Source organism: Chiroxiphia lanceolata, chromosome 13 (genome assembly GCF_009829145.1).
Source record: "Chiroxiphia lanceolata isolate bChiLan1 chromosome 13, bChiLan1.pri, whole genome shotgun sequence".
NCBI lineage: Eukaryota > Metazoa > Chordata > Aves > Passeriformes > Pipridae > Chiroxiphia > Chiroxiphia lanceolata.
This window is the reverse complement of record NC_045649.1, coordinates 6184030-6472387: the sequence shown is the minus strand read 5'-3', so window position 1 is coordinate 6472387 and position 288358 is coordinate 6184030. Positions and strand designations below refer to the sequence as shown.

The 288358-nt window shown below is 43.8% G+C and overlaps 7 protein-coding genes and 2 long non-coding RNA genes across 14 annotated transcripts in view; 2 read left to right on the top strand and 7 right to left on the bottom strand.

The window, feature by feature from the left end:
- The window catches only part of LOC116793338, a 10079-nt gene extending 8313 nt beyond the window's left edge, over nt 1-1766 (bottom strand). The window contains exon 1 of the mRNA XM_032701114.1: nt 1538-1766. Coding sequence (XP_032557005.1) covers nt 1538-1750 — 213 coding nt within the window. The 5' untranslated portion in view covers nt 1751-1766. The remainder of the gene's footprint in view (nt 1-1537) is intronic.
- Nucleotides 1767-7824: 6058 nt separating this feature from the next.
- ZDHHC7 (zinc finger DHHC-type palmitoyltransferase 7) lies at nt 7825-27487 on the top strand. 3 transcript variants are annotated; one of them, XM_032701174.1, is made up of 8 exons: nt 7825-7902; nt 13774-13863; nt 16113-16435; nt 19384-19508; nt 23083-23179; nt 23466-23547; nt 24710-24840; nt 25836-27487. In XM_032701174.1, the coding sequence occupies exons 3-8, from the start codon at nt 16130-16132 to the stop codon at nt 26010-26012; spliced, it is 918 nt and encodes a 305-aa protein (XP_032557065.1). In that variant the 5' UTR covers nt 7825-7902; nt 13774-13863; nt 16113-16129; the 3' UTR covers nt 26013-27487. The 3 variants fall into 3 exon arrangements, with proteins under 3 accessions (XP_032557065.1, XP_032557064.1, XP_032557067.1); XM_032701173.1 differs by lacking the exon at nt 7825-7902 and adding an exon at nt 8200-8350; XM_032701176.1 differs by lacking the exon at nt 7825-7902 and adding an exon at nt 8828-8884.
- A 2651-nt stretch (nt 27488-30138) lies between these two features.
- LOC116793366 (hepatocyte nuclear factor 4-beta-like) lies at nt 30139-55659 on the bottom strand. Its single transcript, XM_032701172.1, has 10 exons — nt 55358-55659; nt 48909-49080; nt 46931-47025; nt 39393-39499; nt 37740-37895; nt 37086-37173; nt 36118-36270; nt 34066-34302; nt 33113-33226; nt 30139-32086 (listed from the first exon to the last, which is right to left on the bottom strand). Exons 1-10 carry the CDS (start codon nt 55470-55472, stop codon nt 31950-31952), a joined length of 1374 nt encoding a protein of 457 aa, XP_032557063.1. The 5' UTR covers nt 55473-55659; the 3' UTR covers nt 30139-31949.
- A 30612-nt stretch (nt 55660-86271) lies between these two features.
- Nucleotides 86272-87162, bottom strand: LOC116793540. The gene is made up of 3 exons (XR_004359522.1): nt 87105-87162; nt 86869-87010; nt 86272-86288 (listed from the first exon to the last, which is right to left on the bottom strand). It is a non-coding gene; the product is annotated as an uncharacterized LOC116793540 (long non-coding RNA).
- A 25784-nt stretch (nt 87163-112946) lies between these two features.
- Nucleotides 112947-115679, bottom strand: LOC116793460. Its single transcript, XR_004359494.1, has 3 exons — nt 115552-115679; nt 114937-115019; nt 112947-112986 (listed from the first exon to the last, which is right to left on the bottom strand). It is a non-coding gene; the product is annotated as an uncharacterized LOC116793460 (long non-coding RNA).
- Nucleotides 115680-121746: 6067 nt separating this feature from the next.
- CRISPLD2 (cysteine rich secretory protein LCCL domain containing 2) lies at nt 121747-149937 on the bottom strand. Of its 2 annotated transcripts, XM_032701121.1 has the most exons (16): nt 149869-149937; nt 149000-149046; nt 144562-144887; nt 139119-139237; nt 136886-137018; nt 136673-136788; nt 135243-135343; nt 133920-134078; nt 132546-132606; nt 131869-131935; nt 130820-130950; nt 130614-130657; nt 129603-129675; nt 128842-128917; nt 123992-124125; nt 121747-121995 (listed from the first exon to the last, which is right to left on the bottom strand). In XM_032701121.1, the coding sequence occupies exons 3-16, from the start codon at nt 144802-144804 to the stop codon at nt 121941-121943; spliced, it is 1512 nt and encodes a 503-aa protein (XP_032557012.1). In that variant the 5' UTR covers nt 144805-144887; nt 149000-149046; nt 149869-149937; the 3' UTR covers nt 121747-121940. The 2 variants fall into 2 exon arrangements, with proteins under 2 accessions (XP_032557012.1, XP_032557011.1); XM_032701120.1 differs by lacking the exon at nt 149869-149937 and having other exon boundaries at nt 149000-149324.
- Nucleotides 149938-155341: 5404 nt separating this feature from the next.
- On the bottom strand, nt 155342-204254 carry USP10 (ubiquitin specific peptidase 10). Its single transcript, XM_032701118.1, has 14 exons — nt 204146-204254; nt 185742-185810; nt 182764-182809; nt 177229-178245; nt 172841-172932; nt 171254-171363; nt 170780-170835; nt 169359-169462; nt 168555-168654; nt 167125-167305; nt 163950-164115; nt 160619-160763; nt 159667-159732; nt 155342-156985 (listed from the first exon to the last, which is right to left on the bottom strand). Exons 1-14 carry the CDS (start codon nt 204164-204166, stop codon nt 156798-156800), a joined length of 2361 nt encoding a protein of 786 aa, XP_032557009.1. The 5' UTR covers nt 204167-204254; the 3' UTR covers nt 155342-156797.
- A 5406-nt stretch (nt 204255-209660) lies between these two features.
- KLHL36 (kelch like family member 36) lies at nt 209661-256439 on the bottom strand. 3 transcript variants are annotated; one of them, XM_032701604.1, is made up of 5 exons: nt 256426-256439; nt 223580-223661; nt 218857-219930; nt 217852-218009; nt 209661-211673 (listed from the first exon to the last, which is right to left on the bottom strand). In XM_032701604.1, the coding sequence occupies exons 2-5, from the start codon at nt 223637-223639 to the stop codon at nt 211118-211120; spliced, it is 1848 nt and encodes a 615-aa protein (XP_032557495.1). In that variant the 5' UTR covers nt 223640-223661; nt 256426-256439; the 3' UTR covers nt 209661-211117. The 3 variants fall into 3 exon arrangements, with proteins under 3 accessions (XP_032557495.1, XP_032557494.1, XP_032557496.1); XM_032701603.1 differs by lacking the exon at nt 256426-256439 and adding an exon at nt 227437-227722; XM_032701605.1 differs by lacking the exon at nt 256426-256439 and adding an exon at nt 223930-223947.
- Nucleotides 227751-249036, top strand: COTL1 (coactosin like F-actin binding protein 1). Its single transcript, XM_032701608.1, has 4 exons — nt 227751-227983; nt 228308-228390; nt 238214-238371; nt 247693-249036. The coding sequence occupies exons 1-4, from the start codon at nt 227907-227909 to the stop codon at nt 247801-247803; spliced, it is 429 nt and encodes a 142-aa protein (XP_032557499.1). The 5' UTR covers nt 227751-227906; the 3' UTR covers nt 247804-249036.
- Nucleotides 256440-288358: the final 31919 nt, after the last annotated feature.

Sequence of the window (288358 nt, the reverse complement as noted above, 5' to 3'; positions counted from 1 at the left end):
GTGTGGGACAACTTACACATAGGGGAAACAGAACTAAAAAGGAAAAAGGATAAGAAAGAAATGTAAGGAAGCAACTAGGAAATGTTAGACTTCAACATAATTAGAGGTTGAGCTGGTGTAGGGTAAATCTTAAAACTCCTGGAACAGAAATCCATAAGTTCAAACTCCGATGTGTGTTTTCACATATTTGTAGAGAAGTCGCTCAAAGTAAAGTTCTAAAAGCTGGAATGTGGAAATTTAAATTTCTGTATGCATTTTGGGGTGTGGATTAAGTTCTCCTCCTAAAAAAGTAGCCATTGTAAAATCCCAAAAAATACTAAAATCAGATTATTATGCATAGAGGTAAGGGGGGATTTGGAGGGCACAGAGTCCGGAAATACACACAGAAAAAGTCTCCAGTGTAAAAAATTCAGAGACACCATTCCTGGAAGCGTTTTCCACATCTGTTTTTAGGCCTCTCTTGGAAGTATTACTCCAGTGTTCCTGCTTGGAAGAGCAGAGAGGAAAGCACAGACCCCTTGGCTCTATCTCAAACCACCCTGGATGTCAGTCTGATTTGGAAGATGGTATCACTCCTGCCCTATCAAATCTGAGAGACTGGCAAAACATTTCAAACGCTCCAAGCAGCAGTTTAATTAGCAGAAAGGAAAAGCTGGAGAAAACAGTTTCCTTTTTCTTAAAGGCCAAGCAGAAGCCCCAATGCACTCCAGGAAATGTTAGCCAGAAGTCGATTTTTCACAGAAATTACTCAGGATCCGAAATCTCAGCTGGCATTTGCAAGGTGAATCTTGATGAGGCAAAGAAAAGCGAGGGCAATCCTTTCTCGTGAGCCTTTCTGCTTCCCCCTCTCACTAAATAACACAGCAGAGCCCACACAGATCTCCCTTTCAGGCACTGGGAGTATTTTGGCAGGGAGCTCCATGGACCCAGGCGAGGTACAGGCTGTAGATAACGGGCTTTTTATTTATTAAGCAAAGTGCACCTGCAAAATTAGATTCAATTCACTGAATGTGCTAAATTAAAATGCTTCTGTGTCCCATAGTGCATCTGCTTTTTCCCATGGACACCAACTGGACTGAATAGAGGTGATCCCTCTCCCTGCAAGGGTCAGTTAAGGCGACATCTCCCGCCCTCCCTTGGATGTGTTGACTCGGGGGAAAGGATGTGGATCCTGAAGGTTCAGGGGTTGGGTTGTGAGGGATGCCAGGAATGGGGGTACTTGAGGAATGAGGGGTGTCAGGGGTGGGATGCAGGGATGGAGAGGAGCGCAGGTGGAGGTAGCCCGGGTCTAGGGAAGTATGGGTCCAAGGCAAAAGGGTGTTCTGGGGGAACGCGGGTTCCAGCGAATGGAGGTTCCAAGACGCGGGGAACATGGGGATGCTGGGGATGGGGTGCCAGCAGGGCGGTGCCAGGGCTGCAAGGACATAAGGATGCTAGGAATGGGAGAGACAGAGGTGCCAGGGAGTGGGAATGGAGTGCCGCAGAAGGAGCTCCCGGGGAAGGGGGTCTCAGCATCGGGGGGTGCCAGGACACTCACGTGGGGGTCGGGGCGGAGCGGGCGCGGCCGGTGCGGCTCGGCGGTGCCTCCTGCGGCCGCCCGCTGCCTCCAGGCGCCGTGGCAGAGCAGGAGGCAGCCCAGGGCCCAGCGCTTCAGCGGGGACCAGGCGCCGGGGGCGGCCGCTCGCCGGGCCCCGAGCAGCGCCAGCAGCGCCGCGGCCACGAGCGCCAGGAGCGCCGGCAGCGCCGGCATCGCCGGAAGGCACTGCGGGCGCGGCGGCACCGGGAGCGGCACCGGCGGGATGAGAACCGGGAGCGGCACCGGCGGGATGAGAACCGGGAGCGGCACCGGCGGGATGAGAACCGGGAGCGGCACCGGCGGGATGAGAACCGGGAGCGGCACCGGCGGGATGAGCAGCGGGGCGGGACGAGGAACGGTGCGGGACGAGCAGCGCTGCTGCCTCCGACTCCGATCCCGGCTCCGGCCGCCCTCAAACCCCGCCTCAACCGGGGCCGCTCAACGCCGTGTCCCGGGATGGCTCATTTCCGCGAGGGGCTTGTCCCGACCGCTGAGCTCATCCCGGGAAGTTGCATTTGCTCCTTTTATTTATTTACTACGCACTCCAAGGGAAGTTCAGGCAGAGACGCGGCCGAGTTTCTAGGAAACTCTCCGGGATAAGTGCTCGGGTGCAGGTTTTGGGATCTCTTCCCCGAGGATGAAGGCTGTGGGTGTTCCCAGCTCTTCGATGTGTGTCGCTGAAGGAGAGTCAGTTTAAGATTAGATAGATGAAATAAGTATTTTACGCGGAGGGTGGTAAAACACTGGCACTGGCTGCTCAGACAAGAGGTGGTGATGCCCCATCCCTGCAAACATTCAAGGCTGGGTTGGATGCGGCTCTGAGCTACCTGCTCTAGTAGAAGATGCCTGTGGCAGGGGGGAGTTGGACTAGGTGACCTTTAAAAGGACCCTTCCAGCTCAAACTACTCTGATTCTGTGATTTCTGATCCTGTTTTATTGGGCTCTCAGTGTGAGTTCTTCACTCGCTCCCACTGATGGCTCCTGCCAACAGGCAGGGAAAAGACTCAGCAGCCCATTTCATCTAAGGCACCAAAAAAAACCCCTACCCACAGCAGGCATCCCTTCAGTGACTCTTGTAGGTATCATTTCTAGAAGCTATATTTTGGCTGACTGCACAAGAGTTGTTTGTATTCCTTTTGCATCTACCAAGCATTTAGTCTCATTTCCTTATACTAAAACAAACCCAGCCTCTCAGGAGAATTTGAAGTACAGCTGATCTCACTGTAGAGAAAGCTGGCGCTCTCAGAACCCACACTTTCTTTGTCTCCTGAGTGTTTTGACTCCCTGTTAGCTCTACAGACTTCTCAGCAGACTCCCTGTTGCTTGAAAAAGCATTTGTTGTACATTTTTATGCCTTGTTTCAATTGTCCCTCAGTTTGGTTTTATAACAACCTCTGCTGTGGTTTGTGTTTAATGGATCAGTGCTTATGGTTCTTTCGATTTTCTTCTCTGAATGTAACTTGTTTTTAACAACTACCTGAGCTCTGCTGCTCCTTTTTGCCCTTTTTCTAGTCTTTCTTGATACTGATGTGCACTTGGGCTGCCTTGGTGATCATGTTTACATTGTTTCTTCAAAAGCTTTTAGCATCTTAGGAATTCCTTTTACCTTCTTAAAAGGTTTCCTCGGTTTTACACAGTTCCCCTTTTCTGAGACCAAGCACAACTGTTCTATATTTCTTTATTGCTGCCCATGGACCACAGCAATTCAAAAGGAGAAGGGTAGAAGGAACCAGAGATTCAGACAATAAGATTCAGAAATTAATTTCTGTAAATCACCATTGCTTCAGTTAATTTCAAAAGGGTACATCTTAAAGTTAACCACATAGGGTACGTAGACAGCCAGAGAGATAATAAAGTTATTTTCTTATTTCAGACTGTGTTGTGGAGGAATTGAAAATGGTCTAAATTTAGGAGATGTGTCACAATGTTATCACCCTGCACCTGCAGCCCTGCAGATGTGGTTCAGTCCAGAGAAAGGCTGCAAAGGGAATGGATTATGAAAAACAGCTTTTCTTTTTAGCTAGAATTAGTTAGAATTTAAACACAAAGCAGGATTCAATGGGGAAATATCTACACAAATGACAAACCTTTGGGACTTTACAAACATGCACATAATTAAACCCTCAGCATCTACAGTCTGCCTGAGATGGAAAGGGCTACAACAAATGACAGATTCCTCTAAACTCATCCTTTTTTTCCCAATGCAGTCCCTGAGCAGCTTTGCTGCCTTTTGCCAAACTGTTGGGAGTCCTCACACAAATAATTTGAATTTCAGTATTTGCATTTCTGAGGGGAGGATAAATGGGGCGTGAATATTTCATATGTTCCTCTGCATTCCAAAACTCCCAGAGTCTACCCAACTCACGTGAAGGCATTGTGTGTGCCTCTATGGAATCTGGAACAGAGATAAGCTCCGTTCCTTCCTAAGAGGACAGGAAGCATGAAAACAATTTGTTTTGTGCAGCAGTTATGTTTCAACATTTCTTAGGTAATTTGTTTGAGGACCTGAAGTTATCTCTGGCAAACAATTTATCTTGGCAATACTGTTTGTGGTGGGAATGGGTTCCAAACCACCAGGACTTGCAGAAGAACCAAAGTCCTGACATGTCTGGGAATGTTTTTAGCGTGGCAATACCGATGCTGTGTGTCTTAGAACAAGTCTAAGAGCTGCTGCACAGCTTAGTAAAAGCATGAGGAGGAAAATACTCAGCTGGTTTGTTTGGGTTTGAGATCAGGAGGAAATGAGGAACCTGTGACTGATGCACAGTACTAAAACACAAAGAAAAAGCAAACTGAATGTAACAATTTCTGGTTAGCATAAATTTGCTGCCTTGCTCCTGAGCATCTGCAATATCGACCATCAAACTTCTCATTGAACAGTGAACAATTTAAACAGCACTGCCTCTTTTAAATCCAGCAGCCTGGCACAGGAAATGGGTATATTAGGACTATATTCCAGGAGAAAAAAACCACCTTGTCACCCTCAGAAATCAAGGGCCTCCAAAATCAGATTAGCTCTGAGGTCCAAACTGCTTCTCAAGGTCTTTGCAGTGCGGTGAGCACGGACTGTATTTGCTGTGCAAAGCTGTCACGGCTCTCAAGAGGTGTTTGAGCAGAAATTAGAGCCAAGAGAAAAAAAAAATGCATCATGGCCTGGATTTTCATCCAGGACATCCAGAAATAACAGCTGGACTCACATCTGTAGCATGAGCCCCAGTTGTGCCTGTACTTCAGGAAAGCTCAGGTCTGCGAGAGAATTTCCTTGTTTCAGTTTGTATCTAAGTTATATGTCATTATAGTGATGTTTCTTTAAAAAATTGCCAAATAACCACCTTGTCTATACACCATATCTCCCTGCATGGGCACCTGGAGGTACTGTTTGCCAGTGTCACACGGTGAGCATGACAAACACTCTTTAGGCTGCCCTGGGGCTGCAGAAACAAGCGATGCACCACACAGTGGCCGAAGGCAGAACTTAAACCGAGGAGAGGAGTTCTTAAACATCAGTTCCGCCGAAATCGATTGCAAAACTTCCGCTGAATTAGCAGCTCTCACTGATGGAGCAGGTGTGGGAACTGCTGACAACAGGCACAGTCCTGCCATGGAGTCATAGAATTGTTTAGGTTGGAAAAGCCCTCTGAGATCATCAAGTCCAACCGTTCTCCCAGCACTGCCAAGGCCACCACGTCCCCCAGTGCCACATCCACACGGCTTTTAAATCCCTCCACAACTGCCCCAGGCAGCCTATGCCAGGGCTTGGCAACCCTTTCAGTGAAGAAATTTTCCCAATATCCAACCTAAACCTTCCCTGGTGCAACTGGAGGCTGTTTCTTCTTGTCCTATCACTTGTTACTGAGGAGAAAAGACCAATCCCCACCCGGCTCCCCCCTCCTGTCAGAGAATTGCAGAGAGTGAGAAGGTCCCCCCCGAGCCTCCTTTTCTCCAGGCTGAGCCCCCGCAGCTCCCTCAGCTGCTCCTGGTGCTCCAGACCCTTCCTCAGCTCCGTTCCCTTCCCTCAACAGTGTTGCTGATACTGCTAAAAAAAAGAAAGACAGCACAGTACCTAACTTTTTTGGTAATTCCTGGGTAATTGTAATATTTCGGCCACTATAATATAATATAATGTAATATAATGCAATATAATGCAATGTAATATAATATTCACTTTTATTCCTTGATAAATGACATATTAGTTACATTAAGGAAAACACAGAGGGAAAAGGAAGTTTTAGAAAAAGATCAGTTTTTACGATTTTGTGTCTATAGATGTTGACATGTGTTTGAATAGCAGAGACATTGGCTTTGAGTCATTTCTGTTAGCATGTGAAACCCAGCTGCTGGGAAACAGAAGGCTACACATAAACCCAAGTTTTTCTAAAGTCCTCAGTATATCAGCACAGAAGCAGAGACAAACACAGGCACGTGAGCAGCTGGATTTTGTTGCACTTACCAGCACACACAAGCCCTTATGCACTGGCTGCCCGTGTCCCACTAGATGGTGGTCATGCTACAAGCAAAAAACCTTGTAGAAATGTGCCTGAGTTGTCATCATTTCTGTTTGTCATCCTTCAGCTTTTTTATGTGTATAAAAATACCCTTAACTCACTCACTGCAGGATTTGCTATTTTGCAACTTAATTTTTAAAGCTACTGGGTATATATTTTTCCTAATATACAGTGAAAGATTCTGAATCAGTGTCATGTAGTATTATTTCCACATAAAACAATTTAACTACTGATGGTGAAGCCTGAGTTGACTAAAGTTAGTGAACAACCACTGAACATGCTCTTGAATTAGGTGCCAAATCACCTTCCTGAGACTCCTTAAAGTAGAATTGTAGAATCACAGAATGGTTTTGCTTGGAAGGGACCTTAAAACTCGTCTTATTCCAAACCCCTGCCATGGGCAGGGACACCTATCACTAGACCAGGTTGCTCCAAGCCCTGTCCAACCTGTCCAGGGATGAGGTTTCCATCCCTGTAATGAGGTAATGAGGGACTGTAATGAAATATGACCACGAAAACATGTGTAGACATAAAGCAAAAACCCTTCAAAGAGGAACTGAAGTAAAACCTACTGCATCTGTGTTCAATTATGGCAGGGACAGGTAGAGGCAGTGCTGCTGGGGATGGAGACTCCAAAGGGATGCAGGCAGGGCTGTGACCAGCACCTGCTCCCACAGAGAAGCAGTAACACCATGAGGAATCACTCAGCAGCCTACAAATCCAATTTTACTCTCAAACTGTGAGTGTGCCCATGGGAATCTCATGTAGTTTAACAAGACCCAAGTGCTGGTGCTGCACCAGGGTCGCGGCATCCCCGGGATCAATCCAGGTCGGGGATGAACAGATGGAGAGCAGCCCTGGGGGGAAGGACCTGGGGGGGGCTGGTGGGTGAGAGGCTGGACATGACCTAGCTCAGAAACCCCAAATCCTGGGCTGATCCCACAGCGTGGGCAGCAGGGAAGGGGGGATTCTGCCCTGCTCGGGTGAGATCCCCCTGAAGAGCTGCCTCCAGCCCTGGGGAACATCAGAAGGACATGGAGCTGTTGGAGCGAGTCCAGAGGAGGCACTAAAATGATCAGAAGGATGGAGCAGCTCTGCTGTGAGGAAAGGCTGAGTGAATTGGGATTGTTCAACTTGGAAAAGAGAAGCTGTGGGGGGACTGACCTAATTGTGGCCTTCCAGCACCTAAAGGGAGATGGAGACAGGAGAGGGACTTTGGACAAGGGCATGGAGAGACAGGAGAATGGCTTCACACTGGTAGAGGGTAAGTTTAGATGAGATATGTAGGAGGAAGTTCTCCCCTGTGAGGGTGTTGATGCCCTGGCACAGGTTGCCCAGAGAAGCTGTGGCTGCCCCATCCCTGGAAGTGTCCAAGGCCAGGATGGACGGGGCTTGGGAGCAACTTGGTCTGATGGAAGGCGTCCCTTCCCATGGCAGGGGGTGAAACTGGATGAGCTCTAAGGTCCCCTCCGACCCAACCCATGCTGTGATCGCGATTTCACACACGGAGCTGTCACACTCCCAGCGCTCCAGCCTCTGCCCTCAGGGCGGACGCCACAAGGGCGCGCCCGCCCCTCCCCTGCTCTGCCCTCCCTCCTCTCCCCTCCCCTCCGCGCCTGCGCGGGGGCCGCGCGCGCCCCTTCCGCCTCCCGCGGAAGCGCCGCCTCTCCTCTCCCGCTTCCGGGCTCCGAGGGCTCCGCGGGCGCGGTGGCGGCGGGCGCGGGGCTCCAGCGGCGGGGGCGCGGCCCCAGCGCCCCTCCGCGCCCAGGGAGCGGGGCCAGCGCCGCGGCTCCTCATGCTGCTGTTGCTGCCGCTGCTGAGGTAAATCCGCTCCCCTCCGTTCCCCGCGGGAGGCAGCGCGGTGGCCCCGCGAAGGGCGAGCGCGGAAGGTTACTGGGGATGAGCCGCCTTGCGCCGGCTGAGGGCTGGGCGTCCCCCCTTCCTCCCCGCCCTGCTGCTGTTTTGCTGTTTGGGGTCAGTTAATGGGGTGGTTTGGGGTGTGCTGCCCCTTTCTTTTTTTTTATTATTTATTAAGATAATCTGTAACCAGCCCAGCGCCCGGACGTGTCCCTGAGCCCCAGCGCGGAGTCTCGGGGAAGCGGGAAGGGGAGGGAGCAGCTCCTCATTCCCCTCCCCACCTTCCCGACCGTGCCCCGGCTCTCGCTCCGGGGAGTTTCGCTGATTTACGCGGTGCTGGTTTTCCTGATTTCCAGGAGGGAAGGACGGCGCTTGCAGAAAGTGGGGATGCAAATAGCTCCTAAATGAGAGGGTAGGTTGGTGCAGCGCGGCGTGAGTGTGATCTGTGCCATGAAAAAGAGAACATTGGCTGCTTTCTATACTGAATTTCTGTACTGAATATACACTTATGTGGTGGTATCAGGATGCAGAATTGCAGTGATGTAACTGTTTGCTTTGCTGGAGACATAATTAGGTTGAAGTCGCCGTGACTGTTCACATTAACAGACTTAAATTAGACCTTTTGAAGTGGATGCTCTCCAACTTTGAACATTTACAGATAAAAAGGAGCTGCGCTGATTCATTAGGAGATGAAACTGATGTGAAATTTTAGCGGTTTGAGATTAGAGTTAAATAGCTGAAAGCTCTTTGTGGCTAAAAAGAATTGATAATACTTTTCATCTGTCTGAAACTTCCTTGGTTTCTCTTTAACAGTATATTTTGTATCGTATGGATCTGATGGATTTCTTTTTTATGCCTTTTATGAGGACAGAGAACTCATAAGGAAAGTGAATTGATAGAATTTTGCAGCAGGTGAAAGGCTGAAGATGAGGAACATCGAGGAAATGTGAGACTTTATGTGTGTTTGATATGAGAAATGACTGGAACAAAGGCTTTAACGTTCCTTTAATCAATATGGAAAGTTGCTAGTGAAAAGAATTCAGCTTTGACCTCTAACATTATTTTTTGGAACCTGGAAGGAAGAATCATGTGTGGATATAATAGCTGACATAAAAATGTGTTTGCCAGCTTTATATCCCAGTGCAGTCAGTATATGTGATACCTGAGCTGCCTTCAGTTGAGTGTGAGGGTAGAGCAGGTACTGGTGAAGGCAGAAATTGGAATTAAAAAATTATACTCTGAACGTGATTAATCCAGTTGCTGTTGGCGAAGGAGTCAAACTTCCAGCTTTCACATAACAATGCTGATATTGCTACAGCCATGTAGCTTTGTGGAGTCTAATCTGAATTTGAGCCTGTGGCCCTGTTCCAAAGGAGGTCGGATTCAAAGCCCAGCCATAGATTGTGTTCGTGTCCTTCTCAGGTGAAGGTTGTTCAATCCAGAAGTGTTCTGTCCTTGCTGTTGTACCTCAGTGAGCTCTTGGTGTATCAGATAGTGTCTTTCTCTGCCTGGCACCAAAGTCTTGTGAAAGATGTTGTCTTTGACTTTCACGTGGGGGGAAAATGTGTTACTGAAAAAACGTCCTGCTGAACATTGTGCTTGTGGAAAAGTGACTTGATATCAAGAATCTATTGGTTTTATTTCTTATAGCAAAGCTGTCTAATACTTTGTATAAATATATATTCTGAAGACATGCATAGTTTTTTTTTTTCTTTACTTTTTCTTAACTTGCTTTACCCTGAATTCTCATTGCTGTTTTTTGAGGGTGATGCTGCTGGCGTAAATCATAGATTGGTTTGGGTTGGAAGGGACTTCAAAGATCATCTCATTCCAACCCCCTTGTGGGAACATCTTCAACTAGATCAGGCTGCTCAGAGCTCCATCCAGCCTGACCTTGGACACTTCCAGGGATAGGGTATCCACAACTTCTCTGGGCAACCTGTACCAGGGCCTCACCACCCTCACAGGGAAGAATTTATTATCTAAACTAAATTTCCTCTCTTTCAGTTTGAAAAAAGACATGAGTAATTAGATGACCAGCTTCCCATTCATATTTATGTCTCAGTACTTCTATATACCCTTTTTCTGAGGTTATTTAGAAGCAGCACATCCCTTTCAAAGCTGAAAAGAAACAGTTCCAGTGTTTCCCCATGGGCTGGCACTGGCTGTGTAATAAGAGACTGGCATAAGGAGAAACTTGACTGTGTTAAATATGTACTTGCTAAAGATTCTGTTGAATGTGTTGCATGTAAACAGCATCACATTAATTCTGTGTTCTCACTGTAAAGTGTCCCTGTGTGCCTGCAGTAGAGCAGATATGGACCCATACAAGGAAAGGACTGCAAGGCATAAATGGGAAATTGAAGAGATAAATACAGTACAAAATATATTAAATTAGAGCAAAAGCAACAAGGACTTAGAGAGATGATAAGCTGTGCCACTGAGGGTATGGGATAGGTTTCATAGAATCAACCAGGTTGGAAAAGACCCCTGAGATCATCAAGTCCAACCCTTGATCCAACCCTGCTGTGGTTCCCAGACCATGGCACTGATGCCACATCCAGTCTCCCCTTGAACACCTCCAGCGATGGTAAATCCACCACTTCCCTGGGCAGCTCATTCCTGCTCAATGGCTGATTACACTCTCTGTAAAAAATTTCTTCCTAATATCCAACCCACACCTCCCCTGGCAGAGCTTTGGGAATAAACTGATAATAAAACTCTGGAGGTTGTATCACGGTTCTCCATCCCAAGCTGTTTCAGCTTTTCCAAAGTCCCAGATCCCTGAAACTGGGCCCATACCTTAGTAATTACAGCTAGCAGGAGTTGAGTCTGTCAAGCCTGAACTGGGATTGTTGGTGGTGGACTGGTTCCTCAGAATACCCACTATTCCAGCTGTTCCTCCACAACGTGGGTGCTGAGGAAGGTGGCCCTGGCCACCAAAGCAGGGGGTCCTGGTCCAGGGGAGGCTGTTGCTGGGCTGAGCTAAAGGGCTTCCAGTGCATTTACTGGGTGATGGAGCTGTTGGAGTAGTTGATTTGTTTGCTGGGAGGTGTCTGCTGCACCAGTCACTGGGAAAGAATTGAAACAAGCCACAGTCTACTTGTTAAATGGCTTTGCAACTTGGCTTGCCTGGATCTGTAGTAAAAAGGAGGTTATTCATCTAAATAAGACGTGATTGTGTACAGTCATTATCTGATGGATATTTATCTGTCAGCAGTGAATGGTCCAAATTGCCCATGGAATTGGATGCAGGAGAAGATTTGCCTGTTTGGTTTACTTAGAATTTCTGCAGTTACTGAAGTTAATGTTTATGCTGTAACCTTATAGTGAGTTCTGTAATTTTGATTTTTGATTTTTACCTGTGGTTTTTAGGTAGGATTTATGTATGTAAGCGGGATTATTAGTCTGCTGTGCAATCAATATGTGTTAGTGTCCCTACAACTATTGACTTACTGCCATAAAATCAGAAATGTTGAAATAAAGGCATTGTCACTGAAATATGAGGAATCTTAGGAACTGTCTGTTGTGTAGCTTGAAGGAAAAGGCGACCAAAAAAGATTCAGGCTTTGGCAGCTGATGGATTTTTAACCTGTGTATGAATTCTTATCTTTGTATCTGTTGAAAAAAATACAGATAAATTAGGATTTTTTTCATGCAACAGCACTTTTCCTTTCTTCCTTAGAAAATAACAGAGAAAAGGACTGTGCTTAACCCTGAAGTGGCTTTTTAAAAATTAAATTATCAGCACAAGGGCCTCATGATACAATTAGTTATGTTGTACCATTTGTCTTCCTAATGCCCTTGGTAAGCTTTGAGCAAACACATTCTAGGCACAGTCATTTTACAAGACCATGTTCCCAGTGATCATGAGTTTATAATGCCACTTCTTCAAAAGTGGGGTTTTTTCCAATAATGTGTCTTCATTTCAGGCTTATGTTTCATTTACAGTGAGGTGTGGGTCAGATGAGACATTCTCAACCTGAGAATTTTGGGAAACCCTTGAGAGTGGAACTGGATGGGATCAGGTTTAATATAACCATCTGTGCAAACAGATGACATTGTGCATGAGGCATTGAATAATTTAGTGTTATCTTCAAGTGCTAGATAAAGATTTTTAAAAGGTCCAATTAAAAGCTATTGCTTGGAGTATTAGGTTGAAGAGTAACGCTTTGTCCTTTTGTACTGTAAGTACACAACAAAGGCTCGGTGTAAATTTGGTTAGGACAGGCATTGAAGCAAATAAATAACAAAATAGCAAATAAATTAACAGTGGAGCAGAGCTGGAAGCATCTCAGTGGGGATGCTGAGCTCTTGGTCAAGTCTGAGTGCTTTCAAACATTGATCCTCCACCCTTGGAGGGACCAAGGTGGGGGGTTCTAGGCAGCTGGGGAGGAGAAGGAGAGGGGAGAATCACATGAGAATGACTAAATCTATTATTGTTGCGAAAGCTGAACTGGGGTGGCCCTTCCACATAAGCAGTGAGTGGCGAGGCTGTGATAAACCCAGCTCTTGCACGGGACTGCAGTTGGGAGTAGGGAACTGACCGAGCAAATCACGTCCCGTTCTTGTCAATAAATTCTCTGTTTGCAATTCCAGCTGATCACTGTGACTGGAATATTTCACCTGCAGAGGCTGAGCAGTGGCACCTTCTATTGCCTGTCGTCTCCAGCTCGGAAGGGGTGGGTGACGCTGCAAATTAACGGGATCCGCTCGCCCTGGCTGCTGCTGTGCTTCTGCTCAGCTGCCACAAAATGCCATGTCACTGACAACTTAATGGGGGGGGATTTCACAATATTGTCAAGTTTAACAAAGATATAAAAGCTTCTCTGTAAAGCAAACCGGAAAGCAATCAGCAGCTTCATGCAGTTCTATATAATATAGGTATTTTTAAACTAAAAGAGGGTCAGTTTAGATTAGATATAAGGAAGAAGGGTTTTTTTAATGAGGGTGGTGAGGCCCTGGCACAGGTTGCCCAGAGAGGCTGTGGATGCCCCATTCCTGGAAATGTTCAAGACCAGCTTTCCTTGGGGCTTGGAGCAACCTGTTCTAGTGGAATAGGATGTCCCTGCTCATTGCAGGGGGTTGGACTAGATGGCATTTAAAGGTCCCTTTCAACCCAAACTATTCTGTAATTCTGATATGTGCATGAGAAGCACTTGCATTACCTTTTAGTTTTGCAATGGAATATATGAGTTTGTTTAAATAAGGCAAGAGGCTTCTCCTTTTCAGGGGAAATTTACATTTGTATAATTCCCCTTGAATTGGGAAAATTTGAAAATGAATAGTGAGGAACTCCATCAGGAATGTTGTATTTGGAGTGTCTTTTTCAAACAAGCTGGTTTCAGAAGCTTTACTTTGCAAAAAGGGACTTTGTATTTTCCATAGTTCTTAAATGTCAGAATCCTTATGTTACCCTCAAAATATATTAATTTAAATTAACCTTCCAACTGAGAGTGATTTCCATGTCACAAAAATTTACTTTAAATACTGGAAAAGAAAACAACTGAGGAAACAAACCTGAGTACTTCTTTAGCCAGCTTTAGTCAGACAGAAATTCAGGCCCACACCTCTTCTGTTCTCTTCCCCAAATAGAAATGTAACACAAGGTTTTGTGCTGCACTCCTGCTCCAAATGCCATGTGGTGATTTCCAAAAGTTAACAGCTAAAAATTTCAAGCTTTCAAGTGCCTGGTTTTTTAAATAAAATACAAACTTTTTCAGTGGAGGTACATGCAGAGTATTTTAAAGTCCTGCTATTGACGTCTCTTATTTGTATTTAACACTATTTTCCTGAGGAAGCTTTACTGATCAGTTTGGTGTGATGTCTTTTCAGATTACATCAGATATGACTGCATGTATGAATAGCCTGGGATAGCCCAAAGGAGGGACAGGATGTCACAATAACATACAAAACATTTGGGAGGTATGTGGGGTCTGCTTTCTGTTGTTTTAAAAGATTTCTTGGTTACAAAATGAATACAGTTATTTTGTGCCATTCCATTCTTAAAACATTTCTCAAAAGTTGTATAAACTCATTTTTGATGAATTAATAACTGATTTGCCTCATTGTCTTCATATCCAGGTGCCAATTATGTATGATTGTGAAACTTGGATTTTTTTTTGACCACAAAGGGTGGTGGATATCCCAAAATGCCTTTGAACTTAGTTGGCATAGATTGTAATTTTGAACTACAAACACTTAAAAAGATTGGGATAATTTGAAGTGGCTGACAAGAGGACCTTATCTAGGTTAAGTCAAGCTTGACTTGCTTTCAAGTGAGGTGAAGTTTGTTAGTTTTTAAGATATTTTTCTAGTATGTGACTACCTTCATCCATGGCTTAGTAGCTGCACTGTGGCAAGAAGGGGGATTTTTGTCCATAAAAAACCCAATGTGTGGACAGAAAACACAGTTTAACTATAGAAATTGTACTAGATCCAAGCACCAGAGCTGTGCTTCAGTTGTGCTGTTTCACAACCAGGGAATGTGTCCTTCAGACACGTTACCATGGCCCAGGAATTTCCCAACTGTTTTAGCAGTTGCTCTCAGATCTGTGCTGCAACCTGCAGATCTTTATTTTCATTTTTAGTTTTTTGGATTGTTCCTGCCTAGTTCTAGCATTAAGGTGTAAGGATCAGAAGGATTTACTGGGCAGAATATGTTTCTCTGATTCCTGTTTTTTAAAGGTTGTAGACGGACACATCTTCATCAAACAACCTCAGTGTGAGTCTCTTTACCTGGTAATGGTCACTCAGACCATTCTGGAGGAACTAAGTGATCCCATATTCAAGGTCTTGGGATGGAAATTGAAGTACCATAATTCCTACCAGTCATATAATAGGCTGCCATTAATAAGGGAGAAGAACAGAGAGCTCTACATGGCTGTCATAAATCAATATAAATGCTCTCAGGTTTCTCTCAGACGTGGCCTTTAATAGCATGAATCAATATGATTTTTAGAACACAGTATACTTTTAAAGCAGCAGGGTGTTCTTGAGGCATAATGTTTAAGCTTTAATTTGTCTCCTGTTTGTTGGTAGCACTTCAGTTCTGCCATTCTGTATCTTTGCTTCTCTGGAACATAATTCTGTTTTCATGAGAACTCTTAAGGTTTCAAGTCTTGTTTTTGTTCCACGTTGGAACGACAACAAAGCCCTAAAAGAGTTTTCACAGAATTAAATTAATTAATGTGTTCTTTGAAAATCTGATTCATGTAATCCACTGCCATGCTAATTTAACCACTACCATTTGTTTCCCTTAAGTTTGGTCTGATCTGAGACCATTTTGTGAGTTATCCAGTATATCTTTGTAACAGGCTTGTGGTTTTTCCAAAACAATAGCACTTTTGTCAACAAATTTAGCTGCTTTCTAACTTGCTGTGTTGTTTGTTGTGAGCAATGTATTAGAACAGCTTTATTTCCATTCTGTTTTTCCTTTCTGCTCTTCCCTCAGTTGCTGGAGCTGAATGAAAAGTGAACAGTCTGGTGCCATAATTTGTTGTTTTCAGGGAGACATGAGCTGTAATTTAATGAAGACTTTGCCATTTCAGTTTGAGATAGAAGGGAGTGGCTGTGCTTTTTAACAGAAGAGGAAGAAGGGTTTATGGGCACAGCAAGGTGGAAATGAAACCATTCTAAAATCCTTTTTTCAGGCACTAAAGTTCTGTGTTTGTGGTGGGGTGACCCTGTCTGGACTCCCCCCAAAACTGGTCTGTGACTCCTCTCCTCTGCTGGACAGGGGAGAGAAAATATAACGGAAGGCTTGTGGGTCAAGATAAGGGCAGGGGGAGAGAAAATGCAACAAAAGGCTCATGGATCAAGATAAAAGCAGGGAGAGCTCACTCAGCAATGACCATCCCAGGCAAAACAGGCTTGACCTGGGGAAATCAACTTAATTTATTGCCAACGAAATCAGAGTAGAGTAATGAGAAATAAAAACTAAATCTTAAAAACTAAAACCTAAAAAGCTGAAAACTAAATCCCTTCTTTCGTATTTCATCCTTCTGTAGCCATAGAATTGTTCAGGTTTGGATCCAAAAACCATCTCAGTGATCTGTTTCGAACTTGGATACGTTTTATCTTCCAGAAACAGCGGACGAGAGCCACTTGGATTTCAAAAATGATGATGATGATGATAATGATAATAACAATGCTGGTCTGTTTGGTTCCTGCAGGGCAAGGCCAGCAAACCATGCAGTCATCAGGGCACAGGTTCCGGGATGTCGAGCACCACCCTCTCCTCGCCGACAATGAGAGCTACGACTCCTCGTCCTCGGAGGCTGACATGGCAGAGAGGGTCTGGTTCATCAGGGATGGCTGTGGGATGGTCTGTGCCATCATGACCTGGCTCCTGGTTGTCTATGCAGACTTTGTAGTGACTTTTGTCATGTTGCTGCCTTCCAAAGACTTTTGGTACTCAGTGATCAACGGGGTTCTCTTTAACTGCTTGGCAGTGCTCGCATTGTCGTCACATCTGAGGACTATGCTGACGGATCCAGTAAGTATCCAAGAACTCCTTGGCATTGGATTGTTCCACTTCTTTGTGAGGGGAACAGGGGGGCAGACACTAATCTCTTTGTGGAGACCAGTGACAGGACCCAGAGGAATGGCCTGAAGTTGTCAGGGGAGGTTTAGGTTGGATATCAGAAAAAGGTTCTTCCCCCAGAGGGTGGTTGGGGACTGAACAGGCTCCCCAGGGCAGTGGGCACAGCACCAAAGCTGAGAGAGCTCAAGGAGCGTTTGGATGATACTCTCACTCATGGTGTGACTCTTGAGGATGGTCCTGTGCAGGGCCAGGAGCTGGGCTCCATGGTCCTTGTGGATCCCTTCCAACTCGGCACATTCTGTGACTCTGTGATTTGCAGAAAAGTTTGGAGAAGCCAGATCAGTCTTCTCCTGCTGGGAAAAGGAGTGTCAGACTCAAAACCTTCAAGGTTGAAGGCATGATATCTGTACCTGTCCTGTTGTTCTATTAATGAAACCATAAAGGATGAGTCAATTTAAAATTAATTTATGAGTAATTAGACTCATGGAAAATACAGTTGCTTTGTAAAATATTAACCCAGGCCCTGAAAAAGCTAATAAAGCTTTACTCTTCCCTGTCCTATTCTTTTCTAGTATTTTTTCATCAGATATATTTTCAAAACTTGTATACCTTCATCCTGTTGTGCCATTTGAAATGTTTCTTCCATTTAAGGCACATGAAAGAGCTTTTAGAGGTAGACAAGCTGCAAAACCCCAGTCACACGCTGGTATAAAGTAAGAACCACTGTCCTACACGATTCCTGCATTATTGTCTGGAGGTGTTTGGAGTCAGAGGGAAGGGAGATTTAAGTTGAACACACATTGAAACAGTGTAGGTGTAAGAGCTCTTGGAAGTGCTTAATAAGACTTTTACTCTCCAAGACATTAACTAGTTCATTTTGTGCTAAAATCTTTTTTTTTTTTTAGGGAATAAATCCAGGAAAAGTGAGCTGAGGGGAAACCCATCTATTTTCTCCAGATTTTTAAGACAATAAAAGTGTAGAGAGAAGTTATGGGAGTGTTCAAAAAGCCAGCAGGGCGTTGTAGTTAATGATTTTCTAGGTCTCCGATTTACTCTGAGCCCACACCCAGTGATGAAATATTACAACTTCTACAAACTGTCACAGTAAGAAAGTTAATGGTTTAAGGATGGATTGCTTAAAAATATGTCCTGGTAAGACTGGGTGTCTTTCTAGACCTGTGGATAAAACATGATAAAAATTGAGATGAGTCACTGCTTTTTGCTTCTGTTCTTTTGCTGCTGACCCCCAGAATGGAAAACACGATTGTGTGATAGAAACTAAGATTGAAGGAAGAAAGGAATAAACTGCCTCAAAACATATGTGAATTAAATTTATTCTTATAGGCACAAAAATGGAGTTTTCATGGAAAGGAATTGGGGACTGACTGAGACTGTGAAAGACGCTTTTGAAATAGAGCATATTTTTGTCAGCAAAATGCTAAGTTATCACCCTTAGTGACAGGTGAACAGGGCAATGTGAGACATTTTATAAGCCTAAATTTACCTGGAGCAAGATAAATCTGTGCTTTGGGAGTTCTCTACGAGATAATTCACCATGTTTACACCAAAGCATTCACCTCCATGGGAACATTCATATTGCAAAATACACTTCAGGAGTTCACCAGGAGTGTTTAAGGAACTCTCTCAGTTTGTACCCCTTCAAGGGCCAACTGGCTCAAGCTGGAAGCAGCACTTGGCCAAAGAGTTCATCTGGGGAAGGGCTTGGGCTGTGTCTCAGATCATACAAACACAAGTTTGTTATTCCAGGATACAGGCAACAGAAAATTCCTACCTAAGCAGAGAGGTGTTTTGGAGTGGGATCTGAATGCCTGCTGGCTTCTTAATTCTGTCCCAGAACTTCCTTCAGGTGTGTGTATGGAATGAGGATGTTCCCAGTGGGCTTTTTTTGAACAAGAATGAACTGCAGAACGTTGTGGGGGATTTAAACTGACCCAGAGAAGGCTCTTCCTGGGGGAAGGAAGTGCTGACCCGGAGGGGTTGGTACAGAGAGGCCCCTGCACTTTGTCACATCCCAGTTTATTTCACAATCACTTCCTCTCCCGGATAAGCCTTTAGCTCCATAAATGAGCAAGGGGACAGTGGTGCTGTCCTTTCTCTTCTTACTGATCCAACGTTAGATTTTGAACTCAGGAGGCTCTGGGTTAACATTGTTCCCGGAAGAAGCAATTCCTGACCATCCTCTTCCTAGTTGTGTTCAAACAGCAGCTCTGTGATGAACAGCTCAGCTAAAAATCAATTTCTTTTCCTGATGGGTTATTTTTCTTCTGAATCAGTTCCTTCCCCTCTTTACCATGAAGCTACACAAACTTTACCAGCAGCAGAAGGTAGCAGAGGATACAAGATGTAGAATAAAGAAGCCAGTGGTGGTTCTTGCCAACAGCATCCAAGCTAAAAGTTTAAGGAAAAAGGGATGACATTTGGTTCTAAAAAACTTGTGTGCATGGGGCAGGTGGCTAAACCCTGGTTCAGAGACTTGAAATAACATCTTTCAAGTAGCTACTGATTTAACTTTTGTGGATGGCTTGGCCCAGTAATCAAATGTCACAACAAACGTTCAGAGTAACTTCTCAGCAAATAATGTACCTGGAGGTCAGGATGTGTCTCCTTCATTTCTGTAAGCTGGTGACAGTATATTCTATGAGAATGATGCTAATACTTGGCCATAGATGAGTCTTGCTGAAATGAAGCTGAATTTGAGGTCAAACAGAGGTAATTTATTCATTTGGAATTGATTGGGGCTTATAGCTGACTAGCTTTGAATAAATGAACTTATTTCAGCAATTATCCTGAGGTTACTGGGGTGAAGTCTATGGAAGGTATTTTTAAATGCTCTCATGCCATTTAAGAAGCTTTCTTTCCTCTAATTGAAATGATTTCAGGGGGCTGTGCCCAAAGGAAATGCCACTAAAGAATACATGGATAATTTGCAGCTGAAACCAGGAGAAGTGATCTACAAATGTCCCAAGTGCTGTAGTATCAAACCTGAGCGTGCACACCATTGCAGGTAGGCCAGGGGGGCTTTAAACAGGTCTGCATATTGAATTGTGGAATAACAACTGATATTTATGTTAGTTTTTTTCCCCCACAAATTCCTTTTGGTATCCAATAAACTTTCAAATTTGTACATTGCAGAGTATTTTATAAATATACTGTGGCTAAAAATGAATGTGAATGAGGGAAAAGGAGCAAGAGACTCAAAGAATTTTAACAATAATTGTGCTCTGGTGTTTTAAATACTTTTTGATCTGTGAATATACTTTTTGATCTGTGAATGTTTTTCCCTGTGCATCCTTTCAATGTACCTGCTGTACTGTGGGTAATGCAGGGCAGAGAGAAGAATCTCAGTTTTCTGAGAGAAACTGATTAAAGAAATGACTCCTGCAATCTTGAATTAACAAAATACAGAGTAATTTTAAACAATCACTTTAATTTGTGTCATTTCTTCATATGCTTTTGAGGTTATATGTGAATTGGCAGATTATTTTCCCAAGGTTGTATAAATAATTGGTTAAATTGAAAATTCATTTTAGTAAGGACAGAAGTGATGATAATTTGAACTAAACATGCTATGGAAGAGATAGTAAATGCATCCATTTTTAATTAATCCTCAAATCTTTTGAGTTTTCAGGCACTGTGGATTTGCTTTCATAGTGTTTATTGTGTGAGAGCTGAAAATAGAAGTGGCTGCATAATCAGGACTTACATAAATATGTAAATGTTTCTGGTGGCTCTCTCTAGGTGTGGGGAGTGCTGTGGACTGAATTATGAGGAGCTTTAAATTTTAGTGCCTGTCAAAAGGACAGAGTGAAGTCTTGTCAGGGCTCTCAGGTTGTGCTGCAGGTTTGTGGTTTGTGAGTGCAGAGTCTGGGTGGGTGTCACTAATCCGTGTGAACGTCACGCCCCGGGAGCTCTTTCCATTAGAAACACTCAGCCTTGGCACTGGGAGCTTGTTCTTCTCTCAACTGTGAGTGGGTTTTTGTATCTGGAGTGTGAAGAGAGAAGTTTCATGGATAAATAGTCAAGTGTGGAATTACCTTCAGTAGGTTTCTCAGGGATGCAGTGACACTCCCCTGCAGTGAGACTGGTTCTTTGGCTTTTTTAGCTCTGGAGTGTTCCCTGAGCAGAGCTGTGCTCAGGGCTCGAGGGTGGAAGCAGCACAGCTGCTTTCTTGGGGCAGAATAGAAGCTGTAAATCCCTGGGGATCCAAAATAGCTGTGTGCAGTCTGCTCAGATGGCCTGGCATCGTGTCCAGGGGATGTGCCAAAGGGACACCTGAGAGCTCAGCTGAGCGTGGGTTGGATCTGGGATCTTGCTAATTTTCTCATCTCATGTTTAGGGAAGTTCCCACAGAGACTTTGCAGGTAGCTGTGTGAAGTGTTTCTCACATCTTCAGTCCGGGTAGGATTTACTTATTTGGAAGGAGCCCTAAATGAAGACATCACATGTTGAACTCTCAATATGGGAGAAAAAAAAAGCTGGTGCATCAGAGAGCCTGGGGCTCAAATCCATCGTTTGTAGCGACAATTTGAGCAACATTTATTGTTAAAAAAGAACAAGAATGGAGAGTGTCTACAATGAAGGAAATCTCTGATACTTTCAAAGGGTTTGTTTTCCCTAAGCACCTGTTTAGGGACCCAGCTTTGTGTGTCTTACGAGTTGTTCTGTTTTAATCCTTGGTAAAATATTCTGTAAGATGTTCCATGGGCAAAGGATGCATTTTGGTGCTTGCTCAGGGCAAAGCACAGAACATGTGAAAGGGAAAGCCAGAGGCTCACAGTGTATGTGGTATCCTTTTGAAAGGCTGCTCTCATGTTTTTCTCAGCAGTTGGATTTCTGGTTTAGTTGTCTTTGTTTCTCTTAATGTGATTCTTTGCCCTAGATTTATCACTGCAGAAGTTATCAAATAGAAAAAAGGTTTCTTTGATTATACTGCCAGTTTTTTATTGGTTTACAAACCCATTCCAAGGACATTAAAAGGATGGTCTAGTCCCAAGTATTTAAAGTGGCAATTTGCTGATAGAAGAGACTTGAAAATGGAAATTGAAGTTGGTTCCTGTTGGGAAATACTTACACTCAAAGCCACAGTGCATGTTTTGAGTAGTAAATTATTAACAGAAGAGACTCTTATGATGTAGTTATGAAAATTGTTGTGCAACACTGCAACAGTTCTTTTAAGGAAGAAAAATAGTTTCATAATACACATTAGTGATGGGAAAAGGGACAAGAAACTTCTATTTACAGCTAAGTATCTATGAAATGCATTAAACCGAGATTTTACTGAGCAGTTAACATTCTCACCATAAGGAAGAGTCTTGTCCTGAGTTAATGGGGTTTGGACTTCACTGAAGGAGCACAGCTGTCAATATTCCTGCCTGTTCTGAGCACCTGCATTTGTGTGGGGGGAATTGTCACTGAGAGTCAAGTCACTGAGATGTTTCCATCAGTCTTCCTGTGGATATCTGTTATCCAGAGCAATTTTTAGCTGTGTCTTCCTGAATGTTATCTTTGGCATTCAGAAGTGCAGTTGCACCTGCCTGAGTTCCTGCAGCAGCAGTGCCCAGCTGGAGAAGACCTTCCTTCACCCACAGCTCCTTGTTCTCACCACCAGTTCTACTCCTGCCTCTTGTGTAGGGTGGGAGTGAAATGACCCAGACTTCCCCAAACTCCTGCTGCATAAACATCTGTCCCTGCACTATGGAAGGAATAAAATACAAGTGATGGGGTAGGAAGAAGTCAGAACCACTGTTTTAAGCCTTGCTGTGAGTTTGTTGGTGTGAGATTGGGAATGAAGGCAGGGTTCCAGACATCTGATGTCTTGGAGAGCTTTGTGTGGGCTTGTGAGAAATTCTGAATGAGCAGAAGTGAATCCTGCCCACCTCACATCCTCCAGTGCTCGGCTTGATTGAGTCTGGATATGATTTTACTCAGCACTTCACATTAATATTGTTTTTAGAGTGGCAGCACAGATTCTGTGTTACATCAAGAGTCTTGCATGGTTGTGGTACCTGGAGTTAACTCACCTTCCCCCAGAGCTCAGGAAAATGAGAGGCTGAACTTGCAGCAGCAGGTGGTGAAATGAAAATCTTTTGAAGAGCCTTCTGAATGTCTTCCCTTGAGTGATACTTGTTTTTCTGTGCCAGAAAGTTGTTGCAGTGTTTAGTTCTGGTATTGGCATTTCAGATGTAAAAGGCACTGATTAAAAAGTCATTTGTACCAGAGGTTGGATCGTCTTTAATGTGCATAAAACAAGAGGCAATGGGAATGTGAAGTTTGCTCATTCAGTGCCACAAGTGACTGAAGGGCCTGGATTTGCTTGATTGTGTATTTGGTTTTGGAATGATTTTCATATTAATACTGGGGGAGGGTTTGGGAAGAATATCTTATAGTTTTGTAGCAACCTAAAGCCGAGTTGTGAGCAAGCAAACAATTTCTATAAAGAAATGCAAATAAAATCACTGTTTTACAGTTTGTCAGTAAATATTTCAGCACGTCATCATATGACCACTGGATACCCTTGTTTCTGCTTTAAAATGTGAGGTGTAATTTCCCAACAGAAGCCTTTTTTTCCTTTCTTCCAGTATTTGCAAGCGCTGCATCCGAAAGATGGATCATCACTGCCCCTGGGTGAACAACTGTGTTGGGGAGAAAAACCAGAGGTTTTTTGTTCTGTTTACGGTGGGTGAAAATCAACATTCAGTCTGAACCAACATTCAGTCTTAATCTACCTTAATTATAACAATTTTGGTTGTGCTTAGTACCAACAAACGGCTCAAGGGCACAATTGTGGTGTTGTTTCGGTTGGTTTTTTTTTTTCCTTCTGTGCCAGCTATTCTCCAAACAGGAAGATATTTCTCCTCATACTCATTTAAATCTTGTATAATGCTGTTATTTTAAGCAGTCTTTATTTTGCTGTGTTCTCTGCAGTAACAGTCAGTGAAATGGTGCTGTCTCTTGTTTCCAGATGTACATAGCCCTAATTTCAGCTCATGCTCTCGTGCTCTGTGGGTTCCAGTTCTTCTCCTGTGTCCGAGGGCAATGGACTGGTAAGCAAATCTTTAACTTTCATTATCATAATCTAGCAGATATTAAGGAAAAACCATAGCATTCCACCTATTTCAGTCGGAAATATTACAGGAGTTACATCTTTAAGTGAGGTCCTGAACATATTTTACATCTTTCTCCTGTTTTTCTTTTGTTGTTTTTTCCCCTCATTCCTTTAGGCATTCACTGTAAGAGCTGTGGCTGTCAAGGGCATTCTCACACCCTTTACACATAGAATAATTTACTACCTCTGTAATAGGAAGGAAACAGAGCTGATCCTCAGCCACCTTAGCACTGTATCACCTAAAGCTGCCAGCTGGGCTTTGCGTGTTCCACCACAATTCTGGGAATTACCTCTGAAATTTAGACAAATTTCTCCCTCATTCTGTTGTCTGGACCCAACTGTGGGGCTCTTGTAGAAAAGAAATTTCCTAAACTGTCCCAGATTTTTTGTTTAGGCCTCTGACTTGCATTTCCTAATGTTCCAGTGTGCTCATTCTGGTTGTGTGCTTTTGACAGAAGATGGTTGATTATATGTTCTTCCTGGTATCTGAAGCAACAGGGAAATCCGTGTGACACCTTTTTTGCTGAACAATTTCATTAAATGGGTGGAATCTTAGTCCATTTTATACTTGAAACATTCAGCCTCCTGTATATATCCCATCTCTTCCTTGTTGAAGTATAATTGAGTTAATCAGTTGATCAAAGGATCTCCAGAGATGTCGCTGTCAAGTGTAAGGGCAGAACCTGATTACTTTGTGTGGTGAATTAAAAAAGAGAATAAAGCAATCACAGCCAAATGGAACATCTGTATTAACTGGCAAAGTCAGAGCTGACAGTGGGGATGGTTTTTACAGCAGCTGTCGTGCCTAGAACTCCAAGCTGCTCTCACATGTGCAGTTCTGAGCACTTAAATCACTTCATGTGCAAACATCTATTTGATATCCTTGAAATACCAGAAATGGTATCTCGTGCCTTACAGGAAGCCAGAAGTGTTCCATGAAATTCTTTATTTCCTTGCTCAGCAAATAGAGCTGCTGCAGTGCCAGAAATTAGTAGTTTGTTTTAACTGTGAAATATTGTTCCAAGTGTCAGATATTTATAACATGCTCTGTAGATTTTTTTTTTTTGAGTTATTTATAACTACATGTATCATTTTCACAGAATGCAGTGACTTCTCCCCACCTGTAACTGTGATCCTGATGATCTTCTTGTGCCTTGAGGGTTTTCTGTTTCTCACTTTCACTGCAGTCATGTTTGGCACCCAAATCCACTCAATATGCAACGATGAAACGGTAAAAAACCTCTGCTTTTTTTGTATCCTATAACAGTAACTCTGGGGAGATGTGATTTAGATATTGTTTTATTGCATGAGGAGGAAACTGCAAACCTGAAATAGCTCATTTTTATTTTCTGCAGTTGCAAGGATTGAAATCCTTTCTTGGGTGTTGCTTTCTAACAGAAGTTACTGCGCTGTTTGCTTTTCTGACACACGTTTTGTAATTAGGTTTTCAATGACAAAGATTGCACAGCTTCTGGTTTCAGTTTTGACTTTCACTTCTTAACTCTCACAAACTCCTGGGATGTGTCATGGGAAGTGTCTGATTTTTCTCAGGTTTACGCTTAAAGTAGCTGTTCTGTCTTAGCCCTTCAGGCTTCACTTTGATACACTTTGTTACAAGATAAGCATTGTTTAGGCCTTAGATCTGCAGTGTTACACCTTCAGAGCATGTTTTGGGATGGGCAATTAACTGGAAACACAAGGAATTCGAATCCTGTGACTGTTCAGTATTTTCTTCTGTGAGGGTGTTTAAAAGTGTATTTCTATACTGAGGAATAACTGTGAAAAACAGTTGGTAAATATTGAGCCTTCATTAGTGGGAAGTGCAAAAAATGATCATCAGAATAATGCATTTGAGAGAGTAATTCTGGCTCCAGTAATTGCAGTGCAGGAGCCTTATTGTCTGGTTTCATTAACTAAGTAAACAGCTTGTAGTGTAGGTTTATTACATGTGGACTCTACTGTAACATCAGCTTTTCTGGTCATTTTACCTTTTAGCTTGAGGGGGAAAGAGATACAGATAGACAAAGCTTCTTGTACACATTTAGTATTAAGTCCTCTGCCCTGTACCCCCAGGACTAAAACAGTTTCTAATTTTTTCCTTACTAAATAAGTGAAAGAATAAGGAACTAATCAGCTCAGTAACTCTACAATAAAAATGCAAAACGAGTTTTGATGACAGATATTAGATTTTACTTTGGGCTCACCAGTATGTGTGTTTATATACAGGAGATTGAAAGACTGAAGAGTGAAAAGCCAACATGGGAGAGGAGACTCCGCTGGGAAGGGATGAAATCAGTTTTTGGGGGTCAGCCTTCACTCCTGTGGATCAATCCCTTTGCAGGATTTCGGATCAGGCGACTTCTACTGAGAGGAAAGAAAGGAGGACCTGAGTTTTCTGTTTGAGCCTAAATATGCTGGAACTTGCAAGAATTCTATATAATATTTATTTTGGGGCCAGAGAAGGCTGTCTACATATAATCTGTGACCAGGTGAAACTGATATCAGACATTTGCTTGTAGCAAGCAGAGTTTTCTACGTTTATTGTCACAGGCATCTCATTAATTCAGAGACAGGAACTGGATCTGCAATGGTCTGAACAGCAAGATACCAGAGGAAGAGCACGTGGTCACACTAAAGAAGCCAAATGTTGTCATGCTACTGTAATTTATTTTATGAGATTACTTACCCATTTTTTGTTAAACCCTTTTTATTTGATAAATGTTTGGGGAATTACCTGTGTGTTTTTATAAGAAGTATATCCTTAGGTGCAGTTGTCAATCAGAGGGAGGAGCATTAGGGTGGAAGTTGATCTCCAATGAGACTTAGCCTTCTAAATCCAGGTTTCAGGGAATAGTGCTTTGTTCAGTTCTCATTTTTCAGCTTGTCCTAATAAACAGAGCTGTACTCCTGTGTCCCTCTCCAGGCACACATTCCTCATATGCAAGTGACTCCAGGGACTGGTGCCCAGCACTGCACAGCACAGGCACTGTCACCCCCTGCCCAATGTCTTCCCAGGCTCACTGAAGCACGGCTGTGGTTGGCACTGTTCATCTCCTCTGGCATTTTGGGAAATGCTAAATCTTCCCTGAACAACTCCTGGCTGTGGGCCAAACCCTGCCCAAATCCTTAAATCATTGATTCCAGGGGAACTGGATGTGGATAGTTTGTGTCTTAGGCCTGTGCAGGGATGAGTGGGACCAGTGACTGTATCCTGCTGTGTGAGATTGAAAGAATGTACTGCAGATGGAGGGAATTCACTGAAAACAGTTGTCTTTGTATGGTCTTGCTCTGCCCCTTTTTTATTGTACAGACTTTTCCTAGAAGGAAAGCTGTTAATGATCCCTTAGACAAAGACATCAGGGGAATGAGGGGAGTTGCCTCTTTCTCAGCTTCAACACATCTTAAATGTAGAAACGTCTGCAATAGAACAAATTATTTTGAATTTAACCATTTCCAACCAAAACTACTCTGAGGAAATGAGAGCAATATAGATCTAGAACTGCTTTATGTGGGCCTGACAAACAACAGTAGTGCTAAGAAATGTTCATAAATCTGCAAGTAATGATAATACAAGCTGCAAGTAATGAAATTCAGATAAAAGTGGATTCTTTAAAAATTACATTTAGACTATTTTTTTGTATTACTGTTAATCTATAAATCACTGACAATATAAAGGATAAAGCAGGAGCCTTGATGCATAGCTTGAAATCGTGCCTAGAAAGTAAATAGCTCCCTGTTTTGGGACTTGCCTTAAAATTGTCCTGTTCTTGCTTTTGCTCAGCCAGTAGCACTGATGACCTGTCCCACCTCCAGCAGTTCCACGTGCTGAAGAATCTTGCATTACAATGTTTATGCACTGCACAAGCTGTACTTTCTTTTTTCAGTGAGCTGCTTCTCCATCTCTCTGTAACAGTTTGTGGCATCTTGATTCAGCTTCATCAGGTTTTGTACTACTGGGTGGGTGAAATTCCCGAGGGATCCATGGATTATCTACGGCCCTGTGAACAAAACTGTGCAATATTATGGAATATGTTCACTTTGCTAGGGAGGGGGGGGATGGTGTGTGATGCTGGAGAATTCCTAGGTGGAAATCCACTGGAATTGCAGTCAAACGAACAAAAGTGTCTCGTGTAGCTGAGGGGAAAGCTGGAAGTGCCACAAAAATTTGTGCATATTCAGTTGCACACCTTAAGAGTTTGGGCAAGAAAAAAAATGTGTCTGGCTTTATCATGAGGCTCTTAATGTGTATATTGTTTAATGATGGAAATCAGAAAATATCACTCCAAGCAGTTAAACCCTGTGACTTAGCAAGTGTGTGTGTGTGTGTGTGTGTGTGTGCGCGCGTGTGTGTGTGTGTGTGTGTGTGTGTGTGTGTGTGTGTGAAATCCGGGTTACTTGGCTTTTCAAACCTTTCTGTTGTAATTTTTTTAATGTAAAAAAAAAAAAATAAACTAATGAGTTGAAGTCTTAGTTGATTAACTTCTCTATATGTCACTTTTTTTGCACATCTATGTTCATATTCACATGTATTTAGGCTGAACAACTTCAGGGTAATTGTCTTGCATCTTTTGGCTTGTAATTTGTATTTCTTTATATCAAGTGACAGGTGATATTCCTCCAAATTAAAGATGCTCCTCTGCTTATTAAGGGGATTAAGCTGCATTACCCTGCTTAGCTCTTGGGCATTTCCTTTCCTGCATCTTGTTATAGAACCATGGAGTGGTTTGGGTTGGAAGGGACCTTAAAGATTGTCTTGTTCCATCCCTGTTTGTCCGAGGAGAGTGGGAAAACATGGAAAAACTTAAGAGTGGTATTTCAGGCTTTGCACTTCCAAGGTATTTGTGTGAAATACAGGTTTGGATTCCCCAGTTTCTCTGTGGAAATGTTGGCTTTTTCCACTGGTTCTGCAGCTTCAGGTGCAGGTTAGAGAGGAGCAGCTCACAAGTGTCCACCCCGTAAGGGTGAGAGGAACAAGGTAGGAACAGTGAAGGATGGAGAGACTGGAAACAGTTTATTTCCCATTTACTGTAATTCTAAAAAATACTGGGATATGTTTTCTGGGTCTGATATCACACTTTTCTACACTGCTGTTTCTATGGAGAAAATAGCTCCAGAGACACACACACACAGACTTTGTGCCAGTGCTGCTTGTGTTTATAAGCAGGTTAATGATTTGATGATGTTTGTGTGCCACAACAGTCGGGCTGGGCTGTGTTTACTTATATTTTAGGGAAGAGCTTGTTTACTCTCCAAAGGGAACAGACGTCTCTGCAGATGGATCCTGCCAATTTATCTCCTTTTTATTTTCTTGTTTAATTTCCAGCAGTAACATCAATATTGTTTCGTGAACCCGGGGCAAGCAGCAATTCATTTATGGGCTATTTTATGCCCTCCTGTGTGCAAATGTTGTGTTTCTACAATTGTTCTTATTTCTTTTAGTTGGTACCATGGTCATATGTGAATGTATTTAATGCTTCTGGAGAAGGAAAGTGGCTTAAGGGGTTTTGAAATACAGAAACTGGACTGTAAAATGATGATGGAATATGTTAATAACACTAAAACAAAGTGCACCAGCACTGGTTCTGTATATTTTTTTAAGTGTTACTCTTCTGAACAGAGTTACAGGTCAGTTCATGTGCTGTACTTTGTGGTTTAATGTGAGTTGGTGCTTCTTCATTGATGAAATTAATTTTTTATTTTACTTCTTTCACTCTTTTTTTGGTGTGAGTGTGTGTTCTGAATGTCTTAATTTATTTTAGCCTTTCCCAACTGTGTCCTAGTAGCACATGTGCTACTGTAAAGCACATCACTCTTGTCATACCCAATTAGAGCTCTGGGAAACAGCCAAGAGGCATCAAAGCAATCACAGGCTTAGTGTCTTAATAACATAAGTGAAACTTTGCACCTCCAAAATATTGCTGCAGTTTCTCTTTTAATACTGTAGTGCAAGATAAAGTTAATGTCAGATCTAAATTCAATGTTAATGAAGCCCAATATTATAATTGGCAAGGAAACAGATAACTTAGAAATAGGTAAGACTTAGTAAAGTCAGGTAGTAACCTGACATGCACCATTCTCATAAGCAGTGGCATCTTGCCCAGCCACTGGAATATTCTTAAATAATGGCTTGGAACCTCTTTTGTGAACAAAATCATGATTCTAATAAATCTAATGAAATAGCCACTTCCAAGGTATGTTTGCATAAGAACATTGGTTTGATTTACAGTGGGGTTTGACATAGGGAAGCCAGAAAGGGGTTTTTGCTGTGAATCTATTTTGGGCCTTAATGGAGTAAATTATTCTTGCTGCAACCAGCTGAACAGTGGGGGCTGAATCTGATATCCACTGGTTCCTCGACAACTTTATTCTATAATATCTTAGATTGTTAACTCCATCAGTCTCAGTGAAAGCTGGGCTTTGCAGCCATAGATGATTCTTTTTTATGAAAAATAATTCCCAAAGCTATTTGCATTGGAGAAATCAGTGGAGAACCTCGGGAAGGGTTTTGAATGAAAGACAAAAGGCAAACTGTCCATATGAAATATGAGAATATGGAATTTATTTCCCCCCTAGATTTATTTTCTTACCATTAACGAGTATAAATGTACATTTAATGTCTTGAAAAGGAATGTAATCGACCTGCTGGAGGAACCGGGAGCAATGTTGGCTCGGTGCAGTTGCATCTGTCATGCAGCAGGAATGCTTCCAGGGGAACCTGCTTTCCAGACAGGGCTGTTTCAAATGGAAGTTATCAGCATATAATGTCGGATCAAATTCATCACAGGCAGGAGAAAAATAAAACATTGTGATCCAGGTGAAATTCAACCCAGTCTTTGATGGTTTTCAGATCTCTCTGGTGCTGTAGAATGGCAACACTAAATATCTCCCCAAGGAATGAATACTGAGTGTTCCACTTCTAGTGGAAGTTCAGATGCTCTTCCCAGCTTCTCTTTCAATTGATAAGATCCCATTTCCATGGTGTTCTCCCCCAAGGAGCTCCAAGTGCTTCAAAAAGCCACCACTGGGCACCTTCATTTCAGTTTTGCCCTGAACAAGGCCATGCGTGGGTTGGGATTTTATCCAGTGGGACAGCACCAAGAGTTTTCCATCATGTCCTGATGTTCAGTGTGGCCACTCCTGCTCCCTCCAGAGCTGTCTGACAGAGGTCATTGTACAAATGAGCATAAGTTTTGTAGAACTCTGATACTCTGCTTTCCAATGAAGTCTCATTCATTAAAATCCACTCCACAACACAAATACCAGGCTTTAGGAACACTTGAGGCTGTACAGTCATGGTTGGGCTTATTTAACCACCTGTAACATGGTTAATGGTTGGCCACCTACCACTGATTAAGTTTTACATTAAGTGCATAAACACCTAATGCTTTAAATACAGTTTTTACTAAGTGGCTCACGGAAGATCTGCCTCTTCCTTTTTTGGCTAATTTTGAGCTCTGAAGTTTAGGTTGCAGATACTACAAAGAAACAGGAAACTACAGCAAAATCATATCTGTGTACGGGAAAAATGTGTTTGGGGGCATTTTTTGTTGTGTGTGTTGCACAAGGCAGGGATTGGGTAAGTCAACAGCTCCTTGAGCTGAGGGTTTCCCAGACCAGCAGCCACAGAGTGGGGCGGAGATCTTTGCTGCCCACTTGGAGCTGTGGTAGAAGTGCTCACAAAGTAGAAGGTCCATCAAATGACTTACAACTGGGCTCCACATATACTGGGAATGATGGAAAATGACAAAATGTTGGCATTCCTGATCATAAATAATAACTAACCAGCATTAAATGTTGGCTGGCCTGTGTGGAACAAGGCACCTCTGTGTGGAATAAGAAGCGTTTGGCCTGGTAAAGGTTATGAAGATGTTCCTAAAGCTTAACGTGCAGCAAGAGAAGGGAGTGTAATTAAATTTTTGATGGGAATAGACCTTTCCATAGCAATTCTGGACACGCTGTGCATGTTAGTGATTACCAGGAGCTGTGCAAGGCACTTGTTTGGATGAAGAAAGTGGCTGAAGGCTTTAAAAGGGTCGTGACCGCACCAAGCAAGGCGATAACAAACGCAATCAGAAGCCCTGCTCCAAAGAGCTTGCAGTCTTGGTCCTGCTGGGAAGAGCATGAACCCCAAGCCCTTGTGCAAAGGTGGTGGGAATTCCCAAGGTGAGGATGCTGCTGCAGGCTGGGACCTGGTGCTTGAGTCACGGCCGGGACAGGGGGTGAGCGACGGGTCCGGCTGCGGGCAGGGGGGTGCTGTGCTTTGCCTCTGCAAAGAGAAAGGGCCCGTTTCACTGTCAGCATGGTTTCCACATTGCTCCCAGCTTCTCCTTCCACCTCTCCCTATAAAATCTCCTGCTTGGGCATCACTGTCTGAGGCAAGAGCTGTGCTACGGCGCTGGGTCCTGCGCTAGGGCCTAGTTTATAGTCTTCACTGCCTGTGCTTGTAGAAGGAGATGGAAGGGATGTTTCAGGAGATGCTGTGGGAGAGAAAAGAAACAGAATTAATGTGGACTTGGATGCTGTTCAATAGAGCAGAGCCCAAACGAAGTCAGCAAACCATACTATGAACCAAGGAGCAGGAGTTTGGGGGATGGGGCAGGGGGATCCATCCCAAATTCAGGCATGTTCTGGCATATTCTTCCTTTCTGGCTTGTGAGGAGGCACAGGGTGGGCTGATAAGCACGTGCCAACTCTTCTCAGTATTTTGAACCTGGGAGATGCCTGCAACTGCTTTTCAATCCTTCCTCTCCTCATCAGAGGAGAGCTCAACCTGCAGGCCACTGTACAGCATTTCCAGAACACAGCATCTCCCTAACCTGTGCTGTAAGGTGGCTTAAAAAACTAAATAAGCACAACCTAAAATACATGATGTCAACATTTATATGGCAGAGAAACAAAATACACTACAAGAAACAAGAAACAAAAATACCCTACAAGAAACAAAAATACCCTACAAGAGGTATATGACTGTAACTGGCAGAAGGAGACTGTGTGTGCAAGACATTGTGATTACATGGCAGCAGTTGTTAAGTTACAACTCCTGTTCTACTTTCTTTTTTTAACAGCATGGTCCTGCAGTGGACAAATGCCTTAACCAACAGCCATGGCCTGGCAGCAGTGCCCAGGGTGGTTGAAGATAGTCTTGTATTCAGTTTGACAACAACCAGCTTTACACAGGGAACTCCTACCACTAATAACTACGTGTCCTGTTTTGTGGCATTTTCCAGTGCTGCCCACGACCATAGAAACACACTGTCCCCAATCTTGATTTCTTTTTTTTTTTTTTCCCAACCTTGTGATGTTTTAGTAACATCTCTAAATCTCTCTCGATCGTGCTACCATGTGAAAATCCCAGTTTCTCTTTGGAAGCACGGAAAGGAGTCAGCCAGAGGGGCTGTGAACTTTTTCTCATATAAATAAACTTAAATATCTTTTCCTTAACTGTTTCTCCTGCCCAGCCCCTTCGTTATGCTGACACTAACAATGTGAAGATGGACACCTACGGTCTGGAGCTGTGTGAATCACAGAGTTCATGTTGCTTTGGAGGACGTGTCCTGGCAGCGGTTCCAGGTTGAGGTTGGGAGGTCCTGACTGGTACTGGACATCAACGGTGGTTCCTGCAGAGGAAGTGGGAAAAGACATCATTCTTTGCATAGTTACTGAGAAACCAGATGCTCTGGGCTAAATCTTCTTTATTGAGAGGATGTGGAAGACCTCTGTGGGTGAAGGTTAATGGCTCATCTTTGCTTCCTTCCTGCTCTGCTGCCCTCTTTGCTCTCAGCCTCTCACTGTCTAGGAACAACCTCCAGGGATGTCTGGGCTTTCAACTAATATCCAGCCACATTGTTCTTCTGTCTGTGTGTGTGTCCCAATTGCTGCTCTTATCAGGGTTCCCCATATAGTTATAACTTTTGCATGGTGCTAACAAAGAGTGTTGTCTTCTTGGAAACTGCCTCAGTTTGGTAGAGGGCCTAAAAGTCAAGTGCCCCACTGGTGACACACCACAGATAAAACTTGTCAGATTTTTAGAGCTAGACTGGAAAGAAAGGGCTCTGGGATTGGACTGGAGTAAGAGAGACCCATGTTCAAGCCACAGTTCATGAAGTCATAGAATGGTTTGGGTTGGAAAGGCCTTAAAGATCATCTAGTTTCAACCCCCTGCCGTGGGCAGGGATGCCACCCAGTAGATCAGGTTGCTCAGGACCCAACCCAGCCTGGCCTTGGACACTTCCAGGGATGGGGCAGCCACAGCTTCTCTGGGCAACCTGTTCCAATGCCTCACCACCCTCACAGTAATTTATTCTTAATTTCAAATCTAAACCTACTCTTAGTTTAAAACTATTCCTGTTCTCCCTACCACACATCCTTCAGAAGACACAAACCCAGGCACGAAGCCCTGTAAACAAAAGCTTTGAGATAATCCAGCCTTGGTGTCCTTCATCAGCAGCGTTCGTACCTCCCAGCAGCATCTCCTGCAGCAGACTGTCGATCCTGGCCACTCCAAAGAGCTTCATGAACTGGACCTGCTCTATCATCTGCCAGGTGATGCTCTGCAGGGGGGGCAGCAGGAGGAGGATGTCGCTGAAGCGGCCCCGGGAGTCGTACTGGCGGTCGTTGATATAATCCTCGAGGTTCACCTGCACCTGGAAGCGCATGTTCTTCACCTTCCCGGGCTCACTCAGGCCTTTGCAGTCTGGGGAGGGGGAAAAGGAAGTTAACTGCTGGCCTGTGTCACCAGAGAAGCGTTGCCCTGTCAGTCAGGCTCTGCAGAGGGAAAAGGATGAGATGCAAGTGATCCTCTGACAGAGTCCAAGATCAGGTGATAGATTAGCATTGGGATATCTCACGTGGAATAGGGAAGCAGTAAGGGGAATTTTAGGGGAAACAGTAATTTGAGGGGAAACAATAATTTGAGGAGACTTTGAAGGGAAACAGTAAGAAAATAGAAGCTTGGTTGAAGTGGACATGTCTGCCTACTGCCATTAGTAAAGAGGAAAGATTCAGAAGTTAAACCGTAATTATTCTTCCAACCAAACAACTGACAAGAGGGAAAAATGATACGAAGTTAAATTTTTTGGGTGCCCCAAATTTTCCCCTGAAAACTTTGAGTTCCAACTACTACCACTAAATCCATGCAGTTTTAGTGCCTGTGTATGTTGTAATTACACCTCGTGCAACAACAAATTCTTGTCTCGCTCTCCTGTCTTTGACCTGTGGTCAGTCCTATTTTTCCTATTTTTCATGGGTCACTGGTCCAGCTTTGCTCAAGTAAGTAAATGTGACTTTGAGTAGGGTGAAGTGCTGGGATTTACAGCTTTCCACTGCTGTCTCTGCTGGTATCTAAAACTCAAATTTCTGGATCACTGCACCATTTTCTTCACTGTCTACAAAGAAACCACAGGCACCACGTTTTAGGGCTCACAGTGCCAAGAGATGAGATAAAGTGCTTAACAAATGACTGTATGTCAGCATGCAGCTCTGAGAACGTGCCTGCTTGTTAGCATGAATGAACTTCACTTCTGTAGAGCTTCACAGTATTTCCTTTCAGCTGAAACCTCAGCTCCTCACTGTCACATTGATCTTAAGCTGCACAGAGACACTGATCAGCTGAGAAGGTGATTTGTCAAACTCAATTTGCTAATACCACCCTCACTCTGTTCACTCTTTGAAGAGCTGAAGTTTGTGGTGTTTCTAAAACTCCTGAACCTTGGTTTTGAATCAGCAAATGCAGCAGAAAACAATAATTACTGGAAGATACTCTAATTTCTCCATGTTAATAGATACCAAGGATAAAAGGGCATTGTTCGGGGCTTGGGGTTGTTCCCCTCTCTCTTCTCTGAGCTCCAGGGCAACACACACTGAAGGGACCCCAGTGCTGTAGCAAGAAGTGGTTGTTTGTGTAGAAGCAGCAGTGCCTGGGGAGAGCCTGGGCTGAGAGAGAACCCCCAGGCCTCTGGAATGAGGATACAGCAAAGCTTCAAAACAAGCTGTTGTTTGCCTCTGTGTGTCCCTGTTCTCTGTCCTGTGTGGATCAGCCCTGCCCTGGGCCAGTGCTGGCTGCCAGCAACATCCATTAGCAGATTCCTGATATTTCTGGGTGCCCTGACCAGCCCAGCTCTCTGTGGTTTTTAATGGTGCTTTCTGGACCCTGATAGAGCTCCACTGCTGCTCTGCTGACTCACTTTGCTTATACATAATTCACTACAGGCATATATGTCCTTAATAGTCATCTCCTGCATTTCAGGCTGATGGGCTTTCCCAAAGCCAAGCTAGTGAAGCAGCCAAACTGCTCCAGGGCCTGCAGTCTTGCACATTAGCCTGGCTGGAGTTCTAACTTGCTAAACAGCAAAACACTCAGGAATAGGTCACTTCTGACTGCACTGCTGAGCACTGGCTGTTACAGCACAGGTAGGGTGAAATGCAGAGCTGCTGCCAAGGGGTTTTCCTGGTTATTGGAGGGCCCTCAACTCCTCTCCAAGCCCATCTTGGCAGTCAGGAGGAAGCTCACCTGGATCAAAGAAGATGATGGCTTTCAGACAGGCGTACTCGTTGTCATCGATCTGGATGTCCCGCAAGGGCTTCACCAACTCATCCAGGATTCTGGTGGCCACACGAGCAATTTCCAGTTCTGGGCAGTGCATTGGGATGATGAAATCATTCCCTGGGGAGACAAGAAAAAAATCACCATTAGATGTTGGCTCTAGCTCTGCAGACACGGTCTCAGCCAGCAGTTACCCCAAGGTCTGTTTGCCAGCCAGTCCTGGTGCCCCTTTGCAGCAGATTTCCAGTCTGCAGCTTCCTGATCTGATCCCCAGTTGAGAAGCAAGCCATGGATCTCATTCTTTGGTCCCTAATTATCTCATTTGCACATGTCAGTGCATCCACGCTGTACACAAAGCCTGCTCCACGTTCTGCTCTGCTTTACCCTCCCTTATATCAAGCACCTGTTTGTGAGCAGGGTTGCATCTTTATTTTTGGTGTGGGGTTTTTTTTAAAAAACAAATATATCCCTCCCTCTTTTCTTTAATGTGTGGCTTTCAAGGTCACATTCTCATTTTTCCAAGAACAATCCCACCCATGGTTTCGGTGACAGAGAGCTGCATGACAAGGCAATACCTATGTGCACTATAATTTTTAATAGACCTTTCTGCTAAGCCTTTAAGGACTGATGTCCAAATACCTCATTGCTTGTGTCTTAGCAATTTCAGTTACAAAAATAAGGCAACACAGTGTGAGATGCCAGTTAAATACTGAGGGGGTTCTCATCCTAAATTTCAAAGCACTAAGGGAAGATTTATAAAAATCCCATTGAATTTTCTTGGTGTTTTTTCCACGTCTCCAGACACTTCCCAAGCACTGAGTCTCATCCTGGGTGTGCAGACCATGCCCAGGAGAGGGGATTTCAGGTAGGCAGAATACTTGGCAATGACTTGGGGGAGTGAATTACAAAAGCAGGAGTGGATTTCACTACCTTACCTAACAGCAGAAAATCAGTGTATGGTATGGACCGCTTGGCCACCCCGAGGAGCAAGTGCTCCCCTGCATGGGCTCTGAGCAAGGCAACCTGGAGAGGGCACAGAAGACAGACATAATATTAAATTTGAAAAGCAGGGAAAGGGGTGCTGAGATGTTGCTGTTTAATTAAGTCAAATTTGGTGTTTGCTTAGATCTGTCCGATCTACAGATAAAGTACTATTAAGAGCTAGAAAATATCAGAATATGTTCACTTTGAGAAGTGCTACATTCACAGCAAACTAAATAAGAAGTTGTTTTCAGCTAAAAGAGCAAAGAGGGGCTTGAGTTAGTTGAGTTCTTAGGAAATAAACAGCTTTTACATTCAGCTGCCAGGTACCAGTAAAGGGAAAATCAGTCTTTTTTTACTGGGTCCTTTTGCAGACTGGACTGACCAACCCTATTATATTTAGGGGACTTTGCTACTCAAGTTATTTTTAATTGATCCTTTGGCCTTTATTACTCTTTCCCTCCTGTTAGTTTATCGCTCTGCATAGGGTAATCTGTATATTAATGTCAGATTCTCCTGTTGAAAGGTACGGCTGGGAATTCCTATCCAAGGCTGGGAATTCCTATCAAAGGCAATGGGTTTGCAGGGAAAAGGCTTTTGCATTTTACCTGGTCGTCAAGTGGGAGCTCACAGAACGCTGGGATGTATTTTGCCCATTCCACCAGCACCAGAAGCTGCTGTTTCATGGATTCACACACATCATTGATGGTTGCAACCTTCTTCATGGCAATGTCCGTGCTGTGCACCGGGCTCAGGGATAAATACTGGAAGAGGAACAACCCAGCTGCATTGGGACCAGATCAAAGCTGCTTTCCCACCCTCCAGAGCAGCAATTCATCCTCATGAGGCCCTTGACGACTCGTTTCCCGCTGTGGTTTCACACCCATCTGCTCAGCAGCGTCTCCTATCCAAGCACAGCCCCTGGTGCAGCCTCCACGAGGTGGTGCTCGGTCCCAACACACTCCCCTCCCTCCTCCGCCTCCTTCCCTGCTCTCCAGGCTGGCTCAGGACAAAAATCTGATTAATATTCCCATTCCTAGCAGCATCAGGGCTCAGCTTCCTGTCAATCACTTAACCCAGCCAAATGTATGAAATGCATCCAGCCTTTCTCCTCCAAGTTACTGTCTGGGACACAAAACAGCCTTTTTGATTTCTAAAGGGCTGCTTGGGGGGGGGTAGAGGGTTAAAACATCATTTTTGAGAAGGAAGTGGACTCATTGCTGCATGTAATATGCAACATCTGGATCATATGTTTCAGTGGAAAAAGGGCATTTGCATAAGAATTTAAAGGACACTCAGGGTGAAATTCATGGTGGAACATGAAACGAAAAAGCAATCAGCATTAGCTGAAGCCCAGTGATTTTATTCACATTGTTCTTTCACCCTAAAATTATTACCCTGGTAAAAAAGTTATAAGAGAAGATACAATCAACCATGAGGGAAACATTATGTTTGGAGCAGGACAGAGTGTGCAGCAAGGAGGGATAAACTTCCATGTGAATGCCAGGAGTTTTTAGGGGTGCAGCAAAAATTTTAGGATGAGGGAATAGGGGACCCAGGGTCTGCAACATCCCTAAGCCCTGGAATTTCAGCTTTGTACCTCACACCTCAAAGGCAACAGGGTATCTTATCCTGATAACTCACCAAGGATTTTTCCTCTCTGTTTTTGGGTATCTCTAATGCATTTTCTTCCCTGTGGGCTTGTGCAAGAGCCATCCAAGGACAGAAAGAAGATCCAAAGCCAGTTTTGGCTCATTTTTACCTTGCTTCCTCAATCTCAGGATTACCTTTACCTCAATCATAGGATATGAGTAATTGTAAAAACTGCAACATTAGCTGTTTTGTCTTTCCTTAGACTTTTTCCTCCTTTTCTGTTTCCCAAAGAACTTGATAAGGATTTTTGATTGTTTTCTGTCCTTTTTAATTTAGAATCATTTGACTATGAAGAGGATTCTTTTTTTCTCTGCAGCTGTTCAACTTCCACTTCCCTTTTTGAATTGTAAAACTTCAAAAAAAAAAAAGAGAGATCCTTTCCTTCAACAACTTAAAATACAAGTTCCTTTGTTCTTTAACTGCCTTTCTCTTACAATGAATGCCTAATGATAAAGAACATTCTGCCAAACCATGGCAAAGGCTGAACACACGCGGCAAAACAAAAAATTGAATTAGAAATCCCACCTCAAAAGGTGGAAAACCTGGATGGTTTAGTGGGTTGGAATAGCTGAAGGCCACCTTTGGAGGGCTGTCCCCACATGTCATACCTGCTGTGCCATGGCCTCAGCCTGGGTGAGCACGTGGATGGAGAGGGAGCCGTTGTCCTCGTAGCTGCTCCTGCGGATGCTGATCCTGTCGCGCTCGTTCTGCACGGCTGGGAAGAGAGTGAACAGTGGTGGTGAGAAAATTCCCCCCACAGCCCATGGCTGCTGCTCCTTGCGGTGCATAAACAGGAGTAGACAAGGCTTTAGCACCTGCAAGACACTCCACTCTTGTTGGATGCTGGAATAAGACTGAACAGGCTCTGAGGGAGGGAGGAGACCAAACTCGAGAGGGAGATGAGGCCATCTGGGGGGCAGAGCAACACCTGTGGGATATCAGCTGCTCCCACTGGGTTTGATGCAGCTCAGGGGGAGTTTAGGGATTTAGTGTGAACCCTTTTCACTTGGCAGTGCACCCACAGTGCTGGAGCCCTGGCCTTTGATACCCTTTCTGCCATGTCTGCACTGAGGACTCCTCCCCTGAGCTCCCAGAACAGCAGGATGCTCCTGAGGCTGCAGCTCCTCTTATGGCAGCACCGGAAAACTCACCCTCTAATCCCACCTCAAAGCAGCCTTGAAATGTCCCCTGTCCCTGAGGCATCACAGGTGGTGGTCCCAGGGGACATCTCCACCACTCATGGGCAGCAGGAAAAGTGACTCATTAAGGAAGGTCCAAAGAAAGGAAACAAAATTGACTGATTCCCCCTCAAAACCATTCCTTCAGCCTTGCCCTTCATGCTGCTGATTCCAGTGAGCCTGAAACCCTGACAGCAATGTTGGGGAACAGACCAAGCCAGGGTTTGTCCCCAGCCCAGCTGCCACCCTCTGCAAATCTCTGGAAAATGAGCTGGAAATCAGCTCAGAGTGTCCCAAACTATTACTAAGAGTGGTACCACAGACCCTGGGCACATTACAGGGACCACAGCAGAGTGAACACCAGCCCAAGCTCTTTGCAGACAGAAAGTTATGACCATGCCACAGTGAATTTGAAAAAAACACTGATTTTTGAGACCCATTTCACCCTTTAAACCTTCATTGTCCCTGAAGCACAAAGCCTATCCAGCCCCTTCTCCATCAGCCCTGCACACTGAACATAAGGCGTGGATTGCACTTCAGCAGCTTATTTTTGCAACACGGGCTCCAAGAGCTGACTCGCCTCCACTGCAACCATCAAATGACACAACAGCAGAGAAAAAAGGAGAATTTAGACACAGTCCAATCTGTTTTCAGCATTGGTTTCTCCCCTAAGCCCCGTTGCCTCTGTCCAGCAGTACACAGGGCTGGGGAAAGGAGCTTGAACACAGACTTGGTGTTTTCCTGACAGCTCAGACATCTTGCTACAGCTCAGAAAGGCAGTTGTCAGGTCCTTAAAGCAGAGGGAGCGGGAAGATTTAGCATGTGGTGATAGTGCAACACATCCCTCCTCCTTCATCCAGCAATTCCAGACTCCTTTGGTTTTATTTAGGAGGAGTGACTCAGGCAAAGTTGTCAAAGCACAACTCACTCTGTGCTTTAACCCTTTGGGTGTAGAACGCTGTGGTTCTGTCTCAAAAGTGGCCACTGGAGAAGATTTTTCCAGGAATTATTTTTTTTTTTTTTGCAGAGTCAACAAAATCATGTTGCCATCATTCTTTTGGGACTTTGCCTCACTGCTGGGTCTTGTTTTAGAGCATCACTCTGCACAGGACTCACTCCTGGGAATTCTTGCAAAGGAGGAACGAACGTGGGCACCGTTTTGCCCAAGGAGGGGGAAGGTGGGGTTTTGTCGGCTCATGTCCAGCTGCTGCTCTGTTTTCCTAATCAGTCTCTGATGAAAGGCCAACAAAGTGAAAGGGCAGAACAAGCAGCAGTGACAGAAATCAATATCTCCCCTTATCGGCAGGAGTATTTATTTTCCAAGATTTGGGGCTCAGCCTTGCTGTCAGTCAGGACCTGGCTGTGCCTGGAGGGGGGGGTCTGCTGGGCTCCAGCCACCAAAACCACTCTGTACCTCAGAATCAACCTTGCCCACAAGGGGCTGGATGGTTACATTGATCTGTGACAGAGACAACACACAGACATATTCCTGGAGCCTTTACAAACAATTAGTCATCAATTTAGGGAAAAAACAACTACAGCCGTCAGGAAGCTCCACTAACCCACCTTAGCACCTCCCTGTGCATGGGGGGTGTTCAGCTAGGGACCCTCACCAGCCTGAAGGTGAGGATGGTTATAGGAATCACAAGCTATGATTAATCTTTGGAATGGATTAACCCTTCGTGGCTTCTATTGGGACACCAGGATGATGGGCAGCAGCACCCAGCGCTCAGCCTGACCAAATCTGTGTCATCACTGACTTTTTGGAAAGTCCCCACCCAAACTTCTACACCTGGTTTCATATCAGATGCTCCCCCATGTAGCTCCCAGGGGCTAATGGGGCTCTTTTTGCCCACTTTCAAGAAAAGGTACAAATTTTGCCTTTCCAGCTGAGTTACACATGTTATTTTACATAAGCCCTACAGACCCAGGCAGACTCGGTTCCCAGTGAGAGACTCCTTTAAGAAGCCTCAGCCTGTTTTTCTCCCAGATCTTTTTATGGCACATATTTCAGTGCTTCCCTCATGCTCTGATAAGCTCAATCTTCAAGTGTAAGTGGATGGTACAGACCAACTTTCTCAAGGTGATTTGGGTGTTATCTCTGAAAGTACCCAAGACGTGATGGAATTAGATACAAACGGGAGTTAATGTTTTACCTGCCACAAAAATTTATCTATTACTGCGTGGTAATTATATTGCTATATTTATTGTATTTGTAAAAAGGAAGGGATAGGTCACTAGTGGTGAGGCAGTGGGAGGGCTCAAGGGACGTGCTGGCCCTGGGGGTGCTGGGCTTAGGTGTGATCTTGGCTTTGCATCAGTAAAACTTGGCAAACTTGCAGGAAAGACTAAAACCCTAGTGCTGACTGACTGACTCCCAGGGGCTGCTGTTTCCAGTATGTTTCTGGCAAAAGCTTTGCTCCTCGTTTTTTGTTTCCCCCTAATCTTGTCCTCTGCACATTCCCAAAGCAAATAAACACCATGAGGGGCCACTGCAGCCCCACAAAAGGGGACGTCAGTGGTTGTGAGTCCCCACCATGATCTGGGCAGGGACAGTGTGTCCCCAAGCTGGGCTTTCCCCTTGGGAAGGGAAGAGAGGGTGAGATGATGCCCATGTCTCCCTCCAGGGAATTGTCATTGCTACAGCACGTCCTGACTGTGGAAAGCAGATGGGAAAACAAACATATTCTCCCTGTGACGTAGAGGAGCCCTTGGAGGGGGTTTGTTGTTCAGAGCAAGGCTGGACCCTCCTGCCAGGAGCACATGAAGGATCCCAGACCAACTGCGGGACACGCGGGCGGCTCTGAGCAAACAGCGGCGTGTTTGTGGCATTGCAACAACCCCCTGTGCCCCAAACAATGTGTCCTTGCTGCTTTGCCATCCCAGAGCCTGGGATGAGGAACCTCCAGGGAGTCCAATAAATATGGGCACAGGCACTGGCTGGAAGGGGAGAGCAGCAAACCAGTAACTTTCCACGGCAACTGCGGAGGTCAAAGCCCTGCCTATATGGGAATTAGTGTTTCCATTATTATTCCACTAAAAACATCCTCCTTTAATGCTGGGGGAGTTGGGAATGTATTAATAAATGGCATAGGGAGAGAGCAGGAGGAGGGAGGTGCGAGTGCCCTGTGCCCTTCATTGGTGCTCACAGTGTCTCTGTCTCCACCAACAGATTTACTCCTCCTGCTGCCTGATTAATTTATATCCACAAATAATCTTTTTTCCCCAAGCTGCCTCAGATTTTGTAGGTGTGGTATGTTTTATTTGCAAATAAATCCCAGTGGTACACACACATTTAATCCTTTCATGGGCTTTTGGGGTGATTTATGACTAATGCAGGTGAAGAAGATCCTTTATCTTTTCTATCCTTCTTTGCAATAAACTGCAGTCCAAGTTTCTGAAAGCTGGCAGAAGAGATGTGTAAACAAAAGGTATGAAACAAGACAGAGGTGTTTCAAAACACTAATAAAACTGTCCTATAAACCTGTCCTATTTCACAAAAATGAATAAAAAATAGCTACATACCCTTCCACTGTGTTGTGGCAGTAAGTGATACGATAATTCTTTTTACTTCTGCATGAAACTAAAGGAGTTCATGTACATTCATAAATTACTTTGAAGGGGATGAGGGGTTAAATATTAACCTCTCTTTTTTTTTTCCACCAGCAAACTGAATCCTGACAGTGCAGTGCTGGCATTTCAAATGTCTTCCAGGTTTTTACTCAGCTCCATGTGAGGAGATGACCTGGCTCACTTGAGAAATCACATCCTGCTAATTTATTCAAGGTCAAACATGATCTCAGTGAGATGCTAAAAATAGTATCCTGCTGTTTCCTTTGTGTGTTTAAGTACCTGGTGCTCCCCTCAGACACTGGTGTTGTAGTGACCACAAACCTGTCCTGTAGCATTGAGCAAGACAATGGAAATCAAACCTTCCGTGCAAAGAGAGAAAACCAGGGAGAACAGCCAGAAAATCCCCCAAGCACCCAGACCTCCCTGTGGCACAGTCATGGCCCTAACCACAAAACAAGGATGAAGGAGGGAATCTCTGTAAAAATCTTAAATCCTCATCTTAGAGGTGTTTCAGGAGACCAGAAGGGATTTGTGTTCAGGCAAGCTTTTTGCTCTCCCCTTGTCCCAATTCTGATGATTGATATTAAAGTGAATTCCTGGCACCAAAAAAGTAATTGGGATAGGAGTGTTCCTGAATGAGCTAATTTCTAAGAAGTCTGGGGACTGGACTTTCTACAAGACTCAAGTTTAGGCCCTATCTTGATCTTGCTGGCACTAATGGAACCTGAGTCCCATCTCAATGCACAGGCTTGAAGGTGTGTCTCATATGTGGGGCAGTCTTGGTCCTTTCCTAAGGTAGGATCAAATTCAGAGTATACAAACTAGGCAATCTAAAGATCCTATTGATAATTTTCTTAACAACATCTGCCCAGCTGCCCCAAATGGCAAACCTCTCCTGACACAGTTTAAAGCTAACTCAGGTATCTACATCACAGGGATTTTTCTTTAGGCAGAAATTTCCCTTCTACTAGGTTATATAACACTCTGAAAAATCTTATCCACTAGAATTGTTTCCAAAATGGAAATAAAAAAAAAAAACAACAGAGTAAAAAAAAAGGAAGATCCAAAAGTGTCACATCATGTCTTACAACACAGGAAGACCGGAAAAAAAAGATCACTCTGGATTCAAAATTGCAGTTTATCAGTTAGTTTTGCTCGGGAACAGCAAGTTCTCTAACACTGCACACACAGACACCGAGCAGTGGGTCAGTGGGGCACCCTCAGTGTGAGGGTGACACAGCCCTGGCTCACTCCATCCCAGGTGTATTTTCCCTGGGAAAAGGATCATTTCCAGCTTCTTCCCCGCTGCCATGGGTAAACAATGCTATTACCACACCCTGGGAAGTCTGATTGCTGTTACAGGGGCTGGCTCGGAAGGGATGTGCCAGGGAAAGAGTGTCAAGCTCTTGGTTCACAGAGCACGGCGAGTGTGGATGTCATCACTGCCACCTCCCAGCACAGACCTGTGCACACTGCCAAAAGGTTTTGTACAAATATTTGTATCCTCCTAATAGAACTCCATCCAAGGCATGGCTTCTCTTTTTCCCTCAAGCTTCGCAATTCTGTTTAATATTAATCTAGAACCACCCCAAGGCAAACAGCTGTGTTCTTTTTGCGCACACAATTGTGCAAGAAAATTTCTTTCCCACTCCTGCACACGTGCTTGGGATATAGCTCTGGTCAGCTAAGCTGATTTCTGCAAAGCACTTGCTCAAGGTGCTTTAAAATCTTCCTTCCCAAACACATGAGCAGTCTGTGAGCACACAACCTGACTGTGCACTCATAAAAGAGTTTCAAAGAATGTGACCATGTGGAACTTGAAATGATTCATCTTCCATCAAGCTGCAATCAGTGATGAAGGCCTGAGCCAAGGTTTTATAACTTTTACCATAAAACCCAATAAAAATCATGCTTCAGCTCAAAGAATGGAGCTGATAACCAGATTTCAGCCTTTCCAAGTGCTGGAGCTGCATCAGCAATCGGCTCTATCCTCATCTAGAATTGACCAGATCAGCTTTGGTTTGGCCTTAATTAATTTAAACTCTAATTACTTTTTCATCTGCTGTATTTACTTCATTTGTCCTGAAATAAACCAGTAGGCATTTTTGCTACATCCATGACTTATGCCAAATTTCAAGACACTCTTCTCCAGGAAAACATATGGTCAGAACATTGGAAAGATTGTCTCATCACCACTGAAATCTTATGAATTACCAGAAAAGAGTGGCAAATTTCCCCTTGGTTTCAGTGGGACCACAGTTTCACCCCTTGAGTGAACTCAGTGGCATGGAAAGAAACTCTCAAGCTCCTTTCTACCTCCTTCATCCTTCAGCTGTCAGTGGGTTGGAAAACAGCACAAATACAGGGTGGAGAGTGTTGAAACCACCACCCAAACACCGACATGTCACGGGGATGTACCACCCACTGTGGGTTGGGTCTCCACTTTGCTGAGCACTCAGTGGACAAGCACGAAAAGCTTGGAATCAGTAAAACAGTATTATCCACGCTCTCCCACTATGAAGACACTAGATGAGCAGGGACCAGAAATGCTGGGATAGGTCCCAGACTTTCCCAGAGAAGCCGGATATAGGCACAAGTTAACAGAGTGGGTTTTCTCATGCTCAGCATTAGTCCCTGTGACACTCAGTGTTTCCTCCAGTGTTTTGAAAGGGCACTTGATGGTCACTGGTACCCAAACCTACAAAGCTCCACCTCCTTCCTAAATACAGCCAGTGGGAAGTGCAGCAAAAGGCCAAGCTTGGATTGGCCCTTCAGTACTGGTGCTACTGGTGGCTCATGGCCATGCTGTAACCACCACGAGGACAGAATAACTGAAGGGCACATCCCTGCTCGGGGGACACCTGAGTCACCTCCTCCAGGAGCTCTGCCTGTGTGCCCTGTGCCACCAAGGACCAGCTCTGCCACTGAAAGGATCATGCCCAGGCTGTACCTTGCCCTGAGAGTTGCAGGAAGCTACACGAGCATCAGCCAAGTTGACCACACCATCTGAGGTAGTCAATTGATGGCATTTATGAGAATGGCAGATCCTCACTGAGATTGGCACAGCTGGGATTAGGAGTCACACTGGCAGGTATGGAGAGAGGAAACTGCTGCTCTAAAGCACTTAGAGACCAAATAAACCCTGAGGAAGCTCATCCCTTTCCCAGCACTACTTTCCAGCCTCCCAGGAGAGGTGAATAATGTCACCAGGCTCTCATTGAAATTGAGATAAAATGGGAAAGGGGGCTTTCAGCCACAACAAAAAAGTCTCTCACTGCAACAAAAAAAAGCATCATCTCTCCAGCCAGGGCTGCTGCTGTTCTCCACAATGCTCTGCACTGGGAGCAGGATCTGAGACAGAAACAGGCAGTTTGGAAATGTCTCTTTGCACCTACCTTCTTTCTTCATGCCAGCTCTGAAGCACTTCTTCAGCCTGCAGTACCTGCACTGGTTCCTCTTGTCTTTGTCTATCACACACTGTCGGCTGAACCTGGGAGGAGACAGGAAAGAAAACATGGAGCAACCAGCCTGGCATCTGCAACCCCCTCACACTGAGCACCCTCAAATACAGCCCCAGACCTCCCTGATCTTCTTCATGGACCTAGAGAAGAGCCAGAGATTTGCAAGAAATGGGTTGGATCAACACTGGCTTGGCCCAGCTCCTCATCTTCCCCAGCGCTGCTCCTGTCAGATGGGAGCGCAGCGACTTCAGACCACACACCCTGCAGGGACTGGGATGGCTTTGGCTGTGAAAGCATGACTGTGACTGGAGCTGTGCTGCTGTAGGAGCTCCATCTCCCACTTTCAGACAGTTTTTGGGTATTTAGTGTTGGGGTTTGTCTGACTTCCTTGTTATCTGTCCCATTTCATGTACAATAACTGCATTATGGACCACAAGTCCTTTGTGTCTGTGGCCTTGTTTTGAGGCACGTGGCCACCTAATTCATCCTCATTTCTCTGGGGATTTAGGAACATCTGTGCTGTTCAAGGGGTGGCCCAGGCAGACTTGGCAGCTCTTGCCATGTTGGTTGAAGCAATGGAAGAGGAATCTGCCGTGCAGAGAGGAGATGACAGGGGTTGCTCCGGGAGCATCACCAAGTTGTAAATGCAGGGGCAGTTTCCCAGACTAGTTAAAAGCCAAAGGTACAAAGGCCCCAAGACTTTTCAGTTACTTCATGTACCCGAGCTCCGAGCTGGGCTGAATGCAGCACCAAATAAGGACTTGCAGACAAGCTTGGTCATTTCCTTGGCTTTGTTGCTGTGGATCTTCCCTGAGCTGCCAAATATCACAGACATTCATGGATTCCTGGGAAGGGGCAGCAACTCCACTCCCAGGAGACTGATAGCTGAAATTCCAAAGAAACCAGTAGTAGTTGTAGTCTCCTCCCTCAGGAATCCCACGGTTCGTGGGATGGGCACCATGTGGGTGGACACTGCTGCCACCCCAGGTGTCTTTCATGGCTGGTGTGCCCTGGAGTGATAAGGACACCAGGAACATTTTGAACAATTAGGATGACTCACACTGGAAAAATTTGGAATGCCCCTAGAGGAGGAAGAGCTTTGGAACAGAAAGAAAACTTCAAGGTTTTAATTAGAGATGAAGAATTTGAATGTATTCAGGTTTGGGGTTTTTTTTCCTTTTCTCCTGTGCTAAAATAAACACCATTTTCCTAAGGTCAACCAAGATAGTGGATTTATAATTTATAGCCTTCTCTTGCTCAAAAAATCCTCTCAAATGCATACCTGTGCCAAAGTGGATGTGAATCATCTCTGGTCCACGCTCATTTCTCAGAATGATCATACAATCACCAGTGATATGTCAGCACACATCATTTATTTTATTTCAAAACACAAATGGAGATGCTGTGAGGGGAGGGATGTGTGGAGGCTTTGGAGGTGACAGACTCTTGGATGCTTGTTGTTTTTTACAGGGAAAATCAAGAAAAACTGCTTTTGAGATGAAAACTCTGGAGCTTTGGTCCTTTGCCACTTTGGTTTCCCCTTGCTGGGCTGTGACAAGGTCATGGCGTCACTCCACACTCAGGGCCTGTATTTATGTATTTTACACACCAGTCAAACCTCAGGTCTATGAGATTCCTTGATTTGCACCATGGGGAAAGCAGTGATGCTGAATTCACTAAAGGGATTTCTCAGTACCACAGAAGGCCTCAGGGTCCAAGACGAGCTAGGACTGAGTTTACTCCTCGTCTCCCTGTCCTCCAGCCACAAACCAAACTACAACCCTACTGCTGGCACCCATGGCCTGGCAATTTGGCATTTGACGCGGTGGCCTCTTCGTTCAACCTGATCTCTCCACCCCAAATCATTCACAGCGCCCAGAAATCGCATTTTAATCGCAGCGGGGGCAGGTACCTGCAGGAGTAGACGTGGTTCTTGCGGACGCTCCTCCTGAAGAAGCCCTTGCAGCCGTCACAGCTGGAGGCCCCGTAGTGTTTGCCGGTGGCCCGGTCCCCGCAGATGGAGCACAGGGAGCTGACGCCGTTGGGGAGCAGGTTGGTGTTTGCTGATTCAGCTGCGATGGCCTCTGTGGGCAGAGAACAGGGACCATCAGACTCCCCCCTGTGATGGACACCAGAGCCAGCCAAGGGGCTTTGTGCAAGCAAACAGCACCGAGCCAGCCCCACATGCGCTAGGAAAGCCTCCAAACTGATGGTCGTGCTCTTCCCAACCTCACCTGAGAGTAGTTCAGCTGCTTGGCTTCTGCCATCAACATTTTCCTTTGCTTCGGTGAACAGAGGGATTTCAAGCTGCCTAACCCAAACTGCTTGTGAGGATTTATCAATCATCACTACTTTCTTTTGATAGATTTAGAGAAACTTCACCTGGATGTGAGATACATGTTTTTGAGGGATGGAGAGCCACCTCCTCAATTAGCCACCAGGAGAACATGGTTCAAAGCTGGTGTCTGCAGAGGACAATGGACAAAAACTCCTTAACTTGAATAAATAGAAAGCAGAGAAGAGGTAGCAGAGGCACAAAGGATGAACATGCAATGACAGAGGTGTTGGAGATAAAAGGCTGCTCTTGAGAGCTCCTCTGCAGCTGAAAGGCAGAGACAGCAGCTCCCAGAGGGATCACTTTAGTTCTAAGTCTGGTTCCTGCTCTGAAATTCCCTCTGAAGAGCTCATTGCTTTCCACTGGAAAGCAACAGAGGTGTGCAAGAAGATCAGCCTTCTAAATTGGGGACCTAAAATTAGGTCATATGAATGCCCTCTGTCATGTCCTCCATTTGCACCCCCTCATTTGGGGCAGGAATAGCTCTGCCCCTGCCTGCCCTGGGCTGTGTGTACACACTGCTGATGACTCCCCTTGGAACCTCTCCCTTGGCTTTAACCACCAGACTCTCTGCCCTCTTAATCCTCCTAATTTGAGGCACAGCCTGGGGATGGAAAAATAAGGAGACACTTGCGAAGACGCAGATGAGTGTTTACATCTCACCAAGAGGAGGAATATTTGTGGAGTCTGCCCTGACCTGGGCACTCACTGCAGGATGGTTTTATGAATTTATCACACCTCTGGGAGCAGGTTCTGCACTCCAGGGGATCTGATCTCGTGCTACAGTGACCTTGGAAAAGTCTCAGAGACAAAGACACGTCCTGACGTGTCTCTGGGATGACACAGAAAAGATGGGCAGGGATGAGGAAAGCTCAGCTGATGTTGTATTGAGCAATGAGAAATTTTTGAGAAAATTACTCAAAGGGGAGGAATTGTCATCTGGTCTGGATAGCCCAGAGGGAATCTTCTAATCCATAAGGCGTAAAAATAGCCCTGGGTAATCCACACACGACGTGTATATACAGAGAGTGAGAGAAGGCTATTTTTGTGTATGAATACACATCAAAAATTTATAGTGAAAATATTTGCTATGCAGTGAAAGTTGTAATCAAAAGCCCCCCAAAAATAATACAGCCAATAAAGCTTTAGTTTTTCAAAAACTGGAAAGTTTTTTAGCTAAGGCTGAGACTAAGACATTTTTAGCTAAGACTTCACAAATGCAAAGGTCAGAATTCCCCTCAGTCCCTAAAAAAAACCCTTTTGGTCTTTATTCACCTTCTGATGTATGGATGAATAAATAAGTAGGTTGTAGCATTATGGGAGCAACATGACAGGAAAGAATGACAGTATTAAAATCATTCTCAGGTCATAATGACAGAAACTGAGATTCAGTTGTTCCCAAAATCTGTGTAAGATGGTCCCAGCTCTGACATTTGTCAGTAAGTGACAGTTGGGTCCTTTGGGAACATTACCTACATCAGAGCTGTTTAATGGTAATTTACATTGATTTTTAGGGGTTTTTTTGCAATGATTTTTCATTTTATTTTACTTAATAACTCAGTATTAAATGAGCTGCACTACAATATTCCCTTGAGGATAACTGTGCTGCTGAACATATGTGCATCTGTTGTTCCATCTATTTTTTTGAAGGAGCACATGACCATAAACAAACGTGCTGAGTGTGCTGGATTCCATTTAAAAAAATTGCACAACAAAAATAAAGATAAGAAGGCCAATTTCCTCTTAGCTCCACTCGTGCTTTCTCTAGTGACTTCAGGGGAATCAAGCCAAGGTCATCCAGTTTGGGTCTCAAATGGACCTCCAGTTCCTGATGCTGGAAAGTTTTTACTCACCAGAAAAGACTTTTTTTCCTTTGTGTAAGACATTGGAGGAGCTGCTGGCTGATAGAAGGAAGAAATTAAAAATCTGGTCTTAAACCAAGTATTACTGGACGAAGGACCATCAGCACTGTGTGTGTGAGGGCCCATGGAAATTAGTAAACTAAATTTTGTCCTCACTTGTACCCGTGGAAACACAGACAAACTGCAAGTGAGTTGGGTGTTACACAGCTGAAAGTTCAGTCCCTGCTCAGGAGCCATGTGTCCTTTTCAGCTTGGCTGAACATGAACAGAAATAATAAAAAAGAAAAAAAAATACACATTAAAGAAAAGGAAAGCCCTAAGCCAGAATGCACATGTTAATTATGACGATAAATTTTAATTACAAAATCCTGTCACCAATCAGCTATGAGTTCCAAGTGAGAATTAGCTCAGAGAAGAGCAAAGGCACAACTGGTATCCCACACACCAGAAGAATATTTTGATGCAGCTTTCAAACCTGTCCGGTATTTGGGGAATTCTGGATTTTCCCTGGATTGACCACTGTGAGAAAAGGCAGAGAAAGGTCAGGATCCATGCCAGCACAGCCCTCTGCCTGTGAAATCTGCTTCCTTCACTCCATCCCTGCCTGACACCAGGTGATCACCTGCTCAGGGCTTCATTTCCCACGCTGTGCCTCTTTGCTACCTGGAGCTCAGCACCACCCAGAGCTGGGCTTGGGGGACACTAGGATGGATCTGACCAGGACCCACCTGGCTCACAACAACTGTGCCAAGCTCACAACTGTCCTCACCACCTTAGAAAGGGATGTTGAGAGTTATATATTGGTTATAGATGCTCATCACCATGGTAAACAGAACAGTTCCTAAACCATGCCACAATGCCTCTGGAATTTCCACTGGAGAGATGCAAGTGATTGTGTTCTCCACAAAGAGACCATAACTCCTCTTGACCTTGTGTGGACCCCAGGTTGAGCTGAGGACTGGTGGTTGTGTCCAGGCTTCTCACTAGGACTGGTCCCAAGGTCACTGGCAGAAAAATCTGAATTTCAAACATTTTTTGTGAGTGATATATGATCAGTGTGCAGGTTGGAAGTTACATTCCTAATGCTGATGAGAGTATCCCAGTGGCTTCACCAGCTTTGGGATCAGCCAAGCGCACAACCAAAATACATCCCAATTTTTGGTATCTGCTGCCTCTGTTTGTAAGTCATTACCTAACCAGTGCTGAAATGGAGATGCCAGTTTTGCAGTGATAGGAAATGATAGTGAGGATGTTCTCGTGATATCTGGCCAATTCCTGCTTTTCCTTTCAGCTGTATTACTGGTTACATCTCTTCTAGATGCACATTGTATAAAAGAGAATGGTCTTGCAATGCTTTCCAAAATGGCTTTTGCTTTAATCTACCCAGGAGTCCAAGCCAGTCTTGGTGCACGTAATTTGCAGCTAAGAAATCCCTGAATTCCACGTGCTGGGCTAGAACGTGAAGAGATCCCCAGTGTGGGTTTGCACACACAGTCAAAGTTGGTGGCCAAAGCCAGCATTGCAACATCTGTGCACACAGACGTAGGGCAGGATGGGGGTTAGCACTGAAACTCAGGCAGGTCAGTGGCTTTCTACAGCAGCTTTTAGCAAATACGAGGGGTTTTGAGATCTAAAACATAGCTTTGATTTAGCGTTCCCAAATCCTACAGGAACAACGATGAAGAGACCAGCCAGAAAGGCCAGAGCTCCTCCCAGGCACAACCTGCAGCTTGAGGGACGGCCAAGCACTGCCAAAACATCTCTGGTGGCTTTTTTGTGGTCTGAATTGGGTCAGCAGCGGGGCTGGGAAAGGTGTTTCACCAACCCTGTGCCAAAGTCCCAAGGATCAGTGTGGTGATTGAGTGCTGAAACAGGAAAACGAGCTCCACCGTGGGAGAAAACACTCTCTCAACTAAAGAATGAGTGCAGAGTTGCAATAATGCTTCATACTTTAAGCAAAATGAGACAACTCTGACAAAAGTATGAGGAAAGGGGTATTAACAGCACATAAAAACTAAGTGAGAATATGGCTTGTAACACCAGCCAAGGTAAAGGAAAGAAGTTTGTACAGAATGGGAAAATTTCTGCTGGTACAACACATATTTTATAAAGGAAAGAGGGAATTAGCGTTGATTTTTGTTTGTTTCCTTTTGCCGTTCTTTCTATTTAAACCAGACAATTTGTTATATTCCTCCCATAATGGATTCTATTCTTTATTTTGAATTAGTCTCAAAATATCTGGCAAAATATGGGCTACTTAAAGGTGGAAAATCCAAAACACCTCTCTAGGCAAATCTCAGACCAACAGCAGCTTCCTGAAGCAGAAAGCTCAGAACCCAAGATGCTCCACAGCACTAATCAACCCAAATTTTTGATAATGTTCCACACAAGGAAAGAGTTGGTTTCAAGAAAATATTCTAATTTTCAGATTTGAAATTGTTCAGAGTGTAAGAATCCATTACAATAAATATTGCATCCCTTCCTGTTCATGTTAATAGAGGGTAAAGCTGCCATTAGATTCAGTAGGGGAAAAAATACACACAAGTCTTGGGAAAAATATGGCTTAAAACAATCCAGCATAATTGTAAAAGTACCTAAAATGAGATTATTTCCTAACAAATTTTAAATTATTTCTGAAGCTAAGAGGGAAGTGTGATTTTGAGTTACCCCTGGGAACTGAATTCAGCTGGTAGGCAATATATTTCCATGCATGGACATTTCAGGTCTTTTTTGAAGTTATTTTTACAAACTGTAGAAGAGGACACTTACCCAAGACAAACAAGCTAATTTCAAAACAGCTCGTTCCCGAGAGAAGCAGTTACTCATTAACAGCTCAACAAATAACACAATCCCGATCTCGATAAAGTTCAGAAAAGACTCAACCTGTCAGTTCCACTGCATGAATCACCAGAGAGCCCCAAACAGGCTTTCGTGGTTCATTTGCAAAACAATTTTGAATTTTGAGGAAATCTGTACCACTTCAAAAAGTGAAAAGCATCTTGTTGTTCGGCAGCAAGCGACAAAGAGAAACATCTGTGTTAAATATAATTTCTGGAGTAGGATAGGAGGAAAGGAAAACCTTTCTGCAAGGATAAGAAATAAGAGCCAGTCTATCTGCAGCTGGCAAAAATATATATTTAGTTGGAGACAGCCAGAGCTTTATTGAAGTCAAACTTAAATTCAAATTTCTATGGACCTTTTAACTTTACTATCCCTCTGCGTCCCACAATAACAAGTCTAACCATTTTATATTGTGGACAATAGCCCTACTGAAACTCTGATTTCTTTTGATGAGCCAGCTAATGAGCAAACATGAAAATCCCATCTTAATTTCGCTAAGCTCCTTAACAAATTTAATGAAATGCAGCCAAAACTCTCCAAAGGCTTCGTTAACGTTGGGATCTCATTCAGAAACCACCACTCAAACACGGTGGTTTCACGCAATATGACCAAAATGCCCTTTATTTTTACACAGTGAGCAGTTAATTTCACAGAATAGCATTCACTTTATGTCAGAGTAGTTTTGACTGCTCGAAAACTAAGTAACAAAAACTAAATACCACAAAATGAGCTTTATTTCTGTGAACAAAGCGGAAGTCTCTGCCTATAAACACTCCTGCCTCGCAGCCAAGTTCTTTTGTGCCATAAAAACTGTTGGACCATCTTAAAAATACAAGTAAAGTAATGATTTGGATGTTGTTTCTCAGACTAAGTCCTTAGGAACAACTTGAACGGGACACACGATCATAGACAAATGTCATTTGAGACGACGTGTTTTCCCGAGGATTAAATATCGACCTAAGTCATAGATGGGAATGAAACACGCATTTGAAGGAAGAAATATTGGTATTAACTCCTCTCATAAGCCATACAGGGGGACAGACCTAAGAAGTGCCATGAAAAACTCTACCAGCACTTGCCAAACTCTTCGGGACATGGCGCTCAGCCCACCAAGGAAAAGAACAACTCAGAATGGCACCGGCAAGCGAAAGGGTCGCATTTCAGCCCAAACACAACCACGGATGCCACAGGTTGACAGATCAGCTGCTTAAATATTACCCCTTCCACCCTTTGCCCCACACCTCCCACCTGTCTTTCCCAGGATCTCAGCTTTGCAACAGAGGTAGTGGAGGTTATTCAAGAGGAAACGAATAAAAATCTTACCGGTGTTATTGGGGAGCACCCGGAGGTTGTCGAATTCCAGCATGGTGTAAGAGGAGTCCAAGGAGTCCACATAATCTGGCATATCCATGTCCATGATGGACTGACAAAGCTTCATTATTACTTGACAACAGGGAGGGAAGTGGCAAAAAACAGCCCTGCTGTCAATCACAGCCAAGGTTTCCTCTGCAAAGAGAGACACCCCGGCCCTTGCGATGACAAATCATTACCCAGCTCTGCCCACAGTCCCCTCCCCGTGCCAGGGGAGAAGGGCCGAGGCCGTTCCCTGTGGTGTGCACAGTCCCCTCCCTTCCCGGGGTGCATCGGTGCTCCCTCCTCCTGATAAGGTGATGTAGATAAGGCCTAGACTCAAACACTTGGATTGCATCTTGGGGTCAACACAGCCCCATTTATGGCTCTTCCTGCACAAACATTTGGAGAAGGGCTGTGCAGAGGTGTTCACACACATGTGTCGCTCTCCCAGGGCACAGCAGTGGTCACGTCAAATCACACCCGTGCCGGTGGCACCTTGCTGGGCTCCCAGCCCCTGGGGAAAGGGTAAGTGATGTCACTTGAGGCTTGTGAGGACAATAAGTCAGTGTCACCAGTGGCTGAAGGCCATCAAGACAGGTCAGCATTGAGAACCTGAGGCATTGCCCTAAGATCCCAACAGTGCTGCACATGGATCACACCTTGAGTTGCTGCTGGAAGGGAAAAATAAGGCTTCATTCCAGCTGTACACATTGTTTCACAGAGGGGAGGTGGAGGAGGTGACTTCTCCTACCCATCACCCACTGCCCCTGCCACCTGTGTCTTCTCCCTCCCAACTCCAGGCAGCCCCAGTGTCCCAGAGCTCCCACTGAGTAGGAGCTGGGTTGTGGTGTGAGTTGTCACAGTGGAAGATTTCAAGAGATGGTAAATGATGAAAATGGAAAAGGCTGGGAGGAACTGGGCACACTCCCTTGCAGATGTGTGGTGTTGAACTGGGCACAGTCCCTTGCAGATGGGTGGTGTTGAACTGGGCACAGTCCCTTGCAGATGGGTGGTGTTGAACTGGGCACACTCCCTTGCAGATGGGTGGTGCTGCATTTCATGCTGACCCGCGCCTTTCTGGGATTGTATTTCCATATTATGGAAATACAATTCCAGTTTTTCCCCGCAGAACTGTCGTGGTGGTTTTGTTTGTGTGTGGTTTTTTGTTGTTTGTTTGTTTGTTTTTTAATTTACTGGATTCCACACAGAAGTTCTTCCCCTATTAAGACTCATCAGCTATACTGAAAATGACTGGAAATAAAACTCAGCCACTCAAAGTGATGTAGCTTGGAGTGATTGGTTTATTCCCGGATTCATCTTCCAGATGCCTTCCCTGACACTACAGTTCCCTCTCCAGTGACGTTGTGTTGTGTCAGAGGGTCTTTCCTTTCCATGAGCTGTTGTGTGAGATCCAGGTCAAGGTCCTGTTGAATCTGGAGGAAAAGAAGTCTTGAGAAACAGGGGAATGTGTTGCCAGAAGAGGAGCCTTGGCCTTCCAAAGAAGAGGACTGCCAGACTGCCTGAACTCTCACTGAACCGAGGAGCAGCCCAGCCCCATGTACCCTATAAAGCTCCAAACAGCAAGAAATATGCCTAAACTGAGTTTTTAAGAGTCTTATTTATATTAATTTTGATTTAATCCCCAATTCATTTTTATTTTTAATGTATTTTTTCACACCCTGGGGATTTACAGTGGACATTGCAATGGGTTAACTGGAGATAGGCTTTTCCTCTATAAAGCTTGGGTACAGGAGCACTTAGCTTTGCTTTCTTATCATTTCTGGGGCATAAAATAATTTCATGTGCCACAGATATTTTCTTTTTCCTCCTTTCCTTTTTTAAGGACATGCTGTAACTGGCGGTGCACAAATGACTCCTTGGTTAGATAAGATGTTATGTTTTTATCCTTGGACTGTGTCCCCAGGCCCTCAGTAATGCCAGCATCAGCTAAGTTTGCATCTGATTAGTCGTTCTTGTCTCTTACTCAATGTCAGCCTTGATTATGCCCATTAATCTGGCACTTTCCTTTTTTTTTTTAAACTGAGCTATGGGCACAATCCTGCCTGATCCCCAGCACTCTGCTACTATTGCAGCTGAGTTTTCACTTTCCTACAATTCCAGGGTTTTTTTTGTTGATTTCTCACCATTAAAATTGCCATGTATTGGTATTTACCAGGTTTTTGGGCAGTTGTGGCCCAGAGGGAAGAAATGTGGGCTCCTGCCCTGATATTGCTGGTCTGGGAGATCCCTCAATGTTTTCCATCTCTCAGTACAATCAGAGGGTCAAGGCTCATTTCCAAGGAAATCTGGGCAATGAGGCTGTTCTGGGACAATTTTCATTCTGGGAATGAGAAAAGGTTATAGAGCAAATTTCACAGCTCAGGACCAGATTTCAGCACCACATCCACACTGCTAATCAGGACTGGTTTTCTATGAAAGGTGGTGTTGGAGTGATCAACATGGCATTTGTGCTTCAAACAGGTGCCAGTGCCCTGTTCCTAATCACCCCAGCACAAAGTCATCCCTGAGGGGTGACAGAGCTTTGCCGAGGGTTGAACAGTTTCTTCCTTTTCCTCTCCCTGCTTTCTTACATCACTTTCTGAGCCACAGCTGCAGCTTGATAAGGCTGGGGCTGAGTTTTATGAACATCAGGAGAAATCCAGCTCCCTCAGAGGTGCCCTCACATCTACTCCCACTGTTCATTGTCACAGTGAAGGGACACCTGTCCCAGCCAAGAGCCAGGAATCTCTAGGGGCCTTCTTCATTACCTTATGAAGATTGAGCCTGACAGAGCAGACTAGGGAGACATATCTCTCTGGTTAACCTCAAGCAAGTGTTAGATATAAAAATCTACCCTTGCAAATCTCTCTTTGATGTGGGAAACAGGCTGGTGACAGGTGAGAGAGGGTTGGGGTTTGTCTTTAGCATCACCCTGAAAGACAGAAAGTACCTGCAGTCCCTTGGATCTTCTCATCAGCAGCAGGACAGGGATCAGCCTCTGTTGGTCTGTGGTGGAAACATGACAAGCACAGGAGGCACTTTGGGGACAGAGGGAATCTCAAGTCCTTCACACCCTAAGGACAGATTTAAAGGTAAGGATCTGTGAAGTTGACCAACAGTTCTCTGCTGAAACACTTTCCCCAGGATTTGAGCTCTCCATGGGGCACAGACGCAGCAGTCCTTGAGGACCTACTTCAGCTCCATCTGTGTGCAGAACTTCTGGCCATCCTTGCAACGTACCAGTGCTGAGAAGAGCCAACCAGGTCAAACAAGGACTTCTAAATTAAATGTAGGAGGCTCTGGGAGAACCTCCTGGCTTCTGGGTAGAGAGCAGACCTGGTGGGCCCAAAGCCAGGGCCTGATCTTTCTCCATCACCCATCTCTAACCTTCTCTAAATGCAGAAAAGAGATGGGACCAGTCAGGTCCTTTCATAAGCCAAGCACTGGCCACAGGTAAAGGTAATTCCAACAGGATTCAGAGATATTAACCCCAGTATGGGTTTCCAGAGCTTTCACCAGAATTAATCAGGAAAGCAAAAAATCCTCTTCCTGTCCCATATTTCTCCTTTTTCTCACCCAGAGGAGGAGCAGGGGAAGGGGGGGGAGCATGTGCTCAGCATAGATGTTGATGCTGCTACTGGAGCTGCAAGGGGGGGAGCTCAGCAGATGAGAAACCCCACTGGCAACAGCAGCAAATGTTTCCCCACAAGCTTCTACACCCCAGTCTTACCAAGTAGCCTTACAAGAGGGGATGAACTAGTGTTGAAGAGCTCCCTCTGGGCTGTAGAACTGATGCTTTTGGAGGTGAGTTGAGCACAATTCATTGCAAAGAGACAGAACTGCATATTTTTTGCAAAACACCTTGTTGGCTTTCCAGTGAGGGGACAGGACTGAGGGTGTCTCTCCTTCCCTTGGGTGTTCAGTCATTGACTCACCTGCACAGGCATCTGAGGTGTGTGGATGACCAAAGGCAAAACTGGATGGTGTAACACAGTCTTCTCAGTGTGGAAATGGATATCAATCCTCCTCCATATGGACATAATCCTCTTTTTAATGTGTTTTCCATTTATTCCTGTTTTGACTCAGCGAGGCTGGATATTGCTGGAGGGTGCAGGGGAAAGGGGAGAAAGGAGAGAAAAAGCAAGTTATGTTTAATAAAAATAGTATGAATGTTCAAAGTTTGTGCTCTGGGAATGAATCAATATGGTTTCTCAGATGTGCTGCAGAGAGGACACAGGGCAGGCTCTGACCAACACATGGTCCCAATAAGACAACACACTTATTCCTAGAAATAAAATTCGGATGCTTTGGGGAATGCCTGTTGGACAAGATGAAGTGCCGATAAGATAAGAACACTTTGATTAATTAAGAGAGAACACAAAGTACTGTGGGCAAGGAATCAGAAACAACATTTCTTTGGCGAGGTAAGTGGTGGGAGAAGATGTTTGCAAGCCATGGAAGCTGCACACCCATCTCTGGAGGATGGAAAGGTTTTTAAAGGACAGTAACTCAATGCTGCATATGGGGAGAGGTGTCTGAGACACTAAAACTTAACAAAGACTTGTTGCTATGCAAAATGAAGAGGGAGACTTAAGTTTCTAACTGTATTTTTGGCACAGAAGTTTTTTTCTTTTATTCATAGGAGCACATTTAAAAGCCCTACCACTGTTCTGAAGGTTTTGTCTGACTGAAGTGCAGCAATAATTACACTTTTTCCTGAACTTGCAGGGTCCAGAAAATGGATTTTTATGCAATTAGCATAAATCCATCAATGTTCAGGTGGTTCTCAGATACCAGAAACAACAGTAGCCATAGAATTACCTACTTGGAGAGATGGTGTCTGGATAAAAACAGTAATTTAAAGACAGAAGGCAGCAAGGCCCTTTTTCTGGGTAATGCATAATTAGAAACAGTTTGCTTCTGAGATTATAAGCAGTGTGAAATCATATCATTAGCATGTAATTACAGTGGCAGATATTTCAAAGTTATCAAGACCAGATGTTACTAAATCAGTTCCCTCCTTTCCTGGGTGCAGTTTGATATTTGTGTCACACCAACGAAACCCCTCTTTACATTTTCAGGTATTTCTTATTGCAGTGAACATTTCCACATGCTGTGACTTTCACAGCACAGTAATGGGCCCCTTGTTCTTCTTCTTCTTCTTCTTCTTCTGTTATCTCCACAAAACATTTTGTCTGTGTGGTGATTACTCATAAAATAAAAACAGTTTAAGAAATTTCTCAAGTCCCCATTGAGATGGACAACGAAGTGATGGACATGGGAGGACATCACCCATCATACAGGGGGATGGAGAGGAGAAAAACAAAAGATCAAACTTTCACCTCCTTTCTCTCCAAGCTTATTTTGCTTTACTACTGCCAAACATGTTCATTTATCATTTCCTCATTTGGTTTTAGAGCAATCAGGTTCAATTTTCCCTAACAACCCTTTGGAGTAAATAGAAAGTTAAACAAGCTTCAGTCACCATGCTGAAAAAGAAAATTTCTTTAAGTTGATTTAAAAAGTAACAACAAAAAAAAAAAGGTAGAAAAACCCCAAACAAACCAACCAATCAAAAAATGAAAAAAAAAAAAAAAAGACACCAAAAAACTTTTTCCACCAGGTTGGAATGATGGATTCTGGTCTTTACAAATTGTCAAGTACAGATCACACAGAGACCCTTCTGAAAATAGTGACTTCAGGTTGGCTAATTTGTGAAATTCCCAGTTATTGCACTGGTGTGCTGACTGCTCAGCACAGATGAAACCTGAATTGGATTTGGGGAATAAATCTGAGTTGTTTAACATTCTTCTGATGACCAGAGGGCAGCCTGACGACTTGTTCTTTCTGAGTTCACATAACTTTTGTTCTTGGCTGCAGCGTTTGGCCGAGGCCGGAATTTCGGAAGCGCCAAGAGCTCCTTTTGATTTCAGATCTGTTGAGAAACAGGAGCTCCCGCTGGGAATAACAACTGGATTTGCAAAGATATCCTCATGTAGCCACAAGTCACTAGTAATTTAGGAACAAATCCCCTTTTTTTTTGGACACCTGAGTGAAAAACCTCATTTCCCCCTACACAGGGTCCAATTCCCTTTACAAACCTGTTCCTGGCTGGCAAACACCTGATGCCTCCGTGCACCACTTGGAATTTTTCTTCTTTTCCATAAGCAGGAGTAAGTTCTCAGAAATCAGAAACGCCTGCAATAATTTTGAAACAGTATGTTTTTCCTCACAACAAATACCTCTATCAGTGGGTATTCCCTGGGGATATTTCAGAGGACTTCTTGTCTCTTTTTCTTTCTTAACAGAGATGAGCTGATCAACACTTGAAATAATTATGGAAAAAAGAAAAGGAATGAGCTTCATTTAATACTGTTTTGGAAAAAAAATATTTGTTGGCTGCCAAAGGGAAAGAAATTAAAATATTTAATAATGAACAAAATTTAAAGTACCAAAAGGACAGAAGCAAAACATTTTGGCCCTTATTTTTGTTGGCAAATGTTAGTCATGGTACCAGATTCTGACTTAAATTTGACAACCCTGGCAGTCTGCTTTCTGCTCAGTGCATGTGGCTGAGATTTCAAAAGTCCTAATCAGGTGTATTTTACCTTCTGGAACTAAGAGGAAAGTTATGTCCCAGGTAGCAAAACTGACAAATCTGGAGGAGCAACACATTTTGTATCAAAATATAAAATTTTCAGTGGAGGTCATATCTGGCACCATCAACCTGTGAAAGCATCAACACATTCATGAAGCTCCACCTCACTCACCAAAATTAAGATGTGATTTGTTTCAATGAACTTATTTTACTTTTTCATAGGTGAGACTTTTGCAATGTTTCACTCTCTGGCAGAGTAATGCTCTGTTTCCACTAATTACCTACAACCATAACATCTACTTTCCCATGTGAGTTTTTCCTAGGCCGGGCTTACACGGGAAAATCCAGACTCAAATAATTGCAAGAGTTTGGGCTGAGTGTTACTTTGCCTTAGAGCAATCCAGCCCAAATTCCTCCAAACTGTCAATACATTCAACACTCCACAACAGAAAGTGGAAAACACACAAAGAACCAAAACACAGGGAAAAAAATCAATGGAGAAAATCCAGTTCTTCCCTCATCCTCCCATCTCCCATTGTCCTCAGAACAAAAGGTTCCCCACATATCAGTCCAGATTTATGCCAGTCAGAGAAATGTGGGTTTGCATCAGATCACCCATTGTCTGCCCCACTGGGCAACTCAGTTCTTCTAATTTTCACCATCCCAAACTAAAACTGCATATATGGATTGGAAAGGTCAGTATCTCTGCAGCCACTAATGAAAAATTGGCACGTCATAGAACTATAGAATTATTAAGATTGGAAAAGACCTCTAAGATCAAGCCCAACCATTAACCAGCACTGCCAAGCCCACCACTAAACCATGTCCCCAAGTGCCACATCTACACGTTTTTTAAAACTCTCCCGGCATGGTGACTTCACCACTTCCCTGGGCAGCCTGTTCCAGTGCTTGATAACCCTTTCCATGAAGAAATTTTTCCTACTATCCAATCTAAACCTCCCCTGGCTTAACTCAAGGCCTTTTCCTCTCATGCTGTGTCCAGAGGGTGATTCATCCCAGACTCAGACAGGTGTCCAAGAGACCAGGGAGGAACTGCAGAGCAATGCCAGTCTCTCTGACCAGAGCTCATGGGGAGTGTAGGTGAGTTACACTCCACCTGCAAATTTTATGGAAGGTGAAGTCACATAAGACAAATTCCCCCTGCCAAGAATGGAAATGACACACAGAGCCAGCGAGGATTAGGCTGGATTTCTTGACCCTGACTAAAGCAAATACTCCAGCCTGAACCAAGGCTGGCAGCAGGAGAGGAGAGAGGAGCCAGGGACAGGGGAGCAGCATTACCTCACCCACTGCTGCCTGGAGGAGACATGGGGCTCATCTGGAACCCTCCACTGCCTGTGGGCAAGTTTTTGGCTTTTCTTGCCGAAAATATGAGATGCTGTTTAGTCAGGAGTCACCAACCTTGGAAGGAGTGTTTGCTGTGATTCCCCTCTCCCCTGAACAACGTTCCTGCCACCTCGAGCTTTTTCGGCTGCAGTGTTGACACTTCTGCAGATCTGTCATTAGCTCAGCTGAGGAGGAAACAGAAAAGCTATTCAAGACCCAGCTCCAACGTGGGAGGTTGGGAGTGCAAAGTCTCACTTCACACTGAAAGCACGATGAGGGTTTTATGTTGATGCTGGGCTTTCTATTTCAGGGGATGCCTTTGTTATTCTACAAGCCCTTTTCTGTCATATAAACCACCATTTTTAAGGGATTCTATCAAATCCATGCTCTTATATCTTAAAACATAATCTCCCACATTCCCAAAAATTAACCCAGGACTTTGATTTTGATTTGTTTCTTCCAAATTCCTAGTTCTGGGTCTAAAAGCATTTACCTTATTCCTTGGGTTTTTTCTGTATTTTAAGATGTCTGTGGTGGAATCAAGACCCAGCTTTACCACTACAAAGATTCAAATTTCACCTAAATCCACCTTTTCTCACTGTAAGCTTTTGTAAGACTTTCTCCTCTGTATCTTCACACTATAATTTTGTCATGTGAGATAAACCAAGGGATTTTATCTCAGTTTCAGAGAAGCACCTTTGACTGTCATCTCACAAATCATCATCTGCTTTACAGCAAAGTGAAAAGATGAAAGCAATGTTCCTACCAGGAAAAGAATGCAGCATTTTCTTTGGTAGTTTTGGTTTCTGTTTCTGTCCCTGAGATTTTCCACCTTTGCCATTCTCCAGATAAATAGGGGATTCCTCCAAATTTCAGCACAAAATGGAATTCCTCCAAATTACTCCTTTCAGTGTTGTCTTCTAAGTAAACCAAGGGCAAATATAAAAAGCTCAGAAAGATGACACTACAAAAAAATCCCAGGTCAAGTCCTCTTTAACTGCAGTTAATCCATTATAGATTTGCACATCTGACCTTGCAGCTCTTGCACACACACACACAAAAAGAAGGAAATATCTTTACCAACATGTGTTGAGTGCTCTGAAGAAATATCTTCCATTTATGCAGGGGACTGGAAAGCTGAAACAGGCACAAACCTAAAGAAATATTGATTTTTAAATTTTTCTTTTAAATGATGGATTGTCTGAAATGTTTATTGTCTTGAAATGGATGAGGCTTTGGAGAAAATATCTGTGAGTCATAATAACATCAAAGGAGTAAAGTCAAAAAGAAAAATGAGAAAATCAATAGGAAAAGATCATAGAATAAAGAATAACAGAACATCCTTAACTGGAAAGGACCCACAAGGATCACTGAGTCCAAAAGTTTAGTCTGGAGAACTGAGGAATAGAAGAAGCCCTCATTTTATCTGGGGCTGGAAGGACAGAACAAGGGGTAATGGCTTCCCACTGCCAGAGGGCAGGGTTAGATGGGATATTGGGAAGGAATTCTTGACTGTGAGGGTGGGGAGGCCCTGGTACAGGTTGTCCAGAGAAGCTGTGGCTGCCCCATCCCTGAATGTGTCCAAGGCCAGATTGGACGGGGCTTGGAGCAACCTGGGCTAGTGGAAGGTGTCCCTGCCCATGGCAGGGGGTGGAACAGGATGACTTTTAAGGCCCCTCCCAACCCAAACCATCCTTCATCATCCAAAATGACAAGCTATTTTTAAAGTATTTGGGGCAAATTCAGGCAGATTTTTCTTTCTAAAAGATTCTCCCACCAAAAAAAAAAAAAAGGAGAAAAAAAAAAAGAAAAAAAAGAAAAAAATGGTAAGTATACATATTGACATGTGGAAAGATGCTTTTTATTACTTTAAATTGGAGAAATTATTGTAAACATCAAGCTATATTTTTCTCATCATATCCATTTTTGAACACTTCAGTCTCTTCCAGACTGCCTTCCTCATAAAAGCTGCTCTCTTAGTGGGCATAGGAAAAGTAAGTGACTGTTTGCCAAGTGCCAAATACACACATATACAAACCTCTGGGTTTCAGAGATGTTTTCAGGAAGCTGAAACCCCTGATAAATCCTTGCAGACCACTGAGATGAATAATATTTGTGGATACATTTTTGAGGCTACCAAACTGGAGAGGTATTTGTGGCTGTGGGCTTTGCCACTCACATGGAAAAGTATGTTTTCCTTATATCCATCATATAGGCTGTATTTTGCATGTCTGCCTTTAATTAGAACAATTTCATATCTTAGAGAGTATGTGGCATCAAATGAATCATTGAGAAACTGGAGTTAACCAGCAAACTGTAAACTCCTTTTTTTCATTCATGGGTTGCCACAGTGCCAAAATTCCCTCAGGGCAGAGGTTTTAGCAAATCAGCTCAACCCAAATGTGCAGTAAATGTCACAGTCTCAGGGACAGACTTGATATGCATTTTTACACCATATACCAATTTACATGACCTGAGGTCACACTATACCAGTCCTTTTATTTAGGGAATAGCACTGACATCAGAAAGGTTTTGAAGCTCATAATCTGATCCACTTATTTCAGTAAGATTATATGGATTCAAAATGTATTAGGATCTGGCCTAAACCCAGCTGGAAAATTGCACAAAACTATTCATTTTATCGAAAGGACCTCATGGATATGAACCAAGTGTCTCCATCATTCACACCTCAGCCCTGTGCCATCCTCTGACACACGAGATCCTTCCTAAGCTGCAGACCTGAGCCCATCCAGAGGTCCATATTTACCTTAATGGGTCCCAGAGCTTTGGGAGGCAGTTTGAGAAGGGGGTAACAAAGGAGGAAGCTCATCTCTGGTTTTCACAAGCCTCTTTGGAAGGTTTTTATTACTATTATTATTATTATGGCAATGAATACAACCACAGTGATTAACTGAATGAAATATGGAATATCCTGCAGCCCCCTCCTGCCAGATCTCTGCTCAAAAATAACCATCTGCAAGTGTCCGGATGCCAAAGCCATTCTCAAAGTGAATCATAGAACCACAGAAAGTTTGGTTTGGAAGGGGCCTGGAAGATCATCCTGTTCCACCCCCTGCCATGGGCAGGGACACCTTCCACTAGCCCAGGTTGCTCCAATCCCCATCCAACCTGGCTTTGGACAATCCCAGGGATGGGGCAGCCACAGCTTCTCTGGGCAACCTGTGCCAGGGCCCCACCACCCTCACAGGGAGGAACTTCTTCTGTAAATCATTGCATTATCATTTGCCTTTGCCCAAGAGTAATAGGAGGATTTAAAAATTATGTCTCAGGCCAAACTTCCATTTCTGAACACCAACAGTGTTTTGGAAAATGTCTCTGACGACGCTGCAGTGGATGCTGCTAAACAGTGAACAGCAAGATACAAAAAAAACCCACCATTTTTTTTGCTTTCCTCTTTCCTCCTCCCCAGCTTTGGTCCTGAACTCACCCAGTTTAAGGAAAATATCCTAGAAAGCTTGACTTGCTTACCTGGACAGTCAGGGTGGTCCCACTTTAGCTGGTAGTTCTGCTTGTGCAAATTTAATTCCATTGGAAAAATCCCACCAATCTCACAGAAACGGTGTCAGTGGTTTACCTGCTGTAGATCTGAAGGGAAAAGAAACGAAATTTAAAAAAAAAAAAAAAAGAAAAGGCAGCGGCATTTACAACATATTTTTACAGAGAAAAGAGCATATACCATGTTAGGGAATGGGGATTTTACAATGCTTTGAGAATTAGCTACTGGCTTATGTGGATGTTTGTATATATTTTATAGAATATATACTGTGTGTATATATTGTATATATGCTTAATACAAAATTGCTTTGTTTTCTATCTAACCTGTCTCCTGAGGCTACACCAGATTTTGAAAGAGTGAAGGAAAGATTTAACAGAGGAAAGAGAAATGAAAGACAAATGGAAGGTCTTTCCCAGCACTAATTATTACTTTCAGGAGAAAAGGAGGGGTAGCATCTGTGCTAAGAAAATGAACTGTAGGGGCACAGCTAAAGTGCAACATGAGATAATATGCTCAAACTACAGCTATTTTTCCACTGCCATATGGAATAACCTAATCTCTGTCCTCCTGTTTGTTTGGTTTTTTTTTTTTCCCCTGATATTTCAGGGAAGGAATGGAGAAACCAGCCTTAAATCCTGGAGGAGCCCTCAAACCCAAAGCTGTGTTTCTGATTTCAGTTCTGTTTAGAGCACAACATGGGTTTGTTATTCCATGGCCTCTTGCTGAAATAGGTCACTGTGGCCTCCCCTGTTAAAAGCTGCCAATTATATTTTGCTCCAGGCCAGAATTCTGCATAAAAACACCAATGAAATATTAGCAGAGGGAAAAGGCTCTTTATTGTTCTTATTTATACTCAGCAACACTTAGGGGGTGGATGCTTCTAGACCAGGTGCTGTTCAGAAATGCAGTAAGAACCATCCCCACTGGTAATAAATGCAGCAGAAAAGAGGTAAGAAGGAAAAATAAGGAGGGAAAACAGATCTCCTCAGGCTCAGATGCACATCTTTCCCACCAGATCAAGTCACTGCATTGTGAGGTGCACCCAAATCCAATCTCACTGTGTGGGAGAGACTTTAATTATGCATCTAATTGATTTAATTTCAAGAGGCACCAAGGAGCTGATCCACAGAACTGATTCCTCTCGGCAAAAGAAGAAAGAATGTGGCAATTACTGAAAATTATTTAGCAACGTCTTACAAGCCAAGAGATTGTCCATGAATTTAGGGTGAAACACTATCCCCAGGGACTGGAATCAGTCCAGTTGGGCCTGAATTTCATTGATGTGTGTACAAGGCATATGTAAAAGAAATTAACTGTGACTCTAGGACTCTGCTTTTCCAATTTTATACAACAGGTCATCACATCTTTCTCCAGGACATCTCCAGCCCCACTGCTTGATTCCATTTAAGACTTTTCAACTTGTCATTGGCCCCCAAGAATAACCAGCCTAAGAGCCATAAACATTTAACAGTCCATAGTTGCAATATTCTCTTTATGCACGTAGTTTCTGGCCCATTTTTCTCCTTAGAAGATTATGCAACACTAATTACATTCATTTTTTTATCCAGGAGAGTTGATAGAAACACATCCAAAGGCATATTTCCCTAGGCAACAGCCTGCTTTAATAAATTCTTGTTGCACTGGAAATATTTGTATTTGAATCTATAAAACAGAGATTAGGCAAAAGTTTTAGTATTGTTTAAGCACTTCGTGCCAAGCAACAATTCCATTGCACTGTAAATTAAAGAAAACATGGGATTTGTTACTTTTATGTCATAGTAAAGAAGGGTGGATTCATTTTTTCACCAGATGTATATTCCAGTATATTCCATATTAATGAGTTCAGATCAAGGTATTGAGAAACCACCCACCATTTGCTGTGTGCACACTAAATGTCACTCATGCATGGCTAAACCCCACACTTCTGATCAAGTACATTAAATCTTTTTACAGAAGTTTATTCTAATCCCTGCTTGAAAACTAAATCCCAGAGAAGAGCAATAAGGATAAGAGGCTCTCAGAGAAAGCAATACTTGCTCAGGCAAGAAGGATAAATCGAAGACAAAATGGATAAATTAAATAACAAAGCTGACACCTTCAAAAATTACTTTTTTGTCTAAGTTCTGTTAGCAGTCAGATCCCTGTACATTGTGACAATCTATAGACAATCAGATTCAGTTGCTGGCTGACTTACCCCAGTGAGAAACACCCAAAACTAGGGGGAGAACCATTCTCTTCCCTATGTGTGTGTAAATCTACACCAGTAGTATTATAACCAGCTCGCCCAAAGCTGTGTTATTCCGGCTTTACCCCCCTTTTGAACAGACTCCAACCCAATTAAATCCACCCAGAACATAAAGAAATCATGCTGGTAGCACAAACCCCATTTCATTCCGTTTGCTGTCAGTTTTGACGAGCACAAGGACACTCAGGATCAGCCACGGATACCCCGGAGCACTGCTGAGCATGGAAACCTTTCCTGGGGCAAACAGAGCCTTTCCAACACATTGCACACCAGATATCAGCCTGGCCTGGCTAATTGAACTAAATCCACTCCAAGCAACTTGATCAAACAGGAAAAGGTTGATCTGATGCTCAGACTTTCCTCTTACTCAAGATGGCAGCAGAGATATTATGAGTCACTGAGCAGAGCTGGCTCCTGGGTGTGTTTTCTGCACCTCTAATAGGACTGTTCTCAGTCCCTGGAAACAGTTTCGTTTTGGATTGGAACGAGGCAGAACCGAATAGAAAATAAAACAAGAGAGTCAGGAGATGATTCCGGATGTTACTTACTGTGTCCTGTTGCTCCTGGCGTCTCCCCTTCTTTCCACAGAGGAACACATGATGTTTGCACAGCCTCATTAGAGAAATGACTTGTCTCCAGGTTGCAGTATCAGAGAGACAAACTGGAGGAGTATCCTGGAAAAGAAGAAATGGATGATGTGAAACAGATGTTTCTCTTTAATTGCTTGTTGCAGATGCAGCCCGGTAACTAATCCACCTGCTGTCTTCCCATAGGGATAATTACTCACCCCGTGATCCCAGCCAACTGGATTTATGTTTTCCATGCCTCATTATACCCAGCTCTGCTCTGCCCAACAATAGGCCCCAAAGTGCTGCACAAGTGCAATGCTTCTATAAATATCTATGTCTTTCTTTCCCAGAGAAATCGTGGATGCCCCATCCCTGGAAGAGTTCAAGGACAGGTTGGACAGGACTTGGATCAACCTGATCTAGTGGAAGGTGGAATGGAACAAGATGATTTTTAAGGTCCCCCCTTCCAACCCAAACCATTTTATGATTCTGCACCTCTAGGTACAGTTAGGAAGTTTTCCTAGCTTTCCTCATTCCATCATTCAGAACTAAAGCCCCTCACACAGCTCTTCCCCCAAGGCAATGCCCTGGTTGGACCTTCCGGGCTCATGAATCTTTCAGAGAAAAAAAAAAAAAAAGGTTTCTAATCATAAGTGAAGTAACAGTAAATTGGTAACAGTAAACACAGGTATTTTCAATGTGGTTGCTCAGATACAAAGATTCATACGGCAAGTAGGGTTTTCCAGAGAATCTAGATATGTTAATTCAAAATAATAGTGCCATCAGGATGGTGCATGTGAGAGCAGAGCTTCTAAGTCACAGCAGTAAATAGTTTGTGTCTGAAATCCCCATTTCACTTTTGTCATAAGAACTGATCAGAAAGACTCGGTGAAGGTTTCGGAATATCCAGGTTATGCTAATGCTGATTTTTAATTTGCTCCTACGTTGCTGTTCTAAGCCACATTTAGCACAGAGCAGTGGTTCGTGTTTACTCAGCGTTTTCCCCAAACATTTAAGGACTTGCACTCAGTGGTGCTGCTCAGTGAGGACAGAAGCATTTGGTAGCGACTTCTGATCGTGATTAACAAGCAATTAACAGTTCTAACCAGCTAATTGAATCAAGAACAACAGAAGTTTCAAGGGCTCTCTGCTTGTCACCTACACCAAGCAACCCTTGGAAGCAGGGGCAGCTCATGTCTCCGATGCTCCAGCAGTGGGACTGGTTGTCTTCCTCACTGCCAAAGGAATTCGGCTTTGGTGGAGGGGCTGGTGGGCAAATGATGGGAGATGAGAAATTATCATTCACTGAACTTCATAGGACTGGAAACAGAATGTGACCTGAGGTCCAAGCTTTGTTATTGTCCTCATTAGCACAGCCTTCATCTTTTCTTCTTTTCAAGGGAGCTACTCATTTCTGTGCCTCAAGCAAGAGCCAGCACCAGCTGGAGATAATTTAGTCCTACTTCACTAATGTTGATGCCTCTGGATTTAATACTGGCTTTTCTGGAACCCTACTAAGACTCTTTGGCTTGGCAAGGTGGCTCAGGTAGTTATCCTGAGCATAATATTTTGTTAACCAACCCGGTGCAGATCTATTTCAAAAATGAAACCGGAATCTGGTCATCCAGGACTAACAAACCTCCTCGAGCTCTTCCACTGCTTGATGCTCAGCAGCCCTCAGCTCTGGGGAACATCTTCAAAAGCCTTTCAGGCTTAACTACTGCCTGCTGGAGAAACACTCAAAAGCAAAATGAAGTTTTCAGAGGGAAAATCCAGTGGCTGGAGAGATGTGTGGGTGCTGCTGGGAATGCAGAGAGCAGGGGTGTGAGTTATCACTGGTTGTCACCAAGGGCTTTGCATCTGGATGCAGCCAGCCCAAAACCCACTGCTGTGCCAGAGCCTCTGGGGGCCTGTGAATACCTGATCCAAAGGGCCCAACCAATGGCCTAAGGAGAAGCTGGGAGAGAGCCCAGATACAGCAAGTCTTAAGAAGGACAGACAATAAAAAGCCGAGGCACATCACCACAGCCTTTGTTCACACTGCTGTGCCTGGGGACAGGCATGAAACCACGAGTGGAAGCCCCTGCCGAAGCAGAGAGACAGAGTGAGATTAAAAAACTGTCCCATGCAAGACTGCTCAGAGGATATTTTACACTCAGGGTTGCTCCTGAACACTACCCAGGGATGGTCTCAGCCTTGTGCTGCCTCCTGCTCCTCGTGTGCAGGATGATTTGGTCCAGAAGGACATCAGTGCCAGAAAGGAGAGACTGAGTGTGTCCTCCTCAGTATTATACAGACCATGGGTGTTGTCAGAGGAGCAGGCCAAAGGAGGAGCACACAGAGACACGGTGGGTCAGAGCCTGTACACACTTCTAAGCTCACAGGAACTTTAGTTTGACCTATCAGCACCTACACTTCCCTCAGTTGTGTTCAACACACCAGCAAATTTATATCTTTTTGTTTAATTTCAAACAGTTCAGGTCCAGTTTGATGCCTGACTTGCCCACGGGTCTGGTGAGAAATGCTGGTGTGATATATGTAACAAGCAGATTTTTATTTCCCAAGCTCCTCAAGATCTCACCTTTTATATCAGTGGCTGCTGTTACACACAGGCAGGTAAGTGGAATTCCATCACTTGCCCGTGGCATGGAAAAGCCCTAGAATTAACCCAGTAGTTTTGATGTCTGCAATAACTGTACTCTGCCTTCTCTTTCACAAAGAACTTGCTATAATGCTGAAAAAAAAATAAAACCAGTATGAAATCCCGACTAATTGAATTAAATGGAAGTAGCCTTTCAGACTGCCTGTTCCGTGAATCACATTATCTTTGTGTTTACTGACTGTTTGACAGAAATCTAAATGATTCCAATTTTATCAGAATAAATCAACTAAACAAACAACAAAAAAAAGGAAAGGACAGACGTTCTTAATAGCCATCTGGAACAGATTATTCCTCTCCAAGTAGCATTGTTGATACTGAAAGTGTTGTAACAATATCCTTTTCTAATGTGGTTCTGCTGTGGCTCCATCCATAATAAAACCAACCGAAGCCAAGGAACCCACTTAGCATGATAAGATCCCCAAAACCTGGATTATTTATGTAAGACTCTCCTTTGACAGTCTGAGTTTCACGGTCTGATGAAATTACTTTTAATATTTTTAAAAGAGACCAAAGAATGAGCATCACCTAATCTGGGGAAGTGCTTTTGCTGAACTATACACCCTCCAAGTTCTTGTAAATCCTAAACCCCACTAAGGAGAGATGGAGACTGAAAATAAAGACAACTTTCCCTGTTTCCTGCCTTGTAAAGCCTAAAATAACCGTACTATTTTTATTTTTTTGAGTATATATTGTCATCTCTGCAGTATGACTGCATTCAAAGCTTACTGTAGAAAAAGCAGAATATACATTACTTTCATAAATGATGGATAAATATCAGTCAAAGCACAACACCTTTACACCAAAATACTCAGAAAAATCTAATAATATTGGGCTCAAACAGAGGGAACTGAAACAAAACTACCCAGCAGAAATAATTCAGCATTTTTTAGCTCAAATAAATCAAAGAGTAGCTTGCCAGGTTCCCCAGTAAAGGCATTTCTACCACACTGACAGTGGTCAGTGCTGGGAAGGTGTTGTTTTTCCTAAGAAACCTCTCCACTTCTGCCACCTTGCAGCTATTTGTTTGTAGCTGTGTCTCATTTCCCAGCATTTTTCTGTCTCAAACTTTGAAGTGATCAGGGCCAGAGAGATGGGTACTGTAAAAACAATTTCCCTAGGAAATTGCACTTAATATTATAGAAGTTCCATGCTTTTCACCCTATTTTTTCCTTCTCCTATTGCCCACTTGCTGATGCACTATCTCCTCCTGTCCTACTTGCATAACCTCAGTTCCTCCAGCTGTACATGCTCACGATTATGCAAAGAATAGTCATTCTTTGTAAAAGCTTTTCAGAGCTTCATGGGGAAAACCAAGGAAAACAACATCATAACAGGGCCTGTTAGATGCTGGACATTACCAGTTCCAGCTGTTCTATCAGCCAAACACTTCCAAGCAATTTAGCCCACAGCAGCAAATCTCAATGAAAAGCTGATCAAAAAAGAGGGGATGAGAAGAGTCAGAGCCATTTCAGACCTTCTTTGAAGTCTCAGTCTTTGCCATCAGTCTGCTCTTCCCTGAGGTCACTCTGCTGTGCCTCAGCCCAAATGCCATCCCCTCACAGAGAATTAAAGAGCCCTGGGTGCAACTTTGCATTGTTGCTCCCCCACTCTGAGAAACGAAGCCTGTGATTCGTGAGAATCAAGAAACCAGCAAGAAAACTTTGTCTGTGTGGTTGTTGGCAACTGCTGGGACAAAATATGGCTTGAAGTCATAACAGGACCTGGGGTCCCCTCCCTCCAGCCCTGCCACCCGAGCTCAGATCCAGCTGTGAGCCTTTCTTCTTCTTCTTCTCTTTATTCTCTGTGTTGCCTGATAGCAGAGGTCCTGCCAATCTACAGTTGGAAACAAGAGCTGTGCTTTTGTGCTCTGCCTACCCAGAGATAGGGCAGTAATTTATGTAGCCACATGCCAAGGACTTGCCAACAATGTCAAAAGCAAGCTCATAATAAATTACTCTTCTCGAGGCACTTCCTTCTCTTGCCAGTGGAGGAAAAGCAAAGAAAAATTACAAAGAGCCCCCGCTCATTTTCTTCAGACAACTGTGATTTATTACAGGTGAAATGAGGAGGATTCCAAAAACATTATTCCTATAAGGGAAGGTAACCCAATCTCCAGCAAAAATAAACAGCCATGTTTAAATAAACTTTCTGAGAATTGCTACTACTCTTTTCTCTTGAAGCATTTCTCTGTCCTGATACTGTGCTGCTGCATGAGAGGCTGCTCTGAAGACCTCCTCTGGTTTGGGTGGCCTGGTAAGTCATCAAAGGATAAAAGGCAGAGAACAAAGGGAAAAATAAAAGTATTATGAGCTGCAGTTGAAGTGCCTGACAGATGTTGGTTTGTTGCTTATGAGAACTACCTTTCAGCTTCAGAGCTCCCAGGTTCACCCAGCTCAGTGCTCAGGCTCCTATCCCTGGTAGGGAAGGGGTGGGATGTGCAAGGTCTTCTCCCAGTACACCCTCCCAGAGGCCACTGGTCAGTGGTTTAGGGACTTCCCACAGCTATTCCATGAACAGAGAAGTCAATAAATCACAGCAACTTTGAGGCCACATACCCTGCAAATATCTGAGCATTTCACAGCAGTGAATGATGTCCCTCATGGAAGCCTCGAGAGAAAAACTCAAGCCAGCGAAATAGAACCGTCAATAAAAGTCTCTCATTTCATTTCATGGATGCAGAGGGTTTAAGCCCACTTTCCAAGTGCACATAATGGAAGTAACAGCAAGCCCTACATAATATCCTTCCTGATTCGCTCAGGAAACTGAGCACCTTCTTTTAGCTCTCTCCACAACCAATAACCAAGCACCACTTTCTGCCCACAGCAGCACCACATAATTTTCTGTGCTCTGGGCTCTTCCAATTGACACCATGTAGGAAAAAAAAAATCAATGTACACCAGGCCAGAAAAAAGACCATTAACAAGGGTCCAACTGCACATTTTCAACTGAGGGGGTCACTGGGGTATCCTCATTTCAGGCACCACTCCTGATACCCCGTATTTCATATTGCTGCTTAGTCAAAATTCACAAAAGGAAAGGAAATACCCACGTTTTCTTTTCTCTACAGAAGGATAGTACTTCAAGCATTGCTGCAGTGACACATCTCACAGTTTGGGACCCACCACCCTTAATGTAAGTCCCTTCAAAGTATCGGGGTCCTCGCAGACTTTAGAGTTTCAGCAGCACTAAGAAAACCAGGGACAACAACCTTCCCTGGATCTGAGGACAGGATCCAGCCTCTCTGCACTGAAGGCTTCAGACCTTTTTTTCGCTCCCAAGTGGGAAGGGTGGGAAGGTTAAATGTCATCTTCTTTCCTCCTCATCTGCTTTGGCACCAAGACAGCAAATTGCTCAACACGACCAACAGCAAATGGGTTGGTAAGAGTTTGAGAACAAATCAGGTCAGGGGGATCCAGCCCAGTAAAGAGAAAGGTCATCTACCTGCCCACTGGCAGTTTAGGTCATGCTTTTCCTTCTTATCAAGCACACAAAACCCTAATCTCTGATCCAATGAGGTGTGGAGAGTCCCAGGAAATTGCCATGTTCCTCAGTGCCCCTTGAACAACCCACAGGGATTTATTGCCCTGAGTGTGATCAGCACATCACACCCTGTGCCTCCTCTGTCACTGGCCTTGCTCTTTGGTTTACTTTCCTTTTCCTGAATCATTTCTTCATTAACATGAGCTATTAGGAAACCTCGCTGCAGTAATGAAAATCCCATTCTCTCCACTGAGATAAGACAATTAATGGCACAGGGCAAATTAATCCCACAGTTGCTTGGGATAGTTGTTCTCTTAGATGCTGTGAACACATCACTCAGACACAGGGCAGATTTTTTCCTTATTAAGCTTATTGTGCTTTCTGAAGTTTACTCCTTCACAGTTCATCACCAAGAGAAAGGTAATTAAAACAGCCTTTTTTGCCACACTTAAAAAACTAATGGGATAAAGGAGTGGGGGGAAAAATAGCAAGTCTTGTCTTGATTGATTTCTGTGATGATGAAAAGGTTGCAAGAATAATTTGCTCATGAATTAATAGTGAGCTGAGCATCTCCAGCCAGCTGAGAACCAGGCTGAAAAACAGAGCTTGCACACTGGTAAACCAGACAGGGTTAAATCCCCCAATGAGCCAGGGCAGCCAGGACATCCCATGGTGCAGAGCAGAGATGTGCTGCCAAGGCTCCTTTTCCAGTCTGTGGAGACAGCAAGACACCTTGGCTCAGGCTCCAAAATAGCTGGCATGGGAATCAGGGAGCTGCTGGCCAAGAGAAAATGCCAAGGGAAGAAGTGTGCCTTCAGCCACAGCCCTTGCAGGGAATTAGGTGTTCCAGGTGCTGGCTCTCAGTGTCACTGTGACCATCTCCATGGCTGGACAGGTGCCCTGAGGCAGAATCCTCACCCAAATCACAGCCCTCACAAACTCATTTTCTGAGCTGTGCTGTTGGAGGACTCACCTTTGAGCTGTGAGGCATCTCTCTCATCCCTGGGCCAAGAACTATTCCAGTATCCTGTGTCAGTGGTGTGCTGGGCCCCAGATTCCAGCTCTCATCTCCACATGTGCTGGGCAGTGCAGCCGTGCTGACTGATGGTCCCTCTCTGGCTCAGCGCGTGATCAACCTTCCAGATTGAGCTCAGTGACTAAAACCACCTTGGGAATACCCTCCCCTTGTAGCCAGATGCCTCTGGAGAAGAGAGGCCAAACGGAGGAGGACCCAAAGGCTTCATGGAGGACTGCCCATGGTCCAAGGATGGGGTAAAGAGAGATGGACACCTGATCTCTGCTTTCACTTCCCTGGGGCAGTGACGGTCAGTTTGCCCAGAGACATTGGAGAAGGATCCCAGAAAGGGACACTCTGATGCCTCAGGAACCTCCTTGTGGAAATGAAGATGCCAATGGATTTTTGGGGGCTTTCTAACCAGGCAGCAAGCCAAAGAATGGGAGATTAAGGATCTATACTTTGGACTGAGACCTGCTGAGCTAAACCTTGATCAAACAACATTTTCCATTTGTGGCTTCAGCCCAAAGTGCCTAAATTGTCTGCTTAGGAGATTCAGCTTTTCATCCCACACCCCTGTAAGGCAGGAGGTACCACTTGAAACCTTCTGCAGAGCTCCTAAACCACACAGGCTGGATAAATAACCCTGCAGGAAAACTTCATTTCAAAATATTTTGCAGCGAAAGTAAAATAGTTGAGCACAACGTGTTCTTCGAAGTACATTCCTGTAAGTACATCTTGTTGTGATCTTTTTGTATCATTTTGCAGATTGATACAATAGAATGTATCTATTTTTTTAGAAAATAAGCTCTGCAGAGTGGTTAGGAGAGCCCCTTCTGAGTTACGTCCTCTTGCTTCCCAGTCTGGGCTCCTTTGGTGAGAATTGTCTCATCCATCCTCACAGAACTTCAAAGGAAACACTTGAAAGAACTCAGAAACCATCACCATAAACTGACTAAGAGAGTATTTTTAGAAGTCTACTCAAAAACCTTTCAGAGACAGATATAGCACTGAGCTACAGGGCTTTTTTTTTTTTTTTTTTCCATGAGATAGGTAGTTTCATTCACCCAAAAACTGAATGCTTACTCATTTTGTCCCTGTTCTCCCTGGAAGTCTTTCAAGTTTCCATCATTTGGTAACGTAGCAAGGATTAGAAGACTTCCTGATGTCCTCCTTGTGTCTGAAAAGGAACACATGGCTGATGTCATCGTTTTTTGCTTGTAATATTTGGGCACACAACTAATGAGGATCTCTTACCCCCTTTCCATTTGGTGTTACTTCTTGTACCCTTCCTTCCTGATACAGTGCCAATGGAACAGATGTGTATCAGGGAGGCTTTAGCCTGGAAATTAGCATCCTCTCCCCATAACCATTGCCTGCTCCTAACCCCTTGTCAACCTGTGAAAACACACCATGCAGCTCCTAACAGGGAGAGGAAAACAGAGGAAAGAAAACAACCATTTATATGGTAACAGGTTTATGATTTTGCTGGGTTGGTTAAAACAGGGAGTATATCCAGATTATTATGAAAATTTGGTATCTCCTTAAGAGTTCTGGTTCAGAAAGCACTTCCAATCCTGAGCCTTTTTGGACAGATCACCACAGCAAATGTGAATGGAAATCCACTGATTAAATAGTGTACATTTGCAACACTAAAAGATATCAGCCAGTCATAAAAGGGCTGTAAATAATTATTTCATACCTAGTAGCTGTAATTAATTTGTGGCTCTCTCACATGTCTGATCCTTGACATCTTTTATAACTTTATTTGCAGATTTCCTCAGTCCTGGAAGCGTTCAAGGCCAGGTTGGACGGGGTTTGGAGCAACCTGGAAGGTGTCCCTGCTCATGGCAGGGGGTTGGAACTAGATAAGCTTTAAGGTCCCTTCAAACCCAAATCATTTTGTGATTTTATGATATTCCCAGCATATATTCCCTGAACAACAAGGGTGTTTCTCTACAACATCAGGAAATTAGAGCTGCCTGAATAAACCTGTATATCCCCCCAGCCAGGTTTCACATAATAAAAGGACCCCCCACAGGAAAGTCAGAGGTGTGGGGATTGTAACTGTCTCAATAAATGCTTCATGCAAAGCAAATGCTTCATAAATGAGTAAAGACTCAAATGGGGTCTTCTTCCACATGAGTGCCCCTGTCTCTGCATTCCCACCTCCTCTAGGTCACCTTTTGGGGCTGCTCCAAGGTGGTCTGCCAAGTAATTCTGGCAGGTGAGCCAGGCTTCTCTCATGATCCTATTACTAAGTTTAAATCTGCTCATCACTGCCATATTTTAAGTAATTTTAAGGTCCCAAGTATTTAGCTGTTTAAGAACATTTACTGATGGAAATTTAGACTTCCCCAGCAGCTGAGCGTGGGATTTGAAGATGTAAAGTTTAAATTAAGCCACTTTAAGAGTGATAAAATAGGACCATTTATTCTGCCCCTCAGAGTAACTTGGCTGATATCACCAGGGCAGCAGACAGAAGAACAGGGAGCTCCACATATATCCCACAGTTGGCTGAAGACTTTTGGTGCAAGGAAAGACAAATCCTCATGGACCCCGTTGAGTCTGTGCCCTCTCCACATCATGAACAAGGACATTAAAGTCTCTCAGACCTGTCTGCCCTTGAGGATGATCTTTCCTGCTTGATTTGCCTGCCCTAAAACTTGGGAGTAGAACTGCAGCTTCAAGCTGGTAATTACTGGGCACTAAATAAACTACAGCTTTGCTGGACCCTGAACAGTTAAACTAGCATGTCAACTTTCATTATATACTTTATTCATACTTATTTTCTAGAGAAAGTCCCCCCAAATTTGAACTAAAACAGAAGGGAGAGTCAGTATGAGGAGACAGAACTAAGTACAAGCTATTTTATTTTTTTTTTTGCTGTCAGTTGCTGCACTATGGGCAAGAAGCCAAGAGCAAAATATTCAATAAACACTAGGCAATATTAAGGTTTTGGTGTCTCACAACAACTGTATGCTTGCCATCAAATATGGTCCAAGGGAGGATAAGTCATTTAGTCAAAACCCACTCCCAATCCATCCAGTTGACTCCAGTGAGTAGTGAGGGTTATTAACACCTACACCTTGCCATTCAGGAATATTTGTCAGGATAGTCTTCAAGTAACATTCCTGCAAGGTCACTACTGACAGAAGCATCCTGTTGTAAAGCAAAACAAACTGGTTTTCCAGCAAGATCAGAAGCTGGGTTGGGCAGGAAGATGCTTCAGGTGAGACCTGCTGTGCTAAAGCCCCATATTAGGAATTCCTGTTGCTCAGAAACAGAGGGAATTAAACTGCACTTAGATGCTACCAACAGAGGTTGACACTGCCATTGCTCCTCAATTGCACCAGACAAAAGTATTCCTGCCCATTATGTCACATCTTTGGCCTTTTCCAACATTATTTGGAGAGTATTTGACACCCATGAAGTTAACCAGCCTCTGGAAGGGAGGGTTTGGAAAAGCACAAATGCACTTGGAACAGGCAGCATCAAGCTAAAGCCTGGTCAAAAGAAAAAAAATCAACCTGGAGGAACTAATTCAGAAAGGGGAGTGAATTCCAGCAATAACAATGGAGCAATATTCCTGTCCTTCCCAGCTGCAGAAGGAAAAAGCCAAACTCTGTCTGTTCCAGGTCATCTGTTTTGACACATCTAGGAAACAAGTTACCCATAAAGTTGGGCAGGACACTCAGACACTCAACCCCATCCTGAAGAATAAACAATAGGGAGAAGGAATTTCTTGCCTTCCCTTTCCTGAAATCTGAACTGCTGTTAACCAGCCCTGCTGAGCAACAAACCCACGATCCCATCACTTACAGTATCTCTGGATCCAGCAGGAGGAAGAAGGAAACCTGTGATTTTGTGATTCCTGTCTCCAGAGAGGTGCCCACTTCTGACATTCTCTCACCAGCCACAGGACACACCACAATTCATGTTCTCTACCACAGTCCTTTTAGGAGCAAAGGAAGACATTTCTCCAAGACTTCTGCCTTCCAGGAATGAAAACATAAGATCAAATTTATTTACAAGTTTCTTCGAGGGATGGCAAAAAGAAGGAGAGTTGGAAAGGAGTGAGTGTTCCTAGTAGGTGAGGTCCCTCCTGAAAGGTCCAGCTTAATGTGTCAGTCTTACATTGAATATTTCCTTTTAGCAATGGAATTGAAGGCTGAAATCTGAGCTCTTGGGACCCTGGTAGCTTGAGTGCCAGAATAAAACTCAGCTCTATACCTGCTCTTTATTTTTTTAGATATCTGGGGAATATGGGGGTTGAAATTAGGTGACTTTTAAGGTCCCTTCCAACTCAAATCATTCTATCCTTCTACAAAATAAGAAAATTTGAAATTGCAACCAAAATGCTGCCCGTGCTCTGCAGGCAGCCTTTCCTCTTCCACGTGGAGAAAAATGAAAAGTCTCCTGGAAAAACCTTCCATTGCCCTAAACGTGCTTGAAGATCCAGTTTGGTTTTTGATTATGTCCTAGGGCTTGTCTAAGGGTTGTTCTGCTCCAGCAGAGCACTGTGAAGGACAGTGGGGACTGGTTTCATTGCAGTTTCATGCCTTGCACGTTGCACAGATGTGTCCTCCATGGCTAGTCCATGTCCTCCATGGCTAGTCCGTGTCCTCCATGGCTAGTCCATGTTCTCCATGGTTAGTCCATTTCCTCTGGCTGGTAGTTCTCCACCTCATGAAACAGGATGGAATTATCAGTGGGGCCATCTAGTATTCTGGGAATTCCTCTACCAGGAATAATCACTTTGCAGGGGTTCTACTTGGGGTTAAGGAGCTTTTCTTGCTCTACCATGGACCAAACAAGTCCCATGCCTCAGCAATCTTCTATCCACTACAGTCCATCCTTCATGTTATTCAACCTCCTCTGTGGGATGGTAGGAGACAGGATCAAGAGAACCACAGTGGGTGTGCAGGAAGACCCAAGTGACCTCCAGCTCTGCTGAGGTGGGTGTTTATTGCTTTCCCAAGACGATGGAGCTGAGTTCAGTCCCTTTCCTGCCAGCACTGCTGAACTGTTATTGTTTCCTGCCTGTGGAGGTGGGAATGTCATGCTTCAGCCCTGCTTTGCTTTTTACTTATTTTGTGGTTTCCATGTGCTAAAACTGACTGAGAGGAGTTATGTGTCCTCTGTAATGGTGAGAAGCAGCCGCTTCCATGTGATCTCACAGCCCGTCAAGCAATGCCAGTCCTGAAGGTGTTATTGGAGGAAGCACTTTTATTGCCAGGATTCCTTGTGTCTCTGGGGTTGAGGCACCACAGCAGAGTGTTAGCACTGCTCAGAGCAACAGCAAAACCCTCCTCACAGCTATTTAGGCCAAAGCTGACAGAGTTGTGTGCTAAAATGGATTTGTGCACATTTATGATCTGCATGGGATTTTATCACAGCATGCAAGTCTTGGGGTTTTGCCTTGGTGCAGAAAACTCAAACCCAAACGCATCTCTTTCTGTCTGCTCCACCTTTCTGGAGCCAACATTGGCACAAACAACTGTCTTCCAGTACTTTCTGTACCAGACCAGCAATTTATACCCTTCTTTCTTCCTTTTTTCAAACCAACTGGCTTTATTTTCCATTACAGTGAGGGCTGATTAACCTGGCACTTCGCTCTTCACATCATTAGGACATGAGGCCAGCAGTGACACACAGCAACAGCAAGAGTCACCAAGGAAGGTCCACGCACAAACCAACTGCCCAAGATAAATTCTAAATCCTCTAAAACCTCAGTTATTCCTCTGTAACACACAGGAATAGTTCAATAAATCTGAGAAATACTGTGTAAGGAAGAGCTGGAAGACAAAGGCCCTGACCAGTGTAAGAACTTGAGCAAGTGGGACATTATAGTGACATTAGTAGTTATTATTATTATTACATCAGCAATTGTACTTGGAGAGATGATTTTCCAATTCTTTTGTATTAGATACAAAAGGTTGACTTCAGTTTATCTGCTTTCAGTTTCAAACATCCCTAAAATTATCAGCCTTTCAATGACACAACATATATGCTATTTACAGGTAATTTGCCTAGAGAATGATCCACGTCTGTACCTTTACATAAGCAATGACACAGTATCTGCCCAGCCCAAATATCAGCTCAGCTGTTACCAGCCCACCTTTCCTCTTGGTGAATCCCCTACAAGTCTGATGGTGCTACAGAAACGATGAATTGGGCCCAAATCATTTCACTCTCTCTTAACCACATTTAGCAAAACAATTGTCACGAAGATTTCAGATATCCTACAACTGAAACACCTCACTGAATTACTGGGTTGAGAAAGGATCAGATTAAAAAGAAAAAGATGAGTCTGGCAATATGATTTCATTAAGATGCCAGTTAAATTTGCAGTGGGGACACCAAAAATAGGAAAAAAACCCCAAAGGCTCCACAGTGCGGCCACTGTTGCCCTGATAGGATGTGAAATCATCCAATGGAACAGAAAAATTTGAGAGACTGAAGTCCTTTCTTGTGAACTAACAGTCTAATTAGAGAAGCTACAGAGAGACAAGACAGCTTTTCTTGACAGAAAAACCCAGGAACTAGTGAACTCCCAGCAGAAATTACTACACTTCCAAAGTCATCATGTAATTTAAAACATCTGTTCCAAGTAGGGCAAAATCTTCCATAAGATATAAATCAGGAACTTCTTTTTATTCCTCGCTTTTCAGAACTTTCAAATTAAGGGAATTTCCTATTTTTCTTAATTATTTTAGGATACATACTCATCAATAATTATTTAAAAAAATAATAAGGGAAGAATTGCACATACCTAAATTCTGGCTCCTTTAATTCCTTTAGTCTTCCTGGGATGACCTGGAAGAGTGGTTTCCACATCCTTCAGCATCTTCTCCTAGAAATAAAACAAAATAAATAAATAAATGATCTGTCTTTCAGGTTTGGTTGTTTCTTTGGTTTTTTTTTTTCTTAAACAAAATCAGAAATAACTCCACTTTGCCCTCTACTTTTGCCCAAGTGCTTCAGAAACATAAAGCTTCCTACAAACCCAGATGAGGTGCTAAGGGTAGAAATAAACAGGAGGGTGTTTATTGCACTGTAAACATAAATCAAAAAACAGCTCAAGGGTTGCCAAAGTGTCATTAGTGATGGGCAGATCTCAGGAAAGCGATGGATAAAAACTCAGCATGACACAATGGGCCTGAAGTCATAACCAGTGTGGTGTTCCCTGGTCTACCCCTGAGCAGGGGCAGGAGAAATTTGAAGGACACCCAGGAAGCCCTTCCAGGACCCTCCAAAAGGTCTCAGAGCAATGGACACATCTCCCATCACTCCCAAACTGGGCCTTCTGCCAGCACATAGCTAAGTCTAACCAGTTAAACCACAAGGAATTTCTCCTGGTCCGGTCGGGAGAACTTAAATATTCCCTTTTTTTTTTTTTTTTTTCTTCTTTATGTCTGGAATTGCTCAAGAAAAACTTTGCAATGACAGAATGTCTGTGGGAAAAAAAAAGTTGTGCCTGTCCCTGCCAGGACTGAGGGAGACCTGAGCAGCTGCCATGGTTGGGAGGGTTTCTGCATCTTCTCACTGTCCCGTGTCTCTGGACATCCCCGTTTGGGTCCATCACCTTCCAGAGCCAGCAGGTTTAAGGCTGCATAAATGGAATTCATTCAGCAGCCAGAGATCAGTGATACAAAAATCTCAGCTCGCTTTTAATGAAAGTTTTATATGAAAGTCTAATTTCTGCAATGAAATAAGTTAATTCTTAGGGAAGAGCAGCAGGGTATCACTATGGTCCCGTTTGGAAGCCAGACTAGAGACACTGGTTGTTTGCTGAGGCACATCCTCTTCCCATCCTCTGCATTTTCCCTGAAATAGCTCAACCAAGCAGTAATTCATGGTTATTGACTAAGCTATAGAAAATCTCATGGGAATCGAGGAGATAAATGGCCTTTGGTTTTCCATAAATAGAATTGATGGAAACAGAGCCTTTATGTTGCCTCAGACACTGCCAGAAGGGTTTGCAGCTTCTCTGCAAATCTGTAGGATTATATTGCTCTGTGCCTAAAAACATATTTACACTGGGAACAACAGTCCGGGAGGAAACAGCATCTTTTTATACCGACAAACCACTGGAAAATTAAGCCACAGTCCTTGATAGACTTTTGGACCACACTGAAAAATAGAATTCAGGAGAACATAAAGACACTTGGATTGACATCAGTAATGGTGAAAATCTCTAGCTTTTTCAACAAGTGCCTTTCAAAAGCAGCTTCTAATTGTGTCCACCTTCCTGCAGCCCATCGTTCTGGTCTCCTCCCTTTGCTCCCTCTGGAAAATTGGTGCTGAAAGGACAGATGTTGGATATGACCCACCTCTTCCCTGGTCATTTTTATCTTTCTGGGTAATACTTAAGACTCTTCCAGCTGGATAGGCTGTCAAAGCAAGGTTAAGTCTATTAAATACAACTGCCCTATAGTTGCTTAAAGATGGGATTGCTGTTGCAATTGTCCTTACTGCTACAGCCTTATCCTTCCTTTTGAACTCACTGTTTATAGATTATAACCCACTGATTATAGGGATTATAGACATAAAGGGTGATTTTTCTGGAATTTCAACATAATTCCTGCATGCAAAGCTTTGGGGTGTGATTAGTGTTAGCAACACATCACAGCAGCAACACTCACTTGGGATTTGGTGCTCACAGTGTTTCACAGTCCAACCACACCAGGTGAGCAAATGCTGCATCAGACTGAAAACTGAGTTCAGGTGAAACCTGCCACGTCTTTGGGTGGTGACATGATGGGAGAGCCCTGTGCAGGCAGCAGACCTCTGCTGTCATCTCCCCTGATCCTTTCCCAGCAGTTGCAGCAATGCAATGGATACAAGAGGTACCAATTCGGGTTTTTCCAGTCCAGAAGCAAAACCAGGAGTAAAAAGAGCTGCAGTGTGTGGATCCTCAGCACTGATTCATGCACACGGCCTGGATGTGCATCAAATCCTCCACTGGAAAAGCTGGATTAGTCATTGTTTCCAGAAAAATAGATCTTGCAGCAGACACCACAATGTACTTCTTCCCCTCTGCAGTTACTCATGCAATTATTACTTACAGTCTTCATTGGCTGATTTGAAAAACTCAAACATGAGATTAATTATATCTGTCATTATTTCCTCTGATCCTGGACAAAACTTGCATAGACAAAGCAAAGGCAGCAGAAGCTCATCTGACATGGCTGAGGGTCTGTTGCTCCTTTATGCAGTTGCACATGATTCCCTAAGGGAAGAGGGTCAACTTTTCTCCAGGAGACAAAAAAAGCTTGGCAGGAGGGCAGGAAACACTCTGGCTTTTCTTCTTCTCTCCCATCTCTCTCCCTGAGAACATTTCCCCTCTTCCAAGGGCAGGGTTGACAGTTTTGCATCCAGGTTTCAGCTGTAATCCATCCTTTGAACAAGCTGCCCTTCACCAGGGCTGTTCTTCCTGACACTGGGAGCATTTGTTTGTCATGGCTGAGGGAGAGAAGTGAACTGAATTACACATAGATCCATTTCTAAGAAAGGCTTTCAAAGCTCTCCAGGATGCTTTCCTCTAAGTATTCCTATGTATCATCTGAGCAGCTGCCAGACCACCAGCCATGAGGAACTATCAAGTGCAACAGCTCTGGGTTATTTTATGTATCCCTCCAGTTGGAAATAATCATGTCTTGCTAGACTTCTGTGAAAAAGCAGGGCTTGAATCATTAGTGACGTTTTAAGAAAGAAATAAGACTGTCATCACATAATAATAGGCAAAATTGTCTTTACATCTGTCATTTCCTGGAACAGCACTGAAAGGAAAAAAATTTAAATTTGTCTTAGCTGAGCTAGATATCAACACAACCTTTGCTTCCATTGCTGCTGGGCTTCTGTATTGTTTTTTTTCTGTAAGTAGAGCTAAGAGAAAAGAGGGAAAATGTAAAGATTTTCACAAATTCTGAGCTCTTGGACCTTGATAAACATGCACAGAACTACCATTACCATGCCAAAAGCCTGACCAAACCCCATCTCTGCAGGGAAGTGGACCCTGCAAAGACCATTGTTTTATAAATACCTGTTTCCATAACTCTGGATTTGCTTCTGCTTCCATACATTCTGCACACAAATTTCCTCTGCACACCTCAGAGTCTGTGGCCACACCAGCTCTCTCTCGAGCATCACTTTTGGATAACGAGCTGTGAGAGACTCAGTGAAATCTGTAGGAAAAGAGGTGAGTCTGTTATGAACATCTGACCCCTGCCCAGTGCAGGCTGCTGCCAACTCAACACTGCATTTGCATTTTCAACTCACTCAGGTGCCTTGGAAAGACTTCTTGGATGATGGACAAACCACAGGAGTCTCAACAATTTGTGCATTTGGTTGGTTCTAGGCAGTAGGGGAGGTGACCACTATTTATTGCAAAAATACAATGCCAAGGAAACATCTGATAGTGATGGACAGCTGCATAGCAGAGGACTGAGGAACTTCAGATTCCTCTGTCCTTAAACCATCTTCTTCTTTAAAATGCAAAAATATAAAAAATCCACGATTTCTCTAAATGTGAACTTACACTGAGCTGACAGTTCCTCCTTGCTGCCTTTGTTCTTGGTGATCTAATCCGGAGTAAGTCAGTGATATCAAACTGCCAAAATGTAGCCTCCTTCTTCACCCTGAAGAATTTACAGCTTTAACTAGATTAGGAAAAAAAAATACGAGAAAATTAACAAAACAGATATAATATACAGAACTTCTTGGAGAGAACATGACTGGGAGGATTTGCAGAGATGGTGTTAAGAAAAGATTTGAAGGAATGAAGGATATAGAAGGTATAATAGCTGTCAGGGAAATGAACCGAAAATATTTCTTCCCCCTGTGGAAAAGGTTGGATCTCTGTTGAAAAAAACACAGAAAGGAAAGTAAAGAAACTTTTGTTTTCAAGCTTCCTTAGGTTCTGACAACCTTTTGAGGAAAAAGTTTTGGCAAATCCCACGTTGAGCCTTATGAAGACAGATGAGAGGGTAAAGGAGAGCAGAGGCGCTGGGGTCCAGAAAAGCCACTGCTGGGGGCAAGAGCAAGGAACCACAAAGGATGACACCAGGAGGAGTGAGGTCAGTGATATTTGTGACCCATAATCTGGTTTTCCCCAATTTTTCTTATTTTTTGAATTTGGAAATCATCTTAACTCCTCTCTTTTTGCATTTTAACATGTGAATGGCCCCCACAGCAGCTTTTCCAGCCCCTCCACAGCCTACAGAGCAAATAAACCCTTTGATACAACAGCTTAAACTCACACACACAAAGATGCAACATGGCCCAGGAAAACAAACAGCAGAGAGGGAATGATCAAGTGCTTGGTTCTTTATGACTTGGAGACAAAAAAGGCCTAAAATCCAGCTTGGGGGATATCTGGCTGGACTTCTCTTTGCTGCTGAAGGCCCCATTGCCAAAGCAACGTGAGGACCACAAGAGACAGCAACTGGTCCTAATTGCAGTGATTCTCATTAGTTTGATGAAAAGCAGTGAGAGGATGGACAGACAGCATTTGGGCTGCTATATGGAACACTTTGGAAAGGCCAGGTTTAAAGAAATAAAAAAGAGAAGACAGGCTGCTTCTGGGAGTGGAGGGAGGGTGGGAGATAAATCAGTGCTGCCCAAAGAAAATCCATAAGCTGCTTTTCAGGTCGTAAAAGGAAATATGCTGCACATGAGGAATTTGTTCTTAGCTCTGCTTCATGAACGGGCAGGCAACAGCCTTAAATAAGTCACTGTCACTTTTATAGAAATTAAATATTTTCACAAGATGTTCTGTCCTTGAACAGAGTCTATTCCCTGCCTCCCTGGGCACTTGATCCCCAGAGCTAAACGTGTGGGATTGCAAACCCAGTAGAGGAGCAGTCGCTGCCTCCCTGCAGCCCCACAGCTGCCAACAGGAGCTGCTCAAAGAGGCTTTCTGCTTGTCAAACACAGCGTAAATCTCCGCTCCTGAAACAGCTCCCTGAAAAACAGCCATTCCTTCCCCTTCCCGATGGCTCCTCAGCAAACCAGACTGCAAGTGGCTCCGTGGGGAGCAGGGAGTATCCTCACCAGGGACCAGGGATGTTGGCTTCGGGTACACTGGGCATTTGATACATCTGCCAACCCATTTACAGTGTCCTGCTGCCTCCCAGCACACTCTCACTTTGGAAAAACAAGAACAGCTCCCAGGACAAACCAGGTGTTTCTCCATGCCTGTAATACTTTCTGCCTCACTGACAACTTCAGGTAAAATTTTGATGGAATCGAGTGTCCTTCCAGCCACATCTTCTGAAGGGCTGGTGGACCCACCAGGGGATTAATTATCCCAGCAGGTCTCAGCAATGTGCCTGTTTCTGCCTTACCATGGGGATGGATTATTCTGCCACCAGGCTGTAACACGTCCCTGCAGGATAACCTTAAAAAGAAAGATGATCATGGCACCATCCCTTCCTCCCTCTGCTTCAGCCACTCATTTCCTTGTGCTGTGGGTGCAGCCACCACCCTTGCAACACCCCACAGAAATCCTTATTCCCCTTTCAGGATTAATAACCTAAATTTCCATACTCTGGGGCAAGTTGGCAAAAAAAGCCACATCCTGTGTGAATCAGGTGCAGTGGTGATTGTAAAATGTGCCCCCGTGGTTCCCTTGAACTGTGATGTGATGTGGCATCCTGGGCAGATGATGATACCCTGTGATGTGACATCCTGGGCAGATTCCTCCTGCTTCTGCCTGCCCCATGTCTATGAATATGCCTAGCAGCCTTAGTCAGACCTTGTAAGTTCTTGAGGATTTGGGAAATTAATATAAATACACAATCACAGAACAGAATCACAGAATATTCCAAGTTGGAAGGGACCCCATAAGGATCATCAAGTCTAACTCTTCAGTGAATGGCCCATACATGGACTGAACCCACAACCTTGGCATTATTAGCAGCAGGCTGTATATTCAGAAATAAATATAAACAAAGTATTTTGCCAACTGTTTCTGGCTTTGACAGGTGTAAGACTTTGGGGTGGTGCAGAGTGATGCAAGGATGGTGATGGGACCCATCAGAGGCAAAGCACCAGCCAGGACATTTGGGTAAACCTGTACTTGTCTCCAAGCCACAGTGTTTATTCAAAGCCCTGTGTAAAGGTATTTTTCTTTCCAACAGCTCATGATATGTGTCAGGTTATTGTTGGCTACTCTGTATTTGTAGATATTTTCACATCTGTAAGTCTGTAAAAGGTGACATTTTTCTCTCCTCTCTCTGTTTTGGAAAGGACACCTTGTAGGTGTAGGATGGGCTTCACCCTACCCTTTAATCATATCAAAATGCAGGTGGTCAAAACAATATATATATACATATAAAAAAGAAAGGCCCAGTTTCAGTTTTGGAATTTCTAGGAACACCAGGCCTTGTTTATTGCCCTCCATCTGTACAGTCAAAACTCTTTGGGCCATTTTCACCAGATTCTCTGGGATGACCAAGAGTAGTTAAAAAATGACAAGAGCAAATGCACTCTGACTGAAATATGACTTAATTTAAACCAGCAGGAGTCTCAGGAAAAGAAAAAAAAAAAAAGAAAAAGAACTTGTTGACATGAAGCATGTGGAGTCACTCATCCAGCATTGTGTAAGGGCTATAAATCTGCCAGGAAATGAGGCATGAAATGCATCATAAAAAGTATACCATCAAAACTATAAGATCAGCTTAAAATTTATGGTAGGTAATTTGGGGAGAGCATTGCATCCCTGAACTTTAAATCAAATGCTCTTCAGCTCTATATTTCTGCAAGCTTTTGCATAAAACTCCTTTCTCTTATTTCCCTCTACTTGAAAAATCTCTAACCATTAAAAAACCCACACTATTTCCTATAAAATCAGCAGTGAAAACTGGTAACCTGAAAGTCAGTACAAACCTGCCACAGCAAGTGAGTTACAGTAGAGGCACCACTGGTTTAAACTTCGGGGAAAAATATAGTTCAATAAGGTAACAGAATTTGTCCTCTCCTGAAAAGATTTTGTTGACTCAACTAATGCATCTCTCTGTTCTACTTATTGCTTTAAAATGCCCTTCTGACCTCCATACCCCACTGTAATTATCTTATTGGTGTTGGTTTCTCTCTATTCCTCTCCCAAAAGTCTACTATTGTCTCTCTGTGAACAGATGAAAATCAGATGAGGAGGATAAGAGGGAGATATGAAGATTTGGACTAACTACCTGATTTTTGCTGTGTCTGGTGGGGTAAGCATGATCAAAATTAAATCATTAAATTACTCTCTAAAGCCTAACAGAAATCTTTCTTTCAGTTTTATTGTGCTAAGGGAGTGGAAGTCATGATCCCTCCAAATTTCATGGGGTCAGGGATTTATCTCATCTAAATTTCTCTGCCCACAAACCAGCCAAAAAATTGCCCAGCACAAATATACAGAGCTCTGTTAGCCTCTAATGATTCATCAAGAAAAGGCTACAGGAAGCAGAGATCCTCCTACCCACAGAATAAACACAATATAAGAGCAATTTCTAAAACAAACCAAGGCTCATCTTTTCCTGGTATCTCCTTCGGCTGGACTTGATATTGTCAGGTAATTCTTGAACAAGTGAACCACAGTCCTTACACCTGGTGCATGGAGTGATTCATGCCTTGTGTGTGTGTGTGCATTTATTTATTTACATTTATTTTATGAAGCTGTTTCATCTCAATGCTGGCTGTAACAATCTGGGATGCTCTTTGCCTTTTCCCTGCAGTTTGGAGCCCTGGGAGCCAGCATTGTGCAATCCTCCACGCACAGTTACAGCCCTGCCAGTTATAGTGGAAAAGTTTTAGCAGGAATAAGTTGCCTGGCTGGACACCAGACACACTCTTAAAAACTAATCTCAGGCTCTTGCTAAGGCTCAGGTTTGGTGGCTGCTGTGGCCTGGATTTCAGTGCACCAAGCAGGCTGGTGACACCTTCACCCCTCCTTCCTGGGACTGTCGCAGGGAAATCCTGTGTTTGCCTCTGTTCCCCAGCAGACTCAGAATGAAGTCTGGTTTTGGTTGAGTTTTAGTATTTTCTTACTCTGACAGCTGATTTGTAGCTTGCAGCCTGCTGTTATCCCAGCAACAAGTTTATGGTCCCACTGCCATTATCTTCCAAGCAAACAGAAACACTCTCTGTCACAGAAACCCTTTCTGTCATCTAATCACCCTGCCAAAGTCAGGTTTGCAAGCCAGAGAACAACACAGAAGGCTCCACCAGACAACTTAAAGACTGTGAGTAAGCTCATTCTGTGGCTGAAAATAAACACCAATGTTTGAGTTAGGCAACCCAAAAACTGCTAAAGCCTGACCTGTTACGAGCATGTGACATATGAAATGAATTTTGCTGAGTATCTCCAGATTAGACCAGACACTGCTGCCACTGGGCAGCCCAGCTGACATTTAGGATTAACGAGAGACACAATAAATAGAGCAGAAATTTGGATTTACAGATGGGCAGTAAGTCCCTCACAATCCCCGAGTGAGCAGGCAGTGAGTGTGTAGTTGTGTGACCCTCAGACTCAGAGGCTGGTGCCCGAGGTCTCTCCTGGACAAGGGAACCAAATGTTACCTTCATCCCTTGCCCAGCTGCACTGATGGACTTCTCAGTCTGGAATCAGAGGAAAAGACTTCCCAGCCTTCATCCACCTCTGGCTACACATGGGAGAAAGCAAAGCAGTTTGCCAGTCACTCTTCTTCCCACAGTGGTGAAAAAACCTGGGTAAAGAAGGGACAAATGGGTCTGTGATCCCTTGCGTGGCACAAAAGATTGACTCTCAGCCAGGTCCATGAAAGGAGCTGCCATGATCACCCAGAGTGACAACAACTTCTGCTTGCAAGGCCTAGGAAATCCTAGGATAAAGTGAGATTGGAACATGAAAGAAAAGCACAGGAACACCAACAGAAGGCAAAGCCAAAGGCAAAAAACCAGCCACCAAATAGCCAAGTGTAAGGTCCATATATCTTCTTGTAGAGACTCGTTACATTCTCTCTGCTGTCTGCACATCACACCCCATCACTCACTCTCCAAGATGGATTGCTCCCTGTTGGTGACACAGTACTTTGACATTTGGACCATCAGGGCAACAAATATTGATCTCCCTGGAGCAACTCCTGATCCCAGCACACGATGTCCTGCGCCGCAGTCCAAGGCTTGGGCTGTCTCTTCTGCTCCACTTTATCACTGATGTCTTGGCTGCATCCTCTGCTTTTTTTTTTTTTTTTCCTTTCTGTACTTTTGCCTATTTTTTTTTCATTAAACCTTTCACTAGAAATCTGTTGGAATGAGTAACTGCCCTGCCGTGGCGTCAGCTGGAATAGAGTTGAACATGGAGCGAGATTTATGTGAGCTGAACGCTCAGACAGTTCAGGATGGAAACTATTAACCATCACAGTCTGAGGGCTGATTTTAAACAAGCCTCTCTGTCTAATCTATATGAACCTTCTCACTGCAGCACCTTTATGTGCAAACCTTGTAATGTGTTCACCAACAGATGCAGCACCAGGAGATGCAGAGACCAGCAGCTGGAGAAGAGTTTGGGCTTGAGCTCTTTGCTGACACCACTGTCCATTCCCTCCCAGTGCCTCAGTTTCACTACAAGGTCCCTGAACGTGCTTGAGGCTGGACTTCCCTGGATTTAGGTCTTCCCACCACTTTTACAAACGTTTGATCTGCTCAGGGGGAGACCTGAGGCAGATCTCAAGCCTCAGTGCTCTGAGGCATCTCAGCATTTTGCATCCAGGTTTTGAAACAGCTGAAGATCCAAAATATTTTACAGGTGCTCCAATGAGAGCAAAATCCTTTCAGTCCAGCCCATCCTCACCCTTCACAGTCCTATAAGCCCAGTGGCTGCAGCACAGGGAATGTCCCTAGGCCCTTCCTCTGCAATGGACACAAGGGAGCAAACCCAACAGAGAAAAAGAGGAGCAAGAAGCTCATATTGACACCACTTCTCATGACCTCCAGGTTCTTTGGGACCTCTGCCCCATCAGTGGTTCTGGGAACAAATTAGTTGCCATTTGCTGTTTTGATTTTTGGTCTTTCTTTCCTTTCCAAAGGCTCTCTCTTTGCTTTAAAAGAAAAGGATGAAAGAAGGGAAAATAATAGTTCCCCAAGAAAGAGGCACTATCTACTAAGAACATAAAAGTTATTAGATTTTAAAAATGCATTACATGTTAAACCATTCATTTGGGGTTTGGTGCTGTTCTTGTTAAAGGTGGAAACATCAGACTCAGAAAATTCAGAATAGAGGCAGCAGGATTAATGACTTCAGCTCTCTTCTCCCAGAGGGGTCTTGCAAAGCTTGGTCACCTTTTTCCTCCTTGTTTCTCAACCCAAAGCACCTGAGGTCACATTTGCAGGGGAAGAGCCCTGCACAGGTCACAGAGGAGAAAAGTTTAAGCAAGGAATGGATGAGGCTGCAGTGACGTGTCCCAAGGATTGGATGGGCTGTCACTCATGTGCTTCTCTGCCTCACCACATGTGGATCCTACTGCATGATTCAGAGCAGGGAGCATCCCAATTTCGGGTCAGGAATGCTTTGAGGAAGCTCATTGCAGGGCTTTGAGGGAAAGTCTCAGGTTTGTGATTCCCTTTGCATGAAATCAAAGGCATCAAGACTGACTCTGGTTCAAACTTGGCTGTTTGCCTGTGGAAAACATAACAGTATGTAATGTTCCTCATGCCAGTGGACAGCCCAATAACTATTTTAATTACTGTTTATGGTAACTGGATTGCAATAGAGAATTCAATTGCACATTTTTGGGTTCTTAACTCACAGTGGATACATTTTTCCTCCATATCCTGGGTAGGTTGCTGTGTCCAGGACTATACTGGTTTAGGGACACTTCAGTTATGTCCAAGGGCAGTCATGGCACATCTGCCCAGCTCCAAGCAAATTCTACCCATGATTCTCCCAAACAGTTTTGGTTAGTTTGAAGGGCTGATGGGACCAGAAGTACCTTGTAACTCCGAGTTTTTTCAATGAGCCCACAAAAAGCCACCACAACATTCTAACAACCAGCTGAAAAATTATTTTAGAAGGATCACAGAAAGCATGACAGCTTTACAAAACTAAGGCATTTAAGTGAAACTCTAGTGGGGTTGGTGAAAAGGAGCTGTGAGAGAGAACTCCTGCAATGGACTGTCAAACCTGCACGGACACAGCTGTGACTGACACGCAGCAAACAGAGGACTCAGCATTAACCAGCCCTCTTTTCCTGCCACTGGACTCACACCTTTTGGTTTTAATGCTGTCTCCCTCTCATTTTAATTAATCAGAGCCAGCCAGATGTCCACCTGTTCCCCTCACACTGCAGGGGAAATCCATTAATAACCAGAACACAGGACACGTGTGAGCTTTCCAGAAATGAAATGAATGCCTAGGAAATACCTTGATATGGTTGTCCCAGGGAACACTGACTTTCATTTCTGATCCCTTCTCTAACATCTGGTCCGAGTTGCTGGGGAATGATGCTCCATTCAGCCTTGGACTCCCTCCAGGCTGTGGATTCAGTAACAGAGTCAGGACACCTGTACCTAAAAGCAAAGCCATCCAAGTCTGACTGGATATGCTGCCTGACAGATATTATTCCTTTCAGATGAGAAGTTACTATTCATCCCTGGCTATACTGAAAGACAATACTGTATTTCTTACAAGAACTGGGATATTAATTTCTGGCACAGCTCAGAGTCAGGACATTTTTGCTCTCCTAAAACTCCCCCTCCCTGAGTTTACAGGTGGTGGCAATAATCTTTATTCCCCCACCAAAAAACACAAACTGAACTTCTGTTGCCTTGCCAGCATCGTCTGGCTGCACAGCCCCAGCCCAGAGTTACAATGAAGAAGGAATGTGCTGCAATGCCCTGCCTTGCCAAGCCCAAGGTAGGATTCTTCTGGCCTCTCCAGGCCTTTAAGAACAGACATACTTTGCTGCCTACCTCACCTCCCTGGTGAAGGTAGCTCTGCAGCAGGCAGGAGGGTACAAGCCCCCTCGGATGTGCTGCCAGGAAGGGGACAGATGCTGTCCCTCAGCTGTTGGGGTGGTCACACTGACCTCCAGAGAAGGCAGGGTGACACTGATGGATCAGTCTGTGATTTGGCACAGCTAAAATAATAAGAATATTTTTTTCAGTCACCATTCTGGGAGTCACCCTGGGCTGTCTGCTCATTGTAGCCCCAACGGTGACTGTTGCTGTGGTGTAAAGTTTGAAGAAGAGACACAGCAGCGACAGCTCAGGTCTTGGAGCATCTGTGATGGAGGAGCTTTAGACAGGTGGGACCATGGGCTGATCAGGCCAAAGCAGTATATTTTACTGATGTAATATTATCACAGCATAAATAATGGAGAAAATATAAACCAGCTTCATTTGTCACAGTCAAAACCAACGCTCTCCATCTCAACCTGTCTCCAAATAAATCCCCTCCATGCCATCTCTAAGACGTGCTCTCTCCACCTCAGGGTTTGTCTAATGAGCAAGAGGGCAGACTCAAATAAACACAGCTCATTCCAAGCTCATGGAGCACAGCTTTCCAGCCCAGGGGCTGGACCACCCAGACCAAGAAGGCAAAAATCATCTCAGGTGGATCTGAACACCCCCAGGCATCGAGCAAACAGCTCTGCAAGAGGAGATGGAGCTAATTTATCACAGGCAGGGGCCAGAAACAAATGTAGTGACCTGTAAAGCCAAACACTTCTGTGGCTCTGACAGAAAAAGCAGGATATTCCCATTCCAGGATCAGACACAATGGCTGTGTCTGGCCGGACATACCTTTAAGTGATTGAACTCAAGCTCTGTCTGGGCAAGGCGTCAAACTCCACAAATCTCCATCCAAGCCTCACACCTGATGGCACTTTGAGCCAGTCCAGACAATAATCTGGAGTGATGTTCCACTTCTTCAACCCCCTCCATCTGCACTGCCAGCTGCCAGCCCGCCTGCTCCAGCTCAGGGAGAGCAGGGGAGATAAAAGCAAGCAGATCATTTGAAAAGGAAAAGGAATCCTGGGAAAAAAGTCAGATTTCTGGAGCTGTGCAGATCTCAGACTGAGGAGGTGTGAAATTGTGTGGCTGATAAGATCATCCAAGCTCTGGCTGCAAGAAATGTAGCATCACAGGGCAGTGTGGGCTCCAAGAGGGCTCTGGTAGGACCAGAGCTGTTTCAGCTCCCTGCTGAAACAGGGCTGAATTCATGGAATCACCAAATGGTTTGGGTTGGAAAGGACCTAAAAGTTTATCTAGTTCCAATCCCATGCCATGGGCAGGGCCACCTTCCAGAAGGAATTACATCAGGTTATTCATGGCCTCATCCAGCCAAGCTTTGAAAATCTCCAAAAAAGGGGATTTCACAGCCTCTCTAAGATTTTGTTCCAGCATTTGAGCTCAGTTGTTGAGCACCTCCTCTCAGTGCTGACTCCTGCACAATCACAGCATCATCAGTTCCCGATGATTCTTATTCCCACTAGACAATACATTACATAGAAATATCAGCTGGGCACTAATCTTAGGGGGACAGAGCTAACTAAAATTTTAAATGAGTCCTTTCCTGATGGACTGAAACTATTCAGAATCAAGAATATGCTGGTTTTGTCATGGTGACTCCCTACTGAAGTGTCAGGGTTGCTGTCATCTCAAAATAAATATCAAGTCACATCTGAACTGTGACTGCATTAGACACAGACATGGGAATACAAGATGAAAGGAAGAAAACAATTTCCTTGCTGTCCCACTGACCTCAGAAATATAAAAGTAAAACCGAAGTCACAATTCAGAGAAAGAAATAATAAATAAAATCAGCACCTAAGTTGTCCCTGAGCAACCTGCTCTTGAGCAGAGATTCCCTCCAGCCTCAAACATCCTGTGTGATTTTACTGGAACTTTAAATATTTTTTTTCACATTGTTTTGAATTTAACTGTATTGAAACATGCATTTATGTGCATTCCTGAAAAGCAGCATCAGTGGGTAACTTGTTGAGGGAGTAAAATTGAGAAAATATTCAGTCATATTTTCTGTAACTCCAAGCCTGCTCTGGAAGTTAATTTAGTTGTTTAAGCATTTTTCTGCATGAGCTCCTTAATTCCTCTGTTTACCAGAGAGGCTGTATGGATTTTGTAGGAGCAATGATTTTTTTGTTATGCCCATATTTGTGTTTTCTCCCTATCAAAACCACACACCTTCTTTATTTAATTTATTGCAACAATTGCTGAAACTGTGTAACTCCTCTGGATTCTTTCTAAAGCCTTCAGACAGATGACATTCAACCTAAAGGCATCAAGGAAAACAAAGAAGCCAAAGAAAAATACAAACATTCTTCTCCCAGAGGAAGAAGAGCCTGCAATCTTATATGTGTAGCTTCCAATTTTTGGCAACAACAAACCCACAATTTGCATATTCTAATATGCATCATTTTAATAGTAACTTTGAATGAGCATCCTTGATTCCCAGAGAAAAACACTGCCTGCTGTATCCATAGCAAAAGTAGGCCTTTTAAATGTATGAAATCTTAAGATTTCATAGACATTGAGTGCTGGGAAGGGATGGAGACTGAGGGAACGGTAGGATGGACATGGATTTAAAAAGAGAGAGGGAACCAGAGGGTGGGAAGGTGGGTGGTTTGAGCATAAATGCACACACTGCACCTACAGCGTGTTTGTACTGAAGGACATCAGCTGCCCCATCTTCTGCTCCAAATGTCCCACATTTCAGTAAATTTAGACAAAAAAATCCCATATTTTCAAAGCACAGCTCATGTTGAGAACAGTTTGGTCAGAGAAGGGACAGGAAGGAGATGACTCTCAACCTGAAGGTCTTCTCAGTCTTCTGAAAACTGTTAGAAGGACCATGAGATAAGAGCCTGTCCGTGAAGTTAATGAAGTCCTATAACTGTGACAAAGAACAGGGAATGACGCTGGTAATAGAACACACAGTCTCCTCCTGGGAGCAAAAGCCAGAACACACTGATCTATGGCAAGAGAAGGAGAGATTTATTTTTATTATCCAAGCCAATCTGAATCATTGTAGAGGCAAAAACTCAAAATAAAGACCAGGTCCTATGTCCTTTCTGTTTAATTGCAGCCACTCTAACAGAATTTTGTTTGAACAAGGATGCCTGATGTTATGTCTATGCTGAGAAGAAAAAAATATTTCTATTTCAGTTTGGTCAACTCCAGTGAGCTAACCTGGGTTAAAATAGAGGTGAAAAGACTACAGCAACAGGAGAAGGATGGACTGGGTCAGATCAAAGGTCCTTATATGCTAAGGGAGGAACACATAAGCTTAGGAAGCTGTGACTAATTCCCACATTATATTCAGGCCTTGGAAACCCACAGCTTTTTGGGATCTTTGAAGTCAGAGGTCCCAAAAAATGAACATGTCTATGAGCCTCTCATGGGCCTAAACTTGATATGACGGCTCAGCCTTCACAACATCCCACAGAAACGAGCTCCTCAGCTGGATAATGGACTGTGGGACAAATTACTGCTTCTGAGTTGATTTAAACTTGCTGTGTGGGCACCTCAACCCCTTCAGTTCTGATTAACAGCCCAGAGGTGATTTGAGTTTTAGGTTGGGGTTGAACTCGAATTGCTGAATTGAGTGAGAGCCTATGCTGCTTTGCCTTCTTTCTCTTCATCCTTATTTTCACCAGCATTAATTAATAAGAACTGGTTAACAGACTTTAAAAACATATTGTTCCATTTGTCTGTGTGTGTAAACAACCCCTTAAGTCAAAACAGAATCAGGACATAGATACAAACCAAGCCAAGGATCCAAGCACACTCCAGGCTTAGGGAAAGTCCACGTTCCAATCTAAGGTTTGTGTTTGAAATCAAGAAAAAAATATTTTAGATTGGTGAGAAGAGTTTAATAGTCTACAGAAGATTAGTTTACCCAATTTTATTTGAGTCTATCTGATTGCAACAAGGATGAATGTTTTTCCCAAGGCTCCAATCCCAGTAGTATACATCCCTTCATTTTTCTTTCTTTCTTTTTCTTAAAGAATTTTGGCAAATGATTTCCTTCCCTGGCTTCTTACCCCCTATTCTGTATAGGAGGTTAAGGATGTTCCTGGCTGCACACAGGGGTCACCATCCAGGCTACTGATTAGGAAATAACATAGTTTGTCCACATCTGTCCCTGACAAACTTTTAAAATATAAATACAGATGGTTTTATTTAAAAGGTAAAAAGTCCAATTTGAACTCAAAGACGAAGCTTGTTTTCTCTCCAATCTCATTTTTTCCCTGGATGTTTGGTACATTTTGTTCCTTTATTATCAAGTGTAATCACATTCATATAATAAAATGCAATTAAGAACTGGAAATATAAGTTGAGAGTCCTTTCATTTTGTGATTTACTCAACAAATTTCTAGCCCAAACTGAGTAGAATTCAAATATTTCAGGTATTTCTGAGAGTATATTCCCATGATAGGAGAGAACACAAACCCCAGTGAAGAAGAATAAAGAGAAATAGGGGGGAAAACAAGCCCTGGAGAAGTAGAATAAAGAGAATAACTTCTCTAATTGCTATTTCTGTGAGCCAGACAATTAATTCCCTTTGTTCAGAGTTTGACTCTGAAGTGCTGCTGCTGAACCACTCTTTGCTCGAGCTCTGATCCCCTATAAGTTGCACAACACCTCAAATGCAGATCACATTTGAGCAGCTCTTGCTCAGGTAGAGATTTCTACCCCAGAAAATATAAATCAAAGCCTTTACAGTCCATCTCCACAACGTGGTTTTCTGCATCAAAGTTCACAGACTGACAGCAGGATCCTGAATTATCAAAGAAAATTGCACAATAAATTCTGCATAACGAGAGCAAACTCTCCACCAAATGCCTAAAATTCAGGCAACATAATTCATGCTGATAACCCAACATATGGCTTTCAATAAACCATATGATCAGGTGCCTGAACTTTAAGAAATCAGTCTAATGTGTATCTCAGGCCTGACACTTGGAGTGACCTTGGGAAGCTACTGCTTTAAAAATACCATATCATGCAACCTTCCTTAGCCCCAGGGCTGATAATCCAATAAACCCACATCTTGTCATTGCTTCCTGTTTTGCTGAAGCTTTTCATCTCTCTCTCCCCTGACAAAAGCAAAGGGATTCACTCACTATCCCTGAGTTGAAGTAAAACCAGTGTTACTGCTTGGAAAAGGGATACATGGAGAAGTAAAGGATCAGCATTACAAAGAAAAGCCCTGGGCTAAGACCACTGTTTTTATCAAGAGAGGTGAAAAAATATGTCATTCCTTAGCTAAGAGCTGGATGATGCTCATAGCAGGGCACCAGCAAACGTGGAAGAGAAACAAAGTTTTGGAGATTTATTTTCCTGGGAATCTTACTGTGACTCTGCACGACGTTTGGTTAAGGTAACATGGAGACAAAACCCCTTGAACATCAATGTGGAACTAATTAAAACATCCTACTCTGTTTTATCAGTTCAGAGTCGGGTCTTTGGGTAGAGCTGTGAATCTGGTCTAAGTGGTGTTTGTGCTCAGGACTTGGATAAAGAAACAAGGAGAAAACTTGTGAAGGCTGAGGCTGTGTCACAGTAGGAAGGTTTGCAAGAGATTTACAGGCCAAGATTAAATTCCAAATATTCTTGGAAAACTGTGTAAATGGGTCGAAATGAAAAACACCAAATTGCACAGAAAAGAGCAAAGGATTGTACTTAGAAAGGAGAAACCAAGTGTGGTTGGAACTGGGGCAGGGGCTGTAAGGGGTGGGAGGAACCCAGGAGCAAGATGGAACCACACACTGAATGAGTCAGGGGGACAAAACTGTTTGAAATAAATCCATCCTCATACAGGTTTGCAGAAACAGGAGTGCTCCAGGGTTACCCCATCCTGCTCAGCACTGCAGGCTCACACAACCATTGCCTTCCTCCAGGAACTGGAAAGGTGATGGGAATAAACTCAAAAGAAGGCAGAAGAAAACAGCTGGGGAAAAAAAAAAAAGCAACTTCGGAATACACAGTGTATGAACAAGAATTTAATTTGTCTAAACTAGAAAAGCAGCAACAGGAGATGGGAAATGTGTCTTCACAGCTAAACACATAAAGATCATTATCAGGGAAAAGGCAAACAGCAGCTCTCCAAGAATTCTCTGAGGAGCACATGAGGCCTTTGGCTTCATTTGCAGCAAATACCTTGAACATGTCTTCAGACTTAAACACTTTATGAACTTGTTACTTCGTTAAGATTTTTTTTCCCCTCCTTTGAATCAAACATCCCAAAGGTAGCAGTAAATACATATATATATGCAACAAGTATTATTAAAGATATGATAACCTAATCATAGAAACCTTGAAAAAACTTCAATTTGGCACAAAGATGTTTCAACCTCAAAAAGAACATGGTCCATTTTGCCATGAGGACACTGTTTTCAGGGCAGGTTTTGCACTAAACCCATGGTAACTATGACACCTGTCCCTGGGAGCAGAAGAAGCTATGACTTACACACTGAGTTTTTTGCCAGGAACATGCAAGGCTTGTGTTGTGCAGAACACGAGGTCCAAATGCACCAAGCAGCACTAAGCAATATTTCACAGTCAGATATTTATTGAAATATGGGTATTGATTTACCTTAGGATTTTCAGACATGTATCTTTAAGGAAATTAAAAGAAAAGGGGATAAGAAGTGGGAGGAGACAGCACCATTTTACTTCAATAAACAATAAATGTTACAGCCCTGCTGCACCCTGTGGGAAGACTGTGAGCAGCAATGCCAAGTGGAAGAGCTGAGGCACTGTCCCAGTCAACTGTGGACACAGACTTTTCCTTCATGTGCTACCCTGCAGTAAGTCCTGCTGCTGCACTTGAGGACCACAGTGACATCAGGGTGACATTTGCACCCTTGCTGACTAAATGGAGGCAAAACAAATCACTGACACTCCCCTGAAGCCCCGCTAGTGACCCAAACAACCCCCCAACACATCCTTGGCACAAGGTGCAAACCTCACCCAAAAAAAATGCTCCTTTTTTTCTCCTGCTGTGCCTTTTGCTTTGCAGAAGCAAAATTCCTGCAGCACCTGCACTCCTGCAGCACCAGGCAAACCTCGGGGGACATTCCAAGCTCCCAGGACAGGAAAAGCTCCCCTGTCCTAAATAGGTTTTACTATATGAGGAATAACCACGCTGGGCAACGTTTCCTGAAGCAATGTATCCCCTCATCCAGATGGGAGGTGCTGCACAAGCTGACAGGGGCCGCAGCTACCAAATTACACCCAAGATTTAGGAGACTGTAGAAAATATTCCTGAAGCTTTCTACTCCCTGCACAGCTGCGGCACAAAAGGCAAACAGGATGTCAGTTGCACTGGTAGAGGAATGTCATATAATTGAAAAGATTTGGTTATTACTGTATGAGGAAATGATAAAATCTTGTGCAGAGCATGGTTTGGTCAGGAAGAAATGATATGGGAAATAAATTATATCAATTCTCCAGGCTTAAGACAGAGAAACATTCAGGACAATGGGGTTATTCTCAATTTTAACAGCCTGTGGTGGATGGATCAGCTATAACCTTCAAGAGAATGATGTTTGGTGTCTGTTTGATTTGTCCACCTGCCAAACACGAAAAAACACTTTCAAGAAAACTCTCAAAAAGTTCCTCTGTCAGCAAAGCTCTGCAGCTGCACACCCAGGCCCACCAGTGCCACCAGAGCCAACTTCAGCATCCAGTGCTGCAAAGCACCTCTACTCAGAGAAGATTTCAGTGCAAAGCCACCAGAAGCAGTCCCAAGGACACTCAAAAGACCAAAATAAAAGGAAAAAGCCGCCTCTTAACGTAAGGTAACTCTCAGGATGACATGACCTCAGACAATTCTGGTTTTCATTTGCAGTTGTAATGCAAGGGACTGTACTCCAAAGACTTCTAAAGCAGCAAAACATCACCAGCTTGGACTTCATCCTGAGCAACATTACATGCTTTGCCACAGGTAACCCAAATATTGTGCAATCATTGCTTCAGCAACTCACCAATGAAAGAGAGAAAAGGACAAAACTGCAGCTAAATGGAGCAAATGACATAAGGTTGTATAATGAAAGAGGTGACTGCTGCATCCTTGGCCTGCTGTGAGGTCAAAACCAGGAGGAGTTTGTTGATATACCTTCAAAAATAGATGTAGCAGCAAGAACAGATGTGCTCATATGGAGGAAAACACAGTCCTGGACAGATGTGAGCTTTGCTGGGTCAGCCACACACGATGATTTGTCAACCACAGCCAGAAAAATGGTCATAAAGACACATCATTAAAGCCACACGTCTAATAAAGGCAGGACAGCTATTGGATTTGGAGAGTGAGAGAGAGAAGCATGCTGACACCTGGACATATCAAATCCCAATTTTCAGACGGGATGACAGGACCTGGAGGGGTTTGTGGGAATCCCTTCAAACTCTCTATCTCCCTTGGTGCTTCTCACACAGCCAAGTTCAACAACGTCACCTCAGGGGTGGCTGCCCTTAACACCAGTTAAAACTGGTTTATTCTCCTTGTTCCTCCCATAACACAGATTTTCCTTACCTCAGTTAAGAGCTGACCTCATTCTCTGGTCTCTCAGCCATCAACAGCAGGTTTGTGGGGTGCCCAGGGGTGTCTGTCTCTCTCCAGGGATGCAGAGGCAGCCCAGGTGCTCAGCAAACACCACTTGATTCTCACTGGGTGCTTTAAGGTACATACGATTTCATGGATCCCCCTGGGGAAAACAAAACCAAACTCCAGACATATAAAGAGACACACAGGGTTTCCTCAATGCCTCAACAAACTTATTTTTTTCTTACTTTTACTCTTTCTGAGTCTATACATCAGCTCTGGTTCTTCTGGAGGATGCTATGGTTGCTTTCCACGTGTCACAGTAGCAGAGATTTCACACAAAGGCCTTGTGTTTTCTAATATCATCAAGAAAACAACAAAGAGAAAATTATCTGCCTGGGGTATTTTTAAAGCATCCCTTGTGCTCTAGTTTGCAAGAAACCAGGCCAGATTTCTGCCACAAAAAAATTCAGCAAATGGGAGAGATTTGAAGGAAACTTGTCATTGGTAGAGCAGAGAAGGAAAATAAATGAAGGAAAATTATTTTAGACCATTATTTCATCTCTTAAGTCTTAATTGAGCATTATCTGACTACAGACTTAGACATAGGTCATTTTTTGCTAAAGCATTTAGCTGTTTATCTTTGCTGCTCTGTATGCCATGATATTTCTGGACAGAAAAAAGCAATGTATCAAATTCATACCTTTCTACTCATTCCTTAATAAAAATCAGGTAATTGCATCAACTCTGCTCCCTGCCAAATGGAGACTGTCATTTTATTTGGCCTATTTCAGCTTGTTTTCTGTAGAAGCCATGATATTTCTGGATGTTTCTTTCTCATTTGAGAAAATAAACTTTGCAAAAAAAACGGCGTAAAACTTCCACAAACACAAGCTGATTTGGACTTGGAAAATGCTGCGTTCAGACCAGGACATTTCTCCTGAGGCAAATGGAATTATTACTCAGTGTTTGCCAGTGAAAAAGCTCATGTTTAAATTTTGTCTAAAGTCAGTCTCTTCAACTTGTGTTACCTTGGGCTTCAAAGCAGGGCTTCAATAAATCGATGGAGAAGTTGAGTGAAGTAAATGGAAATGTTTGCTGCCTCAGAAGATCTCACCTTGTAGCCCCACCAGATGAGTTGGTTCAATCACACTTGTACTGTAGAGCAGAACATCCACACTTGGTTAATGGCTACCACACAGAGAACTGTGGTCCATGAGGATGCATCCTCCCTGTGTCTATCCCTTTAATTCCCAGCCCTCTTGGCTGCATCCTGCATCCTCACGAGCAAACCAGAGGACACCTCCTTAACACCTCAGCAGTGGGATCCCAGGGTATGAACCCTGCTCCCAGGACAGGCTTCCTCCTGCAGGAAGATAAGAAGGAAGAATAAGAAGAATTCAAACACCACTCGGCATTTCCAGTGATATTGGAAGTATTCAATCCTGGGATAAAGCCTTTCCTTCCTAACTCAGACAGGGAGGTTGAAAATGATTTGCTGCTGGGAGCTCAGCCTGGCTTTCTAAGGAAACAACAAATCAAATACTGCAGAAGCACTGAAGGTTGGCACTGGGGTCGTGTGGGTGTTTGGCTGCTTCTGTATTCCCCCCTTCCCCTCCTCCTGCTCCAGTTTGAGCCGAGTCCAACAATGTGGCCCAGACTATCTGTCCTGGTTGCACTTCCAAATTACATCCTGCTTGCAGATAGCCTTCAATTCAACTCCTGTTGGTTGGTGGGGTCCAAAAGCTTATTCTGAGTTATTCTGAGCTTATTCTGAGGCCAGACAGCCCTGCAGCTCAACTCAGTTCACCTCCAGGGGCACCTCCACCACCTCCAGCCAGCTGAGGGTTCCAGCACCAGCTCCCACCTTGGAACCTCTTTGTGCTGCATGCAAGGAAGCAGATTTGGCTTGGAATTCTAAAGCAAAGCAAAACTCTGTGCAGATGCCTGGAGTCAGGAAAAGCACAAATGGTTTGGGTTGGCCTGCAGAAATGTTGGCCATGTTGTTTAATTGTACCTTAGTACACCAGATTCCAAGAAGGAGGAAAAAAGCAACTGTGTGCATTTTACTGCTGAGGTCAGGTTCCTGTCTCCCCAGTCCTGATCCTCATTCCCTAATCAAATCATTACTCTTAATACAACTAGTTCCTAGAAGCCTGCTTGCCATAAAGTGCTTTAACCTTAGAATCTTATTTACCATGACCTTAATTGAAGGGTTTATTCAGACTTAATCTATAAATTTTTCTGTGTAATCAGTCAAAAACTCAAGATCACCAGCCAAGTCCTGGGCCCAGAAATCAGCTTTGCCAAGCCCAGCCACTCTCAAGGTGACCTTAAACTGGGTTGCAATAACAAACCCTCCCTGGCAGTCTAGAACAATACAGGGAATACAGCACATTTAGAGGAAACCACCCTGGCCACAGCAAGACCAAAAAGCCTTCCATGAGGATGTAAGGCCAACCTAGAATAAGTTGGGTCTGGGCCACCTCACTCTGGGAGTTCAGTTTTCAAGTTCTCTCACAGTGAAGTCAAGGAGAATCCCACGTTTGTGCCCCACCTGGAAAAAGGGACCAGGTATCAGACCTGCACTCGGGAATTCTCTAAGGAAAAGGCATGACCTGGTAAATAAGAGATTTTTGTGATCATTTCATGCAGCTGGCAACAGCGTAGCAGAGACACTGGAATGTCATGGTCTGGTCATTCATTTCCAAGAAATGATCACCACAAGAATATCTTAATCCAGGCCACTGATTTGTGTCTGAAGGTACAGTCCTTCCCTACACAGCTCAAGTTGTTGATTTGTTATACAAGATGCCTTTTGCTGAATTTAATAAAAAATAAATCAAATGAAGTCCCTCGTGCAAGTGACTTTATAAGGCTGCTGTGTCTTTTTACAGCTCACACATCAGTTCCCACCCTAAAAGATATTCTACTCAGCACAAAGAATTCAGCATCATGAACAGTCCTGTCTTTATGGTCACAGCTCGAATTTCATGTGGTTCTAAATAAAAAAAAAAATTAAAAAAAAAGAAAAAGGTATGTCCCAAACATGTTTTCTGGAAATATTTTGATTTTCAAACTATTTGGGTACCCTAAAATGAGAAAAATCCTTGACAAAGGAGAGCTGCTTGTTGAAAGCATTACTTGTTTTGTATTTCAAAGGGAAAATTGAAAACACGAAGGGTGTAGCTATTTACTAGTCTAGAGTGTTCTTATAAACAAAATAATATAAAACATATCCTCTTTGCTGTTTTGCTGTTTAATGTCTTCCAGTGTATCACCATTTAGAGAGCAGATCAGAGGAGAAAATAGAGTGTATTCCTCACAAGCCTTGCAATAGAAAAAAAGGGTAAAGGACAATGGCATGGCACCAATGTATTTCAGCTTTGTATGCATAGAAAACATGAGATAGGTATCAATTTTCCATCAGAACAGCTGAAAAGAGAGACTCTCGTGACATTTACCTGCAATTTTAGTTGGGGACATCAGGAAAAGTGAAGAAACTGGAATGCCAAGGGAAGAGTTGAATTCATCCAATGGACAAATGCACATAGAGAATTCTTGAAGTTTATTGACAGCCTCTTCATAGAAATTCAGGTTGAGCAAAGAGATTAATAACAGCTAAGCCAACTTCACTGTTAAATTGTTCTTATTAAACATCGTTTCTCATTGTATTTACAACTATTGTGATCACCATAATTGCTTTACTCACATCATTTTACTCACAGAGAGCCCTGAGACTGCAAAAAATATATTTGTGTGCCAGATCTCTTGCAGATGGGTTTCCAACCATGAAAGAGTGGGGAGGATATTTGCTCTTTCCACTGGGGTGGAGAGGCTGTGACAGTGCTCAAGAGGCTGCAGGCTGAAGAAGTGGAGCTGGTTGGTTTTGAAAAGGGACAGAACCAGAAAGCTCCCTACCATTTCACATCTGTAGAACAGCTGGGTTTATCCTGTGCTTCATCCAACCATTTGATCAGATTTCTGATCTTTGTAAACCAAGCAAGGGTCTAGAAATAACACTGCAGCAAGTGGAAAGTGATGCATTTGCTGACACCAACCTCTTGATACACCATGGAGCTCAGAGGAGCAAGCAGAAATGCCATGTGAAGTTTATTTCTGTTTCCAGGCCCATGTGATTCTCTGGGAGAGGGCAGCTCTTCCCGAATCCAGGCAGTTTTTCCAACTGTAACAGGAAACTCCCGTCAGCAATGTCACAATTCACAGCTGAGGCCTGCAAGCCCTACCAAGTCCTGCTCTGAACCTCGGTCAGGGATGAGATTTGGGGGTGGGTTGAGCTTGGTTGGCTTTCCACATCTCACTCTGTTAATATCAACAGCGTGGGGGTTTTTAGGCTGCAAACAGCCGCAGCCAAGACGTGAAGTCGGTGCAGCAGCAGCAAAGTTGTGCCAATTTGCATCCCCTGGGGTACTGCTGGTGAGGGTTTGCTGTGAAAAACTGAGTGTCCCATTCACACCCTGGAAAAGTCATTTACAGTTTCAGTCTCATGGATAACTCACAGGCAAGAACACAGTCTAAGCCATGTGCTCCAGTGCTGCAAACCCAACGCAGAATATCAGTTTGATTTCATTAGGGAAAAAGAAATTTCTGGGATGAGACTTTCCTTAAGATTCTCATTCTTTTGCATAAGTTGAAGTAGGATTACAAATTGTATTTCCTAGTTACCTGGGATCAGCTATACAGATTCTCCAAGACATCAAAACAGATTAAAAGATTTGCCATAAGGCAGAGGAATTGTGTCTGTGAGGACATGCTTCTAAAATCAGAAATACCTCAATGTTCAGGGCATAATTCAAGACCTGTCTCTTCTACTGTCCAAATCCATACCATGTAATGTCAGCACCATGTAATGTAGGGTGACACACCTACAGGGCAGGTTGGAGGGGTTTTCTGTAAAGCAAAAGAGGAACACAGAGTAACTGCCCACTTCCCCGAGCACAGAAGTGTTTCAAGCAATATGTGACTTTCTTTACTATTTAGATTGGCCATGCTCTCACTTTCCCATGAGAGGACTACATTTTTCCAGAGAAAAAGTCAACTCCCAACTTAAAATGCCACAAAATTCAGATGTCAGAAGTTCAACTTTCCCACCAAAAAAGGTTTGATCAGAAAATGGCCCCGCCTTAGACCAACGTTGCTAAAGTGGGGACCAAAGCTCTCCAAATGACCTGAGCATCTCTGTTCTGGGCTGTACAAAGAAATACTGCAAGCTCTGCTGTCCATGGACAAAATTCCAGTTGCTTTCTCAGGGCAAATAATTCATAAAGGCCAGCACAGAGTTATGTTTACTCATTCTGTGATCTAAAGGGTATCCTGAGTTAACAAATTTTTTTGGGGACATGCCAGTTCATTCCAAAAAATAGATTGAGGCAAATGGGCATTGTGCCAAAGAGGACAAGATAAAGGAGAGTACAAGACTGGCAGACTGAAATGTGCAATATGGAACCATTTGTTCTTTGTATTCTTTGATGACTACAAATGGGAATTTTTAGTTGGAAATCATCCAGACAAGGAACTTGAGAGTCCAGCATGGTGGTTTGGGGGAATTGAAAGCAGTTGGCTTTCTGAGCAGGCAACACTTACTGCTCTCCTTCCCAAAGCCATGAGTCAGGCTTTGTACAGGGATCCAACAAGAGTAAAAGCACAATGAAGGAAAATCTAGTAAGCTTCAAAACGTGGCGGCCTTTTCTGTCTCTCAGCACATGGATCTGATTTCTTCGGCTCTAAAAGCTCAGGGTTCAGATTGGTTCCTCTGGGTGCACAAGGATGTGAGCACCTCGTTCTTTTATTGTGATGAGGCACAAACACTGGAAATCCTGAATCACCCGAAGAGGGCCACAAACAATGCAATAACATCTTTGACGTTATTGGAAAGATGTTTCACATCTGCCTTCCCTACTTCTGGAAGGGAATAATCAGCTTCATTAGTAAGGAGACAGCAACCTTTCTGCTTCTTAGCCCTCCTGTCCAGAATCCCCAGCTGAGTGACCCAGAGCAATGCAGGCTCCTGCTGGCAGGCATTTCTTGGTGCCTGATTTCACCTCCTGGCCCATTTTCCGTGGCACATCGTGAAGACCTCCAAGTCTGCTCCTGATACAGTCAAGAACTGCAATAATTGTCATGTTCTCTTGAGGCTTTCTTGCTTTTCTCATATGTACTTCATCAAAACATGGTCTCTCTTTATAGAAAGTTTGTTTCTTTCCCTCTTAACATGTTATTACTTATCCAATACAAAGCAAACTATACCCATGCTCCTAAAGGACTAACTCTAATTCCTGTTACAACGATGAATTTGTGGAAAACTCTCAGCTGATGTGAGGCAGAAGAGCAACTGAACATTTATGAGGATGCACCCAACCATCAGCTCCATCACAGTTATATCCTGTTCCCTGAAGTCAAGACTTACTTGGAAATGTCCTTCTTGCTTTCGCTGTGCATCACAGGTCACGTCTCACAGCACCTTGATTCTGCATTTGGGATAGTAAACGCCTTTCCTTCCCTGTAAATCCTGCTCCTGCCATAAAACAGGTTAAGACACAAAAAGTTCATGTTGCACCGTGGGATGGTGGGATGAGGTTGCAGCATAAGGTGTGGCACCACCTCATCACCCCCTGACTCAGCTGACTGCCAGCAGACTAACGGGGCTTAACGAGGGTTGATTACGTCAAGCAAGAGGTACTGCTGTGCCCAGAGGGGTCTGTGCAAGACACTCCATCCAAATTCCAAATGACACACAGCCCACACATTGCTCCACATCAGCCCGCCAACACTCTGCAGCTATTTTAACAAGGGGCCTGAAGCAGATCTCAGTAAAATGAGTGAGGAAGTGAGCACCAGGATAGTTTCAATTTAGTAATTGGCTGTTACCAAGCGGTGCCTCACAGATATGTGAATCAGCAGTGCAGTTTGCAGAGCAGGACTTAGCTGTGATTCACATCTTTGGGCTTCCTGTGGCATCTGATTGCCTCATTTTCTTGCCATGAAATATCCTCCAACAAATCATGAGGACCATCATGACCTTTAATTAGAAAATTGGTGAGCCAGTGTTACATCCCCTTCCCAAAGCCCTGTGAACACCTACAACCTTTTTCTTAATGCCAGCAGGAGTAGCACAGCCACGGACAGGTAGAGGCATGGTTAGATGCCATCTCCTTTCCTGCTTCTCCCCTAGTGGAGATCATTTGTCCTGTAAAGACATGCTCACCAAGGTGTCACCACTCCAGAAAATCTGCATTTTCCTGCCTTCCTAAGAGCCTTTCTTTTATACAGAACTATGTTTCACATGCAAACCCCCAGCAGACACATTTTATGGTTCCACAAAGGAGACCCTGACAGGGGCTGTGGAGCCTTTCTTTTTAAAAGGGGATCTGTATCTTTGCACCCTTTGCAATGCTGCCTTCCTGTCCCAGTCAAAACAGATGTTGAAATCTACAGTAATTTTCAGTACACTCATTAAAAATGAGTCAGTGATTCATTTTTGCTTCCTCTTCTAATAATTTTCTTGTCTCCTTGACATGCATTTAGCTGGAAGATTATCAAGATCTGCTGTCTCACAGAAGATGGTTTCCCTGGAAGAAGGCAGAACTGATAGTGATATTCTTCCATGTGCTTGCAGGGGAAGGGAGAAATGTGCCCTCAGCAATTTTGGACAATGTCAGCATCACATGAGACACTGTCTGGAGCATGTTTGAAAGGCATGGACTTATGTCCCACACCCCTGAGACCATCAGGCTACAAGGAAAGAAAACTGGCTCCATGTGTACTTGCCATCATCTCTGTGCCAATACAGCTCTCAGCTCAGCAGGAAGTATTTTCCCTAGAACCACAGTGTCCCTTCTTTCTTTGCATTGGATCAATTCCATGGTCAAAAAGCACACTGAGAAGAGGAATATCCATTCCTCATTCCCGGAGAGAAACCTCCACCTGCACTGTCACATGGGACCCAAAAGCTGCAGCCGAGAGGTGCAGACCTTGAAGGCAATATATGTGCTAATCAGTGAACCCACTGCTCAGAGCTAGAAGCCCTCACAGAGTCCTTCCAAACTTGGCAAGGAAGCTGAGGAACAAGAAGCAAGAAGCAATTTGGGACCACCTAAGTGACAGCAGGCTCCCCACTGCTGCACTGGACCAGCCTTGGCAGGAGGGGCTGCAGAGCCAGGACACAGAGCCGTGAAATCAGGGACTGATGATGCAACTGAGTCTCTCATACAGTCTCTCATACTTTTTTGGGGGGGAGGAATAGGGAAAAATGTTTATGGGGGTTCAAAGCATCAGGGTCCCCTCACATCCTGACTTCCACTCACCCCTCTGGATTTTGGGGACTGGCTTTTGTTCGAAGTGAAAGGCAAAACTACCCCCAGCTTTGACAAAAATAAAGTATTAGACTCCAATTTGAGTCCTTGCCATGCCCCTTGCTCTTCACTCCCTATTTTGCTCCATTCCTCAATAAAAGCCTTTCTCCTGCAGTTCTGGGCTGCAGTTCTGCCTGGAACCTCTTAGTTTTCTTCAGTTGACACTCCATTTCAATTTCAACATAAAAAATTGCTCCTCTCTTCGCCCAGACAGCATCTCAGTCTCCACATGAGCCAGCAAATGCCAGTGATACACCATGGGAAACTAAAAAAAACAAAAAAAAACAAAAAAAAAAAAAAAAAAAAAAAAACCCCACCAATTAAAATTTTTCATTACTGCTATTTTTCATTACTGCTTTTCAGCGCCAACAAACTTTTAAGAAGCCAGGTTTTCAAACAAGAAAAGAAATTACTGAAATAACTGCAATTTCACTTTTAAAAACTCAGCATATTTTTTTAATTTTTTTTACATTTTGATCAACAAAGCCACTTTTTACTTAAAGCTGCCTCGCTAGAAAAACGAGGGGTGGCTTTCACTCCACTTTGCTCCTTAATGCAACAAAAGTGCTTTGGGGATTTGGGTGGTTGCATATACTTTGCATAAACATGGTAGGTTTGGGGTTGATTTTTTTTTTTTCCCAAAAGGTCAGACTGGCAGTGAAAAAAAAAATCCCCTCATTTATCTGTAATTTGCAATTACAGAGTGAAACCCTCCAGTTCCCCAGAAGTGCCCCACCACTGCTGACCCTTGGATGAGGAACGCTGCTCAAACACCCTCCCAGCTTGGGTTCCTTCCAGGCCAGTTGCTCCCCTTGTGGGACTTGGACACCAACCAACTTCACTGACCCGATACCTCGGAGCAGCTCCAAACCTGTGTCTCAGATGGGAAAGGCTGGCACACACCAGGCCAAAAAAAAAAACCAAAAAAGAGAGAGAGAGAGGAACACATACCCAATTCTGTAATATTGCACATAAAAAAGACCTCCCTTGCAGATCCTGCTAATATTTCTGTTCCCAGTGTATGAGTTATTAATATTTAGTATCTGTGACTCACTAATATTTACTTTGGGAAGTATTTTTGTAAAGTTTGACTGGTTTTCTCGATGCAGGAGCTAACGGAGGCTCCTGTTGTTAACAGCCAGGGAGCCCTCCCTGAACAAACTTTGCTGGTCACTGTTTAACCTGGGCTGCTGGGCTCCTTTATGGCCCTGAACCTCCAACACCGAGCACTGAGGCTCTCAGGGATCTCTGCTGATGGCTCTGCTGAGACACAGCTAATTTTAAATCTGGATCTCATGGCAAAGGAAAAACGTCTCTTTTACTGGCAAAACTGTCACAGTTGAACGCTGTGTTCAGATTACGGGAAGAGAACACACACAATCCCTTTTTTGGGTACTTGGCATTAATTTTATCTGAAGTCACGGATTATATAAGAGAAGAGCAGAGACCTCACACAACTTTCTCTTGCGTCAGTGAGGGACAGTCGGGGGCGTCAGGGACCCCCTCCACACTGAGCCCCCCGTTGTGTCATCCCATGCACAAAGCCAAGGGCCCAGTGCTTGACCATTTTTCCAGTAACTCTCCTTAAAATTGGATCACAAGTATTTTCTGGAACTGCATCCAGAGCTGTCCACAAGATCAAGCAGAGTTGGCTTTTAAAGTCCTTTTCTTGGTCTAGACTAGAGACTTTGGAGCTCATGAAAACTTGGGTGTTTTCATAACTTTATTGCTCTTGTTAAAATGGTCGGTGTCCAAACAAAGTCCATTTTAGTGCTCTGGAGTTACAGACATCATTGTTGTCTGATAATGGAGCTGTTCCCAAGGAAAGCATTGTCCAGCACTAGGCTACTCAGCTCCGTGCATCTGGTTTGCTGCAAGGGTTTAGGACAGCTCGACTTCACTCGTGTGTTTGGAAAGGCTCACACAGCCTGCTGAGCTGGCCAGCTGCCCTCAGACGCCTGAGATTGTTTCATGACTCTGCAGATGAGAAAATTTCCATGGTCTCCATCTTCCCACCAAAAACCTGTCCTCAGATGGTGCTACATGCCTGGCACTGAAATGCCTCCTCTGCATTTCAGCAGAACGTGCTGCTCCCCAGCAGCCAGCACTCAGTTTGGGTTACTCTGCTCAGTGACATCCCTACAGGGGTGCCCTAAATCACCCCTTGCCAGCATTTCAGAGCAGCATTTTTGTAGGGTTTTCCCCAGTATTTTACCTCAGACACGGCAGGAGGTCCACAAGTCCACCTGCAAACACACCTCAGGATCCCCCACAGGACGCATTTGTCTGCAAAAAGACCTACAGGGGGAAAAAGAACCAAACAAACCCCAAAAACCTGAACAACAAAGAGTTAAGAGAGCAGTAATTAGTTTTTATCATCTCAATCTGTACTGGCACAATGCTGCACACCTTTACCTGGGCCACTTCTACAAGGTCATCTCTGTATCACTCGTGGGACAACGCCAGGCCATGCCTGGTCCAAGCAGATGATAACCCTTCCCATATAATGTCATGTTTCCTTTAGCCTTAAAAATTACAGAAATAATGACTGGAAGGGCCATCAAGTCATTTTCTAGCCCATCCTCCACCGAAAGCAGGATCTAATTTTAGCAGCTGCCATCCAGTATATTCTTAAAAACCTTGAATGGTGGCCCAAAAAAACCATACAGATAATCTGTTCCAGTCAGAGCCTTTACTAATGGCCAGTCTCAATGTTTCCTACTACATTTTAAACCCATCCCTTCTCAGTGGTGGCCTTTTGGGCAGGAAGAACAAATACCTTCTCTCCTCTTACTGTACCTTTACACACTTCAAGCATCCACTTCCTCACCTTTGTCATCCTCAGCGATCTTTCCTCCTTTCTTGAGGGTTGTTTGAGCTCTCAGGTCTCTCTTTGCTTCCTCCTGGACTTCCCACAGTTGGTTGAGTACTTTTCAGGCAGTGATGTCCAAACCCACACTGCACAGAGACCTGAGCAGCACAAAGCAAAGCTGAAATACTTCTCACCTGCCTTTAAACCCTGTCTCTCTTTGCACATCTCATATGACATTTATCTCCTTACTCACAGCATGGTGCTTCTGACTCTTTTTTGTCTCAGTTGGGCTGAGTTACTCCTTTCTGATTTGTCTCCATCTTTCATTATTCCTCATATGCTTCCCTTCCAAGTGCCAGCTTATTTTTGCAAATTGTTTCTTCCAGCACAGGTACTGATGCAGTTTTGGAGCCCCCCTGCATTCATATAAATCATATTTTGATTAAAGCATGTCAAAAGAGATGGTATAAAAACCTTCTTACAGTCAATCTGTATTGGGTTTTATTAATTTTTTCCCCAATTTACAAAGCCTGTTAAGCTGGTGGAGAAGGAAATTAGGCTGCTTCTGATATTTGTTTCTGACAACCTTGTCCTCTGGCCCCTTGGCTTAGTTCATAGATGGTATTTTCTTAGCTTCCACAAGTGCAAAAGATAGATGTGCAGGAACAAGCCTTGAAGCAGCTACTGAAATAAAAATTTGAGGATATCAGTGCCAAGCACTTCTCAGGACAGTGCATGTGTTGGCAGGTCCTCTCCTGGGGTCATAATCACCCATAGACTGTAAACTAGAGGAGTCCCAAACCTGAGGGAAGCAGCACTTGTAAGACATTCTAAAGCTGTGAATTTGTTTTGAAAGCCTGTGCTCCCTTCTGCTCTCAGTCCTCACATTCCACCTGAGCCTCCTGACTCTTCAGCTGCTATAAATATCTTTGTATTCGATTTGACACTCAGTATCCCTGTGAGGTGCTGGGCTGTGCAGTGGCTGATGAGGGACACTGTGGGTAACCCTGTCCTGCTCACATGGCACGGAGGGTGAGGAGCAGAGGGAGCTGCACAAGGCAAACCTTGTCTGTTGACTTAACTCGGTAACCCTATTTTAACCAGAGTCAACAAGATATAAGGGTGGTTTCTGTTTACACTGAGGCTTCTTTACACTGCTCTATCCACACCCTAAAGTGGCATAAATGTCTCCTAAGTGCCCTAAAGTAGGTCCTTAGTATAAATGAGAGCCAACCCCGTCGTTTGCGAAATGGCTTTGAAAACATCACCCGGACACATCCTATAAATGACTGTGGGTTTTTGGAAGGACACCCACCCCAAGGTATGCCCATGCTATACATAGCCTCTGATGAGCTCAGCACGGGGTGAGGAGCAGGCAGCAGAAGGCAAAACAACCAGCAACAAGACATTTCTCCCTGAAACAGCAAGCTGGGAGAGCCTGGCTTCTTGCATGATCCCAGAGGATTATCAGTGTGGGAAAACAGGTCACCTTCACTGAAGTCCACGTAGTTTTCTCTTTCCCTTCCCCTCTACTTTCATTCAAACTTCCAGTTTTTATGCCCACTCCACTAAAGCACGAATCTCAATCCCACCCCCAGCAGGGAAAAAAAAAATTCTGTTTTTCTCCTGCTTCTTTGTGTTTTGCCCTCAGCCTTCACTCACCTGGGTTTCATCCTTGCTGTGCAGAAAGAACACCCAGCTTTGGCTGCCACGTTGCTCTCACACAGCACTCACGACAACACCATTCTCTGGTGGATGAGCACAGGATAAAGCACATGGCTGGAGCAGGAGGAGACAACCATTAGCAAAACCAGAGACAGTGTCAAAGGATTTGAAGCTGACCCAAGGGGGTGGGCTTAGCTTCAGCCTTAAATTTGGGGCGTTATGCTGCTTTGATCTCTAGGCCAACCGAGACCTAATTTTTGCCACAATATTCGTGGAATCATAGGATGGTTTTTGTTGGAAGAGACCTTAAAATCAACTAGTTCCAACATCCAGGTTGCATTGTTTTGTAGCACCAACAGATAGGAAATCAAACAACTGTTGCAATTAATAGGTCTAAAAAAACCTCACAATGACCATTAGCTTGAATTCTCTTTCTACTTACTTTTAAGTTCTGCTCATGAAAGTCTCCCCAGACATTTTCAGCAAAGGAGATATTTTTGCAGAAGGGAGAGCAGGTGAGAGCAAGGAAAAACTGGGCATTAAAAAGTTCAAATGCACAGTTTGGAATTGCAGGGAGTGCACCAGCCATGACATTTTCCTCCTGCAGGAATCACTGGCAGTGCAATAATGGTGTTATCTTGTCAGTGCTTGGTTAGATTTTACAAGTAAACACTGTTCAACCATAACTGCATCAGGCAAGCCTTGGAGTAATGCAAACACCTCCGGGTTTTATGTTGATCTTGTGGTGTATGTAATGGAAAACAGAAAATTCCATGGCCTTCTTGTCAGTCAGGACCCCCTCCCATGGCTCAGCTCACATTTTTGGTCCAAACCCACGTGGTGCTCATTGCCTGGAGGCTGAGTTATGAACCTCCTTTAACCAAGGTGGTGTTGAATTACCAGGGAACAACTCGGTTGGATTTGTGGTGCTGTCGGAGAGCAGGAGCCTGGAGAAAACTTCAAGGGGAATTAAAAAATCTCTCTACTTTTCCTTTCAAAAAAAGGAAAGGGTATATTTAACAACAGCCTGCTCAGGTGGGGACAACTTCACCTCAGTTGTATTTTGCAGCATTAATTCATTAAACGCTTATTCCAACTAGTGGATTTTTTAATTTACTTCAGCCCCTGTGTTGCAGAGATTTAAAGACAGTGATATTCTCTTACTCTAAGGATGGTTCACTAAAGGATACATATTATTTTTGATGGGGTAAAGGTTGACTTTTAATGCTTGGGCACTGGGCAGTTTAATTTATTTGTCTGTGGAACAGACTCTGCACTACCCAATCTCATTTGGGGTCTCCCAGGAATACTCTAGTCCCCAGAAGTAATCCCAAATAGCTCTTCTAAACACAACCCCAGCTCTGGCTGAGCATTAAAGACAAGGGAAGCATTCATTCTGGAAAGGTTTTATTTCACAAATAATTCAGAAATCAAAATAAAATGGAAGGAGGGGAAAAAAAAGATATTTTACAATTCTGTATTTAGAAAAAAAAAATCTAGTTTATAAACAACCACACAACCCCTTGGAAAACATGCAAAGGCACTCGAAAATTTACAAGTGACTTTTATACATAGGAAGTAAAATACATCATTTTTCATAGAAAAAAAAAAAAAAAAGCAACTCTATGAACTGGCCCTAAATATTTAGACTGCACAACTGACCAACTGGAGCCTCCTCAATCAGCTGTTGGCTGAGTGCCTTAAAATGGAGAAATTAATGGAGCCAACAGACCCCCCAGCTCACCAGCCATGGCTTCAGCTTTCGCCCTGGTTTTGTGTTTTCTGGAGGTTTGGCTGAGCCAGATGTTCTGCAACAACATCTTGGCTTCAAAAAATCATCAATGTATTGGCAAAGTACAACCAGGCGGCCTCGGCTTTGCTTCAAGATCCAACCTGGGTGCTTCAAGTCGGCACGTGCCCACAAACCTGCTGAGCTGGGGGCTAAGGAGGAACCTGGTGAGATAAAGACGTGATGCATCTTTAAGCTGCACTGAAATATATTAGGCTGAGAAATGTTTTGGTATCAGAAATAAAATCAGTAAATATCTGGCTACAAACTGGTACTGTCCCACCTGTTTATGGATAGCTAGCACACGTGACTGCAAGTAACTGATATATCATGACTGCCTCGGAGGACCTGATCACACCTAATTCTGGTGGAGGTATGTTTAAATGAATAGCACCCAGGCCTTCGAATAATATTTGTGTAGTAAAGTCACAATTTCTCTTTTGTACAACAAATATAAAAATAAACAGATACAGACTTAAATTAACATTGGTTTCTAAAAATCCAAACCAGTTGGCTGAAGATAAAAATACGCAATTGTTACTTGAATTAAGCATTTTAGGATATTTCTGTTGGAATAATAACCCTCCCCTTGTCCCCTTTCCATCAGGTAGATACATCCCAAGCTGTTTGGATTTTTATGTGCTCACAATAATCCCCTGGGCTTTACTCCAAGAGCCCTCATGTTTCTTTCCATCACTCTCCATCCGTGATTATCACGGAGGTGGGATCCTACAAGGTGTTTTATGTGCTCTTGCAGTCCCCATGAACCTGATTGCATCTCTCACTCTTTCCAATTCAATTTAATAGCCCTGTGGCTGCCATTTGGCCCGTGATGGTCCCAGATTCATTGGATGGGCTTGAACCAGACCATGTGTATCCCAATTATTCACAGTGGGCAGAGACAGGGAAGCTTTATCTCACTGCCAACATCTCAAACGCTTCCAACCAGTAGCTTTTCTAAGATACGTTCCAGCTGTTTTTAACATCAATTTACCTAGTAAGAAAAAAAATACAGTTTTGCTATCTAAAGTGAATACTGTACATCTTGGAGGACGATACTACATAAAAAAAGACGACACAAAGAGTCACTTCTCTCTATCCACCCCAAAGGTAGGTTTTCTGTGCAGTACTTTTGGAGACGATGCAAAGAAGCTCCAATTTCATGTTTTGCAAAAGGTCTCTTTCCAAATGCAGATTTTACAGAGAAATAATCCCCAATGGTGAGACAAACTGAGTGATAAATGCCATTTAAATGTAATTTCCTTGCTGATTTCATGGTGTTTACAGAATTAAAGAAGTGCTTAATCATATAAATGTTTTTGGTCTGTGTTTTGAAATAGCTTGAAGAGATGTCTCATATCTGTCTGGATTAAACCAAACATAGAACATAAGAGCAGCTATGAGTCATCTGCCAAACAGAGAGAAATATTTCCTCCTTTGTTACATAATATTATCATGCAGTTATTTCATAGAAGAAGACTCTGCATTTACAAGAATGGAAGAACTACCATTGACATTGTCTTCTCATGACTAATGAAGTGATGTGTATGCACCAAAACACCACCAGATTTGTGTTTAGACCAACTCTAAAAATTCATTTCCAATATAAAGCAGAGAATACTCTTCTGCCTTAAAAGAGCAGGTCATGGTAGGCCCTTCTCCTGGCTTTGAAACGCATTTGGGTGCAGGTCAAGACATAATTATCAAAATACAAAATAACGTAACTACAACACCTCTGGGTTTTGCAAAACCTACCATCCTGGATATCCAATGCTCCTGGGTACAGCATTTACACTGGCAGTGGGGATCTGTTGGCTTCACAAATTGGACAGGAAAAATTAATCTACCCCAATTTATGCCATAACTTTGAAGTCTCAGAACTGCACACACCACAAGGAGCTTCACAAAGGGAAAGTGAACATGCTTCCTATGGATGCAACCATTCCTAGCAGAAATAAGATTAATCTTATCACTATATAACTACTACAGATAAAACAACCAGCACTGCTGTATAAAACAATACACTGCATTTAACTGTACTTGAAATGGCATGGAATATAGGATGAGATGTGCCAGCACAGGAGCCCCGATTCACTGACTTCTCATAAGTTGCCAGGCTTGCAAAATACCTGTGAGTGTTTGACCAGCAAACACTAAACCTGCTTTTTTGATTACCTGGTGGCCTCATTTTCTGCAGCGAGGTTCTCTGCCACCATTTTACACCCCACTCCAGTCCCCAGAAACCTCGATGTCTGGCTGCCAAGAATGTCCTCTCCCCAAACGTGACACCATCACTCAATGTGATGCCCCAGCAGCCTTACACAGCAGAGCTGGTGCATGCCCCCTCATTGGGAAAAGACCAAATTAGCTCTTCTTTTGCACAGAAACCACACAAAACCACTCTCTCAAAGCCCATCCTCTCCCCGGACAATGCAACTTTTAAACCAGTTTCAAAGTGTCCAGTGCCTGGACAACCGCTCACTTCCGAGTCTGCTCGGCCGCGCACGTCCTCACACCCGCCACAGTAGATGCCTCACACCCTAAAAATGCCATCCAGGGCCAGGCTGAGATCCCTACACCTGCTGTCCCTTGAGCCACCGCCATTCTGTGTAGCACACCTCTCGTAAATTGGAAGTTAGAACAGTTTGTCGTTGCTGAATGCCCCTAGAGAAACAAAAACACGAGACGAAAAGAGAACAACGCTGCACGGGTGTGATGAGATGCGAACAGCTGAGTCAGAACAGCTGAGTCAGAACAGCTGAGTCAGAACCTGGGGTCTTTTTTTTTGTCTTTTTTTTTTTTTTTTCTTTTAATGTGTCCCTTTTCTTTTAGAATTCCCTGAAAGAGATCGGCAAGGAGGGTACGGTCAGAGCTGATGCCGTCAGAGGAGCTTTCACGTCTCCGGAGGTCGACAGAGCGCTCTCCCAAAGAAACCTGCACCTTCCCTGGGAATTTACTGCTTCACAGCAAAAATTCGGAAGGCATTGCCATCTGAAGGATTCTTCAAGCTGGAGAAAAAGAAAAGAAAAAAAAAACCACACAGAATGAACTATATGAATACACTGCAAGACCCAAAGTGCGATCGACCCAGAGGTGACTCCAAATTTCTCCTATCTCACTCCTACCAGGAGCAGGAGAGAGATAAAAGATGAAAAAGAAGAGGCACAAATCCATGATTTCACCTTTGGTTTATGTTTTCAATCCAAATCTATAGTGCCAACAAAAGGAGCTAGAAGGTGACAGCCTCTCTTACAGCCCCAGCTTTTATCCAAGGAACATTGTGCTCCCTTATGCAGAGATTCAGGCATGAAGAGGAATGTTTTCCAAAAAAAACTTGTCAAACAGGCTGGCAGGTTTCCAGAGCCTGTCCGGCCTGTCTCCTGGTGCTGACAAGGGGAGTAGCCAGATCAGCTCAAGTTAAATGACAATAAATATGGATATTTATTTTCAATCTGCAGAAACATCTCCAGCCACTCCAATTCAGTGTCATTGTGTGCACGGGGGCAAGAGGGTGTTTCTATTCCCAAGTCCTATTTCTTCAGCCCTACTGGGCTGAAAAAACCCAGGAAATTCCATATTCCCCCAAAATAAACATTCCAAAAAGGATAAAGACTCAGTAAATCCTAAAAGTAATTTTTCCCATACCTGTATGGGTGTGTATCTTTACCAAAGGTCACTTCCAGTGTCCTAAAGGGTAAAGTTTTCACCTTAATCTTCGAAAAGCTATCTCACAGTCTGGTGGATCTCACAGCATGAAGCTGTTCCTTATTGCTGAGTGTAAATAACACTTTCCAAATCTTTCTGGTCATCCCTGCTGCGAGAACATCTTTGGTTTCCCTCACCTCCCAGATCAGCACTGGCTGCTCATATTGCATATCCCTGCTTGTGGTGGGATTTATTCTTAGCTAGGGCACAGTTTGCCATCCAAGTAAAAAGTTATCTGTTGATATAAGTGCATGCAAGACAGAAATAAAATTTAAAAAAAAACCAAACAAACATCTCCCAGGAACAGGAGGTTTTTCACCTAAATCCAATATACTGAATTGCAAATCACAGAACTGCAAAATGCTGACCCTGATAGATCTATACTAAAAAAACCCAACATATTTAACACCTAAATCTTTCTTGTCTTAGCCTATTTTTATTTCCTGAGATGCTTCACAGCATTCTGGGATATCCATTAGTACAATAAACTCAGCAAATTTGATAGGATTTCTTATGGTATTTATAAAAGTGGAACTGCACAGAGCAGGCAAAGTTAATAGTGACCAAAAACCCCCATAATAGTTGGAAATTCTATACTTGCAAGAATAGCTTTGAGAAATTAGTACCATCACACCAATATCTGGCAAAAAAAAAAAATGCATCACAGGTTGAAACAGAAGTTTCAAATTAGAAAGGACTGAATGAGCTGTGATCATCAGGAGGTGCAGGATTTTGGAAGTGATTTGCAACTGGTCACTGAAACCAGCAAGGTTGGCCCAAAAGAAACTACAAAAAATGACAAGGATGGCAAATCCATCTTCGAGAAGTGTTTGATCACCTCTGAAAGCATTACTTTACTCATGTTTCTTTCAAAGAGGACAGAGGACACAAGTTAACATATACAAATGCATCCCCCACTCCAGAATTGAATGAAAATTCCAGTTGTAAGCCTGAAAACCTGACCCAGGCTGAAAGCTGAAGAAATACCTGTGCCTATCTTTTAATGTGTCAAAGGCACAGCAAAATGTATTAATGTGGACTTGGTACTGTGAGAAAATCAAGCAAGGCTTAACCATATCTCCCATCTTTCACACGGATCCGAGGGCAGCTCCTCACTCGGGGAAGGTAAGAGCAGGACAACACGCTCTATTTGTTTGGGGCTCCAAATCCACAGTGACACTCTTAAGTCATGTATTTCCAATCCACCAGCCTTCCTAGCTGATATCTGCTGACTTTAACACGCCATGGAACTCGGTGTGGAAAATAAGAGGAAAGTACAAAGGGAAAAAAAAATCCCACCTCTCCGACTGGACGCCGTTCTTTAAGGAGCCAACATAACTCTTCTTCTTTTCTACAGGCATCACGTCCACAAAGCCACCTCTTTCATCTGAAATGACTCCTGCATGCACTGCAGTTTTACAGATACTGGAGCTCTGAAAAATATTTAATTATTTTGACTTACACGCTGTCCATATTTTCTATATGGACATTTACTATCTCCATAAACACCAAGGAAAACCAGGGAATAAAAGAGAAACAGTTATGAAACAATTCCGCCCCTCTTTTGGACCAAATAGGGGTAAAAGATATCATGGAGCAGGTTTTGGAGGTACTTCCTAAGCTCTGGTTGTAAGAAGATCCACCATCACTGCAGAGGACAAGCAATCTTTCCATCGGTCCTGTCTGAGGTGGAGCTGCACCTGGGAGACTATCACAGAATCACAGCATGGTTTGGATTGGAAGGGACCTTAAAGATCATCTCATTCCAATCCCTGCCATGAGCAGGGACACCTTCCATTAGCCCAGGTTGCTCCAAGCCCTGTCCAACCTGGCCTTGGACACTTCCAGGGATGGGGCACCCACAGCTTCTCTGGGCAATCTGTGCCAGGGCCTCACCACCCTCACAGGGAACAATTTCTTCCTAATATCCAGTCTAAATCCACACTTCTTCTTCTTATCCAGGGCCAAAGCTGAATTGAGGACAACTTTCCAGCCAGGGCCTCTTGGGTCTGCACCAGAGAAACCACTGCGGTGAAACTCTTTGCTAGAGAGAAGCCACCTCAGCAAAGTTTATTCACACAGTTGCTTGAAAAAGAAACTCTTTTCCTGAATTAAGGTAAATGACCACTAATTATCCAGGGGAGTTCAAATCCTTCTTTCTAGGAAAAACAGGAGGACTGCATCCATTGAGTGGTGTAGTTTTTGGATAGGCATTACCCTGTAAGACAAAATCCGGTGTGGAGGGAGATTAACACTTCTGGAAAGGCTAAAGCTCCTCTATTGCACATCATTCCCCTCCTCTCCAAGATGTGCAGAGTCAGAAGAGCTGGAGGAACACGAAACACTAACAACTGATGACTAAGCTCCCAAAGCATCCAGAAAAAGAGAGCAAAAGCAGAGCAGGCTAAGGCACAGTATAAACTTGGCCATCAGCTCTAGAGGATTTACATAAAGCAAGCTGGAATAACACAAAGCAAAAGCCAGCTTCACACAGGGAACTGCAGCAGGTGAAAATCCCAACCCCAGACCCTCCCCAATGGCTAAAAATCCAAGTACCACAAAAACAGTGCCAGGGGCAAACCGTATGTACAATACAGACTGTGCTGTTTCATTCCCACAGCCATATATGGCAGCTTTGCCTCGTCCCCTATATATTTTTCACTTTGGATGGCCTATCTCTTGGCAGCTCTCTGAGTTTTGAGTGCCAGTTTGGTGTTTTGTTTCTATATATGGTCAGAGGAGCAAGGGAACACTGTGTTTGGAAGATACGCAGCGAATCCGCCCTAGAATGCGATGGGAAATCTGTTAAATCTAAAACTGGCTCATAAAAATTAAACTGTCCTGAATCAATTTGCAACCCTCTCCTCTGGGAGACATCCTAAACAATGTTCAAAGCATTCCTGGTTTTTTTCCAGGACTTGCTGTTCTGCTGCTTACTCAAAGCTTTGACCAACAGACTTTTTATTGCCTTACCCCAAACCTCCTCTTATCACTGTGTTGGATTAGAGCCCTCTTGTATCCCAGGCCAGGCTGTGCTTTGATGAATTGATTGCAGAGCTTTTGGAAGATGAGATATCACAAGAATAAGGCCTTCCTGCCCAAATTTAGGAGTACAATAGCTGTATGGACAACACGACTTTCCATAGTGAAGCCCCTCGGGATGCTCTGACAGCGCTGCCTGACAAAGTGGACTCCAGAGCACCCACCATAAAATGACAATGCACCTTGTAGTGGGCCATTAACAATATTCTGTGACTATGAGCTTAATCACCCAGAATTTCCTCATCAGTGTGACTGGTTTAATCATTGAGTTTGTATCTCCAGAGAGCTGAGCCTCCCCGCTTGGTTTGCTCTGGTGCCAAACACCTGCCTCGTTATGCGGGTGGATCCATCCTCCTCCGACCAATTGTTGCATAACTGTGGATAAAAGGCCTTATCTCAAAAGCAGAGAATTGTTCTTTCCTGGCTCCCATGCCCATCCTGGGCAGGGATGGGGATGGGTTTCCCTTCAGACCTATGGCACACCAGGAGCCAGGCAGAGTGACAAATCACAGCATCTCATGAAACCCAAAAGCTCTCTTACAACCTTTAGAAGGATCCGTGGGCGTTCACACAGCTCCAGCATCAAGGCCAGGTTGGATGGGGCTTGGAGCAACCTGGTCTAGTGGAAGGGTGTCCCTGCTCATGACAGGGGGTTGAAACACTGGGTCCTTTCCAAGCCAAACCATTCCATGATTTTGTGATCACCCCAGCACCAGGCCTGTCCACTTTTACCATTGCATATTTCTTGCATTTTGTTCATTAAACCCAAATTTTAAATCTCCTCTATGTCCCTGTTCCACAGTCTAATTTCCCCATGAACAATTCCTTGCACTGTTTTTAAAGCAGAGGCTGCCAATATCTCTCTACATTTGGAGCCATCAGAAGCACCCATGTATAAATTCACAATTCAAGAGAATTTTACACTGATAAGTAAACCAAAAACTCAATCAGAATGCTTTTAGACTGGGTAAAAATCCCTTTATACAAACCAAGATAGGGTCTCCTATGCCCCCTGAATAAAAATCAGAATTATCCATAAAAGCCATCAATTCCTCATGTCACAGCTTTTCTCTTCATGGCAAAACAAATTTTATGTATCTTCCAGGGGTCATGTAAATGTGAACACTATTTTGGGCCAAAAGCACAGTGAACCCTGTTGTTCCATGGACCAGCCAAGCATTTGTGTCACCACAGCTCAGATTGATTATCAGCCTGAGTATTTAGTGAACTGATGTATTAGAGAAGGTACTAAAAGACCAGAGGGCACCTTGCAGGGACTGCAGACTGGAAATGGGGTCAAATGCTCCATTTTCTTTTAGATACTTTATTTAACAAGACAGAGTTGGAGCACAAGTCCCCCCAGGGCCATGAAGGCACCACACTAGACATGAAGTTGGCTTCCCAGAGCCCTTCCCAGAACCAGCACTTGTCTCATCGAGCTTATTGCCTGCTTTAATTATTCCTCAGCAGTGGGCTTGGGTTAACTCCCAGCATCTCCTGCTGGAGAGCATCCTGCACATCCCCTGCTCCCTGGGAAACCCTTTCCCCAAATTCTTCCTGCCTGGTGTGGTGTCTCTCTTCTGAGTTTCCCAGCCTAAGTATTCCCAGTATCAACACCTCTCCCTCTGCAGCCCCACTCAGAGCCACGTCAAGCTCTTTTTCCCAGCTGGTTTCCCCTGCTTTTCTGCCAACCTCACACCCTCGTGACCACCTCAATGCTTTCTTAGCATCCCCACATCACCCTGTTAGTCCAGTAGTCCAGAAAAAGGTTCACCAAACCCTCTAGGAAGTGGCCAGATACTTTTTTGTTACTATTATTTTTTTGTTTTCTCCCAAATCACCATCCATGCCCCCGTTTATGAAACAATACCCTGGAGGGACGATAGGAAATGGAGCTCGTGGTTCATTAAAGGACACTAATCCTTTTACGTCAGTGCAATGCCAGCCTGGGCTGCTGCTCCTCCCCTAATACCCTTGTAATTCAGGGGTAATCTGAGGTAGTTTTGTCCTCAGTAAAAAAGAGAAAACTATTTCCCATTTCCTGCAGGTGGGAGCACACAGGGAGGCAGGTACTGCAGGGCAGCAGCTGCCTGGTGGATTTGCCTGTGAGCCAGTCCAGGACAACCTGTTTGTGCAGCTCTACCTTTAAAAAATGAGTCTCAGGCAAAATAAAAAAAAATAGTGGGTTTTTTGAAAAAATTGCTTTCGAAATTGCTTCCCCAAATTAGTGTATGATTTCTGCAGGGTGGTTTTTCTCAGGAGTCTGCAAAGCTCAAAGGTGACCCCAAGCTGGGGGTCCACAAGCTGCTGATTGCTTCCCCCAGGGCTTTGAAAATACATGTTCCTACAGGGCACAGAGCTGCCAGGGAGCTGGAATTTCTGGGCACAATATCCAGTAGCAAAAAGAAAAAGGAGGAGAAAAACATAACAACCAGGCACCCACAAATGGAAAAACATTGAGACTCAGTTTTTAGAGGCCTCATATTAAGAGATTTCAAGAAACTGCCTCTTTGCCTAGTTTTAGCATCAAGCCTCTGCTCATCCCCAGGACCAGAGTTTAGAAAAACAAACCCATAAAAGCAGATCACATGCCTTCTTTCCACTGCTCTGAGCTCTGTCAGAAATGCTGTTCAGCTCCCAAAAACTGGACAGGGGCGGGGAAAGAAAGCCTGGTTTTGCCAACTCTATAGTGTGACAGTATATAATAAAACCCCTTTGTTGCACAGCTGTGGATCCCAAAGTGCTTTGCAAAGGTGGACAAGTGCTACCATGACTTCATAGCCAGAGCTCATAAGCAGGGAATGGTTAAATGACATGCCCAAGTTTTTAAGAGTAAGTTGGTGTTGAAGGGTAGAAGGGCTCCCCAAGCCTGTTGACCAGAAGTCATGCAGTTATTAAGAGACATATTCAAATCCTTGAGAATAAGTCAGTATTGGAGAGCAGAAGGGCTGCACAAGCTTGTTGAGCTCAGCCTTCACCTCCATTTACCCATCTGCACAATGATCACAGAGAGTTTGGCCTTTTTTCCCAAAATCCCAGAGCATGACCCCAGCTCTGTGACACAGATGTCACCACACACAGGGTCAGAGGGGAAGGATCATACTCACATCTGCATAAACGTTGGTGCCAAACACGGGTGCCCAGTACGACGGCTCATCTTTACAGTGGGCTGGACAATAAATCCTAGAAAACAAGTTATTCATATTTATTCTCCATATCAAGGCTGAACAGGAAAGAGAGCTGCATTCCTGGGACATTTCAAGTGCCTGCATCTGGTCTGCAGGTGGCAACAGTGAATTTAATTATTTGTTCCCCTCAGATGACATTTGGTTGTTACTGCAGAACTGCAAATAGAGGGATTTAGACCAGTAAAAAAGGGATTGGTCTTTTATGACCTTTTCAAAGGGGAGCACCTGCATTTTTGCACAGTGCTGTGCACGTAAGTCTTTGCATGTTTGTGCTCCCCTGCCCTACCACAACCTACACCTGCAAAGAGCAGCTTTCTAGAACATTCTTCCATGTTTTAGAGTAGAAAGAAAAACCACATCCCCAAACTAGCAAGAGAGAGAAGGTAGAGAGTGAAGTTGCACACTCATACGTTGGGGTGTGCAGGGATGGGATCCCATAGCCTGACTTACATGTTACTGAAGTGATCCGAAAACACAACATGAGTTTTCTGTTGTGATGGCAAGAAAAGCAGGGTGGCAGGAGGAAACAACGCCATTCCCAAGCCTCTCCTCCAGCTCACCCAGTAAAATCAGCTCTACTCCCACCAGCCCTCAGATTCAGGGAGCTCAGCACCCCCTGTTAAGCTGCCCCTCTTTGGAGCAGAGCGGGTTTAGGCTGAACCCAGATGGGTTTGTGTTACCTGGGGCAGTGGCTCGCTGGCTTTTTGAAGTGGCACAGCTCAGCTACCGTGGTGTAACAATCCAGTGTCTGTGCTGCCAGGAGAAACAGGGAGAGGCAAATTATTAGACCTAAAAGCTCAGGCAGCTGCAGAAAACACACGTCACAGTTGCACAACACATCTGGTGAGACCCAGCTGAGGGCACCAAGGGGAAAGCTGCTCATTCCCACACCAGCAGCAAAAGCCCAGGAGAGGGTTGACCAGCTCTCCAGCAGGAATCCTGGCACCATAACACTGTGTGGCCTTGAAAAACTCACAGCTTTCGAAAAGGAAAAGCAGCTGTTCCACAACATGTGTTTTTGCTACAGCTCCAGGTGTGGAGATATAATAACCTGACCCCTACAGCTCTCCCTGAAAATGGCTCAGGTGGATCTATTCAAAGTGATGATTCTGTGTAGGAGGAATTTTTCAAAGATATTCAGGAAGTGGGAATTGTTTAAAAAGTAGAGCTCCACAGTATTTATTTATATGCTCATCACAAACGTGATGACTCACTGTTAGAAACTAATTTCACATGTATTACGTGTTCCATTACAATATTGCACTGGGACATTAGCCACTAGTTTTTTTCAGCTTTGGAAGTGTTCACACTAGACTGAGGTTTTCGTACATGGATGGCTCATCTTCCATCCCTTTGCTATCAGAAGTTTGTGACGCTGCAGCTCAAGTTTTGACCCCACCATGGTCCATCACTGGGAGATGCTGCTGGAAATGGCCCATTATCACAGTTTTCTGTACCTTTCTCTGAAATATCCACAGAAAAAATGAGCTGCTGGTGCTGCCCACAGTAGGTGGGCAATCACTCCAGGGTTTTAGCTCATCCTAGATCACCACTCCAGGGTTTGGCTGTGGTACAGAACTATTTGACACAACCACTCAAAAGGAAAAAGAGCACTGAAAACAGTGATGTTTTAAAATATCCCACCAAACTTCAGCAGCAATATTTTTTTCCCCTCAACTTTTGAAACTTACTTGTGACTTTGGAAACCATGAACGCGTTTGAAGGTTTACTTTTCCTGCAAAACAAGCAAAGAAAATAATATATTAAAAATGAGCATAGCAGAATGACTTGGGTCACTATGCCTAGGTACGAGTAGCAGAGAGAATTCAACATCATTTGGAACTCAAATACATTTGGTGTTTAAAGCAAACACCAAACTTTTTGGTGAAGGCAGTACCTAAAAGACTCCACGCCGTTCCTGGTGGACTTGACAAAAGCAGGTGTTCTCCCCTTCCTTGTGATATCCACCAGCCCTCCTTCGTTATCCAGGATGCCATAATGGATGGCAGCACGACAAATGCTGGATGACTGACAAGAGCACAAATAAATAGAGTGTGAAATAAATCTGCCCAACCACTGGGCGAAAAAAAGAAGGAGAAATTTAACCACCACCAAAGCACCAAGTGGAAAATAAGCTGAGTACGCTCCTTTGGAATCTGGTTGTTAAATCTTATTCTCCCAGCACAGCCTTATTCTTTTATTACTACTATTATTTTAAACTCTGCCTGGTTGAATGGCTTTTTTTTTTTTTTTAAATAACAAAACCATACATTTAAATACAATTTAGAAGAAAAGCAGCGTTGGAAGTGAACGACCAGTCTGAAATATTTCCAGTTCTCAACAAAATATTCCAACCCAAAATATTTCTGCTGACACCACTCGGAGGGGATGGCTGTCTGCAATCACAGGAGTTGCAGGGGTGATGCAGTCACACACCAGCAGTTGGAATGGGGAAAGAAAACCAGATTTTACACAAAAATAACTTTTATCTTCAACCTTTACTCACCCCAAAAGTAGTTTTGATGGGAAAACGGTGCCATGCTTTATTTATAAATTATCTTGCTAACTCAAGATCCAGGAAATCAGCCCCAAATATTATTTAGTTGCAGCATTTAACAGTGTTTTTCATCAAAAGCTGCCCACACTAATGAACAGCTCTTTGTAAGAGCTGCCTATTGATCCCCATCCCTCACTTTCCATGGGTGTCCACATTAAGGACAACTCACAATAAAATCATGTCTGGAATCACTTTGCTTTCCCAGACTCCTTTTTATTTCATCACTAAGATGAGGAAAATACAGATAATCTTTATTAGCACCATTTTACAGCACCACAAGTGGAGAATATGAAAAGCCAAATTACACTAGAATGGTTGGCATTTCCCATTTCTCTTATTACCACTAACTCCCCACAAGTTACATCCATGAGCTATTAAAAGGTACTTACGCTCTCATAATAAAATGTTCCAAAGATCTTTCCCTTACTGTACAAGCAGCCAGCTGGGCACAAATACCTGGTGAAGATATATATCTTTGAGGGTGGCAAAAAACAATTCAAGAAAAACAGACTTTGACTCCACTTAATAATCATTCCATTCATTTCACGTAACTCTTCCATTTTAAAAACAAGGTTGCAAAATAGCTACTTTTTAAAACGGTTTCTCCACCCTCCTTAAGAGCCCGACCCAATATTTAGATTCTGTGGATTTGGTTTTTCTCCAAGTGATAAACTGTCCTGTTCTTTGCAGAAACCTTAACCAGAAGTTCTTGACAGGCTGGGAGGGGACAAGCCATGAATTATTGGTCTGGTTTGGACAGCAGTGGAATGCATGAAAAACGCTCGAAAAATGACTCTGCCAAAATCTACTGAATTATTTTGGCCACCTGAAACTCTGGGTCATCACGGCTGAATAAAATAAACCAAAGCACCTTATTGCCAGGCTTGGCTGAAGGCTTGCATGAGGAGAAATTTGGGGGATGTTTTTTGTTGAGATTTTGTTTGGTTTGTTTAGTAGATAGTCACAAAAAAATAAGCAGTACAGCCTATCCTGTGCTTGCAGCAACTGAGCAATATTTAGATTACTTTTTCCCGCAGCGCTCCAAGAAATAGCAATAAAACACTACCTGTTGCATGTTGAGCCTCTGCATTTGTCTCTCATCTTGGTTTCACAGGTAATGACTTGTGCTGGGGAGAAATAAATAAACAAATAAATAAATATTTTGAAAGGAAAGAGCTCAGCCTGCTCCTGCACAACCTCCACATGTCTTTCCTGGAGGTCTTTGGTGCAGCAAGATAAAATCTTATTTTATTCAGCCTGGAGCAATTCGTGCCTCTTTCGCTCTTCACCTGAGACAGGTGTCTCTGGAATATTAGCAAGGAAGAAGCATCTGACAGCTGAAGGCTTTGATTTACAGCCCGAGGTCTGCAGTCAGAGTCTCATTCTCCATTTAATTACAGACTCTCCAGATTTCAGTAGATAAACTTGAAAAGGATGTGTTGGCTTGCCTCACCTTGTTTGCTCAATAAGTCTTTTAATTAACAACAGTTAGAAAACAACTGAGGAAGTACCAGCAGCTCCACAAATGACTTCAGAAATCTTCCCAAGCAAAAAATAAAGAGGAAACAAACTATAAAACCCAGAAAAGCTTTAAAGAGGGGAACTGCTGAGCGTAGAGTGTTTTAAATAGGAAATAAAACCTGTATTTTCTAAATTGATTCCTGATGGGGGGACCTTTGGTACATCGATATTTTATTGAGATAAGGAGAACATGGGCCTGCTGGAGTGAGTCCAGGGGATGCCACAGAGATGTTCCAAGTGCTGAGGCATCTTTGCCATGGAGACAGGCTGGGAGAGCTGGGGGTGTTCACCTGGAGAAGAGAAGGCTCCAGAGAGACCTCAGAGCCCCTTCCAGTACCTAAAGGGGCTCCAAAAGAGCTGGAGAGGCACTCTGGACAAGGGCCTGGAAGGACAGAACAAGGGGGAATGGCTTCCCACTGCCAGAGGGCAGGGTTAGATGGGATATTGGGAAGGAATTCTTGGCTGTGAGGGTGGGGAGGCCCTGGTACAGGTTGCCCAGAGAAGCTGTGGCTGCCCCATCCCTGGTTGTGTCCAAGGCCAGGTTGGACGGGGCTTGGAGCAACCTGGGCTAGTGGAAGGTGTCCCTGCCCATGGCAGGGGGTGGAACAGGATACAGGATGAGCTTTAAGGTCCCTTCCAACCCAAAGCAGTCTGTGATTCTATGAAATGGCTTAAACAAACAAATACCTGTTGCAGATTGATGTGCAGAAGGCACGAGCGGCTTTTGAAAGCTTTGCTCACCACTTCTGGCAGGTTTCTGCTACAAGCAGCAGTGGATTTTCACACAGATTACCTCCCCCTCCACTCAAACATCCCCCCAGTTGTTTTTTTCCCTGAGCCTCCTCATCACTTTCCACCCTTTTTCCCATTGAGGTACTTAAAAACTCATAGAAGCTGAAAAAGAGAGAGGTTGTCTTACTCATGTAGGATTCTGGGACGATTTTCTTGGGCTTGATGGATTTGCTGGGCTTGCTTTCCGGAGGGTAGAACCTCACTGGCTTTTGCTCTGCCACCTGTGGAATCTCCACTTCATTGGTCTCATCTGTCTCACCTATGATGGGATCTTCATAACGGTAATCTGGTTAGAAGAGAGGATTAAAAATAATTACAGTGTGTTCACATGGGTGGGGAAATCAGGCAGGTTCATGTTTTGAGGGAGGTGATTTAGTTTGACAAGGATCTGCTTTAAAACACCTGGAAGATCAAAAATGCCCATTAGATGCAGCACAGAGCTATTCCCAGGGAATGCGAGGGGAGGTTGCTCCTCTCCCGCTCCTCTGGGCACAAAGCAGCATTTATAGCATCTTACAGTAAAGATTTGAAAGGATCCCCATTAATTAGTGAAAAGAGTGCTGATATCGCTGCTCCTGTTTCCCACAGAGCTCTTCCCTCTGAGGGAAAACACAAATTAGTTGAAGAGCACATATTCCAACAGGGCACCCCCTCCCCTCTCCCCACTGCAGCCCACCTGCACCCCGGGGTCCTCCCCCACACCCCACAAGGTGAAAAATGAGAAATGCCAGGTTGCAGCAAAATAAGCCTCTGCTTTGGGCAAGTCTCCAGGGAACCTGCCTCTTTCCAGGAGCCCAGTTCTCTCTGAAGCCAAACATGTGGGAGGAGAAAAACGATCCCAGGAGCTCCTGCATGCTGAGGGACAGAACTGCTATACTGGAGGGCTCACATTAATAATGTGTTTTACTCTCCTGAGTGAGGAAAGGTCATCCAGGATCCCTTTCTCTCCTCTGAGAGACAGGAATCGCTGCATTCATCTTGCAGCCATGAAAACCAAGGTGGGGAGGGAGGAAAAGGCTCCATCCCTGGCCCCCGAAGGAGCAGGGCAGGCGGCCAAGCTCTGCCCACCCACGTCACCTCTGGGAAGCACTGGAGAACATTCCCTTCCCAAACAAACCCCGCAAGGACGGGATCGCTCCTGCCAGTGCTCAAAATCCCGCTGGAGCTCCCGAGCCAAACCTCTGGAAGCTCAGAGCTGCTTCCCCCCGTCCCAGCTCTTTCATTTTCCCCAGGAAAACATGCTGAATCCAAGCTCCAGATTTTAAGCAGTTCAGAGGTTTTCAGCTCCAGCAATGGCTGACGATTTCCCACGTGTCGCGATGTCGAAATGTTTAAGGATGGCTAATTAAAAGGTGCACAACGCTGTGGCTGCTTCTAATTAGAAGTTTCCACATCCTTGCTCAGCAATTTTCCCTATCCCAGAGGGTGCCCCAAGCCCCTCACCACGTACCTTTGTAGCAGAGGTTGTTCTGGCAGCCTCCTCCATAGCTCGGGGGGCACTCGGAGCAGGGACGGCCGGTCTTGTACGGAGCTTCTCCGATCCAGTTGCCCCTGCAAGCACAGGAGAAACGTGCACCCATCAGACACCCAAACACCCACCCAAGACCAGAAACATCACCTGGCCCAAAGCAACTAAACAAAGACTAAACAACCAGCCCAGGAAGGCTTTGTAGGAAAAAATGTTCTTCCTCATGTCACCTCCAAAATGACATTTTTAGGCATTGACATAAATAAATCGCGTGCAGCATCACTTTTGTATTAACTTCCAATATAAACACCGGGATCTTATGTAAACAGAAATAAATCAGTGGATTACTGCATTTTTCTCAAAAAACTACTCAAAATAAAAGCCCATTTTGGCACTTTGTCCTGCAAACTTTAGGGGCCGAGGAGGTTGAAGGAGCCAGATTTAAGCCCACAGAGTTAAACGAACTCCTGGGTTATTGCTCTTTCAGCTGTCTCCACCTATAAGGCTAGATGAGGACAATGTGCACCGATGCCAGAGAGAAAAGATTAAACAGAAACTGCAGGAATAGAGTATTTTTCCATCCAGCAGCCCTCAATGGATGACGTGCAAATGGCCCAGCCTGCTGTGGGAGCTGTGCAGATGGTGTGATCCCCTATGAGGAGCAGGTTGTTAAACCCCTCCAAACCATGAGCAAAATGAGTATCTAACCTGGGGAGAGGGGCTTAGACAACACACCCAGAGAGCTCTGCCTGGGTCATGACAGCTCTGTACCCACACACCTTTTTCCTTTGCTTTATTCTGCACTATGATCCCCAGAAGTCAGATGCTGTCCAAGCCGCTCCATTTGCATATAAGTGGTTTCCCTATTTCATTTTGTTTTGAAGTTTTAAATTGCCAAGGGCTTGGAGTGGGAATGTTTCTGCTATTAGCCATTAAACCAGAAAATATTAAGTGCCATTGCCAGGTAGGAAACTTCTCCTGGTTGTAGTAGGCAAGAAATGTAATTTTCATTTTGCAATTTAAGCAAACCATCGAGCTAGGGAGATTTTCACTGATGCAGTTATTTCAGGGTTTTTTTGGCATTCATCACCACCCCATCCCCTCCCACCCTCTGACAGCAGAGAGCAAGCCTCACTCAGCAGCACATGCCAGCTCCATCCTGGCCACCTCCTGCTCCTCCTTCCCTTCCCGTGGCAGGAACATCAAAGCTCCAGCCTGGCCCAGGCCCCTCATTCAGTTTTCCAGGCAGTGCTCAGTAGTTTTGAAGCAGCCCTGTGTTGCTGCCTAAAGAGAAAATTTAAAGCCACAACCACCAGTCTAGACTGCCTGAAATCTCTTCCCCAGATCCTGGGCTAGTTAAGCAACCTGCCAGTTTTGGGAGAGCTGGAGAGAGTCCAGCTGCTCTGCCTTACTTGGGGGAGTAGTTGCAGACCAGGTAGACAGCGTTCTCCCAGATTTCTCCCCAGACATTCATCTGCTTGCAGACGTTGACAGCACAGCCAATCTTGTTGGTCGTGGCCCAGACTATCTGCAAGGGCAATACAGTTATTGAAAAATAAGGAAATCACCCCAATCCAGGCACAGCTGGGACATGTGGAGAGTTTGGGTACAATGGTGTCCTCTACCTGGGTGTAGTGTGTGCACATAGAGCCTGTGCACTTGTCTGGGCACCATGGGTTGCACTCATGAGGATGAGGGAATGTGTAATCTTTGACTTCATCATACCAAGACTGGATGTGGAAAGCTGGGGATCGATACCTGAAGGAGAAAAAAAGGCAGTTTGAATCATGATGTTCTGGTAGAAATTTTGGAATTAAAAAAAATCTCATTGACAATGTTAACGATGATGGTTAAGATTAGATATTGGGAAGAAATTCCTCCCTGTGAGGGTGGTGAGGCCCTGGCACAGCTTGCCCAGAGAAGCTGCCTCATCCCTGGAAGCATTCAAGCCCATGTTGGATAGGGCTTGGAGCAACCTGGTCTCATGGAAGGTGTCCCTGACCATGACAGCATAGCTGGAACTGGGTGATCTTTTAGGTCCCTTCCAACCCAAACTGTTGTGTGTTTCTATGATTTTTTCCCTTAGATTCACAGCCTGACCTGACTCTGTATTATTTATAGGTTTGACACGATCCTCAAGAGCCACTGCCCTGAAATGCCCTTCTCACTTTTCCACACAACTACAAAATAACTTTTAGTTTGGCGGAAAGTTGTATTTTGAAAGTAAACAGAAGTGAGCGTTTGCCAAACATCTTAAACCAAAAGCCATCGTGTACCTATTTTACCACCAGGCAATTTGCTAAATCTGGAAGTACCCCCAGAGCTAATACTGTAAGACCTTGGAAAGTGAGTGGGCTTTTCCACACTCACATCCCACCACGAGCTGGTGAAGAGCAGCCGGAGCACTACACCCCTATCCCACCTTTTATTGCAGGAATTTCCCCCTGCACTGAGCCCCCCATGTACTTTGTGTAACCTATGCCCCAAGTACCACTGCCTGGGGCACTGCTGATGCTGCTTGTGCACATCAGGGAGCATAAATGGTGTCAAAATTACCTGTAGAAATATGTATTTTACATGCTACATACGCAGAGCAAACAGAGCGATCTGCAAACTGCACCAAAGCCACTGCGTTTTATTGCTTTCAACAGCTCACATGAAGCAAGCTGCCAGAATTCCAAATGATATCATAACCAACTGGAGCTCACTCTTTCAGCCAACTTTTCATTAAAAATCATTCATTAGAAGTATTTTGAAAACATCCATCTCATGATGTCATGAGGCGAATACTTTCCGAGTCCTACTTTGCAGGAGAGGAAATTGAGGCAATCAAGTTATGGCCCGTTCCTGAAAAAGCTGAGATAAATCTGATTTCTCTTTCCTCTCAGTGGCTGCAAAGGGAGCAAGATTGGACCTACCTCCATCAGGAACCCATGGCCATCTTGAACACTCGTAGGAGAGCCAAGAACAGCACGATCTTTTGACTTTGTTTCCAATGGATTAACCACTCTACTTTCCAATCATTAGTTAATTCTGCCAACAAAAACGAGCCCGATTTTTATATCAGGCTAATTTCACACCAGCAAATTTCCATTGCTTTCCACCAAGTTCTACCTGATTTACAGCAGACATAACTGCATTTCCACCCAGGAAATGGGTGGAAATCCCTCAGGGCTCCTGAACAAGTGCAAGATGTTTGCTGTGCAAAGCAGGTTTAACATATAAAAGGCTTAACAACATGGGCTTAACAAAAAAGAAATTTCACCTTGAGATGGAGAGGAAAATCCGTTTGGAAACCTTAACATCAGCTTTCTTAACTGGGTTAACAACTCTGGTTTAAATACTTGCCCCAGAAAGTTGAAAAAAAATATCTGCAAAGTGTTCTCAGGAAAGAGAAATTAGAAGCCGGATAAATATTTGTTGAAAATACAGCAAGAGATCATTAAATTCATAACTAGCAGTTGAATCCAGACATGGCTCCTGAGAAACTTCAGCTTTCCCCTGGTTCTCTACATGATGCCAGAACCCTTCCCTGAAACAGCAGATTTAGGAGCAAGGGTTAAGACTTCTGATCTCCTTAAGAAGTAGGAGTGACCTTAAGCAGGTTACAGCTGTGTTACCCAGAGATACAGAAGGATGGAGGAGCCCAAATCAATGCTGATTCACTGGGAACTGTGGTGGCTGCAGGTGTTACTGGGATAACTGTTCCACCAAAGCAATCACAATTAATGATCCTCAGCTTTTTTTTCCCTTTCCCCAGTGCTCTGTCAAGCACCAAAGCAAGCTTTTCCAACTGTCTCTAAAGGAGGATCCCTAAATTGCTCTTTGCAGTGATTCTGTAGCCCCCCCAGCTCTTACCTGCCCCAGTGAACCGCCAGGTTCTGCCCAATCGACCTGATGAGGTCACTGGGCCCGTGGTCCCAGATGCACTGCTGAGCCCAGGCCTGGGCTGATCTTTCCAGCTCATCATCCCAGGTCTTCAGGGCGTGGGGAGAGAAAACAACAGGTCATTTTTTCATCTCAGACTTATTAGATCACGAGATGAAACCAAGAGCAGTTACTGGAGAAAGGTTAAATTACAGTTCACGTGTACACGTCCGGCCTACTCTGGTGGAGCCAGCACAGTTCAGTGATGTGCCCCAACCTAAAATCGCATTTCTCAAGATGTTCCATTGTCATGAAAGTCCAGGGCACTAAAGGGTCTGTGATTTGGCCTGGTTGATGCCATGCTTCTTGGGAAATACTTTACACAGGTCAGCAGAAGACACACAAACACACCTGGGAAGAGCTCAAGAAGCCATCCAGAGTATCCACCCTAAAACACAAGATATTCTTGGCAGGGTTTTTTCCTGATATATTTAAAAAAAAAAATTAAAAAATTAAAAGTCAAGGTTGGAGGTCTCAGGACTTGCTCATTACACCTATTTCTGAGACTTGCAAGAGTTCTAATGTGCAGTCAGTGCTTTGATGTTGATTTTCCATCATTGTTCCTTACTGTCAGGATATCTCCAGGCTTTCCTATCAAGGACAATTCCGACAGTGGATGTATTGCTGCCCTCTGCTACCACATAGCTGGAGATTTTTGGTCCAAGTTCTTAATCAAGAAGTGTGGGTCTGAGTCTCCCAGTCCCAACTCCCCATCTCCTTCCAGACTAACTGCAGAGTCCACCAATGGATCCAGCCAAATGCATCAGAGCAGGCAAAGTCCCAGTTAATCTCACTCTCACTCAAAGGCATGAGGTTGGAAGTGACAAATCCCATTTCTGTTCCCACTGAGGGAAGGACGTTAGTGTGAGATCACTCCTCATGGAATATCACCCAGCTGGAAGCCAAAGCAGCGCTCAAACATGACACAAAGGCAAACAGGAAAGCAGCTCTGCTGGCTCCGCTGCCCAGGAGTGTATTTGTTCTAAAGGCCAGACTTACTGGGCCCAGCAGCCAGTGCCCTGAATTCATTGTGTAATTACTGACAGCTGCTCTATTCAGAACAGCCCTCAGAGGATAATTCATTGGGATTAAAATATTACCGCACATTCCTACAAATAAAACCAAAGAGAAGAGAGGTCTTGTAATGTGTCTCCAGCCCATTCACGTGCCAGCACAAGATTGTCCTTTTGGACATTTACCATCACAACCAGCTGCTCTTTCCAAGTCCTGTCTTCTCCAGAAAAAAGCAACTTCTGATCTCAAACATATCAAAGGACCTGTCAGAGCCTTTTTGGAGGGCTGGAGGGCATTCAGGCTCCCAAACACATTTAAAAACCATCAAGTGTTCGTTCTGAGTGAGTATCTGGACACAGAGTCAGGCAGTTATAGCTGGGATGGGGAAGGACTGTGCACCCCCGGATAAGACGAGAGGAAAACACAGTGTCTCCTGGAACTTGGTGTGTCCACACTATCTGTGTAAAGAAAACATGAGCTCATCTCACTGAGCTCACAGCCCAGGCCTCCCAGAACAGCTTATCATTAAACAGACTCAGCAACCCAGATTCCAACAACATCCCAGAGCTGCCCTGGGCTCATCAGCCTGGCTTTGGGCTGACCAGTGACCAAGCAAATCCACGTCAGTCTGCAAAACCCCGTGTGGATGCAGCTCTGACCCAGGGAATGAAACCATTTTCCGTCCCAGCCCTCCAGCTCCTTGAAGGTGATGGGATTGGACCCACCACACACATTCCCAAACCTCCATCCCAGCAGACTGTTACAGCTGTGCCGAGACACACAGCTTTTTGTGGTCTCCCACTTTCTGCGCTCGGCAGTGACCAGCCACAACCCGCCTTCCCATCCAACACAAAAGCCACAGACACTCTCCCAAGACGTTCTGCGCTGCGAGTTCCCTGGGCTTTCTAGCACAGCATCATTCCCTGCAGCCTCAGAGGCGGAGATGCTCCAAATCTCCTAATTTAATGCAGAGACGTTGTGAGCAATAGGCCATTAAAAGGAAATTAATGCCAACATTTGCGTCCCGTCTCCCTTTGATGCCTACGGATAAAATAAATGAGCTTGGACAAAAGACACTCAACAGGTAATTGGGAACGAGCTCTGTCTTTGCACAGCTTTGTTCTGGATGAGCAGAGAAGTTCATTTCTGCAGGCTCGGATTACAAAGCCATCCCATTTAAATCAGAGCAGTTATTTGCCTCCTGCTTCTCAGACTCGAGTGCGGTCAGGATGCTGGAATTATTTCAGAGCAATAAGTATGGGGGGGCGGGGAGAGATTTCAGACTTTCCCAGCTATACTTGCAAGAATTCTTTATGCCAATATTCAAAGCAGTATCTAGGAAGATTGCTGAAGCCAGAGGGGCAATGAGCCTGTGCTCAGTTTCCTTCACAAGCAGAGGCTGAGAATCCTTTGGGTATGTGCAATTCCAAGTGATTTAGCAGTGTCTTTTTCACTCCTGAAAATTCATAATGTTTTTTGAAAGTACAGTATATGTTATATATAAAAAATATATGCATGGCATACACGTTATGCTACAACTTGTAGGTTCAGATTTAGTAAGAACACATCTCACAAAAAGTCTACTTACTCAGCCTCAGGACTTTGTAAACCTAACTCCAGACATCTGAATTCCAGTGATCAGGTTACTCACTCATTATCCTCCCCAGCTTAGACTTTCTGCAATACTGGCAGCTTACTTTTAAAAGTGCCATGAAACTTCAGGGCTGACATGTCCTGGCAGAGCCCTGGATGTGCTTTGCTAACCCCCACGGAAATACTATCCCATCCTGACAGGGAAAGTCAGCACCCTACAGTTGAGAGGAAGGATGCATACCTTATACATGAAAACAAACTATTTTCCTTCCAGCAATCTGCACTGAGAACAATTTTGCTTTATCCAGCTGTCTCTGAGGCCGCCGCAAGAGGAAAGATTTCTGTCTTTCATCACTGCTGAAAGCCATCTGACTAAGCCATATTAAAAGGTCACAATGCCTTAGGATCTATTATGTCCTTTTTTTACTCTGGGTCCATTATGTTCTTTTTACTCTGGGCCTATTAACAAGGGGTTTGTTTTGGTCTTGGCACCCATCCACTGCTGTTACAAAGTCCAAACACGCAGTGGAAGTGTCGATCACAGATTTGTTAGAGGGGTTAAGGTAATTCTGTACTGGCCCAGCTTCATCAGGAAGTTGTGCACTGCTCACTCATTTTCCATTAACACTGAATACCTGTGCCAACTTTCAATTAATTACACAAACCCAGCAGCTAAACTGTGTCTTTCTTCATTTTTTCAGTCTGCTTCACCTTTATCCCGTATGTATATAATTCTTTTCATCTCCAGATGAGTCATAGGACCCAGTTTGGTATTGGTTTCTTATCAACAATGTCCAACAACTTAAGTTCATCCTGGAGTAGTTAAATATGCCCCTTTCCTGGAATACTTTTGCCCCATTGCCATTTTAGATCACTTAAATGCATCAGATATGGAGCTGGGAGAAAGGACTTTCACAAGGCAGTGTTTGGAGATGGATGGGCAAGAACATGCTCTACCTACTTATGCCCAAATTATCACTGCACGTCGCTGGTGACACTCCACACGGGCACCAAAGGGAAAGAGAAAAGTTTATCTGTGGTACTAAAGACAGACCATCCTCTTAAACGAGTCCAAATGAGAAATGTCCTATGCAGGACAAAGGATTAAAGAGAAATTCCTGTTCAGCTTATACACGGCATTTCCAAGTCATCCTGGGTAAACAAGAACACATGAAAGGCTGATTATGGCCCTTCCAAGCAGCACCATCTTATACTCAGCTCCTTTCTTCACAGCACATAAGGCCCTTTCATTTGCCCTCAATCAGCCATAAAAACCACTAGAAAAGCTCCCTGAGCAAAGGCAAACAGAGAATGTAACCGCGCCGCGAGTGCAAACAGCAGCCGGGCAGTGGACAGTCCACAGCACTCTGCCATCCCCAGAGCCAACCCAAACACACTGGGCTTGCTCATGCTCTGTGTTTACCCTCTGGAAGTCAATCAAGTTGCCTCTTCTGGCAGTACTTCCCTGCAGGATAACGTGAGAGCCGCTGAAGAAGAGATACAATCACTGGTTCTTAGAAAGGCACGCGATGCCTGACAAAAGCGCTCCAGGAGACCGGCAGGGTGAGTGCTGGTGGGGACCAAGCCATGGACAGTTGTCCTTCCTCAGTGTCCTCTGCCCTCCCTTCTCTTTTCCTTCTCCTTGGAGTCACAAAAGGCAAGATTTTCCATTTCCAGCCCTCATTTCAGCACAGCTGGCAAACAATTTTATATGACATTCAAGTGTACTTTTCTTTTACCCTTTTGAAAACGGTCTTAACAAATCATTAATCACCGGATCCGTCAGCAGAAGTGCACAGTTGAAGTCAGACTAGCCTCGGTCAGAACTATGTTTGCACATTGGGAAAAGACACACAAAAAATAATTATTTGCCTACATCATTTTGTGGCCCTGTAATATTTTGATGGCACAGCAAAAATAGCTCAAAGGAGGGTCTCTGGCATCAAGTGAAGAAAAGCTATTCATGGGAATTGTTGATGGCAAAGGCATATTTCATTCTCAAACCTTTAAGTTCTCCCTCTGAAGTGGGAGAATACATTGACCAAACTTTTATTTTGGTTTCCTGAACTACAAAAAGCCAATAGCACTGACCCATCCACCCATAAACTCCCAAAGTCCTTCCAGCTATTTCCAGTGATTCAAATTCTTTGGAAGTGGAGCCACATTTCTCAAGCCCTGTTTCTCTGTGGCCCAGAGCAGATTCCCAGCAGCATCCTGGATGTTTGGCTCACATGGATAAGCTCTGGTGATTAGTGTATGACAAGAGGACAGATGCCACCTCCAGCCTTGGGTGGTAGCTGATGGCAACCCAAAGACCACCAGAAGATCCTCTGAGCAGACTGTGGTGTCCCAAAACACTTCAAACAGCCTGAAACCTTTCACAGGGAGAACATGGGTTAAACGCTAGGGAAAATTTTATGCTTTTATGACATTAAGGTAATGGAAGAACCTGCTGAGGCAGGCTGTGGAATTGCCATCACCGGAGATGCATCCAGGGCTGGGCCAGACCTCATTTATGAATAATGGAACCAGTCCTGAAACTATGCAGTGGATGGACTTGATGACCCATTAGCAGCCCTTTCCAACTAAAACAGTCCAATGATCTAAAGCATCGTTCACTCTGGAATGAAATTGCTTCAGGAAACCTCTTGAGAAAAACTTACTTCAGAGGAAATTTGCTGCACCTCCCGCACCTCAAGGAAAATTAAAATACAGTTAGGAAATACAAAAAGTAGCAACAAAGCGAGGTGTCAGGCACTAGACTCACCATGTATTCCATATTAGAGGCCACTGGGTAAACTTGACCTCTCAATTTATTGTGGAGCATCAGGATCTCCTGTCTGTCCGAGAATAAAATGGCTCTCTTGGATCTGGAGTGAGCTTCCCCATCCCGATATTTACTCAGGATGCTCTCCAGGTGACTCGAGTTGGGCAAGATAAAGCATTCAGCTGTCATTGTCAGGAGCAGTACACATCCAAGAGGAATGATCCAAGGCAGGGCAGGATTCATGCTTCCTCCTTTACAGCCAGTAGAAGCAAAGATGAAGGTGACAGTAGGTTTTCTTGTTGGGACTCCTATGGCTCAACACAGATCTGGAATTTGGGGAGAAACAGGCAGTGAAGGCAGTGCCAGAGAAGCTCTCAGTGCATATAACACCCGACAATGAGGCCCCACAGACCATTTTTGTGCTTGGAAATAAGTGATGCCTACAATTCCCATTCACCCCAACGACAGGAAGACCCGAACAACACCCTGAGTGATGGGGACTCAGTTTATTACACCACTGATGTGTTGGGACTCCCCAGACATGGCAGAAGGTGCCTCCTGCACCCCAGCATCTTTGGTGGAGGTGCCACCCCACAATGCCCAGCAGCTTTGAGTAATCCCAGCTCCATCCCTTCAGAGGCAGGAAGGGGAGACATTTGGAGTTATTCCCACAAAGAGCAGCTGCTAAAGTAGAGAACAGATATGAATAAAAGGGAAAGTAAAATTCCCAGGAGGCCGGATCGCAGAGGTCAGGCATCAGCACGAGCTATTCGGGATGGAGCCCAGCAGGGCGGCTGCCAGGCTGTGTGAGAGCGGCTCTTTATGGGAAATGTCACCGTAACACCAAACAACGCCAATCCCCGCCGGCAGTGACGCCCCGGGGGGGGTCTCTGACGCGGCGCTTCACGTAAGGCGGGATCAGGGCCAAGGATGTGAGTTATGGAAGATCAGGAGAGCAGCCGGAGCACCCGCCCTCCCCCGGCCACATCAGGTATTCCCGTGCACTTGGAAGCATTGTCAGCACAAAGGGCTCAGAGGGATGGTTTTGATTTGGTCGTTGCCGGGTTGGAACAGCTTTGTTTAATCCCTCTCCCTTGCTCCACGGTGCTTCCACTCCACTTGCTATTCCCAAACTCCCCCCTGCTCCAATTTATCCATCTAACGATCCTTGCATGTCTCGGCAGGTTTTGTCTAGATCGGGAGCTGTTCAGGGCTCTGCAGCACCCACTGCTCCTTACTGGGATCTAAGAGCCACTGGAGCAGGATCAATCCAGGCAAGAAGCATCCGTACAGACAGTGTAAGCACAGGATCTCCCTCCTTAGGACAAAATTTTGGAGGAAATCTTCCCCATCCCTGCCCACAACATGAGGTGAGGATCTGGTTTTGACAGCAGTGTTGAAAGCCACGCTGAAAGCATTCCTACACAGCAGCAGGAAACAAACCCCAGATTAGCAGGAATTATTCGAGAAGTTTCATCCCAGTGACATGGGATTTGGACACACTGAGACCAGCTGAGCTGGAAACCATCCAAGGCAGGGAAAAGCCATCCAGCTCCCAGCTGGAAAAGCTATGCTCAAGCACACAGCCCCAGAGCCCCATTCCCCAGACCCAGCACAACAGCAATTGTGGAGGACAGTGGTAAGCATGAGGTGCTTTGCACAGACAGGGACCCCCAAAAAAACTTTGACACTATTGAGAAACCCTGAAAACTTGTTGGCTGACTACACAAAAGACACAAAGTCCCTGTTTGAGGCTTCTTTCTCATACTGAATATTGAGGCAGATGAAAACCAGCTGCCCTCAGCCTCTCTCCAGGCAGCACATTAAGCCTTTGCCGGGGTAGGACAATGCAGGATGTAATTTGCTCAGTTTAGGTAACGGCTTCTCATCATTTCCTGCTCTGCAGAGCAAGTCCAACACACAGGCCTTGTCCCCAGCTCCAGGCACACCTGAAGACAGGACGTTCAGTGGCACCGGGACAAATATTCCTTTAACCTCATCCTCTTCTCAGCCCTGTTTGTGGCATTCACTTCCCCCCAGGCAGGAGCCTGACTTTCTAACCCGGCTACAGAGGGGCAGGGGCAGCAAAAGGAGCTGTAGCTTTTGTAGACTGTCTGACCCAAATTCAGGGAACAATTCCTACTTTGAGGTACTTCCCCAGGAGTTTAAAAATAGTTGCAGTGCCACGGCCGTTTACAATGTGGCCATTTAGCAGCGGCAGCTCTCCCTGCAGCCTGGCCTGGAGGCAGAGGAACAGCCGGCGCTCAGAGGCTGCCGTTGCACCCCTCGCTTGGCCGGGTGCCCTTTGCTAAATAGGAGCCCGAATCCACCACCCATTTAAGGCAAACACTGAACTTTCAGAAAGGGCAGATTGAAAAAAATCAGCTGTAACATCTGAGAGCCAGAGGAGCTGCCCCACTCACGGCTCCACAGCGAAGACAGCGCGTCTGGTTTCGCGACCCAGCCAAAAACCTCGCGACAGATGGTGCATTATTCCTTGGCATGTGCTTCCCTGGATCCCATTTGACAGCAAGGGGATACCAGCACCTCTCTAAAATTAGGTCACTTTGGTTTTATCTTCTATTTCACTTTGGGTGTGCGGGTCCTTTCCTCCATTTTGGCTCGAGGTGGGGAGCGCTGAGCATCCGAAGGGAGGATAAAGGAATCCGAGAGGGACAGAGTGGAAGGAGTTCCCTGGCCAAACTAATTGAAAGCAGCAAAAAGATGCTCACATTTCAGAGAGCTCTCATCGATTTCAGATGTCCATCCATCTGCCTCTCGATACCCTCGTGCCCAGGTGCAAAGAAACACTGGGACACATGTTGCAGCTCAGCCAGACCAAGTGCCCTGCAGAGCTGGGGCGATGCCTCCGGGCTCCAGCAGGAGCTCCTCACATGGAAAGGTCGGAATCATGTTGCCTTTGAGTTGGAATTTGATATTATTCACAGAAAATTATCAGCTGACAGTCAGCTGAGGAAGCCTCTGCTGTTGATTTAAAGGGTTCAAGAGGAGCATTAGCACAACCTCCCTTTAAACACATCAGGCCCTTGATGCTGGTGCCAGGTAAACATCTGGGAGCGATCAGAAATGACTGAGTCAGCAGAAACCGACTCCTTAGTGTGCTGAAAAGCCTGTCCGAAGTGGGGACAGAGAGGAGGCCTTCTTCTGGGGTCTGAGGGAGTTAAAGAGCAGCACTGGACTTTGGAGAAGATTATTTTTAGAAAGCTATTTCCCCAGCTAATGGATGGTGTCTGCTTTGCACGGAAAGCAGGAGAGCTGGGCCCATCTGAAGCCTGGTATGTGAGGCTGATGAAGCCACATGCAGGCTGACTCCTGTACTTCAAGATGTCCTCATGTCACCTTATTCCTTATGGATATTGAACTCTGACTGCCTCCCCGGTGAAGTACACGAGTGGGTGCCTACTCCTGAGTTATGGGTGACATTTGCAGCTAAAGCATCCCAGGACCTGTGGAGTTGCACATGGTACAAGCTGACAAGGCAGGAAAATGCAGAAGTCAGCTTGGGATATCAGGAAAGCATCTAAAAGAGCAAAGCAGAGGGGAGTCAGCATTCTAAATCAGCTTCTAAACTGAGTTAGTCTGGGATCAGCTTCTAACCCGAGTTAGCCTGAGATCAGCTTCTAACCCGAGTTAGCCTGAGATCAGCTTCTAACCCGAGTTAGCCTGGGATCTAGGATGAGTTAGCCTGGGATCAGCTTTTAACCTGGGTTAGCCTGGGATCAGCTTCTAACCTGTGCAAAGAAATCCAGTGATAAAGCCACAACATACTTAAAGCACTAAACTCCAGCCCATCTCTTTACCTGGCATGCACACATTTCAAGCCTTAAAGAACTGTGTCGGCTTCCAAAGAAAGGTAGGATGACAAGTTCCTTGACACAGGACAACTTGATATGTTGCACTGAACACACCATAAATTCAGCAACTTCAAGCCGATGGGTCAAAACATCTGGATCTTCCATTACAATCCACTCCCACAGAACCCAAGTGGGTGAGTTTCTATGTAAAACCACATAGAAAACCCACTGGTAACAGACACCACATGTGGTGACACTGAAATTCCTTTAATACAGGACTTTAAAGCAGAGCTGCACAAACTCTGCAGCACACTGGTGTGCCCACAGGCATCAGCTCTTAGACACTGCTACAGCATCCCTTGCATATTTTCTGTTTGCACAGAAATCCACTCCTGCACTTGCAAACTCCTCCCATTCATTCAAGATTAATGTTTATTAATCTTACATTAACCTCTGAAGATCATACAGTAAGGGAAGTTCAGACAGCATTGTGTTATTTTATACCATCCAGGCAACTTTTTGGAGAAGTTACTAAAATTGTGCCTTCTTAAAAAAGTAATTTCTTGCACACACCCCCCACCCCAAACCACATTTCAGAAGCAGGGACCAAACTTTACACTTACCTCGCTGAGTACTCCCAAGTCTCCAGGTAACTGCAGCTCCTCCAAGCCTGCTTGTGGAGAATAAATTATGTATCTGAAATATTTAAGCTAGGAGGAGGGGAGAAGGATGGAACAAGCCTCGGGAGGTGCGAGATGTGCAAGGTCTCAGCTCAGACACTCGTACCAAGTGCAGTCTCACAGAGCTCCCCAGTGGTATTTATGCTCTCCAGGCAAAGAGGACAAGCATGGATCATCCAGGGTTTGGCAACGGGTGTGGAGTAACAACGAAAAGAAGGGGGGTGAGGGGGGGAAAGGAGGGGGGGAAAAAGCCACGGAAAGGAGGCAGGAGCGAGGAGCAGAGATTGGGATCGCGGCAGTTTGAAGTCAGTCATTGGGGCTCAGCAGAGCAGGACCATCCTCCCAAAGGCGGGAGCACCGGGAGAGGAGAGCAGGAGGAGGAGGAGGAGGAGGGCAGCCCATGGTGGTATAAAAGGGCTCGCTGTGCTTTCCCCCGCAGTCGGTGCTCGGGCAGAGCTCGCAGCGCTGCGGATTCCGGGAGCTCCGGTGAGGAGAGAGAGGGGGAATCCAAGAGAGGGTTTTTTTCCTGCGAGGGACTAAAGCCAGCTGGCTCCTCTCGGCTGCCAGCTCAGCCATTCCTGCTCCTCACAGGGAAATCCCACAGCGAGGGATTTGGGATTTCCCAGCTCCAGCCCTCCAGCACATCTCATGGCATCCCCCTCTTTTCCCAGAGCTGAGTGTCTGCTGGGAAACAGGAGATTAATCCCCCTCTGCAGCTTGTTCCCAAAGCGCTGTCATTCCCCACGGCTCAGTCGGGAGCTCCAGAGAATAAGGAAAGCAAAAAGCGAGTGCAACCCCCAGACAGGACTCACCCCTCCTGCAGTGCTGCTGGTGCCCCAACAGCCCCCGCTGTGACATCCAGCTCCGTGCCCATTGCCGTGGTTTTACTCACAGTGAAGGGAAACGATTGAGCAAAAAGATGAGCTGAAAGTTCCTTCCCTTTCCTTTAAGTAAACAAACGGGAAAAAACAAACGCTCCGGTGAGTAACAGCACGGGTGTGTTACGGCACCTCCGCCGCGGCAGCTCCAGCCCACAGAGGGATGAGCAGATCCAGGGGAGTCCCGTGGGATCCCCATCCAGCAGCACTCCAGGGACAGCACATCACCCGGGGTGTCCCTCTGTGGAAGCAGCACCAGCGACAACCCAACCTGGAGGCAAGGGGAACATCAACCTCCGGGATTTGGCACATCCAAGCAAAGCTGCCGTGTCTTTTCCAAATCCACTGCCCAGTCCTCTCTCCAAAGTTCTTAGGGGGAAAAAAAAGTCCTTCTATTCTTCTAAGCAGTCAATATTTATTTTTTCAGGCAAAACACCAACCGTTTTTATTTACTGTTTACTAGAAGGGAGTTTACAAGATATTCCCGGGGGTTTGTTTCGACCCAGCAGCGCTCAGAAAGCAGAAGGACATTTATCAAACTCGTTCAAGAGCAGCAAATATTGGCAATTGAGAGAGCACAACTGCTCTGAGCAGAGAACAGAACCCTCTGGAGTGCACTCCAAGGCATAACTGCTGATTTGATTTTGTCTCTTACACCATTTTCCTGAGAATTTTTCAGGAACTTGCAGATTCCCATCACTGGGGGTGTATCTTCTGCTCTGTTTTCAAGTGAGACAGGGAGCCAGTCCTCACCAGTCAGTCCCAGTCCTGCAGCCTGGTACAGCCACAACACCCCTTCTGGCTGCTCTTCTGCACTGGCCTCACTCTCCCAGCTGTATTTACAAAGAGTTTCTATTTACTTCAAAACAAACTGTGTATGTGAACTGACAACACATGGTCCAGCAGTTGGACCTGGCACTTCTACCCTGCCAGGAGCAATTCAGTGCAATCTGGGCAGTTTGCTCCCAGAAAAGCTCAGACTTTGCCACTAACACTGGGAAAGACCACCCAGAACTGGGCTGACAGAAGGTTCTGAACTGCTGTACTGTAAAATCACTGTATCCTCTTTTTTTTTTCCTTGCTCCTCTGACTCACTCTGGATCAGTGACTTTGCTGTATTTCCTGAAGGCTTATTTAATCAGCTGAAAGGTGCTGCAGTTCCCCCAATTCCTAATTTCTCTGAATAACGAGGGCCAACACGGTGAACCATCGTGCCCCCACACAGGCTGCCACCCCAAAACCACACAGCTCCCCAGCCCTGACTCACAGCCCTCAGAAGGTGCTGTTCACCCCAATTACCATAAAGCTGAATTAACTCATTCTCGATCTCACACGCCGACAGTACAAATAATTTCCAGACCTCAGAGAAATTCGGTATTTTGTAATCTCCACAAATGTTCTTATGGGAAATGATTCCCTGCAGGATGGTTTGGGCCGTCTGACTGCTCCATCAACCCGGCTACAATCAAATCTACAAAGGTTTGATTTTTTTAATTTTTTTTTTTTTAACATATACCAGGCTGGTTTCACTGTACAAGGTATGGTTGTGTTTAGGGATGAGCACAACCTGGAACGAGGCATTTTATCCACCTCATTTTGTTTTGAAGTCAGCAGTTTTGGGTCATATGTTCAACTAAAGCCAAAACAATCAGAAGTTACTTTTAATCATTCCACATTATTACTGCCTTGATTACAACGTCTCCATTTCATATGTGGTAAAAGCCACATAAAGCAGGCTGCATATATAAGTATATATTAGGAGAGAGGCTTTTAATGGAATAACCAATGAATGGGAAGAGACACAGATTTCCCTGTGCCCTCCTAATTGACCAAGCAGACAGCATGTCTTGATCTTCAACTTGAATTAATTCCCCTTTATTTCCTATTCCAACAAGCAATAACGGGCCCAAAGCCAGGCAGGGCAGAGGGAACAGCAGGGGGAGAGGCTGAAAACCGCAGGGTAACTCCTGGTGTTCTCTGGGCTTGACTCCTCCTCCAGAGCAGAGGGAGCACAAGGGCAATATCAGGGTGAAACCTGCAGGAACTTGTCTGTGAGCACCTACAACGAGAGCAGTGGGGACCAGCAGCCCTGGGCTGCTCCTGATGGGCACCGGGCATGGCCACGCTCAGGTTTGAGGAAACCACCCCCTGCTTTGCTGCCTACTTACATTTCTCCTCCTGCCTGGGCTTTGTCTCTGCCTGAGGATGATGCAGCGGGGCAGAGGTAGCCAGGAAATCCCTGCCACATCCACCTTGCTCTCCAGCAGGGATGGGGGGAAGATGTCTTGACCACACAGCAAAGTGGCAATCCAGAAGTTTGCCTCTGGATTCATCAGCAGATGAATTAACAAATTAATTAGCAGATGAATTGTGGAGATCCAAGTGACAGGAGTGAAAGGCATTTATAGATTTACTCCCAAGCACAACCAATATTTGGCACTGTGAACCCCTACTTATCCTTTCTCGCCGCTCTCCAGTTTTGGGGCAACCTGGACTGACCACACAGGTTCATCTGCAGCTTCTTTTCCACCTTCTCACAATAAAGAACATTCCCCCAACTGTTTAATCAGCTCATGATATGCAAGAAAACAACTCCCCATAAAACCTGATCTTTTTCATCAGTGCCCAGGTAAAGGCTGAGGTAAGAAAAGGAAATAAGAAGACAAGCAGCAGCACTTTCAGAAAATTTTGGGAGCACCACTGACCACAGTAAGTAGAAGTGAAATGTGTACCAAAAACTACAAAATTCTTCACTGTGAGGGTGGTGAGGCACAGGTTGTCCCATCCCTGGAAGTGTTCAAGGCCAAGTTGGACAGGGCTTGGAGCAACCTGGGCTAGTGGAAGGTGTCCCTGCCCATGGCAGAGGGTGAAACAAGATGAGCTTTGAGGTCCCTTCCAACCCAGACTGTTCTGGGACTCCATGAAAACATCTCACCTTTTTCTCACATCTCCCCACATTCCCTGGTCACATCTGCAGTGAGAGATGGTGAAACACACTTCTATAATAATAAATAAACTGGTATAATAATAAAGTAACTGGTACAGATCTGCAGACTGAGACAGGTCAGCACTATTAACCCAGGACTCATCTTTGGAGGTTTCACCCCGAAACAGAGAAGGTGAATTGCAATCACAAATTCCACAGCCCTTACAGCTGGTTATTTGCCCATACAAAATTCTTTCCAAAATATCCTATTGGGTAATTTAAAATAGCCTGAAATAAATCTCCAGTTGCACCAACTTCTAAAATATTGGGAACATCCCCAGCACGTCCAAGGCTCGCTCCTCATTCCTAGTCAAAACCAGAGAGATTTGCAGCACATTTACAAAGATAAAGCTGGCACAGACCACCACTGCCCTCTCCTGCAACCCAGCCCCAAGTGTGACATCATCTCCAGGGGATATTATGGAAACCAGTAGTTTCCTAATTAAAACACACACGACCTCCCCCCACCCCCAAATACCTTGTGCCTTCGATAATCCTCCTCCCCAACCCCATCCAACTGTTCCCCTGCAGACCTGGCTTATGGCACAAGGTTTTCCCAACAGCCCTTTGGACCTGCACATCCAAAGTTTCCAGTTTTGAAAACTTTAGCTCTTAATGTGCATTTAAAAAAAAAAAAAAACCAACAAAACAAAACATTGCTTAAATCTTGGTTTAAACATCAGTAAACAACCACCGGATTTACGGTGTATTGGGGGGGGTTGCTGTGGTTGTTGGGGTTTTCTTTTACATAATCACACACAGACAAAGCAAATGATCAAAAGGCTGCAAAATCCTCATTTTGCAACAACGGGAGGAGCTTAATCCAGAAAAAAAAAAATTGTGGCTATGTGTCCACATCAATGTTGCCACATATTTTTGATTTCCCCTTGAGCAATCCACTGCAGAAGTCGGATTTTACCAACAAGTGCATTTGTAACATCCTCCGTGAAAATTTTAAAAATTCCTACCATCTGAACACTTCCAAGTCATACTAAGAGTGGATTTCAACACTTGATTTTTAAACTGGCAATGACTCATTGCCATATCTTTAAAATAATTAGTAACACTTGTAACCTCTAGCAAGTAATGTATTAATTACTGATCACCTGCAACTTTATCTGGAATATTCAGGCAAACCTACACTATCAGAAACAGAGCTTTACACAATGCCCTGGAGATACAGGTAAATAAATACCCAACACAGCCACAAGAATAATTAAAAACAGGGTTTCTGCAATAGAGAAAACTACTTCAACCAGGGTGCAGGAACAAGACGTCAATAACCAGCACAGAAGAGTCATTTCAAAATCTGATTTCCCTCCTGTTTGGAAGAACCCCCCCCTCCCCTCAGATTTCCAAATCAAAGCAGAATGCTCAATGCTCAGTGTCTCATCAGTGTGGCTCCAGGGCAATTCCTGCATTGGGAAACCTTGGGAGCACCAGCCCTTGGGCAGCCCCAGCTCCAGGGCACCCTGCCCAGTGAGCAGCCAGGAACTGAGGTTTTCCCTGCAACCAGCCAAAATCCAAGTGAGCTCTGGACAGAAAATTGTTTCAGAGTGGGTGGAATGTCACCAAAATCAAGAACAGTGTCTCAGTCATGATCTGTATATCAGAAAACACTAATAAAATCTGATTAGCTATGAAAAAAAATTATACATTTAGATATCGAAAACAACTGACAAAGCACCAATTAACTTTCCCAGCATCAGGATTGCAGTAGTGATAAAATTAACCCTGCCTGAACATTCCATAAAGAGAGCATCCATGTCAGAAGCACCCACCTTTGAGCAGGGAAAACAGGACCATCCCAAAGTGCCACTGGGCTGAACACTCCCACCTACAGCTGGAGCCCTGGGCAGGAAGCTCCTTCCTGGATGGAATGGTAACAGCATTGCCAGGAGTGATCCACAGGCAGGAAAATCCCGAGCTCTTCACCACCCCAGAAGAGGGAAGATGAGCCAGGGCAAACCAGGAGGGCTTTCAACAGGTCCTGCTGCTCATCCAACACATTTTTGTACCAAAAGTCTTCCATGAAAATGTCAACTGGCTAAAGGAGGGAATAGTTTAGTTGAAGACAAACCACCACCTACCTCAGAAACAACTGTGGGGGGCTTTCAGGAGGATACAGAAGGATTCCATTCCCTCTCCTGGCTGGCCAGGGCTCAGCTCAGTCCCAAGGGACTGCCACATCCCTTGGGATGACTGATCTCCTCTCCCTTCCCCTCTCCCCTCAATGTTCAGCTCCACCCAGTGCAAAATAGGACATTCCGAAGTTTCAAGAAGTTCTAAAATTGAAAGAAAATAATCTACACTTCAGTTGGGGAAGGCTCCCTACACCTCATGGAAGTGCTACACGGAAATCTTTGGAGTTTCCAAGGGTAGGATTTACACTTGAGGAAAAACAAAACCCACACACACACCTTAAACCAACTTTGTGACTTTTATTGATGGGCGACAACTTTATACTTCTAGATATCACTAAACTGTGTACAATTAGGAACTCAACATTATAGGAGAGCAGACAGCAAAATTAAACAAAGCAGACTTAAAGAAATATCAATCTTAATTATTTTGCCCATTTTCTTAATTTCATGTACACAGAAGCATAAATGCAGTTTGAAATTTCTTAATAGCAATAAAGTTACAATCACCCATCTATATAGACTAACATCTTAACTCCAAATATTTGATCTGCAATGTGTACTTAAGCAGTTTCTCATCGCACAATTATTAAAATGTGTCTTCTTATCAGGAACCAGCAACTCTGCAGTTTGTACATGTTTTGAAGCACAAAGGACCATTTCCATCTCATACACATCGGCTCATATTTTACCACTTATCAAAAAACTATTGGGGAAAGCAGAGAGAGCTTTTTTATTTTTATATTTTTTTTTAAATTTTTTTTAATTTTTTTTTTTTTTTTACTGAAGTAAAGATAAAACATTTTCACAGAAATCTACAAGTTCTGTTGCTGGTGCAGGGTTTTCTTCTACTATGCATTTAGAAAGTGGGAATTAAATGTCAATCCCTTTATTATCTTAGGATTCAGCATGAACTCAGATTGATTTTTGTTTTGTATTTATTTTTTTTTTTGTGTGATTCACGAGACTCGAGTCTTCCAACCAAGCGACTTCATTCTGGCAAAAAAAAGTCAACACAAGCTACGTCGCGCACAAACCCGCGGTCGTTTCCTTTATCACTCTTACAGTTGCGAGGCGGGGTGGGGAAAAAAACAGGAGTGAAATAATTAAAAAAAAAAGAAAGGAAAAGAAAAAATGAAAAGAAAAAAGGAAAAGAAAAAAGGAAAAGAAAAAAGGAAAAGAAAAAAGGAAAAGAAAAAGGAAAAGAAAAAAGGAAAAAAAAAAGGAAAGAAAAAAGGAAAGAAAAAAGGAAAGAAAAAAGGAAAGAAGGAAAGAAAAAGAAAAAAGGAAAGAAGGAAAGGAAAAGAAAAAAGGAAAAGAAAAAAGGAAAAGAAAAAAGGAAAAGAAAAAAAGGAAAAGAAAAAAGGAAAAGAAAAAAGGAAAAGAAAAAAGGAAAAGAAAAAAGGAAAAGAAAAAAGGAAAAGAAAAAAGGAAAAGAAAAAAGGAAAAGAAAAAAGGAAAAGAAAAAAGGAAAAGAAAAAAGGAAATAAAAAAAGGAAAAGAAAAAAGGAAAAGAAAAAGGAAAAGAAAAAAGGAAAGAAAAAGGAAAAGAAAAAAGGAAAAGAAAAAAAGGAAAAGAAAAAAGGAAAGAAAAAAGGAAAAGAAAAAAGGAAAAGAAAAAAAGAAAAGAAAGGAAAAAAAAAAATAAGAAAAAATAGATTCACTCAGAAGAGCATTTAGAGGAGAGGAAATTAGTGATAGTTGGCGTCCTAGAGAGCAGGGTGCTGCAGGCAGGGTCACAGCAGGTCCACGCGGCGGTAGTACAGGAGGTAGGCTGTGCGTTCCGCAGTCGGCTTCACCACCTGGTACTGATGGATCACCTTCACGGCCTGGTCGTCGATGCGCAACCAGCCGTTGAGCCCGATTTGGAAGACGTCCGTGGTGTAGTGGCCGCCCGTGGCGCTGTTCCCGTGGTGATACACAACTGCAGGGAGACAGGAGTGAGGCACGGAGGCACCACACACACACACACACACACACACACAGCCGGGGAAACGGGGGATCAAAGGGACCCACAAAGATCACAGTTCAACTCTTAAGTGAAGGACTGAACCCACGACCTTGGCATTATTCATGGAGCAGGTCCAGAGGAGGGCAGCTAGGCTGGTGAAGGGACTGGAGCACAAGTCCTGTGAGGAGAGGCTGAGGGAGCTGGGGCTGTTCAGCCTGGAGAAGAGGAGGCTCAGGGGAGACCTCATCACTCTCTACAACTCCCTGACAGGAGGTTGTAGCCAGGTGGGGGTGGTCTCTTTTCCCAGGCAACTATCAGCAAGACAAGAGGGCATGGCCTTAAGCTGTGCCAGGGGAGGTTTAGGCTGGATATTAGAAAGAATTTCTTTACAGAGAGGGTTATCAGGCATTGGAATGGGCTGCCCAGGGAAGTGGTGGATTCTCCATCCCTGGAGGATTTTAAGACAAGACTGGATGTGGCATCAGTGCCATGGTCTGGTAACCACGGCGGTGTTGGATCAAGGGTTGGACTTGATGATCTCGGAGGTCCCTTCCAACCCAGCTGATTCTATGATTCTATGATTATTAGCACCATGTTCTGACCAACAGAGTCAACCCACTGCCCCTCATTGTTTTCTCCAGATGGGATGATCTGGCTTAGGCAACAATCTTTAAGTATTTTTTAGTTCTTGCTTACATTTGATTCTGTGTAGAATCACTGCATGGTTTGGGTTGGAAGGGACCTTAAAACCCATCTCATTCCACCCCTGCCACAGGCAGGGACATCTTCCACCAGACCAGGTTGCTCCAACCTGGCCTTGGACACTTCATAGAATAAAAGAATCAGCCAGGTTGGAAAAGACCACTGAGATCATCAAGTCCAACCCTTAATCCACTACCACCATGGTTACCAGACCACGGCACTCAGTGCCACATCCAGTCTCATCTTAAAAACCCCCAGGGACAGAAAATCCACCACTTCCCTGGGCAGCCCATTCCAATGCCTGATTACCCTCTCTGTAAAGAATTCCTTCCTAATATCCAACCTAAACCTCCCCTGGCAGAGCTTAAGACCACACTCATCCAGGGATGGGGCAGCCATAGCTTCTCCAAGAATTCCATCCCAGCCCCTCACCACCCTCACAGGGAAGAATTCCCTCCCAGTATCTAATCCAACCTTGCCCTCTGTCAGTGTGAAGCCATTCCCCCTTGCCCTGTCACTCCAGCCCCTTGTCAAGAGTAATATTCATCATGCTTCTCCAGCATAGCACATCTCATGATTCTAAACAAAGGGTTAAGTGAATTAAGAATCAAAAGCATCAAATTGCTTTTTGTAACTTCCCAGAGGATTTTCTGGAAAGGATTTGCCTCGCAAAGGCCATTTGCAATGTGTGCAGCACACCCTGCAGAGCCTTCCAACAGGCACTGCCACACTTAGGGGGATAATCTACACATTCACTCTGCTGACCACAAGAGTATTCTATTGAAACTGTTTGTAAATAAAAACCTCTCTAATGGCCTATTAAAAAAATCAAGTCAAACTATGGAGTGATCTATTTTAAAAAAATAAAAATCAGGGCACACTTTTCCAACTGGCTCACATTTGTCATCAGTGCAGTTATCCCCCTTCAACCATGGCTTTCATTTTCACTGTAATATTACTCTGAAAAAAAAGTTCTAGGAAAGAACCAATTATGAAAGAACCAATCTACAAGTTTCATATTTATTAGTTCTCAGTAACCTCCTTAACAAACCTGTGCACTGAACATCTCTGATTTAACTGCTAATTCCAAGAGAGACTCAAATTGCCTTCTTTCCTTAAATATCTCTTTTCTACAAAAGGCACAATACTCTCCATCTATACATGTGGGGGAATTTAGCAAGTAATTCTTTTACATTAGCCTAAACCTGAATTATTTTCTAAACTTTATTGTTTGACAGGTAGGCAAATTCTGGATATCTGAAACCTAATTCTTCAAAAGCTTGTTTTGATAATTCAAAATTCATCCAACAAGCTGTTTCTGTGGATGAGAATGCTGGTAGAAGGTTGAAATATTGTACTTTTCCACAGAAAGAGTCAGAAAAAAAATCAGTGGTAACTCAAGTCACCTTAAATCCGCTGCCTAAACTTGTCCCACGAAAATCACTATGGATAAAAACAACTGCACTGCCAGAAACAGTCCTGAATTTCCACAAGGGACAGGGATGTCCTTCCCTTCTGTAACCTCAGTGGTCACAGCTCCAAGTCACACAAGGCCACCAGTACTGGCATGGATTTGGTGACACAGAAGTTGGGGTTCAAGGGGATGCAAAGCCAGCATTCAGACAGCCTTTTCCAAAGACATTTGAAACATTATTCTGAGAATCTGTGCTGTATTTTAGTTTCAGCTTCTGCTGGTATTTTTCAGGGTGGATCTGCTACAAAACTTTTTGCAAAGTTGGATCGGTGAGATCCATAAATACAGATGTAACAATATACATGTATATACACATGCAAAAACCCTATTAAATACAAGAATTTGACACCCACAAGCTACTTCAGTATAATTTAAAAGAAAATACTGTCTATAATCCAGGGAACTCCAGTGTTTCTACAATTCCATATGAAGATTTTGCACTTGCAACACAGGGACCAGAGGCACAGAGATTAAATACCTGCAAAGAGCCGGTAGGTTCTTTGGCCTTTAAAAATTTTACTTTTCACACCAGGAGATAGTAGCTCTGTAGGAGGAAAACAAAGACAAAAAGGCAACAGTTAGAAAATTTCAAAATTTAATTTCAAGAGGATCAATTACTTCTCAGAGAAACCAACACTATCATAAAGGAGAAAGTTGAATTGAAATTTCTTCTGCAGCCTTTAAAGAATGATCATGGCTCTGATAACTCCTAATCAAGAGACTGAATTTTCAGGTTTGCTGAACACTGTAGTTTATGGAAGGCTTAAAAATACTACCAAAAATGAAGGAAAAAAAAAAAAACCAGAGCAAAAGATCAGACTCTTCATTTTTTCTCTTTCATTCCTGCTGTCAGGCAATGACAAGGCTGCATTTTCTATAAAACATCAGTTTCCTTCCATCAACCACTAATTATTTAAATAATTTGCCACTTCTCTGAATTAAATATGTGGTAAAAATATCCAGGATTACTTGGCAACAGCCTTGTAGAGGGACACAGCCCTCATTCAAGAGGATCACTTCCCATTATTGTCCTCAGCAGTCTATAATTACTCCATATTTACTCCAGCCTACAACCCTATTCCATAAATCCACAGGAAGTTCTCCTTTGGTCAACCCATTGTCTAGGAAGTGCCAAAGGTTTTAAAATCTTTCATCATAATGTTCTTTGCAAAACAGATGATCAAACTCTTACAGAGGCAATGTCAGGTTCAGCAAGACTGAACTCAGAAACCCAAATATGTTCTTTTTAAGAAGAAAAAAAAAAAAAAGGAGAAAGCATACCAAATATTCATTCAAATTACTGAGTTTTCAAACAACGATGAAAATAAAAATCTTGTGCAGAAGAAAGAAAATCGAAACACAGATACCCTGAGGAAACACTATGTTATTTTTTCTCTAAAGAGGGGGAAATTCTGCTCAAAAATCTTTACCTTTACTAATTTCCAGATCAACAGGATACTCAATATTCTTGATAAGCTTCTGACACCCCCCAGTTTTCTCGTACACAAACCGCTTGAGGTGCAGGACAAGAACAGGGGGCAGCTCTTCCAGTGTGACTCTTCTGCTGATCTCCACCTGGCACACACAAAGAACACCTGTAATTTCTTGTTAACTGCTCAAAATCACTCCTTCAAATGAGGAATAACTGTTTAATTTTAAGTACACTTGTAAAAAAAAAAAAAATTGTTATTGTTACTTAATTAATTTATGAGAAAGACTTCAGTTTATGACTTAAAGCCCACTGGATCTTCAACTAAAGTGGTGTCTTAAAGGACAACTTAGTATCTTCAAAGAGAAAAATACGAGTTATGACCACACTCTCCTCTACTAAATAGTGATTTTTGTGGATTGTTTGGTTATAATTATATAATGTTGCTGTCTGAAAAGGTGAAACTGAGCTCAGAATTGCAGAACAAAAATGTTTTGCCTTCCTAGAAATTAAGACATAAAAACACTTCTCAAAATAACTGCTTAAGGTTTTTTCTCCATTTTTTATTGGGAAAAATCTCTTTATTGGCAGTCATCAGCATGTTATTTTTCAATACAGGGCTTGATTCTGCTAGAACCCACTAAGGGTGGAATAGAAACTCATGGGGAAAAAAACTATTGTCTCTTTCCAAGCTTGAAAAGTAAAACTTCTGAGGTTCTCAAGGAGCAGTTTGAGAACCCCAGGGAATGTGAAGACTACCCCTAAGGAGTATGGGGAAGGGAACCTGGAAAAGTCAATGAGGGAAGGCCAATTTGTTGCTGAAGACACTGAAAACATCTGCAAATAGGAATGAGAATGAAAGGAAAATCACTTCAGTGAGGATAAAAATTAACCTCTTAAAAAACATTAACTATTGAATATTCAAAATTTAACCAACTGAACTGTAGGACCAAAAGGAACCAAAACATCTTTCTACAAATGCAAGTGAAATTTAAGTCAGAAACAGCAAGAGGATGTCACTCCATTTTAAACAGCTGTTTGCATTTAAAATGCCTAATTTAACACTGCATGAAAATCTGACTGATTTTCTGTTTGTATTAATACACACATAAAATTCAAAACCAGCTCGAAGTGATTAAAAAAATAAATGTTAAGATAAATCATTCACATATATTTGGAAGACTGCTCTTCTCCTACCTATTCTATGCCCACAGTTTAATCCAGATTAAAACAATCAGGAGACTGCAATAATTTTTACTAATATAATAATATTATTTTTAGCTTTATCAGTAATCCTGAGTTTCCCTTCTGTAAAATGGATACTAAATACTTCTTTGCAACACATTCTGGAAACTACTATCTGCAAAGTCCTTTGTTGGTTTTACAGACAATGATTTCAGTGTTTTTACTACAATTTTAGAACAAGAACAACTTGAATTTCTTTAAAAAAATAAAAAAAAAAGGTCTAGAAGACACTGTGGATAGTTGTATTTCCATCCAAACTCTGAAATAAGCCAGCCCAAACCTCCAGCACCTAATTTGAACACCCATTTCTTCCAAACCCCCTAATTGAGCACTGGGTTGTCAGTCAAGAAGTTAAAACCATCTGCAGGGAAAACCAAGAAATGAATGACTGGCAAAACAAGATCCATGTGGTAAATCATGATGAGCTTGCACTGTAAATGCTTCTTTCACATGGAAAACAACTGGAGAAAAAAAAATGTTCTGAGCATTCAAGGCAAATTTCAGCTATTCAAAGAAAATGATCCATCTTTTTTTTATCTCACCCTATTCTCACTTGGAGTATTTAGAAAACTCACAGATACAGACAAGAATGAACACCTACAACTCCAGAGTTACCCACAGTGTACAGGGAATTTCCACCTGAGCAATCCAGGCACACCAGAGGTGATATTCTTTACTGCTGCCCACAATAAGGAGCAAGGCACTGCCTTAGAGAGGAAAGTTTAATTTATTACCCTCTGCCCAAGTTTTCAAACTGCAAAGCCCAAGGCAAGCTTTTCCTCCTTGGAAAGATTTTCCTATTGCAGTTATTACTATTATGTATTATTTGAAAAAGGAGATAAAAAAATTTTGCAAAGCTGCTTGAGAACGTAAAATAAAACATCCTGGTACTTAAAGTAACAGAGAATCACAGGGCTTGGAGACCTCCAAGATCTTCCCCTCTGAATCAGGTCAGACCACTTGTGTAAATCCTGAGCTGTGCTTCTCCAGCCCTCTCTTACAGCAGCCAGGATGACTCCACAAGCACCACAGGCACACCTAGTCCAGCTCCTAGTCCTAATTTACTGACCAAGTATCACTGAGAAAAATCAGCCTTCTCTTTTTCAGAGCAGCCTTTAACACACTAATTTTTACATCTGGATCCATCTCTCTACTTCCATGTTTTTATTTCTTGAGGCTGAACAGCTCCTCCCCCTTATTCCTTCCTTTTACATCACAGTTTTTATACCACCATTCATTTTCATTGGTATTTTCCACGTATTTTCCAACTATGAAGAACATTTCTCAAGGTGTAATTTTTGGGGCTGTCCTGGGCAGGGAGTTGGACTTAGGTGATCTTTGGGGGTCCCTTCCAACTCAGGATATTCTCCAAGTCTGTGAACCAATCACCTAAAACTGAATATAATATTACTGACAAGCTGTTTTTTTAGGTGTACAGCAAACCAGTCACCTACAGATGCCAAGGACACTGAATGGAGGTGTTACTGGCTTTTGAAAGATTTCAGATTATTAATCCAGAGAGAAAGATCATGATCATCAGATATTTTAGAGAGGTTCTACACTGACTTCTACCAGGCCTCCCATCAATGAATATTTCCATTTTTGATCTGTAAGAGAAGTGTGGAAACCAAAACCCCTCAAGGACAGCCACACACACAACCAGGTAAGTGTTCTGCTCCGGGAGTTTTCTTCCTAAAGCAAGAGCCTGCTTTGAAATGATACTTTGAAGAGCTGCTCCTTTACTAACAAAATCTGGCAATTCCCAAGAATCTGTATGTTATGATCAGCTAAACATAACAATGTGTATTATTACCACAGTTCACTCTGTTAATTTAATATACACTGCAGTAAAATCTCCAATAAATTACTACACCAGCTATTTACAGGGGTGCTTTTGGTTAAGAGTGAATTCTTTTCCTCTCAGTGTATGTGCTCACATTTTACTGCTGCAGGACACTTGGGAAAGCTCCTCCCTCTTTTGTTAACATAAGAGTGTTCAAACAACTATCTGTAAAGCAAAAGCTGTATAAAAACCCTTTTAAAAACTTTAGCAGTTGGCTGTAAAGAAAAGGCTCAGCAGAACACACCTCCTGCTTGGTTTTTGTGGTGTATCCCTGGACAGACTCTCTGGCCACCAAACTTTCCAAGGCATCCTGCACTGTGCGGATCTTGTCTGACTGGATGTCCAGCTGCAGGGTGAAGAAAGGTTGCAGTGTAGCAGACTCCTTGGAACTCTGCTGGTAAACAACAGATCTATGGGGGAGAAAAAAAAAAAAAAGTTAAAATGTAATAAAGTGTAATTTTTGACAATAAAGAACCTTCAAGTCAGAATAAAGTAACTCAATTTGTATTAAATTCAAAGCGACACACAAATACAAAGGCTAAGCTTTAAGTTTCAACGGGAAACACTCACTGCCATTTAAAGGGTTTTAACATCCACTAAGGACATACTGAATGGGATATAACTGAATTGTTTTATTTATGCAGAGATTAAAACAGCTATTGGATAAGCATCAAAAGGTTAAAGAAAAAGCCTGAAATTTCTGATAATGCATTTTAAAAAGAAATTCACCTCCAGGCTCTTTTTGTGTGAGTTTTGAAATTCCATTTCCCAACAGATCTTCAGAAGTGCGAAGTCCTAATGCTTATCTGTGATCTGCTGTAAAAATTATAACTGATTCAAGATTCTCCAATAAAAATATACTGATTTTTTAGTCACTTCACTAAGACCAATTTCACAGTGATTTTAAATTGTTTGCTTAAATCTTGCCACAGGAAATAGAAACTTTGCTCCATCAAAGACTGGCATTTCCTTTTCCTCCCATCGTTTTCTGTGTCCAGACTTCCTCCATGTACTTACTCCTTTGTACATAAATTGGAGCCTTTTGGAAAACTAGCAGAGGCAATGACCTGGGGCATGAGAACATGTTTTCTGGGTTTTTTGGGGTTTTGTTTTTGTTTGAAGTGTGTTCAGTTGCAGCTTTTAAGTAGGTTGGCTTGGTGAGCACTGTTTTGTGCACTGCACTAAGTGGATCTTCCTGACTTTCATTTGTCTTAAACCTCACTGAAAAAAAAAAAATGAAGATTTTTTTTTTAATTTTATTTTGAAGGTAATATTTGCATTAAAAAGCTCCAGCTTCTACAAAAACGTGGCTTTACACACAGCCAAAGAAATGATTCATTTATTATGGTGGTGTGCATTACAAGGCTTGAAAACACAATTATAATTAACACAGCTCTGATCCATGTGGCCATGCTGGAATGTCTCCAAGTCAGGTAGGAAATGATGATCAGATTAATGCAGGTTAAACAAAAGAGCCCCTTTGACTCAGGGAAAGCCCTGAAGCACCAACAGAAACAGCCAATGCAGCTTTATATTGGCAAATATGTATCCTTTAGAGGAAAGGGAGGGTATGGAAAACAGCAGCATCTTTATTTCAGTTTAACACTTCCTCCTTGGCTGCGTTAAAGGACAAAACCTTCAGCACATGGCAAGAGCAGTGTTTCAATAAACAAACCTGTCCCTGCTTTTGGATACACTTCCTAAGTATTTTTTTTTAAGCAAACTGTTACTGAGAGCAATAATCCAGAGAAAAATGTTAACAGCTCCAACTGTGTTCAAGACCAGGTATCAAAATTTAATGAAAAATAGCAATAATATTCTCAAATAAGAACGTTAAGAAAAACTTTTAAAAAAAAAATATTAGAAATTATATTGTAATATTTGTTCAGAACATTTTCTTCACAAAGATATGTAGGAATTGATATGATAGCAAAGCCTCTGCTGGATTATGATTTTTCTGTAGCAGCATCACTTATTAGGATAACTACAAATCTCAACTGGACAAGGGAAAATGCATCATTTGCAATGAATAATTAATTGGGCACTGCATTAATTCTACATTAAGAATTTTTCAGGTAAACCTTGTACTTGCACATTTAAGTTTCACATTGCTAAGGAAGACTTTATGGGTTGTCTGCCTAATAGGTATTTAATAAACTCAAGCCTTGCAAGGCCAGCCCAAAGTTTCCCAAGCCTTAAGCTTCCCAATTCAAAAGTTTCCCAAACCTGAAGATGCCAATTCAAACCATCTTTTCCTGGCTGCTTTTTCCATTTGTTTCTTTCCAGTTTCTGATGCTTTCATTTAGTGCAATTCTACTGCCATTTCCATATTCAATCCTTCCTATCTCCACCCTCAGCCTCAGAGATGAGGTTTTCCAACATCCCATGGGATGCTGTTCCTCTGGCAAATTGTGTGGCCTGGCGTGTGGATGTGGTGACAGGAAACAGCAGATGTTGGATTGGCCCCTTGATGCAAGTTTTGGCCTTTTTCAGCATCACCTTTGCTTTCCATCATTTTCTGTGGACTTCCACAGAAAACAGCATTCACTCAGTATTTTAATACAAAAACTAATGGAATCAAGTAGAGATCTAAACAATCCCAGCCACGATAAATACATTTAAGGTATTAACAACCCCTTGGGTACGTGAGCCCTGGATGCAGAATTCCATCAATACCTACAAACATCTGTCTGCCAAATTCTATGGAAAATATAATTTTATTTGCCAGTTGTCTGGCTCAAAACCCAGCAGAATAAATAATTTCAGAGCATTTCACAGGCAGAAGGCACTAGCCCACGTTATTCACACTTCTAGACTGAATATCTGGCAACACAGAGAGTCAAACACCAGCAATTAAGTGTCTGTCTCCAATTTAAAAATAATTCTTCAAGTCTAGCAGTTTTGTTTTGAATATGTTTTTAGCAAGTGTTTACTTTGCTTTCATTTTAAATTACACATTTCTCCAAACAAATCATGAGGCTTCCTTTCCAAAAAATATTCTTTCAGGATCTACTTTCTGCCTTCATCTGGTATCAGACCTGAATATAAGTAATGTCCCACATTCTTTTCATTCCAGTAACATCTTGTAGTAATTTATATTTTTCCAGACTCCTTTTGCTTTTAACATTTATTAACTATTACACATAACTTTCTCTGGGAAGCATTAAGTGTCTAAAGGACTAAAAGCCCACAATTTTTTACTTTATTTCACTCACAAGACTTAACTCTTTGTAAATCTCATTATCTCTCAGTATCCTTATTTACAACACGAGTTAAGAAGGAGTTTTGTGTTCTCAGAGGACACAAAAATTAAGCAGCTGGAATTCTTAAGACATTAATATTCCAAGCATATATATTTTCTACATGCAATGTTTTGCTGCTCAAAATTTTTTCTTTGAAGACACTTAAAAGTACTGTACCTTATGTGACCACCAAAGATATCAGTGATTGGAGTCTGCACAAAGTCAGCCTGGCGAGTGACTGAGGACTTGTTGCGAGGTCCCACTTGCTCCCACTCGTCCTCACTGCCTTCCCCTTGTTCCTCCTGCTCCTCTTCCTCGGGAACAGCCTGAGCCTCGGGGCCGTTGGACACCGACAGTTCTTCAAGTGACCAAGAAAAAAAAACCCCACGTTGAGTTTTTTTACAAATAAAACACATAAATAGGTAATGAATTTAAAAGGCAAATAATAATAATAATAATAATAATAATAATAATAGTAATAATAATCTTTTCCAAGGATAAAATGCTTCCACGGATCAATTGATTTGATAAATAAGAAAGAGAACAAGCATTTTCCAGGCTCACTCCTAGCTGGACACATCCTGTGTTCACAGAACCCAGCTCACTGATGACTGTATGTAAATAAATGGAGTTTTCCAGCAAAGTTTGATATATTTATAGCAGTAAATTTATGGGGTAGAAAATTAGAAAGTCAAGTGTTATTCTGAAAACATAATTAAGCTATTATTAAATGCAACTCCTTCTCTGCACAGGTATTTTACAGGGAACCCAAGGCTTAGCAAATATTTTCTCTGCAAGTGCCCAAGTCAGGAGGCTATAAACTGCTCACAGCTACAGAACATGTGGAATGAACATTTTAGATCTTAAAAACTTTACCCAACTAAAGAGAAATCGGATAACTAGGGGATCTTAACTCTATACTTGGCTAAGGCTCACAGTATTTTGTTTCATTTTTAACAGGGGGCTCGACCATAAAGCCACTATAAAATAAAATGGCATTTCACTTTGCATACAATTCTGGTAATTCTTCCAAAGAAAAATTCTTCACCGACTTTGTCAGTAGGAATTTTAAAATCATTTAATATGCTGGTTTATACTGGATATAAATTAGCCTTTAGTCTAGAACTTTCCACTTCAAAAAGAAGTGGCTTAAAGATCAGTGAAAAAAGACACTGATCTATTCTGAGCTCCCACTGAGAGAACCAAAACCCCAGAAAACAACTAGGTATTAAGAATGACAAACATCCCTATGCTTCAGACAAGATCAGTCAACTTGAGTTAACCTCAAATAATGTATATATTTGTAATATAGAATTTTATTGGCCAGGAGGACCAGGTATATGACTGATTGTCATTCAGAGCATTTACAGAATGATGGTGCTCTTCTAAATACCCAGGAACTTCAGATCATTTATAAACTACAGAATGGGCTCATTTTATCCAGATTTTAACAAAAAATATTTTGTTAGTGTCAGAGTCCCCTAAAACATAGCATTCTACCCATATCTCAACATCTACTCTAAACATTACTCTGTGTTACAGAATCACCACACAAACACAGTATTTGAAATAAATTGTTTTCTACCAAGGGAAAAATATCCACTAACTTTCATTATGTGGAGAGAGAAGTTTCTTGAGGGTCAGCATTTCTTCATGTAGTCCATTGAGGATAAATCCCAAGTATTCTTCAGCATCCTCTTGCCTGCCCTGAATAAAACATTTTTTTCAATTAATTCTATGACATTTTCATGGTTTCCTTTTAACAGAAGGTACATGACATGGACCATCCAGCTTTCTCCTATTAATTTAGCTTATTCAGCAACCACTCAGCCTAAGTTATAATGTCAAATAAAGTTTAAATTTTACTATAACAGCACCTCATTTTTAACCAGTTCAAACCAAACTGCCCTAAGCAAATACACCCATAAGCTTCACATGGCATTTTTGCATTCTCCTCAATACAAATTCCATTTAACATGTGAGCTGGGGGTTTTTTTCCCTTATTTCTTTTAAAACCACTATTAAGAGTTGCTGTCAAGCCACGGCCAAATCAAAAGATGGTTTCCAACTATTACCTTTTCTTTAAATTGAAACTAAACCTGAAATAGTATTTTGAAGTCTCCGGACCTTTGACCATTCCAGGCTGAATCCCTCACAAAAAATGAACAACTGCTCATTTCTTAAATGTCAATCCATTGGTAACTTCACTATAAAAAGAGATGTTCCATTCCAACAGTAACTTTTTCATTATTCTGACACATCAAACTGCCAAACCTATAATTAACTCATTCAAGTCCCAAGACATTATAATGAGCTATCAATTAGTTGATTTTTGTGGTGTTTGAGCACAGAATCTGATGTGTGGCTTCACACAGTTTCAGTTACAGGGAGTCAAGGAGTTTAAGTCCCACCTTTTCTGACAGACTCGACTTTATAACCGTCAAGAGTCTATAAATGTAGGTCGGTTCAAAGGCAGCTCCTGGTCGGATGTCTCTCACTATTTTATCACCCAAAGCTGCAAAGCAAAAGAGAAATAAATATAAGTAACAACATAGAGAAGTTTTTTCTACATTATACATTAATATTCTCCTCACACATCACTGGATTTTGGAGCTCAGCATTTACTTACTAATAGTTTTATTTTAATCTCTTATCTGTAAACATGTTTTAAAAAAACCATCTTACATCACCCTGCATAGACTGACAGATGCTCTAGAAAAGTTAATAAACACTCTGAAGATTAACAAGAATATCCACAGCCATCATAAAAGAACACTCTAGTTCTATTTAAATTTTTGTACTCGAAGAACACTTCTTAAAAGCTTGTATGTATTTGCAATTCTAACAGATCATTTTCCCTCGCTGGAGGAAAAAAAAACAAACCAAGGAACAGTTTGACAGAATGTTCCACCTAATGGCAATAAAAGGCCTCAAAACTGTACTTGAAAACTACACAATGAAATGACCTAGAAGTATAATAAGTTGCATAAGCCAGTGAGATTTGTTTTACAGAAAGAAACCACAGAAATGTCTGAACTGTTTGGAAATCACTGGAACAACCAGCTCCTTGCAACATTTTCTTATCACGTTACATAAAAAAGTTTCAGGAATGTGCTTGTTTCTCTAAGTTTGTAATACAACAGACTCGGTTTAAAATTAAGATTAAAAAAACTGAAATCTGTAAGATAATTTATTTGCATCAAAAAATCATTCTATTCCTTGCTACATGATCATCATTGAGCCTAAATCTGCATTAGCAGGAGTCATACACTTCTAAAGCTTTCACTCCGGAATCAGAAGCCAAGATAATATTCCTGCAGGCAATCTGCAACTGCTCAACAGACCTGTTCTGGCCCCTTTTGTTCCAAATGAATGGGAGAGTTCAGGATTTAAGGAAGGATGACAGAATTGAGCAATGTGATAAACCAAAAAGCTGGAAATAGGTAAGGAAGGAAGTGGAGTAAAATACTGTATTTTTTACATGATTTTGTTAGAAAGGGCACGTTGTGAGACGAAATTTTAAAAATTAAGTGAACCTTCAACAAAAGCTATTCTTATTGCACTTGTACATTGGTCAACCACATAGAAGAAAAAATTTAAGGTGTAACATCTCTGACTTCTTGACATGAATCACCAATAAGAAAAAGTGCAACACTGACACAAAAGCAACAGCAAATTTTGTAAGGTATTGAGAAATCCCAAAATCCCAAAGAGCCCTGAAGAGGATCAAGCACCAGTATTTAGAGGTCTCAAGTACATCACCCAATGAGATCCTTACCCCAAAGCCTTCTTACCACCACTTTATGACTTTTCTGCTCCTATTCCCACTCACCTTGCTTTGCTTTAGGAGGTACAGGCATATTAGTGAACTCATTCATTAAACGAACACTGCAACAGAATGGAAGGAACAACTCCACATGAGCAGCAGGTTAAGACTTAGAAGGACAAATAATACAATCAGATCATTGCCATTATGACTGCCAAAAACCACAATATCATGACAAAGTCTGAGTAAAGACATAAAACCCAACCTGATCGTTGCAATGAAACCCAGGTGTTCGGTTGGTTCATTTTTGCATATTAAACACAAATTTACAACTGATACTCCCGAGGCAACAGGAAGTATCCTCCTTGACTAGTCAAGCAGTTGTAAAATACCAAGTTCATTATAAAAGACATGGATCACCCAAAAACCACACGAGAGAGACTTCTGGATACAGAGCAAGTTTCAACAACGACCATTTGTTATTTCTGAACGAGCTCAGTCAGATCCCAGACTCTTATTCCCTTTTCCCAAGCTACTTACAAACTGTCTAGCATTGGAGTTGAGGTACACGGCCTCTGCGATTTGGAATACATTGGAATGGACTTCATTAAATGATACATTGGAGGGCAAGCAACCAAGGCCTGCAGGGTCTATGCAGTGGCATTAAGGAAATATGCAGAAAATTCATCTGTATATTAACCAAATATTCAGTTATATTTCAAATGCTATGCAAACTTTATATTTTTATTATGTCGCTCGATCCCACAATACTGGAAAAGAAGATAAAGTTTTATCACAACATTAACCAATGATGTGTAGAAGTTATACTAAAAAAAACCACAGCTTTTTATAACATGCAGTGATTTCAGTGACATTTTAATCATGGCAAAAAGGAAAACATTTTGTCTAGGAGCAGGAGAGGAAAAGAACTTTCATAGGAAAGGCTTTATAAAATTAACAATTTGAAAATTGGCAAGAGGTAACCTGTAACATGCTTTCTGAGAAGAATGGAAGAAGCCGACAGATTTTACGTCAAAGGTGGTGATTCACCCCTGTACCCAAACCAAAAGTAACCCTCTGTGATGTGAGACATTCTGCACTGTCAAGAGGTGGGAGCAACCAGTGAAACTCCAGAGCACAGAGGGAGAATAACAGTTTAAAAACACCTACTTGGTGAGACCAGTGAACACAGGAAATGCATTAAAAGACTGGAGGGAAATGACAATAAAGGCATCAATCCCAACAGTTTCAGAGAGAGATTAATTTGATCCCTACGGTGTGCAAAAATTGAATAATAAATTCCCATGTAACACTTCAAGACTGAAAAAATGGGAGCTAATATGTATATGTAACAGCTGAGTGCACAACTGGTTACATAAGATAAAAGCTGAAGTTTAAAGCACAATTGTTGGTCTGGAAATAGTTTATTAGGCTATGTCATGATCAGTCTTGAAACTGGTCTTAGTATTTTTCCCTTGCAGTGCCAACACTCGGGGTATCCCAACTGTCACTCACAGTGAGCCTTGCTAACACAGGAGATAATTTTAAAAATTATTAATGATTTTTATTAATATCATAATACAGCACTGAAGGACAATCTCCGTTCCCCAGGGTAAAAGTTATTTTTGCAGGGGAATACAATTCCAATACATTAAGAGCAGGCTCATCCTCCACAATGTAATGTGCAAAAGGAATATTTTAAACAATAATAGAGACAGCCTGCTCAACAAAAACCCAAATGATCCCCTTATCAACTGCCAAGACAAAGCCCAAGAGTCAGGACAGTTACTTCAAGTACAGAAGATAAATAACCACCTAAATTGATGCAAAGAGTAAACATAACTAGAAATTAAAAGGTTTTCAATGGGGAGAAAGTTACAGTTCTGCAATATTTTGACACGGGTAACAACTGCAAACAGGATTGGAGGGGAACTCTGGACATGAGGCTCAAGGATCCCAAATCCCCCTGGATTTCTAGTTGCAACATTTCACATCTTAACCACAGCAGCAGGATCTGGGAAGACAAACACTTTTATAAAATACTTACCAGAGAAATCCAGAAAAACTCTGACAGATACACTATACAAATTTTAACTTAAAGAGTATTATTTTTCCAGGGAAGGATACAGCATTGATGTAGCACCAGTTTCCTTTGTTGATCAGCCCTCGGGGTTGCAAAGACACTGGTTTATGTATTAGCCTTACACTTTCCAGTATTTCTGCAGGATGAGAAACAGTAAATTGAGCATCAACAAAACTCACATGTGGCCATCAAACACGTATCTGTTGCTGCATCACAAAATAATTCAGTTCAATGTACAAGATTCCCAGATACTTCAGCAAATCATTTTCACTCCATTTAAGCACTGCTTGTATTTCAAACCAGATGTGTTTCTTCCACCGGAGACATCCTGGAATTCGGGTCAGGAGGATGCTGGGACAAAAACCAACCACTGGCATTTCAAAACTGACAAGACCTATTTGGTTTTATTTTTGTTTCCCTAAAAGCAGATACTTTTATTTACACAGATACACAGATATAAAATCCCATTAGCTGGCAGCACTTGTCCCCAGTTTTAGGAAGTATTTCCCAAATTCTTCTGCCTTGAAGGGAGATGAAGATGACAGAGCAGTCCCAGTTTACAAGTTTCACCATCCACTATCTTACAACAGAAACATCTCAGTGCAAACAGACAGACAGATGTTACTGTGCTCTTCAGAACAGGCTGTTTTATTTACTGGTTTAAGACTTGCAAAATCTACGAGATACCAGCCTTACATAATGGAATTCCGACTGTTTTCCTGCTTCCAAAACCTTCAGCAATGAAGTTTAAAACTTAGAAACCACTGCACATAATTGTGCCTCAGTTATGAAACAAGAGCAGCACAGGGAGTTTTTCCAGGAATCCTGACCTGTTATTTAGGTCCCCAAATAAAAACCATTTAAAGAAAATATTGGAGCTGGTGTATCTTAAATTTGCAAAATAAGGACAAGAGGGATACAAGTCAGAACAAACAGATGTAAATGAACGTGGCAATTGTCTACCAAGGGGGTTATTTATTTTTACAATAGATGTGAGGACCTTTATATGCTACCCTGCATAAACCTAGAGAGTTTGAGCTGTTCTCTAGAAGGACAGATAAAATAACATGACACAGGTGGAAAAACAGAGGCACAAAGCCATAACTAAGCAGAGGAGGTGGCAGAACTGCCAACAAAATCCACGTCCTTCTACTTCCAAACTATCTCCTTACCTATAAGACTGTATTTCCTGCAGATACCACCAGTTCTAACAAAATCAAAATAACAAAAAATAGGACATTTTTACATCAGTCATCTATTACATAAAGAACCTGGCAGTTGAAAGAGCAGACAAAAAAATAAGATGTAAAATGGAAAATGCAGCAGAGAGGCAGGTGAAAACTCCCCTGTGAGTGTTGAAATAGTTACTGAATTACTGCTCAAGTATTTCAGGATATATTAACATTTGAATTGTGTTGTGCACACATACAATCTTTCTGTTAATATAACTTAGGATAAAATAGAGGAAAAAAATTATATTTTGAATGTCTATCAGCAAATTTTGACATTAACTCTTCCCTATTTTTGCACCATGCTAAAGAAAGATATTATTAGGACCTTTAGCATCCTCTTGTGGTCATAAAACTGCTTTGTAGCAGTGTCTAGTGCAATTACTGTGAGTTTATTTCTTTTAACAAAGAATTACCTTTGTGTACAGCATTCAATACCACATCTCCATCTAATATTTACACAGAAACTAAGAGAACTTTTACAAGAGTATCAGAAGAAAAATACACTTAGAACCATGAAAAAAAAGTCTTAAAATTTCAAAACCTGTTAGAAAGCTCAAGTTATTAATAAAAAGAACTCACATTCCCTTTGGAGAATGACTTGTGAAAAGGTCTCAATTTGAAAATGGATCTAGAACAGTATTAACATTTTTGTAGGTAAACAAAACACATTTTGCTAAAGTTTATTCACCAGGTCTTGTTATTACAGATACCTGCCAACTTTTTTCTAGAAAAGGTTATTTCCTTATCAAAGCAAGTCCAAAGTTTAACAAGAGAGGAACCATGTGGACACAGTCTTCAGGTTGAAGACACTTGTTAAAAGTTAGGAATTTAACACCTTAGACATTCAACACTCAGCCTGAGGCCCCTATCTGGAGAATATTTTGTCTCTCAGATCTTTCTTCAAACTGGACAACGATTAAAAAAATCCCAGGACAACACTGCTGGATAACCCTACACAAAATCAGCATCTGCAGGAATGCAACAGGCTACATTTATGAAGTCATTTATAACACCCTCAAACCTTGCATGTCTCCACTCCACAACTCCTTAAGTGCTCCAGCACTTACCTACCTTTACAATAAGAAAATATTTTCTAAGATGTAATATTGAAACACCTTTCTTACAATTTGAACTAATCCCTTTCTTTTTCTCTAGTCTTGGGAGAACAGTGAATCATCATGTGAATTTAGATCAGTGGTCACTCCAACAATCTCAACTGAGACAAAGTAAATCCAAATTTTTCATGTTTGCCTACACGGTTTTCAAACCTTATTTCTATTTTCACTGCTGCACTGTGGAATCTTCCTTGAGAATTAATGCCCAGAGACTGGCATTTCCATCAATTCCTCAACAGCAACAACAGAATTAGAGTTATCTTCCTCCTTTTCCATGTAAATTGGTATTAACACACAGTGGGGAAAAAAACTTCTTCTTCAGCTTTACTGAGGACACTCCTCAACTCCCTAAACCTTCCAGATCCTTTTCTCTAATTCTACTGCCACCCATGAGTGTGGGTGTTGAACAAAGCACTGAGGTTCCTGTTTTCCAAACAGCACAGAGAACACCAAAGAATGGAAAATAAAGAAAAACCTCCTTTTTCCACAGAGCAAAGCACTGATTACATTTACATGTTCACATCTTCAAGTAAACATTTTACACCAAATTCAGCAGCATTTGAATTACAGAAATTGCAGCAACATAACTCCTACCTAAAGCAGCTACTATGAGCAGCTGAATTCCTCTTATCTACACTCAGATTATCCCCCTGCCCAAACAACTAATAGTGAAGGTGCAAAAGAGAACTTGCATAAAAATGACATTGCTATTTTACTACATTTAAGACAAAACAAAAAGCTCTGCTCCCACCTGGTGGCAAAAAATAGTACAGAAACAGTAAAAGTTCAGGAAGTTAACTTAGAGCTGAAGCAACTTGGACAAGATAAAAAACCTTTTTCATTTATGGCAAGCAGTTTTAGCTGTGTGCTTGTCACAAAATAGTTTTAAGTTAAAAGTCATTACTAAAGGATAGCTTGAGATTTTAAGACTACATCGTTCTCCACATATGTGGTATCATACAAACTGGAATCACCTGCTCATACATTTTTAATACAGTCAACTGTGTTTGTAACACCTAAGTGGAAAGTACAAATTATTCTGACAGCTTTTCTCTCAACAGACAGTTCTGAGCAAGGAGGGGAGGAGAGGCAGGATCTACTTCTGGGCATTTTGAATAGTTATCTCTCCAGGTCAGCTTCTGGCAGAGTGGGAATCTGACTCGAAGCTGCCACACTCAAAACATCACTGCACTTGTAAATCAGTTTGTAGCACAAATGGCAGGATTTTTCACCTGCCTTTTCACGTACAGACTGATTCACAGATTTAAATTAATTACTTTTGTCCCAACATTCATGAATTAATGACACAAAATGGAACCAACTGGGAAAACTTGGTGTTTTCTGACCGAATCTGCAAAAAGGATCTCCTGCATTTTCTAGCATATCTCATTAGAACCACAAATATGACAGGAACAACAGCCTTTGTATCACTTGTTCCCTTTCCTGATGTACCCTCTGGACAGCTCCTTATGGTTTTTCTTGAGCAGGCAATAGCTAGCATTGTTTCTGGATAAAATAATATTGTTTATAATAGTTAAGGATAATTCTTCAAAATTGGAAGGACAGACCTCTCAAACAGCACATCAGTAAATACAATATTCCTGAATTAGAATTTCTGAAGAAAGACCTATTTAGATGCTACACTTCAGCTGCTGTTCAGTGTCCAGGAATTTCAGCTACTTTGGTGTAAATACATTAATATTCTTGTTGCAATGGAATGCACCACAAGATAATAAATACTGGATAATGTAACACCATTTCCTATTCTCCTTGTTACAACAGCACAGAGCTGAACACAATCAGCCTATTTAAAATCACAGCTCATTTAAACACGTTGTTTGACAAGTGGCAACAGTTTTACCGTATCTGGGATAATGACATGGCAATCCCTGGTTGGAATGTTTACTCAGAGGGATACAAAACTAGTTTATTCAAATTACAACCTTCGTGCAGTGTTTGAACAGTTGTCTTATTACCAGGGGAACATCACCAGAGGAATGTTTTCTATGAGTATTGCACACTCCTGTTTACAAGCAGAGCTAATACCCTTCCAGTGTAACATCCACTCGTGTGTATTAACTATACCTGCAATCTTTATGGCTACAGGATCCTCTGAAACTGGAACAGGTCCCTCTTTGACTTCAACCTGTTTTTCAGGGACCAGAGGAGATGTGGCAGGAGGGGTATACTTAGTCTCAACATAGACCACAGATGTGGAAGCAGAGGGCTTGGAATTGTGAAAAAGACTAGCCCACGATTTTGCAGGCTGATTAACGGGGACTGATCCTGCAACCGGGACCGTTGCCTCAGTAGTAGGTGAAGCTTCCTCAGGCTTAGCTTGGTCTGAGTCAGTGCTTTCCACAGTGTGCAATTCTACCCCATTGGCAGCTGTGTCCTCACCAGAGGATTCAAGTGTTTGTCCATTAGTAACGCCAAGACTTTCAGTAGTATCAGTACCAGCATAAGACTGTACACCAGCTGTCCTTAGGGGGCTATCTCTGACGGCCTCTGAGGGGAGGCAAAACTGTTCAGAATTAGGAACTCGGCATACCTCGGGCTGCCCGGCAGTCCTGGCATTGTCCAGAGCGCTGGGAACGGCCCCAGCAGGGACAGCTCCAGGCACGAAGTCCACGGAGTTGTCCGGGCTGTTGCAAGTCCTTGGCGTGGCCAGGGAGGGGATGTCTCCTGCCAGCTCCGTGTCCTCCGTGGGCAGTCCCGAGGAGTTGGCGTGGCCGTTCACCAGCGCCTCCGGGGGGGCCAGGCCATCGCTGACATCTTCCAGGTAACTGTAATAGCCAGGGGGTCTTTTCTTCTTCTTTTTGCGCTCCCTCTGCCCGAGGCCTCCGGACAAGGCGTCGTTTTCCGCGTTGGAGCCGCTGTCCAAAGCCAGGCCGGGATCGCTGAACTGGCAGTCGATGGAGTTGTAGTTGGTTTCACTGAGAGCATCGTCGGGGGGTTTCTGAGCAGGTGCACAACTGAGGATGAATTCTGGAGCCTGAGGATTCAGAGTACTCGAAATACTGTAGTCGGTGTTATTTAGGACAGATGATTGCGTCTCAATGACTTCGTTAACACCAAATTCAATTCTCTGATACTCTTCCCCTGGACAAGAGAAGGCAAATCTCAGTTAGAGAACTACAGCAAATCAAGAAGCTACAAAAGCAAGAAAAAAAACCTCCTTATTTTTCTCCAACTCAACTACATTCCCTCAAACAAAAGTAATTCTTAACCTTGATCCTGCAGACCATTTCAAAACATCATTTTCTTAAAGATAGAAGCATGATTCAGGTTTTCTTACACAGAGTATGTAATTTGTGCAGCCCCTGCAAATAATCCCCATAAAATTCACCTCTTAAGTAAAACTATTAAAGCCCAAAGCTTCAGCAACAATCTGCATTAAGTTAATTACTGAATAATTGCCTATAAAATATGGTGCAATATTTAACCCGACATTTCTTCTAAAGTCAGTCTTTCCCACTGACAATTATAAAATCCAAGCCTCACCTCTAATTTTTCCACATATGAAGTTTGGGGTTTGGGGGGCTGGATTTGGTTTTCTTGGTGTGATCTATTATAATGAAAGGTTTAACACAATCCTTAATAACTCAGATATATTTTCATTAATTGCATGGAAACACTGAAATTACAGGTTTTGAAACTTTAAGCTCATTGATAATTTATTTCATCAGAAGTGAATTTATTACTAAGAATATTAAATATATGATTCCAGGTTTTTCTGACAAGAAATACAACTGATACTCAACACAAGTCAGCATTCAACTTGTACATATGAGCAGTACTGAAAAATTATGGACAGGCTTTTTTGTTTTATTGATTTATTTATTTACCTTGGAACTTCAGAGAAACACTAAGAAATATTCTCATGGAAGGCTGCAGTATCCCAAAATATTGTCAAAGTTGTGCAGTTTGATGGCATTTAATTAGTTATAATGCATGTGTGCTAACTAGTAATACTGAATACTTCAGTTACAACTCAGTAACTATAAAAAAGAAAAGAGATAAAAGGAATGCTAGAGGTAAGCTCACATTTTAGCCCTGGAAGTTTTGTAGCTCTTTATGATACTTATGTTACTGTACCAAACATATTAGTTTTAATATTTTGTGTTTCCTCAAAGATGGGGCTAAAACATGCATTTCAAATTTCTAAGACTGTAACTACAGAACCAAACACCACCAGGTATTATTTCCAAAGGAATATAAGGGGATACACCACTGAATTTTTATGATTTTGTGCAACTCACTGTGTCTGACATGTCAACAAATGGGTATTTTTGAGTACATCACAGACTCGATAAAAATGAGGTAATAATAGTTCCCAAGGAAAAGACATTATTCACACACCTAAGGAAATAATCCTATGGGAGGACAGAATCTAGTGGGGAATGTTTTGATACATGACTGTCAACACAACAGCTTTGAAACTCTCCCAATATTTTCTAGAAAAGTCTGCTGACAAACATTTCAGTTTTAAGAAAAATGTGAAAGAAACAAGAATCTACAGGGTACTATTTTTCAAAATGAAATGAAGCTTAACAAACATTCAATGTGTGTTGAGCTCTGAATTACACATAATACCAACATATCATGAACAAATGATAATAATACTGATGTTAATTGCTTTTCTGCTTTGATCTGGTAAATGAGAAGTAAACACGTCCCGTATCGATTTCAATCTTGCTGCCAGTCAGACTAAAGGAGACTTTTTCAAAATAAAAAAGGGGAAAAACTCTCCATACACATCTGGTTTCTCTAAATCATATTAACGAGAGCCTGACTTTCAAATTTCCAATTCTCTTCACCTCTCCCTGTGAGAAAGGCTTTTCTAACACCCTGCCTGGCTGGCTGCCAGTCACCAGCCACTTCTGCAATCGCTGACGAGCCGTCACCAACTCCAGAGAGGGCTGGAGTTTTTTGTGAGAAAAACCAGCAGCCCAGAGACAGGGAGGTGGGAAGCTGCTGCCTGATATCCACTGAAGAGGGAAGGGCTGGGAGATGTCAGGAATCACCACCTCCTGCTCCAGGGGCTGTCAGTGCTGCACTGCCTGGCCTGTCCCTGCACATACAGCTCCAAACCAGCCACAGCTTCATTTGCAAATGCAAAGCTTAAGGGGGGGTTAAGGGATATGGGATCCAAATGCACAACAAAACTATTCCTCATTAGTTCATCTGCTTGTGGAGCAACTCGTTAAATCAAGCATGAACCAAGAGCTGGTTCTTTAGCCTTTGTTTCAACACCATAAAGCACAAGCAACAACTGGTAACACCTAATATTCCTCCAACCTCGATAAGAATCAATTATTGGGCACATTTCAAACCCCTATCAGGTCAAATAATCTGTCATTTCATTTCCAAAATCCCAGTTAAAAAAATAATAATGGCTTCAAAACAAAAGATGTGGTTTCCCTTCATGGGAGAGTTCAGTCTGTCACAGCTGGAAGTAAAAGTTGTCACCTCTGCACCCCTCTCCTCCTGCTCTCTCTCCGGCAAGCTCCCAGCACTTGGTTACCCAAAGCTAATCCAGCAAAATCAATAATCCAAGTGAGCATTTTTTTTTTCTAGTTTTGGTGCATTTATCAGTTTATCATACACTGAACAATCACAAGAGCCCTGGGGCAAGTGGGGAGCAGAAACCAAAATACAGCCCTTGGAGTTATGGCACAATGAACAGCGTAGGATAAAATCCTGCCAAGAGCACCACTGACATTCCAGCATTTAACATACAAATTAGGAAATTACAGCTGAGGGATTAAACTTTACACCTTACAGCAGGATTAGAATAATAAATACCAGTAGTTACTGTATAGTTAGTCTGGGGAAGGATTGGCAGAAGCTCATTTACTGTAAGATTGTGTCGAGTTCATTTGAGAAAAAATGAGAGGCAATTTTTTCTATTTGTTTTGACTTTCCACTTTGCTTCAGGGCATCTTTGTTTCAGTGCAGTTCACAGCTCTATTTCTGAATGGACTGAAACAGATCTATCTGTCATGTACAACATGGGATGCATATTGAAACAAGGATCAACAGATGCTCCAAGGACAGTCTGTGTACAACACCAAAATCTGTGAATACACAGCACTAATTAGTCTGGACAGAATTCTGCATATTAGAGCTTCAGCCATGACTTGAGTACTCCTAGTAAGTATTAACAGATATTCTAATTCCATAATAAAGTTAAATACTCAAGATAAATACATAAAAAACTAGACTGTATGACAACATGATGTGTGTCATCTTAAGCAAACATTCCAGTTTAGTTTCCACAGCTTCTTACGCAGCCATCACAGTGATAATGTGCATGCACAGTACAGTGCAAGTTTGTTAAAGACATTTTTCAAGCAAAACCTAATGTGCTGTGTCATTACCTAATCTCAGGGCTGGGAGGGGTTCTCTCAAGGTCTAGGAATGATCTGAAAAACATTTGTACAAACCAACTTTCTGTGTGGCTTGTGAACATTAAAATCCCAGCCTGAAAGAACAAAACTCAAATCCACAGTTAAGACAAAGCAATATATGACTGGACACCCCCAGCACCAACAGACAATTCACACCCTATGGTCTTTTTAAAGAACCTTTCTAACTCCTACTTAAAACTACTCAGGGTCCTAAAACTGCTCTTGTGCTAAATAAAGCTCCTGAATTGTCAGAAGTGTTGCCTATCTGCTTTCAAATGGGACCTGGGATCCTTCTTTATCACTGGCTTTCTTGGTTATCTTTAAATGCAGGGTCAAAATCTCCAAGCATAATGATCAGGTGTTCTTTAACATTATTAAGTGTATTTTGGTCCTCTTTTGAGTACTTGTGAGAAATGTCCAGTCAAATACTTGCAATATTTTGAAGGAGATCTGATGTCATCCTCATATACACCTGGGTAACTCTCAGTTCCCTTCCTCTCCTCTGGTTCAGGGAAAAACCCAAACAGTAATTTACTGTGAAAGCCTGGTTTAAACTATACAGTGATGATCAGATGGGAACTCCTACCTAACTGCCCATTCCTTGTACCTGTGGAGTAAGGGCAGGCAGGGAGGTGTATGGGTTGAGGCAGAGTAGATGTGTGAATGGTGCAGTTTTAAAATGGGAACTCTGTAATGTATTTTTACATCAAGAGTCACACTTTCATCAAAAGAGAAAAAAAAAAAAAAAGGGATTCTCCAGAAAAACAGCTGAGCCAGACAGAAACAAGAGTCAGAGGGAACACAGAACAGAGGAGTCTTCAGGCTGCAACTGCCAGAAATTGCTCTTTGCTGAACACTAGGAGTTATTTATTCACCAGCATTCAAGTTTCCCCCCACATTTTCACAGCTACATCCTACAATGTTTCAGCAAGACACCAAGACTGTTTGCCAGCACAATCAAGGGGGAATAAGCATGTCCACTGCAATTAGCTGAAGCTCAATGCAGTATTTTCCAAACCTCTCACAGATGTCATTCAATAAAGCAGTTTAAAAACCAACCTGCCTACTAAATGCATATATACCTGCTAAGCAAGTTTTAATGATTATATTTAAAGGGAGGTTGCAGTAAATCTAAGGAAAGTGTCACAACCTTTAAGTTTGGGAAAAAAAAAAAGATCTTGATTTCTTACCATCATGAAAAACTTACCTGTGGATTTAATACCACATGAAACTGTTTCATTGTATGGGGGGAGCTGTACAAAAAAGAAATGAAACTTATTTAAAGGCAAAGCAAATCCATAAACATTTGATATCAGTTTCATTTGAAACATCCGAATCCTTTCAAAATAACATCATTATTTGATTTTCAGAGAGTATGTCTTGAACTTATGCTTCTATATTTATCAAATCCCACTCTGCAGCTCCAGGCGTCCTTGCAGATTACCACAATTACTGGAAGATAAAGATTATCTTGGTTACACACCACAGGCTCATCAACCTCTCCAGCAATTCACCTCACAGCATCAGGACCTTTCTTCATCAGCACTAACTCCCCACGATTTTAGGATGAGGAACATACCCTCTGTTTAGACAAAAAATGGACACCAAATCACCTGTGAAAGGTGAAACACATTTTTGCACAGACAACAATCACACCTAAACCTTTTGACTCTCAGCCTGGTTCAGCTGTAGGGTGGCTCTTGAAATGTTTCAGCTGAGGTATATTCTTAAACACATTTACCAGCTTAATATAATGTAACCACAGTGCATGGTTTTTATACGGACTGTAAATACAAGTACTATAAAACAGTGGCATCAACACTCAGTGCTTGACAGGACCCTTGCTGTGGTGGGTAATTTCTCATCCCCCCTCACCTGCCCCTAAACTCCCTGAGCAGCTGAGAGCCTTCTCCTGTGCCTGCAGGACCTGGTAGCCACGGCTACCCTGCATTCCAGTGGCTCCCTGGAGAACAGCGGGACTGGTTCTGCAGTGGGAGATAAAACATTGAGTGCACAGTGCAGCTTGACAGTGCTATTCTAAATAGTGACTCTAATGGTGCAACAAAGAAAAGAGTTTGCTATTCAAGTTTTCAATTCTCTAAAGCTATAGATACTTACATATTGCCTTCTTAATGCACTGTAGACAGCAGTGCATCACAGGTGGCAAGGAAAATACTCCTAAAATGCCATTATAAAAAGTGCATAAAAAGAACACATGCTGTAAATCCACTTATAAACCTCAATACATCTTAATATATCATCTTTTCAGGCCAAAAATGAGAAACAGTGGGTCAGAAAGAGGCTCCAGACTGTTTAGAGCCTACTATCCATATTAATTTTGAACACTGGTTCAATAAGATTTTATAGTCAGAGCTAAAAAAATTCCTCTAAATGTGTACAGCAAACAGCTTGTGATAAACTTTGTAATTTTTGTTTTTATCCAATTCAAAGATTCAAAGGCCTTCAGAAAATATGAAGTTTTAAAAAAAAAAAAAAAAAAAAAGAAGTCAGCCTCTTGGTCTGCTACACATCTGATCAATCAACAGCACCTTTGGAAAGAAGAGATTTCTGAGCTGACTTGTTCCACACAACTGGGCCACCAGAACCATCTCAGTCAACAGGTGCCTGACAGGACATGTATTACAAATGTCACCTGTGAAAGGGACATTCCAGACAACCTTTAGCTTTAATAAGTCCCTTGGCTCAGTCCCCCTTCAGTGTGTAGGTGAAGGACCTGCAGCAGGATGTGTGTCAAACATCAGCAGCTCTGTCCTGTCCTTCTGGAACTGCATCGTCTTTCTCAGACCAATTTTCTCCAAAATATCTGCACAGTGTAAAACTAATAAGCATCGCTTTTATTTCATCATCCAGATAATTAAAACATTGAACTGAACCAGATCAAGGGCAAACTTAAGGACCATTTATTTTGACAGCTAACTAGGTACACCTGAGACAGCCAGAAAATGAAGTGAGACTGGTTCTAATGCTGTAGGTTCATTTTTCCTCAACAGACTTTGGGAACAGCCTTACAGAAGTTCAAATATGACATTTTTATCTTTTCCAGTGTCAGAAGAGCTGATGGAGGGCACTTAAGGTGAGGCTGCATGGGATGCAAATGTCACTGCTGAGATTGCATTTATGGTGGGGAAACAGCAAATCATCAGAACTACCACGTATGCCCTAAAGATCTTCCTGCACTGCTTCCCACCTACCAGAGAAGGTACAAAGCTCTCCCAAGAAGCAAGTAAAAACTATCTTTTTCTTCCTTAACTTCCCTCACTCCCACCCCACCCCATTCCCCTCATGCCCTTTTATTGTTTAGCAGTATTATACTAATTATCCTCGGAAAATTAAGCTACAGGAAACTTAAGTCCCATTAACAATGGTCTGTAAACTGTGACAAAAGGATTTCCCCCATCTACAGCTCAAGTGTTCATTTCCTTTATGCTGAGAGGGGAGGATGGAAGCATGACCAAAATGCTGGAATGGAAATGTCTGGAGGAAATACATGGAAACTGAACTAGAGGGAAATCATTTCTTGAGTCTGGAGATTAGGACAAGGGGATAATACTCTTCCCTATGAAGGAAAATGGTTTCATCATTCTCTACCAAGAACTATAGAGAATAAGAGCCTCCAATCAGAGTGTGTAATGAACTCAAACACAACTGTTTCTACTCTGTGGTTCTCACTGACACTGTAATTAGTTCATTATTGCTGCATTTCTCAGACCTCACACACAGCTTTCCCTTTAAGCACAGCACTGAGGGTCAGCACTGCTCCACCTGTCCAAAAATATAAAGAATCCATGTGCTTCAAAAGGCTCACCAGACTGAGAAGCCCAACTCATTACCAAGAACACTGCTGAGAAGTTTTCTCCATACCCACCCCTTAAAAAAACCCCAGCAAAGCTGAGGTAACAGGGCTGGAAAACTCCCTGTCATTGTCCTATCACCAGTTCAGATACTCCAGCTCTGAAAGCAGAAGGTGGAATAACTAATTTATCTCTAAAAACTGACTTAACATCCACATACATGGAAAGAAGACAACTGACCAGTATCTCCTCTTTGTAAATTAGCAAGTTAAGGGAATGATAAAAAATTAATTGTATTGTTATATTTCAAATTCACACAAAGAGATGTAGCTTTAAAATGCTATTTCTAAAAGAAGTTTAAAGCAGATCTTACCTCAACAGAGCATCGTGGAGTCACAAAGAACTGATTAAATTCATCAGGGCTGAATTCCCCAAAAATATACTAAAAATAAAAGAGAAGGATCTTTGTTAAAGAAGGATTGACATTCAATACAATTAATAAATTCATAATAAAATCTATTAAGATACTACAATTTAAATAGACCTGTGAGTTGGGAGTCAGAAACCCTGTTTACATCCCAACCCTCATCTTAGTTCCTTCCCAAGTCTTTAGCAAAGTACAGCAAGTACAAAACACAGTTTTCTTACACAAAAAGTGATTTATACACATGCACTTTTATGTGTTTGACCGTTTTAGTGTTTTCAAAAAAATATTACTATAATCTGGTTTAGACTGCAAACAATTCCAACAGTCAAAACAACCTGGAACATCTGTGATACAAAGGGTGAAGCACAGCTAAACATTTAATGCTTTAAAAACTTCCCACAGCCGAGTGCCAACCACCAAGTGAGACAGTCCAACACCCAACCCCAACACATCCCTAAATTGTACCCGAGTGCCTTCACAGTTCTTGGCACAGGATTTAAGCTTGGTTTACACCCTTAATATAACCAAGCCGTTTTTATTCAGCAACATATGAGCTAGAATTTATCCTATTGCAACTACACACCTAAGAAAAACACTTGCTGAATCATCACTGCGTTTCAGGAGGTATTTTTGATGCAGTCATGCAACAAAAGAAAACAATCTCAACTGTAAACTATTAAGTTATATAAATCCAACTCTAATTCCTCCATGTAATAATATCTAAATTTATCAAGATTTTTAAGCAAGGTATCACAGGCCTGGTACTTCTTTCTGAGCAGAAGAAAATGCTTCTTTTTTAATTAAGGAATGAGACAAAAATTGAACAAGGTGGTCATTAATGCAACCTTAATGGAACTGCTTTAATGGTGTATTCACACCAAGAAATGTTGTGGCTGTTTATGCCAGGACTTTACAAATTTACCAACATCTAACCCAAAAACTAGTCCTAGTCACACTATAGTGCAAAAGAACCATCACACTTGGGCCTGAAGAAATCTGTAATTTTATCTGATTTATTTAACAATGCTTTAGACAAGCAAACACAAAGTAAACCAAGGAGAAGATCTCCATCAAGTAAACTGGGAAAAATCTTATTTCAAAAGAAACTTAAATCCATAGGACTGATGCCATTAAATCTGCCCAGTTTAACCAATTTCCCTGTCCTCTACCTCATCTCAAGAAATTATTTCTGCAAACACAACAGAATTTTCTACCCTTTTTAAGACACAGTGAAAAGTGAAAAAGAACCATGACATCACATCACTTGGCAAGTATAACAATCTCTACCCAATAAAAGGATCCAGAGGGGGAAAAGCCAATGTATTTTAAGCAATTTGAAAGTGTAGCTCCCTGCCTGCTGTCCATCCATCCTCCATCCCAAGGAATCAGTGGGCCTGGTCTCTACAAATCAGCTATGTAAGAAAATACTTGGCTTGGCTCTAAACAGTATCAGAAAGACATCACTGCAGTACTTGCCCTGCACCATTAATTCAAATTTAAAGGTTTTGCTGCACCTGAAACACCTATGTAGGAAACAATTTTAACCAAGAGCACTAGGATTTTATAAAAGCAACACACCCTTACAAGACAATCTCATTATCAGCATGAGCTTTTGGGGTCCTACTTTGTACCCCTGAAATTATTCCACCTAACCTCAAAAGCTTTAAAATTAGCTTTACTCCCAAACAAACAAAACCTAATACTTGGAACAATCAAAGATTTAATTAAATTATTTACACAACTTACACGAGCTACTCACAAGCTACTCACGATCAGCATTAATTCACACCCCACTCTGCAAATAACATTTCAACACAGAGACACATCAGCACCCATTAAAACTTTGCCAAACCCGTTTCAGATTATTTCAACTGCAATTTTAATATATTTTCAAGTGTGCATTTGCCTAAGAAACAAACACACCCATTAGCACTGCATCAAATTGATGCCTTTAAATGCCCAACTAACCTGCCCTGTGCTGTATCAATCTATAAACCTGTATGGGATGCTGCTTCGAGGTCCTAATCACAAGTATGGACTCCACAAGCTCCAAGGAAAAAGTGGGATCAGACACAGGCTGCTCAGGTCAGCCCTGGTGCAGGTGAGAGCCTGTGCTCAGGGATAAGCTGCTTGTCGTGGGCCATCCCTGGTGTGCCAGGGCAGCACCAGCCTTCCCCTCACCCCCAGAGCTGCCCAGGAGCCAAGGACACACAGCACACGTGGGCACAGCTCAGCTGGCCCAGGCAGCAACACCAGGCCTGTCACCATCAATAATGCAGAAACTGCAGTATATCTTGGCAACATACAACCCCAAAATATTAAAAAACATTCCCAGTGAAGAGCTGAGGTTTAACTAAGAGCTCTACCCAAATTTGGTTTTGAGATAAAATTAAAAAATCAAGCTTTCTCCAGGCAAAAAAATACTGTTTGGCATTCAACTGCTTATCACAAAGATTGATTTGGATTTATAGCCTCAGACAAAAACACAGCTGCTTGAACAGCATGTTAAACAGTAGTCAATGGTGCCAGTGTTCACTCACACAGGAGAGCAGGAATAAAGCTTAGAGATCCAGTTTCACACCAAGACTAGGCCTGGAAGAGAAAGTCCAAGAGAATATTGGGGGAAAGTTTTGAAAAGTCCCAATTGTAACACCTACCCCCAGACTTACTTTTAAAGATACATAATCCCTAAGAGGCTTAGTTCAGTCAAACCTGACCTCCCTCTCCTTCCCAATCCATCTGCACAACCTATATAAAAGCTTTTCTGTTCTGGCTGCTGGAAGGAATCCTCTCTCTCTTTTTTGGGAGCACGTATTTCACGCTGCATTTCTCCTGCTCCTCCCCAGATTATTTAACTCTGCAGAACAATCACTGGCCTTGCACTGAGTGTGCTCAAGGGTCCCTTAAGATACCTGGTGAGCTTGATTTCTGCCATGGATTAGGAGCAACATCAAAACAGCATCACACAAATCTCAATGATCTTCCACTTGCAGCTGTATAAGAAAACCAGGTGGAAAATAATAACACACTGTGGGAGTGTGTGGAAGGAATGAGGCTTTGTGGAATTCCCGGAGCAGGGGATACATGGGACAACAACTCTACCTTTGCTGCCTTTCCACTTTCTGGTCAGTGTTACCAAACTTTGGAGTGGAAAAACAAAAGAGCAAACCCCAAACACACTGATGGATCTATTGCATTTTGCCATTCCCAGCTGTGACCCAATTTGACCATTTACCAGAGATGGACAATATATTAGTAAACATAATAAAATTACCATGATTTAATCAAGTGAGTGAACACACACCAACATAATCAAATGCTTTGCTTACACTGCACCATCAAAAAATTGTTTTTCCATCTAGGATCTTCCATATTGAGGTTTAACAATCAATCAGTTAAAAAAGACAATTATTCACAAGGGTTGGTTTCTACCTTATTTTTTTGAATGCTGGTTTCCACATACACAAGTTCTGTACTTCTGGAGTTTTCAAATGAGAATGTCTTTTTCCAGATGTCACATCTATGAGACCAAGGACGAAATAAAACTAAACAATGCTTGAATAAACCTTAAGACTGAGATGGCATTAGGTAGGATGGTAGGTGACATACCCAAATCTCTCCTTTCTGATACTGACACTACAACAGCCAGTACATAAATGAAAAATATGTTTTAAAAATGAACATAAAATTAAGTGTACTTTGTTCTAAAACAGTATCTCTTCACATGAAGCTGCAGGTGATGTGAGTGCTCCAGTACTTGAGATTTAATTTATTTCCCTTACTTCCACTGATTGAGATTTTGCAATTAAAGTTTGGGCATTGAATTAAAAACATGCTCATATAGCTTTTGGGAGTACAAAGAAGAAAAGTACAACTACATTTCTGAAAATAATTGAAAGAAGCAGACAATACTGTAGCTCTGCACTGCTTCCTGTGTGACTGGAGAGAGGACACCGAAAAACCTGGATCTTTGCTTTCTTCTTGATGAAGCTAAACGTGTAACACTAGAATATCCTACAAATACTCTACAGATTAAATTTTTTTTTAAGTATAACACATTTGCAATATATTTTTTCTATAATAAAGTTAAAACTATTGAATGAATGAGACTATTAAAGCTGGTGCAGTGTTTCTGACTGACCACTGAGCTGCTGTCACCAATTTCCACGTTCAGCCTGACATGCTGCAAGGAATCAAGTTTCCCTGTATCCAGTACCTGCCTCCCAACATCAGTTCTCTTTAAAAAGCCACTCACGTTAGAGCAACATCCCAAATCCTGCTGACTGTCAGTCACTGCTGTTTCCAGTCACAACAGAACTGGAATCAGTTTCTAACTTAATCTCTATAATACGATTACAAGTGTAACATCCAGCTGCACTCCAGCAGAGTCTACACCACTTGGAACAAATCATTTCATCAATGCCATCACCTTTACATCTTCAAGATATTAACTGCAGATAGATTATAATATAAATTGCCCAAAACAAATTAACCAAACAAATCTACACAACAGATTCTGTTTTCCACCGCACAGGAAGTAAAGTAAAAGCACTTCTGTATTTGTGCAATAACTCTGATCACCATAACTGACCAAGCAGTGTCTTAACTACACAACAGCACAAGTAATTCCAAGGAGGGGCAGGAAAAGACCCCAAAGGATTAAAATGCCCGACCTGCAAGCTCTCCCCATATTGACTGGTTTTTGCTGTGGTCTCCTCAGCCACTTGAAAAAACGAGTGCTAATGTTACCCTACTGCCTGTAATGAAATCTCCACTGCTGTTCCAGTCTAGCAATAGGAACACTGTCCTGGAGGAATAAAAGGAGGGTGAGTACGTGTTCCACAGCTGCTTGTCCTAGAAAAATGGGTAGAAATAGCACTGCTGATGCATCACCCTCCTGGCATCACCTGTGCTGCAGCAACGATAGGAAAATGAAGTGTCAACTCGTGCTTTCAAGAAGCATTAACACAGCTTTCATCTGCTCCCCAACAGCTCCAGATCTTCCAGGCAAATTAGTTTAAGCTGCAAATACTCCCACTTCAACTGCTTTTCCACAAAGGAGTTAAAAATAAGCTTTTACAGTTGAATTATGCCTTGCCACCACTAAGGATCTTAAGCAGAAGGCCAAACAAGTCAGACTAGTTCCCATATAAACTGAACTGATGAAATAGTTGATTTATACCCTAAGTTAGACAATCTTGCCCACCCAGCTCCTCCTATAATGTGGACTTATTCTTAAAACTCTGGGATAGGCTGGAGTAGAGGAAGAAAAGGAACCATTCAGCCAGAAGTGTGTTTTCTGGCAAGGAAAAAAGGGCACATGTGTATGACTGCACTTGGGTTTTATGAGCAGAGAAAACACTCTCACATTAGTCATCCCAGCAGCAAACCTGGCACCACTTCCTCACCCTTTACTTCCCCCCCGTTTTCTCAAGGTTTATCAAATTTTTTATAGAGTGTAGGAAAAGGCAGCCTTCCCCCAGGTTCTCCTTCCCTTTGAGCTGAAATCCATCCAAGCCTTGGTACCCAGATGATTACTTAATTGGATACAACAAGATTTTCCCAACTCCCAAATCTGAGGAAACTGATTGCTAAAATGCTTTAAAAAGCACAGGGGAAACTGTGAAACTGCAAAACAGGTTTGTTGTTTGGGCTTTGTTTAGGTTCTGAATTTGCAACCAACATCCCATAACCAGGAGCTATGATCACCACTGGCCATCCATTGACAACTCTAGCACAGCCTACATAGTAGTATTTTAGGTAAATCACCTTCTGAAAAAATCCTGTGTTGCTACACCCCTCTCATGAAAAAAATAAAAGTCCACTTTCTAAAATACAAACATATGGAAATGAAACTCTACTTTAAGGTGGAGCAGTTGCATATTAAAAAGCTTTTAACAGCTGAAAATGCAACAAATCATAAGCAAACTCTTAGTACAGCTTCCAGTCCTTTATCATTAGCCTGCAGCTTAAAACTAGAACATTAACACATCTCCATAGTGCCTGGAGAAAGATCAGAGTTAGGTAAATGTAGGTCAACTAAGCCCATGAGTCAGTGCAACTCTGCCTGCCCACCATTTAAGTTATCAAAGGTTCTAAAATATAGTGTGTGACTGTACCATCCCTTTTTTTTCCCCCCAGATCAGGGTTTTCTTGGATGTTAGTACTAAAGTCTTACAGCTGAAGAGGGTTACACATTTTCTGCATTGCACATGAATTAATCTGAGGGGGATTTATTCCATTATGAAAAAAAAGAGAATGATCATTCTCAAAAAGTCATTTTCTGATCAGAGGGAAAACCAGTTCTCTGGCAGTACAGAAGCACAGCTGTGGCATTACTGGAAGGGCAGGTTTCATGAACAAATGCCCCCTACAGCCTGATGTTATCTGAGGCTACAACGTGGGTCAGAACAGTTTATCCTGAATATTGGAACTCGGGTATTCACAGAAGCAGAGCAGGTTGTGCTCTTTTCCATCAATTATATAACATATTTCAAATCAGAGCAACAAAGTGAACAATAACCATACCAAAACCTGCCAAAACACGAGCCAATTTCTTACACCCAAACAAATTCTGTTTATGTACACTCATCATTCTGTTACCAAAAATGAGGTGCCTGTTGGCACCCTTCCACTTCAAACAGCAGCTGCCACAGCGTGCATCAAGCCCGAGGAAGTTGGCTATAAATCGGTCATTATAGTCAGTAGGGGGGAGAAAGAGTAGAATAAAACCCAACCCATCATCTTACACAAACACCACTGTATTTATGAGCGTGGTGTTCTGGAAAGATTCCTTATCTTCCAGTCTCCAAAGCAGGACTGCTCCAGCAAAAAACCTCTGCTGCTTCACAATTAAGATTTTCCCTAACTGACACTGATTTTCCCTAACAGCAAAGAAAAACCCAAAACAGGCACAATCTTACTTTGTAAATAATCACAGTACAAAGAGGGCAATGCTGGGGCAGCCCTTCTCTGTGACCATAAAGCAGTGGCCCAGCAAAGGGAGGATTTATCCACATTTTATACACATCTTTTAATTTGCATCCTATGGGAGAGCATCACATATTCTAGAGGAGAAAATACCTTCCCTGCACCTTCCCCAGAACCCAAGGTGAGAACATAACACATCACACAAACAAGGCTGCAGTGAAGAGCAGGCATTTTGGGACCACAGCAGGATACCTGGAGAGCGTGCTCCTGACAGTGAGCAAAAGGGGAGATAACAACTCAATCGTCAGAGGTGATTACAGCAACTCTCAGCTCTTTGGAGAGCAAAAGAGGAAATTTCTGACACCTTTACACCACCACTATGAGCCCACAGAACATCTGTCTGTGATGCAGAGTAGTAACATTTTCCAATCTGTTTTCTTGCAATGTTAGATCAAAATACAAGCCAAACAAAAATATTTTCTTATTAAATTCTCCAAGCAGGCACTTCTTCCAAATACCAAAAGAAAAATAAATACTTCCAAAATGGTTCTGAATTCAAGAACAGTGGTTGATGAAACACCTATGGCCAAGGCTCTGTCTTCACACCCCCGAAGAGTTAGAAAACACCAGCTTCAGGCTGGGTGTTCATTACTGAGCAAACACATTTACTTCAAGCTCTGCAGGCTCCTCTTGCACTGAACTAGTTATTGAGTCTAATGTGCAAATTGTAAACTCTCCATATAATGAAGAACAGAAATAATTAAGACCTGAATTATTCTGATTTACTACAGCATGATAAGCTCTGAGGAGAGAGAAGTTGGAAGTTACTCAAGAACACAGCCAGTTTAACCACTATTTTATTACAGGTGGGGCAGGCAAAACAATCCCTTAGTAATTTTATCTAATACCTCCCAGCACAAACCCTTGGTGTTAGCCTTTTTTTTTTTCCTCTGTCAAACTAAAATCATTAGGGCTGCAATGTTCAGTGCCAGATACCTACAGTGGGACAAGCTTCTAAGGAAATGGCAGTAAAATCAGTTTGCAGCTGGAAAACACTGCTTTGGCCACATTAAATAGCAAAGTGCCTTTTAACACCTCACAGATGTCCACCCAAGTTCCAGGCATGCTGCATAAATCCATGTTTTTCTGTGGCTGACAGAATCTTTTATTCAGCAGATATTCCAGCAACTAAGATCCTGAAGGATTATGTTCAAGAAGCTTCTCTCAGTTCCTCCAGGTGGAAGGACAGCACATGCATCTTTTCTCCCATTCACATAGTTTGTGGTATCCAGGAGCCAGCACATTCCTATCCCAGCAAGGCAGGATGCTCTGGGCTACTGGAACAAAAACAGGCTTTCCTGGAATGGCTTCCAGGCTGCAGAGGTGCCTGGCAGTGCCCTGGCACAGCAAAGCCCTTCTTTTGTGCTTACTATACCTGAATTTACCTCACAGGCTACTTTTATCCTTCAAATCCTCAGTTTAAAGAAGTAAAACTAATAGATCTAGACATGGATGAGGTTCTTAAAAAGAAAAAAAGAGAAGCAGAGCTCCAGGAAGAAAAAGTGCAAGCATGTGAGCTGTAAGAAATTAAACAGGTTTAAATATAGGCACATTTTAAGTAGTTCAAGAATATTACAATTGGCTTGATGAGGCCAAAGATGAGGGACAGGAGTTAGATGAAGAGCTGACACAGGATCTGAGGTTACTGACAGAGATAGCAAAGGAGAAAAAAATTGGAAAGAACTGGTCTGTGCCTGCCAGATCACCCTCCACTCCAAAAGCTAAATTATCCTCAAAATTCTGGAATCAGGTAATCCTTCTACTGTTGTCAAAAATCTTTTTAATTGAGTTTCAGCAGTATGTATCTCGCACTCCCTCTCTTGTGAGCTGCTCCATGTGCCTGAATAGTGGACACCCTTTCCACACAGATAAAAGTGCCAACCTTGCAAATACACTGTCCAACATTCAGGGTGGCACCCCATTAAGATACAGAAATTACATTAAAAATTATGTTTCTAAACTCGAGTAATCAAAAGCAATGCTGCACAAAAATTCAGACTGCTTGTATCTTCATTTGATTCCCACTGGTTTGTGTATGTTCAATATTTTCTTTGCTTATTCTCACTACCTCCACCTTCCCAGAGGACTAATACATCACAGGATCAGTGCAGCCCCATCCCAGGGAACGATTCCACCCTGGGCAGTAAGGAAACTGCTGTTCCAGTTTGTCAAACAAGCTGAAAAACACACTGGAATAAAAGTGGGAAATGAAAGCACAGCCTCTGAATTGCTGTAGCTAAACACCGTGGAAAATTAAAATCTATCCCTCAGAGCACCAGGCAGACGAGTCACCCACACAACGCTTTTCACAAGTAATTACTCAGGGCAGGATTTGAGACTGCTAAGATTAGGTGAGGTAAAAATGAGCTATCTGGACTCCATCCTGCCAAGGAACACAGATTAGCACCTTCAGAAGGCAGCTGAACCCACTTACCCAGCACTGATACACCTCTTTGGAAGGCCTAAGTTCACATCTCAACCCTAAATTTTGGCAGTGTTGAATGCTCGGAGTTACAGACGAACGAGATTTAACCTAGAAAGTTTAGTATTCATCTAAATGTGGTGCAAAGTCCTATCAAAACCTTGCTGGACACCAAGAGAGAATGAAAAAAGACAATGCAAAAGGTAATGATACCCAGAGCCTGTCCAGGGGTGACTGCCCCAGCAAGGCACTGCACAGTTAACAGTGACAGTAAAACACTGCCTGGTCGTTACAAACACACACAACCTGCTCCATTCACCGAGGCCACACAGGTTTTACTTGCCTTTTTGGGTTTTTGCTGGATTCACAATCCCACCTCTTCTCCTGTGCCAGTTCTGGCACATGGAGAATGATCAGTGAGATGATTCTACTCAAACTGAGGAAAAAATGATCCAGATGGTTACTAGTGTAAAGCAAACGGTTCAAATGGCCAGGAACAAGGAGAATGAGACTTTGCCCTTTGCAAGTTGTGACCTGCTGAAAATGGGTTATAACCTCATAGAGAAACAGCCAAAAATAAAACAGAGAACTTGTGGAAAACACAATGATTGGTGAATGACTCAAGGGGATCACAGAAATGAAACACAACCATCACTACATAATAAAGTCTCTCACACTTTAAGCTCTGTATCAGCTAAAGTTTGAGAATAATAATTCTACAGAGGTTCTCTCTTCTCTCTGAATTCAAACCCCTCCCAGCACTTCACCAGGTGACACACACAGATGCTGGATGTCCCCAGCAGACAGAACCCGAGGACACCATCCAATGTCCTGATTCCTGGGAAATTCTCAGCTATGCATCTCCTCTACCAGCCCCACGTGTAGCAAACTGGTAGGTGGAAACCTGAGAGGATCTGGCAAAGCCCATGACAGCAACTTTGTATTCAGAAGGGGTGTGCAAGTTAAAATGAGAACTGGGACACCACACATACGCCAAGGCCTCCTGAGATAGTCTGAGCGCTGAAGGATCTGCAACACAATTTAACGGAGATGCAAGATCCCTGCTCAAACAAATGCACAGATTAATACACTGCTGCCACCACACCCAGATAGTAAGCATATTAAACACTCATATTTTTAAGTGACACCATTAAAAACTGGGTAGGAGCACAGCAGCAGCTTTGCTGCATGATAACAGTGACAATTTTAAGACTTTTTTTTTTTTACGTAGCTCATTTCAAAAGACTGATAGTGCTGCTACTTCATGTACAAGATCTTCTGTTAGCATTCAGATTTGTTTTGCACATATGAATGAACAGAATGCCGAGCAGAGTACTGAAGATATTTCCCAACACATTTACAGTCTCACAGACTGAAATTCTCTTGCTTTCTGAGGGAGAAAAAGGGACTAAACCAGAGTGTACTGACAAACTACTACTGCTGAAGCCCACAAGGCTCCGAGATCAGAGTACAGACAGCTCATGTACCTCCCCCATCCAGGCAGGAGTTGAGTCACCACTTCCTTGCCCTGCACATCCAGCCATCTACAAATGGGAATATGGACATAAGGCAGGGAGGCAAACCCAGCCCCACACTGGCTCTTCAGCTTCCTCAGTGCACAGACAGGGGCAGGAGCAGCTGCTGCCTGCAGTGTCCCAGCTCACACCCCTCACCTCCACGAGCCTGTCTGCAACTCCAGCACCTTTTCCATCCTCTCCTCATCCATCCGTGATTTTTGGAGACCCCCACATAAATACCAGCAAATTGCCACCTAACCTGCAATGCTGACAAGGTTGAGCAACGTCGATGAAACCACACCCTCCCATTTCAGCTCTCTCTGAACTTACAATACTCCCCACTTTCAAACAATGCCAATTTAGGCAGTTTTTGGAAGAACATGCTCCTCATGGGGCTGTTCATTGCCTCCTCTTGTCCCAAATCTAATTAAAAAAGTCTTGCAGATCATAAAGACATTCCATTAACATGATGAGTTACTCATGCAATTGTTCAAAATGGCTGTTTTGCAAATAAGACAGAAAATACCAACTGAACTACAAAATACAAACTGATTTCAGTTTCAAATTAGGGATGTCTGATGTTGTCAAATACTGCTGCCTAATCAGTAAACAATGGATGCCTTGGATACTCAAACTTGGAGCTGACCAATGATAAGTTGTTCACTACTTATAAGCACTTTTGTTTTAAAGCTGTCATAAAATAAGTAAATTCAAAGCACTAACACAAAAAAATTGATGTGCAAACCAAATGGCTAAAAAACACCTTATGTACAGCTTGTCTTTTTCCTAGCACTAAGATTTTGGGCTACAAAAATCTGTGAGGAATTCAGAGCAACTATAAAGTCATATTCCCACGAAAATAATGCTCACAGCTCAGCCCCCCATGGAGCACTGCTGTGGGGAATGAGGGATCCCTCTGCCCACTGCAACTCCTGCCCATGTACCCACCACCACCAGCAGCACAAAGCAAAGGGAAAAAAATGTGCACAGTTGCCCTACTGCAAAATTCCAGAGGTGAACACTGATGAGAACTCAGGGAAATCTCTATTTTAAGGATGCAATTACACTAACGATGAAAGCCATACTGGCCTTAATGTGACAGTCACTACTGAGAACACAAACCTGTTGACATGAGCAAACTCCACAGCTTTATTTCTTCTGCTCTGAGAGCTGCCTGCTCCTCCTTCACACTCTTATGATTCTGCTGCATTTACATTTTCTGTTGCTTGCGATGCCAGGATGATAATTCCATGGATCTCATTCCTGCTTGCTCTGAAAGCACTCACAGCATAAACCCTTTTTTTGGTTGTCCTAAGTTCTGTTGGGGAGCTCTCACTATCTGTGAGAATCATGCAAGCCTAAACTTCTTGCTAAGGCCTATGGTCTGTGGTCACAGCCTTTAGGTGAGAAGAAAGTCAGTACTGGGAATTGCCTAAATAAGTTGTCTCTTGACTTTCTTCCAACTTTGTATCCATTAACCACAGCGCTCCAGAGAAATTTTCAAACAGTGGTAACTTTGGGTTTGTATCCCAAAGGCACCAGAGGAACAGAAAGTGAGGTTTTCCACTCTTTAAGGACATTAAAGTGCTATTCCTTACTTTCTTGGGTAACAGCTATTATTAGAGCTCATATGATTTAATGGGTAGACTGAAGGAGACTGGAACTCAGGAGAACTTCATTCTTTTTGCAGTTCAGCTGTTACTTGTGCTGACAATGATTCTTTCTCTCTCTGCTTGATTTCCCTCTCATTTTATCACACTTACTCATACTTTAAATGACAAGACCATCCCATACTATGTACCAGGACAGCCTCACTTTGAACCGAAGAGCCTCCTAAATAACATGGCCCAAAATCTATTATTTGAATACAATTAATTTAATTGCCTGTTCCTCCCGTTACACAGGAAACTGAACGTTTTCCATGTCCCTCCCCATCCAGCCCAATCAGATTATCAGTATCTTGCCTATTGTAACACATTGCTACACCACCTATAAAGGCATCCCTCTCCAAAAAGACAAAATATTTTCACACCAAAAGCCTTCACTTCTTTGCATGAATGATACATGACTCTTCTGTATTTTAAGTTACAGTGGCAAATCCACTGCCAGTCTGCAACATTCATGGGGGAAAATGAGGCAGGAAAGCTGTGAATCACTACAGCAGGCTCTAAATGTATGAAAAACATGCCCACTGCACTGAGGGAATAGCTCTGCTATTTCTGCTGGTGCACTCAGTGTAATTCAAACAAAATAAGAAGTCTTTCATACACAGAAATCTTTGAAGAAAACCTAATTTCTTACATGTTTTTTTTAAATGCGTCTTTTCACACAACCTTAAGAGACATTTCTTCTCTATAGTTTCTTACAGATAGTGCACTTTTCTCTTCCACCTCAGAGCTGAGCCTCAATTGGGGTATTTACTTTTTCACCAAAGTAATAAATGACAGATCCCTGAGGTGATTTTCCAGTTTGTGTTAACATCACCCTCAATGAAACTGATTTAGATCCCTTTCTTTCCTACTACAATTCCAACGCAAACAACACTCGATGCTTCTTTCAAAGCTTCCATACACGATATGGATTCACACACAACACTGTAACAAGCAAAAGTCCCCAAAGCACTCCTGCACGTTTTTTTCCTACAGCACCAACATTTGTGACTACCACAGAATATCAACGAGGCCTTTCTTAATTTTAAGCTCACATGCTTTTTCAAAAGGTGTATGAATTAAATAAACCTTACACCAACACTTTGTTAGGGCTACTGTGATTTAAGCTACCTCCTGCCTGACTGCAGGTGAAGAAAAACAGACCTTGTGGCACACACCAAAGATCAATAAATCACGTGCTGTCAAACAAGGAGGAAAAGTTCTTACAGGTATTTAAAATATCAAGACCATCTGCAAATAAATGAGGTATTAGAGAGTCAAATACAAAATGAAAAGACTAATGCACATCAAAGTTTTACTCTATTAAAACATTAATGAATATATTAACATGAGCACTAACCTGACAGAATCCTTTAAAGTGTTTTAAAAATAACCAACACAGCCTCATTATTTAGAATACTTAAAAACAGTCTCAAAAGCATATGCTAAAATTTCATAAAATAAAATTAGGGTTCAGAACTCTAATTTTAAGACAGACTATTCCATGATGGAATGTCCATATACACACACACACACACACACATGTACACACACACACTTTTTCACCAGGAAGCATAACCCTTTGTTCCCTAATCCCCAGTTGTATGTTTAATGATCACACATAAAACACTTCCATCAAACAGAAAAACCGCAGTTCCAGCATGTTTAATTCTTTGGAAATGAACATCTACATTGCTGAAATGGCATTAGAGTGACAAATGACTATAATCCAATGGCCCAAGGCCAGCAACTTCTATTACAACAGATTTGGCTGGTTTTGTACGACACAGCATGTTGTGTGTCGACCACTAAACAGAAATGAGACCGCTCAGTTTACCTATAAACAAAACCCCACTTAACTTTACAAGTGTTTTAGCAGCTACATGGATGGAAAAAGCAGTGTGTCTTAAGCAACTGCCTCCAAAAACTGGATTTATTAATAGGTAGATGGCTGGATCCATTCTAAAACGTCTCCAGATCAGTGCTATAGGCTAGAATGCACAGAATAAATAGCAGTGATTCACAAAACCTGTGGGTTTTAGTCTATTTGCATGCTTCCATATAGTTCCAAATTTAAGTTCTATGTCAGTTTTCCCAGACTTTCTTTTTTTAAGTCAAGCAACCCACATTCACCCAACTTTACTCTGCGTGGCTTCACCATTCACATTTTAGAAAGGCAAATGATACCTCCTGGCTACTGAAACTCTCAGCTTCAGCTGTAGCCTGAATTCCCAAGATCACACAATCCCTCAATAACTACTCACTCCACGGGCAAAAGGATGAACCCAGATCCTTCTAAGCAGTGAGAGCAGGGCTCAAAAAAACAGAGGGGGAGACAAATCCAGCTTCTTCATCCCTTTAAAACACAGGACAGCAATGGAGCAGCAGCTGCAGCAAGAGGATGCACCCAAACACCTCTCCCCAAATGCATCCACAGCAGCCCTTTTCCAGAGCCATCTTTTATTCTGTGTTCAGGGTGTCCCCCATATTTTCACAAACCTGACAGAATTCACACTGCCCTCTCCCCAGATGCTTCCTTCTGCCTGCAAGGACACTCCAACATCACCCACATGTGCCCAAGAAACTCACCCAGGTGCAGAACAACCAATTTTTAACACTATTTTAGAGACATCGATTTCCTAATCACCACAAACATCAGGCAAAGCACTGCAAAGGCAGCGCAGCACAAATGCCTGCAGAATGTTGCCTTTTTTTTTTTCTTCTTCTAGAAACAGCCCTGGCTTAAGGGAACATCAAACTACACCCTGCCAGGGAGCAACCCTCCAAGCCGGCCATAAAAGAGGCCGTTTGCAGCGCAGCGTTTCAGGGAGTCGGGTTGCATGCCACGTTCCGAGTTCCAGTTCTTCTGGTTGCCAGGCCAGACACATCCTGGGTGAGGATGAGCAGCTCAGGAGCTCGTTCAGCTTTTTTTCCTGAGCTCAGACCCGCCTGGTTTTCACTTCAGCCAGGTTTGGGGGCAATGCGGCACATTTAAAATGGCAGCGCGTTCATTTGACACCACGGCGATGGTGAAAGAACAAAACAAGCATAAATGATTCATTCTGCCATGGTATCCTTTCTTCTGCTTAACTTGTTTTCACAGGAATTCATAAATGATGCGCCTGTATTAATTCTTTCCATGAAAAACAACACAAAAAGGGACTAAAACAACAGTTTACACAGTTCTGACAGTTTTACTCTTTCCAAACAGGGAAATAGTTTTTAAGCTGCCTTTTTTTTTTTTTTTAAAGAGATTTTTAGACACCCTTGATGACAAATGGTTTTAACTAGATCAGCTTAACATCTTCGGTGTCATGTAGTGATACAGCAGGTTTACTTCTAGCTCACACTAAAAAAAGGGCAGATTTTGAATTTAACCAGCACACACCCAGAAGACTGACAGCGACACTTAAATATCTCATTAAATGATTATGAAATAACGACATGGAACACAGAGGTACGAACGACCAGCAACACCTAAAGCGTGTTATCCTTCGCTCCTGCGCTTGCTGACGAGCTGATCATCCAAAATTAATCCCCCTTTGGAAATATCTGATACGAGCCTTTCATGATTCGTTTGTCCCGACGAGGAAACATTTCTGCCCCTTCTTACGTGACCCATCCGTCGGCAGAAATCTGACTGTGCATTTTAAGCTGTAAGAGCAGCAGCGTTTTCTTGGAGGCCTTTTCCTCTGTGTGTTACAGAAAATATCTCAATTATCGTACACCTGAATTACAGCGATATGGAAAAATGACACGCTTTTGCCCACAACTCTGCATCATGACATGAACACAGTGACTCAATAATGTTATTTATCTTGTGCTCAGAACAGACAACTTTTAGCAAAACTCTTCTTTTTCCTACTGATCTGCAACGGCTCCGTTCTAAATTAAAGAGGAAAAATCCCACACGTGAAACTGCATCCCTGAACTTCTCTTCAGGCTTTTCATCCAAAAGAGTCCAAAACATTGCTACCTTAATCCAGCATTACAGCACCATATTGTTCTAGAATTATTCACATAAATCCTAGACAGCACCTAAATAAACTGTTTAAATTTGGAAACAAAAAACCCCCACAAAAATAGGCTGCTTAATGACATGACCAAAGCACCAGCTAAAAGATATCTTACAGATATGCTTCCAAATTTTATACAAATTTACACAGCAATCCTCAGGAGACCCAAATATCTGCATTAACCTACAGAAGGAGTTGATTTAAAACAGTAGATGTTCAAGTTACTACTAAAGATGAATTTACAGTCTAGTTTTAATTTCAGCTCTGTAGCACTTCACTGTCAACTAAATTATCAGCCTCACGTGTTTTTGTTTCAAGGTCCACCAACATAATTAAGTACAGACAGAAAAATGTCCTTAATTCTTCTAAATCAAGAAATAAGATGCAATGTAAACCCCAACCGTATCAAACAGACCACATGCACTGCTGAGGGGAGGGGAAAGTAAGGTGTGAAATAACCCCTGAGTTAGGCATTCAATCATTCTGATAAACCTGATCGTAATTATCAGTCATCAGGACAGTTAAAGTCCAAAAAACTAAGTGAGTTTCCTCCACTTGAAAAGGAAAAGAAAGAAAACTTGAAGGATGCCAAATTTTCAATCAATTTCAAATTTTAAACAAACTCCAGAAATTGCAACGACCCTCAGAACAGATACATAAACAAAATCACTCCCTTCTTGCTCTCAAATATAGATAAATGAAGTTTTCACCCATTACAAACTTTTGTTTATGGAAGAATCCCTATCAGTGCCACCGGTGCACAACTTCATTTGATGTGTACACTAACTGCCTTCAGAAAATACAAAATTCAGCATAAAGCATCACCTTCTTCGAAAGAACTTATATTTTATGAACTATGTTTTCTGTTATGAAAGACACGGATTCTTAACAAAATTATCTTTAACGGCACCGAAGTTTTCTAAACTTTATTATTTGCTAAATGCAAAGCTGCACGAAGTCTTGCAAATAAACACCTCAGCGCTCCACACGCTTTTCCTGGCATTTCTGCTTTAAACCTTTTTGGGACGAAAAACCTTAGAGGGAAAAAGAAAGAGCGAAGTGAACCCATTCAACCATTTGCCCTAAGCACACACTGGATTAGCCCGGGAACCGAGCTGTAAACTTCCAGCGAGAAAACCACCACGGCTGCAGTTTTTTTTTTTCCCACTCCGTGCACAAATCTCCCGGCCGGTTCAGCCAGTGGGATCCAGGGAATCCGCACACGCATCCCCGTGCACGGCGATCTTGCAACACTCAGCCCTTTGCACCCCGATGCGCCGGGGTTTAGCGACTGTTTGGGCGGGGGGGAGGGGGGAGGATTACTTTACAAATCTCCTTATTCCCTTCTCGTTATAGAATCGCTTCTGTCTCTCCCCCCCTACCCCAAATAAAAAAGCGAACCCGCAGCCTTGGGCTCTGTCCCAGCCACCCCCCGGCGGGGGCTCAGCACCGACCCCCCCCCCCCCTCTCCCCGAGCCCCGGCGTGGTGACTCCGACACGGGCGCGGGGCCGCCCCCTGGCCCTCCGGACCCCTCCGGGGTGGGAATTCCGCCGGGGGGAACACCGGATCCGCCGCCCCCGCGGGCAGCGAGGCGGCCCCACCGCGCTCCGCACATTCAATGAACGTGCACAATCACCCTGGGCCTACTCCCGGCCACCATGCTCCCCCCCACCCCGGGGCCCGCCCGCCGCCGGGAGCCCCCGCGGGGTCCGGGCGCGGTGCGGCGGGGGCGCAGAGCGCGGGTGCGGGCGGTACCTGCGCGCCGTGCAGGGCCATGGCGGCCCCGCGTCCCCCGCGGAGCTCGGCGGTCCCGGCCCCTCACGCCGCCGCCCCCGCCGCCGCCATCTTCTCCCTCGCACGCACCAGCCGGGCGGGCGGCCGCGCGCCGCGCCGCGCATGCGCCGGCCCCGCCCGCCCGCTGCGCGCGCACGGGGCGGGAGCGGAGCGCGCTGAGGGAGCGGGGCGGAAACCGCCCCCTGGGGGGAGCGGGGAAGCGCCGCGCGGGAAAGGGGGAGAGCGTCCCTAAAAACTTCCATGGAACCCCCCTCCATTGACGTGGGACCGCCCCCCTGAGGGGAGCGGGGAGGCAGCGCGCGGGAAAGAGGGAGGGGAGCCCAAAAAAATTCCATGGAAGCACCGTTAAGCATCTCTCTCATGAGGAGAGGCTGGGGGTGATGGGCGTGTTTAGTCCGGAAAAGAGAAGGGTGAGAGGGGATCTCATAACTAAAAGATGTATAAATACCTCCCAAAGCGGGTGTCAAGAGCAACATAGAATCAGGGAATGGTTTGGGTTGGAAGGGACCTCAAAGATCATCTCGTTATAACGAGGAGAGGAGAGAGGAGGGGAGGAGATTCCCATTATAAACAAAAAATACATAAATATCTCCCAAGGCTGACGTCAAGAGCATAATAGAATCATGGGATGGTTTGGGTTGGAAGGGACCTTGAGGATGATCTCGTTCCAACCCCCATCACATGGGCAGGGATGCCGCTTGCTATCCCAGGTTGCTCCAAGCCCTGTCCAGCCTGGCCTTGCACACTTCCAAGGATCGGGCAGCCACAGCTTCTCTGGGAAACCTGTGCCGGGATGGATCCAGACTCTTTTTGGTGGTGCCCTGTGACAGGACAAGGAGCAAGGGACATAAAATACAAGAAGTTTTACCTCAACTTGAGGAAGAGCTTCTTTATGTTGAGGGTGGCAGAGCAGTGGAACAGCTGCCCAGGGAGGTCGTGGAGTCTCCCCCTCTGGAGACATTCCAGACCTACCTGGATGCGTTCCTGTGTCACCTGCTTCAGGTGACCCTGCCTCGGCAGGGCTGGGTGATCTCTGGAGGTCCCTTCCAACCCTAATGATTCTGTGTTTCTGTGATTAGGTCCAACCCGTGACCGATCACTGCCATGTCAGCCAGACCAGAGCACGGAGTTCCACATCCAATTTCTTGAACATCTCCAGGGATGATGATTCCACCACCTCCCTGGGCAGCCCATCCCAGTGTTTAATCACGTGAAGAAATTCCTCCTAATGTCCAGATTGTGCCTGTAAAAGGCCACATGCCCAGGGTCCCTCTGGCAGGTGACAGGCTGTGTGCCCAGGTGATGCCAGTGTGAAGCTGTCCCACCTCTGTCCCAAATAACCAGGGTGGGAATGGGTTCAGTGTTTGTATCTGGAAAAAAAATAAAAAAAAAAGAGTGACTAAGCCAATCTCATGATTTTGAGAGGCCTGAGTCATAACAATACTGAAACCCCTAGGCAAGAATCCACTAAATTAACTGCTAATGTACTCCATATTTTTTTCCTTAAACAAACTATGAAGTCCCGCAAAAGTCTACTTTAGTTGGCAAGTGTGAGAGAAAGCTTAACACGAGTGTGAAAGTTGAAGAGAAGGAAGAAAAGAAGACAAAGAACTTCGTGTGTTTGGCTGTTCAGAAAGGAGGTTCGTGGAAAACGAGAAGATTCTTCCATGTCTCCAGGACAAGGACATTTCCCTCCTGTTCTGTGAAGTGCAACACTCACTGTGTGCTGATGACAGTAAATGATTTTCTCTATCAGCTTCTGCCCTTCCAGCTGACACACCCAGCGGCCGCTCCCTCGCTTTTGTCTCTCGCGAGTGTTGCTCCGCTGTCCTGAGGCAGAGAACCAGCAGTGAAAAGGGCTGCTTAATATTAAAAGAGAGAAACAAAAAAGAGAGACAAATGTACAGGCTTTTTGCATACAGCATTTCAAAGGTCTGAAAGCCCCTCTCCCCTCGGGAGTCTAATTTACAAGGTAAATAATGGAGTGAAAACCCTTACGTGGCTCGACTGGTTGAAGGCAAAATTCCCTTCTGCCCACAATGCTGCCTAAGTAAACTGACTGCTTCAAAATACAAATGAGCACAGTGTCTCCAGCCTGGAAAGCACAAAATTCAAAGACCAATACTGTTAAAAGCCAGAGCTGATGGGGAAAACTGAGGTGGGACGAAAGGATGTCACTGTCTCATTCAGCAACATTTAAAACATCTTCAATTTTATCCTACCGTAATGTAATTTCATTGTAAAGTGTGTTAACACTTTACCATAATATTTTGTAATAGTCTAAGTTTTCTTGTAATATCATGTTTTGATGAAACTTACCTCCTGCAAAGTTTCCACCTCTGTTCTGCTTTATTCCTTTTAACCATTTTTAGTGGTCTGTTGTTTCATTATTGCTTTCATTGCAGAAAGAAGTTTTATTTTCTTCCATCCTTTATGTTGTGAATTATCACTCCCAAACATGTTGCTTTTCCAAATCAAAAATAACCGGTGCTGTGGGGTTTTCTTCTGTGTATCCATCTTATGATTGTGTATCCAATCTTAAGAATCATGGAGTAATGTTCCTAACGACATGGAACTGACTTTATTTGTGAATTAATCTACAACAGTCCATGCCTGTGGAAATAAAGGGTTGTCTAACAGCAGCCAGGGAGCTGGATAAACCACTCCCAAGGTAGCTGCCTCTCAGATGCTACCGTAATTGCTCTTATCCTACTGTCAATGCAAAGTGCTTGGGAATGGCTCGCCCTTCCATGCCATGCTCCATGTGATTTCACCAGGTCATGAGACCTGTGCTCATGACAGTGTCCAGAAGGTGAAGGTGAAAGACTTTTGAGCACATTTTAGGATGACTTTTGAGGATTTGAAGCACTCAGAACCCTCACCTCCACTTTCCCAGGGAACACCTTCCTGCAGCGCTGCAGAAAATGGTTGATGGCTGCGGGACGTTTCGTGCTGTCCCTGCAGAGATTCCTCCCAAAGCCAAGAGCTTCAGGAGCTCTGAAGACTTTTTCTTTAGAGATGCAGAACTTTTATCCCAATAGCTTCTAGGTACAATAAGGGCTTTGCCTACATAAAGTATTTGAAAGCAGCAGTCTGGCTGGATCCCTGGCTGGATCTCAGGGAGGGTCAGTTGGCTCTAAAAATATGATATTTTAAGTCTTTAGTAGATCATGTGAATGCTTGGCTCGGTGCGTTATGTGTTTCAATTATCAATTTTGGCTAATTAACTGTGACTTATTCATCCTTATCTTAAATACAAGTCTGCTCTCTCCTTATGCAATCGTCTCTTAGTGCTGCAGCCTCAAAAGAACCAGCAAAGCTGCACCTCACCTTCCCCTCGTGTTCTGTCACCAAACCCATCACAATGAAAACAAAGGCACGGTTTTTTCCCAAGCTTCTCTGAGTTCCAGAAGGAACTAAAAAATGTGTGTGATATCAATAAACCTGTGGCTGAGCTGTGTCCCTCACTTAGGGGAAAAGTTACCAGTAAGGAGGAAACCGTAAGTAGCTGGAGCTCACCCGTGCTCAGACTCACACAGTGCGGTGACAGAACCCCTCCATCTGCCCTGACCTGGTCCCTAAGACAACTCAAAGTTCATGGAGGAATAATTAGCACCTCCCTCATTATCACATTCATGAGAACTGAAATAGGACAAGAAGCTGAAATAAAATAATATATAAAGCTTGTCACACTAGCTTTTTTTTTTTTTTGCCCCCCCCCCCCCAAAGTTCCTCACTGGTCAGAGCTTCGCTAAGATCAACAGAAGAATCACAATTTGAATCTGGGCTTGTATTCTGCAAGTTAAATTGTTCTCAGAAAGAGCACTAAAGGTTAAATTATTTCTTTACATTCCCTCGACACACGACCCCTTTTCTGCTGGCATGCAAGAATATGGAATCCTAAACAGCACACGGAAAATCACCAGCCTTTGGAAGAAAGCAGCCTGATCCCTGATGGGGAAAGACAGACACAGGCACATTTTTCTCAATTTAAGATTTCAACTTGAGAACAAAAATATTTCCAGCTTCTTTCTCAAGCCTTCAAAACAACTCCATCTCACACCACGGTGTAATTTTTCCTCAGGGTATGTCGAGGGATTTATGTAATCTAACGACAGAGTTCCAGGCAGCAGCTCCTTGATGTGCCCATGCCAAGATACAGGGCATGGAAGTGTGGGAAGAGAAAACCTGAGGGTTTTGGTAGCTGTTTTGTTTCAGGTAAAACAAGCTTTTCTCAGAATTTGGCAATGGGAGCCTTTTCAAAAATGAGGTAGGGCAGTAGTCATTTTTCCTCGGGGCAGGAAGAAAGAGCTGTGCTTCCTGGCAAGGGTAAAATGCTTTACAAAGCTTAGGGATGAAGGCAGTGGGATGTGCAGGTGCAGGAGCCAGGCTGGCTCCCTAAGAGCACAGACCAGGATACACCTTTCCTCTGCTGATCCTAATTACTGTTCAGACCTTGAAAAGCAGAGCAGAAACCCACTTGTGTCACACATTTGTGCAGAATTCCAGCACAGCAGTTTCCCAAAGCAGTTCAGCAGTTATCTCCCAGCCCCGTGTGCTATCTGCCAGCACTTCCCCAGGGATGATAAGCCATGTCTGGGTACACAACATCCAAAATCGAGGGGCATTCTGCCAGACTGTGCCTTGAGCAGTGCTCACTGCCCTGGGCCCTGGAGGTGCAAATGGGAATCGTCTGTTCCTTCAATAATGGAAAAATCTTATGGCAACAACAGGTACGATCCCCCAGTGACCTCTAATAACACGTGAGATGTCCCATACTCACCCACAGCCTCTGGTTTTGAAGGAACCATATAGACACAGGGGAAACAAAGCTTGCTTTGATGAGTACTGAAAATACCTTTTGTCAATGCAATTAAGTTTAATGTCAGGAAGTCATAACTGTGTTTATCTACTCCCTATTAAATACCATCTTTGAAACCACTTCGCAAACTGGACTTGGTCTTTTGTCATAGCTGAAAAAAGGCAAAAAGTGATCTCATAGAATCACAGAATGGTTTGGGTTGGAAGAGACCTTAAACCTCATCCTGTATCCTGTTCCACACCCTGCCATGGGCAGGGACACCTTCCACTAGACCAGGTTGCTCCAAGCCCCATCCAACCTGGCCTGGAACACTTCCAGGGATGGGGCAGCCACAGCTTCTCTGGGTAACCTGTGCCAGGGCCTCACCACCCTCACAGGGAACAATTCCTTCCCAATATCCCCCCTAACCCTGCCCTCTGGCAGTGGGAAACCATTCCCCCTTGTCTTTGACTGTCTGGTTTGGAGTATGATGCAGAAAACATAAATTAGCCAAGTAAGTTCTATTTCTACTTCATATTGTTAAATTTAGCTTTTGCCTACTAAAATGTTTCCACCATTATCAATGCCACTTCAAAATGATTACAGGACTATTTTCTTCCAATTTATCCAAAAGGAAAACCTCAGTTAAATCAATACACAAGTCAGATGGTGATGAATAGAATATTCTAAACTGGATTTATTGTTCCCAGACATTATGTAATACATAAACACTTAAAAGGGAGGCTAAATAACAAGCAGCCCAGTAACAGAAACAAAGCAAGTCTTTGAAATTTTTATTCTATACTTACACATGAAAATGTCCCCAAAAGTTAGGTAGTTGTCAGTCAACATAGCAAGGATTTCAGACATAAAAAACCCCAAGCAACTTGTCAATGAGTTTGTCATAACCAAAGTGTTTGATTTTTTCTGTTTTTTTTTTTTTTTTTTTTTTAATTTGTTTTTAGGCTAGAAAATAATAACCATTACCTCATGCAGTGTACAAAGGCTTTAAAATAAATCCATTAATGCAAATGAAAGACTGACTCCTGAGGCTTTAAAAAAAAAAAAAATCAAAAAAACCTCAAGGAGTTTCAGAAAATTAATTTCACCTAGTTTTCTTAGCACTGAAGAAACAACCTGTAACTTTCTTGCACTCTAGAAATGCATTGAGTTACCTCTTTCAATACACATGTGCTTATAAGAAATCTAAGAGTTCTTAGATTGACTAGAGCTTCAAATGAAATTAAGTGCAAAAATGTTTTCTTAGTGTTGTCCAATTACTGAGGTAAATAGTTGGGGAGGGGGAAAAATAAAAGAAGAGTGTAGCAGGCTATCACCTGCATGGAAAAGAAGGCAAATCAGAAAGACAAGGAAAGGGAGATGGGAGAAGGACTGAGGAAGAAATAACAGCAACAATCAACAGCTGAACTTTAAACCAAAGCCCTTGAAATCCACTCAGCAGATCACCAGTGGCTGAAATAAACCGTGTTTATGAGCATATCTGGCGAGCTGGGCTATGGGGAAGCTGGAATTGTGACAACAGTACAATAGTCACAATTCCAGCTGACTGCCTGACAATGCTGGGAATGCCAGTGCTGCTCCAAGAGCTGCACCGTGTCCCGGCCGAGCCGCACAGAGACCAAAGATCATCAAACGACGAGTTCCCGACGCCAACAACGGGGTCACAATCACAGAGCAGCAGCTTCTACAGTCAATAACAGAACATATGGCAAACAAGAGACTGAGTTAGCAAAATGTGGTATAAAAAAGTATAAAAGTTGTCTTTAAAAACTTCCTTAAAACGTCGATATAATACGATGTAGTGGAAATGCCATGAACCACAGAAGGAAAAGCCTAAGCCTTAACATTCAGGAGAGCAGCAGAACCTCTCTGGCCACATCACCCTTTGTATGGTAGAAGGGGCAGTTTTTGGTTTCTTTTGATGTTTCTACCTTAACCATGAGTTTAATCCAAAAAAACCCACATTCAACTGTACATTTTCTGAGGCTTCAGAAGGTGCCCCCCGCCCCCTCCCCCTGTTTAAAAAGAAAAAAGAATTCAGGTTAGGTAGAAATGACTAAATACAAGGTCCTTTTGGAGTCCACCATCCCAGGGTGGCTACCCAGGAGTAGTCATCTCCCTCGGTCTTGATGCTTTTTTGATTTTGTCTTTTTCTTTTTGTCCTCTGTTTTGGGTTTCAGCGCGCAGACACACGCAGACACCCCAGCGATCGCTTTGGGCAAGTCCGTTCCTTTGCACCACTTGTTCTTCTCCTTGTCATAAACCTGGACCGTCTTGGAGAAGACAGCCTCCTCCCAGCTGTACCCTCCGAGGATATAAATCTTGCCATCCCAAACTGCCACCCCCGACTCGCTGTTGGCCTGTAACAGGGGAGCCACCCTGGTCCACTGGTTGCACTGGGGGCTGTAGGACTCCACGCTCAGGATGTCGAAGCGCGCCATGGTTTCGATGTTGTCGTCGCTGCCGCCGATGGAGTAGATGTTGTCCTGCAGGGTGCACATGCTGTGCCACCCCCGGGCCGTGATCATGGGCCTCTTCTCCTCCCACACGTCGGTGCGGTAATCGTAGCACAGCAGGTTCTTCCTGTAGGGGCCGATCTGGTAATCGTGGCCTCCCGAAATGTACACGAACTCCTTGTACACGGTCCCGGCGTGGCCGTAGGTGAACCTGGCCCGGGCAAACAGAAACACCCCAGCTTTAGTACAGGTGGGTTTTATTGATACACAAGCATTCAGCAGGGACTGGTCCTAAAGGAGCAAATAAACAGTAAGTACAAGAGAAGAATCCCTGATCCTGGGAGTTACCCAGTAACTATCCTCATTCTCACACCTTCACTCTGCACCGCTGAGTGCCACGGCACGACAACCACTTTGAAAGCATCCTTTTCATACCAACAGAGCACTGAGGTATGACACCATCACTTTTTAAGCCATCCTCTACAGTGTGTCATACAACAGAACTAACCCATCCTGCTCTAGCAGGCATGGCCTTCATTCTCACTTTCCTGCTCCAGTGCTTGGCTTGAATCAGCGTGAGGGGAAAAAATCCACATCTCAGCAACGGTTTCTAAGACAGAAAGAGGAAATAATCATGACACCTCTCAAACTTCCCAGTAGCGATTAACCAAGAGAAACCAAGAAGAAAACTACTGTTGCCTTCCCTTTCCACAGCTTCAGGACCATGGATCACATTCCTTCTTACCCACAGGCATTCACAGCCCGGTTCATTTGCAGTCACAATACATGTAGTGTCCTTTTCATGAGCCATCTGTCTGCTACCACTGCTGCTCTACAGATAGAAACTCCTTTGGTCACCTCAAGACAAGGCAACAGACCACAGGCAATCACAGATCAGAGTCCATGTTTGAAGTAAGAGAACATGAGATGGTAGAACCAACATCATGCTGTTTCCACAAGGCACAGAGAAAATGCCTTTGATCACCTGCAATAAAGCCACTACAAACCTAATTCTTCAGGCTGTTCTTAACTTCATAATGGGATACTCCTGACCAAGCCCCTCTGAGCTCTCAGAAGTGGATTGCTAAGATGAGGACTTTGAACATATCCTTCCTGCATGCTTTTTTTTCTCATTTGGGGGAAGTTGGGGTGTCAAAAGGTGCAGCTGCAGCACCAGCCACAGCAAATTGGCTCACACAAAGAGCCCAAATGATTTAATACCCATAGGGCTGCAGAGCAATGTACTCATCACACTGCACTCACGAGCCTCTGCTACCATCCTCTGTAGTCAGGCACTTAAGATAACTCACTGTCCAACAGACAAACCCACGTTAGCATTACTTTTGAACCATGTCTGAACATGCTGGAACTCCATGTGGAGAGAACCTTGAGCTGCTTTTATTTCACAAGGTAATAGTTTCTCTCAGCCACACAAATGGCATCGTAACATCTTCCACACACTCAAGTGCCAGCACTTTTGTGCCAAGGGAGAAGATGGACTAGAAAAGAAACCCCACGTTTGCCCTGAAAGCACAACACTTCTGAGACAAGCTAAAAGGTGTCATTATTCTAGATGCCTACCGAAACCTCTGAGCCCTCTGTCTGAATCAGAGATTTTAATAGGTTCCTGCTACAAGAAAGAGAAAAATCCCTGACACGCTTGGGCTAACAATGCTGAGTGACCAGGACAGTCTGTTCAACTGCAGGGGCTGGAGAACCAGCCCTGGAGACCTTGCAGAGGTCACTTCAGAGTTGTTCTGCTTCTTTGCCAGTCAGGGAAAAGAGAGGAAGAAAAAAAAAGAGAGGGCTAAGGCTCAGTTATGGACTTTATCCAAAAAGGCAACTCAGAATTTCCACAACTCTCAACCTGCCTCACTCACCCTGGAAGCACATAACTCACCCTGAGCACGTACACTCAGCTTTCACACCTGCCAGCAATGCCATGGCAGGTGCACTGCACTGAGATGCTGCTCTGCCTCATCTGAGGTCTCTCCCAGATAAGAACCAGGAGTGGATGTCTCCAGTGGCTCCCACCCTGGCTGTCAGTCTGTGTTTCCCTACATACACAGGAATGGGTCTTAAAAAGTAGACTGTCAGTCTGGGGATGGGATGGACAACTTGAGTGCAGTTCATTTCAAACTACAGGAGACTTTAAATCCACATCCAACCCACAAACTCCCTGCAGGCCATGCAGTGCCCTCCACTGTGGAGGCAGGGACAGGTAACAGGGAGTGTTGAGGAATCGGAAAGAGGAGAGTCTGAGGACTTTGAGTCCAACACAGAGCCTGGGGTTATTGCACTGCTGAGAGCACTCACATCACCTTCAGCATGTGGGAAAAAACTACTAAGTTAAGAAAGACTTGAGTGGCCTTTGGAGAAGTAGGTTAAATGTTTTCCTACACTGGAATTCTGTATATGTAAGCAAGCAATAGCCATTGTCTCTCAAGCACAGGCATGCAGCCCAGCACAGGCAGCTGCAGAAAAAGCACTGCTGTTTTTCTTTTGCCTCAGTCCAGGGAACAGCAACAGCTACAAGAGTTGTTTGACAGAAACAATCAGATCTGAAGCACCAAATCGACCATCAATTTGTTCTTTCCCAGCACAGGGCAATTACCCACTGAACTGTGCTAGAGATGTTTCATTTTGCTTGAATTCTGAAAGCTCATCCAAAATAGCTCATACCCAGCTTCACTTTCATAGGAACTGCATGAAATATAATGCACGGATTAAAAAAAAATCAATACAGATCCTTTCTTTAGAGAGGGGCTTTTCTAAACATGCAAAAAAACAAGCATGTCAATACAGTGGGTCCAGACATCCTCCAACAGAAAGCACTGAATGTTTTGGCAGTGCTATCTACAAGAGTGGCCAGAAAAAAGCAGAGGCATTAAGGAGAAAGAAGATTTGGTTTTAACATCTGCTGGAGCTGGTTGTCGATTTTGAATGACTTACCCAAATACAAGACTGAAAAATTACAGTTTCTGACCCATTCAAACACTAGAAAATTTACCATTTATTTTCTTAACCAGGAGAACACTTGGCCTAACTCAGTAAAGCTCTGGGAATCCCCTACTCAACCCAAAGTCCAGGTGAGCTGTGGTTGCTCTGAATCTCGAGGTCCACCTGTTGCAACCCTGCGAGATTATTCATGACCCAACTGGCAGAGCAGATACCATCACTCACTAACCTGCTCCAACACAGCTCCTCACACAACTGCTTTCAGTTGTTCTGCCAAACTTTAACCCAGGGCCACTCAATTAATTTCACTGCTGTCTGCAGCAGAGCTTTTCATGGTCTGTTCAGGATGAGAACACACTGCACCGACTTCTGCTCTGCCAAACTTGTCAGCCACCGCTGCTCCCTGCCGGGCTAGAAACTATGGCAGAGACTGCTCCCAGAGAGCCTGGGAAAAGGGTGAAAAACACAGGACTCTCTGAAGAAAGGGAAAGGCATCCCACACCCAAGGACCCTAATGAGCATGAAGGCAAAATAAATTCAGTTGTAGCAGACTTGGACCAGGTCCACCCTTTAGACATCTTGGCTGAAGTTTTCCACTTAAGCATCTGCCCCGAGAGGCTGTTTTCTCCTCCAGTAAGGCAGCATTAGTTCAGTCAAAACAGCTCAGCTCCTTCCAAGAAAGTGGTTAGGGAAAACAACGTGTTGTTTTGACCATGTAGGGTGGGAAGGAGGTAGTGGGAAGAGGAGATAAAAAAGAGCTTGCAGAGCTCTTCCTCAGAGGAGTGTGACTGGGGACAGCAACATGGACACGGGATTTGGCCGTGGTAAGAGTCATGTGTGTTCAAGGACACAAGCACCGCCTTTCCCTTGAAAATCTCCACACACATAGAAAGAAAAAAAAAATAAACCCATTTTCTGGATGCTCAGAGTAGAAGCTTTAACAAATAACCTCTGAGAGTTCCAGCCCAAACAGCTCGAGTCAAACTACACAAGCCCACGCCCCAGAATGACCTCAGTGCGTGCTGTCACTCCAAGGAACAGCCTTCCAGGCAGTTGCTGGCTTGGAGCAGTCAAGAACACCAACAGAGGTGCAGCAGTGCTTGCTTCTGGTGGCCATGCACCCAAGAGGACCAAAACACCAGCAGGTGTTCTCTTCAGAGGGAAGAAGACAGAAAAATGCAGGAAACAAGGCGGTGGGACATGTTGCCTCATCAGTCTATCAGGAAGCAGAGGATTGGAGCTTCTGGTTTCCTCGACATTAAAATTCTTACTGCTGGAATAGGGCTGGGAAAGATGTTGTTTGGGTGAAACAGGAACTTAAACCTGTTTGAGGAACAAAAGCATGAGGTGAGGAGGAAAACAGAAATCAGATCAAGAGTGCATTGAAGGGAAGACTGAAGTACACGGCAGTAACTGTGGCCAGAATGCTTCTTCCATAGAACCATAGAATGGTTGGGGTTAGAAGGGACCTTAAAATTCATCTTGTTCCATGGGCAGGGACACCTTCCATTAGACCAGGTTGCTCCAAGCCCTGTCCAACCTGGCCTGGAACACTTCCAGGGATGGGGCTGCCACAGCTTCTCTGGGCAGCCTTTGCAAGGGCCTCACCACCCTCACAGGGAAGGATTTCTTTCTAACATCTAATCTAAACCTACTCCTTGTCAGTTTGAAGCCAGTCCCCCTTGTCCTGTCACTCCAGGCCCTTGTAAACCATCTCTCTCTCCATCTTTCTTGTGAGCCCCTTCAGGTACTTAGAAGGCCACAATTAGGTCATCCCAAAGCCTTCTCTTTTCCAGGCTGAACCATCCCAATTCTCTCAGCCTTTCCTCATAGGAGAGGTGCTCCATCCCTCTAATCATCTTGGTGGCCTCCTCTGGACTCGGTCCAACAGGTCCACTTGAAGTACCTTGGAAAGTGCTGCCCAGACCCCTTCCAGCAGCCCCACACCAGCCAGAGCTGCTCCATGCCGAGCTCGAGCAGTGGTCGTGTGTCACAAAGGTTCCTGTTGCCCACCTCTGTGCTGATTTTTGCCATTTGCACCCTGCATGAAATTCTTTTTTGCCTTATTCCTTCTGTGCAGGAAAATAGTGGTTGCAAACAACATACTGCCCAGCAGGAGAGTTCTCCAGAGGGAGAAAAAGGGCTGAAAAGACCAAAATTCCAAAGGTGGCAAGAGTCCATTAAGATCTAACTAAAGGTATATCAATGTGCAAGAGCACATATCTAGTTCACTACACACCTGCACAAACACCTGAGCTGACACAAGGACAGAGCAGTAGCATGAGAGGATGCAGAACAATTTATTTTGGATGCAGCAGTAACTTATCCCAGTCACTGTACAACCAGAGTAACAAGGGTCTTTCCTCTAAGGGGGATTTTTGCCTCATCCAAGCAGACCAGCCAGACAATCCAATAAAAAATTAACACCCGTGTGTCAAAGTTCACTTTAAGTGCTGCAGCTGCAGAATTCCCAAAGCCAACACACAGATAGCAGCAGGAACACACAAACTTTTCAGACAGCTTGCAGTCTGGGTGGGTTAAACCAACAGTGCAATCATCTCCAGGATCATTTATGAGTAAAAATATCCATACAGGATATATCTCACAGGTGACCCCAATGAACAGAAGGATTTAGGACCTGAAGATACTCCCCTGCACACTGTGGTGTTGAGCCTCAACTGCTGGATCTGCCTATGTGAGCAGAAACAAAGCAGGAAAAGCATCCTGCCTGTGAAGAGCCCTCGAGCCCAGCTGTTAGCCTGGATCAGCCTCACATTGCAGCACCTGCCCAAAATAGAATTGGGCAACAGGCTTCTGTGCCTTCACTGGCTGCCTCTGGCTCTGCAGCTCTGCAGCTGAGGGAACCAGGGAAAAGAAGCCCTGAACTCTCAAACCCAACTGCAGGAACCTGGTTGGTGATGCCACTAGGAAAGCCAGCACTGCTGCTGAAGTTGCAGGTTTCAGACATCATAAAAACACCACCCATAGAGCCAACATTCCTGTAATTCCCACAAATGTGAAATATCCCTGAATCTGAGTAGCTGTTTGCAAACAAAACACTGTCAGACAGTTCTTATAAAGCCACTGCCCCAACATTGATTCAAGACACCAGAAATGTCCTGTTTGCTGTCAACAGAAGAGCTGCAGTGGTAAAGTCTCTCAAAAGTAGAACAGCCAAGTTTTAACTCAACTGAGAGAGAGAGAGAGCTCACATTAGCCAGGGTTATCTATTTGCAATACAGGTAAATGTGGTTTATCTGCAACAGCTCAACACAGAGAAACACCTTACAAGGAAAACCATCACACCAAGGTGACAAAGTAAGGCCAAAGAAATTATAAACACCTTCGATCAAGATATGAACAGTGCTCACACAACCTCCCTTTACCGCCCTTCTTCAAACGCAGGGAATGTCTCCAAACACCCCTGTTACCTGGGCAGTCCTGCTATGTAGGTCCAGGAGTCCTTCTGAGGGCTGTAGGTCTCAACTGAAGACAGTGCCCCGTTTTCATTCCTGCCACCAACAGCCACCAGCATGTCAGTGATGGCTCCCAGGTAGAAATCCACTCGCCGTTGTCTCATGGAGGCAACCTGGCAAAGCAAACAACACACTGACATCTTCCAGCATCTGGGAAGCGAGTGACTTAAGGTATATTCGTGTCTGAGGATAGGGTAGTTGCTTCTTTCCATTTTTTTGGAAAGGAGAGCCACTGGTTTTGACCATTATATTCATGAAAGACTTGTTTTTCTGCAGTAGCTTGTTACACAGTATCCATTTTCCAACAAGGGGACAACGGGAAGCATCTAAGACACAGGCTACGCTATAAATGGTTGTGTTACATGGACTTCCTTCCCAAACTCTGAAAGGAACATGTTGGAATCACTCAGAACCACAACTGAGCCACCCAGGATGATTGGCTCCTACAGGAACCCCAACTGGTTCCTACAGGAACCCACACAGCTGCAGGGTTTTGCAGCAGGGCTGGAAGTGAAGAGCTTGTTCTAAGGGACATTTAGCTCAGAGACATTTGACAAGTGTCAGAGACATGTTCTTTTTACGTCAGACCCATTTTTTATTTAGTTGTATGTTACAACTGCTTGAGAAAGATGAACTAAGCAATCACCTTTAAGTCCATTCCAGCATTATTCCCAGAAGGAAGCTGCAGGTGGATGCTGATTCAGGAATTCCACTGACGAGATGCCCAAATTCCAAGTGAAGCTGAGTATCTGCCCCAAACTCTTTTGCTGTTTGTGTAACTTAAGAATTCCCACAAAGGACTCAAGTAGCTGCTTTCTCAACTTAAATAACTTCAGTTTCCACTGGCAAGCACTGCCGTGTTGACTATTCTAACGAGCCCTGTCCTTTCACCAAAAAAAGGAGAAAACACTCTAAACATTAAGGACTTTGAACAGAGAAATAATACAGCTTAAGTCTCACCTTTATCCACTGGTTACAGCGGGGATCATACCTATAAAGCAGATTTGACGCCGCATCCCCTCCATTGTCCCGCGAGAAGCTGCCCCCGGCTATGAAGATGAAGCCTCCCAAGACCGCGACACAGTGGTGGCTCCGCCGGGCAGGGAGAGGGGTTTCTGCCACCCACTGGCCCTTCCTGGTGTCCAGGAAGCAGGTGTCATCACAGAGCTCCAGGCAGCGCTCCGACACCTCCCCGCCCACGAAGAGCAGCCGCTCCTCGCAGGTGCGCAGGGCCGTGCGCTTGGTCTGCAGCACCGGCTGCGCCGTCACGTTGTTGTGGTAGTTCACGGCCTCCTCGATGAACCCCTCGCAGTTGGCTTCTTTGGGGAGCAGGGAGCACACGGCGGGCTTGACGCGGTGCAGGAGGTCGCTCTTCGGGATCAGAGGAAAATGGATGTTGTCCAGGACCTGGTAAGCCTCGTTCTCCCGCTCCGGGTACTGGGTGAGCCACTGCAGGGCGGCCTGCAGCAAGTCGTGCTCGCACTCCTGCTGCACGTTGCTGCTGTCCAGGTACTGGCACAGCTTCTGCAAGGAGATGTTCTGCAGGAAGTCCGGGGTGAAGGACAGCGTGCCGAAGTTCTGCAGGATGAAGGAGTCGATGTAGGAGTCAAGGCGCTTCAGGTTGTAGATGGAGGCCAGCTCCTGCAGGTACAGGTAGTTCTCCTCGCTGACCTCGTTCTCCAGGTACTCGCAGCAGAAGTCCACCACCTTCCAGATCTGCAGCAGGTGAGCCGTCTCCAGCACGTAGTCGATGTTGCCTCCATCCAAAGAGAGCTCGCTGCCGTACAGGAAATCCACCACAGCCTTGAGGCCAATGTAGGAGGCTCCAAAAAGCTCCACCTCCTTCTGGTGGGCCTCCCTCATGCCGATGGTGAACATGGAGTTGAAGTAGTCGCTGCACACGGCCAGGAGGTTCCGGTGGGCAGGGACTCGCTGCTCATCCACCACCAGGACGATGTCACAGAAGAGGCCTCGGTGCCTCTGCTCATTCAGGCTCTGCAGAACTAGACTGGAGTGGTCATCCCACCGGTACACCTGGGAAACACAAACAGCATCATCAGGAGGGTGGGAGCTCCACCAGGCTAAATTTCAGTGTGAAATGTATTTTCCCACTAAATGGAGTCATACATGAGGCAGAGAAAGCTTTTCTGTGCTGCACATTGACATTTATAAAAAATTCTGACTTGAAACAGTTGGCAAGCAACGGAGTATGAGCTCGAGCTCCTCACCTTCGCTTTGAAAGGCCTGTGGAGACTTTGACTGCTTCCTACTCCACTTTTTTTATAATATTCTCCTCCCTCCCCCACAATGCTGCACTGAACTCCCCTCCTGATGAGTTATACAGGCATGATTTTCTGAAACTCTTCCACTCATTGTCTCTGAGACATCTTGCTGACACTTCCTTTCTTCCTTGTCCCCCAAATGACTCCTTACAGAGCTCCCTCAGCTAAGCTACTCACTAAACATTTGGAGTGGGAGAGACACATGCAGCAGTACTCTGAATTTCCATTCTGCCCGTGTATTGTTTGGGTTGGTGTTTGCTTGACAGCTACCCCCTCTTAAATCTTTCCAGAACTCTGCATTTCTAAGCTTGCTAGGAAAAAATCCCCCTCTTTCTTTCCATATTATTCCAGGCACACGCACTGCACTCAGAAGCAATAGCTGTTTATTTATGTGCAAAGCCACACATGTGGATAACTCATTCCCACAAGAATTCTGCTTGCTTCCAGAAGCTGGGGTAGGTTTGTTTTAATGAACATGACTAGATATTTTTCTTTTAAAGAAAGGGGAAAATGCCTTCAGAACACATCCATTAAGTGCCCTCTTGGGATCCCTCTGGTCCAGACATTATTCCCACCAGCTCTGGACGTGCCACAGAGCTTTTTAGGCAACCAGCATTTGTCTCTTTCTCTCTTTCTCAGCCTTAAGATGAACTCAAATGGAAACATTTTATCCCTCAAATGTCCTGCAGAACACAAATTGAAGGGGCTGGTCACCCCAGCATGTCAAGTGCTGCTACTTTTAGGACCATCCTTCAGAGGAATTAAATGCTTGATGGCACATTCAGTTACCTTGTGACCTCTCTTAATAAAAGCCAGGTTAAGTTAAATGCAAATACATAACTTTAATTACCAAATCCAAGCTAGGCAGAGTTGCAGAGCCTGTAAGAACATGTAAGAGAAATGAAAGGAGGTGAAATGGAAACACATCCTTGTATCCAACCTAAGTCAGCTCTGAACAGTCCTGGCTGCAGGGTCCTGGATCTTGCCCAGTCCTACATCCTCAGGCTGCATTCCCAGAGGTGACACCCTGAAAAAGTGTCTCAGTCCACATCCACATTGAACACAGTCCCACAGGTGACCTGAGGTCTCTTCAAGCCTCCCAGGCATTCCACCTTTCCTCCACCAAACTGTTGCTTCTCCTACAAATCCTAATTATATCTGTGGCTTTCCTGGTTTTCCAAGCAGAAAGCACATGATCACTGCTGTCTGTCTAGGCCATTCACAGGTTGGCTAAATCATGGTGAGACCCTCTCTACACAGCTGGATGGAAAAGATTTGAGTCCTAGAGCCAAGCGGTTTTTTTGAGACCCAAATTAACAACCAAATGTGCTGCTCTTAGCGTGGCATCCCAATGTTTTTTCTCTATTTCCTTATGTTCTTTTCCAAACAATGGAGTCCCAGCTGCCAAAAATCCTGCTGTTGGAGTGACTCTGGACATGCAAGTGTGCAGAGTTAAACCAATCTAAGTGAAGAGGCTTCAATAATTATAAGTTTTCTGGGTCAAAACTCTTCAATTTGCTGTATACTCATCACACCTTTGAACTTAAAAAGGGATCTATGGCATAGACAACAAAGTAACTCCACTGAGGAATAAAACTGCCAGAGATCTGTAACAGGAAGAAAATTAAAGTTTTTTATTTGTTTTTCTGAGGCTGAGAAAAGCTGGTGTTGTACAGGAGTCCAAGCAGAAACCAGGGGATGGAGGAGGTAGGAGGAAGAATAAATATGGCAGAGGATAAACCACACTTCTGTGGCAACTGTGATCAAGGACAGTGGGTGAACAGACAATAAGTAACAACTTGCAGCCTCCTCTCCCGAATCCAACTCATGGGGACAGTTATTGGATTGAACCAAAACCACATTCCCTCTCATCCCTGGAAACTGGCTGATCATTTCCCTCTAATATTCTCTAATACCACCATCATGCCTAACAAGATTACACCAGAATATAAGATTTGCCAGAGATCCCTATTTACGGAGCTGGATGTTGAGTCAGCAGCATAATCCTGACCGCAAATACTCCCGACAACTTGTGCTCCTGAAATCCTTGTTGCCACGTAGAACTGCTGCTCCTTCAGAAATCAGGCATGGAACCATCACCCCCTGGCACTGGATGGACTCAAATACATTAACATATTTGAGCCACTTAGCAAGTCCATTCAGGGAGCAACTTACAGGAGCTGAGAGCTGCACATTCCAAAACCAAGACTAATTTTACACTTAACATGAACATCTCTCTCAAGCTATTTATATTCTGTAGAACAGCTTTAGCATTATCTAGTAATTCTAAGTTTAACAGATAGTGACAGCTGCTGTCTAAGCAAGAAAATAAAACAATGCTGTCAAGCTAATTAATTTTTAATATGATGAATTATCATTACATTCAGACTAAACCATTTAAGTGACAGACAGGATCAGCACTCAGGGAAAGATTATATTGGTAGGGATGCATTTAAAAATTAGTCCAATTTATCTTTTATCAATTGTATTAGAGCAGTATTTTAACTTCTTTTGGATTCGAAGATCTAATTTCTCTCAGACTCTTAATGCAGTACTGCTGCTCATCAGTGGTGCAAAAGAAAATGAGATCTGGCTCATTCAACTTTGATAAGACAGACACAGGCACTGAAAAGTTTCTCTTTTTGGCAGCACAAAGTCCTTGCTCTGCAGCTCCTGTTATCCAGAGCTTGCACTGCAACAGAAAAGCAGCTTGCACTGGTATGAAACAAAGTGAATATGGGAATTACAGCTGATATTAACATCTGATAAATCACCCTGATGACCTGCATAAAGAGCTGCCTAAGATGGATTTCCGAGAATTCACAAATAAAAACAATGTATGTGTGCAGACAGATTTGATACAAAGAAAATTGACCTCACAAGCCTAAGAAACGACCACCAATTCCATGAGCTCACTGTTTGCAGGATCAAGGCTCCCATCACGTACAAAATCGAGACTGAACCTAAAGAGCAATCCCAGCTTTGCTTCTCTAGCAGGCTTGGATTTTACGAGATGGATCAGTACAAAAATTACAAAAATTCCCCAAATAAACACATCGCATTTAATGACTGAATTTTTGGTACAGAGAAACTACTGTGCTGCAATGATGTGGGTTTCTAAGCTATGAGTCACGATGAGCAGATGCCCATTTGCTGTTGCTGCTTTTTTTTTTTTTGCCTTTTTTTTTTTTTTTCAGTTACTAGGCAGCAACTTCTTCCACCAAAAATATTTAAGCAGGTAAACCACCGCGTCCATACCTCTTTTTAAAAGCTCAGAATATTCACATTCCTCCAAAAATCAGCCCATACAAAGGAGACCCTCTACCCCCCACCCACCCCCCCGCCCCTCCTTGTTGTTACTGGAACTGGAATTTTTTGGTAGCAACACAAATCGTACGAACCTTTGAGGATTCGCTGATCTTGTGCGGGCGGCAGATCCTGCTCTGCCGGGTTCCCTCCATGACCGGCCGAGCCGCAGCACTCCTGCAACAAAGGCACAGGAGATGTTACCACTGTGTCAGCCCCTCCAGACCGCTAAAAAACCCCTCCGTTTTGTGCCGAATTACGAGACCGGCGCGTTCTAATCTGCAGCTTGGGGATGCCCGAGTTTAAAAATTACAGGGTTTTCGCCCCTTGATGCTGCTCCCCGGTGCTGTCAGAGGTCGGTGGTGTCAACAAGTTGGGCGTGCGGTGGGTCCAGCCCAGCCAAGCCCAGCCCAGCGCGGTGTTAGCGAGGCCGGTCCGTACTCACCGCCGGTGCCCGGGGCCGGCCGGAGCCCCCCGGGCCGCGCTGACCGACCGGCCCCGGCCCCGCTCCGGCGGCTACATCGGCTGGGGGGGGGAAATCCGGGCGGAAAAAAAAAGCGGGGAAAACAAAGCAGGGATAAATTCCAGCAGGCGGAGGCTCCCTCGCCCCGGGCCCGGGGCAGGAAATGCCGGCGGGGCGGGACCGGAGCGGGGCCGGGAGGAGCGGGGGAGGCTCCGGGGCGGGGCGGGGGAGGCGCCGGGGACCCGCGGGAGGGGATGCGCTGCGGACCGAGGGATGCGCCGACAGGACACCCCGGGGCTGTTCCCTGCCCTGGGAAGGGGGATGCGCGGACAGGACACCCCGAGGCTGCTCCCTGCCCTGGGAAGGGGGATGCACGGGTCGCACACCCAGGGGCTGTTCCTTGCCCTGGGAAAGGGGATGCGCGGATCGCACATCCCGGGGCTGTTCCCTGCCTGCAAGGCGAGGCACAGGTACCCACCCATAACGGGGCGGCCGAGGGTACCCGTGCCAGGGGCATTTGCTGCGGGGAGCACGATGCGTTTGTACAGCGCTGAGGAGCTCTGCGGTGGGTGTGGGGGTGTGCAGTGAGGTGCAGCGAGAAGCCCCATTGCCATCTCCTCTTGCTTACCTGGCCATGAAACTGCCTGACCTCGAAAACGCACCTCCCCAGCAGCACGTGCTGCTGGGGGGGCTTTTCCTCGCTGCTTACGGCCCAAGAGGCTTAAAAATGAATAAAAACCGCCTTGGTAAACATCAGGCTGCCCCTGTCTCAGGGGTGAAGTAAGAAGCAAAGACACTGTATGTACTCAGACCTGCCTGATCCCGTTTCAGTGCAATGGTGCCCAACACAACACTACAAGTGAAAAAGCCCTTTGCCAGCTCAGCACTCCTGGGTATCCTCCAGAGGTTATCTCAGCAAAAGGCTGTGTGTGTCCAGGCTCCGTGTGCTGTCACCAAGGACAGCTCAGATTGGACACGTGTCCCAGGTGGTGACGGGGCAGCTGTTGCTGGCAGAAGATGATGTGTATGGAGTGTTAGAACAGGGGAGTGTGCCAGGGCTGCCTGGGTGTCAGCACCTCCACCTGCCCTGGCCTTATCCCACCTCCACTGCAGGTACCAGACAGCTCTGCCTGTTCCTCAGACACCCCCAAGGAACCAGAGGTGATGATGGGCTTCTACTCATCTAATTGATTATTGAGTCTGAACATGAGAAGCATTTTCTCCTCTTCTGTAGCCCTTCTGACCACGGGGACCCAGGATAAGAACCCTCAACACCTCAACTGTCTGAGTAAAATCCTACTTGCTTGATAACCCTAATGCTGTGATCCATAAATTGTAAACCCTAATGCTAACCGTGATCCGAAAATTCACATCAGCCTCTTCCTGACAGAGGGTATTATTCTCTCCATTAATTTCTCTGCTCCTGCACAGAAAAGACACAGATGGAGAAGCAGGACTGGGGACAGACAGATAGAAAGATCAGAAAAGAAGCAAAAAGGGGAGATGGCAAAGAGGTAAGGGTGCAAGGCACTAGCAGGGGTGCACTTTAGGATAAAGATAAGACTCCTGGGAGTCCTTGGCTGTGCAGAACCACCCTGTTTGCTCAGCTGCCTCCAAGTGTTCTGAACTTCATTGTACAGCCTAGGCAGCTGAAGGTCAGTCCAGATTCACAAGACTTAATGCCTGCTGGAAATGTTTTTTTAGGAAGTCCACAAGTCCTCACTTTCTCTGTTGTCTGTATTTCCCTCTGAGGGCTCCTGTGAGATGGACAGATGCTTCTGCCAGGCCAGTGACATCTTCCTGCACAGATGAAAAGACCTATGTGTTGGAGGTCTCAAAATTCCCATATGACAAGCAAATCAGAGCTCACCAAAGCCAGAAATGTAGGTAATTTTCCCTCTCCAGTTACTGCCTGACGAAACTGAGCACAGTATTTGTTTCTCCAGGCCTTAAAAGAAAAAAATCCACGAAAAAGTGTCAAAGACAGGGAAGAGAAGCAAAGAGAAGAGGTTTGGTCTCACAAGGAAGATGTGTATTTTTCTGAGGTTTGAGTCTGGCGCTGAAAAGTGTGAGGCACAAAGTCCCCAGTGAAGAGAATTCAAATGCTCCGGTCACTGGGTCACAGAGACCTGCACGAGGGTGAGGTTTTCTCCTCCTCAGGGGAAGGACATTGGAGTCACCCACCTCTGCTCCAGGAAACATCAGGAGCTGAGGATCAAGCCTGAAGGGAACAAGGACGACCAGCAGCTGTTACAGTTATAAACAGCAGCAAGTGCCAATGGATGATAAATGCAGACTACAAAAAACATGTTTAGGAGCAGCCGGCATAAAGGCTTTTAAAAAAATGAAAGTGTTCCTAAAAACAGTTCCAAAAGAAGATCAATATAAACTATTAATGTGTGATTATATTATCATCTACAGGCTGCAGCCTACAGATACTGAGTGTGATTCACCCAGTGTCCTACACTTGTACTGACTTCAGAGATTTTTCTCTCTTCCCTATGACCTCATCCACATCAGAGAGGCACTGCAGCAATTCATGTGTTTTGGCCCCGGTGCTCCAGGAGCCTCACGTCATCCAGGGGCTGGAATGGAGCTGGAAGAAGCTGCGTGCAGGACTGTGGCACTAAAGGGTGTCTCTGACAGTCAGTACCTGCTCTGGAGATCTTGTCCCCTGAGATGTCTGACAACAATCAGTAATTGTGTGGTAATGAGGGTTCTCACTGCTCAGCCTTCACATTGAAAACGCTGATGTGAAATAAACAATGAACATCCCCTGCAAACTTTAAGAGAAACAAAATGCGATGCTTCTTTATCATGGAACGTAGTTTTTATTGAATTTGCAAATCCAGACCCCCAGGTTTAGGGTTAGAAACCCACTAACACGCCCAAGGGCTGGTTTGTAAAACTCCGGTCCTTGGGCACAACATCATCTGGTGATGTTTATTTCCAGCCGGGTTCAGCAAAGCAAAGCCCCGTCTCTATTTTCTGCAGGACTGAAACGCAGCCTTAAGGCAGCGCTTCCGCCTGACAGCTCGCATTTCCCAGGAGCACAGTGACTCGGGGAGATGCGGGAATGTTCATGGGCAGCGCTGGGAGCCCGGCAGGGGGAGATCGCTGCATTGAAAAGAACACACCGACACACAGAGACATGGACACACCGACACACACACAGACATGAACACAGACACACAGACACACACACTGACACACACAGACACACAGACCCAGCGCCCGCGCACACCCCTGACCCAGCAGCGGGGTGTCCCCACGCCGAGTCACCCCCCCAGGCCCCGTTCGAGGCCGGGGACACCCGCAGGGACGGAGCCGGGGCTGTTCCCCGCTCCCCCGCGGCGGTGCGGGGATGCTCGGGATGCTCGGGATGCTCGGCCCGGCGGTTCCCGCTGCTCCGCGGCTCCGGCGCGGCCCCCATCGCTCAGCCCCGGCCCGGAGCCGCCCCCGCCCGCCGCCCCCTCGCCCCCCGCTCACCTGCCCCGCTCTGCGCTACCTCCCGAGCGCCCGGCCCGGCTCCGCCGCCGGCGGCTGCTCCATCCCGGGCGCCGCCTCTGCCTCCTTCCTCCTCCCGTCCGTCAGGGGCCGGGAAAGCATCGGGGGGCTGGAAAACCGGCGGCGGCCGCAAAAGGCATCCCTGCGGCGGGTCGGGCCCCTCCGGCTGCGCCCCCCGTGCCCGGGCTCTATTGCATCACCGCGATCCCCCCGCGCCGGGGCCGGGCCGGGCCGGGCGGGGCTGGGGGGGCAGGGGCAGGACCAGCCGAGCCATTGGCGGCGGCGGCGGCGGAGGCGGGACGGGCTCGGGAGCGGGGCTCGGCTCGGCTGGGCTCGGCTCGGCTCGGCGCGGCTCTGCTCGGCTCGGCTCTGCGAGGTGCGGCTGCAGCGGCGGCGGCGGTCCCCCAACTCCGCGGCCGCTCCGCGCTCCCCCTCCCTTCCCCTTCGCCTCCATGGCCACCAAAATCGACAAGGAGGCGTGCAGGGAGGCGTACAACCTCGTCAGGGACGATGCCACCGAGGTGAACTGGTAGGTGGCCCCCCCGGCGTCCCCCCGGACAGGCAGCGGTGCGCTGCGATTCCTCGTCTTCCCTCCCCGCTCCCCAGAGGGTGACTTTTACAGACCTTTCCCCCTTCTCCTCTCCCCCCCTTCCTAAAGGATGGAGTTGTTTCACAGTATATTCTTCTCCGTCTCCTCTTTTCCCTTCCTGAAGGCTGTTAAATGTATTATTCGCCTTCCCTTCCCCCATTCCGAAGGGAGACTTTAAAATGTGCTATTGCCCTTCCCTTTCCCCCATCCCATAAAAGGTGACTTTTAACTGTATTATTCCCCTTCTCTTTTCCCTTCTCAAAGGGTGACGTTTAAGTACAACGGCTCTACAATCGTCCCTGGAGACCAAGGGGTAGACTATGAAACCTTTAAAAGGAAGTGCACAGGTAAGCTCCGTATCCATTGCTTTGGCCATGACCGTCCTTCGTGCTGCCCGGTGCGAGGGGGGAAAGGATGGGAGAAAACTCGGGCAGACTGGAATTAGTGCTTCTGCTTCCCCGTGCCTGCCCTGTCCTGTGCGATCGGGTTTCCCCCACAGAGTGCAACTCCCTCGAGTCCATAGTCCAGCCAGTCCTTTGTCTCACCCTTAGACTTAAGGTCCTTTGGGCTTTTCTCCCCCCTCTTTGCACAATGTTTCATTGCTTCTTGGTTATAAACAAGATAAAACACTCGATAAGCAACGGTCTCCGTGTTTGACACTGCAGTTTCAGAGCAAAACCGACTGGTTTTGTGGCTACAAAGATGCTGTCATACAGATCATTGGGAAGGAAATTCTTCCAAAATTCTTCTGAAATTCATAGAGCCAAAGTAACTGCAGGTAAAAGGCTTGCTAGGAGTTTTTGAGTTCATGAGACCCGAGAAGAGGGTGGGTATTGCAAAGATCGGCTCCAACAGCACAGCCCTGGAAACAATCGTAGATGTGGCGTTGCACAACCGCAACTGTTGCGGCTCCAGGTTTAAACGTGGCAGTTGATTGTTGAACTGTTGGTCGTAGAACATTAAAAGGAGGAACAACGCCTGGGGAAAACAGAAGTAGATGAATATTTAATTTCATCTGATCGTGACATTTGATGAGTTTCGCGAAAGTGGGTTTTGATTTTTATCTCAAATTTCCTCCCATCTTGGCTGCTATTTAACAATGACACCAAGTGCTGTGAGATATGAAGTGTCTGTAACTAGTACTGAGCTATACTTAAGCCTTCCTCACTCATCCAGTTACTCTACAATCAAGTATTGTGGTTAACCTGTATTTTTAGGATGATGTGACTGTGCAGTGAAGGAATTGTGTGTTGAGCGGTCTCTGCCTTTCTGGGGACACCACAATCAGTCCCATAGCCATGGAAACACCAGTGCCTGTGCATTGGTCTGAGTCCCAGGGCTTGGCTGTGCTTTATTGAGCTGAAGGAGAAAACTTCCAGGAACTTAACTGAGGGCGGGACTGGCCTGATCAGTCAATAAACATCATAGGAGAAAAGTGCATTTTAGTCCTTGGAAAGCAGCCATGAATCAAGATAGTTTAGACTGCTCTGCTACGATTTTGGCAGTGGGGTCTTACTGGGATTAACACAGCCACTCCATTCCAGATGTTCTGGAGAGCTTTGCAGGGAAAGCTTTCAAAACTGAGAAAGATCTTGTTGTAGTTGATGTCAGAGGAGCTGATATCCTGCAGTGAAGAAACTCCTTCCCGCTCAACATGGACAGCAGAAGGGAAAAAGCAATTACCTGACACATAGGAAAGCCCAGGGCTCAACACTTTGGAAGTTCATGCCAGTGGCTAGTAGTTTTCTTGGGAGGTCAATGACTTCAGTATCTGAGCCCCATGTTCTCTGTCTCCTCTTGTGGCCAACACAACTGAGCATCTCCAGCATCTCCAGACATCCGAGTCTTGCAGAGGGGAGAGGAGCCTTCCCCGTGTATTCTCTCTTCCTGCCTTTACAGAGTCCATGTCTTTCTTTTGCCTGAGTTGATTTTTAACATTTTGTCTGGATGGCACCCTCTCAAGAGCTTCCTCTCCTCCCTTCTGTAGCAAAGAGAATCCATTTAGCGAGTGGCTGAGCAGGCAAGAGGGGCTTTGGCAGAGCACAGCCACCGTTTGGGCTGGGTGGGATGACAGCTAATGGAGGCACATATTGCACTTGGGATTTTGGCCAGTTTTGTGTTCTTGCCATGACTGGCATGTGCCAAACCTGTATTTATAAACAGGGTATTTAAACAGACAGAGCTTAAGGAAATCTTGTTTTACACCAGCAAAGTGCCAAACTGGTCCCAGTACTGAGGCATTTTTACAGAAAAAAAAGTTTTGTATATTTTATAAATAAGTATGGTAAGGGAAGCGGCACTGTGGGGTAGGCTGTGGCCTACTGTTAGCCTTTAATGGGGAGCTAAATCCCTTATAGTTGCTCCACTGCTCCCTTTCCCTGTTCCTTCTTTCCCTCTCCCTTAGCACGCAGCTGGAGGGCTGTTCCTTGGCAGACCAGGGCCAAGAGGTTGTCCTCAGACCTAACTCTGGAGCAGAGTTGTTGGAAGCATAAGGAGTGAGGCAAATTCAGGCACCTGGTCCTTGCCTGAGAGCTGGAAAGGATCTTCCTCCACCCACAAATTATGGTGCAGCAGTTGGGGAAGGAGGAGATGGAACTTTTGGCCTCCATCTGTGCAGCAAACCTTCACCTGGCCTGCTAGACAGAGTCAGAAATCAAGCCTTGTGCCAGCAGTGAAGTTGCAGCTTTGCTTCCCACCTGGAAGAAAGGTGCCAAATGTTGCCATGAAGTAGAGCTGGTTGGAGTATTTCTACTGAAACAAAGTCAGTAGAGAAGAGTAGGAAGGGATGGGAAGAGCTGCTAAATATTATTCCTTCCTATTGCTATGTCTCTTCCCTCCTGGTCTCTTACATTTTGCTGAGGGGAGAAGAGCTGCTATCAAAGCAAACAGCTTCAGAAAATGTGACTAAAAGATTAAAAAAACTGTTATCAGAATAAACTTTCCTGTTCTATGAAAACCACTGCCCTGAAAGCCACAAAGTGCTGCAGCTGCCTGTGGTAGAAGCTGAGCACAATTTGGTGGTTGAAGGTGGGAGCTGGAGCTGGGATTGAAAACCTCAGTGTGCAAAGAGTCACCGTCAGAGCTTGCTCTGTTCTGCTTTCTGAACCAGCTACTTCGGTGTCGTTCTGAGCTGCAATGAGTCCCCTGCTTTCTTTAATAACCATTCCCATTAAAAGCACCTTTGTACACATTGCTGCCATCCAGGGCACTGAGTGATGGTGCAGACGGGGTCAGTGTGTGCTAATTTGTGTGGCTCTGAGACCAAGAAGGGCTTTTGTACCACTCTGGGAAACATTTGCCTGTGGTGGATGTCCTGCCTTGTGCAGTGGCAGGGGTTAGGGAGGGCTGGAGGGGGCTGTTGGTGGCAGGGCTGTATTTTTGATTTTCCTCCCCCTCATCCATAACCCTTTTCATGCAGACCATGCCCAGCCCATTGCTAATTCTGCAAACCTCCTCAGGGAACGAGAGTGTTGAGGACAAAGGGAAAAGCAAGAGACTGAAATTGCTTCTTTTAAAGGAAGTAACAGTTCAAAGAGGCTGTGTTAGGGACCAGCCCTGCGCACCTCCAGCCCTGCACACCTCCAGCCACACTCTGTGGCTGCTGCTGGAGGAACACACAGAGAGGTGTTGAGTTTCTGGGGTGGTGAGGCCAGGAACTGCTACTGCACCCGGTGTTCCTGCTGTGGGTTTCATTGTTCCACTGCTCTACTCTCAGATACGTGTTGCACATCAGACCTACGCGTCACATATCCTGGGGTGGAGGCTTTTTGTTTCTAAACTCTTTACTAAGCTTTGTGTTCTAGCAGAGAAGTTTAACAAACTGCATCATCAAACTATCATCCTTTTCCCATCCTCCTGTTTGGGGACAGCAGTAGCCCCTCTTACAGAAAGGAAACTTGGATAGAAAATCTTCTTCAGTGCCGTTTTGTTCAGGGTCCCAGGGTGATGCTGAACCCTGGACTTCTGTGTTTCAGTCGCTGTCGTGCTGTCAAGGCCTGTGTCAGTCACGACACAAACACTGGCTGGGAGGAACTAGACTCTGCTTTAGTGTCAGGCAGTGTCTCCTCTGTCCTCCAAAGACCACCCCCAGATGTGTGCACACCTCTCCTCCAGTCTAGCCCAAGATGAAGTCAAAGAGGTTGGTCTAACCCACTGGCACATCCTGCTGTGAGTAGGAGGTGGCTGCTGGTGACTCTTCATCTTGCAATCCTGACTAATGACCAACCTATGTGACTGTATTTGTCTGATCCGAAGAGTCTGGAGATAAAAGTCGAGGACATTCATTGTGTCAGGGTTACTAAACACTCAGTGCAGACACCTCCTGTGTCTTGTGGCTAAGGACTGCTTCGGTTGGGCTTAACAGCACAGATTACCCCTGCATTAAACAAAGACTTAATTCAAGGCTTCTGAGCCATTCTACTTCCCAGTTACAGCTCTTGCCTCTGCAGATGGCGTGGGTCCAGACATAGCATTAATTTGGTGGTTAGTAGTACGTGCCATCAGTACACTTTGAATAAAAACCAGAGCTGAGCTGGTGGATATGAAGCCAGAAACACAGATAAGAGTTGAAGGTTACTGTACAGAAGGATGTGAAGGTTTTGTGTTGCTGTTCTTAATTTCAAAGTCTTATAACCCGGCTGGTGATGCTGTTGCTGAGAAGAGTAGAATGACTTAACAACTGAAATGACATCCTGTGAAACCTGTGTGTGTGTCAGTAGTACCTGAGTGCCCTGGACAGTTGCCTCAGTGTCTGTATTAGGAAGCAGCAGAGCATTGTCTCTGCCTGTGGTTTACTTTCATTTTTTTTTTGACTGTGTGTTCTGCCATTAAGCAACAGAGATATTAGAAGACTGTATTTCCCCCCCACACCCCATCCCATGCCATATGTGAACAGCTGTTTTCAATGCATCTCTGACAAAAGAAATAATGAGCCTTTTATTTGGAAAGCCCCAGTCCAGATAAATAATTGCAATGACAGCATGAAATGGGATAGTTATTCATGTGTCTGAAAAGATCAGGCCAAAACCACACTGTGCATTCAGCAGGAGGAAGAACTGAAAATCTTTGGTCTGAAATAAATACCCTATAAAACATTTGGGGTTGACATAAAATATTAGGAAATAGAGCTCCTAATACAGTTCTTTTAGGCTTAGATCAATTGTCCCATAAAGCTTGGCCTGCATATAAAAATTTAGGAGCTAAGAGTTGAGAGATCACCAAGGTTCTGTTGGCACCTGAGGTTGTAGGAAAGATTTGTAAAAACACACGAGGACATATAATGAGATAGGTGCTTATCTGCATTTGGCTGCATCTTAAGTTGCTAAAATGGGCCTTGTAAATCAGTCTCCTACTGCTTTTAATTTTCCTCTTAAATGTTCATCTCTCCTGCTTTCCCTTAAAGGCTATTTAAAGGAAGACCTGGGGCCATGGGTAGCTTATGGGAATTTCATGCTGTGGCTGCAGCCTTCCCCTGCCCCTGTGCCCTCCCTGCTCTTGGCAGGGTCACAGTGATCTCCTGGCTGCCAGCTGGAGCCATGGCTGAGACTGTTCCTTGCTTATGGACAGGAGGTGGTTTTAGGGAATATTCTTATTGATCTCTGTGGGACCAACTCCTCAGGTCGAGTTCTGCACTGAGACAGTAACTCTGCCTTCAGTTTTGTGATGCTTAATTAGAATGGCATTGCTGTGGGTCTGCCTTTACCATCCTGCTGGGATGGGAGCAGGTAAAGAAGAGGGTTGTACCCCTTGTTTTGGGGCCTGCCTGGCCCTTGATTCTGGCCAACAAACAATCATTCCTTCTTAAGGGAAGGAGAACAAAGATGTGCTGGATCCCCTGTTTGGTCCTGCTTTGCCCTCCCAGGTCAGGACAGAGAGACAACAAGGCCACTGTCACTGGGTTGGAAGCAACTCATTGTGATGAAATGCTGCTGGTGGCTTCACTGGACCAGAGAAAGCCAGAGAAGTCAGTGTGGGGTCATCTTCCCCCTGCATTTGTGTCCCTGTACTCATGTCAGACACCCTGAGTTCCATGGAGAAGGTTTGGTGCCACAGCCACAGCAAGCCCTGTGGTCATGGTCCTGGGGTCAAACACATCAGATGACTTAATGAACATGTCATCATGGAGCAAGGCAGCACTGCAGGAGATATATGGGCTTCAGCACAGGGTTTAAGAGAGAAAAAAACAGTGTAGTAAGGGTAGGGAAGTTTTCTGTCTGCATTTCTAGCCATGGGGCTACAGGGGTGACTGAGTGGAAAATTGACTAATTAATCTAAAATTAATCCAGTTGAAACAAACAAAATCCTCATGAAACCTGCCATGTGCTATCAGTAATTCACTGTTGGGCAGAACACAAAAGCAGATCACTCCATCACCTGCCTTGCTGTATTTGACCTTGATCCAGCAGGCAGGTGAAGCTGGGACAGTGGTTTTGTCCTGGCACGTCTCAGACCATTCAGAGCCCTAAGATAAGACCACTACAATTTGACAGTGTATTTCTTTCCTGCAGCTATTGTCTTTTACTGATGAGTCAGTGCATTTTAATCTAATGGGGAATTTTTCAGTACAGCTAAACCAAAGGGCTCGAGTGGATGGAAAAAAAGAACACCATCAAGGAAACCTCTGCAGCTTGGCATCAAGCTTTGTTGACAGCCAAGGGCATCTTAATCAGAATATTTGGAAAATTCTACCTAGTGATAAATAAGGAGTTTGGAGAGTAATATCAACTGATGCTCATTAAGACATTCATTTTGCTCCTCACTGTTTGTAGAGCCCTGTTGCTGTCCAGCTATAGTGAAGGGAGTAGTGGTATTAGTGGAACTGACACTCTTCATTTCTGCTGTTTGTAACTTGTGAGATTTTCTCAAATAAAGCTGCTATTTCCGTTCTACCCAGATCTGTTTTTTGCTTCTCTCTGCCCTGAAATTCATGGCTCAGTGACTAGGAAGGGGGTTGCACAGCTCTAGGCAGGATTTCCTCTTTCAGAGGAAATCTACACTGTCTCTCTATGATTTGTTATGCTCTCCCGCACAGCCAACAAATTCCTAAAACCCCTGTAAGTGGTTTTGTGTGAGAAAGGGGGTGGTGCATGTTTATACCTTGAGATTTCTCAGGGAATTGGCACTGGTGGCATTGATGGCTTCCAGCGTGGTGAGGGGATCTGGCAGGGTGGAACTGATTAACTGTGAAAGAGGAAATCTGGGAGTATGAAAGAACTTGCATTTTGATCCCCTTATCACTCTGAACAGACTAATTGTGAAACTCAACCACTTCTGCTCAGGGATTTTGACCTGCAGTTGGAGAGGCTTATACCCAGGCTGAGCTAGTGCTGAAAACCTCTACATCCATCCCTGATGCCCTTTTAGGAACAGAGACATGCTAATTGCTGAGGGCTCCAATTCACATTCCCTCTCAGCTTCATCTGAAAGGCTCCTCAGCAGCCACAATTCACACACTGGCACATCAAGTTAAAGCGTCGCATTTTGGGGGTTTGTACTAAATACCCTGGACTGAAAGTTGTGGCAGCTGAAGATGCTGTTCTGGTGGGGATAAAACTCCCCATGGGGACACAGGAGGAGGCAGCACCCAGCTGGGGTGGAACTCTTCAAGCCCCTACAAGGGAACCAGCCCTGGGTAAATTCACCACAATGGTGAGTCAGAGCCCCACATCCAACCCCAGGTGCTCACTGAACTCACTGGGACTGAACATGGTGAAGTAAGAGTTGCTCATACTCACTGAGGAGCAGGTTATCTAATGGATAAAAGCTGGAATTGCTGGGCTTGGCTCCCTTTGGCATCACGGATCGAGCTGCTTTCAGGCAGGATGGGAAGGCACTGAAACTCTTCTGCTGAGAAGCAAATCCTGCTGCTGTCAGTGAGCTGTGGGTTCATATCCAGCTGAAGTTATGCTGATAAATTCACAGAATCATAGAATCACAGAATTGTTGGGGTTGGAAGGGGCCTTAAAGCTTATCCAGTTCCAATCCCCCTGCCATGTGTGGGAAACCTTCCACTAGACCAGGTTGTTTCAAGCCCCGTCCAGCCTGACCTTGAACGCTTCCAGGGATGGAGCATCCCTGGGAACTTCCTTTCTGTGCTGCTATGAAAAAGCACTGTTTTTTCACATTCACTATGTTTTTCCATTATCTTTGTTATAAAGAGGTCTTCAGGCTCTGTAACAGTCTTTGGTGGAAGGGGCAGGGATGAAAACCCTACAGACTCGAGGTGGAAAGCGAGGGGTCCGTGGTTAGGGCTGTGACACCATCACAGTGTAGTAGGGCCAGGACTTGATGACATTAAAGTGCCTTCCAGCACTGTGTTCCCAGAGGAGCCACAGAACAGTTCTGAGCAGAGTGTGGCCTCCTTTACTGTCAGACCTGGAAAGCAAGGCTTTCTCATGGAGCTGTTAATTGTAACGTTAGGGGATTTACTGTCTCACTTCACCTTGGGTATTTCCTGGCTGTCGGTTCATTTATGGTTCTAATCAATCTTGGGAAGAGGATTTGCTGTCAGAAACAGGAGTCTCTACGTGCCTTTCTTGTACTCAGCAGCAACAGGGTAACCGAGAGAGAAGTTTGTTTGCCTGCACTGTCAATACACATCTCTTTCTCTCCTTCCAAAGATCCATCCGGATTTTTCCTTTGAATAAGATCTTTCTTTCTCTTTGTTTCAATTTTGAAATCTTCAGAGAAGCTCGTTTTAAACACTGTACTGGCTCACACATATCCCTACACCCATTTTCCAATTTTCCTAATATTCCTCTGTCGGTGGCAAAAAAAAGATACAGAGAGAAAAAAATAGAGGGAGAATAGGTGGATTTTTTCAGTGTTCTCTTTTATCAGGGAGAATTTCTCTTTACTCAGACCTTGGCAAATCAAAGCGTTAAAGAAGCTCTGAAATATGTCAGCTTGCAGAGAATATCACCTCTTTTATTTTTTTGTTTTGCATTGATCTCTAGCAGCTTATTTTCTGGGGATGAACAATTAAGAGCTGCTTCTCCCCTATTCCCAGAGCTCCTGGGGCTGTCCTGAGCATTCATGGAGCGTGCTGGGATCAGGGATGGGATGTTGGCAGTCATTGTTACACCTGGAGTCTGATTTTCACCTGGCAAATAGTCAAGACAGCAACTCACTATAAAGCACTTTGAACTGGCCACAACAAGTGCAACCAGGATTAACATGATTCTCAAACAGCACGTTTGTTCTTCTGTTCTGAGTCATCTCATTTAAAAGGCCTTGAGTGGCCTCTAGCAGATGAAGAAGCCATGATTAGGTATATTCCATGATTGCACAACTGCCCATCTGCTCAGCTTTCTGCCCAATCCTGGTTGAGGGCTCCAAATCCCACACGGCTCCAAGGCTGGCCCTGTGATCATGAAGGTGCCCAACTGCCCTTGTTGATGGGTCACCCTGCAATGGAGGAAGGAACTCCTCAAGTGGAGAGTTTACAAAGTTTTCACACATATGGCCAGGCTAAATAACTCCAGTCTGGCATGATACAGCATAAACCAGCCATGAAACAAAGACCAGGACAGTTCTAAAATCCAATACTTTTCTCTCCAGGCCTTCAGAAGGAGTAGAAAAACACATCTGGGAAAGTAATTGTAGAATTTTTCTTTTCCTCCTTCTTCTTCCCTCCTTCTTTTAAACTTATACTACAAGTGAGCCAGAAATGTTGCTGAAGGGAAGGAGGGGAAAGGATCAGATTTGCACAATGGGCAGTTTCTGGGTAATGTTATAAAATGTGACCCTAATCCTGCTATCCTGTAAGAAACAGACACCGGGAAATCCCTTCTTGACCAGTGACCTGCAGATGAATGATGTGACTGAATGTGGAACTGGGGTTAGCTCTGTGTTCTTGACCTGCCTGCTGACTGTATTTTAGCCATTTCCAGACTCACTGGCAGCAAAATAATGTGAGGTGAGGTGCCCAGCACAGCCAGTTTCCTCCTAGCAACTCAGAGCAGCCCAGGAAGAGGCAGACCTAACTCAGGCAAAAGCACACCTTGGAGGCAAAGGCTCTATGAGCAGAGCACCCTATTAACCCCAAATGCTAGCAGTGTAACATGGCATCAGTGCCTTGCCTTGGTCTTTGAGAGCAATAGTCTCACCCTGGAAAGTGGCAAGGCAGGGGAGTTGCTGGATTTAACCATTTTATCCCTTCTGTCTCTGCAGATGATGTCCGATTGTTCGGCTTTGTCCGATTCACCACTGGCGATGCCATGAGCAAGAGAGTCAAGTTTGCCCTCATCACCTGGATTGGAGAGGATGTCAGTGGCCTGCAGAGAGCCAAAACTGGGACTGACAAGACTCTGGTCAAAGAAGTAGTACAGGTAACCTCATCCTTCTGCTCTCACCCGCCCGCTCTCGTCGCTGTCAGCTGTACAAACACCAGCAGGAGGGGAGAGAGGAGGAAGGACTGGATCATCCTTCCACTTAGTAGTTAATCCTTTAAAAAGAAGACAGTTTCCTATTGCCTGTCTTCCTACTAGGAAGGCTTAACATCTGCCCTTTGAGCACTCAGGCATAAAGAAGCACCTTTGAGCCTAAGGCAGTCTTAACTATTTCATGAGGAGGGAATATGTGCACTCCCCTCCTTGTCACCAGTAAGATGTTTCCCATCTCCTTCCTTGGTATGGAAATAATATAATATTGAATGACAGAGAGCAATATTAAGTTAAGAAGGTAAAATTAAACAGGAAAACCCACACCCTTGTTTAAACTTCCCTGGAGGCCTTTTGTCTCTGCACAGTGAACTCATGGACCTAATCAGCCAAAGTCTGAAGTCCCTATCAGTGCCAATTAACTAATGGCTCTTTAATAGCTAACTAGGTTTGAATAGTCTTCTGTTTGTCTTTGGGTGTAGCAGGGAAAAGAGAAATGTGCTCGGTCCAAGTGAGTGAGAACAAGCAACAGCCAGGGGAGAAGTGACCTGGGGAAAAGGCTGCACAGAACCATTGCTGAAACACTAACTGTAATGGAGGAGATGCTCATGTTTAACATGTTTCCTCTGAAGAAGTATTTAAAGCAAGATTAGCTCTTTGAACTAAACATAGAGCCAGTTCACCAGTGCCCGAGAAATGATCTTGCTTATGCACTTGGAGAATGGGCTGATGATTAAATTAATCTCCCCCAATAACTGAGCTCTTGCCAATGTAAAGAAATCTCCCAACAGAACACTGAAGGCTGAGAATGAAATCTCCCTCAAATGTTGGTGGTTTATGTGATACAGAAGATTATATTTAGAGAAGAAGCATGAAGAATGTAATACATTCCTATCCTTTCAGAAGATAAGCACTGGTGATAAATGTTTCAGATTGACAATGACGAAGAGGGGTCCAGTCCGAAAAGAAACTTCCAGAATGACACCTGAGAGATAGGAAAGCAAGTCTCTGTTCATGAGAAGCAGCTGAAACAGTGTAATTGTAGCTGAAGATGAAATTATAGAGTACTAATGAATGACTCTTACATGAGTCACTAAGCCCAAGTTTTTTTTTAAATCTGTTTAGACAATGTATTCCTGTTGAGTTGAATTGCATTCCTGAGCTCTGTGCTAAGATCTGTCCCTCAGGTCTGTTACATATAATTTGCAATTTCACTTGTTTCATCTTTGATTAGTAGTCTGTACGAGTTAATAATCTGGTGGAACATTAACCACTCTTGGCTTTTACTTAAAAGCTTTCATATTCCAATTAGTCTGTACTAAAAGATACAAAACCAATACAACTGGTGCTTAACACACTTTTACTGAGCAACCTTGTCCATAACCCACTGCAAAGGAGTTCTGAATGGCATGGCCATGGTGATCTCCTGGCCAGAAGAAATTATCTTGACAACTGTTTTGAATAGTTCTACATGTGCAACTGAATCCCTCTGAGTAGAGTGGGATAAAAGCAGAACTGTTTTCTTCTTTTTATGCAGATTGTCAAAATAAAAAAGGACAAAAAAGTCCAACTGAAATTTAGTGGAGGGAGTTTATCCCTGAGCTATTTCACACTTACTAATTCTCTTGACCTTCAGGTACATTCTCAGTCTTCCGGTTTTTACAGGGGTTATTTTATGGTGTGAGTTATTCATAGAAAAATGCAGTTGGTTTTTGCTGCGATGATAAAGTACAAATCTGAGTCAGTGTTGGTTCATCATTTGGAATAAGTAGTGCCCTAAAGTGGGAATATTTTCTTAACAAACCCTGAAGGGAATGTGGGCTGTTGCTGCAGTCTGACTCTCTGTGGGCCCCCTGTGTGCCATGGCTCTCCTTCCAAAGGAGGGTGGCACAAGAAGGCTTTTTATACAGCCTTGGTTTTGGGATCTACAGAAGGGATAGGCTGGGTCTCCAGAACAATTTTTGGAAGCCCTCAGTGAAACCTGAAGGGCTCTCTCTATCTTGTGATATTTGCCAAAGCAACTGTGGGTCTTTATTTAAGACTGAGGCTGCAGTTGAGGGGATTCCTGCTTTGTATCCTCTGCTGTGCTGTGGGTGCGTTGATGAGCTCTGGCTGAGCTCTGCTCAGAGCTGAGCAAACACCAATAAATGTTGTTCTTTACCAAGACACTCAAAGTGAAAGACAGTCAGTGCAAGCATCGCCTGCGAGCACAACCCACCGCAGCCCACGGCGGTGCCTCTGTGGGATAAAGAGTGTTCCCACACGGGGATTATTAACAGCCCCCTAGAAGCACCTGCCACACGGAAAACACAAGGGATATTAACTGGTGAAGAGTAGATTATGGGCTTCTGAACAAAAGGATGAACTATCACAAAGCAGGGAGAGGAGCTGGGCTGCCCTCGCTTTTGTGTTCCTCCCTTGGAAGGGGGAGCAGGTGCTGGGAAATCTCTAGGGAGGTGGCTGGGGAAGCAGTGCTGATAGCAAGTGCAGGAGGTTGCCAGAAAATCTCTCAGGAAGAAAGGACAATTGATTTTTAGCTGTAATAACTGTAAAATTACAGGGATGTATCTCATCTGGTGCAAATAGCCACAGTTCTGATCTGTACTAGCTGAGAATCAGCTCTTCTGGCTTATTTGGACCTATCCTTATTCCTTCTTTAATGTTATTGGAAAATGAGGTTTGCATTTATTGTATTTCTTTTGGACTGTAGAAAAATGCATTTAAGGAACATTCCGTAGCTTTTTTTTCTTTTCCACTGATATTTATTTTCCATCCTTTCTTCTTTAACTCAGCTGGAAATCTTGGATCAAGCCTGCAGTCTGGTCCAAGTAGTTCAGCTGAGAGCAGGTTAGAAGTAAGGCCAGGATGGAGAACGAGTATTTATCTGTATCTTCTTAAGAGTCTAGCTAAGAATTAATGTGTGGTGACTGCTGCTTAAATGGAGACATGGAGTAGGGTGATGCAGTATTCCATCTTTTATCCATTGAGCTTCTGTCCAGGCCAAGGACAAACCCAGGGGTGAGAGAAGTTGCACACAATATCCTGTGCTTTTCAGACTGTTGCTTAAGATGTTTGGGAGTTAATTTCTGAGGTACAGGCTAAACCTACATCTAGAACGATCTAAACAGCTGAGAGCCTCATGCAACAGTAAGTCAGGATGACTTCAACTCCAAGGCTGCATCTATTTGTCATCATTGACAGCAGTGTGTCTCACCTTGTGCAGATGTGCATGGAGAGCCACAGCATTTGTGTCCTCTGCACAGCTTCAGTTTGGTCACTGTGACACCAAGGTTGTACCAGCTGCCAGGAGAGACCCCCTCAATGGAAAGGCCTTGGGCATATATTCTACTTGGCTAAAAAGATCATCCAAAGCTGGTCTTGAACTCATGTTTTATGTCCCTGACATAAAGGTTCTGTCTTTATGTGCACAAGCTGTGGCTCATTTAACCTTAGCACAAATCCATCCAGGAGACTCTCTGTGCTCTGAGGGCTGTTGTTTTGACCTCTTTTATCCCAGAGGCCCAGGTGGAACAGGTCAGTCAGCTTAAACCCAGAAATCAAGGCTATTGTGAGCTGTTTGACATGGCTGGGAATGGCAGCCAGCACGGGGTTCAGCTCAGCCATAAAAATTCCTGCAAGGTGGAACCTGACAGTGGTGGGGTTTAAATACAGGAGCATCAAACCTTCCAGTGAAGGGCCCTGTTTATTCTGAGGAGAGGCAGAGGGATGATGTTCTTTGAGCAGGGACAAGCCCAGGCACAGGGATTGTGGGGCTGGGAGTGGCACCCAGTGCTGAAGTGGGATGGTTTGGATGTAAATGTTCAAGAACTGAAAACAGGACTTGGTTTCCCTCTGAGTGAACTTCCTCTCCATGAACTTGTTGCCCTTCATGACTGCATTTCCTACCAGGACATTTTAACCCTTCCTTAGGCAGCGTTGAGGTCTTTCTCCTGACAGGACTGAATCCTTGTCCTGCAAGGCTGTCTCAGCAAAGGGACTGCCCAACCTTTGCTAGTTTGTCTTATTTTCCATGGATTTTGACTCTTCACTGTTTTCATCAGCATTCCTTCCCCCACAAAGTCATATGCTCTATTATTTGCCTAAATCATATTCAGGGTAAAACAGCTCTGTTTCTGTGAGCAAATACTCATGGTATTTCATTCATTATTATTTTTGGTGAGGAATTTGCCTGGTTTTCATGATGTCAACAAGTCTACTGAGTTCTTGCTTTGGAGCTCATGTCCAGATCTTTTCTTGCTCACCTTTCCCTTGTCCTCTGGATTCCTCACTGCACTGATGCTGGTGCCTCATGAGGGTGGACCCACTTTTGGGGTCACTGTCCCTGGTCTTGGGGCGGATACAACACATAGAACTCCACATGTGTGCTTTAGGTTCCTCATGTCAATACAGAGGTCTAAACAGAAGGTGCTTTAATAGCTTTGTTAGAGGCAGTCAGGAAATCAAACTCACAGGGTAACAGCCACATCATGGTGGCTTTGAGAGTCTTTCTCATGAGGGTGAGTGAGATCCTGCTGGGAAAGCAAATGAAATTCTCCTTTTTGACTGTTTTTCCTGTTCTGGTTTACTGTAATGACCATACCAAATGGGTATGGATTTACAAGAACTACTAGTCTGAGTCTAGAGAAGGTGGTAACTTTTAAAGTAACTTTTTCAGGCCAGAATCAGCAGCTTCTCATCACCCCACGTCTGACACACAGCCCTGTGACTTTTCCAGTGGGATGCAGCACAGACAGGGAGAATTTGCAGATCAGCTGAAATGTAGTTTCCCATTGCTGAGAGATGTGTTTGCCAGAAGTTTGGGCTGGCTTCTCCCAGTGGCTGGAACCGGTCCATGTGAAAATTGGCAGGGAGTAAATGTGAAGGGAGGGTTTTTAGTGGTAGCTTGGAGCCTGAGGGCTGAGTGCAGGACCAGCTCTGGTGCAGCCCAAGCAGTGTGGGGCAGTGGTACTGTACTGCTGCAGGTGCTTGGCACTTCACAGCACTTCTTGCACTCAGAGAAGTTCTGCCAGGACTTATCTCTGCTGCAGCCACAGGACATGTCCTTTCTATCCCATGACCCCAGGTCTGGGATCACACCAGACTGGAAAAGAAACACAGGACATGCACTGAAAATAAGATGACCAGTGGATGGGACTCGTGATATTAAGCACAGTAGAACTGAGGATTCTGAATATCAAGCTACAAGCCCCAATGTAAATAATAATGTCAAGAAGTTGCTCTGGCACCATCCCCAGCTGCTGAGAACCCAAGTGTCTGTAGATGATACAAGGATTTTCCTTTTGGCTTCAGGCCTACCCATGCTGGGATTTATAAGAGCCTCTGCAGACCTATTTTGGTACAATATCTGCACCACACAGATTTTCCCTTGGGCACTTTAGGGAAATTTTATGGCCCATATGCTAAACATTCAGAGCTTGGAATAGGAATAAAATCTACTCCACCTTTTTTTTTCCCCCTTAGATTTGGCTGGAAGGGAAGGACTGAGCTTGCTGCACAAATTTCATGCTTTCCAGGGAGAGATTCAGGCTCACTTTTTGCAACCCAGCCTTGCATGGTTGGAGCCCTTTCAGTCTATAGAGTCTTGTAGAGGTTGACACAGGGGATTGGATTGCAAAATTGTGACCCTCTGCCATTCAGGCACAAAATGAAGCACATGCCCAGGTGTATTGAAGAACCATAAGCAAACCTTCCTCTGTTCAATGATTTGAGAGGCACAGCAGAGAGACTGTGGTCACTGTTGTGTTGTGAGAGTGATAAAGATAAATGGCGTCATTGTTTTTGTTATCTGTAGGCTGCTGGTGACTGGGGTGAATACAAAGGCAAGAATTCACTGCCAGAGCTTGCTGTGGTTGTAAAAAGCTTGGGGATGGGGGGAGGAGAAGAGAAAAGGAAGTGAAGGATGTAAAATGAAGACACATGTCAGCAAATCAAGGGCCCAAGCATCAGAGTGATGCACTGTGCCTTAGAAAGCTGTAACCCCTCTGGTTCTCCTGAAAGGCATTAGATACTGGTATGATGAAAAAAGAAGGAGCAGGGACTTTCCCCAGCCCAGTCTCTTAAGGGCGGAAAGAATATCTGGTGGCAGGGCAGCAATCTGGCTGAAGCGGGATCCTGTTGGCATTGCTTTGAGCCACTGGGAGCTGGGATTTCTCCCTGTGTCTTGCAGGAGCTGGTGTGCTGTGATCAGTTATTTATAATTACAGATGACAGTCAAACACCAAATACAGCCCATTGCCTGGCCTAGCCAACATCAGACTCAATTAAATCAGTTGGGAGTAGCTTTACATTCTGGCAGCTTCAGTGGGGACAAAAAAGAATGAACTCTGGATAAGATGGCCCTTGGCTGAAAAGTGCTGCTGTTGGTCATGGGTGCCCAGTCTCTGGACCTGAGAGCTACAGTCCCTGCTGTCCCCCTGCCCTGATGACACAAGAGGTAGGCCCAGCTGTCTCTAAAGTATTCACGTGCCTCCCTTCACCTCAGGATTTGCACCCTGAGCAGAAGCTCAACCCCAAAGAGCTCAGACAGTAAATTCAGAGTGATGAGGGAGGCTGTGGCTGGAGAAATGTCAAGTAGGATACTGAAATCAGAAGTTCCAGGCAGCAAACTCTCCAGAGCATCTTCTCCCCTGGGGGCCAGGCTTGAGGAGACACCATGGTGGGTAAGAGCTGGTGCAAAGAACCAAGGAGGACCCTAACAGAATGGAATAAAGCTAAGAGTTATTAATAGCAATGACCCAGATTGCGCTCTGAGGGTACAAATCTGGCACAAGAGGTGGCCCAGTCAGCTAAGAGGATATTTAAGAGTGGCTAGGAGCAGAACCCATCTGGCCACTGCTAGGGGGAAATTGCTCAATCCTTGCAAGGTGTCTTGGTGGTACTGATGTGAAATCGTGGCTCATGCCCACAGATCATCTCCCAAGAATCATCTGGATAAGTGTCTAGTTGAGAAGACATCTGAGTAATTGTAATTTCTTCGTGGCACACATAATTTAGTTCTCCTCTGTTCAGGCATGAACGCACTTGAAGTTTGAACTTCAGAATCAGCTGGATTCTGCAGAGTGGGCATTGAGGGAAACCCTCCCCTCTTTTATAAAATACACACACTTTTCTTGGAATCCCTCTTGGAAATGATTTTATGGGCCTGCCTCAGTTCTCACTAAAGTCAGGGCAAAGACTCGCATTGAACTCAGGTAGTCCTGGATAATCTTCCCGAGGTGAGGGAAATTTGTTAAACCTGGTAGCACATAGAAAAGGAATTGAAAAGGCTCAGCTCCAAACTCATGTAGGTAGCACACCTCAGTGAGCATCAAATCACTGAAAAAATCTTTGGTTTGGTCTTATCAAGAGCTGAGCTTTGCAGAGATCTCACCCAGGAGAACTTGGAAGTAGGACACTTGTGAGCATGACCAAATCTGATGGTTTGGGCAGTTTGCCTCTCTATTTCCCATCTCAAAAAAAAAAAAAAAAAAAAAAAAAGGATTTTTTCTTTTCTGTAAAAAGCAATGTCTTTCCCATTTTCCCTGAACTCTGCCAAGACGTGGAGGAGTGCCTGTAATGTTTGCCTGCCCCCACACCACAAAAGCCGACCACTGAGGCGCAGAGCAAATGGCTCTGTGAAGGGGTTGTTATTTCTGGGGACTCTGTGTGGCTGCTGATCAGCCAAGCAGAGCAGACAAGGCTCCCGCGGCTGCTCTGAGCTTCCTCCCCCCAGCAACTCTCCGGGAGCGAGGATTTCCTACAGTGTGAAACAGGATCAGCCGCAGCCCGGGAGACTGGCGTGGGGGAGGGAGCTGTTTTCCTCTCCCTTCCATTTCTTCCACCGCATGAAAGAGGTGCTGAGGCTCTTTCAAGCTGAATCCTCCTCCACCCCCTCCTTTACCCGGCTCTGATCCCAAACTGAGACCCTTGAGACGCTGCCAAATAAAGAACTCTCCCATGGTTTAGACTCTGAAGCCAATTAGAACCCCCCTCCACGGCTGTGCCAGGGCTGTCCCAGTGCCAGGGAGACCCGGACAAGATGAGTGCTGCTCTCTAAGAGCATCGTCTCATTCTCCCAGGCAGAGCCCACCACCCTTCTGGGCACCCACTGCCTAGGGAGCCAGGCATTGCAGCTTTCCTGAGGCATTGCAGCAGGGCTGTTGGGATTTTAATTCATATTTTTGGTCGAGTGCAAGGGATGCTTGTGTTTGTCACGCTGTGTAAAACCCCTGTGGGTTGGGGGAAGGGAAGCTCATGCAATGTTCTCAGTTGTGGTTAGGAAGGGAAGGAAAATGCTAAAGCAAGAAGCAAATAGCATGTTTGCTGAAATGTCTGTGCACACACATGGATGCCAGCCTTGCTGTGAGGCAGGAGGGACAGCCCCCTCAAGGGAACAAATCCCTGACTGAGGTGACACTGCCCTGACAAATGCCCTAAAGGCACCGTGGGATCCCATTCTGCTCCCAGAAAGGTTTTCTCTGTTCACAACCTCCCATCCCAGAGCTGCCCGGGGCTTGCCTGGCTCCCAGGAGCTGCAGAGAGCTCTCAAGCAGCGAGACAACTGCCCTGCAGTGCACAAGTGTATTCATAAAGGCTGTCCTCAAAGGTCACTTTGGATCATTAAACCACAGAGCATAGTGGAGCCCTTTAACAACAGCAGCAGCCTGTCTGGTACAGCGTCTTGGGTCTGGCCACAATGTGTGTTGGACAGTCGAGAGGAGGAGACAGTAAATCTATGGATTTACTTGCTCCTGCTACCATCTGTGTTGCTCAATCTTTAATTGAAGCATCCTCCCCTCAGTGGCAGGGTGTGACACCGTGGTGTACTCTGGCGCAGCACTGTTCTTTTTTTAGGAGAAGGGGTCCTAAAAAGGGCACAGAGAGGATTAGTGACTTGCCCAAGATTATGCTGAGGGTCAGTGGTGGTTAGGAGGTCAACAATTTTGAGTGTTTTACTTCACACACTGCTTAGGAAACTCGACCTAACCTGGCCTGTGCATTTATCACCTGGAAGAGCTGTTGCACAGGGCAGGATTGGGTCTTGCAGTTGATGACTGTAGAAGTAGACACATAAAATTTTTCCAGGTTAAGTCTTGGGTTTTCCCTTCACTAGTCCTCTGTCTCATCCCCAGCTTTCTACTTATCATCCCCACCACAGGAGATCAGGCCATGCAGCTCACACAGCCCTGGAAGCTGCATAACCCATCTTCATTCAGCTCTTTGGACAATTATCCCCCTTTTTTTAACAGGCTTTTTCTTTATCTCTTGCAGAACTTTGCCAAAGAATTTGTGATCAGTGACCACAAAGAGCTGGATGAGGATTACATCAAGAATGAGCTGAAGAAAGCAGGGGGGGCTAATTATGATGCACAGACTGAGTAAACACGTGAACCTCCTGGCACCATCACCTGGATCTCAAAAGGGAGGGGAAAGGCACAACAAACTAACACAACTGAGAGATGAGGCAACTGAAATCCCCAGCTTTCTGTGGCTGCACCTAAGAACTCCCTTCTTTCCATACAGTGGACTTTTATTTTTCATTCAGTCTCATTAAACATCCCTCTCTGGGCTTCTGTTTTTCTATTTTCCGCACTTTTTTTTTACTCATAACTCTGTCCATGTTCTTGCATCTGTGGAATTTAGGTTTGGTTCTGCTTTGGTCCTATTCAGCCCTGTGTTTGTAGAGGCTTGCCACTGTGTCCTTCTTCATGTCTGCGGGTTTTAGTTGGGCTCAACCTGGTCTCTGAGGGAAGAAAGTTTTGGGGGAGTTCTGAACATCAATTATTTTAATTTTTTAAAAAATTTGTTCTGACTGATATTCTTGGGAATAACATTTTTTTGCTGTTCTAGGCTCAGATCAGCTTGAGTTGACTTCCCTCAAACTTTGATTAAATCATCTAAGCTTGAATGTCCAGCTGAGAGATCTAACAGCTTAAACAACAAAGTGAACAAACATACAAATTCTTTGACTCCTAATAATGGGAATAAATTTGCCTTAAACATTGCTTGACAGTTGCTATGCTATGTGCTGCATCTCTACCCCTCCCTCTTAAAAATAAGATCCACCATGATCCGAAAGTGAGGGTTTTGTTGCTTTTTGGAGGTATCTTGGCACAGTAAACTGAGGGGCTTAGAAATGTCTGGACACTTGGTCACTATTTTGTGTACGTTGGTCTCTGGGTTTGTATTTGACTTTCCTAACGCTGGGGCTCAGGAGGTGAAACTGGAATGCATAGATTTCCTTTTTAAATGATGTCTGCAAAAATAGCAGCAGCTGAATCCTTCTCTGCCCATGTCCCCCCTGGTTATTTTGCAGTTAAACACAACATCCTCAGTTATTTGGGGCCTTTGGCAGTGTAACCATCCTGCAGCTGGGACCAAGAGATGGAGCAGGGCAGCTCCGTCCCAGTCAGGATGAAACATTCAACATCAGAGGCCCAGAGAGAACCTGGGCACAGTTTGGTACCAAACTGTTTATTTGGGGGCTTCTTTGTATGGCTTTTTTTTTTTTTCCATCAAAGGTTACTGTCCCCAGAATTATGTGTTGGAAGAAACTGTGGGGCTTGGGAGTCAGTGCTATAAACCCATTCCAGAAATAAATGTTTTTCAAGAACACTTCTCAGTGACTCTGTTGTTCTTTTACCTTCCCTGCAACAACAAGCCTATATTTAGGAGGTCTCTTAATCCCTGGTGTAAAGCTTTGAGCTCCTGCAATCTTGTGGCTATTAGGAGAATTAAACACTGGCTTAAATGTAAAATGATCCTGGTGCCTGCAGCCCTTGTCTGCTCATCTCCCCTCCCAGAGGCACAGGTGGTGACCACAGTGCATCTGACACACTTTTGGTTCAGCAGCTCTACATCTAAATTTCCAGAGCCAAAACACCAAGTGGGAATTGTAATTAGGTCAAAGAGAATTTCACACCCAGAGAAAATAAACGTAGAGAGGTCAGGAACAGATTTGGGAACAAGAACAACACATTCAGACTGAGGTTTTGCAGCTTCCTGCACAGGGTTACGTGAGGCATTACAATTCTGGACTGAACTTAATCAAACTTGTCCTGAAAGAAGGGAAATGGTTACTTTTTACAGGACTGACAGTAGGCAGAGGCACAACTAATGGGAAGGAGCCTTGCAGAGAGCTTGTGATGCTCTGAAGCTTTGCCTTACTGGTTCAGCGGTCACAATAAACTTTTATTTGACAGCTTGTGGCACAGAGACAACAATCTCAGCCTGGCCTTGAAGCCTGGCAGCACCATTGCAAGGAATTCATTGGCACCAGCTGTGGTGGGGGCTCAAGAAAGAGCTCAGCACAGGGGCAAAACAGCTCTCTTCGCCCTCAGAGGCATCTCAGCAAGACAAATGGAGCACTTGTGCTGCCTTTGGCAAGCTGGATCCAGGGATGGAGGGAGCTAAGCCATCACCCTGACCTCCCTGGTTGCTTTGCCATCCTTAGTCAGTTCTTACAACATGGAAGATCCCATATTCCCTCTTTGAACTGTCTGTATTGGCACATGGGGTCCCATTTGGGCCACAGGAATATCAAGCTTGCAGTCACTAGTACAGCAGTTGCACGAGGAAGAGAAGGAATTACTGATTTGTGGTAAGACATCAGGATAAATCCTTATGGGAGAAAGTAGCCTAATGAATGATAATAATAAGAGAGAATCAGTGGGGTTGGTTTTTTCCCAGCCTCAGTTTTATCTCCTCAGACAGGCTACCTAGTGATACCATCCTGCTGATGACATGAAGAACTTCCTGGGGGAAAATGGGGATGAGCTGTACAAGAGCATTGCTGCTGGTGTGTCTCTGGCCTCACTGGAGAGCAGTTGGGTCAGCTCTTGGATACCCACTGGGGAGGTCTTGTTTGTACAGTCCTGTTCCTCTGACAACTCTGCAACAGCCAAGTTAATCAAGTCCGTGCTTGCTGAACCCTCAGTCAAATAAAAGATTATCTTTGTCACAAAGAATGTTCTGGAAACACACTCAGCCCCAACCCCAGCCCAAGCTGATGAGTGCACATCTCAGGGGGCTGCCTAGGAGTGTTTGGGGCAATATGTGTTTCAAAAATTCAATGCTTCCCTCCCTCTATACTCCTCATTCTGGAGGAGGAATCTGAATTAGTCATTAAATGGCTTTGTTTCTAAAATGTTGGTTATAGTTCAGCATTACTGAATGGTCTTAATTTCCTTCAGGAGAGGGACATTATTGGTATTATGTCAAACCCTTATGTGTGTGATAGGAGCAGCTCAGCTAGTCCAGGAGCTCCACAAGCCTGGTGTAACTCCTGATCTGCTCTGCAGCTAAAACTCATCTCTGGGGCCTGCTCCCACTCCGCTGGAAAAGTATTTGTCCCACAGTGTTTGTAGGCGTTCTCCTCCCATGCTAATAAGTAAGAATGTAAGGAAAAAAATGGCAAAAATTGAGCAGAAGAAGGACTGGGACTTGAAGAGTAAAAGCGCATTTGTGGTGCATTTGGGATCCCACACTTGGCATATCTCGACACCACAACACAAACTGGAAATGGTCTCTCTCAGAGGTATCAGGGACTCTGCTATGGACTGTATTTTGTACCAGGAGTGGTGGAAACAAAGAAGGAATTAAGAATACCTATTTGTGCTGTAACCCTGCAAATCAGGAGTTCACAGTGTTTCAGGAACATTGGAATAACAGAATCATTAGGGTTGGAAAAGACCTCCAAGATCATCAAGTCCAGCCTTTGTCTGAACACTGCTTTGTTATCTAAACCATATCACTGAGTGGCACATCCAGTTTCTTGAACAGCCCCAGAGATGGTGAGTCCACCATTTCCCTGGGCAACCCCTGTAATGCTTGACAACCCTCTCAGTGAGGAAATTCTTCCTCAAAATTGTATTTTTACTGCATTAATATAAACCAGACTACACTGTTGTTCCTGGAGCACAATACCCCTGCTAAGGAAAGGGCCTTTCATCATAGAATTGGAGCAGAAACAGCAGCCCATGTGTTCCAGGGCCCCACAGCCCTGCTGGGGACTCAATGCACTCCTCGCCTTATCACAGCCACACTGATAACGCTCCATCCTGGGATTTATGCTAGTGACCATAGGAGACGTGCATTTCCTTTCTCATTTTAAATGAACTTTTTATACAGTCAGGTGCCCTGATTTGTGTCCATTTGGTGTTTTAAACCTGCTTTTGCCTCATCAGCCCTTTCCTCAGGCTCTGAAGACCTGCTGCTGCACAGAGGGCTGCGTTACAGGCGCCTGCCGTTCCCTCGTGTCGCGGCTCAGTGGCTGCTTTATATTTGGCGTTGCCAGAGGATTTTCTATCCCTCCCCATTACGAGTGCGTGGGGCAGAATCCACTTTTAGCAGGGACGGAGCAAAAGAGCCGGGAGAAATATCCTCCAAAACCTCCTTGATTAATAGAATCACGCAGCAGATGAGTTCATTTCAGGCGGCCCCGACTGGGGGACTTTTAAGCAGCGCAGGCAGATGGTGGGAAGGGAGGGAGTGAATGGGTGACTCCCCCCAGACACATTTAGGAGGCTGGAGAGGGAAAGGCTCGGTACCCAGGGGCAAAATCGTGCTTTGAGCGTGGAGACAGCCAGGCTGCCGTGAGTCAGAGCAGCCTGCAACACGTGAGCAGCAAATTCTCCCTCCCAGGAGTAAGCAGGGCTTTGGAGAATAGAAAATAGCTGAGCCAGGCAACGCCGGCAGCACGACCGGCCCCTGGAAACGCCGCGGGCTCTGCCCGGGTTTTTATAGAGGCTGGCCCGGGGAGAGTGTAATGCCAGAGTCTGTAATACCAGATTACCCCTGGCGATAAATAGGCTCTGCTGCGAGCACCCCCGGGGTGATCTAATCCCTCCAGCCGGAGTTGTGGCAGTTATTTAGCAACAAGGCACCGGAGCAGAGGGGTGCACAGAGGGGCAGAGGGGAGATACAAGATATTTTATGTGTTAGGGTACGAGAGCAGCTCAGATCAGTGCTGCACACGCAGCACAAACACGGACATTGTTCGGGCTGTAAACTCAGCTCCGGGCCTGACGAGCTCGTTTTCTTTCCCTGTTCCCAGTGGATGCTCTTCCACTCAGGGCTGGCACTGCCTCTCCTGCAGCCTGGGGCAGCTCGGGTGGGGCTGAGAGCAGGAACTGGGGGTATCCCCCAGGCTCCCCCAGGCTGCAACCACAAGCCTGGGGGACATATCTCTTATTAAACTATAAGTGAGACTTCCTCCACCCACAAGTCTCACATTTTTGGGACCTCTCTGGTCTATCATGGTGGCGATGTGTTAATGCAGCCCTAACCTGCCCAGGGAAGCTGTGGCTGCCCCATCACTGGAAGTGTCCAGGACCAGGTTGGTTCGGGCTTGGAGCAACCTGGGATAGTGGAAGGTGTCCCTGCCCATGGCAGGGGCTGGGACTAAATGAGCTTAAAGGTTCCTTCCAACCCAAACCAGCCTGTGATTCTGAGATCTCAGGCTTGGTTTTATGGCCCAGTGAGCCAAAACACCAGAGGTGGTTTAACTGCAGCCTGAAGGACTCCGTGTTGCTTGGTGGGAACAAGGGCAATAAATGACATGCACAGCCCACTCCAGCCTTAATCCCTGGAGTGGTACAGCCTTTCCTAGTGTGACTCACACCTATGCTGCCAATCCATCTGCCAAAAACATGGGACTTAAACTTTCACAGACATCTGTTTCTGGCCTGGAGTAGCTCACTTTGCTTTTCTTACAGTGACTGGTTGATTTGTGTGAGTTTATCTGGGCTGGGAAGCCAAGAGAAACCTTCCAAGATATTTCACCCTTCTCCCTCCCTCCCCTGTCCAAATGTCCAATAAAGTTTTTCATTAACCTTAAGACATCTTCAGAATGAGAGTGCATTTCCATGTAAATGCAGCTGAAGGGAACAAACAGCATCTGCTCTGCAAATATTAAAAGCGGGCAGTGGATGAATAGACTTATCTCCTTTATCATGATTAGCCACATTTTTGCCTTGTAATTTTGGCCTATCACTCAACAGAAACTGTAATCAGGATGTAATACATCCTATTGGCAAATTACAGCCATGCAGCTGTTGGAGGCAGCAGCTGAGCCCTTCAGCAATTTAAACCAGGTTTTATTACACCCAGGGCAAGGCTCCAATAAGTATATTAGTGACACGATTTAAAAATAATAAGAGTTGAATCTTGTCCCACTGAAGTTAATTCTGACGTTGGTTTTCATGGGAAGAAGTGTTTTGCCAAAATCAGAAATCAAACAGGTCTCAGGGGTGTCCTCAGAGGAGTCAGATTGTGAGAGCAAAGGAGCTGTGGTGAGATCACCCTAAGCAAGGTGTGAATGCTGCCTTTGCACAGGGATTTTTGGGTCACTACATGCCAAAAAAAGTTTTATGTGAGGGAACTTTTGTGAAATCTTGCTACAGAATATAGAGCTCAGAATGACTTAGAGCAGGCTGTGATAAAGTCTGAATTTTCAGCTCTCTTCCATCGCCAGTGTAACAACAAAGGGTGTGTTATCATAACAAAGAGCATTAAAATGTATTTTACTTAAGATTTCAATGTCTCAGTTTTGCCGAGTTCCAAACCAAAATGAAACTAAAAACTGTTACAATTTTCAAGAGCAAAAATCCCACAAAAGTCCCTAAAGTTTTATAGTAAAATTACTAGCATTTTTTTTTTCAGAATAAGAGCCACAACTCTATGTCATAAAATATATTAATGTCATAAAGTCACAAATTATTCTGTTATCCATAGGCTATTAAAAACACCCTGTAAGAACAGAGAGAAGCACTGTTCTTTTTTCCAGATGAAAAGTGACTCTTGTGTATTTTGCAGTGGAAGGGTTCCAGTGTCCTTATCTATGTGTCAATATTCACTATATGACCCAGACAAGCAGCTGTTTTCAATATCCATGGCTGTCACCAGGTTTCTTATTCTGTTTGAAAATGTTTTGACTTTTTTTTTCCCCAACACTTTTAGTTCAGGTGGAATTACAGGGCTGATGAAAAACATTTGAGACCGAATCACAAAACTACGTTTTAAGTCAGAAATAAGCACTTTCCTTCTCTTTTAAGCTGTTTTCTAGGAGGCATCTTACATCTGGCTATCTTCCTTCTAACATACAAGGATTCCTGGAGAATCCTTAAGCTTCCAGAATCACACTGGGTGAGGATGGATGCAATTATGGGGTGATTTGATAGAGAATCTCAACCATGATCTGTACAGAGCAGTAGGTATGTCTTACGTCAGAGCCGTAAATCAGAAAGGCTACAACATTTATTGTCTTTATCTCCCTTATTTAAAAGCTTGAACCTCTCAGATGAAACCATAAATCTGCTCCACGGCCCTCCTTGCACTGAGATTCTTAATATTCCAGTTCGTGTTTGTTTCTGAAAACTCTCTGCCAACATTTCATTTTCCTCTCATCCTGACACTTAATGCCTTAAGTGCTTGGAAAGATAAACAGTGGCTTTAAGCAGTACAATCTCATGATCAGTTTATCTGAGGATTATTACACAAGTGCACGGAGGAGTCGGTCATAAATTGAACACATTTTGCCCTGGCTGCTGATTTAATTGCGGTGAATGGGATGGCATATCCCAAGAATCACTGACCTGGGACATAGAGGAGATTCAACTAACAATATTATCCAATTAACAAAACCTACTGGGATGGGGCATCAGGCTGTAAACGGCAACCAGGCTGCCTGGTCTGCAGGGGAGGAGAGAAGGCGATGTTTTGCTGGAGGTTGAACTGGTGTCTCGTAGCTGAGCACAGCAGGACAGAACAAGAATCAGTGGCTAAAGGCTGACGACAGACAGATTGAAACAACAAAGTGTACATGAGCTTTTATAAGTGAAGGTGATTAACCTCTGGAAGAAACAAAACCATTGACTCAATTGACTCATTCACCGGGTCTTTTACTACACAAAGCAAGAGCTCTCTCTTTTGGAGTAGATGATTGAATGAAACACCAGTGATTGGGTTTAACAAATGAGAAATACGATTGTCTGCAGTGCACAGATGATTAGATTTGATCTTGTCTCTCTTCTGAACTTCAAGCATCTTCACTGTCTCAGGTGCAGTAACACAAGAACTGATTCAAAGTGTATTTTCACTGAGCTCAGATGCATTTGCAGTTGTGAGGCAAAAGTGAGCCAGCTCTACTCTGGACTGAGCAAACAACTGGAATGGAAATGTCTTAAAGTCTTAGAGGGATCCAAATTAAAAAGCCATCTCTCACAGCCATAAGGCTCTCAGCCTTAAATAAGGATACACAAGCTTTTGTTTGTTATAGTGCTCTTTTTCCTCTTCAGCCCCATTTTGAACAGATTAAGTTGTCTGAAGGAGGGTTTATGACTTATACCAAATTATGCTTTTAGTAGAGCCAGAAAAGCTGGAGTCTTGCAGTAGGAAAAGTATTTAAGAATTGATGTGGAATTAAATCAAACCAGCACAAGCTTATCCCCTTAAGTGTAAACCAGGCAAGAAACCAAGAAAGTTTGATTTTAGTGTACGCTGGACCGAAATTTAAAAAAGAGTCTGCAAGATGTTCTGGGAAAGAGCTGTGATAGAAATGTAAGGGCAGATTAAAAGAAGGTGTGGAACTGGTCACCGCCCCCCAGCTGCCAGCCCTGCCCTCCTGGCACACTCTGCCACCCCAGACAAACAGCTCAGAACCTGCTTGCAGATCACTGAGGTTTCCTCTCAACAGACTGATACATGAAAGTCTCTGAACAGGATAAACAGCAGGAGAACACAAAGCCTTCACTTAACACAGAGGGACAAAACAAAGCAGCCACTCCAAACAGCATCTGGGGTGGAGCTGGGTAGGGAGGTCCTGGTTACACTCTGGCTTTGGACACAATAAAATAGGACCTTTACTCAAGGCATGAGGGCACAATGCTCAAAAACCGAAGTACAAGCAGCGAAATGTTTGCTAAACTTTCTGTCTTTTCCATACAAGCCTTTAAACTGCTCCCAACAAGTCCATCTCTGTTTGCAGAATGAAGGAGAGTTACTTACCCATCCCGTAGGCAGCAGATGAGGGAAGGGGAGGAGGTTGCTCACTGGTTACTCTGCATAGCAAATCCTGTGGGAAATGATAACAATTAAGTCTTAAACTAAGATCAGAAGAGTCCAGTTAGGACAACTGTCAATTAATTATCGCCCTATTATTGCAAGTATCCCTAACATAAATGCACAGCTTTCAGTTCCACAAGGTTATTTTTTTGGTGAGTTTTAAAATCTGGTTAGTGGAGCAAGTCCCCATTCTGCATTCACCAGCCTGCAAACACTCCACACAGGCCAAAATTCTCCTGGGGTTTAGCGTTATTGGAAATGTAAATCACAACAACAAAACAGCTTTCACTGTAAACTTCCTTTCCAAGTTTCACTGTTCCCAAGGTTGCTCCCTGGTGACACTTCTGTGCCAGTCTGACATTTCTTTCCTTTATTTGGTTGCAACTTGTAAATCCAATCTGCAAGTGTGATCCAGCAATAATTATATTGTTCCTCTATGCTGGATATAGTATTCAAATTGAGCACAGCTCTGCATTTACAAGCAGGTTGTCAGAGTTACTACCCAGTTACAGGTCTGCTTAAATATATACAAATAATTCTTCTGAATTTTGCTACATTATTTACACCAACAGATGTCAAGGCAGGAACACACTTGAGTGGTTCCTGAAAACTGGTACTAATATCAGTTTGGGAATAGATTTTCCAAATGAAAAACACGTTAGAGGCGAGGATGTTTTCAAGGGAACTGGTTCTGGCATGCTGCACTTTGAAAATAAAGATATGCTTTTCTTTTTCCTAAAAGGATTCCATGAAATTCACACATATTTGAGGAGACAAAAGATCTTTTTGTTAGTGTGTGAAAATTGACCCATTGCTGGACCAAGAAATTCAAGCTAACAAACAAATCTGCAATGAGGACAGACCATTTGGGGACTTCTTTACTATGTAGGTTCTTGGGTCATTCATAGCAGTGATTTTTGAAATTCTTTGCTTTTGAAAGGTTCTTTGTGAGGGAAATGTGGTTTACATTGAATCAGAGATATGGGAGATGGAACAGGAACAGAGCACTTTTCATGCTACAAGCACTATGGACCAATATAAATCACAGATAGGCCTGAAACTCAGAACTGGGATCCACAGCCAGATTTGCCTTTCTACTCTATTTCAAGGAAGGGAGAAAGACACATCCATAGTTTACATTCAGAAATCATTGAACATTAAGAAGAGACAGAGATCTCCAGCTTCCTGGTGTATGAGATCAATTTGTGCATGAGACGGATTTGGGATAAACCTCCATGAAGCCTGACAATACCTGAGATATGAAGGTACTGAGGCTCTCCCAGAGACCTCCAGTATTTTCCAGGACAGAACTGGTGAACACTTATCTGTGTCCCCTCAGCTTCCCCGTGGCTGGACACCCTGTAGGTTGCTGCAGTGATTAACTAATGTACCTCCACAAATTCCCTTGTGCAAGTAAAACACAGCAACGTCTCCTCTCCTGGTATCATGTGATATAAACTCTGTTATCCCTTGATTGAAATTGTACCTCACTATCCTCTTCTACAGAACAACCACCTTTTCATTCTAGGCTTTCTGGTCCAGATTATGTTTCAACAGTTACAAATGTGGTGTGGTAAAAGCATCACCAAAGAAAATGGCTTATAAATAGTAATAGGATGTTGTGTTACCCTCTCACTCTTCCAGAGTGAAAGATGATGTTCATTTCAGCAATGAAGTGCCAAAGAAATTATAAACCCTTTTATTACAGGTCATCTGGTCATTCTCTCTGTTCCTGTTGATTAAGCAGAGAGGAAAAAAAGACTCAGAACTATGATTAGTTTTTATTGTGCATTCATAGTCTGATATTAGATTCAACTACATGAATTATTACTGAGTTACATCTGTTAAAGAACACTGGCCAGGTAAAATCAGCTTCTACTGGCTCCTGCTCAGCTGAAATCAATAAGCTTTTTGCCATCATTATTTATAGGCCCAGATACAGAGGTACTGCTGTAATATGCAAGGGTAAAAAATTTGGACAGGAAGACACATAGGACGTGTCTGTGCAAACTGAAACCAAAGCTTTTCAGCCTTGGGTGAGATTGTGTTCTTAATGAAGTACAAAAAGGAAGGGTAATTTGATTCAGAATCTTTCCTCTACCTCCCCTCACACTAGCAGGTACATTTGGTTTCCCCACAATAAATCAGTGGCACAGAGCACCGAGCAAACATCTGCGATGCCGCGAAGCTTCCCCACTGTGCTGGTTAAAAACAAGCTCAGATTAGTGCAGAGCACAGGGCCAGGTGTCCTGGACTAGTTTTCAAGCAGTGAGTGCTACAGAAAGGATGGGCATGCTGGGCATCTATTAAATCTAAATGGTGTTTCTCAGCAAGGTCACCAAGCCAAGATGTTCAGGTTGGTGGGCTCAGGAAGAAGCGATCACTAAAAGGGATGTATTACAGTGCTCTTTGACAGCTTCACCACTGCAGCACAGTTGTGTTTTTTACACCTTCCTTTCCCTGTGACAGTGTTATATTAACTTCAGGAGGTGCTTAATATTGGCAAAGGGTCATCTCCACTGGTGGGATTGCTCTAGTAGCTGTAATCTCCTCTGTGATGTAGTTCCTTGAAAAATAATCTATACAATGAGGCCATTTTTCAGGTTAACTAAAGAATGTAGGAGTGATGATTTTTTTTTCTTCAGCCATCAGTCCTGTGAGAAAAGCTTTAAAGAAGATCCATATTTTCTATATTTGTTGGCTACCCAGTGATAAAGGAGAGGACATACAGAGTTCCTGTAGTTCCTGTACACCTGTATCCCAGCGCACGAGAGGAAAGCGATGGCACAGATTGGATCACCTCTGTGTCCAGCTTTTATTTCCTTTGGTTCACCCACGGATCAGTGGAGAGAGGCAGCTGAATTCAGACGACACAGAACCTCTAAATTAACATTTAATTTTCTCTAACTTCAGTGCTTGTGATAATCTGTTTGGACATTGATACATTTAGGGATCAGTTAGTGATCCCCAAACTGCTGAAGACCCATATAAACCCCAAAGTTCTCAACATAGTTCATCAAAATGAAATGATCATTCCCCTCAGGAGCAATATGTAATTTTATCAGAGACTTGAATTATCTCCTCTCCCAAGTTCCAGATTAACCTTGAGCAATTAGGAGAAATGTCCTTAGTGGCCTTTACTCCATTTTTCTCTCCCTCCACCACACAAAACCAGTGAGAAAATGATACAGAGGAGGGATGGCAGCATCATCTGCACACCCACAGGTCATAGAATCAAACCAAACTACTCAAAGCACACCCTGTTCACATCACCACAGCAGACAAGGGCTGCCCTGGCACTCCAGCTGCCCAGCACACCCAGAGAGTTCTGCCAGCTCACCTTGAAGAGGTTCTAAGTGCCCAGACAAGGATTCAGTCATTGCTTTGACATAAATCTACAGCACCCTGGATTTTAAAGGGAAACTTCTACACTGCACTGGAGGGAGATTATGAGTACATAATCAGGAATTTGTCTCTAGGTATTTGTATCTGACACCCACAACCAATGTGTGTTCTCAATGGCAGACACAGCAATGGTTACATGTGAGCCAGTCTGACAAGGAATGAAATGGGTTCAGGAAAAAAAAAAATTAAGAACTGGCTCCAAAAGAATCACCAAAGATGATGAAGCAGAAGATGAAAGGAAAGTTGGTTTCAAAGATAAAATCTTCAGAAGCTTTTGGAAACAAAATTGAGTAGAGGAGACTATTTGGAGTTGACTAGAGTATTTTTAGTGAGCAAATTAATTCAATAGCCACAATTTTCTGTCTCCAACACTCCAGGACATTTCACATTAACATTTATGAACAGACATGTATTTTCTCCCTCATTGAAGCATTTTCCCACTTCTATTTTCAGAGCACTCTGGAGTGCTCAGATAACCCACCTCTGTAACTCAATCCCAGCAGGGCATTATTTAATAAGACTCTTTCTATGACAAAATTTTTCTACAAAGGTGGAAATTATGCAATACCCCACAGTCCTCTTCCAAAGAAGCAGAACAAGAGAAGTTAGGTGTGGAAAACCCCTTTTTGATGATTTCAGTCCCTTTCTCATTCCTGCAGGATAGAGGACTCCAGCCTATCAGCCCAACATGAGTGACAGAGGTGTGTGATGTACGATTGTGGCCATCACTGAGACTCATCTGGAGACCCCTGAATTTCCTTGCTCTGTTCCACACCATTGCCACTGACCCTGTAATGTCCTTGTACCTACTCAGATCTGTCTGAGAGTGATTTCAACTTATTTTAGGCCACAATAAGAGCTGTTCTCTTTGCATTCCTGCAGCTCTTAAAGGCAATAACAAGGCAAAGGAACTGAGGAATCTTTTGTCTGCTCCAGTTTAACAGAAAATCCTCTCTACTGGTGTATCCTCATGTGTCTAAATACACTTATATCTTGAGTGGGCCTGAGTGTAATATAATATCCCATTCTGGTAGGGATTTGCATTTTATTATGTACTCTAAAAAATTGTCCTTGTTCATAGAAGGCACTTTGGTAGTTGAGTTATTAATTTATTTGCCATCTTCATTTTATAATTGCTGAGAATGTTCTGTCCAGCCTTCAGAATCTTTTTTTTAAAGGTCAGGAAGGAACATTCTGACACCTTTGCTCAGCAGGCATTTCTGGCCCTTGAGTGATATGAGCATCCCACTTAAGTTGCTGTGTCCCTGTGGAAAGCCACCCAAGCTGGGCTCTCCTGAGAATTGGTTGTGCTGTCCTTTCTTCAGCTGTGTCTTACATCAAGGAGAGACATCAGTCTCCCATCAGATGAACAATCTGTGTCAGACAGGAAATCTTCAGGCTTTTCATGTCACTTCACAGGCAGGAAAATCAACAAAGTGAAAAATGTGCAAGGTGTCATGTACTGTCCAACAGCCCAAAGTGCCAGAAAACATGAACTGAAAGTCTTTCCAGTTTATTCATTAGTCCCTCTCTTTCTCCCCCATACACCCACAAGATAAGAGCATAATAGGACTTATATTCTATAGAATTTTGACTGTATTTCAAATAATGGAAGTTTTTAAAAACAGCCACAACTTCAGAAAATAATCATTGTTTAAAGAACTCATCACTGATGTGTCAAAATATGCACCAAGGTGGAACCTTTGATTAGCAGGGTGCTTAATGTGAGCAAGAGCCTTCCTCAGAGGTGCTGCCTTATGTTTGCCCAGTGGAAAGGGTGCTCCTTGCAGCTGCTGCACTTCCCAGCCCTGCAGATGATACCTTTATGAGTTTAATGAAAGTTGTGTCATAAGACACCCCAAACAATCTATTTTGGTTTTTTAGACTCCTTTTAAGTGCAATTGCAGCAACAGCATTTTGCATCAAGCCCCCAAGGAACCCTGCAAGTTGTTTGCCTTTTATGATGTGCTCTGGTCTCCCATTTCAACCAGTTAAAGATAATCTGAGGGCTTGGTCCTTCCCCAGCTTTTGCTGTGTCAGGCAGTCACCTCTCCTCATGCACTCAGGAAACCAACTTAGTTGTGACCTTGTCCTCAGACATCAGGCCCTGCCCTGGCTGCTGTTTTCCAGTTCCACCCAGTGCTAAAAAATCAGGGAAAAGGATGCTACGGGTCTGAAGGAAATGAAAAACCCAACATTTCACATCATCCACTTACTCAGAACCCAGAGCTATGGCAGAAGGGTGAGAGAGCCCCAGGATTCCAGTTTCCTGCTCATGATAGTGAGGCCAAGACATCTCCATGTCCCTGGAGTGATGTGCACTGCTGAGCTGCTGCTAAAGACTGGCTTCCTGAAGGATGTCAGTGAGGAGGGAGGGTAAAGATGGTGAGGGAGCACCAGGTGGGTAAAATACAAGAGCAATTAGAACTCAAAGATTTGCCAGTGTTGGACTGTCCATCACTTGGCCCCTTTGCCTTTTCGGGGCGATGAGGATCAGCCGGATTCCTTTCCAGATGATGCTTCACAGAACGAGTCAAAAAGCAAATCAACACAATGAGTTTCCTCATCACCACAACATCCTGCCTTCCCCAGCCCCGCTGTTCTTGCTGACTGACCTCCCGGGCATAAACATGGATTTGAATTCCAGGATGCCCAGACAGGAGAATCCCCCGAGCTTATCCTTTTCCAGCTCAAATTCCTGGCACAGCGCCAGAGGAGACTGTCACAAATTACAAAAAAGGAAATTCTGATCAAACCTAAAGGAGAAAAAATATGCTCTCAAAGAGGGTGGGGAAGGAGTGGAAGAGGGATCCAGAGAGGCTGTGGGATCACAATTCTTGTGGAATTTCAAAATTTGTGGGGACAAGATCCTCCACAGCCTGATCTGACTCAGAAATCAGCTCTGCTTTGAGCTTCTACCACAGGGCCTTCAGATGTCCCTTCTAACCTCAGTTTTTCTATAAGGCTGTAATTCCAAGTTTGCTTTGTTCCAAACTGAAAAAAAACCCCACAACACAAAAAGTTGTGATGCTTATAACAAAGCTTTTTTCACAACCAAACCCTTTTGTGTTGATTTTTATACACTATTTCTATTTGTATAAAGAGCTGTAGAGATTATGTCTTAGCAGTGACATTTCTTTTATTGTTAATTCTTCAGAGTAATAAATAACAAAAAAAAACCCCTCCACACAATTCAGTTTATCATTTTTTTTCTTCCCTGCTAAACTGAATCGACAGATTCCTGGGGAAGGTTTTAGTTTTGCAGAATCAGCATGTTCTACGGAATTTTTGTCCCATGGGAAAAATTTTATCTACCTGCATCCGGCAATTGTTCTATTTTTCACCTCGAAAAGACCTCAGTTTGATCAGTTCAGCTTTCCTATTCTGGTTTACATTTATTTCCAACAGGAAGACATATCTGTCAACAAACAAGTATTCTGCTGGTAATTGGAATCTAATCCAAGTCACAATTTCTTTTTCTAGCACATTGCAAGAATGGAAAAAGGACATTTTGGACAAATTAGAAGTATTAATATCAGTGTTTCACATGCTAGGCATTGTTGAATTGCCATGGCAATATCTCCATGGGGATTTCTAAAATACCAGTTCCTGGGTCCTGTCACAGGTCCACAGAGAAGAGATCAGCACCTGCCCTTCCCTTCCCCTTGGGAGGAAGCTGGAGACTGCTATAATGTGTTCCCTCATCTGAGGTCTTCCCTCCTCAGTTTTGGTTCTACATTCCCTAGTTCTTACAGAAACTCTTCAAAGTTCACTGTAATTCACTTTCAGTTTTCATTCAGCATGACAATTTCAATTATTCTACTTACTTTAGTAAAAAAGAAGATGACAAGAAATGGGGCAGCTCAGAATTTCTGAAGCTGTTGGCATTCACTGTAAACTTCCAAAAAATACTGAGGACCGAGACAGTGTAGAGAGACTTATAAAATACAGACACCCAAATTGAAATTTGCAGGCACCTGCAATGCCAAGGGCTACTTCCAAAGGTTCCAAAGAAAAGTAACCTTATTGTTAGTAGGCTTAAATTCACTATTCAGGGGCCACACATCTAATGGGAAACCTACAGCTCAACAAAGAGCTGGAAGCCTCTACATGGAGGAGATTTGCAGCTGAGTTTGGGAGTGGTGCCTGTGCCTCATTTCTGCCAAGGAGGATTTATTTCACACCAGTCAGTCCAGGAGGGGGTGAGATCCCATCACATCAGTGTGGGAGGAAGCTGGCTCAGGTTCTAAGCTGACCTGGTGCATGTTCCTTCCTTTCTCTGTCCCTCCCCAGCCTCTCTGAGTCTTGCCTTTGCAAATATAATTTCTTCAGGCCAGGGGCTGCATCTTGTTATGTATTTATGTAAGACTGGACACAACTCCTGAGTAGAGTCTTAACCACCCCAATGTTTCTGTAATCTTTCCTATCCACTTGTCTTGCTTAAAAAAGAAATAAATCCTGACTATGACTGTTTTACATGCCCAGGTGTCATTCTCTTTTCTTTTTCCTGCCTCTCTGACTCTGCTTTAGTGCCAGGAACCCATCCCTTCCAGGAGTTCTGCGATTTTTATGGACTCTAAGGAATTGAACTAGTGTCTTCTGCTACACAATTTAATTCTGTTTGCTTTTGGAAAGGTTTTATGATTATATTTTATGGCAACCTTGGCTCACAGCAGGACAAAACACCCTGTGTGCTCCAGAGGATCAGTGTTATGGGATGGGAAAGCCCCTTCTCTGGAGCTCTCCATGGGCTGCTGCAGTGGGAAAGGTCTGGAGCTGTGCTACACTGTGAGCTCTGCACATAAACTGTGCAAGGAAACAATGAGTATTATCAATAACAAATTAATTTCCCTTTCTTCCCTTTAACATCTACAAAGCCAAAACAGCTGTGCTGAAGGGTGAATAACACCACAGTTCAGGGGCGACTCTAGCCCTAAATATGTCAGTCAAAGCCTTCAGATTTGCCAGCATCCCTGTTCTCTCTCCTTTGGGAATGACCTGCAGTGCTACAACAAACTGCTTCAATTCTCTACAGCTCATGATGGACTGAGCTCACTGTGAAATGACTCTTTCTGGGAAACCTCTCCCTTGTTTACTGCAATTCCTTGTTTTCTGGAAGAGACTACAGGATTGTTCTGGCTATTGTGAATGTGACCTCAGATGTCTTAAGTGTTATTTCTATAGCTTGAGAGGATTTAGCAACATGGGCAAGGGACCACAAAAATGTTCCCTGTTAGTGTGAAATGTTCACCTGACACCTGTGTCATACAGTGAAGTTATTCCTTGAGTCAAAGTGTTCTAATGGATTTGGGAATAAAACTTGATGACACAAGGACATGCCTCACAGAGAAAAAGTATCCTGTTGAAATACTGAAGGTGAAGGCACAATGGCTTTGGGCCACACAAAAAAAATTCCAGAAAAACTCAAGCGAATTTGCAATGAGAGATCAATCTTGTTTCCCAAAAGGAGCTCAGTTTGGAACAGCTACCAATGAATCCCCAGGACTTGCTGAACTTCTTGCCGTGACAAAGAATTTAAACTATTCAGGCCTGACTTTGGTCATTTGCTACCAGTGCATGTTTGGCAGGAGCCAGCTGAGGGAATCTTCACGTGATGGACTGAGGAGGAATAATCTTCCATTCTAGCCACAGCTGGAATGTTTCATGGCTGCTTTCTCATTTGGTGATGTCTCACTGGACTCTTGGATCTTTCTGTGCTTAAGGAAGAATTCTTTGCAGTGAGTTGCCTGTACAGCTTTGCTGACTTCCCTGATGAAAGGACCAGGAGAAATGAGTACCCTGATGTTCTCCAAGTGCCTCTGCAAAAGCACTGCTGCTTTTTCCAAGCATCTTCCCAGGCTGCTGGATTGAGGCCCTGGTTCTATGATCATTAATAGCAGATCTCTGCACTGCTGATCTGCCAGAAATCCCTGTCTGATCCACATCCAACATCGGCACAGGATCTTACTTCTGGTGAAGTACCCAGACTGCAGAACACAACATTTTTGTTCACTTTCCCCTGCCTAGAAGAGGACAGGTAATTAAAATATTGGAGCAGTAGCTGCAGGAGATGTCTCATTAGGAGAGAGACTTCTGGTCCAACATAAACTTATCATTATTTTTTAATACATTTGAATAGGCATGTTTGCTTACTCTGGCTCAGTGCTCTGTGTGATGTGATTCTGTGTCATGACTCTTCTGAGCCTACACAAGGAGCCCTTAAGCTGGATTTATTGTTTTGTTGAATCATGACCTCGGGGATTTGCAAGAGAAATGAGCTGCAGCCAAGAGCCAGAGTTTCTGAAGCGTTTTACAAGTGGAACCTCGGTCATACTGAAGTCAACAGCAAAACTCTGTATTCCTTCTTGGAACAAACCCACTTCATTGCTGAAACATGAACTTCTTGTAGGAACATATGGACCAGGTTCAGTGTGGCTTGAATTTTTGGCCTGAATCTCCAAGGAGAGGAATATTCCTTCTCTCAGAATGATGGACAGCCCATCCCACCCTTCATCTGGGAAGGGGGCTGGAGCAGACTCACACCAGGATCCTGAGAATCCTAAACACTTTCCCACCCACCTCCTTCTCTGAAAAAGCCACTCTGCAGCGCTCCTGCCCCACTGCTGCAATTTATGTCCCCACAGTTACCCTGGTTCAAGCATTAGGTAGGAGACACTAAAGCAATCCTTGTTTTGGAGTTTAAGCCTCCTGTGTCTCTCAAAGGTGTCCTTCCAGCCAATCACTAAGCAGTCAGAGCTGGATAAAAGCCATTTCTCCCATGTCTCCCCCAGAATCTTTCCCAAGACATTTAGAAAGGCCCAAGATCCCTTCTACTGCAGAATGGAATATTTTGGAAGTGGAAATAGAATGTGACTTATATATAACTACAGGATGCAGAAAGCATCCCCATTGAGATCCAATCAAAGCTTTCCTTAATATACTGATTTCCTAACATACTTAGCAAATTTTCCATCACTAAGTTTTCAGAACCACTAAACCAGCTGAGTTCCTTTTTAATGTTACTTTGATTAAAATGTTAATTTTCTTTCAACCAATAAATGAGTCTAGCCAGAAAATAATTTGCATTAGTTGAGCATATGGGTTGACTCAAAGACAAGTTAATTACAGAATACAATGCAGAAAACCTTTGCCTACTTGAGAATGTTACAAAAATTAAAAATAAAATAGGTGTTATCTCTTTTTAAATTAAATTGCCTGTTACAGGGGATGGTACTTTATTTGACACGAAACAGAGCTTAGATGAAATGAGGAAGGAAAAGAGAAAATGAGACTGAGAAGACACTGGGAGAAAAAGAATTATACTAAGAATTAAAAAGACTGAAGGAGAGAATGAGTATTTTTTGCTGTATTCTTTAGAAGGGGGGACTGTGGTAACACTGAGAGACACAAGAAGGAAGAGAACAGGACTGAGCTGTGTCTACACTCTGCTGGGTTAAGGGAATTTCTGCTACAGTTGCTGCAACTGAGTCAGAGCTGGGCTCTGATTTATACCAAGAAAAGAAAGTTCTTAACCAAAACAATTCCTGCTCAGCTACCACAGACTACCCTGTCATTGTCCTTGGGAGCAGGACAAAACCAAGGCTACAGCCCAGACCAGGCTGAGTCTTGCTTTCAACATAGAATGTAGAACATATAATTTCAAAAACTAGCTTTAAACACTGGGATGATACAATTCTGCTCTCTGTGATTCCTTCCAGATTATGTGGATACTAATTACGGAAACAAATTTATCATAGGTGTAATTAATACATATGGTCATGAGTATAAGCACCTGTGTCATGCCAAAGGCCAGGGAGAGGCTCCACTGAAATTCAGAACAAGACCTTCTGGTCCCATTTCAGTCTGACAAGAGCCTCTTTGATAAGATCAGAGAAGCCTTTCTGCAGATTACAGCTCTGTATTCCAGTATGAGACCATCCAGAACTGGAAAATATTCCCCAGCTAGACTCCTCAGGTATGAAAATGTGGTTACCACCAAAGGAATTCAGCCAGAGAAGAAAAGATAAAGAATGCAAGATAATTTTTCCATAGCCATGTGTGCAGTGTGTGCCTCAGGGTCTCCCTCTTTCATTTCAGGGTACAATCCACCTGAAAAAAACTACAGGATCTGAAACACCTCTTGCATGAATTCAGATCAATATAATGAATACCAGGTTGTCATCTGTGTTTCCTAACATTGCTTGTACAGGATAGAATATCAGAGTTATAATTATGTTATCAGAAGCCTTGGCTATAGTGTGTCAGTTGGGTACCTGCACTTTGCTCTTGCTGAACTTTCCTCATTTCATTTATCCAGTGTCTGGAAAATGAACAGCACATGAGCCAAACACCAGTTCACATCTGATCTTCCTCCAAAAGCTGTTTGGCTTGATTCATTTTTGAATATCCCTTCAGCTGTGGTAATGACAGCTTTTCAGGGGCATTTCAGCATCCCTCATAAAAAGGGATTTAAGTCCCTGCTTCTCATAGTTCATCACTTTTATTGTCTGTGTGGCAGGTTTGGACACGCCTGGATCCTCTGCTTTGCTCTAAAGCACTATTTGATGATAAGTAAAACAAAAGAAAACCATTCCTACAAATATCTGGAGATTTATGGAGGTCGGGAAGCGCAGTGGACATTTTTTGTTACAGTGAATCAGCACATACTTTAGGGTCTAATCCCCACTCAGACTCAGCACTTTTAAGGCCTTTCTGAGGTACAGGCATTTCACACATTTGGATTGTCCCGTGTTTTGTAATGATGAGATGCAAGAGAACCCTTGAACACTAATTTCCACGTGTATTCGTGGCTGTAAAAGATTAATATATAATCCCATAACGCAAGTAATGGGCAACATCTGTAGATGCACTTGCCTACTTAAGCTCCACAAATCAGGAATGTCTTGATAATTAATTCTGTGGAAACAATAAACTGGTTCGGTGATGTCATTAAGGGCATAATTTAGTGTAATGAACTATCATTACAAGATAAAACCTGGCCTGGCTCCGAATTTGTTGCTGATTTGCACCTGAATCTAAGCTTCTCTTGTGTCTGCAGAGGCAAAGCAATATGTAGGTAAATGTTTGAGGCAGTTTGGGGAGATTTCTGTCAGGGAGAAGGACAGGTCTCTGCTCTGCACCAATGCATGGCCAAGAGGGCTTTTATTTGCCTCAGGTGCAGTGGCACTGAAGGACATGAGGGGCTTTCAAGAGGACCCTGGCCTGTCCCACAAGGGTAGAGGGAGACTTCAGGTGCACAAAGCTTGAGGAGCTGTGAGGGAAACTCATTATATTTTTTTTCAAAATCCAACTTATCGTTAAGGAATTCTGAACGCAAGTAAAATACCCAGAACACGTGGACTCTAACCTAAAGCAGAGAGGTTCCTCACCCAAACAGGGCTCAGGTGTTTAACAGCTGAGAGTTTACCTACTGAGAATTTATCCAAGAGCTGGTGACAGAGCAGGGCTCTGTCTGGGATGTGCTGGCCAGGCAGACACAAACCCAGCCCTGCCTCAACTGGTGCCAGTGTTCACTCCAGCATGTGGGATACTGGGGTGGATATGATGCCTGCCCTGTTTACATGTGGGATGCTGGGGTGGATATGATGCCTGCCCTGTTTACACATTCCCTTCACTTGTCACTGCTTTCCATTGCTTCGTTAGGAGACTTACAGAGTGCCTTTGGGACATTCTCATACCTGAGCAGTGCCAGAGAAAAGCAGTGCTGGGAGGGTCTTGTACAGCATCAAAGTCAGAGCAGAGCTGAGGGAACAGAGCACTTTAACCCTAATTTAACACATTATTCAATTCAAAAAGGACAGGGGAAAAACATCCTTGTGAAAGGGGACCATGATGAGTCTTTTTTTTTTCCTCAACCTGCCAAGAGTAAATTAGTATTCAGTGCTCTCTGAGGGAGGAATGCTTTTCTTGTGCTGCACCACTTCAAAAAATGGTTCTTCAGAAAGTGTTTCTCAGCACACAGGGAACAGCTGAAGGTCTTGAAAGAAAGGAGTGCATTCAAGCCAGTACTTGGCACTTGCAAAGATTTTGGCTTTCTATGACCCCAGTCCTCTTATAGCCCTACAACTACTATCCAAAAAGAAATATTTTCATCCAGCTGGCCTCCCCTGTGGCAAAATAAGCAGGATCTTTGTGAGAGGTACCATGTTAATTTACACACTGGGCACTTCTCTGGGATTTGGGCAGTCCCAGCTCTAATTTATTCCTTCCAGTGACATTTATCCCCAGCACAGTGACATTGGCAAGGGGCTGGAGGGAGAGAAGTTGTCTCTGCAGCTATTGCCAGTCCCACCATCCTGCTGGCAATAAAACCTTAGATAGATCCAAGTTCCAAGCTCATTTCCATTGCTTTGATTCAGCTTGACATCAGGTCTTTAATTTCTCTTAAACTTTGAGTTCTTTTACAAAATGAAATAATTTACTTATCTCTTACTGATCATTTCTTATGTTCCTTCCAGAGAAGATTCAGATAGTATCTGCAAGCACTTTGAAGATGTAAAAGTGCTTATTACTGTATTTAGAAAGTCAACAGAATCATAAAGTTATAAGGTAAAAATACTTAAAGAAAATATCCCAAACACCACTCCTGCCTCACCAAGACAGTTGGGTCCTTCTGACCCTGAATTATGGGCTACCACTTGTCACACTGACTGTCCAGGTGAGGACAAAAGGGACAGTGCCTAGTTCAGAATCTCAGTTTATTCCCAAAGACATCCACTGGGATCCAAAGGTTGCTTTTCCCTGAAGCAGAAAGGGAATTTTACATCACCAGTTTCTGGCCTTGCCTATGTAGGTAGACAGCTCTGGTTTCACAACTTAAATATCATGGGCTACAAACTACAGCCTGATTCAGGATCTGCTTCATATGTGGTTCATCTGTCCCTTCTGCCAGACTATTAATTGCTGGGAGTTAGGGTAGACTGCTGGCACTTGGAACTTCAATTTAATCTGTTAGTGCCTGGCAGTCAACACCCCCAGGGAATGGAAAGGAGGTGCAAGGTGGAGCCTCTCCAAATTTAGGTCAGGAAGAGTCATAAGGGACACAGAGCACCCAACAGATGGAGTTCCCTGTTCTCCAGCCTACAGTAATTGAAGAATTATTGTGCAATTAGCGACTAAATAATATAGAGCAGAAAATAGATTCAGGGTAGGTGTTAAAATTGGGGAGGGGATACTGAAAGTGTTGAAAAGGTCACTTGGTTGATGTCCTTTTGTCTCCTGGACACAATCTCAAGGGAAGGAATGTACTCTGGAATAGGGGTCTTGCCTTCACTCGGCAGTTTTTGCAGCCATGCCTTTGAGGGCTCCTGTAATGTGAATCCCCCATCCCCTGAACTGTACTGACCTCCCTGTGCATTTCAAAAACTTGCTTTCTCCTCCAAGGTCTCCTTCTTGGCTTTTTCAGAGCTTCTCTTCAGACTTGTCATCTCAGAAAGATTTCAGTCGAACCAACCAGAAAAAGAAGCCTCAGTTGGAATTGGTTTTCATTGCTCACAGGTTGCTTGGTGACCTTTCAGTGCAACTGTTAACCCTGGTCACTGTGACACTGCCATTCCCCCAAAGAGCAAGGAGGGATGAACAACTGAAGGGCCTCCAGCTGCAAAGATTCTCAGCTTCCACCTCTGTATTCAGTAAAACAACAAACCTTTAAGTTGAAGGACCTAGCAAGTACCAGGACCCTTTTCTAAACCTCAGAGAAGTGCAGAGAATACAGCAAAGGAACAGCAATGTCTGCAAAACTGAGATTCAGATTTTCTTGTACCTTCTTTACAGAGCTTTTCTAGGATATTAACTGCAGAGCTTTGTGCTTCTCTGACACTGAACCAAGCCTGCTCAGCTAACGCTTTTACAATTCAAAGGACCTATTTTATCTGATTTTTTTTTTACCACTTGAAATTAGGTTTTGAAACTGCTCTTACAAAGAGCCATCTGAACTGATAAGAGTGTGAAAAATTAGCTCAAGTGCCTATCAGAGAAACACCCTGTCAGCTGCTTCTGTGGAAGGAAGGACTGCACTGAGCCCAGAAGAGGAAGCACCAAGAGCTCTTTAGCCCCTTTTTTTGCATCTAAACAGGAAATTGTGTGAGCAGGGTTTAAGGAACAAAGTGGGGAGCTCTGAAGGCTGAACTCTGCTCAACCCCAGAGATGGTGGGACTGCGTCTGCACTTCAGCAGCAAAGAGGAATAGGCACAAAACATTGATCTTAAACAGAAGGATATGACTAGAAATTCAGCACCTTGTGTACATGCAAGAGAAGAAAAAAGAATAGAAAGTGTTGGTTTTATTTCTAGATTGGTGAGAGGGGAATAAGTTCTTTTAATGTGCTGTCTCTATGGTTACTGTGCAACAGGGCACTCACCACCTGTATTTGCTCACTGCTTTTTGCACTGCACAGGAAATACCTGTATCTCAGAGCATGCTGAGAACCTCTGTGGCCGAGTCTAACTTTTGGTGGCAAAGCAAATGACCTTGGGTAGCTCCAGAGTGACCAAGAAGTCTTCAGTCTGAAATCCTGACAGTTCTGTAATTGTCAGACAACTTTCTGAGGCTAAAGCACATTCCAGCACAAACGAAGTCTCACCACCTAAAAATGTAATTTTTACTGTGAGGTGAATTGAGGGAAACACTGAGTGATTTTGACTCTCCCTACACAGTGACCTACTCCAGGGTGGTGCTGTGAGGTTTAAGAGTGACAATCTTCCAGCTCATTGAAGATAAAAGGCTGGAGAAAAAGTGTGCTTGTGGTAATGATCATTATCATTAACCAGTTAATGATGTTGCAGTTCTGCAAATGGTGCTGTGAAAGTTTTCCCCTATACCACACTCATCAGTGGCTGCAACATCATGGGCTTTTGGCCATGTTTTTGTTATTTGCTTCATATCCACCTCCCATCAGAGATAGTCTCTGTTTCTCGGTTCCCCTCAAAAGCTGTTGCCTGTCCCAGGCTGCTCACGTTGTTTCAAGTCTGTGCTTACACAGAAAAAGGGGCTTTATGCAATATAAATCCTGGGAGACTGTAAATCTTCTATCTCTAAAGCTTCCCAAGACTGAAGCATGAAAGTAGCCCAACATACTAAAGTGGAAAGGAGTAAAAAATGATTATGCTAAGAAACACAGTGAGTTCAAGGCAGATTAATTTGCATGGGGGTTTCCTACTTTCCGTGTAAACACAAGGAAACAAAAAACAGTTAATCTGCTTAATTTACTCACATCCTGGAACCAGTAACAAAACCATTTTGGAAGCCAATTAAAAGTGATTGTATAATCTCTTCTTAATTCCTGTAACATCCCTGGAAAACACCACATTGAGCTCTGGTCTGAGTTCAGACGCTCCCAGAGTGGCTGCAACAACACAGCACAGTAGCATCAAGTCCTCTCCAAAATCCCAGGAGTGCTTTATTCAAGACACTAAGCTAAAGACTGCAATCATTCTTGTGCTTATCAGAACTGGTTTCAAGCACATAATGTCCTTATTTCAAGGAATCTGTGGCCTCAGCTGGCTCCAGCATTAGTAACTCACATTTTTACTGGTGACAGAGAGAAGTAAATGCAATTTTAAAAGATTTTAGGTCAAGTTCATCCATGTTTAATGCATGAGGGAATTGTTTGGCCCATTTTGTGCATCTCAATTTTGTTTGACTGCTTAAAACAGCAACTGTGCCTGTATCCAAGCAGAGAACAGGACTTACATAGTCAAACATATATAATTCATGGATTTTACTGCACTGATGAAAGTGCAGTGGCTTTGTGGCTGTGCCCTGACACAAACCAGCAAGGTTTTCCTGGGAGTGGCTGCAGCTCACTGTTACCCTGACAGGAGTGAGAGGGAATGGCAGCAGGGCTGGCTGCTGATGAGACCCAAATTTCTCCTGTTTCCTCCAGGCAGTGGCTTTGTGCTGTTTCCTGTTCCCTGTCCCAGGCCTTGTCCTTGCTACTCATGGCTCCATCCTCTACTCATTTCTTTCAGCCACTGACATTCCACCTTTCCCCTTTTTCATAATCTGCTGATACATCCTTTGGCAGCAGCTTTGTTTTTCCTCTCCAGTCACTCTCCTACTTCCTGCCCCATCCTTCTTCAGATCTGTGGGTTTGACCCTGATTTCCCTTCTGATCCCTTCCTACACACATTTCTTTGTTTCCTGTGCTTATCCCTGAAATGTTGGTCCCACTGTTTTCCTCTGCTTGGCTGACTGGTGAAGGGATCCTGTCCAGGAATGTGCCAGGAGCTCAGATCATATGAAAGACATGACAAATCCCAGCATGTGAAAGAGAGCGAGGCCCAAGCACCAGCTGAGGGATGAAAATTAGTAAAATGGTTTTGATAAAATCACAAACCAGATGGGTAACACAACAGTGAAGGTTAGTACTTGACACTCAGAGCAGACCGAAATCAAGATGTGGAAGAAAGTCTAGTAAATTTAACTCATGTTGATTCAGCTGAGGTCCCCAGGGTGATCCACTAGATCTGCTTTATCCTTTTACAGCTTCCTCAGGCTGTTACCTCATCTTGGAGCCTCCATTAAAGAAAAAAACACAACCAAACACACATACTTTTCCCCCTCAAAAAAAAAAAGCCCTAGCAGGGTTTATCTGCACATACACTTTAGTCTGTGCTCTGCATATTGGTCTGTGCTGAGCCTTCCTGGAGGAAATGTATTTCCAAGAACCACTGGTGTGTTTCAGGTACCAGCTGACCAGCTGGAATTGGGAAGAACAAGCTGGAAATGCTCAGCTGAAATTCTCATTACTGAGTGTTTGGCAGAATTATGAGCATTCATTCTCTGAAGCCTGTGATAAATGCCAAGAAAAGCTGAATTTCTACAACTGCCTATTAACATGCCTACAATGCCCACACCCCACAGCATGTATGCATGCCAAAATATCCCATTTAATTAACACATCTGATATATATCAGCAAAAATATTTTTCAGTAGATGCTGTAAACTGTAAATGAAATATGCTAATTCCTCTCCCACTTCATCCCTACAAAGGGATTTCTAAGTTCATAAACCTACCCCAGTGTCCCTTGGTCACGCTGTATTTCCAGTGAGACACAGTTAACTCAGATGAAACACAGAAAGCCTTTTAGAGTGCACAAACCAGCAATTGCTTATTTAGGATATCAGCCCAAGAATAGCATCCATTTGAAACACCAAGAGGAATTTAGGTCAGGAGAACATAATTATCCAAGTTGGAGCTTGTCCAGGTTACCTGGATTACTAGTGCTATAAAAAGCAGAATGGGACCATCAGTGAGCATAAGTGATTAGGAGCCATGATTAGCAAGGCTTTGAAAGATCCTGATGTGAATTAGTGTTTCATTCCAACCAACTTTTGGTAAGAGTTGTGCACCCTTTTCTTTAGAATCTCGCCTTTATGCCCTGGCATTCAGCTGCTGCTTTCTGGCTTGTCACAACAGTAAATGTGATTTATTTTTTCCTAGAATTTGAATGAAAAAAAAATTGCATATCATTAACATCTTTTGCATTATATAGATAATTCTATTTAAAAAAAAAAAAATCTAGAAAACTGATTACACATCTCTATGTTTTGGGTTCTGTGTGGTCTCAGCCCTGCAAGGGACCTCCAGATTGAACAGGATTAAGGGCTGTCCTTCCTATGAGCCCTAAATTGGTATCTCCAGCTCTAAACCTATTAGAAAGTCAATCAGTTCCCCCAAACCTACTGCAATGTGCATCTGTACAGCACAGTGTGCTTCCAAATGTAGGTTAAGAGGGTAAACTGGGTAGCAGCCTTTGCCTGGCAGGTGATTTGCTAGAACATCCTGGTGCACAGCTCGCTCTGTGCCGGTGCCAGCTCAGGGAGGCTGACCTGCTTCATTATCCCCTGTCACAAGCCAACACCACTTCTTGCCTTCCCTGAACTTCTTTCAAAGACATTAAAAATAACAATTTTCATTCCCAGAACAATAGCTCTTGCTAAAGAAAGCAGGGGCAGACTTGGGCATGCTGAAGGTTGAGTAATTCCTGACAGTTTTCCTTTCTATGCCCTGCCTGGCCCTTGCAGACCTATTTGCTGACTCATAAATCCCTCCATGTGGCAGACTTAAAAGACTTTATTATAAATACACTAATAATCTGAGCTGTCACTACTGCGAGCTGCTAAGCTTCTGCTTGGGGCACTGGCAATAATGAGTTCTTATATTCCTTTATTTTCCATGAGGGAGAGCTAAACTGAATGGATTTGGTATCAGACATCTGCCCTGTAGGATTCTACAGCTACTTATTCCCACTTCCACGTTCTGGGAAAGGGATGGATTGCCTTGGTTATTTTGATTGTGAACAAAGGGTGGGGAAAATAAAAAAGAAGATAATGCTCCCTCCTTTGTCTGTGTGAATTATGTTATTCAGCAGGAGCTGTTGCAGTTATTTATTCTGGAGGGCTGCTCCACACAAGGGCTGAGGGAGCACAGATCCATGACTCCACAGCATGGTAAAAAGCAGAGCAGTCATTTCTCCAGGCCTTTTAACAGGAGCAATGAGGACAGGACTGTACAAGGTTCTGGAGAGAGATCACGACTTCAGTTCAGGAAGGAGGCCGTGACTGGAGCTCTGCCACAAACAAGGGAAGGGGAAGTCATGCTGAGTCCCCAGCTAGCAAAATCATTACAAACTGTTCTATCTGCAAGGCTCTCTGCCCACCCCTCAGCGCCTTCCAGCTCCTCAGCTTCGGGCTGGCAGAGTAGAATAGCTCCCCCATTCATATTTTTATTCTGTGGTGCTAATCAAGTAGGTTAATTATATATATGCCAGGGTTGACATTGCCAGGAATCATGAAATTAGAACCACCTCCCACCCCCTCACACTCCCCTTCTGCTCAGACATGGAGTATTATTAATCCCCTAGCACCAAATCAGTTTAATTCTGTTCTTACAATCATGGCAAATGCATGTGCAAATTAGACTTTTGCCCCTAATTTGCATGTGCCCCTGAGTTTTGAACAGTCTGTCTTAGAAAAACAGGTCAAAATTCAATGAAAAAAAAAAACAAAACATTCTGCCACTACAAAAGACTGTTTCTATAAAACCTCTGCTTTCCTTGAGAACATGTTGAATTTCATGTGCTAGCACGAAAAAAAAAGCCCCCCCAAGCACAAAACACTTTGATGCGGTTAAATTATTCCACTTTGGCTTTATGCCCAGGAAATATTTTGGGGTTTGTACACATAGTTCTCTCATGCATTTCCATTGAGGAGCAATAGGATTGATACTGTAATGATGGCTAGATTGCTGTGCTCTGCAAACATTTGCTGTGGTGTCTGCTCGAGCCAGAGAGGGGGTAATCGCTCGTGAACTATTTCTGTGGGAGAGCCTTCCTGCTGCACCAGCCATTCCAGATGCACTGCAATTTATGCATTGCCAGAACTGTCACTGGACAGAATGCAGCTGCTCAGACCTAGCATCAAAGCAAAAGGAGCTCTTCCCACAGTGGGCACCAAGGGCACTGCTGGACCAACCTCACTATTCAACAAACACACTCATAAAACACAGTCATGTAAGACTGCACGACTAAATACTGAACGTTCTGCCTTTAAAGCTCAGTCAGATAATAACAATTTAATCCCTCACATCTCCTTTACTTTCCTTTTGCATTTAGCAATTCCTCAGATTGCTCCTACCCACTTTTGGCCATGCTGATGTGCTATTTCTGCTTGAAAATAAAATAGAAAAAAAAATGAAGGTTTCTCTTCACTGTATTAAGAGGCAATAAAAGCCAGATTTCTCTGAGAACTCACTGAGACATGTTTCTTAGGGAAAATTGAAACCAAAATGACTTTTCAGTTCTCTACTTCCCATTTCAACTGATCCAGAAACTCCCCCCACCCAAACAGCTGGTTCCCCTTTCAGGTAAAATGTGCAAGTACAAATGTGCTACTTTAAGTTGTGCACATCCCATCCATTTGTGTAAAATTTTAGCTGGACTTAGAAGGAGTTGTTTCAGCAAATGGTCAGAATCTGCCAAGAGAAATCAGGGAGACTTGTGTTCATACCTATAAAGGTCCTCCAGTCTCTGCCAGTTGATAATCCTGTGGCAAATTCTAGGCAGGGAGCAGAAGTGTGAACTGGGTAACCATGGAGCCATGGAGAACATCCAGTGTGACTCAGAGCAAATAAAGAAGTTTTTCCTCAGAAGCAGAGAAAATATCAGCTCTGTAGGAATTCCTGCTGTCCACCGGGGGCAAGGACAGAAAGGTCAGTGGGTAGAACAGAATTGCTTTTCACATTTCAGTTTGGGAGGGGAAGACAGCTCTGAAATGCATTCAGCATACAGAGAATAAAATATGAGAGATCCCCCCAAGCTTCTCTGCTCCGTTGGAATTCCCCAAATCTCCTGTTCGTCACAAAGATCATCCAGTGGACAGAGCTTTGTTTAAATGTGTTATGTGGATAAACAGAATAAGGATAGAGAAATTCAAGGTCCAATTATGCCACTGTAAACAGATATCTAAAATAGGACCAAGCAAGCAGCTGGAGGGACAAAACCATCCCAGTCCAAGAGGCAGCCAAATAAATTCCCATCCATGGAAGCTCCCTGAGCTCTTCTAAGCTTAGCTAGAGGAGTGCATGTAAATAATCAGCACTTACTTCTGTGATCAAGTTTGTAACATTTCAGAGGAGGATGTAAGGAATAGATGAGTCAATAATGTCCTACACTACTCCTCTAAGATTTTACAGAGCTCATCTCCCAGGGCCCTAAAATTCTGGCACACAGAAAACGCACCAAAGCTTTTCTGGCTGTAGTAAGGGACAGTCTCTCCAAACAGAGCAGTGCAAGACCAGCAGTTTCAGACCTCACCACACAGAGATGTTCTGGAGCTGAAAAGAGCCACTGGACTGGGTGGCTTCATTGCAAGAATCCTGCTGATCTGAGTCACTGGAAGACAGACACCTGATATTCCCACTGACTCCCAGAGCAGCTGTGTTTGCTCAGGCTCAGAAACCAGGGAACAAAGGGCTCCCAGTACACAAAGGGTCCATGATAAAGCTGCTATAGGCCCATCTGCTCAGAAGTGATTTCTGTGATGGTGAAAATAAGAAAGAGGGAGAGAAAGGGAGAAAAGCCCTTAAAGCTTGAGCCTTTTTGGGTTTTAGCATGAATCCTTTACAGTTTGTGATTGGGGTTGCCATAGCAATCCTGAGCCTTTCTGAACAAAGGTAGCTCTGAAGCCACGCACAAGTGGGCAGTGTTTGTGCCCTCCCTGGGTCTGCCCACACCCAGAGCAGCTCTGCTGGAGCTGCCTGGGCACCTCCACCTGCCTGCACCCCAATCTTTGGGGGAGGGTTGGTACAATTAGTTAGCACAAGTAAAATGTGCCTTTAAACACAAATTCTCATTTCAAAGCCGGTTCCCCAGGCTAAGCCACCTTCTGACTTTGGAGAGGGACAGGGGTTGCTGGGCACAGCCAGTCAGTAAAGCTGGGCCTTTAGAGCAGGTGTTCAGGGTCTGGCTGAGGAATCAGATAGCACAGTAAACCTGGATCTAAATCCTCACATGGTGAAAGCAATGAAAATTTGAAGTTATCTTTGGACAGCAGGACTGAATTTTGGATTGAGGGGCAATAACACTAAATTGACCCCTCCTCCTAGCCCACAGCGCACCAAAATTATTTCTGCAAGGTGCTGAGAACAACCTGCACCCATTTGCTCAATGAAGCACACTTGGAGTTCCAAAGGGGAGCTCAAGCTCCCAGGACACATAATCCTGCAGGCACTTTCTCTGAACTGATATACACAAGGAAGCTGTAGCTCTGCACTGTTAAAAAAGAAAAGAGATCCCATAGCAACTTTTATTCTGCAGCTTTCAAACGAACTTTTACAGCAGGGAGAAGAAGGGCACAGGAGGAAGGTATAAAACCACAGCCACAACACACCTCTCTCCAGGTTGTGTTTTGCTCACATTTCTTGGCTCCTGGTTCCATTGCTGTTTGCATGGGAGCTGAAGCCAACACTTCCACAAGTCTTTCTGATCACTAGAGAAGGCACCAGCAGCTGCAGTTCCAGCTCAGCACAGAAGAGAAGCAGCTCTATATTAAACCATTGGAAAACTTTGCAATATTGCTGGTTTGGGGGCATAAATTGGTTTCTGTTAATGGGCCAGAGTGGCAAATATATTGAATTGTTTCTTCTCAAATAGGGTTTTTTGTATCCTATTCAGACTGTGTTTTTAGACTGTGGGGGTTCTCAACTCAGTGCTATTTGGAGAGGTTTTCCAGGGAATGTATTTCTGAAGAACACCTGGGAATTTAGTGACACTGCAGTACTGGTAAGATATTGGGTAACAGAGCTGCAAGAACCAGCTACTAAGAATGATCTAGAACCATCTCTTTCATTGTGCCAGAATTATTTGACTTTAGAGGAGCTAAGTGAAGGAAAGGAGCAGGATCTATTGGATAAAAAACCCCAACTCACCAAATTTTCTTTAAAATGTAATTTTTCAGCCTAACCAGTTCCAGAGTTCAGGACACTCAATGAACAACTAGAGAGATGCACAAGTTGGCATTGCTGCTAAGAAAAAAAACACATTCCCAACTCCCTCTCTGGCCTTTGGCAAATCATTAAATCTTTGACCCATCACAAGTCATGACCGGCCTCACAGAGGGTGAAATCCTCAGCCCCTCTTCAGGCTTTGGTGCTTAATTTGGGTAAGAGCAACAGGACCTACTTTTGGGATTTAAGTGTTGAAGAGGCAAACTGTGGTTGCTGTGAAAACTCCGTGCAGCCAGGACTGGATTTTGTCTCTTTGTTCATCAAGCACAGAACATTTCCTGATGTGAGGAAGGGGAAAAAGTTCACCTCCAGTAGCCAAAACCACAGTAATCTTGCCTGAGAAGTCATCACAGCGTGACCACTCAGGAGAAGCTGCAAGAGAGCAAAGCTGAGCACCAGGGTTTCTCCTTGCACTTGAGGCAATGTCAGTCCTTTATGTGGATTGCAGAGTAGGTTTTTCTTCTGTATACTTTCATTCTTATTCTGGTACCACAGAGTTTACTCACTTTTGATTCAAAAGCCAATAGTCTGCGCTACTAAAAGTCCAGCTACAATAAGCACAGCTTTTTTAACTAAGCTCTTGCTTAAAGTTAACTCTGATTATAGTGCCTTTTTTTTTTTTTTTTTAAATAACTCCCTGGATTAAGTCTGTTCTGTGTTGCTGCATCTTCTGGGAGGGGAGTTACTGTGCACATAAGAATGCACAGCAGATGTTTAATGTAGAACCCAAAGTCAGCAAACTCCAGCTGAGCAATTTGCTGGGTGTTGTTGGGGCTGTGCTTGGCGCTGTGGTCATTCACTTGACTGAAGGAAAAAAAAAATCCACCTCTCCTGCGAGCCTTAACGAGGGACTCTCGTGCCTGCCAGCTGTCAGGATGGGAAAAGCAGGGTAATTGGAGCGATTAAAAGCTCACAAAGGCAACAGAGATGCTTCTCCATTTAAGGTGGAGTGAAACTGTCTGATAACAGCGTCGTGGCTGCTCTCCTAAAGGCTGCAAAATTCTATTAATCAGCCATCTTTGCACCAGTATTCTAAATTCTGTAATCTCATCCTGACTCAAGTTGGCACCTGCACAAGCACTTCCAGTAAATACTGGGGAATGGCAGCACAGAGGGATGTGCTACCCCCCAAGCTGTACTATGGAGCTGTGTTTCAAAGAGATCATACCCTTCGACATATTGTTACAACAGAGGCAATTTTAGCAGCTGATGTGAGGTGACACAGAAGGGCCTTTAGTTATTATTACAAGCAGTGGTCTGAGAAGGAGAAATTTCCACTTGTGTTTGGTAGGACTCAATAAGATCTCAGAGACAAGGATGCAGAACCTCAGTAGAAATCAGGACCACCCAAAGCAATGACATTACAGTTGATTTGAATTGACTGCAGCAGTGGGATTTTGCAAATTAATCTGCTGCTTTGGCCCTCAAAGTGTTGACCCAAACAGTGTGTGTGTGTGCAGGATATCTGAATGTTATTTAAGTTTTCTAGAAAATAGTTATATCTTTCCCAAGCATAAAGGAGACCTTGAGGAAAAACAAATAGTGCTGTCCTCTATCTCCAGATGCCTTCTCTCTGTGCACATTTCATGTTGGATAAAAATAGCTTTAAACCCTGGGTTAAGTAAGCTTCTTATATTTGAAAAACCTGTTTCAAGTGGACAAAGGAGGCACAACTGAGACACTATAAAAAGGTTTTTGGTTTCAGTGTCTGCAACTTGAAACACCATCCTGGTATCATTTTCTGTGTCCGAGAGGGAACTAACCAACATTGAGACACTGACTGCAAAGAGCAGAGTAAGCACAAACAGGAGGTGTGAGGAAACAGGGTGTGGGCTGTCTAGTTCTCCTTTCTGCATTTCTCTCTCAAGAACAGGATAAGTTCCTTTTCAGGGCTAACTGGAAGCTGTGTGAAAAGTTACTCACAGGGAAAAGATAAAAATCCATTCTGCAGATCTCAGCAGGACACCAGGAAAACATGGCAAAATTGCAAGTTGGTCAAGATCTTCACTGTAGAAGAATCACCTAATTTCAGGCCATTTCTGCAGCTAAATTGTCTTGCTAAATTTATTAATCAAGTGTCCAGAAACAAAAAAAGGGTGGAGAAAAAAGACTTAATCAAGATATTTAGAGACCTGATTTAATTGCCCAGTTGCACTGATCTGCTCCTAGCTGGCTACATTTCAAGAGAACTTGTTCACTTCAATATGCCTTAAGTTTCCCCTTAAACACCAAACATATCGAAAAGGAGAAGTCAGAAGGCTAATCATCATCTCTCAATTATCCACACTAAGATCACCTTGGAGGATTATGGCCCAACTCCTGAAAATTGATCTTTGCAGGATTAGGAGTTAAAGCATTATTATTTCTTATTATTGCTACTCCCCTAAGAATCCTTTTGACCAAAGGCAGAGTTTGAGGGAACTCCTGAGGCAGAAGCATGGTAGTCAGGTGATGGAGGGGACTCATAACTACCCTAGAACAAGCCATTCCCACATTTGAATCCGTGCATTTTGTGATGGAGACCAGATTAACAGTGAAATCTGTTGGATCCCTCACCACAGGGGATCATTGCCCTCAAACCAGGGTTTAGGAAACAGGCGTTTGTGACCTTTCAAGACAGTACTTCCTTTGAGGGACCAAGTCTGTGTGAGCATTACCAAAGAAATCCCAAGTTGGATCCATAATTCACCCAGCCCTGACTCAATGAACATCCCAGTGCAACAGTCCAACTGACAGTCCCTTACCAAATGTAAAGCAAAAGTCATCCCACAATAAATTCACATGATCCATTCCTGAGAAAAGATGCTCCCAGTCCCCACTCCCAGCACTACAAATCAGGTCACAGCCCAAAAGAGCAGGAAGTCAGAGGGAAATAAGTTGGGTGGACAGAGTTTACACGTGCTCTGCTCACAGAGATTGCTTCCTTAGAACTGCACCTTCCCACCAAACAACCCTTCCTAGGCTGATCTCAGGGTTGTGCTTCCCTTTTGTGAGTGACTGGCCTCTTGGCCACAGGGCAGCAGGTGTCAGAAAAGCTGCAGCATTTTTCCCCTGTTCAGAACAGAGACCCAGCATCACAAACATGATTCTATTTGTGACAGACCGGATTTCTGTGGCTAAACCACTTCACACCACATCACCAGCTTATGGTGACAATTCTCTTCTTCCTCATAGGTGCTCAGGAGGCCACAATGTGAACCTGTCAGGAGCCTGATCTGACTTTAAAATCAGGTGATTTTTAAGCTGAATCAGTTCCCTGATCACTTTCCTCTATAATAAATTCATTTGATAAAACTGAGGGCAGAACAAGAGCAGGAACAAGTAAAACTTGAAAGGAGAAACTAGAAGAATGCAATAACCCAGCATTACCATTGAATAAAGTAATTCAAGTAATAAAATCACATCACTGTGCCTTAGGCAGAATTAGGCACTAGTAGTGATGATGGGCAGTTCTGGAAAGCAGTTGTGCCCTCAGAAGGATTCAACTTGAGAACCCACACTTCAGAGTTACAGAATATCTTGAACCAGAACAAGGACATGCAGCTATTCTTTCTCCACATAACAACATTGAGAACATCTCAACATACATACATATAAAAAGCCCCTGAAAGAATATTTTTATATCCCAGCCTCACATTCAAGCTGTGTGTCAGTCCTGAAAACTGTCAGGTAAGCATTTCAGAGAGTTCTATGTGTGGGTTTGGTTTTTTTTTTTTAATTTCCTCTTTTTTTCCCCTAGAGAGTTTAATGAGGAAATATATTAGAAACCTTGGAAAAGGACAGACCTCCTATGCCTGTGCAATAATGAGTCATGGGCAGTGTCTGTCCATTTGTTAGTAGATGGAGAGGGATTTCTGCTCCTGTCATGCAGTCCAAGAGTAGATAAGGAATTAGGGCTAATTGAACCACATACCTGAACAAGCCAGAAGAAAGCAATGCAACACTCTCGAAACTGTAGATCTTTCTTGAATTGTCTCTTGGATTTTCCATAGGAGATTTTTCCAGGATGGAAGAATCCTTTGAAGAAATAGAACAGATGTGTGAGTTAATTTAAAAGCTCCCTTTTTGAAATAAAAGCCTGAATTCCTCACTCATTCTAGATGGAACAGCTGTTAGGGTGAAAACCATGACTCCAGTGTTTCAGTGTGTTGGTGTCTCCTAAGACAATGTGTTCCTGTTGTCCAGGCAGGCTGGAAATTGGTAAAGAGCAGGGAAGCTGCCTGGGCAGGGCTTTACAGGGCCTAAAACTGGAAGCATGGGAAGCACAACTTGCTCAAGAGAGAAAACTGAAGAGGGAAAAGCCCTAATTACTGTCTTAATTTATTTCAAATCAGACATATATTCATCCAGATTATAACAGCTTCGTAAAATAGGTGGGACAAGTCTCTTAGGTAGGACTCTGCCCTATGAAATGATATGAGCAAGTGAAGCCACACAGGCAGTGACAAGCTCCACCTTTACATGCCCATAAACATTAAAATACATTGTCTACTTGGGAAAACCAAAGAGTTTAAAGACACCTGTGTTAAGGGTGGGGAGGGGAAGAGGGAATTTACAATTGAAGCATGATTTTTGGGCTCACTGAAAGAGTTACTGGGTGAAACTTCGTGGGCTCTATTATGGAAAAGGCAGGTTAAAGTATTGTAATGATCTTACTGGCTTCAGAAAATGAACTGTGAACAAGGAAATGGACATCTGAATGAAGAGACAAAAAAAAGCACTAAAATTCAACCACTGTCACGTTCAAGGTAACACAGAGATAGTGGAGGCTGTGTTTCCACACACTACTCTGATACTTTCCCAAAAATAGAACAGTAGATTGTCTCCCTCAGACTAAACAAGACAGAGGAACTGAGTTGGACTGGAGCCATGCACAGCACAAAGATTATACTGGTGAGTGCCTTTTGTACCAGTTTCAAAACCCCAGTATAAGACAATGATTGCTCAATTTCTTTGGTAACTTCTCCCATGTTAACAGGTCTTTCATATAAGCTTTTAAACATTGTTTTCAGTGGGAATTTCACCTTCTAAAGCACATAGTTTTAGTAGGTGGTGTGTATGCTACAGCAATGAAAAGGCAGCAGAACAAAATGATAGGATGCAGAAAATTTAACACAGGAAAAATGTAGACTGAACATGAAATTCCTGGAAAAAGTATTTAACTGTTAAAAGCATTTAACATTTTAATCACCAACCTTCTTATTTATTTCTAGTGAATCACATAATGGGGAAAACACTTTGGCTTTTCCCTCCCCGCTAACAATGCAGGTGGTGGTTCTTAGCTTGGAAAATTCTCTCTCTGAACTTTTCTGCTCTCTGTTTACTCAAGTGTTCTACCAGAGATCATCAGAGTTAATTTCCAACCTGGATTTTCAGCTATAAATGTAGAACTAAGCACATACCAGGCATTAGGTAGCTCTACAAGTTACCCAAGTCAAGAACCCTAAATAGTGTGGTGTTTGAGGAACTGCCACATTGGTAGTTTATACATCCATGTCTCCTAATGAGCACAGTCTACCAGCAAACTGGGATTTATTCATTCCAGAAATTTATGAGTAATTTCTGACAACAAATCCATCTGAGGATTTCGTGGTTTGTCAGCAAACAAAGGAAGCGGCAGAATTTCTCGGATTAATTAATTTTAACATTGTTCACCAAAACTTCTTATATAATGAAGTAGGGAACAATTCTACATTGACAAACAGAACTGGCATAACAATCCAAAGAGATAGTTTTCATCTTTTGTTTCTATGAAATGTCAAAGACTAGAAACATTTGTGTTTGTGTCCTTCATCACCTTTAACACCACTGTGACCCAAGGCAGACTTAATATACAGCATATGATGAAATATTTACTGACATGGTATCACTTTTTTTCTAATAAAGCAAAAAGAGGCTCTTTCAAATATAAAGATAAATTACAACAAAACATCTCTAAAATCTTTAAAAGACATTATGAGAGATGAGTTTTCTGACAGAGCATTCCCCCCCCAGCACTTACCCCAGAGCCCACCCAAAGCCAATCAATCACTCCTCACCCTCATCATTTCCTTTTAAGCAATAGCTGGAAATAGCCCCATCTGCTTTGAAAATCAAAGAACAGCAGCTGGTGATCAGCCCTCTTTAGAGAAGCCTGTGAGACTTAAGTATATTGTCCTGAGCAACTCAGTGAAAATTAATTATAACCTAGCTGGAATTAATTAGGGGCTATCTTTATTTCATCTCCATTGTTGTGCACACAATTGTTTCACTACTCCTCACATGACTTGGTAATTACAGTAAGATGAAACCCCTTAAAATCAAATGTCCCGAATGGGCTTTGATTCCGATTTACAAGAGTGTGTTTGTGGAGGTGGGGGGAGAAGAATGCTGTTTGTTAAATACATAACAGATCTGCACACACACACACACACAAAAAGGTTTTTCAGCTCTTGTTATTGCTCAGTTGGGGCATCAAAACAGAGCAGTTCCTTCAGAACAGCATATTTCAGCAAATGCACATGAGAAAGGCAAACATAGCTGGCAGAACACAGGCCCATAACTATATGGGTGGTATAAATGTTCAGGACTTCAATGCAACTCAAATAATTCATATGGCTGAGGATTTGGTGTATCTGAAATTAATCCATGAACACAACAAAGAAAAAAGGAGGTTATATCTGTCTGATGCATAAACATACCCAGCTATAACAGCCTGCAGGAGTGTGTAGATATGCACTTAAAAGGTGTATATTTATTTTGCAGACACATGCCAATTGGGCAGCATGCTTTTTTATTTCTTATCTGCCAGTAGGAGTTAATGATAATCAGATGTTAAAATACTTTGCAGCTGGACATGAGAAAGATGTTGGCAGTTTGTCATTTGTAGTGAAAAGATGTCTTAAAGCTGGAGGATAATTCGGTCTTATATTCAGAAGTGGCTTTTTTGTTAATTAAAAAAGGAAACTAATGAGGAATAAGTTGTCTCTATAGAAGAGAAATTGTGATTGAATTCTGTTGTCAAATTCAGAAGATTTTAGATTCCTGAAGCTTTCCCCTTGTATTTGAAGGTGTAAGAAACTTCCTGAGATCTGTTACGTGGGAGGAACAAATAGTTTCATCTTGCACTGTGGGAGTGAGTTCTTATAGACACTTTAATACCAATCCAGACCAAATGGTTCTAATCAGCATTTCCACAACCTCCTATCAAAGCAGACAAGTGTTTGCAAGTGATGCAGAGGCTTCCCAGATGGATTTGAGAGACAGTTAAAAGGGAAGAGTCTCATCAGGACTGAAAAGAGACAGTGGAAGTTTTCTATTTGCTTCATAACTACTGCTCTCATTATTAAAATCTTTGATTGGAATACAGAAATCAGATTCTCTAGTTTGATAGTATAAAAACCATCTGAGAACAGCAAAATAAAAACCCCCAAGCTTTGCATTTAAGAGAGAAGAAAACCCACCCATCTATTTATAATCTATTGAAATGACTTCTCCCTTTAAGCATAAAAAAGCTAAATTGTTCTAAATAGCACATGGGCTTGTTAGAGGCTAAATGGAAGCTGAGCCTCCCATGGACACAAGTGCTTCCAGGGGTAATAAATAACATTTCCCTTGTTGTTACTGTCAAATGGATGCTTGGCACTCCTGGGAATTAAGCTCAGCTTAGTCTATAGCACAAAAGTGGAAGTGGAGCTGAATGATTAATTTATGTGGTGCCTGTTCCTAGGAAGACCCAAAGGTCCTAGATCATGGGGACACTATTTTTAGAGTGTGAAATCCTTTGAAATTACCCTGAGTTTGGGATGGATAATATAGGAGGAGCAGGGGGGTCCAGCCTCACTCTGCCTTGTCTTAATCGTGGTGGTTCGTGGCAGAATTTTTGCTTCATCAGTCCTGTGGCAATCTCAGGAGAAAGAAATGGCAAAGAAAAATGGTTCTCCTTGATAGCAGCTCTAAGTGCTC

Excerpts from the sequence above, each read along its gene's own strand:
- CRISPLD2 (XM_032701121.1), bottom strand. The coding sequence starts at position 144,804 with ATGAATCCTGCCCTGCCTTGGATCATTCCTCTTGGATGTGTACTGCTC. Across the intron at positions 139,238-144,561 it reads CCTCTAATATGGAATACATG|ACCTGGGATGATGAGCTGGA; the intron begins GTGAGTCTAGTG and ends CACGCCCTGAAG. Across the intron at positions 132,607-133,919 it reads CGTCCCAGAATCCTACATGA|CACAAGTCATTACCTGTGAA; the intron begins GTAAGACAACCT and ends ATTTCTCCCCAG.
- ZDHHC7 (XM_032701174.1), top strand. The coding sequence starts at position 16,130 with ATGCAGTCATCAGGGCACAGGTTCCGGGATGTCGAGCACCACCCTCTC. Across the intron at positions 23,180-23,465 it reads GGTTTTTTGTTCTGTTTACG|ATGTACATAGCCCTAATTTC; the intron begins GTGGGTGAAAAT and ends TCTTGTTTCCAG. Across the intron at positions 24,841-25,835 it reads CAATATGCAACGATGAAACG|GAGATTGAAAGACTGAAGAG; the intron begins GTAAAAAACCTC and ends GTTTATATACAG.
- COTL1 (XM_032701608.1), top strand. The coding sequence starts at position 227,907 with ATGGCCACCAAAATCGACAAGGAGGCGTGCAGGGAGGCGTACAACCTC. Across the intron at positions 227,984-228,307 it reads GATGCCACCGAGGTGAACTG|GGTGACGTTTAAGTACAACG; the intron begins GTAGGTGGCCCC and ends CCCTTCTCAAAG. Across the intron at positions 238,372-247,692 it reads TGGTCAAAGAAGTAGTACAG|AACTTTGCCAAAGAATTTGT; the intron begins GTAACCTCATCC and ends TATCTCTTGCAG.
- LOC116793366 (XM_032701172.1), bottom strand. The coding sequence starts at position 55,472 with ATGAAGCTTTGTCAGTCCATCATGGACATGGATATGCCAGATTATGTG. Across the intron at positions 49,081-55,357 it reads GGTGCTCCCCAATAACACCG|AGGCCATCGCAGCTGAATCA; the intron begins GTAAGATTTTTA and ends CTCTGCCCACAG. Across the intron at positions 33,227-34,065 it reads GCAGGAGATGCTGCTGGGAG|GAACCACCGTTGATGTCCAG; the intron begins GTACGAACGCTG and ends CTTCCTCTGCAG.
- USP10 (XM_032701118.1), bottom strand. The coding sequence starts at position 204,166 with ATGGCCCTGCACGGCGCGCAG. Across the intron at positions 185,811-204,145 it reads TGGCCCTGCACGGCGCGCAG|TATATTTTTGGGGAATTCAG; the intron begins GTACCGCCCGCA and ends TTTTATTTTTAG. Across the intron at positions 178,246-182,763 it reads ATGTGGTATTAAATCCACAG|GGGAAGAGTATCAGAGAATT; the intron begins GTAAGTTTTTCA and ends TCTCTTGTCCAG.
- KLHL36 (XM_032701604.1), bottom strand. The coding sequence starts at position 223,639 with ATGGAGGGAACCCGGCAGAGCAGGATCTGCCGCCCGCACAAGATCAGC. Across the intron at positions 219,931-223,579 it reads AGATCAGCGAATCCTCAAAG|GTGTACCGGTGGGATGACCA; the intron begins GTTCGTACGATT and ends TGTGTTTCCCAG. Across the intron at positions 211,674-217,851 it reads TACATAGCAGGACTGCCCAG|GTTCACCTACGGCCACGCCG; the intron begins GTAACAGGGGTG and ends TGCCCGGGCCAG.